The sequence below is a fragment of the Colossoma macropomum genome, unplaced genomic scaffold (genome assembly GCF_904425465.1).
Source record: "Colossoma macropomum unplaced genomic scaffold, Colossoma_macropomum, whole genome shotgun sequence".
In the NCBI taxonomy this organism is placed as follows: domain Eukaryota; kingdom Metazoa; phylum Chordata; class Actinopteri; order Characiformes; family Serrasalmidae; genus Colossoma; species Colossoma macropomum.
Genome location: NW_023495958.1, coordinates 74,664 through 338,981, shown reverse-complemented (window position 1 = coordinate 338,981; position 264,318 = coordinate 74,664). Strand labels below are relative to the sequence as shown.

The 264,318-nt window shown below is 37.1% G+C and overlaps 13 protein-coding genes, 4 long non-coding RNA genes, 2 other non-coding genes and 1 pseudogene across 28 annotated transcripts; 9 read left to right on the top strand and 11 right to left on the bottom strand.

Moving 5' to 3' along the window:
• Positions 1 to 3,830: 3,830 nt before the first annotated feature.
• Positions 3,831 to 9,627, bottom strand: LOC118803755. The gene is made up of 11 exons (XM_036564243.1): positions 9,339 to 9,627; positions 9,162 to 9,260; positions 8,904 to 9,074; positions 8,674 to 8,816; positions 8,492 to 8,598; positions 8,113 to 8,234; positions 6,427 to 6,657; positions 4,669 to 4,800; positions 4,439 to 4,563; positions 4,270 to 4,376; positions 3,831 to 4,165 (listed from the first exon to the last, which is right to left on the bottom strand). Exons 1-11 carry the CDS (start codon positions 9,493 to 9,495, stop codon positions 3,988 to 3,990), a joined length of 1,572 nt encoding a protein of 523 aa, XP_036420136.1. The 5' UTR covers positions 9,496 to 9,627; the 3' UTR covers positions 3,831 to 3,987.
• Positions 9,628 to 17,030: 7,403 nt separating this feature from the next.
• LOC118803764 (CD209 antigen-like protein C) lies at positions 17,031 to 19,908 on the top strand. Its single transcript, XM_036564256.1, has 5 exons — positions 17,031 to 17,294; positions 17,980 to 18,390; positions 18,504 to 18,640; positions 19,479 to 19,579; positions 19,737 to 19,908. Exons 1-5 carry the CDS (start codon positions 17,180 to 17,182, stop codon positions 19,906 to 19,908), a joined length of 936 nt encoding a protein of 311 aa, XP_036420149.1. The 5' UTR covers positions 17,031 to 17,179.
• Positions 19,909 to 20,756: 848 nt separating this feature from the next.
• On the bottom strand, positions 20,757 to 26,785 carry LOC118803774. Its single transcript, XR_005006924.1, has 5 exons — positions 26,600 to 26,785; positions 25,492 to 25,810; positions 25,113 to 25,395; positions 23,580 to 23,738; positions 20,757 to 21,116 (listed from the first exon to the last, which is right to left on the bottom strand). It is a non-coding gene; the product is annotated as an uncharacterized LOC118803774 (long non-coding RNA).
• A 5,942-nt stretch (positions 26,786 to 32,727) lies between these two features.
• On the bottom strand, positions 32,728 to 37,465 carry LOC118803766 (T-lymphocyte surface antigen Ly-9-like). 2 transcript variants are annotated; one of them, XM_036564258.1, is made up of 5 exons: positions 37,355 to 37,465; positions 36,144 to 36,440; positions 35,767 to 36,051; positions 34,664 to 34,816; positions 32,728 to 32,827 (listed from the first exon to the last, which is right to left on the bottom strand). In XM_036564258.1, the coding sequence occupies exons 1-5, from the start codon at positions 37,413 to 37,415 to the stop codon at positions 32,802 to 32,804; spliced, it is 822 nt and encodes a 273-aa protein (XP_036420151.1). In that variant the 5' UTR covers positions 37,416 to 37,465; the 3' UTR covers positions 32,728 to 32,801. The 2 variants fall into 2 exon arrangements, with proteins under 2 accessions (XP_036420151.1, XP_036420152.1); XM_036564259.1 differs by having other exon boundaries at positions 34,664 to 34,759.
• Positions 37,466 to 45,274: 7,809 nt separating this feature from the next.
• Positions 45,275 to 48,351, bottom strand: LOC118803770. The gene is made up of 5 exons (XM_036564265.1): positions 48,133 to 48,351; positions 47,562 to 47,876; positions 47,194 to 47,475; positions 46,214 to 46,378; positions 45,275 to 45,715 (listed from the first exon to the last, which is right to left on the bottom strand). Exons 2-5 carry the CDS (start codon positions 47,764 to 47,766, stop codon positions 45,690 to 45,692), a joined length of 678 nt encoding a protein of 225 aa, XP_036420158.1. The 5' UTR covers positions 47,767 to 47,876; positions 48,133 to 48,351; the 3' UTR covers positions 45,275 to 45,689.
• A 4,039-nt stretch (positions 48,352 to 52,390) lies between these two features.
• LOC118803768 (CD48 antigen-like) lies at positions 52,391 to 57,467 on the bottom strand. The gene is made up of 5 exons (XM_036564260.1): positions 57,347 to 57,467; positions 55,796 to 56,113; positions 55,412 to 55,696; positions 54,376 to 54,526; positions 52,391 to 52,540 (listed from the first exon to the last, which is right to left on the bottom strand). The coding sequence occupies exons 1-4, from the start codon at positions 57,405 to 57,407 to the stop codon at positions 54,396 to 54,398; spliced, it is 795 nt and encodes a 264-aa protein (XP_036420153.1). The 5' UTR covers positions 57,408 to 57,467; the 3' UTR covers positions 52,391 to 52,540; positions 54,376 to 54,395.
• Positions 57,468 to 58,278: 811 nt separating this feature from the next.
• Positions 58,279 to 62,383, bottom strand: LOC118803769. Of its 2 annotated transcripts, XM_036564261.1 has the most exons (5): positions 62,069 to 62,383; positions 60,609 to 60,926; positions 60,243 to 60,524; positions 59,313 to 59,470; positions 58,279 to 58,918 (listed from the first exon to the last, which is right to left on the bottom strand). In XM_036564261.1, the coding sequence occupies exons 1-4, from the start codon at positions 62,118 to 62,120 to the stop codon at positions 59,400 to 59,402; spliced, it is 723 nt and encodes a 240-aa protein (XP_036420154.1). In that variant the 5' UTR covers positions 62,121 to 62,383; the 3' UTR covers positions 58,279 to 58,918; positions 59,313 to 59,399. The 2 variants fall into 2 exon arrangements, with proteins under 2 accessions (XP_036420154.1, XP_036420155.1); XM_036564262.1 differs by lacking the exon at positions 59,313 to 59,470.
• A 2,611-nt stretch (positions 62,384 to 64,994) lies between these two features.
• LOC118803763 (SLAM family member 5-like) lies at positions 64,995 to 80,328 on the bottom strand. 6 transcript variants are annotated; one of them, XM_036564252.1, is made up of 6 exons: positions 80,200 to 80,328; positions 70,515 to 70,823; positions 70,095 to 70,379; positions 69,460 to 69,594; positions 69,025 to 69,095; positions 64,995 to 68,621 (listed from the first exon to the last, which is right to left on the bottom strand). In XM_036564252.1, exons 1-6 carry the CDS (start codon positions 80,255 to 80,257, stop codon positions 68,514 to 68,516), a joined length of 966 nt encoding a protein of 321 aa, XP_036420145.1. In that variant the 5' UTR covers positions 80,258 to 80,328; the 3' UTR covers positions 64,995 to 68,513. The 6 variants fall into 6 exon arrangements, 5 of the variants coding, with proteins under 5 accessions (XP_036420145.1, XP_036420143.1, XP_036420147.1 ...); XM_036564250.1 differs by having other exon boundaries at positions 70,515 to 70,829; positions 80,203 to 80,328; XR_005006923.1 differs by having other exon boundaries at positions 68,477 to 68,621; positions 69,456 to 69,594; positions 70,515 to 70,829; positions 80,203 to 80,328.
• Positions 80,329 to 90,350: 10,022 nt separating this feature from the next.
• On the top strand, positions 90,351 to 92,288 carry LOC118803754 (annotated as a pseudogene).
• A 1,830-nt stretch (positions 92,289 to 94,118) lies between these two features.
• trnaq-cug lies at positions 94,119 to 94,190 on the bottom strand. The gene has a single exon. It is a non-coding gene; the product is annotated as a tRNA-Gln (tRNA).
• A 3,312-nt stretch (positions 94,191 to 97,502) lies between these two features.
• On the top strand, positions 97,503 to 101,445 carry LOC118803776 (piggyBac transposable element-derived protein 4-like). Of its 2 annotated transcripts, none has more exons than XM_036564270.1 (3): positions 97,503 to 97,771; positions 99,608 to 99,676; positions 99,788 to 101,445. In XM_036564270.1, the coding sequence occupies exons 1-3, from the start codon at positions 97,608 to 97,610 to the stop codon at positions 101,391 to 101,393; spliced, it is 1,839 nt and encodes a 612-aa protein (XP_036420163.1). In that variant the 5' UTR covers positions 97,503 to 97,607; the 3' UTR covers positions 101,394 to 101,445. The 2 variants fall into 2 exon arrangements, with proteins under 2 accessions (XP_036420163.1, XP_036420164.1); XM_036564271.1 differs by lacking the exon at positions 97,503 to 97,771 and adding an exon at positions 97,778 to 97,913.
• A 1,500-nt stretch (positions 101,446 to 102,945) lies between these two features.
• Positions 102,946 to 103,017, bottom strand: trnaq-cug. Its single transcript has one exon. It is a non-coding gene; the product is annotated as a tRNA-Gln (tRNA).
• A 2,217-nt stretch (positions 103,018 to 105,234) lies between these two features.
• On the top strand, positions 105,235 to 114,991 carry LOC118803778. Its single transcript, XR_005006926.1, has 3 exons — positions 105,235 to 105,305; positions 114,293 to 114,331; positions 114,792 to 114,991. It is a non-coding gene; the product is annotated as an uncharacterized LOC118803778 (long non-coding RNA).
• A 7,146-nt stretch (positions 114,992 to 122,137) lies between these two features.
• On the top strand, positions 122,138 to 128,703 carry LOC118803777 (piggyBac transposable element-derived protein 4-like). Its single transcript, XM_036564272.1, has 3 exons — positions 122,138 to 122,383; positions 125,801 to 125,872; positions 125,966 to 128,703. The coding sequence occupies exons 1-3, from the start codon at positions 122,220 to 122,222 to the stop codon at positions 127,518 to 127,520; spliced, it is 1,791 nt and encodes a 596-aa protein (XP_036420165.1). The 5' UTR covers positions 122,138 to 122,219; the 3' UTR covers positions 127,521 to 128,703.
• A 21,733-nt stretch (positions 128,704 to 150,436) lies between these two features.
• LOC118803753 lies at positions 150,437 to 185,193 on the top strand. Its single transcript, XM_036564241.1, has 16 exons — positions 150,437 to 150,600; positions 151,520 to 151,843; positions 154,664 to 154,930; positions 155,892 to 156,008; positions 156,159 to 156,238; positions 156,960 to 157,013; positions 159,119 to 159,275; positions 163,229 to 163,552; positions 164,093 to 164,389; positions 166,355 to 166,468; positions 166,669 to 166,736; positions 169,629 to 169,661; positions 175,445 to 175,466; positions 176,563 to 176,580; positions 184,343 to 184,672; positions 184,874 to 185,193. Exons 1-16 carry the CDS (start codon positions 150,558 to 150,560, stop codon positions 185,191 to 185,193), a joined length of 2,568 nt encoding a protein of 855 aa, XP_036420134.1. The 5' UTR covers positions 150,437 to 150,557.
• Positions 185,194 to 197,494: 12,301 nt separating this feature from the next.
• On the top strand, positions 197,495 to 208,395 carry LOC118803752. The gene is made up of 7 exons (XM_036564240.1): positions 197,495 to 197,623; positions 197,923 to 198,261; positions 198,964 to 199,251; positions 199,517 to 199,688; positions 201,664 to 201,725; positions 207,147 to 207,485; positions 208,100 to 208,395. The coding sequence occupies exons 1-7, from the start codon at positions 197,575 to 197,577 to the stop codon at positions 208,393 to 208,395; spliced, it is 1,545 nt and encodes a 514-aa protein (XP_036420133.1). The 5' UTR covers positions 197,495 to 197,574.
• Positions 208,396 to 222,133: 13,738 nt separating this feature from the next.
• Positions 222,134 to 225,930, top strand: LOC118803747 (CD48 antigen-like). Its single transcript, XM_036564238.1, has 5 exons — positions 222,134 to 222,275; positions 223,203 to 223,541; positions 225,220 to 225,505; positions 225,617 to 225,758; positions 225,856 to 225,930. Exons 1-3 carry the CDS (start codon positions 222,227 to 222,229, stop codon positions 225,498 to 225,500), a joined length of 669 nt encoding a protein of 222 aa, XP_036420131.1. The 5' UTR covers positions 222,134 to 222,226; the 3' UTR covers positions 225,501 to 225,505; positions 225,617 to 225,758; positions 225,856 to 225,930.
• Positions 225,931 to 234,497: 8,567 nt separating this feature from the next.
• LOC118803750 lies at positions 234,498 to 235,063 on the bottom strand. Its single transcript, XR_005006922.1, has 2 exons — positions 234,982 to 235,063; positions 234,498 to 234,882 (listed from the first exon to the last, which is right to left on the bottom strand). It is a non-coding gene; the product is annotated as an uncharacterized LOC118803750 (long non-coding RNA).
• A 1,699-nt stretch (positions 235,064 to 236,762) lies between these two features.
• LOC118803746 (SLAM family member 5-like) lies at positions 236,763 to 245,729 on the top strand. 2 transcript variants are annotated; one of them, XM_036564237.1, is made up of 6 exons: positions 236,763 to 237,599; positions 241,593 to 241,931; positions 243,239 to 243,301; positions 243,558 to 243,677; positions 243,837 to 243,898; positions 245,431 to 245,729. In XM_036564237.1, the coding sequence occupies exons 1-6, from the start codon at positions 237,551 to 237,553 to the stop codon at positions 245,518 to 245,520; spliced, it is 723 nt and encodes a 240-aa protein (XP_036420130.1). In that variant the 5' UTR covers positions 236,763 to 237,550; the 3' UTR covers positions 245,521 to 245,729. The 2 variants fall into 2 exon arrangements, with proteins under 2 accessions (XP_036420130.1, XP_036420129.1); XM_036564236.1 differs by having other exon boundaries at positions 243,014 to 243,301.
• Positions 241,621 to 251,706, bottom strand: LOC118803748. Its single transcript, XR_005006921.1, has 5 exons — positions 251,463 to 251,706; positions 250,951 to 251,119; positions 250,360 to 250,451; positions 248,223 to 248,266; positions 241,621 to 241,715 (listed from the first exon to the last, which is right to left on the bottom strand). It is a non-coding gene; the product is annotated as an uncharacterized LOC118803748 (long non-coding RNA).
• Between the last annotated feature and the right edge of the window lie 12,612 nt (positions 251,707 to 264,318).

The following is a 264,318-nucleotide window of genomic DNA, read 5'->3' as shown; positions in this document are numbered from 1 at the left end:
CAGCCTCATCTCAGTCTTTGGACTTGGTCTCAGGGTAAGGTAGACTCAGAAATTGTTGTTGAGACCAGCTGAGTTCAGTGCCTTCCATCTGAGGTAACTGGAAGCTGAGTTGTTATTGAATATCAGCAAAACCAGGATAAACAGAATAAAACAGGGGGCTTTTGCAACTTGTGGCCCACATAAACGACCACAACAGCCTCCGTGGATTTAACCAATCAGATCGTCTGTCTTCTAACTTGATTTGGCAGCTACCGAATGCTGGATATCAGGCTGAAGAGAGGAAAGTTGAGCAGTTCTGTCTCAATTCAACAGGTAGATACATATTCAGTGTGTTTAGTCTCTGAGCGATTGTGTAAATTATTAGGTTTCAAAGATTCATTTGAAAAGATGGGCAAACTAGTTTGCAGTTTGTCAAAATAATCAATGAGTGCAATATAAATGTAATGTTTTATTTTTACAAATAATCACCAATATTGTTCATGTTTAAAATTACGAATGTAATGGTTAAATGTATATTGTGACACAAGCAAAAAAGTACTGGCTGAGGCCACTGGGCCACAGCCCACAGAAAACCACTGTTGTATATGTCAAAATAAAATAATAAGATGAAACTTATTAATACAATAATAACTTCCGATCTGATGTTTGAACTCTGGAATCAATGAACATCAGCTTATCAAATCTGAGGGCTAGAGTAAAAAAACGTTTTTATTTAATTTTTCATTAATATTGTGCTGTAACCCGAAATGGCCATTGTTTATTCAACATATGCAAAAACTTTAACAGTAAAATACAGACACTTGTAGTAGACCATGAAATATTACATGGGCATTTAAAATATTCAAAATTTAAATATCCCCAGGTGCTCAGTCTTTTAAACCTACCTATTTACTTGAGCTATTTGCTGCAAGCTCATTAAGACCTGGGCTCAATTTTTGAGCTGCTGAGCTAATGTTAAGTGTTCATATTGCTTGAACTGAAGCTGATTTGCATTTTGGTGATATAAGTGGTGTGGAATTGAGCAGAATTGTATAGAATTGATTGATCTGGCCCGCGGACGATATGTTTGACACATGGGACATACAGCTTTGGCAGGATCTGAAAATAAAATAAGATGCAGAACTTCAAAAGCCGTTGTATGTCAGCCTTTCTAGACTTTACAGTACATTTAAAAATCCACCCATGAAGCTGTAGGACTGTTTTGTGCTGTTAGCTGTGCCGGTTATGTAGGCTCTGGTTGTTTCAATCATTATGCTAGTGTGAGCAACCAGAGTGTAACTGGAATTAGAAAATATGAACAAGAAGCTGGCAAAAAAGAAGCTGTCTTCAGCTGTTGAAAGAGTTGAAGGCATGAAAAGGGATTAAAAGGGAACAGTTGCTGTTTCACAGAATCAGTAAGTCGGTATTGTTTTGTCCCCTTTGCTAATGTTTGTGATTAGGTTTGCAGTAGCAATTGTAGTGACAGCTTGCAAACCCACAACCTAGCTAACTAATGTTAGTTACATTATTTCTTGTGTTGTTCATTTTAACATTATATCATGGCATTTGTCCGTACAACATGAAGGGCATTATGGCCACGATTATCTAAAAAAAAAATTGCCGTAGCAGTGCGCATCAATGAATTTGGGGGGAAGAGCTTCTGAAGATGCAGTGAAGGGAGGGGTGTGTTTGTTTTGCTGTAGAGTGTAGCTTTTGTGCCTACAAGGCATCCAGCCTTGCCCTTCGTTGGGATCGGCTGTTGGCCGATCGTGCTGCAAAGTTTCGGTGATCAGTGTCTGCCCCAAAAACACTGATCGGGATATCTCTAGTTCTATATAGAACCATGACCACTTTTGATGATTTTTAATTTACCTTTTTGATTTCTAAAATGCTTCAATTTAAATAACAAATGCTTTTCCTCAATACCACTACAGGAATATTTTTCCATGCTTGTGAACACCTCCAAAGTTCACTCTTAATCACACCTCCAAAGTTCACTCTTAAAAGTAATTGCTGCATGCATGATGTCGTTTGTTTTGTCTCCAGTCATTGGTTGGCTCCATTCAGTGCTAGTTAAAAAAAAGCTGGCAGCTGCAGCAGAGCCACCTCGGTTGTGAAAGAGGTTCCTAAACGTTTCCAAAGACGCAAGACATCAAAAGTATGGAAGTACTATAAATTATCACAAAACAAAAAGGTGTTTTGTACAATGTTCAAAGTTTGATGGCAGACCACAGCAGCACCAGAGCAATGCACAAGCACCTGAAAAGAAAACACACAGGCGCTGTTCTGGGTGATGGACTGCCAGAAAAGGCAAAACCTCTGTAAGTCTATTCATGTTTATTAAATTACCATCAGTGGGGAGGGCTCTTTAAAATTTGTTCTTATAGCTGCTGAATACACTCATTATTAAAGCCATAAAGTCATCTGCTTGCTACCTTAGAATTTCAATCAAAGATGTTTTTAAGATAATGTTATATGTTTGATTTTGTGGAGGAAGACAAATTGTTCAGATTAATTGACTAATTGGTAAAGTAGTTGACAGATTAATCAATAGAAAAATAGTCGTTAGTGGCAGCCGTACAATGTTACGTGTGGACAACTCCTGCTACCAATTTAGTGCTGTTATGCCATGTGAGCATTTGAGCCAAAGATAACAGGGAATGTTTGACTTTGAATTACAATATGTATCAAGATCGGTCTAGGTGTGTATCATGCTTTTAAATGAAGATTTCAGTGCAAAAGAGGTTAAGGACAGTCTGTTTGTAGCTTTGCATTAACACTGTAGTGCATACATACCTCTAGTGTAGGGAACAAGGCATAGCCCCCTTTCGTAAGGCCACTTCTTGTAATACATTAGACCAGGGGGTTATGTTTATATATTTATGTATATATATATATATATATATGCACAAGCAGTGTACACATCTTTACTTCAAATTAAAAATGTAAACGATGTTTTGAGCACCTAATGTTTGTGAACAGTTCAGCAGGAAGCAGTGCAAGTGCATTACAACATGTTACAATATACCTCATAGATGGGTTTGTAACAGTCTAAGGGGGGTGGTTGTAAAAGTAATAGAAAAGGCTGTTAAAACGATGCATGCACAGTTACTTCAGTACAGTACTATGTTGTTTGAATCAGTGATCTTATCAATTAAAATACATTAAAATGTATTCATCAGAATAAGTAAAATTCGTGAAGAAAGGTTGTGCCAAACATGGGCAAATTTATTTTGGATCACAACGTAGAAGAGCTAATATCGGCATGATAAAACTGGAATAGATTTTATTTACATGGTATCTGTAGTACAGTATTATAATAGTACTAAGTTTTGAAGTCTCAGCTCAAAGTTACATGCAAGCCTCACTGAGCCGCTGTGACGTGAGTGAGACTCTTCAGCAATACTTGCAAGCTAGCAGCAAGCGTGACTTCTTATATGCTCCAATGAAAGTTTATACTGGTCACAACAGGCTTCAATTTAATGTGAAAGGTTATCAGTAGACCTACAGAGACTCAGGTTAAAACCACCTGTGATTGTTTTAAAAAGTTTCTAAAGTGTGTTTATGTAACTGTATTTTGTGTTGAACACACCCCACCTCCAGCCTGTAGCACATTCAGCCAATGGAAAATCATAGTGGTACAGGATCTGCCCCTTCAGTTTCCATGGTAGCAAAAGTCTATCAATGTGCAGTCTCTTTGTAAGGTACGATAAAAATAGCAGAAATGCTATTTTTTTTTTTTTTAAAAGTGTCAGCTACTCTAAGTAGTCAATATCACTTCGTTTTTAAAAGCAATTCAAACAACTAACAATAAAAAATATTAAATGATTAATCACCTATATTTTCTGTTAAATAAGCATCTGTTTAACATCTGTTGGTTCTCATTTAGAATTATGATTTGTGTCAAAATAACACTCAGGTCCTGTATCCTCTAAATTTCAGCTCAACAGCTTCTAAAGTATCTAATTATGCCTTTATCCCAAGATTATCAGTGAAAATCTAAAGGTGTTAAGTTGAAATATTCAAGTGGAAGTTTGTCAGTTTGAATTCACACATCCAGTTTTCTGTCCCTGAGCAGGAAAGATCATTCCATGTTTGTTGACCGTCATTGTCTGCATGGGTGAAAACAGCACAGTCCTCATCACCACCACCACCACCATTGTTGGGTTCTCTTGGCCTCCAGAATCTGACAATCAGACAAAGCATTAATCTGTAATCAAGATAATGCGCAGAAGTATTAAAAAGTATGTATAATATCGACTGCAACTACTTTTTTTTATCTTGACATACTTGTCAGTCAGAGGTTGGCCGTCCACCCACTTCCATGTGTTTTCTGTCTCTTTATCAGTCAGACCAATCCAGAAACTCTTCTCTTTCTTTTGGTCAATGAGGAACATCTGAAAAAAAAACATTAATAATCAATAATAATCAGTAAATAAAATTACAAATCTCCCTTCACCTGTTCCTCTCTGCTGTTTATGATCACCAGATCTGCTCCTCTCTCTCTGCAGTCCTGTCTGCTCTCACTCCAGCTCTTCTGCTCGGTAGAGAAAAAGCAAAAACTGCTTCCAAAAGTCTTCAATTCTTTAAACCAGCTTTTCTCTACAACAGAGCCTTGAGAACAAACATATATTAGAAGCATGAAGGAATATTTTTGCCTATTAATTGTGAGGATGATGTTTCACTCACCAATCAGCTTCACTAAATGATCATATTTGGTCTGTAAGATGTGATCGTCCTCTGTCAGATTCTGGTAGCTGCTCTTTAGCTGGTCTCTTTCTTCAGTCAGGTTTCTGATACTGGATAAGAGGGTCTCTCTCCCTGCAGTGAAATTTACACTCAAAGAAATGGTTTGGTCCTTAACTTTATTCATATTAATGTCTACATTCAGGAAGAATTACAACCCCAATTCCAAAAAAGTTGGGACGCTGTGTAAAATGTAAATAAATGTAAATAAAAACAGAATGCAATGATCTGCAAATCTCACAGACCCATATTTTATTCACAGCAGAACATAGAATCAGATGTTGAAAGTGAGACATTTTACCATTTCATGAAAATCAAAAAGTAATTTAGAACTGGCAACAACACATCTCAAAATTGTTGAGACGGGGCAACCAAAGGCTGGAAAAGTAAGTGGTACTAATAAAATTTGCAACTAACTCACATGACTGGATATAAAAAAGTATTTTAGAGAGGCAGAGTCTCTTAAAGGCAAAGATGGGCAGAGGTTCACCAATCTGCGAAAAACTGCATCTAAAAATTCTGGAAAAACTTCAGAAATGTTCCTCAACATAAAATTGCGAAGACTTTGGAAATCCCACCATCTACAGTACATAGTATCATCAAAAGATTCAGAGAATCTGGAGAAATCCCTGTACACTATTGGGTGCTTGTGATCTTCTGGCACAGGAACAATTCCAGAAATCACTGTCTGTGAACACAGTTTGCTGTGCAAGCCACAAATGCCAGTTAAAGCTGTATCTTCTCTGGGCCAAAGCTCATTTAAAATAGACTGAGGCAAAATGGAAACCTGTTCTGTCAGAAGAATCAAAATTTGAAATTCGTAATGGAAACCATGGACGCCGTGTCTTGCGGACTCAAGAGGAGCGAGACCATCCAGCTTGTTATCAGTGCGCAGTTCAAAAGCCTGCATCTCTAATAGTATGGGGCTGCGTTAGTGCCTATGGTGTGAACAGCATACACACCTGGAAAGGCACTATCAGTGCCACGTGGAGGTGCTAATCTGGCCTGCCTGCAGTCCAGACCTTCCACTAATAGAAAATATTTGGCGCATCTTGAAATGAAAAATCCATCAAAGAAGACCCAGGACTGTTGAGCAAGAATGGGCCAACATTCCCCTCCCAAAGCTCCAGCAATTGGTCTCCTCACCTCCCAGACATTTACAGACGGTTGTTAAAAGAAGAGGGGATGCTACACAAAGGTAGACATGATCCCGTCCCAACTTTTTTGAGATGCGTTGCTGCCATCAAGTCTAAATGAGTTAATGTTTTTCATGAAATGGTAAAATGTCTCAGTTTCAACATCTGATATGTGTTCTATGTTCTATTGTGAATAAAATATGTATCTATGAGATTTGCAAATCATTGCATTCTGTTTTTATTTACATTTAGTTACACACAAGTTACAGAAGTCCCAACTTTTTTGGAATAGGGGTTGTACATTTATTATAGCATATGTATTCTGTATATCTGTATTTGAAAGAGGAAATATTTGTGTTCAAGACTAAAACACTCACAGCACATGTACAGCACTGTGCTGGTGGTCAGCAGGAGAACACACAGCAGCCCCACACACACCACAGCCAGTCTGAAGCTTCTACTTCCTCTTTTAACAACTGATAAAGAAAACATTCACTTATTTATTCAGTTCTCATTGTGAGCACACTTAGAAATGATGCTGTCGTCTCTGTTTGAGTTACTCTACCTGTACTCTTCTGTGTCTTCGTCTCTGTCTGTGTGTTGGTGTCCTGTGTTTCTATGCTGGTATTCTGAGCTCCAACAATATCTTTACTGAAATAAATGACCACTGTCATCTCCTCTGAGTCCATCTCACTCAGCTTAAAGCTGCCCACACCAGCATACATTCCCTCCACCATTCTCACTGTGACATACCGTATATAAACTACAACCTTCTTCACTACACAGACTGCAGTGTCTGGAGTAGACAAATGCAGAAGTGCCAGGACAGGAAGAAGAAGAATCCAGAATGACGTTTGAGGTTTGAAAACCAAAGCAAGGCCAACAAAGGCCTACATGCTAATTCTGCTGCATACAACAGCTTAAAGATCACTTGAAACAGATGTTCAGCTTAAACTGAAAAATTATGCAGAAACTATGTGAGAGGCTCTCGGGGGTCTTCGGTTTCCCCCTTGCTGTCTGTTCAATAAAAGAGCACTTGTCCACATGAGCAGTGACTCTGGCACCGTGACAAAGAATCCATTGAAAGAGAAGCCATGAAAGTGGTGCAGCAAAGCAACAGGTGTGCTGTGCTGCAGAAAGAGGGACACACCATATGTTGTTTGTGCTTAATTGTGCTCTGTGTGGGTTGTGTAGTGTCGTAGCATTCACCATGAAGTGAAGCTGTATGGCTGTTGGTGAGCCATCCCACTATGCCCTCTCATTCTGCCCTGTTGGGTGGTGGTTTCCTCTTGCTGCCTGTTCAATGAAAGAGCACTTGCCTGCATGCGCAATGTCTTCTGTGTCCCACTTCGCTGCACAGAGGGAGACCCTCTTGTCCAGTATTAAAAAACAGATCAAAGAAGGAGACATGCTGCATTACCATTGACATGCCAGATTTCTGTTTTATTATTTGCCTCATGTCTAACACACACACACACACAGATTATAACTTAAAACTGCAATATTTTTACATGCAGTAGGCTTTGAATATTAAAAGTGACTTTAAACCATCATCTCAATTTAGCTTGTGCTACGTAGTTTAACTGATCAGGGAGTAAATGTTGGGATGGAGCAGCCTTTGACTCAGATTTCAAACTTGTCAAGAAAACTATTTATATAAGTGAAAACCATCTATGGCTGTTTTAAAAAGTTTCTACAGTGTGTTTATGAAACTAACTATATCTTGTGTTGGACACACCCCACATCCAGCCTACAGCACATTCAGCCAATGGAAAATCATGGTGGTACAGGCTCCACCCCTTCATTCTCCATGGTAACAGAGGTCCATCAATGCACAGCATGTTTGTAAGATACAGTAAAAACAGCAGAAACTCTATAACTGATAATAAAAGTGTCTGTGCAATTCATAATTTCTTAAAATCTTAATGGATACATTTAAATATCCTGTCTACTTCATGTAAACATCAGCAAATATCATTTGATTTTTTTTTTAAAGCAATATCACAACTAACAATAAAAAAATAGATAATTGCAATATATTTTATTGTCAAAAACAAAAAACATCTGTAACATCTGTTGGTTCTCATTTAGAATTTGTTGGAATTATATTTGTGTCAAAGTAACATGCTCAAGTCCTGTATTCTCTAAATTTCAGTTCAACAGCTTCTAATGCCTTTATCCCAAGATTAGCAGTGAAAAAATAACAGTGTTTAGTTGAAGTATTGGTGGAAGTTCGTCAGATTGAATTCACACATCCAGTTTTCTTTCCCTGAACAGGAAAGATCATTCCATGTTTGCTGACCGACTGCAGTGGTGAAAATAGCACAGTCCTCCTCACCACCACCATTGTTGGGTTCACCCTTCCTCCAGAATCTGACAATCAGACACAGCATTAATCTGTAATCATCACATGTTTACAAAACAAGAATTCAAATTAAAACAGTTCACAGCAGCTACTGAGGGTCTTTACTCTATACAGTGTCAGTTCTGTACCAGAACACCTTTATAAACTCTCAGAGAAAATGGTAGTTTTACTTTAAATATAAATGGAATACAATGAGATAATGCATATAAAAGGGAACAATTATGTGTTACATTGATTTTAGCTACTGTTTTGTATCTTGACATACTTGTCAGTCAGCGGTTGGCCGTCCACCCACTTCCATGTATTTTCTGTCACTTCATCAGTCAGACCAATCCAGAAATTTCTCTCTTTCTTTTGGTCAATGAGGAACATCTGGAAAAAAAAACAATATTAATGAATAATAATCAACAGTAATCAATACATAAAATTACAAGCCCCCCAACCCACCTGTTCCTCTTTGCTATTTATGATCACCAGATCTGCTCCTCCCTCTGTGCAGTCCTGTCTGCTCTCACTCCAGCTCTTCTTCTCAGTGAAGAAAAAGTAAAAGCTGCTTCCAAAAGTCTTCAGTTCTTTAAACCAGCTTTTCCCTACAACAGAGCAATGAGAACAAACATATATTAGAAGCATGAAGGAATATTTTTGCCTATTAATTGTGAGGATGATGTTTCACTCACCAGTCAGCTTCACTAAATGAGCATATTTGGTCTGTAAGATGTGATTGTCCTCTGTCAGATTCTGGTAGCTGCTCTTTAGCTGGTCTCTTTCTTCAGTCAGGTTTCTGATACTGGATAAGAGAGTTTCTCTCCCTGCAGTGAAATTTGCAATGATGGTTTGGTCCCTGATATCTACATTAAGAAAGTATTACAGTAGATGCATTCTGTATATCTGTATTTGGAAGATGAAATATTTGTGTTTAAGACTGAAACACTCACAGTACATGTACAGCACTATGTTGGTGGTCAGCAGGAGAACACACAGCAGCCCCACACACACCACAGCCAGTCTGGAACATCTGATTCCTGTTCTGACGTCTGATAAAGAGTGAACTGACTTAGAAGAAGTTTTCATTGTAAACACACTGAGAGTTTGTGCACTGAGAGTTACTCTACCTGTCTGCTGAGTTGTTGTCTCCCTCTGTATGTTGGTCTCCTGAGCTCTAACAGCGTCTGCACTCATATAAATCTCCACCGTCTTCTCCACTCTCTCTCCTCTGTCTGCTTCACTCAGCTCAACGCTGCTCACGTTATTATAGATTGCCTCTTCCATTCTCTCTCTCTCTCTGTGTTTTCCTCTAAACCTCCTACTAAATCTTCAGTACAGAATCTGCAGTGTACACCAATGAAGAAGTAGCTGGACAGGAAACAACGTCAGAGGAGCTTTTGACAACATAATTGTGAAAGTAGGCCTAAAATATCTCCTCTTTCTGCTGCACATATCAGTTTAAAGTTGTATCGTGTTGGGTAATTTATCACAGCATAACTAAGATTATAATTTAGAAATGAAAACATTGAGTCATAATTCCTGTAATATAAAATTATGAAAAGAGAAGAGAAGAACACACATTGAGTTTCAGTAGCAAAATAGTTCATAAAATGTAATAAAGTTTTCAGGATTACAGAAACATGAAAAAGGAAACAATTAAAAGTATGGATAAAAATGGAAAACAATAATCTCAACAAACAATACATTCATACAAACACATAACCTCATACGTAGAAGCTTAACTACGACAAGTTTAAAGACTTTCAGCAGGATAAAACTCCAAGAGGAGAGAGAGAAAGTGGTGGGGGTGAGATCACCTGCAGGTGTCCTCCCTGTCTAACCCAGACTTGGTCAGAGTAGTTATAGTTTTATGCCATTATATGTGAATTAGAGAGTGTAAATATACAATTATCATTCCAAATCAAAACTATTAAAATGCAGACTTAATTGATTTCAGAAACCTGACTAAACACAGTTTCATTGGTAAGATTCAGTCAACAAAGATAGTGTCCGTCGTGCCCGTTTTAATGACATCAGTAAAAGTTGCTCTCAGTCAGGCTCACGGCCTTGAAGGTTCCAGGATGGGGAGGAATGAGCAGGGCAGAAATTTCACAAACTGACTTGTGACAGAGGTGGTATCCTGTGACAGTGCCATGTCTAAAGTCACTGAGCTCATCAGTACGACCCATTCTACTGCCAGTGTTTGTCCATGGAGATTGCAAGGCTATGTGTTTGACTGTATACACCTGTTAGCAATGGATGTGGCTGAAACACCTGTAGTCAGTAGGTCGGAGAGTTAGTGTCTACATACTTTTGGCCATACAGTGTATAACAGATCCTAATGCTTCAACTAATCTTGCAAGGGATCAAGTCTATGTTTTGTCATGTGGTATACTTATATTAGCATCTGTATATCATTGTAACTAAGAGGATGTGCCTCAGTATCTAGCGTGCTACCTCAGTTCGTACTGCATACATATTGTCGCTATCAAAAAAACAGACCATTAGAAATGCTCTAGAATGTTAGAAGAGTGGAGAGCTTAACAGGCAACAAGCTTCAGCTCAAAGAAGATAAATACTGGTTAATTTTATACAGTTTCCACATTGACTATGTATAATGACTGTGGGCACTCCCTTCATTTCATCTCTTCCACATGCCAACCCTCCCCCTCACAGCCTGTGTCCAGTTAGACTGAGGCGAGCAGCAGTGAGCAGTTTCTGCTCCTGCCATGTTGAACGTTATAAACTTTAACTGTGACGTGACGCACATGCGCAGAATGTACTTAAACTTTCAGATTTGGAATGTAGTCAGATAGAGGCGTTTACATGGTTATTATTCTTATATTTAACAAATTATTTACCGGATTACCCACCTTGTTCAATTGGATATAAATTGTATTTCAAATGGCCTCAATCAGACTAGTCTATTCTGATTGAGGTGTATACATGGACGTCTAGCTATTATAGTCAGATTATTGACAGATTATCAGGCTGCATGTAACCGTTGCTATTGTAAAAAAAACATTTGAGGCAAAGAGAGAACAAGTATGTTCTGTGTGTTGGCCTTTCTTGACATACATCAACATAATAACAAAATAAGAGCAGATCAGTTAAGTCTAGTTTTAACCAAGAACTTGTTTGGAACATGATAAAAGTGGATATAGATGTCTTTTAGCTACTGCACACATCAATCTAGAACCATCAATCTGTATCTATTTCTAAATGTCTATCCGTATCTGTTCGTCACTTCTTTTTTTAGTAATTAAGAAGACTATATGACAATATGTGAAATTCAGCTTCATAGCTAACTTGCCAGCACAAATTAAGATAATGGTTATTCTGAGGTCGGTGAGCCATTATTGATCACATGCCTATGTAATTAAACAGGGAAACAATTAAGCAGATTTTTTAAAGATTTTAAATTGAGAAGAAATTTGATTTGTTTGCTGTGAGTGCTGTCATTATATTATGGTCAGTCAAATCGTTGTACTCTAAGCCAAGCTCTACCTTCTTTTCCTCAGGCCTACAATCACTGCTTAGCAGCCATTGCTTTTTGCCATTGCCTCAAGCCTTCGGTTTGTTATCAGTGCTGGTCTTGTTTGTAACATGTAGCATGAGGATAGTGAGGTCCTTAGTAGTTTTGGAAGAGTTTTATAATATTTAATGTGGAAACAGCAACAGGACTATGCAGAAGTGACGGGTTTTCAGTTGACATGATTAGCAATGAGTGTTCTGGCTCTTCACCGTGAGTCAGATCAATTTGCTCAGTTCACAAATAAGATTATCATTGTCATGTATTTATTCCTAAAATTTGCCAAGTTAGCAATATTATGTGACATTGCCTGCCTGCATTAGGCAACAGCTGCCAACCCTTATGCACTGGTTATGAGACTTACACAATTCAGTCTAATCTCATGCTCTCACACCACACTGGACATTTCCCACACAATTTTTGTGAATGACCTACTGACTTATGTGGACCTCGTAAAGTTTCCCACTACTGTTTAGCTTTAGGGAAAGCACACTAGCTGGTCCACTCACTGCCTGTCCTTGTGTAGGTCAGTGGGGACAGGACTGGTATCCATATCAACAGTAAACCAACAAGAGTTCAGCAGAACTACAGCTCACTCATGCGATACACGAAGTGAAGACACACAAATGTGTGATGTCAGTGACCTAAACATGATCACTAATAAGAGCAACGTACATGATTACAGTTAATAGTACAGTTTATGCTGCAAAATGAATGCAGTTCAGATCTTACAAGTTAAACAGTAAGCAGGCTGTTCTTACCCATTTTCACTGTGTACCACTTAGCTTTGAAATCCCTGCTTAATAAGTGCAAAGGCAGGCAGATGCCCAAGGCCCTGAAGAGCCAAGAGCCCTATGAAAATACAAATTTGATATACTGTAAATGTTGATTTTAAACTGTATATGTGTTGAGTAACCTGTTCCAAAACATATATGCATTTTAAAAATAGCCATTATTTGCAGTGATTTCAATGCAGCCTCACCCCCAATGAGATTAATAGGCTATTCCATGAGATTAATGTTGTTATGTGATGGCACAGCTGTGTAAAGACAAAGAAGTGAAGGAGGCAATGAAGTGAAAATCTCCATTTTTGAGAGGAGGTTCTTCGGTGTGATTTTGTGAGTGTTAAGAGAGAAAATCAAAGTTTTACAAGTGCAGTTAAGAAACGCAAAAAGAGGCAGAAAAGCAAGGAGTTTGTCAGTACACTCACAGAGCTAACTGTGTCAGTCGGAACAGAGTGCTGCACAGAAACAGCACATTGTGCATAATGCTAGTATACCAACTCCAGTTTTGGGGTAATAACTCAAAAAATAGGTTAGTAAGTAAATTAAGTTACTAATTACTTTTCTCTAAATGTAGTGGGATTACATTAATTATGTTTAAAATCTCTTTACTCAGTCTGTTACTCTGTACCATGGCAGATAATTGTGATTGTTTCGAGTATATTATTTAAGACAAGTGAAAGATTTAAGATTAGATTTAACATTATTTCACTTGACAAAATATAATTATGCTGTAGTGTTGGTTGTTTTTATGTAAACCCAGCTTTCTGGTTGATTGCTGCCATAGAGCAGAAGTGTTGAAATAGGTGGGGTAATGACTGTACAACTGCCAGGAATAAGCTGTAGCCTGGTGTTGACATTGCAGGACATTAGCACATTTGGAAATTGTGTCTACCAAGTGGGCCTACGCTCTTTTTTACAGGCACTTGTCTGCAACAGACAATAAAGAAACTCTAGCTAACCAAACAGGGATAGCATGTAAATGTCAATATCATGTCATGAGCTGCTGCTGACAGACTTAATAAGCTGATGATTTCTGTTTTACACTTGTTTTAATCAACAATTATAAAAAAAAGAACAATTCATCAAAACCCAAGGAGATTTTTTTTCACCTGATCCCCATAAAGTAGGGGGAAGAAACAAGCCCCTCAGAGCTTCTGTACTACATGGCTAAATGTGAGATGATTTAGGGGTTCATAAACTGGTGTTTATTCCTAAACATTTGTTCAAATGTATAATCATATATATGCCTGTAATTTCTCAAACAAATGCACATATTTGAAAATGCAGTTCTACAGCTTGCAAAAAGGCTGCTCACATTTCCTTTTGAAGTTAAATTTATGCCTCAGTAAACAGAGGAAATGTTTGTTGTTGTTGGACAGTCTTCTTTTACATAGTTTTAGGAAGCAAATGATAATGAACCCGTTTCAAATGATGCTTGTTAAAAAAAACAGTTTCAGGACCTCGGAGATTTAAGAAGATCTGTGAACATAGAGGACATTTTGGCCTGGTGAATCATTTCATAACACTGTTTTAAGCCTTTCAGGCTAATGAAATTGTTCTTTAACAGTTTCAGAACCTGTATGTTGACAGAGTACGACATAGAAACACAGAACGAGCTATTGTGGATTATAGGAAATATAAAACATTGCCCACTAAATCAGACACATACTTGTGCTTCTGCACATGTGAACATTAAGCTTTCTCAACACACGCACACATCTAGCACACTCCTATCTGCAATAATAGACTTCAAAGATGGTATTAGATTGGCTGCAGGTAACGCGTTTACCACAAAGGGGCAACATTGCTGTGTGAATATATAGGTCTGTGTACCTGCCTTGTGATGGACTGGCGACCTGTCCAGAGAGTTTCCTGCCATTCACCCAGTGAGCGCTGGGAGAGGCTCCAGCACCCCCACGACCCAGGAAGCTTAGATAATGTGTGTGTGTGTGTGTGTGGTGTGTGTGTGTGTGTGTGTGTGTGTGTGAGTGTGTATACGTGCTTTTTGTGATCATTCTACTATAGGAGCAGTCATGAAATTCAACCATACCAACCATTTCCTGTTGCAGTGGACCATTGCAATATTCAGTAGACACAGAGAAAAGCTTAGAGTTATTGCCTGTTACACTTCTAAAATGAACCAACCCTTAGCAGGAAAAAAGGCACTTTGATACACAATACTGGTGTGTTTAAAGAGTATATACAGTCATGTCCATAAGTATTTGGACAGTAACACAATTTTTGTGATTTTGCCTGTGGATGCTACCACATTGGTTTTGAAATGAAGATGTAATTGAAGTGTAGACTTTCAGCTTTAATTCAAGTTGTTTAACAAAAATATTGCATTAACTGTTTAGGAATTACAGCAATTTTTAACAGTAAGCCTTTCAGATTTGCAGCTGTTTGCACTAACTAGCCTAGAAGTGTCCTCTAGGCCAATGTTTGTCAACCCTGTTCCTCATGGTGTTTTTCCTGCTGTAGGCTGTCAAAAGCAGAGCTAAGAAAGACTAATTTAAACGGCTGCAAAACCCATCGAGTGGACACTGCTAAGCTAGTTAAATCTAGCAGCTACCATCTCAAGCTTTATTCAACAGCTTTATTCAACAGCTAAATTTACCTATTGTACTTTAATTTCTAAAATATTTATTTTACACAGGACCCTGAGTGTGTGTTACTTTAATAAATATAACAAATATAGCTTATGATGTTGGACGTGCTAGCACAGTCCTCTCTACGCTCAGTCTGAAACGTTCCGCCATGTTCATGTCAGGTCACGGCTCTCAAGAGTGGGTGGGGCTATATTTTTAGAAGACCTGTCACTCCAAGTCAGTTGACCAGTAGAGTGCAGGTGAACGTCTTCTTCTAACACCCGCCCCCTTTGAAAATGTGCTATATTTGAGAAGCAGAAGAAAGATTTCAGGAGATAAATGTATCAGCAAAATCACAGAATAGAAAAAAATGAAAGCAAAGACTGACAAATTGAGTAGTAATCTTTATGAAAAAATTAATTTAACTGTCATTATTTGTATTTGCAACATATTTTGGACACTTTGATACTTAACGTGTTGATTGTGGATTTTATTATTTTATTTGAAACTTCTGGCGTAAAATGAACTCTATAGACAGAGGGACCTCAGTGATCCTCTCAGCTGTCTTCACAATTCGCCTTAGCATCCTGTGGTCTGAGACAGTGCAGCACCCACAGCAGACAGTGAGACAGCTGATCTGTTGTTGCCCAACAGCCCCCCATAAAGTAGTGAATGTATTTTATGCATTTGAGTCGGAGAGATCATCTAGCTAAAATAATACAAAACTGTATTTAATAATTGTGTTTTGCGTCAGTGTACCAGACTTTTTAGTCACTGTTAAGGCCTCAGCGTACTTCTTGTGAAACGAAATTCTCAAGAGTTGCGCGAAACCGAAAGTGCCCTTCGCAAACTGAAAAGCTTTCATACTTTCTGTGGTTTCAAGTTGCCTATCGTGGATGCTTCACTAAAGCAGGTGACGCTATGACATTTTATGATAAGTTCCATGACTTGTGGAAAATAATTCTATCACAGTTGTAAATATGGCAACACGAGAGTCCAGAGTGCTGCCAGCAGTTAAGGGAATAAGAAAATTGGAACAAGAAGCTGGCAAATAGAAAGCCAACTTCAGCCTCGTCCTCTTGTGAACCTAAATATAAGACAACCTGTATGTTTTGGTGCTGACTACTAGTTCGTACTACCGAATACTAGACTTACCATCTTACATTTAGGAGCTATTCATTGTTTATTTAACAAATGTAATTGGGCCGTAAAAAAGACGCGTGCTATAAAACGAAGATGGACGACTTTGAGGAGCTTAATTTCACAGTGAAATATTGGTGCGTCTGCCAAAGCGCTTAGCATACTTCTTGTGAAACAAAGCTCCTAAAATTCACGTGTCTTTGTTTCATGGCACTCCCCCTTTTTTATCGACCAATCACAGGCTTTGTTGCAAACTGTCTTTGTCCGTGGAGTTCACCCAAATGCCATGTGCGCGATACAGCCAACAAAGCCTCCGCTCGACGTCTGCGCTTCTTCGTTTTCTCCACAATTACGAAATATTGTTTCGCTGAAGCCAACATCATCTCCAAAAGAAGTATGCTGAAGCTTTTACAACTAGCCTCTTAACTGGTTACAGTTAATCCTGCCTATGGGATAAGTTGTAATGTATGCTTTCCTGCCACTTTCGGCTGAATTGGAAACAAAGTCTATGCTTTTATTTGTAACAGAGATGTGCTTGTATAAAAAATGAACTTGTTCAAATACTTTTAGTATGATGAAGTGCAAAAAACATATTAGGTCATGCCCCACTCTGCCCTGTTTGTCAAAAATTCTTACGGTAAAGCACTGAGCTGAATCAGAAACTACATCCTCCTATGATATTGCAAGCATGCTATTGACATTAGCATTAGATTTCAGTGCTTCCTTAGTAATTTTTTGATGAAACTAATTCACTGTATTAAGGATTTACTCTAATAAATTTGCCAGCACCATAGTGCACACATCCTATTGTAGCCTCCTTTACACACAAGACTAACAGGCTCAGCATCACATGACGAGTCCTCGATAAACTGACTGACCAACAAGCAGCAGTTTCTATTCTGTAGCTAACATTCATCAGGACCATGGAGGAGATTGAGAAAGATGGAGATTATGAGAGTATCTATATGAATATAGATGATATTGAAAAAAAAGATGAGAGTGACAGCATCTATCTGAACATTGCAGCAGAGAAAACAGGTAAATATGAATTGACAGAGAACACAATCAATCACTGCAAAACATATTTGGATATTAAATGTTTGTATAAAATGTTTTGCAGGTGTTGTTTGGCTTTGATTTTAAAAATAGTGCATTCATATCCATTCTTCAATGTAACAAAAGTATCTTGTTTAGAAATGTGTAATTATTTCACAATTCCTAGCCGATTACTCAGGTTTAATAATCACCTAGTCCTAGTTTCCTGAGAAAGATAAATTCAAGATAAATTGACCTAAAACATTTTTAAATGCATTTGTGTTACTAAATAGGTTACTATATAGGTTTAGCCAAAAACCTTCTAAAGTGTAATATATGATACTGTGACATGACTTTGTTCTGGGTAACTTTGGCTCATTTCTGTTGATCCATTCATTATTACATGTTCACACAACATAAAGGACAAGGGATGTAAAGAATAAAACGGTAATAAAGGAAATATGAGGTGTTGATAATGACAGAATGACAATGACAATAGGATGATGACAAATCTTCTGAAAATCTGTTCTAGTGGAAGTAGAGAAGAGAAAGAGGTAGTAGCAGCACTCTTAGGTGTCTGCTTTTGTGTGGTTGATACTATATCTCTGTCAGTGCATTCACATCATAGAAAGATCACTGAGAAAGCAGTAGTGGCAGCCTAACCATGTTGCTATTCTGACTCTTCCAGGTTCTGAGGCTGTTTCTGAGGGGAGGCAGGTGCGCTCTGGTAGGCCAGCTGCAGTGTGTCTGGCGCTGCTGTGTGTTCTCCTGCTGGCTGTAATCACAGGCCTGAGTATAAAACATTATGCAGAGAGAGAGCAGTTACGGAACAGGTACAACAACGTGACTATGGAGAGAGACCAGTTACAGAGCAGCTTTATCAACATAACTAAGGGGAAAGACCAGTTATGGAGCTCTAATAATGACATAACTAAACAGAGAGACCAGTTACAGAACAGATATGTCAGCATAAGAAAGGAGAGAGACCAGTTATTGGATGCTAACAACAGGCTGGCTATAGAGAGAAACAAGCTACAGACCAGCTATGAAGTCCTGTCCAAGGAAAGAGAAGAACTTCAGAGGCAGCTCACAGAGAAGGGTGAGTTAGAACTGATAATAGACCATTTATTAGCAAAATAGTCTTGAATGTTACAAATGTGAGCTCAGAACAGCAGAAGTTGATCATGACAGTAAATTGTACTCCTTTTATAGCTTGTCCATCTGGATGGACAAAGTTCATGTCCAGCTGTTACTACGTTTCCTCCCATGGGCAAACCTGGGATCAAAGCAGGCAGGACTGCAGAATGAAAGGAGCAGACCTGGTGATCATCAACAGCAGAGAGGAACAGGTGAGAGTGTAAAGGAAAGATCTCAACTTACCAGTGTTACCAATGAGTCCAGTGCCGGTTCTACCTATACGCACACTACGTAGATTGCATAGTGGCCCATACCTGCTGAGGGGGCCAACCATGGCAGGCATGATGGCATTCATTTTTAGATTTATTAACTAAGTGAATGTTATAAATTTATAAAGAGACCTAAACAATTTGTAATGTTCAAATGTTCTTATGTCAAAGTGTGACTGGTCACATCAAGGGTAGCAACAATCAAGTGCAAATCAAGTGCAAATCAATCAAGTGTGAACGTAGTAACTGTGGCAAACATTACAGGCTTGCTCTGAAGCACAATTACCAGTCAGGCCTTGAAAAAGGAAAAAAAGGGTGCTGACAGTGTAAGAGTGAGATAAGTGGTCTCTCATCTCTTTTAAAGTATGAGTGGGTTTTCAAAAATGTCCAGCTGTTACTACGTTTCCTTCTATGGGCAAACCTGGCTTAACTTTCTAACATCAGGTTAATCTGAAATGGCTCTGTAATGCCTGTGTAGGTCACCCAGGTTCTATCTCTATTCACCAAATATTGCACTGTATACAAAATACAGAGCCATTTGTGTTTCAGCCATAGGGTACTCAACTTCCTGTAGGCATATACAGGATTGTTTGTCTTATGACCTGCATAGACAGTTGGGGCAAATTTAAAGAGAAATATGGGATGTAACATTGCTTTGGTAGAGGATGAAGGTATGTTTTTAGGTGATGGGGGATTTTGCTTCGGGCCCCAGGAAGTTGGAGAACCAGCACTGAGTGAGTCACTTAAAGGCTGTTTAAGGCAATTCTTGTTTTATCATCAGGTATTTGTCTCTGGACTTGGAAAGATTTTGTGGATTGGTCTGACTGATCAGGCCACTGAGGGGCACTGGAAATGGGTGGATGACACATCATTAGGAACTGGGTATGGAACAATTACAGCTTTCCTAGCTTATAAGGACAGTTTTTTTTCGGTCCGGTTGAGCAGCCACTTACATATAAAGTAGGCCCTTAGCCTACTGTTACGTTCTACAGGTCACTTTGGCTTCAATGTTTGTTTTTGCCTGTTTGTGGTTTCTTAGGTACTGGTTGCCTGGTGAGCCGAATAACGCAGGGTATGTCTCTCAAGAGGATTGTGCTGAGGTTGTTCCTCATGTTGGCTCCAGTGACACACTATCCAGCTGGAACGATGTTTCATGCAGCAATGTCCTTTCTTGGATATGTGAAAAGAAGATGCGTTGCACAGCTGAATAAATGCCCTAAAGAAATTTTCTTTAAATCTTTCTTTTCCTTTTCAGTCCATTCCTTTTCCTTTACTGTAATCTGTCATAGGTGCACTGTTCTATTGTTTTTCATGTTGCTGACTACAAATGAAAAGTAACTCTGAAGTTAGATGTTTTGATTTACTGAGTCCTCTTGGTAAAATGCGATGAAACGCCTTTATCAGTTTGATCTGAAGCGCGTGTCAGACTCCAGTCCTCGTGGACCACAACACAACAACTTCAGCTCACTGCCTCTTTAAACACACCTGATTCAGCTCATCAGCTAATTAGCATGGCCTGTATAAACTGAATTCAGAGCGTGCCTGAAAGGTCCCCAGTTTGACATGCCTGATCTAAAGCTTGAAAATTAGAGAAAATGATGAAAGAAGTCTGAAGGCTGAGTTGGACACATTTCTGTGACCTTAAGACCAACTTAAACAGATTGGTAGAGCTAAATTTGAAACCTGATCCAAACCTGCTTGCATGCATTAACAGAAATGGATAATTGCAGACGTGGTTGTACAGCGCTTTGGTCAAAGGACCTGTTTCATTGATTTCGTAAGTGGAAATTAATACAGATGCCATTATATGCAATTTATATTTTTTTGCTAAATTTAACATATTAGGGAAAAATGTAAACATAAAATTGCCTGTGCAAAGGTGATGGCATATTTAATGTTTTATTTTTTTTCCAATATGTTAAATTCAGCAAATACAAAGAAAATGTCATGTTTAAGAGTGTTCTCTGTAGAGGGTAGAAGAATTGCTTCTATATGTGTAGTAAATGGAAAATATTTACATACTATCCCTCTAAACAAAATAACATCCTGAACATGCTGCTGCAGATAAAAGTCACTTATTTTATTTCATAATTCTTCTCCAGTTTAATGTAACTTAAAATTTATTTAAACATTCTTTAAAATGTAATAGCTTTTACATAAATCAACATTTTCCATAAAGGTAGTACAGTGTGTATATTTTAAAAGCATATTGAATACATAATGAAGTAGGTTCAGTGTAAAAGCTGCACAGTGTACATACAGAAGAACAGATGAGCTGTGTTTATAACCACCACTTTCCTGTTTATCTGTTTAATCTTCACTGCTGTTGGATGAAGGGGATGAAGGCCCTTGCTTCATGTGGCTGAATCTTTTGATGTAATTATCTTACTTCATTAGGGACCATTTCTCGTATAAATCACTGTGAGAGAGAGAGATAAAGAGAGGCAGTGCAGTTAGTGGTTAACCCTCCTATAATATTTAAATTTACTAACATCTTTCATCCCTAGGGTCAGTTTAAACTTCCAGGAAATGTCAAAGTTCTCGTTGGAGTTACGTTTTCCTGAGTACTTCCCATATGTGGTGTGAACTTTTACTGGTTCTCAGACTACTACAGCTATGGTGATGTTAGGGCCTTAAAGAAGTGGGACATTTTTTGAAGATTATAAATTTGCATGTTATAATGATCTCAATATCATCCAAAACAACCAAAATAATTGTTAAACATTGAACAGGGTCAAATTGATCCCAAAATTAATAGGAAAGATAAGCATTATTTTCTATCAGTTCTGAATAGAAGCATTCATACAGCAGATGAAGAAAACTAGACACACTCTTCTCATGTGCTCTGCATGTGTCTGACAGCTTTTAGACAGATGTAACCACAGTGTGCAGAAAGAGTTTGACCACAGTGATGTTTTGTACCGTCTGAAATAGTGCAGGTCTGTGGGAAACTGCTGTACGTTCACACTGTGGTGTTCTTACACGGCTAACACTTTTAACAGTTTGCAGTAGATGTGACAGCATTTACAGTCATTTGCAAAAGTTTGAACACTGCTGGTCAAATTACAAGTTTTGTTGGTTTTCAGATCCTCTGCAGGAACATGTATGTTTGTTGATTTATTTTCTCCAGCACTTGAACACAGCAACTGCCTTTTACATTATGTGACAATTTCTTAATGAATAGACCAACAGAAATGCTCAAAATTACTTGGAAGTCTTGTTACATTAACTTATATTGATAGTTAACAATGTTGTTTATTTGTCTTTCTGTTTAGAGATGCACATTTTTCTTTGGTCAGCGATGGTATGATAATGATTTTTTTTTTTCCCTGCAATTTGTACAGTACAATTTCTGTTTCTGTCTGAGTCTATTTATTTGCTGATATTTGGAAAAGTATAAAATATTAATTATGTAAAGGAGAGAGCAGATTTGACAGCCCTTAATTATATACAAGCTACTCTTTGTCTGATTCATGAAACTATCCTACAACGTAAAAACGCAAACTATGAATCAGTCTCCATGCGTAAAATCAAGTGCCAGCCTACCACACACCCTAATTTATGCAGATGCTTCATTAGAGGGGCCAGTAACAAGAGCTTTCAGCAGCTCGTGAGCCAATAGCTGTGCTCGTAGGTGGAGTTTATGGTCGAGCAGCGAGTCTGCACTTGTTCTCTGTCTTCAGGGAAGATAATCATGGAGGGCGCACATGGTTATGGACAGACACTGCTGTGCCAAACGAGCTGTAGATGAAGAGGCTGAATGGATAAACAATTACTAATTGGTTGTCAGGTAATGAACATATTTGCATGTTCCGTCCCACACAGCAGTCAGATTTCAGTTCAACTAACCAGAGACGCATTTGACTACCAACTGTAAATACATGTGGCTAAAATCTGATCAGGACACAATCCAAATACTAATCACATGAAGTAACCTGGTGTAAACGGGGTCATTGATGAAAAAGAGCCATTGTGCCTTAACTGTTGATTACATTATGTGAATGTTTCATGATGAATAGACAAACAGAAATGGTCCAAAATTACAGTAAAACATTACATTAACATATTACATTATATTCATCTTACATAACACTAAAGCTAAGCACATACTTTTCTTCTCCTAAAAAGTTTCAGATCTATGAGGTTTTGTTATAACAAAGTATTCTAGGTCAAAATATATCTGTTATGTTTTAAGCCAGGAGTTCCAATTCCAGTCCTGGCACAACACTGAGCACATTTTTGAGCTCTGTCTCATGAAGCACCTCTAATTCAACCGGTTAACCTTTTGACAAGCGCCTCATTAGCTGGGTAGAGTAGGGAAACCACAAAAATGTGCAGAGCAAAGGGTCACCAGCACTGAGATTGGGAACCCCTCTTTGAGCAATTTGGCCTCTTGTAGCTGCTGTTTATTTCCATGGGGAGATGCAGGGTATAAGTAAGGAATTAATGTAAAGAGGAAGTTTAACAGCAATCATTAGGTTATGTTAAAGAGCCCATATCTTCCTTTTATCCTAATTGTTTTCTTGTATTATATTTGTGTGCTATGATGTATCAAAAACAGTCAGAATTAATTTCTGCATGACTATTTTCCAACCTTCTGTTCTGATTGGCTGCTCTGTATTGTGCCTCATTCAAAAAGCAGTCCAGACTGAAACCCCCCTTACAATTTAGGCTTTCATGATATCACAGGACAGTGAATTCACAATATGGACTGTATGGACTAGTCAGTGGTATGTTTTGAAAACTTAAGCTTCTCACGTACTGTTTCACAATTTTATTTAAGAAAATGAGGAAAACTGTTTGATGATGCGGGTCTTTAAATATAACTGCTTTACAAAGAGTCATTAATAATAGTAGTAGTAATAATAATAATAATAATAACCTTTTGTGAGTAGATCAAGATCATTTTGCTGTTTTTCTTGCAGACACATGGATTTCTTACTCCATAGAAACACAACCATCCCGATTACTGCCACTGCCGTGGATGTTATTAGAGTAATAGGAGAGATGTTAATTCGAGAAAAAGTAGCTGACTTCCAACCTGCACAAAAGAAAAAAAAATCTTACATTCAAATGTATAAACCTAAAATTAAATATTAATTCTGTGTCTTTACCTTTAAACTTCGTTAGCCTGACACTCCTTACAAGGAATGTAAAAAAAAAGTTTGAAACATTCCATAACCTACAGTTTTCTTCCATTTTATTAGAACACTTAGTATGTTAGTGTTGTTTTATCTACTAAAACGGTCATAATTCATTTACATCACCATTTTCCAACCTTTCTTTTCCTCTTAGAATTAAACAGTCTGTGTGTGCCTTTAGGACTGATAGAGCTCTGTTCTGATTGGCTGGCTTCATTTAAAAAACCTGGGTTGAAACGTTCCTTATAATGTCAGTGTGAACAGGCAGGACTAAACTGCTATAGGCTGAATTGGGGGATATATGCAAATATGCTGGTTTTCATGATATCACAGAAACAGTGAATTCAAAACAGGCAGGTTTGTTTCCCTACATGGACTGTATAGACCTCAGTGTGAATGGCATATTTAGAAATTTTAGCAGTATTAATATACTACATCAAACCCTTTAATTATCACATGGGTCCTTTAAAACTAGATATAAGTGCTGCGTTTGGAAAGAGCTGCTAATATAAATGTAAACTGAAGAAAGTGAATCCAGTCTTGTGTCCTTCAATCAGTGCCAACGCCAACATAGCTTTTTTTGTTGGACATATTAGTCATTATATAAACTGCAGAAGTTCAGAATCTCAAATTTGTTTTGAACGCTACTCATACTGGTCATTTTTTCATGAGACAACCATCCCCAGCCCACTTAGAGGGAAGATTTCATTTACACTCATATGCAAAGGTTTTGGCATCCCAATGAAATGACACGTTTTGTTTGATTTTCTAAGTGAACATAAGTTAATAACACATCCTATACGAAAACACTTCTGCACAGTTTATCGCACAGTTACTCCATTTGCTCAATTTAACATGTTGGAAAAAATAACACAAAATGTGGTCTGTGCAAAAGTTATGGCACATTTCATACTTGCTTTATTTTTTTCCAATGTGTTACATTGAGCCAATAACTAGAAATTGTACACTAAAATGTACAGGAAAATAGCATGTTTAATTTTGTTCTCTGTAGAGAATGTCTTAACTAATTTTCATGCAGAAAATCAATGAAACATCATTTGATCAAACATTTGTATATAACTGTATGTTTCTGGATGTTATAACTGTATGCATCTTCCAAAAGCACAGCATTAAAATCCTGCCAATCACAAGAGACTGAAATACTACCTAAAGCCTACAACAGTAGTACTCTACTGCAGACTGGTTACAAGTCACTGTGCAAAATTAAGAGAAACTAGAGTTATGGAAATAAATGTAAGTGTCTAGTTTCATACCTGGTTTATGACGGCAGAGCTCTATAATATGAACTGTGGTCATCTGCTCACTGACTGGGTTGGAAGCCACACAGCTGTAGGTGTTATTGTCAGACCTCAATTTCCAACAGCAGATTCAGTGTGTCATTTCGACTGGAGCTGTTGATGTGGTTTAATACGTTTTTGCCTTTAAACCAAAACAGATTCAGTCCTCTCACATTCCTCACTGAGCACTGCAGTAAACAGAGGTCACTCTCTGCAGGATTGGACTTCAGTTTTGTCAATTGTGGTGCTGAAACTTTATCTGGACACAAAAGAATAAATCATCCTTAAAATCTGCATGCTTCATGCTTGTATTTTCTTCACTGATTTATTTTATAATAACAAAAAATAAGCTTACTGTACACATTCAGCTGATAGGCTTGTATTCTGTTCTCCTCTTTAGTATCTCTGTACAGTATAAACACCGGAATCGTCTGTTCTCAGGTCTGAGAGAGTGAAGAACCCACTCTGACTGTCCCAGTGGAGGCGATTCTGAAACTCCTCAGTACTGTTTGTATCAGTGTGTTTATTCAACACCTGTCCAATGACTCTGCTTGCATAACTTATAGTTCCAGATACAGGAACCAGAATAGAGAATGTTATAGACTCTCCTGCAGCTCTGTTCAGTACCTCCTCCTGAGCTGAAGTGCTGGAAACTGACACAGATATGAAGATTTCTGTACAGAGAGATATTGAAAAAGTCAATGCCAAATTTCTTATTTTACTGCAAAAATATTGTTTGAATCTGAGTACGATTTTACGATGCTTACAACCCAAACAAAGCTGTCAGCTTTTCTGCCAGCTGAATTTCATGAATGGACCAATAGAAACGCTCCAAAATTACTACCTTTTTTTGTGCTTCTCCTGAGAAGTTACCATTTCTAAGATATGTGGTTTTGTTATGACAGCAACTGTATAACTTTATAGCCTAAGTTAGAACTTAACCCGTTTGTTTTCTCTTCCTCTAAGCCCTGTCAGCTGCTAACATGAAGCCGTCTTGAGGCCGTGTGCATGAATAAGAGCTGAAAACCACATTTCACACATTTGCTTTAAAAAAGAAACAAGCTACAAAAACATTGAGATGATGACATCCAAGTTTGATTAATGCAACTTAAGCAAATCTGTACTGCTAAAACATGATGTCCTCATAAGATGCAAATTTAATACATTTAATAAAAAAGGAATCCAAGCATAAAGCGTACATGGTTTTCCTAATAACATACTTTCCATAGACTTTTTAATTTAAAAATATGTTTGATAACATTTTAGATATCATCGCTGTCCAACAAGCAGAGAAAAAAATAAGCTCTTGGATGTTGTAGCAATAGAAATGCTTCAAAATAACTTGGAATAAAATCTTACATTACCTTACAATAAAAGTGAAGAACCGTACAATAAAGTGACCACTTTACAGATTTTTTTTTCTTTGGTAAGCAATAGTTTATTAGAAACCAATTTAAACTCACCCCATAAACAAAAGAAAAGCAGAGTCTATCTTTGATGGTGAAACTTTGCCGTCTTCATCATTTAACTATAGGTATAGTTGATGATTATATTGTGTGTAAACAAGCGCAGAGTCTTAGTCATGAATTCAGGAAGCTCAGTTACGGACGTCTGTATTGGGGTGGGACTAAAGCTATTTGTGTTCAGTGTGTATGAAAGGGGGCTGTGGTTTTCTGTGGAAAATAACACAAAACTCCCTACACGGTTACCTAAGATCTCATACTGTTCCGTTTACTAGTTCAAATCACTGTTAAACATCAGATTTTGTTTCATATTTACAGATAATATTGACACACAGCTGATATACTAACAGTGTGACCTGCATATTAGCTTTTATGGATATGATGATAGTTCTTATCTCTTCTCACAGCCTTTTTATTATTATTATCTCAGCTCATTGGTTTATTGTCTTCTTCATGATCTTAATGATCACATTCTAGAGTCAAACTAATGACAGGGACCACATCCACTTTCACTCAGGACTGTGACTGTAGTTGCAAACAGTGCTCCAGTTTTCTTCCCAATGAGCCAGAATACAGTGTTACAATAATGATGTCAAGATTGTATTAATGACTTTACTGTCATATACAGTTTGTCTCTAAGCTCTTATCTGTGCATAATTAAACACTTTACTCCAGTTATTGTGTAGAGTTTATCAGCTCACCTGTTGGTGCTGCATGTTTTACACTGTAAATACAGAAAGTACAGACCAAACATTTTACATATTCAGACACTTTGCTCTTTAATGGGGAGTATTGTACATCTCGACATTAGCAAAAGGCAGAGACCACCCATTGTTTATTTCATATCATGTCAAAACATCCACAATACAAATACACACTACGATACAGTACAACTTGAGTGTAAATGCATGGCAGCTTATTAGATACAGTTATTGATTAGTGTTAATCAGCCATCGTTTTCATTTTCCATGATCATAAAGATCACACACACTTTGTTATTATTGATGTTAACTCATTCACTTCAGTAATAATGTGTGTAGTAAGTGCGTGTGGGTCGGCTGATTTGAATTCCGGAATCGTACAAATTGAAGATAGTAAGCAAAAGACCCTCTGTTTGCTAAAATATTTGTGCTAATTATTAGCTTTTTTATTTGTATTATTATTTACTGTAAATTATGTGTTAAATATATTTTTCATTTAAGTAATACCCCAAAGTTAGTGTGAGCATAACGATTATGGAAATATTATAGTGATGGGTAATTAACAGTTTAATGTTAGTCCTGCCGAGCTAGTCAAGCTGAAGTCTTTATATCTTTAGAATAAAGTACTTTACTGTAGCTTCAGGTACAATGAGGTTCTATTTTCTTAAAGATGCTTTTATACAAGACCGTAATATGCATAAAATGTAGATAAATGCAGACAGTATACGTAAATAAATTTAAGCAGAGTTCTTAGAAAAACAGCATACAAACATGAGCTGCACATGTATCATCTAACCACCACTTTCCTGTTTGTTTCTAAGCTGTTCTGCTGTGGACGGAGCGTCATGCGGTTCAGTCTTGCCATAAATTGTAAGTAGCTGTTTTAACAGGGGCCAGCTGTCGTATATATCACTGAGAGAGAGAGAGAGAGAGAGAGAGAGAGAGAGAGAGAGAGAGAGAGAGAGAAGTTATTGGCTAAGCATTCATCATCATCTCATTATTTGATGTTAATAGTTACTTTAATATCCCGACCAGTAAAATGACATTTATTAATCTTTTTCTAGTAGTTGTCTACAGGAACCCGAGTAGGGAATGTAATAGACTCTCCTACAGCTCCATTCAGCACTTCCTGAGCTGAAGTGCTGGATACTGACACACAGATGGAGATTTCTGCATAGACAGATATTAAGAATATCAGTATGAACACTTTTGAATTAAATATCAGTACAAGTAAAATGGTATCAGTTGTTTTAAATCAAGTAACAACTTAAATATACCAGGCTTTTAATATATGATGTGCTGTCCGCACTAACACGTCTGAGTACAGCTGTGAGATAATAAAGCATCTGCATGCCATGAGTCTGAACACTGACATTAAGTTAAAAGCAGTAGATGCAACATTCAATTCTACACTTACATATTGTCGCTAATGTGACAACACCTAGTGTTTTCAAACATGCTCACTTTATGAATATGATGGCAGAGTTCGGTGGGGTGCATCTCTACTCCTCTTATTGTAGCCCTGTCATGAAAGGCTGTTCAAATGATAAGGTTGTGGATAAGGATGCAGCTGAGACATTCACACAGTTTTTGCGGATGCTAAAAAATCTTGGCATTTGAAACCAACACGTACAGTGTACAATGTACAGTACGCTATTTATCTTAACTGTTTAAGTGAGTGTAAACTGAATGCAGGGTGTGATGCACCTGCTATCAGTGATCTAAACAGCTTTTAGCTTGCAGGACAGCATTTAATTACAAACACAATGTTTTCCCAACACATTACATTGTTCACATCAACATTTTGCTTGCCAGCTGACTGATATTCACATCAGCAGTATTTCCTTCATCACATTTTGTGCATCACCTTTTTCTGATGACTTGACAAGCCTTGTTAAACTGGCAGGTTTTCTGTCACATGAATTTAGATCCAAAAACTTTTTAAAAGCAATAACCTGTTGTAAAATTATATTTACGTGTTCCTGTGCTTGTTTAAACATGTTTTGATTTCTTTTGATGCCCCTTCACATGTAAAAATATCACATGGATGTCTTTTGTCACATCCCAAAAAATCCACAGGCTCTCTGTCAGATTTTACTGTAAAATGTATATTATATATATTCATGAGTTCATATATTCATATATGAACTCATGAATAAGACTGCTTTATTCATTTCATATTGCTATATTTTCTGATATTAATTACAGACTCCAGAATCTCCTGCAGAGAGCTGAGTCTGAGAGCCAGGCTTATTCTATGATTAGACGTGAGTAGAATGACGTTTCCTCTTCTCTGACAGGGCAGCTGTGTGAATACAGTTACCTTCTCTTACCTGAAGATGGCAGCAGAGACCAGGTAAAACCATGAATTCAAGGAATGAAAATGCTTAAAGTTAAAAGAGATTAAATGGTATTTACTTTCTCATATTCAGTAACACTCAGTTTTGTTTATGTGCATATAATATCTTGGATATTTAATTTGGTGTGTCTACTCTAGAGCTCTACCTAATCAACTGCCATACAGTTAACAGCCTTTTTTGCCACTAATGTTGTATTCAGAATCAACTTTTAATTGACTATTTATAGCTTGTGTAAGTCATTCCAGGCTTTACAGGTGTTATCTGGATGTTTTTAGTGTACATTTATTATTTAATTTGCACATAATCTTTAAGCCAAGACTTAACTGTAACCAAGCATAACAAGGGCCCTTTGTTAGGTGTTCATCTCACTTTGTGGATAGGCTTCGGCAAAAGAGAGTAGATTTGTCCGATCAGGTATGAGTGTAAGTGCAGGTCATTGTGAGAACAGGAGTTTAGCTCTATACATACTGTATATTTGTAAATGTTTGCAAATGCAATTTTATGTATCTGTCCTGCTGTCAGAACAGATCATCACTGAAAGATGCACATAGATCAGTTCAGGTTATTAAGTTCATAATGTGTTAACATCTAAGTAGTGCCAACAAGTGTCAATTAAAACTTGCAGTTGACTGTAAAATATGTGGAATTAGGTAGGTAGCTATGTTCTGTACAAGGTGGGCTACAGTACCTTTCATTTGGCAGCATTCAAACATAAATAGAGTACACCATCTTTTTTTATCCAGTCACCCAAACTATATATTTAGAGGTAATGTGTGTGTGTGTGTGTGTGTGAGTGTGAGTGTGAGTGTGTGTGTGTGTGTGTGTGTGGGGGCACGGGTTGCCAGACTCCAGTGCTGTGGGGGCCACAGAACAACAGCAGAGTTTAGCATTCATCATTTAACACACCTGATTAAGCTCATCAGCTGATCTTGTTAGTTTTCATTAGTTGAATTCAGAGTTTTAGAAGAGGGAAACCTCTAATCTCTGCAGAGCTGCAGCCTCCAGGACCTGAGTTTGACACAGTTGCTTTAAGTGAATTAAAAGCCAAGAATTTTTCTTTAAACGCAAAGAATTTAGACCCCTGACATATGTGTAACATCGTAAGTTGGCTCAGTTGATTTCAGTCATGTAAAGACTGCTTATATAATATTAGATTTTTAAAATTATTATTGAATGAAATGTATTTATTTTATACAATAATTAAATAAAAATAATATCATTTATTTATAAAAAATGTTTGGTGTGTAAAAAAATTGCACATGGCGAAGTGAATATTTTGCTGAATGGAAAGGGTTAATTTAGCATTTTTATTTGGGTATCAGGTGCCGAATAAACAAACAAAAAGGTTTTCAGATTTTGCTATATTTTATATGAACAGCTTATATGATATAGATTGCTATAGTCAAACATTAGATTAATGCCTTTTTTGCCTTTTCAGTGTCACTCAGTCATTGCGTTGTGAACTCTCATATTCATCAAAATGATGTCATGTCCACTAGATGGTGATGCTGGGTTAGAGGGGAATTCCACCATTTCTTTACAGTGATGGGGATAGGAACCAAATATAGCTACTTTATTTACTTTCCACCTACATGTACCTACTTGTGCCTTTTTAGTTTCTTATAAAGTAGATGTAAATCTGAAAAAACTAAAAAGAAAAATCTTGGGTATTTTGCATTAAAAACTCCCTACATGTATCTTTCTGACAAAAATGACCAAATCTTAACTCAAAACAGTCCTAAGATAATATCTCAAGCACTGGGCAATGTACTTATCACTTATTAGATTTAGCATCCTGGGAGGTAGCTTTCATAAAAAGTAAACACTTTAATGAATCAGAAATTTTGAAAACTTCTTGGAATTCCCCTTTAAGGATTCTGTAATTGGCGTCTTGTTGGCCGTGTTGACAATTTCAACTAACAACATATTTCTTTCAAATATAGATCATGTAACAAATTCTAGAAATATTCAGTCAGACAAGAAAGAAAAACTGCAAATCAGCTTCATATGTTGGTCTGATGTTTTTAATAGAAAAGTATAAATGTTTACTGTGGATAACCAAGTGTCAACAATAACATCATCAAACTTATTGCAATTTGGTCAAATTCCAGTTTTATGTTGATGTACATTTGACATTTAAACCTTGAAGTATTAATTCACTAATGTAACCTAATTTTTCATATAACAGAATAAACAGTTCTCACAATCAAATATTTGAACAATAACAGGGCTTAAAAGGCTGCACCCAAACCACATATTACCATACTATACAGTACACCTGCATCAGTCCTACATCCATGTGTATAGTGTGTATGATATAGTATAGTATCTGATGAGGGTAAACGTTAATATCTGCAGCACTTTGGACTGAGACGTCCCCAGTTTGACATGTCTGACCTGAAGCCTGAAATGTATATGTGAACTCTCCTCTTCAGCTCATCTCATAGTTTTCCAAGGGTTAATGTCTCTATGGAAGGTGAAGAATTGCCTAACAATGCAGTGGAAATGCTTGTATGATAAAATGGGAGCTAATGCCTTGTTATCATTTTGTGGTGTCATGTGCTTTTGTATGGTTTAGATCAATTAAGACTCAGTTCGGATCAGGAGAGCCTAAAGCCCAAAATGAGAGGAAAGATACACTAGAGGTCTGTATGGTCATAAGGCTGAAGTCTCTGAAGCCCAAACCGTTTCCACAACCTTGAGACCAGTTTAGAAATTGTGCGCTAAAATTTGCAGAGAAATGTGAGATTTAAGAGTGTTCTCTGTAGAGTTTATGTTGTGTTTGTTTCTATATGAGTAGTAAATGGAAAATAGAGAGTGATAACATTCTGAACATGCTGCTGCAGTTAAAAGTCAAACTTTGAGGTCTTTCTCCAGTTTAATGTAGCATGAAATCCATTCAGCATTCTTAAAAATGTAATAGCTTGTACATAAACCACAATTTTCCATAACGGTATTATAGTGTGGATATTTTAAAAGCATATTGAAAACATATTTGAAGTAGGTTCAGTGTAAAATCTACAGTGTACATATAAAGGAACACCACTTTCCTGCTTGTCTAATCCTTCTTGCTGTTGGATGAAGGGGATGGAGGCCCCTGCCTCATGTGGGTGAATCTCTTGATGTAATAATGTTACCTCATTAGGAACCAGTTGTCGTATAAATCACTGTGTGAGAGAAAGAGAGAGAGAGAGAGAGAGAGAGAGAGAAAGAGAAAGAGAGGCAGTGCAGTTAGTGGTTAACCCTCCTCTTATATTTAAATTTACTAACATATTTTTTGTTCCTGTGTACCTCCTGTATGTGATGTGAACCTTTACTGGTTCTAGCACTACTACAGCTATGGTGATTTTAGGGCCTTAATGAAGCGAGACATTTTTTGAAGATTATAAATTTATCAAATTTTTGATAAATTTTTTATAATGATCTCAGTATCATCCAAAACAACCAAAATAAATGTGTGTAAAATGTTGATATTTCTTATTTCTTCTTTATAGAGCTAAAATGTGTACAAGACAGTAAAAACAGTAAATTAGGAAAAGAGAGATGTTGAATGTTGAACGGAGTCAAATTGATCCCAAAATTAATAGGAAGGATAAGCATTATTTTCTAGCAGTTCAGAATAGAAGCATTCATGCAGCAGATGAAGAGAACTAGACACACTCTTCTCACTATTCTATGTATGTGTCTGACAGCTTTTGGACACGTGTAACCACAGTGTGCAGAAACAGCTTGACCACAGTGATGTTTTGTAGTGTATGAAATAGTGCAGGTCTGCGGGAAACTGTTCACACTGTGGTGTCTTTATACAGCTAACACTTTATACAGTTGCAGCAGATGTGACAGAGTTTACAGTCATGTTTGAAGACTCCCGGTCAAATTACGTTTTTTTGTTTTCAAATCCTCTGCAGGAAGCAAGTATTGCTCCTGTCCAAAAAAACATGCATCTCCATTTTTGTTGATGTTTATTTTCTCCAGCACTTGAACACACCAGCTGCCTTTTACATCAGTGAAAATGTCTTGGTGAATAGACCAAGAGATGCACTCAAAAATACTTGGAATAAATGTATTTACTCTTACATTGTATGAACACTTCATGATAAATGGACCAATAGAAATGGTCCAAAATTACATTAAAATCTTACCTTGACATACAATTACAATACATTAATCTTATGTAACATTAACGCTAATAACATACTTTTCTTCTCCTGTAAAGTTTCAGAGATATAAGGTTTTGTTACAACATAAAGTATTCTAGGTCAAAATATATCTGTTTTGTTTTAAGCCAGGAGTTCCCAATTCCAGTCCTGACACAACACTTAGCACAATTTTGAGCTCTGTCTCATGAAGCACCCCTAATTCAACTGGTTAACTCATTAACATGTGCCTCATTGGCTGGGTAGAGTAGGGAAACCACAAAAATGTACAGAGCAAAGGGTCACCAGGACTGAGATTGGGAACCCCTCCTCAGGCAGTTTGGCCTCTTGTAGCTGCTGTTTACTTCCAGTGGGAGATGCAGTAAATAATCGAGGATTAATGTGAAGAGGAAGCTTAACAGCAATCATTGGGTTATTTTAAAGAGTCCATATCTTACATTTTTCCTGATTTTGTATGATATTTGTTTAGAATTATGTATCAAAAAACAGTCATAATTCATTTCTACATGACTATTTTCCAACCTTCTGTTCTGATTGGCTGCTCTGTAATGTGCCTCATTCAAAAAGCAGTCCAGACTGAAACCCCCCTCATAACTTAGGCTAAATAGGCAGATACTGTATATCAAAATGTGTTTTTATGACATCACAAAGAAAGAATTCAAAATGGGCAGCTCTTTTTCCATATATGCTCAGTATGGAGTGGTCAGTGGTATGTTTTGAAATTTGAGCTGCTCACATACTACATCACACTCTTACTTAACAAAATAAGTAAAATTGTTCGATGATACCGGCCTTTAAATATAACTGCTTTTCAAAGAATAATAATAATAATAATAATAATAATACCTTCTGTGAGTAGATCAGGGTCATTTTGCTGTTTTTCTTGCAGACACGTAGATTTCTTTCTCCGCAGAAACACGACCATCCCGATTACTGCCACTGCTGTGCATATTATTATAGTAAAGATGTAAGTTCGAGAAACAGAATTTGATACCCTACCTGCAAAAAAGAGAAATATCCTACATTCAAATATATGTATATACCTCAAATTAACTATTAATTCTGTGTCTTTATCGTTAAACCCTATTAGGCTGATACTCCTTACTGCAAAAGTAAAAAAAAAAATGTTTTAAAGATCCCATAACCGAATTTGTTCTTGCATTTTATTATAACACTTATCATGTTAGTGTCGTTTTATCTACTAAAACAGTCATAATTCATATTTACATTACCTCTCAACCTCTCTTTACCCTTTAAACAGTCTGTTTGTGCCTTTAGGACTGATAGATATACATGAGCTCTGTTCTGATTGGCTGGCTTTATTGAATAAACAGTCTGAGCTGAAACATTCATATTAATGTCAGTATGAACGGCAGGGCTAAACTGCTGTAAGCTGAATTGGGGAATATGTGCAGATGTGCTGCTTTTTGTGATGTCACAAAAACAGTGAATTCAAAACAGGCAGCTTAGTTTCCCTACATGGGCTTCACATTTTGAGGCACTATTTCTGTTTATTTACTGAATTTACAATATTGAAAAAAATAACACAAAGTGTGGCCTGTGTAAAAGTTATAGCACATGTTCTGTTGGTAAATAAATTTTTGCAGGAAAATAATATGTTTAAGTGTGTTCTCTGTACAGGACTTATTTTCACTTCTACATGTCATTTGACCAAACTTTTGTATATAACTGTATGTTTCTTTTTGTTTTTGTTCTTTTTGTTTTTGTTCTTTTTGTTCTTTTTTGTTTGTTTTACTCAGAGCATCTTCCAAAAGCACAACATCAAAATCCTACCAATCACAAGAGACAGGCCTGAAATACTACCTAAAGCCTACAAAATGTCTTATATACACAACAGTAGTACTCTACAGCAGACTGGTTACCAGTCACTGTGCAAAATTAAGAGAAATTAGAGTTATGGAAATAAATATAAGTATCTAGTTTCATACCTGGTTCATGAAGGCAGAGCTCTGTAATATGGACTCTGGTCATCTGCTTGCTGACTGGGTTGGTAGCCACACAGCTGTAGGGCTCATTGTCAAACTTCTCTATTTCCAGAGGGAGATTCAGTGTGTTGTTTAGACTGGAGCTGTTGATGTGGTTTAATAAGTTTTTGCCTTTAAACCAAAACAGATTCAGTCCTCTCACATTCCTCACTGAGCACTGCAGTAAACAGAGTTCACTCTCCGCAGAATTGGAGTTGAGTTTTATCACCTGAGGTGCTGATACTTTATCTGAAAAAAAGGATAAACTTAAAAAAAGACACAAGAATCTGCATGATTAATACTCTTCAGTGATTCATTTCATAATTGAGTAACAGTCTTACCGTACACGTTCAGCTGATAGGCTTGTTGTCTCTTCTCCTCTTTAGTGCTCTGTACAGTATAAACACCTGAATCATCTGTTCTCAGGTCTGAGAGAGTGAAGAACCCACTCTGACTGTCCCAGTGGAGACGATTCTTAAACTCCTCAGTAATGTCTGTCTCAGTCTGTTTATTGAACACCTGTCCAATGATTCTGCCTCCATACATTATAGAACCAGATACAGGAACCCGAGTAGGGAATGTAATAGACTCTCCTACAGCTCCATTCAGTACCTCCTCCTGAGCTGAAGTGCTGGATACTGACACACAGATGAAGATTTCTGTACAGACCGATATTAAAAAAGCCAGTACAAATTTTTTTTTTTACAGAATATTGTTTGAATCAGAGTACAGTTTTATGATGCTTACAATCTAAACATAGCTGTGTCTTTTTTATGTCTGAATTTGAAAATGCCAGCTATTCTGCCAGCTGAATTTCATGATGAATGGACCAATGGAAATGCTCCAAAATTACTTAGAAAAACTCTTGCTCCATCAACTCCCATTCAGTGTTTTCTTGTGCTTCTCCTGAAAAGTTACCATTTCTGAGATACAAGGTGTTGTTATGACTGCAGTTATACGACTTTATAGCCTAACTTCGAATTTAACCTGTTATTAATAAAGTGTTTTTTCTCTTCCTCTAAGCCCTGTCAGTTGTTAACATGACATGAGGCCGTGTGTGAATGAGAACTTAAACCACAATCCACGTATTTGCTTTAACAGTAAGAAACGTTTTATAAAAACAATGAAATGATGAGATCCAGGTTTTATTAATGCAGCTGAACCAAATCTGTACTGCTGAATCATGATGTCCTCACAAGATGCACATTAAATGCATGTAATAAAAAAATCCAAGCATAAAGTTCACAGTGATTTTCTAACAACATAGACTTTCCCATCAGTGCTGTTATTTTGTTTTTATTTAAATATATCTTTAAGAACATTCCAGATAACATCACTGTCCAAAAAAATTAAAAAAATCTCCTGAATATTGGATCAATAGAAATGCTTCAAAATTGCTTGGAATAAAATCTTTTTATGTTAAATTACATTAATAGTAAAGAAGGTTTTTGTTCTGTCCTGTAAAGTTGCCACTTTGGAGATTTTTTTTTTGATGGTGATGTGTTATTAGATTAGATTAGATTAGATTAGATTAGATTAGATTTAAACTCACCACATAAACAAATGAAAAGCAGAGTCCATCTTTGATGGTGAAACTTTGCCATCTTCATCATTTAACTGTAGTTATAGTTGATGATTATATTGTGTGTAAACGAGTGCAGAGTCTTAGTCATGAATTCAGGAAGTTCAGTTACGGACGTCTGTATTGAGGTGGGCCTAAAGCTACTTGTGTTCAGTGTGTATGAAAGGGGGCTGTGCTTTTCTGTGGAAAATAACACAAAACTCCCTACATGGTTACCTAAGATCTCATACTGTTCCATTTACTAGTTCAAAGCACTGTTAAACATCAGATTTTGTTTCATATTTACAGATAATATTAACACACAGCTGATATACTAACAGTGTGACCTGCATATTAGTTTTTATGGATATGATGATAGTTCTTATCTCTTCTCACAGCCTTTTTTATTATTATTATCTCAGCTCATTGCTTTATTGTCTTGTTCAAGATGCTCTAATGATCACATTCTAGAGTCAAACTAAAGACAGGGACCACATTCACTTTCACTCAGGACTGTGACTGTAGTTACAAACAGTGCACCAGTTTTCTTCACAATGAGCCAGAATACAGTGTTACAATAATGACAACATCAAGATTGTATAAATGACTTTACTGTCATAAAGAATTTGGCTCATCTGTGCATAATTAAACACTTTAATAATTAAACACTTTTTTTTGTGTAGAGTTTATCAGCTCATCTCTTGGTGCTGCATGTTTTCCACTATAAATACAGAAAGTACAGACCAAACATTTTACATATTCAGACACTTTGCTCTTTAATGGGGTGTATTGTACATATAATTCAGATTCAAATTCAGAGAACACCCTCTGTTTATTTCATTTCATGTCAAAACGTCCACAGTACAGATACAGTACAATACAGCTTGAGTATAAATTCATGGCAGCTTATTAGATACAGTTATTAATTAGTGTTAATTAGCTATCATTTTAACGTTCACACAAACTTTGCTTTTATTTATACTAAACCATTCACATGAATAATAATGTGTATAGCAAGTGTGTGTGGGTAAAACTAATACTCATGCTAATCATTTGATATTTTTTAACTGTATTATTATTTACTATAAATTGTTTTAAATGTATAGTCTTAATTTGCGTAATAGCTCACAGTTAGTGTGACCATAACAGTTATGGAAATATTAAAGTGATGAATAATTAACAGTTTAATTTTAGTCCTGAACGTCCCACAGCTGCAGTAAGAGTCGAGCTGAAGTCTTCATTACTTTAAATTAAAATACTTTACTGTAGCTTCAGGTAAGATACTTTTATACAAGACCGTAATATGCATAAAGTGTACATGAATGCAGACAGTATACATTAATAAACTGAAGTAAAGCTCTTAGAGAAACAGAATACAAACATGACCCAAACATGAGCTACACTTGTATCGTCTAACCACCACTTTCCTGTTTGTCTTGACATGAATTGTAAGTAGTTGTGTTTCATCAGGGCCCAGCTGTCGTATATATCACTGAGAGAGAGAGAGAGAGAAAGAGAGAAGTGAAGTTATTGGATATTAATAGCTACTTTAATATCCAGACCAGTAAAATGACATTTATTAATCTTTTTCTAGCCGGAGTGCATAATAAATGTTTTCACACAGCAGCTGCTGAGCTCTGATCATGTGACACAAATGCTTCTGACAGCTTTGCTTTTAGAGACACGTAACCACAACGCTCAGAAAAGCTTGACCACAGTGATGTTTTCCTAATTCTGTAATTGTGCAGATCTGCAGAAAACTGCTGTTCATGCAGTGCTGTTTTTACATGGCCAATGGTTTGTATGTGTCTGTCAGTCCAGCAGATCAAATCAAATCAAATCACGTTTATTGTCACATGACATTTACACAGGTGGAAAGTGACCCCCTTATAGAATTTAAATACAAAAAATATATAAATATCTAAGAAGAAAAAAAATATATACACTGACTCTGAATATACACATATACACAATATACACTAGTATTGCACTATTCCAATGTACAGTTGTACAGTAATAAGTTATGAAATAAAAAATGTACTGTGGTACACATTTCCGTATGTGCAGTTAGTCTGAGGTAGATAATAAATGAGATGCAGGTCTGCAGGGGATAGAATACTGATATAGAAATCTTCCAGATTATATAAGATATGGATATAAGATACAGATTTGTTAGATTGAAGGTGCAGAGGATCAAAGTGAGGAGATGTGGATGAGGTGTAGATTGTGTAGATATGAGAATATGTGTATTTTATGACCTATGATTTAGTCTCTACACTCGTGTTTCCACACAACTGTGTTAAGTAGCTTTTAAAATGCTCAGTTGAGTGATATATACTAATTTACGTAGAAAAGGGCCATAATGTTAAGAGCTTTAAGTTAGATCTACATAATATTGTTATTGTTGTGCTGCTGAGCTGTCATATACTAAACATGCACTTTCAACCAACAACAGTGTAGTCTAGACAGTTAATCACCGAGTTTAAGAAAGATGTACACAATGATGGGTGGGCCGGGGGAAGATGATAAGAAGAGGAGTGAGTAAAACAAATAAAAGGTTATGCAAATAGATGATGCAGGAGCCAAAGAGAAGGATGTTGAGTTTTACTTAACAGGATTACATTGTTCAAAGAAACTTCTGAACTAAATCCTACATCATTTCTTTAAAACAACACAACTCACTCAGTTTCACTGACTTACAAGATTTTGTTAAGTAAAATCAATGAGTGAAAACTGATTTAGCTCCAACTCAGCACAAAATTCCTGAAAGAGAAAGTCTTTCCTTAAATATATTTGTCATGCGAAAGAAATATGGCCTTATGTAAGTATATGGAGTAAATAGGACAGGATTAATGGAAGAAAGAAAGATAACAGCCTAAGCTGTAAGTACACTGCCTGACCAAAAAAAAATTGCACACTTTAATGTTTCATTAGACCACTATTAGCTTTGATTATGGTGCGCATTCACTGTTGCATTGTTTCAACAACCTTATGCAACATCATAGCATTTATTTCCGTCCAGAGCTGCATGAATATTTGGCTGAGATCTTGAATTAGCGACGAGAGAGTCCAACCACTCGGTTCTCAGCATATCCTAAAGACTTTCAATGGGTTAAAGTCAGGACTCTGTGTGAAAATGATTCCTCATTCTCCCTGAACCACTCTTTCACAGTTGGAGCCCGATGAATCTGGGCATTGTCATCAGGCTGACTTCATTTTATTTCCGTAAAACGTTGCTGATGTTAGACCTATCCAACTGAAGCAATCTCAGTTCATAACACTGCGTTTAGAGGCTTGTACAGTGGGCACTATGCATAATAGGTGTAAAGCTTCATGTGCTTCCCTTCTTGCCCTGATGCACCCATTGCTCTGGAATAGGATGAATCTGGACTCAGCAAATGTATTTTAGGACAAAGAATATCTCTTATGTTACCAGGAGTTCCCAGTCCCAGTCCTGGCACAACACTGAGCACACATTTAGCACCCTAATTCAATTGGTTAACTTATTAACAAGTGCCTCTTTGGCTGGGTAGAGTAGGGCACCCACAAAAATGTGCAGAGCAAAGGGTCACCAGGACTGGGAATGGCAACCCTTCTTTATAACAATCTGGCTTCATGTAGGTGCTGTTTACTTCTAGGAGGACACCCAGTAAATAATTGAGGATTAATGTGAAGAGGAAGCTTAACAGCAATCATTAGGTTATTTTAAAGAGTCCATATCTTTAATTGTTCTGATTTTTTTAATGTGTGATGTTTGTGTAGTATGATGTATCAAAAACAGTCATTATTCATTTCTACATGGCTATTTTCCAACCTCACTTCTGTTCTGATTGGCTGCTCTGTATTGTGACTCATTCAAAAAGCAGTCCAGTCTCACATACTACATCAGGTTTATTTAACAAAATGAGGAAAATTGTTCAATAATGTGGGCACTTAAAATATAACTACTTTACAAAGAGTCATTAATAATAATAATAATAATAATAATAATAATAATAATAACCTTCTGTGAGTAGATTGGGATCATTTTGCTGTTTTTCTTGCAGACATGTAGATCTCTTTCTCCATAGAAACACGACCATCCCAATTAGTGCCACTGCCATGGATATTATTAGAATAATAGGAGAGATGGAAGTTCGAGGAACAGAATCTGCAAAAAATAAGAAATATCCTAAATTCAAATGTATAAACCTAAAATGGACTATTAATTCTGTGTCTTTACCATTAAACTCGATTAGCCTGATACTCTTCACTGGAAATGTAAAAAATGTTTTAAAGATCCCACGACTCACATTTTACTTGCATTTTATTATAACACTTAATATGTAAGTGTCATTTTATCTACTAAAACAGTTGTGATTCATATTTACCTTACCATTTTCAAACCTCTCTTTTGTGTCTTTAGGACTGATAGAGGTACATGAGCTCTGTTCTGATTGGCTGGCTTCAAACAGTGTTGTGCATATTAGTCATTATATAAACTGCAGAAGTTCAGAATCTCAAATTTGCTTTGAATGCTTGTTTATACCAGTCATGTTTCATGTTTTCAAACCCGTCCCCAGCCTTAGAGGGAGGAAGATTTCATTTACACTCATATGCAAAAGTTTGGGCATCTCAATAAAATGACATGTTTTGTTGATTTTCTAAGTGAACATGAGTTAATAACACATCATCTACAAAGACACTTCTGCACAGTTTAATGCACAGTTACTTCCTTTGCTCAATTTAACATGTTGCAAAAAATAACAAAATGTGGTTTGTGCAAAAGTTATGACACATTTCATACTTACTTGAAATAGTGCAAATAAATAGAAATTGTGCATTAAATGTACAGGAAAATAGCATGTATAACTTTGTTCTCTGTACAGGATGTTAGCTTATTTTCATTCAGAAAATCAACAAAACATGTCATTTGACCAAACCTTTTGTTTGTAACTGCATGTTTCTTTGTTTAATTTAGAGCATCTTCCAAAAGCACAGCATTAAAATCCTACGTCATAAGAGACTGAAACACTACCTAAAGCCTACAAAACGTTTTACATACACAATGTTAGTACTCTACTGCAGACTGGTTTCCAGTCACTGTGCAAAATTAATAGAAAGTAGAGTTATAAAAATAAATGTAAGCGTTTAGTTTCATACCTGGGTGATGAAAGCAATACTTTCTGATGTTGACTGTTGTCGTCTGCTTGCTGACTGGGTTGGAAGCCACACAGCTGTAAGTGTCATTGTCAGACCTCACAGTTTCCAGGGGGAGATTCAGTGTGTTGTTTAGACTGGAGCTGTTGATGTGGTTTAATAAGATTTTGCCTTTAAACCAAAACAGATTCAGTCCTCTCACATTCCTCACTGAGCACTGCAATGAACAGAGTTCACTCTCTGACGAACTGTAGTTGAGTTTTATCACATGTGGTGCTGAAACTTTATCTAAAAAAAGAATAAGAAACTTGACATCCAACAAGAATCTGCATGTTCAATATTTCATTTTCTTTAACAAATAATTGAGAAATAGAGAAAGAAATGTTACCATATACATTCAGCTCATAGACTTCTTTCTTATCCTCTTTAGGGTTGTCTACAATATAAACACGTGAGTCATCTGTTCTCAGGTCTGAGAGAGTGAAGAACCCACTCTGACTGTCCCAGTGGAGCCGATTCTTAAACTCTCTGAAATATTCTGTCTGGTTATTGAACACCTGTCCAATGGTTTTGCCCTTATAACCAATACTACCAGATACAGACACTCGAGTAGTGAATGTAATAGACTCTCCTACAGCTCCATTCAGTACTTTCTGAGCTGAAGTGCTGGATACTGACACAAAGATGATTTCTGTACAGACAGATATTGAGAAAGTCAAAGTGAAATTTCTTATTTTACTGCGAAAATATTGTTTGAATCGGAGAACAGTTTTATGATGCTTACAATCTAAACATAGCTGTGTCTGTTTTATGTCTGAATTTGAAAATGCCAGCTATTCTGCCAGCTGAATTTCATAATGAATGGACCAATAGAAATGCTCCGAAATTACTTAGAAAAACTCTTGCTCCATCAACTTCTATTCAGAGTTTTTTATTTTGTATTTTTTCTGCTTCTCTTGAAAAGTTACCATTTCTGAGATACAAGTTTTTGTTATGGCTGCAGTAATATAACTTAGAACCTGACTTAGAACTTAACCTGTTACTCATAAAGTGTTTTTTCTCTTCCTCTAAGCCCTGTCAGTTGTTAACATGACATAAAAGGTGTTTTGAGGCTGTGTGTGTTAATGAGAGCTGAAAGCCACAATCCACACATGTGCTTTAAAAAAAGAAACAGCCTATAAAAATGAGACGACGTTCAAGTTTGATTAATGCAACTTAATCAAATCTGTACTGCTGAATCATGATGTCCTCACAAAATGCAGATTAAATACATTTATGTAATAAAAAAATATCTAAGCATAAAGCTCACATATTGTTTTCTCAATAACAGACTTTCCCATCAGTGCTATTATTTTGGGTTTTTTTTTAATATCTTTGATAACATTCTAGATATCATCACTGTTCAAAAAAAAATCTCCTGGATATCAGATGCTGAAATGCTGAAAAATTACCTGGAATAAAATCTTTTTACATTACCTTACATGAAAGTGAAGTAGGGTTTTTGTTCTGTCCTGTAAAGTTACCACTTTTTTTTTTTGACAGTGAAATGTTATTAGATTAGATTAGATTTAAACTCACCCCATAAACAAATGAAAAGTAGAGTCCATCTTTGATGGTGAAACTTTGCCATCTTCATCATTTAACTATAGTTAGCTATAACTAAAGTGATGATTATATTGTGGGTAAACAAGCACAAAGTCTTAGTCATGAGTTCAGGAAGCTCAGTTATGGACGTGTGTATTGGGGTGGGACTAAAGCTACTTGTGCTCGGTGTGTATGAAAGGGGGCTGTGGTTTTCTGTGGAAAATAACTTAAAACCCCCTATGCAGTTACCTGAGATCTCATACTGTTCTGTTTACTAGTTCAAAGCACTGTTAAACATCAGATTTTCCTCATATTTACTGATAATATTAACACACAGCTGATATACTAACAGTCTGACCTGCATATTAGCTTTTATGGATATGATGACTGTTCTTATTTCTTCTCACAGCCTTTTTTATTGCACCATCTCAGCTCATTGGTTTATTGTCTTGGTCATGATGCTCTAATGATCACATTCACTCAGGACTGTGACTGTAGTTACAAACAGTGCTCCAGTTTTCTTAACAATGAGCCAGAATGCAGTGTTACAATAATGACAATGTCAAGATTGTATAAATGACTTTACTGTCATTTATTTAAACTTACAGTTTGGCTTATCTGTGCATAATTAAGCACTTTACTCCAGTTATTGTGTAGAGTTTATCAGCTCACCTGTTGGTGCTGCATGTTTTCCACTATAAATACAGAAAGTACACACCAAACATTTTACATATTCAGACACTTTGCTCTTTAATGGGGAGTATTGTACATCTTAACATTAGCAAAAGGCAGAGACCACCCATTGTTTATTTCATATCATGTCAAAACATCCACAGTACAAATACACACTAGCAAGACAATACAGCTTGAGTGTAAATGCATGGCAGCTTATTAGATACAGTTATTGATTAGTGTTAATTAGCCATCATTTTCATTTTCCATGATCATAAAGATCACACACACTTTGTTATTATTGATGTTAACTCATTCACTGCAGTAATAATGTGTGTAGTAAGTGTGTGTGGGTGGGCTGATTTGAATTCCTGAATCATACAAATTGAAGATAGTAAACAAAAGACCCTCTGTGTGCTAAAACTAATATTCATGCTAATTATTTGCTATTTTTATTTGTACTATTATTATTATTATTATTATTATTATTATTATTATTTACTGTAAATTGTTTTAAGCATATTTTTAATTTAAGTAATAGCTCAAAGTTAGTGTGAGCATAACGATTATGGAAATATTAAAGTGATGGATAATTAACAGTGTAATGTTAGTCCTGCCGAGCTAGTCGAGCTAAAGTCTTTATATCTTTAGGATAAAGTACTTTACTGTAGCTTCAGGTACAATGAGGTTAAGAATTTTCTGAAAGATGCTTTTATACAAGACCGTAATATGCATAAAATGCAGACAGTATACATAAATAAGTTGAAGTAAAGCTCTCAGAAAAACGGCATACAAACATGACACAAACATGAGCTACACTTGTATCGTTTAACCACCACTTTCCTGTTTGTCTCTAAGCTGTTCTGCTGTGGACGGAGCGCCGTGTGGTTGAGTGTTGAAACAAATTAGCTGTAAAAGTAGCTGTATTTCATCAGGGGCCAGCTGTCATATATATGACTGAGAGAGAGAGAGAGAGAGAGAGAGAGAAAAGAGAGAGAGAGAGAGAGAGAGATTGGCTAAGCATTCGTCATCATCTCATTATTGGATGTTAATAGTTACTTTAATATCCAGACCAGTAAAATGACTTTTATTTGTCTTTTTTCTCATAGTTCATAATAAAAGTATTCACACAGCAGCTGGTGGGCTCTGCTCATGTGTTATAAACGTTTGTCTTGTAACCACAGTGCAGAGAAAAGCTTGACCACAGTGATGTTTTGTGCAAAATGAAGTAGTGCAGGTCTGTGGGAAACTGCTGTAAGTTCTTACATGGAGCAGTTTGAGTGAAAAACATGTACTTATTTTGGTCCGAAGAAAATCCCATTCAATGAAAACCAGATATTTTGGACTGAAATGTTTGTTTTATTCCATCAACTGACTGTATTTAGTTTGAGGTCATAGTTATATATAGTCAAACAGTGTAGTTGCTCTGCTAAAGGTCAGTGACCAGAGAAGTACCTTGTGTGATCAGCTGGTGATCTTTTTGATCTTTTGTGTCTGGCAGACATGCAGATTTCTTTCTCCACAGAAACACAGCCATCCCTATTACTGCCACTGCAGTACATATGATAGGAAAGGTAAGAATGACAGTCCTTTGACGAACCCCATTATCTGGTTTTCTGTCTGCAAAAAAGAAAAATATTCTTAATTCAAATCGACTTAAACTCAATTAGTAGTTCTGTTTCTTTCTCATTGAAAATTCTATGCAGGGAATCTCATATCAAAATACCCTTTAATGTTAAAACCTTTTATACATAGGAATCTACTTTTAATCAATATCCAAACATTTTATTATGAATGTAGTATTGTTGCAATTGAAGCTAAACCTTGTAGCTCCATTTTTGTCATTTTTCATTCTTAGGGGTAATTTGAAAAAACCTGCTGCTCTTTAAATTGCGTTAAAACTTTATGATGAATGGACCAATAGAAGTCTGGTTCCTTCTTCTGTACAGTTACCTTTGTGGAGACATTAGGTTTTGTTTGATGATATATAACAATATATACACACTACTGGAAATAAACAAGAAAACAACATCTTGCTTTCCAGAAAGATACCAGCTCAAATTTTTAAAAATGCAATTTTTTTCAGGCCTAAGTATTTTCTGACTTCTTTGTGTTCAAGCAATCTCCAGCAGATAAAATGTAGAGGCGAATTCTGAATGCCATACTTGATTTGAAAGACTTATAATGAGCATCCATGCCAATCATGGTTTAAGAGACTGAAATCCCCAACCCATCAGACGGAGAGTTAGACTTCTGATTTTCATTAATGTATTTAATGCAGAGCCCCTTCCAAAACAGTAGAGGTAGAGAACGTTGAAATGGTACTTAAACCTAGAGAAAATATTTAGATATACAGCACTTCACTGCTTCTGGTAGATCAGGAGACCGAGTTACACAGAAATATGTACCATATAATCTAGCAACTAGTTTCGTACCTGAGTGGTAAAAGCAGTGCTCTGTAAGGTTGACTGTGGTCGTCTGCTTGCTGGCTGGGTTGGACGCTACACAGCTGAAGATGTCATTGTTTGATGTGATTTCCAGAGGGAGATTCAGTGTGTCATCAAATCTGGAGCTGTTGATGTGGTTTAATAAGACATCACCTTTAAACCAAAACAGATTCAGTCCTCTCACATTCCTCACTGAGCACTGCAATAAACAGAGTTCACTCTCTGCAGAACTAGAGTTGAGTTTTATCACCTGAGGTACAGATACTTTATCTGAAATAACAACAAAGAGATATATTTAAAACTTTCCTTCAATAAAAGAAACTGAAACTTTATAAATAAGTGAAAAACAGTCTTACCGTACATGTTCAGCTGATAGGCTTGTTGTCTCTTCTCCTCTTTAGTGCTCTGTACAGTATAAACACCTGAGTCATCTGTTCTCAGGTCTGAGAGAGTGAAGAACCCACTCTGACTGTCCCAGTGGAGACGATTCTTAAACTCCTCAGTAATGTCTGTCTCAGTCTGTTTATTCAACACCTGTCCAATGGTTCTGCCTCCATACATTATAGTGCCAGATGCAGGAACCCGAGTAGGGAATGTAATAGACTCTCCTACAGCTCCATTCAGCACTTCCTGAGCTGAAGTGCTGGATACTGACACACAGATGGAGATTTCTGCATAGATAGATATTAGGAATATCAGTATGAACACTGGAGGCCTCTGTTTTGAATTAAATATCACTGCATGTAAAATGGTATCAGTTATTTTAAATCAAGTAACAAATATATACCAAATATAAATATACCAAGCTTTTAATATATACTGTGCTGTCTGCACTAACAAGTCTGAGTATAGTTGTGAAATAATAAAGAAACTGCATGCCATAAGTAAGAACGCTGTGACGTGTGCAACACTCAATTCTATGCTTACATATTGTCGCTAATGTGACAACACCTAGTGTTTCCATTTTTGTCTTTTTTTCTCCTAATTTGAAAACACCAGCTGCTCTTTACATTGTTTAATGATGAATGGACCAGTAGGAATCTTCTTACATTACACTGCAATAAAAATTTAGAACGTTTTTTCTCTTTCCTATAATGTTACCGTCTACAGCCCATGTGTCAAACACAATACAGACTTATAACTGAGCTTCCTGAACTCATAACTAAGATACTGTGCTTGTTTACACACAATAGAATCATCAACTATGATTTAATTACAGTGAAATGACAGTGAATGACCATAGAAGATACTAATGAAATTGAATACTTGTATGTTTATTCAGTTACATTTCCAAGTGAAAAACATGCGTTTTATTGCTCACATTTTCATCTAGACCTTCAGAGAACTTGTTGCACTTGCACTTGTACTTTTCTCCATCTAGTGTATCACCATTTAAGTTTCTGCACATTTTCAAATTCATATAAGTGTAAAGTTAAGCTTTCCATAACTCTGCTAATTCATCTATGTGCAAGAACCAGTACTGCCCTTTCACAATCACACTTGTTCCCGTTTTCTGTTCTCCTGACCTCTTATGACATAAAAACATCTCTTGAGCCCAAACGTGTGAATGAAAGCTAACATGAGTGTTAAAAGGAACTGAGCCATAATGGCATCTGTCTGCCTTTAGTTTAAAATAAACAACATTCAGAATAGGCCAGTTTAAACTCACCCCATACACAGATCAGAAGTTGAGTCCATCTTTTACTGTCATTCATTGTCATTTCACTTAAGTTAAATTATAGTTGATAGCTCTATTGTGTGTAAACAAGCACAGTATCTTAGTTAAGAGTTCAGGAAGCTCAGTTATGGAGGTCTACATTGGGGTGGGACTAAAGCGATTTGTGTTCAGTGTTTAAGGGGGCTGTGGTTTTCTGTGGGGAAGAGCAGAAAAATATTTGAACTACTTTTTGAGTTAATGTGAAACTTTTCCTTTAATATGACAGGCAGTTCCATTTTTGCATTTTCAAACATGCTCACTCTGTGAATATGATGGAGTATGGTGGGGTGCATCTCTAGTCCTCTTATTTTGGCTCTGTCATCAAAGGCTGTTCAAATGATAAGGTTGTGGATAAGGATGCAGCTGAGACATTCACACAGTTTTTGAGGATGCTAAAAAATCCTGGCATTTGAAACCAACATGTACAGTGTACATAGTACAGTATGCTGTTTATCTAAACTGATTTAGTGAGTGTAAACTGAATGCAGGGTGAGATGCACCTGCTATCAGTGATCTAAACAGCTTTTAGCTTGCAGGACAGCATTTCATTACAAACACAATGTTTTCCCAACACGTTACATTGTTCACATCAACATTGTGCTTGCCAGCTGACTGATATTCACATCAACAGTATTTCCTCCATCACATTTTGTGCATTACTTTTTTCTGATGACTTGACAAGCCTTGTTAAACTGGCAGGTTTTCTGTGACATGAATTTAGGTCCAAAAACATTTTAAAAGCAATAACCTGTCGTAAAATTATATTTGTGTTCATTTGCATGTTCAAACATATTTTGATATCTGTGTCATTTTTTATGTATATCTGGATAAGTAATCTATTGCCCAGTTTTTTAACCCACACATCTCAAAAAATCCACAGGTTGTGTGTCAGAGTTTACTGTCAAATTTACATATATATATATATATATATATATATATATATATATATATATATCTCTGTGTGTGTGTGTGTGTAGGTGTGTGTGTGTGTGTGTGTGTGTGTGTAAAATTATGGAGACCGTTTAAAGATATTATAAAAGGGAATACTGTCTCCCCCCAGTGTACATCTGTAGTTGTAGCACAGTGGTGGTCTATTAGTAATGTTGATGTATGAACTCATGACTCATGAATAAAGCTGCTTCATTCATTTCATATTGCTATATTTTCTGATATTAATTACAGACTCCAGAATCTCCTGCAGAGAGCTGAGTCTGAGAGCCAGTCTTATTCTATGATGAACCAAAAATGACGTTTCCTCTTCTCTGACAGGGCAGCTGTGTGAATACAGTTACCTTCTCTTACCTGAAGATGGCAGCAGAAACCAGGTAAAGCCATTCAATTCAAGGAATCAAAATGCTTTAAAAGAGATTAAATGGTATTTACTTTCTCATATTCAGTAACACTCAGTTTTGTTTATGTGCATATAATATCTTGGATATTTAATTTGGTGTGTCTACTCTAGAGCTCTACCTAATCAACTGCCATACAGTTAACAGCCATTTTTGGCACTAATGTTTTATTCAGAATCAACTTTTAATTGACTATTTATAGCTTGTGTAAGTCATTCCAGGCTTTACTGGTGTCATCTGGATGTTTTTAGTGTACATTTATTATTTAATTTGCACATAATCTTTAAGCCAAGACTTAACTGTAACCAAACATAACAAGGGCCCTTTGTTAGGTGTTCGTCTCACTTTGTGGATAGGCTTCGGCAAAAGAGAGTAGATTTGTCTCTCAGGTATGAGTGTAAGTGCAGGTCATTGTGAGAACAGGAGTTTAGCTCTATACATACTGTATATTTGTAAATGTTTGCAAATGTGTTTAAATGCAATTTTATGTATCTGTCCTGCTGTCAGAACAGATCATCACTGAAAGACGCACATAGTTCAATTCAGGTTATTAAGTTCATAATGTGTTAACATCTAAGTAGTGCCAACAAGTGTCAATTAAAACTTGCAGTTCACTGTAAAATATGTGGAATTAGGTAGGTAGCTATGTTCTGTACAGGGTGGGCTACAGTACCTTTCATTTGGCAGCATTCAAACATAAAACATCAAACATCAGCTGATCTTGTTGGTTTTCATTAGTTGAATTCAGAGTTTTAGAAGAGGGAAAACTCTAATCTCTGCAGAGCTGCAGCCTCCAGGGCCTGAGTTTGACACAGTTGCTTTTAAGTGAATTAAAAGCCAAGAATTTTTCTTTAAAAGCAAAGAATTTAGAGCATTGCGTTCTAAGCTCTAATATTCATCAAAATGATGTCATGTCCACTAGATGGTGATGCTGGACTTCTTGGAATTCCCCTTTAAGGGTCCTGTAATTGGCATCTTGTCAACACGGTCAACAGTTTCAACTAACAACATATTTCTTTCAAATATAGATCATGTAACAAATTCTAGAAATATTCAGTCAGACAAGAAAGAAAAACTGCAAATCAGCTTCATATGTTGGTCTGATGTTTTTAATGGAAAAGTATAAATGTTTACTGTGGATAACAAAGCGTCAACAATAACATCAGCAAATTCATTGTAATTTGGTCAAATTCCAGTTTTATGTTGATGTACATTTGACATTTAAACCTTGAAGTATTAATTCACTAATGTAACCTAATTATTCATATAACAGAATAAGTAGTTCTCACAATCAAATATTTGAACAATAACAGAACTTAAAAGGCTGCACCCAAACCACATATTACCATACTATACAGTACGCCTGCATCAGTCCTACATCCATGTGTATAGTGTGTATGATATAGTATAGTATCTGATGAGGGTAAACGTTAATATCTGCAGCACTTTGGCCTGAGAGGTCCCCAGTTTGACAAGTCTGATCTGAAGCTTGAAATGTATATGTGAACTCTCCTCTTCAGCTCATCCCATAGTTTTCCAAGGGTTAATGTCTCTATGGAAGGTGAAGAATTGCCTAACAATGCAGTGGAAATGCTTGTATGCTAAAATGGGAGCTAATGCCTTGTTATCATTTTGTGGTGTCATGTGCTTTTTTATGGCTTAGATCAATTAAGACTCAGTTCAGATCAGGAGAGCCCAAAGCCCAAAATGAGAGGAAAGATACACTAGAGGTCTGTATGGTCATGAGGCTGAAGTCTCTGAAGCCCAAACCGTTTCCACAACCTTGAGACCAGTTTAGAAATTGTGCGCTAAAGTTTGCAGAGAAATGTGAGATTTAAGAGTGTTCTCTGTAGTTTATGTTGTGTTTGTTTCTATATGAGTAGTAAATGGAAAATAGTTACACACTATCCCTCTAGAGAGTGATAACATTCTGAACATGATGCTGCAGTTAAAAGTCAAACTTTGAGGTCTTTCTCCAGTTTAATGTAGCATAAAATCCATTCAGCATTCTTAAAAATGTAATAGCTTGTACATAAACCACAATTTTCCATAATGGTATTATAGTGTGGATATTTTAAAAGCATATTGAAAACATAATTGAAGTAGGTTCAGTGTAAAATCTACAGTGTACATATAGAAGAACACCACTTTCCTGTTTGTCTAATCCTTCTTGCTGTTGGATGAAGGGGATGGAGGCCCCTGCTTTATGTGGCTGAATCTCTTGATGTAATTATGTTACCTCATTAGGAACCAGTTGTCGAATAAATCACTGTGTGAGAGAAAGAGAGAGAGAGAGAGAGAGAGAGAGAGAGAGAGAGAAAGAGAAAGAGAGGCAGTGCAGTTAGTGGTTAACGCTCCTGTTATATTTAAATTTACTAACATCTTTTTTGTTCCTGTGTACCTCCCATATGTGGTGTGAACCTTTACTGGTTCTAGCACTACTACAGCTATGGTGATTTTAGGGCCTTAAAGAAGTGAGACAGTTTTTGAAGATTATAAATTTACATGTTATAATGATCTCAATATCATCTAAAACAACCAAAATAAATGTGTGTAAAATGTTGATATTTCTTATTTCTTCTTTATAGAGCTAAAATGTGTACCAGACAGTAAAAACATGTTAATTTTATGTTTACTGAGTTTCCCCAGTAAATTAGGAAAAGAGAGATGTTGAACATTGAACGGAGTCAAATTGTTCCCAAAATTAATAGGAAGGATAAGCATTATTTTCTAGCAGTTCATAATAGAAGCATTCATGCAGCAGATGATGAGTACTAGACACACTCTTCTCACTATTCTATGCATGTGTCTGACAGCTTTTGGACACGTGTAACCACAGTGTGCAGAAACAGCTTGACCACAGTGATGTTTTGTAGTGTATGAAATAGTGCAGGTCTGCGGGAAACTGTTCACACTGTGGTGTCTTTATACAGCTAACACTTTATACAGTTGCAGCAGATGTGACAGAGTTTACAGTCATGTTTGAAGACTCTTGGTCAAATTACATTTTTTTGTTTTCAAATCCTCTGCAGGAAGCAAGTATTGCTCCTGTCCAAAAAAACATGCATCTCCATTTTTGTTGATGTTTATTTTCTCCAGCACTTGAACACATCAGCTGCCTTTTACATCAGTGAAAATGTCTTGGTGAATAGACCAAGAGATACACTCAAAAATACTTGGAATAAATGTATTTACTCTTACATTGTATGAACATTTCATGATGAATGGACCAATAGAAATGGTCCAAAATTACATTAAAATCTTACCTTGACATACAATTACATTACATTAATCTTATGTAACATTGAAGCTAATAACATACTTTTCTTCTACGTTTCAGAGATATAAGGTTTTGTTACAACATAAAGTATTCTAGGTCAAAATATATCTGTTATGTTTTAAGCCAGGAGTTCCCACTTCCAGTCCTGACGCAACACTTAGCACAATTTTGAGCTCTGTCTCATGAAGCACCCCTAAGCATTCAGCTGGTTAACTCATTAACATGCACCTCATTGGCTGGGTAGAGTAGGGAAACCACAAAAATGTACAGAGCAAACGGTCACCAGGACTGAGATTGGGAACCCCTCTTTAGGCAGTTTGGCCTCTTGTAGCTTCTGTTTACTTCCAGTGGGAGATGCAGTAAATAATTGAGAATTAATGTGAAGAGGTAGCTTAACAGCAATCATTGGGTTATTTTAAAGAGTCCATATCTTACAAAATCAGGAAAAATGTTCCAACCTTCTGTTCTGATTGGCTGCTCTGTAATGTGCCTCATTCAAAAAGCAATCCAGACTGAAACCCCCCTCATAACTTAGGCTAAATAGGCAGATACTGTATATAAAAATGTGTTTTTATGACATCACAAAAAGTGAATTCACAATGGGCAGCTCTTTTTCCATATATGCTCAGTATGGACTGGTCAGTGGTACATTTTGAAATTTGAGCTGCTCACATACTACATCACACTCTTACTTAACAAAATGAGAAAAATTGTTCGATGATACCGGCCTTTAAATATAACTGCTTTACAAAGAATAATTATAATACTACTACTACTACTACTACTACTACTACTACTACTAATAATAATAATAATAATAATACCTTCTGTGAGTAGATCAAGATCAGTTTGCTGTTTTTCTTGCAGACATGTAGATTTCTTTCTCCGTACAAACACAATCATCCCGAATATCCACTGCCGTGCATATTATTATAGTAAAGATGTGAGTTCGAGAAACAGAACCTGAGTCCACACCTGCAAAAAAGAGAAATATCCTGAATTCAAATATATGTATATACCTCAAATTAACTATTAATTCTGTGCCTTTATCGTTAAACCCTATTAGCCTGATACTCCTTACTGCAAATGTAAAAAAATGTTTTAAAGATCCTATAACCAAATTTTTCTTGCATTTTATTATAACACACATTCGTTTTATGAACTAAAAGTCATAATTCAGATTTACATGTCCAACATCTCTTTACCCCTTAAACAGTCTGTTTGTGCCTTTAGGACTGATAGATATACATGAGCTCTGTTCTGATTGGCTGGCTTCATTGAATAAACAGTCTGAGCTGAAACATTCATACGAACGTCAGTATGAACGGCAGGGCTAAACTGCTGTAAGCTGAATTGGGAGATATATGCAGATGTGCTGCTTTTTGTGATGTCACAAAAACAGTGAATTCAAAACAGGCAGCTTAGTTTCCCTACATGGGCTGCACATTTTGAGGCACTATTTCTGTTTATTTACTGAATTTACAATATTAAAAAATAACACAAAGTGTGGCCTGTGTAAAAGTTCTAGCTTATATCTTCTGTTGGTAAATAAATAGAAATTGTGCACTAAACTGTTTGCAGGAAAATGCTATATTTAAGTGTGTTTTCTGTAGAGGATGTTTTAACTTATTTTCACTTAGAAAATCTACTAAACATGTCATTTGACCAAACTTTTGTATATATTTCTTCCAAAACCACAGCATTAAAGTCATAAGAGACATATGTGAAATACTACCTAAAGCCTACAAAATGTCTTGTATACACAACAGTAGTACTCTACAGCAGACTGGTTACCAATCATTGTACAAAATGAAGAGAAATTAGAGTTATGTAAATAAGCATAAGTGTCTACTTTCATACCTGGTTTATGATGGCAGAGCTCTGTAATATGAACTGTGGTTGTCTGGTTGCTGACTGGGTTGGTAGCCATGCAGCTGTAGGGATCATTGTCAAACTTCTCTATTTCCAGAAGGAGATTCAGTGTGTTGTTTAGACTGGAACTGTTCGTGTGGTTTAATAAGCTTTTGCCTTTAAACCAAAACAGATTCAGTCCTCTCACATTCCTCACTGAGCACTGCAATGAGCAGAGGTCACTCTCTGCAGAACTGGAGTTGTGTTTTATCACCTGAGGTGCTGATACTTTATCTGGGAAAAAAAGGTTAAAACTTAAAACAAGACACAAGAATCTGCATGATTACTACTCTTCAGTGATTCATTTCATAATTATGAAATGAACAAGCTTACCGTACACGTTCAGCTGATAGGCTTGTTTGCTCTTCACCTCTTTAGTACTCTCTACAATATAAACACCTGAATCATCTGTTCTCAGGTCTGAGAGAGTGAAGAACCCACTCTGACTGTCCCAGTGGAGACGATTCTTAAACTCCTCAGTAATGCCTGTCTCAGTCTGTTTATTGAACACCTGTCCAATGGTTCTGCCTTCATAAAGTATAGCACCAGTTACAGGAACCAGAGTAGGGAATGTAAGAGACTTTCCTACAGCTCCATTCAGTACCTCCTCTGGAGCTGAAGTGCTGGATACTGACACAGAGATGAAGATTTCTGCAAAGAAATTAAATACTGATATTACTGATAGTGGGTATCATTTACAATTTCAATAAATGTTTTTGAAATAAATAGTAAGCTACTAATCCCCACTAAGAAACTCAGACAAGTGACAGGCTGTCTGTAACTTCAAAAAGATCCAGAATGCCTGAATGCATATATTCTACTCCATGGTCATGAATACACAAAGGCATGTTCAGATACCTCACACAGTTAAATGATGCCAGTCATTTTACATGATCTCCAAATTTAGACATTTTCAACACTTTTCACATTACCTGATGTCTGTAAAGTCTGTACCACTCTGTTTATTGAACACCTGTCCAATAACTTCCTTCATAACGTATAGTTCCATATGCAGGAACCCAAGTAGGGAATATAATAGACTCTCCTACAGCTCTTTTCAGTACCACCTCCTGAGCTGAAGTGCTGGATACTGACACACAGCTGAAGATTTCTGTACAGCCCCATATTAAAAAAGTCAATGCTAATTTTCTTTTTTTACAGCAAAAATATTGTTTGAATCAGAGTACAGTTTTATGATGCTTACAATCTAAACAAAGCTGTCTTTATTTTATGTCTGAACTTGAAAATGCTAGCTGTTCTGCCAGCTGAATTTCATGATGAATGAAAAAACTCTTTCTCCATCAACTCCCATTCAGAGTTTTTACTTAGAACCTGACTTAGAACTTAACCTGTTATTTCTAAAGTGTTTTTTCTCTTCTTCTAAGCCCTGTCAGTTGTTAACATGACATTAAAGGTGTCTTGAGGCCGTGTGTGTGAATGAGAGCTGAAAGCTACAATCCACACACGTGCTTTAGAAAAAGAAACAAGCTATAAAAACGAGATGATGTTCAAGTTTGATTAATGCAACTCCAAATCTGTACTGCAGATTAAATATTTATGTAATAAAAAAATATCTAAGCATAAAGCTCACATATTGTTTTCTCAATAACATAGACTTTCCCATCAGTGCTATTATTTTGTTTTTATTAAAAAATATCTTTGATAACATTCTAGATATCATCACTGTTCAAAAACCCATGGATATCGGACCAATAGAAATGCTGAATAATTGCTTGGAATAAAATCTTTTTACCTTACATTAAAGTGAAGAAGGTATTTGTTCTGTCCTGTAAAGTTACCACTTTGGAGTTAGTGGTGGAGTTTTTTTGACAGTGATATGTTAATATATTTTATTAGATTAGATTAGATTAGATTTAAACTCACCCCATAAACAAATGTAAAGCAGAGTCCATCTTTGATGGTGAAACTTTGCCGTCTTCATCATTTAACTATAGGTTTATTATAGTTGATGATTATTTTGTGTGTAAACAAGCGCAGAGTCTTAGTCATGAGTTCAGGAAGCTCAGTTACAGATGTCTGTATTGGGGTGGGACTAAAGCTATTTGTGTTCAGTGTGTATGAAAAGGGGGCTGTGGTTTTCTGTGGAAAATAACACAAAACTCCCTACACGATTACCTAAGATCTCATAAGGTTCCATTTACTAGTTCAAATCACTGTTAAACATCAGATTTTGTTTCATATTTACAGATAATATTGACACACAGCTGATGTACTAACAGAGTGACCTGCATATTAGCTTTAATGGATATGATGATAGTTCTTATTTCTTCTCACAGCCTTTTTATCGAACCATCTCAGCTGGTGCTAGATGCTCTAATGATCACATTCTAGAGTCAAACTAGGGACCACATTCACTTTTACTCAGTACTGTGACTGTAGTTACAAAGAGTGCACCAGTTTTCTTCCCAATAAGCCAGAATACAGTGTTACAGTAATGACAGTGTCAGGATTGTATAAATGACTTTACTGTCATATACAGTTTGGCTTATCTGTGCATAATTAATCACTTTACTCCAGTTATTGTGTAGAGTTTATCACCTCACCTGTTGGTGCTGCATGTTTTCCACTATAAATACAGGAAGTACAGACCAAACATTTAACATATTCAGACACTTTGCTCTTTACGGGCTGTGTTGTACACATTGACACTGGCCAAATTCAGAGACCACCCTCTGTTTATTTCATATCATGTCAAAACATCCACAGTACAGATACACACTAACAATACAACTTCAGCATATATGCATAGCAGATTATTAGATACAGCTAATAATTAGTGTTAATTAGCCATCATTTTCATTTTCCATGATCATAAAAATCAAACAAACTTTATTATTCATACTAAACCATTCACCTGAATAATAATGTGTGTAGTAAGTGTGTGTGGGTGGGCTGATTTGAATTCCTGAATCATACAGATAGTAATACATGAAGATAGTAAATAAAAACCATTCTGTGTGCTAAAACTTATATTTATGCTAATTATTTGCTATATTTTATTTGTATTATTATTGTTTACTATAAATTATGTTTTAAGCATATTTTTCATTTAAGTAATAGCTCAAAGTTAGTGTGATCATAACGATTATGGAAATATTAAAGTGATGGATAATTAACAGTGTAATGTTAGTCCTGCAGAGCTAGTCATGCTAAAGTCTTTATATCTTTAGAATAAAGTACTTTACTGTAGCTTCAGATACAATGAGGTTAAATTTTCTTAAAGATGCTTTTGTGCATGTATCAAATGTAGATAAATGCAGACAGTATACATAAATCAACTGAAGTAAAGCTCTTAGAGAAACATGATACAAAAATGCTACACTTGTATCGTTTAACCACCACCTTCCTGTTTGTCTCTAAGCTGTTCTGCTGTGGACGGAGCGTCGTGTGGTTGAGTCTTGAGTAGCTGTCAGGGGCCAGCTGTCATATATATCACTGAGAGAGAGAGAGAGAGAGATATTGGCTATGCATTCATCATCTCATTATTGGATTTTAATAGTTACTTTAATATTCAGACCAGTAAAATGACTTTTATTCGTGTTTTCTCGTAGTTCATAATAAAAGTATTCATACAGCAGCTGGTGGGCTCTGCTCATGTGTTTTAAACATTAGTCACGTAACCAGAGAAAAGCTTGACCACAGTAATGTTTTGTGCAACATGAAGTACTTATTTTGGTCCAAAGAAAATCCCATTCAATGAAAACCAAATATTTTATACTGAGATGTTTCGGTTTTGTTCCATCAACTGACTGTATTTGGTTTGAGGTCACAGTTCTATATCCTCAAACAGTGTAGTTACTCTGCTAAAAGTCAGTGACCAGAGAATTACCTTGTGAGAGTAGCTGTTGATTTTTTTGCTCTTTTGTTTCTGGCAGACATGCAGATTTCTTTCTCCACAGAAACACAGCCACTGCTATCACTGCCACTGCAGCACATATGATAGCAAAGATAGGAATGACAGTCTTTGTCGAACCCTATTGTCTGATTCTGTGTTTGCAAAAAAGAAAAATATTCTTAATTCAAATACTTAAACTCAATTAGTAGTTCTCTGTCTTTCTCATTGAAAATTCTACAATCATATCAAAATACCCTTTAATGTCCAACACACGTAATGTTACACATAGGAATCTGCTTTTAATCAATATCCTAACATTTTTGTATGAATGTAGTATTTTTCATTTTTAGAGGTCATTGGAAAAGACCTGCTTCTCTTTAAATTGTGTTATAACTTTATGATGAATGGACCAATAGAATTTACAGTTCTTTTACAATTTACAATTGAATTCCCATTCAAAATTTACAAGGCTTTTTTTCCTTTGTTCTTTACCTTTGTGGAGACATTAGGTTTTGTCTGATATACGACAATGTGTGTATATATATATATATATATATATATATATATATATATATATATATATATATATATATATATATATACATACAGATAAAATGTAGAGGTGAATTCTGAATTTCATACTTGATTTGAAGGGCTTAAAATGAGCATCCATGCCAATCATGTTTTAAGAGACTGAAATCCCCAACCCATCAGGCAGAGACTTAGACTTCTGATTTACATATGTACGTATTTAATTCAGAGCTCCTTCCAAAATAATAGAGGTAGAGAACTTTGAAATGATACTTAAAACCTAGAGAAAGTACTTAGATATACAGCACTTCACTGCTACTAGTAGATCCCTATCAGGAGAGAGAAGAGTTACACAGAAATATATACCATATAATCTAGCAACTAGTTTCGTACCTGAGTGATAAAAGCAGTGCTCTGTAAGGTTGACTGTGGTCGTCTGCTTACTGGCTGGGTTGGACGCTACACAGCTGAAGATGTCATTGTTTGATGTGATTTTCAGAGGGAGATTCAGTGTGTCATCAAATCTGGAGCTGTTGATGTGATTTAATAAGACATCACCTTTAAACCAAGAGAGATTCAGTCCTCTCACATTCCTCACTGAGCACTGCAATAAACAGAGTTCACTCTCTGCAGGACTGGAGTTGAGTTTTATCACCTGAGGTACAGATACTTTATCTGAAATAACAACAAAAATATATGTTTACAACTTTTCCCTATAACAAAAGAAACTGAAACTTTATAAATAAGTGAAAAACTTACCGTACACATTCAGCTGATAGGCTTGTTGACTCTTCTCCTCTTTAGTGCTCTCTACAGTATAAACACCTGAATCATCTGTTCTCAGGTCTGAGAGAGTGAAGAACCCACTCTGACTGTCCCAGTGGAGACGATTCTTAAACTCCTCAGTAATGTCTGTCTCAGTCTGTTTATTGAACACCTGTCCAATGACACTGCCACCATACATTATAGAACCAGATGCAGGAACCCGAGTAGGGAATGTAATAGACTCTCCTACAGCTCTATTCAGTACCTCCTCCAGAGCTGAAGCGCTGGATACTGACACACAGATGGAGATTTCTGTACGGAGAGATATTAAGAGTATCCGTATGAAAACTGAAGGCCTCTATTGTAAATTAAAAATCACTACAAGTAAAATGGTATCAATTATTTTAAATCACGTGACAAATGTAACCGCCTTTTAATATATACGACGTGCTGTCCGCACTAACAAGTCTGAGTATAGTTATGAGATAATAGAGCATCAGACAAAACTACTGTTTTTTGATTTCACACTTTTTCACAAGAATCCTGGAATTTTAGACTTATCTGCATGTCATGAGTCTGAACACTGTGAAGTTAAAAGCAGTAGGTGTAATGTTCAATTCTACACTTACGTATCGTCACTAATGTGACAACACCTAGTGTTTCCATTTTTGTCTTTTTTTTTCTCCTAATTTGAAAACACCAGCAGCTCTTACATTGTTTAATGATGAATGGACTAGTAGTAATCTTTTTACATAACCTTGCATTAAAAATGCATAATGTTTTACCATCTACATTGATGATATGCTGTCCGTTACCTTTTCTGTAAGTCTTTTACTGTTAACTGATAACTGTTTTTTTTTCTTCACCCAGTTATTTTTTTTATCTTTGACTCATGTAAATGTTTGCTCTGTACAGTTATGCTCCAAGGCCATACTTAATTACAAATGGTAATATTATTTTATTACTTTTGAATATGCAGAAAAAGAACGATTTTTGCTCCAATATAGTTTTATTCCTGCTGTACATTATTTGCTACATTCCATAAAATCTGTTTACCATTTTTCACCCTGAGCACTTGTACAGAGAAAGTGACCCGGGGTGGAATATACTTGAGTAATTGTGTTTTGTTTCTATAATTAAGTATTATTTTTGGAAGATTTGTACCTTACTCGCATATTATTGAAATTAAATATGTTTACTCCATTATCAGCGTAAAATGAAGCTGCCCATAACTTTGCTAATTCATCTTTGTGCAAGAACCAGTACTGCCCTTTCACAATCACAGTTTTTCCCATTTTCTGTTCTCCTGATCTCTTTTGAAATAAAAACACCTCTTGAGCCCAAATGTGTGAACAAAAGCTAACACGAGAGCTAAAAGGAACTAAGCCATAATGGCATCTATCTGCCTTTAGTTAAAAATAAACAACATTCAGAATAGGCCAGTTTAAACTCACCCCATGCACAGATCATAAGTAGAGTCCATCTTTTACGGTCATTCATTGTCATTTCACTTAAATTATAGTTGATAGCTCTATTGTGTGTAAACAAGCACAGTATCTTAGTTCAGGAAGCTCAATGGAGGTCTGCATTGGGGTGGGACTAAAGCTATTTGTGTTCAGTGTTTAAGGGGGCCAGTGGTTTTCTGTGGAAGAGAGCAGAACCATATTTGAACTACTTTTTTGAGTTCCTTTTCTTGCATTTTCAAACATTCTCACTCTATGAATATGATCATTTTGCTTACCAGCTGACTAATACTGACATCAGCTGTATTTCCTCCATCACATTTTGTGAATTACCTTTTTCTGATGATGTGACAAGCCTTGGTAAACTGGCAGGTTTTCTATGACATGAATTCAGGTCCAAAAACTTTTTGAAAGCAATAACCTGTCATAAAATTACATGTTCATGTGCATGTTTAAACATGTTTAGATATCATTTGATACCCCTTCACACATACAAATATCACATAGATGCCATGTTATATGTATATTTGGATAAGTAATCAATTCCCCAGTTTTAACCCTCACATCCCAAAGAATCCATAGGCTCTGTGTCAGTTTACTGTAAAATTATATACTGTTTAAAGTAAAACTATAGACTGTTTAAAGATATTATAAACAGGAATACTGTCTCCCCCCAGTGTGCATCTGTAGTTGTAGCACAGTGGTGGTCTATTAGTAATGTTGATGTATGAACTAATGAATAAAGCTTCTTCATTCATTTCATATTGCTATATTTTCTGACATTAATTACGGACTCCAGAATCTCCTGAAGAGAGCTGAGTCTAAGAGCCAGTCTTGTTCTATGATTAACCAAAAATGACTTTTCCTCTTCTCAGACAGGGCAGCTGTGTGAATACAGTTACCTACTCTTACCTGAAGATGGCAGCAGAAGCCAGGTAAAGCCATTCAATTCAAGGAATGAAAATGCTTAAAGTTAAAAGAGATTAAAATAATATTTACTTTTTCATATTCAGTAACATTTAGTTCTGTTTATTTATGTGCATATCATTTCTCAGATGTTTTGTTTTGGTGTAGCTACTCTAGAGTTGTACCCAGTCAACCATTAACATACATTTTTGGTGCTAGTGTTTTATTCAGAAATCAGTTAACTTTTAAATGAGTTTATGTAGCTTATCTGGATGTTTTATTTTATTTATAATTGAATTTGTACACTTTAAACCAACACTTACAATTGTAACCAAGCATAACAAGGGCTCTTTGTTAGTTTAGCTCTGGATTTGGATATATTACACACACACACACACACACACACACACACACATATATATATATATATATATCCTTTTTTCTTTTTTTTAAGAATTAGAAAATGAGAGGGAGTGTTTTATCACAAAACAACATCATGTGATATGAAATAAATAAAGTAATTAATACATTTAATACATTTAATTAATACATTTAATATGTATTAATGTTAGCAGTTACACACATACACACACACATCTTCTAAGCCGCTTCTCCTTCCGGGTGTGCTGGAGCCTATCCCAGTGGTCATTGGGCAGAAGGCAGGATACACCCTGGACAGGTCGCCAGTCCATCACAGGGCTGTTAGCAGTTCCTTCTGCCAAATTATAGTTCCTTAACAAGCAGCTTGTTGCTATGTCAGAGTAACGAACTCCGCTCATTCACTGCACAGCTAACAGTTCATATTCCAGCTCCTTACGCTAAATACTGAAACTGTCATCACCACTGAGCAAGCTTTTCAGTCGGCAGTTGTGACAGATGAACACCTAAACAACCTGGAATCAGCCACAAATTAACCGAATACCATTTGCCAAATGTGTAGTCTCGTCTTCAGAGTCTGACCAAATTGGACTGAGACATAAAACTGCCACAATATCAAGTTTAGCTCAATTTTGTCAATTTTTGCTAGATCAATATTAAAGTTGTTTTGTTCCAACCAGTCTACAAAACATCTTACAGCCCATTTCGTTTGACACAGTTGCTTTAAAATGATTCTTAAGCCAAGGTTTCTTTCAAAGCAAAGACTCTACAACTCTGATATACATGTGTACCACTACTTATAATTATTTAATGAAGTGTACTTATTTAAAAAAAATAATAATAAAAAAAAATATATATATATACATATATATATATATATATATATATATATATATATATATATATAAAATTTATTTAATAAATATGTTTATAGTAAATATAGTAAGTAAATGTTTTGTTGAATGGAAAGGGTTAATTTAGCATTATTATTTGGGTATCAGGTGCAGAATAAACAAACAAACAGGTTTTCAGATTTTGCTATATTTATATAAACAGCGTATATGATAGAGACTGCTAGAGTGAGATTTTAGATTTTAATGCACTTTTTGCCTTTTCAGTGTCACTCAGTCGTTGCATTCTGAACTCTCACATACAAAATGGTGTCATGTCCACTAGATGGCGATGCTGGGTTAGAGGGGAATTCCACCAGCTATTCAAATGGTTTAGATCAGTGTTTCTTAACCCTGGTCCTGGAGGCCCACTGCTCCGCACATTTTCGTGTTTTCCCTGATCCTAACACACCTTATTCAACTAATCAGCTCATTAACAAACGCTCACTAAATTAAAGTGGCCGTATTCTAGCAAGGAACACAATAAAATGTGCAGTACAGTGGGCCTCCAGGACCAGGGTTGAGAAACACTGGCTTAGATCATTCAATGTGAAATACTAGACAAACTGGTGATAGGTACCAAATTTAGCCACTGTATTTTCTGTCCACCTACATGTACCAACTTGTGTCTTCCTAATTTTATATGTAAACTTTTCTTTCAAATACAGATCATGTAACAAATTCTAGAAATGTTCAGTCAGACAAGAAAGAAAAACTACAAATCAACATCATATTTTGGTCTTTAATAGGGATAACAATGAATAACAAAACAGTGCTACAGTGCTCCATTCAGATATTGAACATATTCTTCAGTACCTGTTTAAATGTTACTATTGTCTCCAGTGCTAGAATGAGGTGTAATTCACAAAGCAAGTTTACAATTTCTGGCCTAAATATTTGTTAGATGACATGTGTAGCCTACATTGGTATCAGAGTCGGGGTTCACATTTTAAAGAAGAATTATTGCTTGGTCTTAATGACATAGTCTTCAAGAAAGGCCATCAAACTCCATACAATTTGGTCAAATCTCAGTTTTATGTTGATGTATATTTGACATTTAAAACTTGAAGGATTAATTCAACCAATGTATCATAATTATTAATGTAATAGTAACATAAAACATTAAAAAAGTTACAAAATAGAAATAAATGTACAATGGGGTAGGATTATCCCTGGATACAGTGGTGCAGTGAATTCAGTGAACTAGGCTGGTGAACAAAATGGATTTGAAGAACAAAGCAGGACTCGAGCAGTAGGAAAAGACTATAAACCAAATATAAGAAAACAAATATAAGCACTCGAGTGAACATGCAGGATATAACCACAAGAGCGAATAGCGAATAGTCACATATTTGAACAATAACAGCAGGGTTTAAAACACAAAAAAGGCTGCACCCAAAACCGCATACTACTATACTATACAGTACATCTGCATTAGTAGTACATACTTGTGTACAGTATGTATGATATAGAATAGTATGTGGTTTTGGATGCAGCTTAAGTGTATAAAACCTCTGAGTTTACAGCAGGTGTTATATTTATCCAAGCTGATCGATTTATGTGTTTATGAGTTTAGCCTGGTTCCCACCTTTCCACAGGCATGTTCCGTTTACAAAGAGGAACTGAAATAACAACATCCTGATTGTTCTCCCCTCGTCCGTCTCGTATCCAAACCACATCAGATAAAAGAACAGCTGCACCCTGGGGTGTAAATGCCATTTGCATACAGGTGTGAGACTAGCAAGACACTGGGAGCTCTTTGAAGGTCACAGTTTTGTAAGAATAATGAAATGTTCTGGGACATTTTCTAACTGAAATGTGCTTTGGAGCAGTTGAGTGATTACTTCAGTATGTTATTTGCATTAAACAAATTCAGAGCCCTTGCCATGAACTTCTCAGTTGCAAATTGTGCTTTTTGCATCAGAACTTCAAAACACCGAAAGCTGTGCATGAACTCTCATCCTTCATTAATAATAATAATAATACAAAGTCTTTCAGCTGATATTAAAAGTTTGCAAAGGGTTTAAAAAGGCGTTATATGTGTTGAGTGAAATGGAAGAGTGACTGATTAGTAGCCAACAGAAATGCAGTGCATCTATATATTATACATATCTAAGTTGCAGCTGGATGAATTCAGCAAATACATTAGCAAGACAGTGTAAGTCAAAAAAAAAAAACATTGAATAAAATAAACATTCTTAAATTAGTGCATATTTATATACATTTTCACTTGGAGGCAACAGGAGACAACAGTCTCTAATTCAAATTTCTAGACATGGTTAAAGTTAATATACAGAACAAGTTCAAAATAGTATTATAAAATATTCTGTAATTAATGTTAACCTACTCTAGTAATAATGAGGTGCCCAAAAGGGTTCTCAGTGTGATGCCATTAAAGCTATTGAAGAACCACTTTCCATGCCCTAGAAAACCTTTCTAGCGTCTTCCACTTCAAGAAGCAGAGGTATCTTCAGAGAACCTTTTTTGTAAATGAGATATCATCACTGTCAAAAAAATAAAATAAAAAAAATACAGAAATCTCTTTTTTTATTGTAGGTAATTTGAACACAGCAGCCTTTACATTGTATTAAACTTCACATTGAATGGACAAATAGAAATGACTCAAAGTGTATAGATGTATAAATAGATATAGATATATTGCTGCAGTCAGAACAAAACCTTGTATCCCCAAAATGGTAACTTTAGAGGAGAATGAAAAAACATACTTTAATTTCAATGTAAATCAATGGAACCAGACTTTTTTCCAAGTATATTTTGGCCATGTCTGTTGGTCCATTCTTCATGAAATTCACACACAGTGTAAAAGGCAACAGGTGCTATCAAATTATACAACATTATGCGCATTACAATAGGTTATATAACTACATTATACACATTATGCAGCAGTGCATGGTGGGGATTGTGGTTCAGCGTGTTGGGAAACAGGCTAATATTAATAGAAAATGAAAATAATTTTGCGGGCCGGATAGGATTATGCAATGGGCCTGATCTGGTGTTTGACACGTGTTCTATGGCATCAGACAAAGAACTCTGTGGCACCTTTTTTTTTTTAAAGGGAATCATGACTGTGAAGACACCTCAATCAAAGTACATGTGCAGTGAGCTAAATATCTAATTTAATTAATAGATGATTCATCCTTTCCAACTTAACGAGAGCATTACATTACCCAGCAGAGGTTTTTTGGATTGTCTTATTTTCTATAGGACTGAGTCCAGTCCAATAGAGGGATTAGCATATTTGTCATGTTTTTTTTAATAAACAGAACATTTGCATTTGGTTTATAAACTCACCTTGACAAAAAATCACCTGTAACTGAAACGTACCTAATAGCGTGTAATACCCCCACAAGCAAGAATAACAGCTGCGATTCGATTTAGCATGGACTGGACAAGTTTCTCGATGTAGGTAACATCAATGCTCAGCCATTCTTTCATCAAAGAATTGCGCAGTTCGGCCAGATTTAGTGGACGCCTTCCCTGTTCCAGGTAGTCCCACAGATTTAAAGGGAGGATTTAAATCTGGGGGTTTTGTGGGCCAGTCCAGTTCTTGCCTGGAAGCGACGTGATTTTTATTCACAAGCCGTGAAACATGCCAGCAGTTCCTGTCAGTTTTGTCTTTTGCCACAATTCTGACAAGAATTTGGACTGGGATTTTTGCCACTGCTGGTCAACCAGTATGATAGTACGCTTCAATACACCTACACATTCAGCTACTTCCTTCACACTATGGCCTTTGACACACCCAAATCCTTTTTGCCAATCATGAACATCTGCTTTGCGATCCATTTTCCACACATCAAATGAGACCTTCACTGCACCGTACCACCTCTTCTCAATCTATGAATCCCATCGCACATCCCGCAGGTATTTATAGCCTGATCATCCTTGTGCAACGTCATCTGCAGGAGCCTGAAGTTACTACCACCTTAAGCATGCAAGGTGATATTTTTTGTCCAGGGGGCTTATATCATATTTTAATAGTATTAGACACATACACCTCCATACACTAGTCTTAACAGTCAGGGTTCTCTTTAAGAGTGTAGGTGTGATAGGTTTGCCTCTTTAAGTGCCAAAAGTCTATGGTAGTATTGACAGGAACCCAGTTAAATTAATTTCATTACACAGTAAGAATGACTTTCTTTATCAACATGTGAATGTCCTGAGCACTGTGCATGTCACAAAAATTTCATGCACAAAATTTCTTCTCATAAACACTCTGATGACCACTTTCCTGTTTGTGTCTAAGCGGATCCGCTCTGGACGGAAGCCCCTGGATCAAGCGGACGAATCTGGTCATAAATTGTAGTTAGCTGACAGGTTTCCTTTGAGGCAGGTTCGCATATGTTTGTCTAGTCAAGAGAGAGACAGAGGGAGAGAGAATAAGTGCATTTATCTGAGGATACACTCATTTCTGTTACTGGATACTGTTAGACTCAGTAAAGGGATATTAGGGACTTTCCTACTGTGCCTTTGTGTAGCCTATTTAAATTGTGACTTTCTTCTTGGTCTAGTACAGTACAAAAGAGCTCACAAAGAAGGCCATTCAGGCCAGACTTTGCACGCATGCTGCATGTCCGTTTAGCGGCTTTTAGAGAGATTTTAACCACAGCGTACTGAAGAAGACTAACCACAGTGCAGTTCTGCAAGACATGAAACTATACAGGCTCGTGGGAAAGAGCTCTACGTGCACACTGTGCTGTTCTTATATGGTCATATGTCTGCCAGTGTCTGTCAGTCCATCACGTCACTGACCTGAGCATGATTTTTATGATTTATCACAGAATATTGCACTTCTTCATTCAGTCCTTCAGTTGCAGATGAGTCTGCAAAGATAAACAAAGGATGGTCAGTATGGTGCTGATTCTGATCTGAATTTAATCAGTTAATAAGAGAGACTGACAGACACTGACTAATACACCATGAATAATAGAAATCAAATACGAAGTGCATCATAATGCAAATGTGGAGAGATATTTTGAATGACACAGATACATGACTGGCAACAAAGAAAGTAAAAGAAAAAATGAAGAATCAAATTTAAGTCCTGCATTATGAAAACGTAATTAAAAGTACTCCCTAACTATATGTGTGTCTCTTATTTCTGGGCAAAGAAATGCTCCTGTAATAGTTACATAAGCTCTAACACAATTTTTTTTTCAAAGAGTCCATGAGAAGACAAATACCTGCCTTCTCTGTGATGATGCAATTCATTTTGCAATTTTCTTCTTCGCAGGCACATAATCATTACTATAATCGCCACGATAAAAGTCATACTGCAAACTACAGCAGTAACAATGTCCCTTTTACGATCATTGGATTGTTCTGGAAAAGAAGAAAAAAAACAACTTTCCACATACAATAAATATTCTGATTTTTGCACTTCAGAGAGTAATATTATTATCTTTTATCATTTTATTAACCATGTCTTCACTTTGTTTTACTTCTTTTACTCTTTCAGTGTATCTATATTTTAAAACAATTCAGTGCTTTAACTAACAAGACCCCACTACCCTTTAGGCCTGATCAAAGCATCACCACAGTAAAACATCAATTCTTATATTTTGTTTATTTAACTAACAAAGTGTTATTTAATTATTTAGTTATTATGGATTCCTCAAATAAAAACAGAAAGTTGGAGGAAAATCAGAGGTGTGGGGACCAAGGAAAAAAATACAATCAAAGTCAAAATGTGGGTCAAAACTGCCATTTATCCAAAGGTTAAAACAATAAATGGAGTCTGTTGACAATATAACATTTAAAACTTTTTTAAAAACCATACAAGAAATAGCTAAAACATAGAATCGAGATGTTTATTTCCATACCAGGGCTATATTGGCAGAGTTTCTTAATGTTGACTGTGGTCGTCTGGTTGCTGACTGGGTTGGTAGCCACACAGCTGTAGGTGTCATTGTCAAACTTATCTATTTCCAGATAGAGATTCAGTGTGTCATTTAGACTGGAGCTGTTGATGTGGTTCAGTATGACAATGTCTTTAAACCAAGAGAGTTTCAGTCCCCTCACATTTCTTACTGAGCACTGCAATGAACAGACTTTACTCTCTGAAGAATTGTAGGTTGTATTTGTCACCTGAGGTGCAGAAACTTTATCTGGGAAAATAAATTAAAATAAGTAAATAAATACATACTTGACATTCTTTAACAAAAAGAGAAACTGCATGCTTATTTTCTTAACTATTTTATATTATATCAGTATAAAAAGTTTAAGTATAAAAAAGAACTTACCGTACACGTTCAGCTGATAGGCTTGTTGTCTCTTCTCCTCTTTAGTGCTCTCTACAGTATAAACACCTGAATCATCTGTTCTCAGGTCTGAGAGAGTGAAGAACCCACTCTGACTGTCCCAGTGGAGACGATTCTTAAACTCCTCAGTAATGTCTGTCTCAGTCTGTTTATTCAACACCTGTCCAATGGTTCTGCCTACATACATTATAGTGCCAGATGCAGGAACCCGAGTAGGGAATGTAATAGACTCTCCTACAGCTCTATTCAGTACCTCCTGAGCTGAAGTGCTGGATACTGACACAGAGAAGAAGATTTCTAGAAAGAAAAAATATTACAGATAATGGGTTTCATTTATTGTTTCAAAAAACCGTTTTGAAATAATTAATAATGTTATAGTATTTTCATGGGTGTGCCAATAAAAAAGGTGTAAAGCACTCAAAAAGACTAACCCCCCTCCCCAGCTAACAACTCAGTGATACGGATTAATAAGCTGTCTGACAAATTCAAAATGTCCGACTGCATATGTGCTGCATGGTGTAGAGCACAATTGCATATTTGGAATAGCTCACAGTTGCATGACACCTGTCACTTTAACCTGACCTCCCAAACTATGCCTTAATGTCTTCCAATCATCCAGAGCTTGTAAAAGTGAAGATGTGCAGTGAGAATGGAGCTTAAAAGTGCACTAGCCAAGTCTTGTTTCTGTAGTGACTTATAATGCAGCATGATACTTTTTTCAAATTCAGCAAAATGATATACTTGAGGGATTTTTCCTTTTTCTCCTGTGTACAACACACCACTATTGCATGCACCAAATGCAAAAGAGTCATCATGCTGACCACAAATCATCATCGCTTGTATTGCTATCTACTATTCTACTATTAAAAAAACTTTTAAAAATACTGCACCATGTTTTTATGTCACTACCAAAACAAAGACTATATATATATATATATATATATAAAATAACCAGATTTGACATGGTCATGAGATGTTGGCTCCTGAAAGTTATCATGATAAATTACAGTGGCTATAAAATGTGTCCCACTTTATCTAGCATATTCTGCAGAAGTGGAACAGCACGTAAAACCAATTTTGTCATATAATTGAAAATAATATTGATAATATTGACAATACATAAACATATTGTGAAATTAACAATAAAACTCACCAAACAGAAAGACAATATTCCACTGAAGCTTTAATATGCATTCCAGTTTCAGTGGTAATGAAAATTGGTACATTATGATAAATACTAGAACTGAGCAACAGCAAGGATGGCACAGGGTACACAGTGACAAGATTTTGCAAAGCATGACTAAAACCAGGCACTTTTACTGTGGTATCATGAGCTCATCACACACATTGTTTTTCCACTCAGGTCAATGAAAACTGACACATAGCCTGCCCTATATTATGCTAGCCATGGAAAGAAATATCAGTTGAGCCGCACAGATACTGAACCACTCTGATATAAATATTTAGCCCTGTAATTCTGCTTCATGATTGACCTGATCTGATCATTTCAGGTACTATCATGCTCAGACAGCTATGATGTCTTTTAGTCTCCATGCCTGGTTCTAATACTTTAATGAGTACATTCAGTCTTGCAGGCATGTAGTGTTCTTGTGGTTAACCAGCCAAAACACCTCCACAATGCTGCACTCTCACACTGAGTTTCTATTTCTTGCACAAGTGCTTGTATATGTCGGTATATGTTCTTTCATATTGTTTATTTACCTCCAATATACTATAACATGCATTTCACAGTTTTTAAAAACTACACAGTAGTTGCTGTAAATATAACATTAATGATAAATTATTAATTATTTATTCTTAATTTTTTTTTATTATTTTGAAGTTCAGTCCTTCGTTGACAAAAAGTCCTTTTTATATTACTGTTACCTTAATTTTATTACTTTACTTGTACAATTTGTTAATTAAAAGCAAAAACTGTAAATATAAATGTTTTTTTTTAAATGGTTAAACTGTAAATATAAATGGTTTTCAGTTTAAATGGTATGTGCTGAAGTGCCACAGCACTGGAGGCACTGATCAGTCAAGTCACAGAACAGAATTACCAGTAAGAAGCATTTGCTACTACTATAACCATGATTTATTAAAATAAGATACTTGAAACAGTAGCTTAACCACAGAATTTTAAACCTTGGCCGAAGGTCACTAACATTAGCCTTGGTTGGGATGGTGTTTGCTCGCATTTGCTTTCATTTCTGTAAACAGAACTCCTGAAAACCTTTTCAAGACAGGACGTCCTAAACTTAGCATCAAACTTTTTTCAATCCAGCAACTGTATCTTCCTCAGAAAAACGTATTATTGTAACACTGATTAAAGTGGTACACAAAAGTGCAGGTAGCCAAGGGGTGCGTCTCATGTCTTTGATTGCTGGTCTCTGACGATATGCCTGGTCTGTAATCCAGGAACGTAATCCTTCTGATTCGCCTGAATGTCGTGGGTGGCCTAAACACTCAGTCTGACTTTATGTGGACACAAAGTAGGCTGTTTGGACATACTTTGGCTGGATTCCATTCATCCTTTTTTTACTTGAATGCCTAGTGTGACCAGATGAGACACATCATTCTGCTTTTTTCTGCCACGCCAGTACTTATCAGAAACAGAAAGAACAGGGAGTACATGTGAGATAATGTGAATATATCCAATCTGTAGTATGTAAAAGAGTGACAGTTTCTGGAGCAAAGTGTACAGTTTATTAAATTAGCTCTTCTTAACATTAGATCTCTCACAGAGAAGTCTTATTTGAGTAATAATTTTATTGTACCCCACAGCCTTGACTTTATGCTTTTAACACAAGGTTAAATAAAAGTCATGCTGAAACCATATTAATCAAGTTGGCTCCACCTAACTTTAATTTTATAAATGTCTTGTGTGCCGGCAAGAAAGTTAGAGGTGTAGCTGCTCTATTTGAGGATTATTTCCAATGCAACCAATTATCATTCACATCCTTTGAGTACCTTTGTAATATTAATAGTACTATACAGGCCTCTGAAGTTCAATGTTAATTGTATTGATGAATTTACAGATATGTTATCTTTTATTTTCACTGATGTTGATCTTTTTTTTATTGCTGTTGATTTTAACATACATATTGACAATCCCAGTGACATTTCTAATTTATGCCTAGGAACTCTGTGCTATATTGGACTCTTTTGAACTCTCACACTGTCATGGTCACACTCTGGATGGGATTATCTCAAAGGGTCTCAACATATCAGCCACTGTGAAGGATGTCACTTTGTCAGATCATTATTGTGTAAGACAGGCTACGTGATTACAACACAGTAATGTGCAAAGTGAGACAATCCTTTTTCTCCAGCATTATCAACAATATTAACAACAGCAGAGTACTCTTCGGCATAGTTGACAAACTAAGTCACCTACATATATCACTCCTGAATTAGTATCAACTGAGAAATGTAATGAGTTTGCACACTTTCTTTCACACTAAAATCCATAAAATCAGACAAGCCATTTTCACATTTGTATCCACCAAAGAACCAGTGTCCTCTCCATCACACCCATATTCTGGTTAAAATATTCCAGTTTAGTGCTATCAATAATGAAATTTTAATCATTACAATGAGTCATCTCAAATCAACCACTAAAGAACATGCTTCATTTAATAGCAGCACATATACTTCAGATAGTAAGCACTTCACTCGTGTTGGCCATTTATCCTAACAAATGAAAAACTGCACTTGTGAAGCCTCTCTTAAAAGAGAAAAATCTAGAAGCAGCTTTATTGAATAATTACAGACCAAATGCAAATCTGCTTTTAACTTAAAAAAAAGTTACTGAGAAAATTGTTTTCAAACAACTTACTGGCTTTCTGTCATTAAACTGCTGTCTAGACAGATTTCAGTCAGGTTTTTGGCCTAATTGTAGTACTGACAGGCTCTAATTAGAGTTATTAATGACATGCATTTAAATACAGACTCTGGAAAAACATCTGTTCTACTACTGCTCAATCTCAGTGCTGCCTTGATACCATTGACCAAAAAATTCTAACAGATAGATTTGAGAACTGGGTTGGAACTGTCCTAAAATGGTTCAGTGCATATCTGCAAGGAAGGGACTACTTTGTCAAAGTAGAAAATAATGTTTCTGAGAGAGAGCCAGTGACCTGTGGTGTCCCCCAGGGTTCAATTCTTGGGCCACTCTTATTTAATTCATACATGCTGCCTCTTGGCCAAATACTACAAGACTATGATATATCTGACCACAGCTATGCAGATGATACTCAGATTTACTTGGCCCTCTCTCCAAACAACTATAATCCTCTTGACTCACTGTTCGTGCCTTGAGCACATCAGTAACTGGATGGGATAACACCTTCTAGTTGAAAAAAGATAAATCAGTGATTCATTTATTAGGATTAGCAATGACAGCTACAGACTAGCTGCCTATCTGGACTCGAGAGGTCTAAAATCTAAAGAACTACTACGTCACCTTGGTGTACTAATAGACTCTGATCTCAGTTTAAGCAGTCATATCAAAGCAGTTACTAAATCAGCAGAGAAACTGATCCACGCATTTATTTCCATCTGGATTGATCACTGTAATGGTCTGCTAACTGGACTCACAATAAAGACAATCAAACAGCTTCAGATGATTCAAAATGCAGCTGCTAGAATCTCACTAGGAGTAAAAGGAAACACATCACCCCCATTATTAAATCCTTAAACTGAATACCAGTCTATTACAGAATAGACTTTAAGGTGCTGTTACTGCTCTATAAATCACTTAACTGTGTAGGACCAGTATATTTATCTGATCATTAGGAACTAGTCAGTTAGTCCTGATGAAGATAAAGACTAAACATGGAGAAGCAGAATTCAGCTCTTAAATGGAGCCAGTTGACAGAGAGCATTAGAAGCGCCCCGACAATACACACTTTTAAATCGAAGCTAAAAAAAAAAAACTATTTGAGCAGCTTTCGACTTTTTACATGACTTTGTATTTTCTCATTTGTAAAGCACTTTGAATGATAGCAGTGGATGAAAGGTGCTATATAAATAAACTGCCTAAAAAAAAAAGACATTCGTGTCAATTGCTTTTTACCACATGAAGTATTTTTGTTATTTATTGGTTCTGTAGATTGTCACACAACCTTACAGCTCACTGTTAGACTTATACAGCTATAATATGGAATGTTATGTTTAAGCAATAGAACACGAGAGGGAGTGTGTTATCACAAAATAACATCACGGCTGTGATTTGGTCGCAGACATAAGCCAAAGCCATGATGTTATTCGTGATAACACACGACCTGAACCAATTGAACCAAATACCATTTGCCAAACATGTAGTCTCATCTTCAGAGTCTGACCAAATCGGACTGAGCCATAAAACTGCCACAATATCAAGTTTAGCTCAGTGTTGTCTTTTTTTGCTAGATCAATATTAATGTTGTTTTGTTCCAGCCAGTCCGTAAAGTATCCTACAGCCCCTTTTGTTTGGTGAATGATACTCAGTTCATTTCTGGCTAATTCCAGGTCGTTTAGGTGCTCTTCTGTCGCAGCTGCTGATTGAAAAGCTGCTCAGCGGTGATGACAGTTTGGGCGTTTAGTGTAGTCTCATCTTCAGAGTCTGACCAAATCGGCTGTGGGTCAAATGTGATCCTAAAAGTATCCATTTTCTGTTTGTGTGCAAAGTAAGAAGTGAAAACGTTCAAATAGCTTGAGTGTCTCCTACAGCTGTCAAAGTCTTTGATTAGCAACGGCGTCTCAGTGGAGTGATACAGTGTTCTGAAAAAACCTGATGTTATGGTGAAATATCAGCACAGTTACAACGCTTCTCAACCAATCAGCTTGAGTGGCCGGAACTAACTGTTGTACAATTTTTTTTTTTCAAAAGCATACTTTTAGTTAGCAGTGTGTAGAAATGTATGAAAGTTTGTGTAAATATAGTTATTGTATATCCAAATAAATACAGAGTAAACATTTGCAGTTCTTGTAGTAATTTTACTGTGGTCATATATTGAAAATATGGTTTATGCATTATGTGGTGAAGTAACTGTCAATATCATTAATTATCTTTTTTTTCAGAAGTTGTTGCACTGTTTTTTTATATTTGATTAACTTAAGAAAATAGGAAAAATAGTAATCTTGGCATGTGAAAAAGTTTGGACAAACTACTAAGCCATGGTAACATCCCGTGTGGCAGATATCACACACATTTCTTGTTTTAGGAATTTTCACCCAGTCCTCCTTCCAGAACATACTCAGGCTTATTATTCAGTAACTACAGGGACTTCAATGCAAACTGGCTAAGTTACTCTTAGGTTATAGAACTGTGTAAGAAAACTTTGGGCCATTTAAGCGGGTAAAATCTACCCACATATTTTCAAAAATGTTCAAGTCAAGGGACGGTGAGGGCCACTCCAGAAGCGTCAAATAGTTAAGTTATGCCGCCCAACCCCAAAGCCCTGTCTTATGGATTAGCGAGTTTGGGCTGTCTTTTAGTTTTGGCTGCCTTGTTATACTGTGTGTGTCCCTCTTGTTTTGAGAGGTACTGGTTTTAAACTATGTTTGGTTTTAACCAATAAAGCCCTGCACTTGGTTCCTATTGTTTTTCAGTCTCTTGCCTACTGCTTTGTCTATTAGCTTCATTTTCAACTTCTGGGTCACACGTGTCCTGTATTTTAACTCTTTCTGTGGTTTATCTGGAGTTGCTACAGCAGCTAAACCCTATTCTGTCCTGTTACTAGAGTAGACAGGTGATTCACACATGAAAAAAGACGGCGTAAACAAGAGATCCTGAATTATTTATTGGTAGGAACAGTTGCTGACAGCTTTTTCTTTGTCCTTGTTGGTCAGAAATGCACATTAGTCCAAAACCAAAGCCAAAGTGTTAATTATGACATTTTGGTCTGTTATTAGCAGGGGCCTAAAGACTGCACTGTAAGCATGACCACTGTTTAGTATCATAACTCAGATGGTGCGGGAGAAGGTCAGGTGCGTGCCCTACAAGCTGCCTGAACCATAAACAAACATTTACCATCATTTATATTTACAAAACAAGCATGGTCAATATTGGTGGATGTTCCGGACTTTCCAGTTTAGTCAAGGGAAAAACATACTTAAGCCTATGAATATGAATAAAGACAAAAAATATGTGAGTCTGATTATCAACAGGAAGCTGGACTTCCGTATCCTACGTTGTATTTTCTTCATGTCATTGTATCTTTTAATGCTGTTACTTATTTCTGTTTTTTTTTTTATCTCTGTCTCACACCTCTGCCCTCAGAGACGATGACAGAGATTAAACTTGTTGACCATGAACAGGATATCCTGCTCAAGCCAACCACTTGCAAAGCACACATTTGAGCGAGGTGCGAATTAAAAATAAAACCCTGCATGCATCGGCTCATTGTTGTCTGAGAAATGAGTAAGACCATTACAGTACCTCTGAGTTTACACAAATATAATTTAGTTATTAAATAGCTCAAGTTAATATACATTTGTGGATTGAAAGTTACTAAAGTGTACTAACAGTCCCCCCTCTGGTCACTGAGATGGTACACTCAAGGTTACCTCTTCAGTAACTTTAGTTAGGAAACTTAATTGTACCGTATTTCATTGTAATTATGTATTTACATTTTAAGTTGTATTGACTCCACACATCATGTTTTGTCTCAAGATATTTTATTTTATTGTTCTATTTTAAAACATTAGGTTATGAAAAGGTACAAATATGTGCAAACCCAACTGAAAAATGTTGGTATAATATGTAAAATGCTAATAAAATCAAAAAGCAGTAATTAGTAATTAGTCAATTCAATTCCTTTTGAACTGTATTAGATTTTAAACAGTACAGAAATACAGTATTTTATGTTTTACCTTACAAACTTAGGTTTTTTTTTTTGCAAATATATGCAAATTCCAACTATGGTGCCTGCAACACATTCCAAAAAAGTTGGCACAGGAGTGATATTTGAGTATTGATAAAACTAATAAAATTTTGAAAGCAATTTTTTTACCTTTCTTCAATTATACAAGATTTCAGCTGGACAACCGTACGGGGCCTTCACTGTCATATTTTGCAATTCATAGTGTGCCACATTTCAATAGGAAATGGACCATATGTTACTTCAAAATGTGTACATACTTTTCAGTGGTAAAGGTGCACAGATTCACAGATCCACCCCATACTATGACAGACCCCGGCTTCTGAACTTTATGCTGGTAGCAATCTGGATGGTCCTTTTCTTATTTGGGCCAGCAAATGTGACGTCCATTATTTCCATAAACAATCCTAAAGGTGGACTTGTCATGCTACCACTGTTGCCATTGTGCATCAGTCCATTTCAGAAGAGTTTAAGTCCAGAGAAGTTGGTGCCGTTTCTGGACATTGCTGCATAGTACAGTCTTAACTTGCCTTTGTGGGTGCAGCAATGAAGCATTAATTGACAATGATTTGTCAAAGTATTCCCAAACAAATGCAGTGATATCCGTCACAAAAGCATGATGGTTTTCAATTCAGTGTTCTCTGAGGGTTCAAAGGTCACAGGCACTAAGCTGTGGTTTTTGGCCTTGCTTTTTACACGCAAAGATTTTCTGGGTTCTTTTTTGGTGATATTATGCACCATACAAGGTGAAATACCTAAAAACCTTCCAAATGCTCATTAAGGAACACTGGGCCGTATTCACCAACCAATCTTAAGAAAAATTTCACAAAGTTTCCACAAAACTTCCGTCATTCACCAACGCTTTCTTATCTGACATTTGTTCCTTTCCTGGATGTTTTCCGTACTGTCTTTGTACTATTTTCACTAAAACACAGGTCACCATGTATTTACACATCACAACTTTCTGTTTATATTTATATTTTACATACTCTCCCAACTTTTTTTGGAATTAAGTTTGTACCTTTTCCTTGTGAAAAAGGCACACAATTGGACCTTAAAACTATTTTTATACTTCTTAGGGTACATTTACTTTGTTTGTACCTTGACAAACTAAAAATGTATCTGCACTGTAACTTTTTGTTCTCACAGTGGACAGTCATATGCAAAAGTTTGAAAACCCCAAGTCAGATTACGTTTTGTTGATTTTCTAAGTGAAAATAAGTGAACACATCTGCTACGGGGAACAAATATGGCATAAATCATAAAAATAAAGTATAAAATATCAAATGTGTGTCAAAAGATATAAACAAGGACACATAAAAAAGCCAGTATTAAGCAAATAGACTTGTCCTACAAAGCAAACAGAGAAAACACAGCTGACTAAACTGGCTCATCTTCTTTGCACAAGAAATTTGCAAATCAAATAATATGCCAAGGCAAGGCCAACGACAATCCACCAAACAGCTAAAAACCAGCTCTGAACATAAAGCATAAAACATATCTGGGCTTTTGTGTGTTTTTTTTCAAGTCATATATGCTGAGCTAGCCAATGGAAAAGAATGAGCTCTACAAACTTGGTCTATTTGTAAGTCTTTTTTTTGTCTGTGCTCTTTATTCTACATAAAAAAGAAAAACTAACACAGTCATGACTTACAGAGAACATAATTTAAAGATGTGTTTACAAGATCACTTGGTCAGACATCTTGCTTTTGTAAAGTCTACCATCGTGACCATTACATAGATAAAGAGAGGAAACATTTACTAATATTTAAGATAAACAAGCTGTATATTGGAAAGCTTACCTGACAAACAGTAGAAGAGCAGAGTCCATCGCTTATGTAGAAAACATGTCTTCATTTTTGTTTAGTTATAATGGTGACTTCATTTTGTCAAACTGTGGAACAAAGAGAACAGCAGCATCTCTTTTTCTCTAGGAAGCGTCATTTCAGTGGGTGGAGACTAAAGGGGGGAAGAGAGCAAACACCACCCAACATGTAAACATTTGTCCAAAATGTGTGTATGTATATATAAAATATGCAGAATCCAGTGATTCCACTGTGCACATCTATCATATCTGTTTTCTTACAAAGTACCAGGCACAGTAAAAGTCTTTCTGTATTCCTTCTCCATCCATCTCTAATGAATGCATCGCTGTGGCCTGTGATTCCCTTATAAAGTGCAAAAAAAACCACACCTGTTCTGAGTGGGGAGGGCCATGGATGGTGTTCTGTTTCTGTCCTAGTATTGGACTAGTGCTTGTTTGTTGGTACGAAGAGATGAGAGAGAAACAGGGCCTGCAGACATGGAGCTACATCTAATGGTTAGACAGAACCATCTGCTGGATTTCCCCTGCTTTTCCAGATGACTCCAAGCTTACAGTAAACTACCATGATATACAGGAAGTCTGGCTTTAGAAGCCATTTAGGCCACCCAGCTGGGACTTCATTAACGTCAGTCACACCCTCTGATGTGTGTTTGCCAAACAAACCTCACCAGACATTATATGTGCCTCTGAGGGATTTATCTCCTAGGCAACATATTGCCATGTACAGGGGCTGAAGTGCAAATGGAAGCAGCAGATACTATAGTCGGGTTGTTTTAACATCAACAGGCCACATGAGTTTAGATACATACATTCATACATTCTCCATCCTGCTCTTTGCTTAGTTGGAACGGAAGATGCTAATTTGCTGTGGTGAACGGCGAAACAATTCAAACACAGGAAGAACCCACAACACACACCCAAACATATCCTTTCGCAAAAACATCCGAAATCCAGCTCTCTGAGGCCTGGATGTCAAAGGCTTTTGTTGTAAACAGATAAAGAAAGGAAGCGGGGTGGGGGAGGGGGCGGTTGTTCATTCACGCTGAAGGCAACAGCCCCCTCTACAGTTTACTCATTTATTTTAATCTTAATTCTTTAATATTTTATATTTACAAATTGCTTCTTTAATGTTATTATTCTTTGTCTGTATGTATAATAAAGGATCCATATTGCTGCACAATTACTAAAACAACCTCTCTCTTTCCCAAGGTGCTCAAATATCTAGCCTCAAGCAATGCTTGACAAGACAGAGTACTATAAACATTATACTGGAGCCAGGAGGTGAAAGCCTGTGGTTTCTAGATGTTCTCTGATCTGAAAGTTTCAAAAATGAGATGTGATAAATAGAGAATAAAGGTATGAAACTGTGACTGGGGTGATAACGTCAAGGGTACATCTCATCTCATCCCTTTAGTCGGGGAACATAATTGTACCATAATCCACTGAAATGATCTTTTCTAAGTTGTATTGACTCCACACACCCCGTCTCGTCTCCAGGCTTTTATTTTATTGTTCTGTTTTGAAACATTAGGATATGAAATGGTACAAATACGTACTTTTCATGTGGGACACAGTTGGACCTTAAAACCACTGTTGCACCTTTGAGGTACGTTTACAGTGTTTGTACCTTGATGAACAAAAAATGTACCTGCACAGAACATTTATTTCTAACAATGTATCTCTAGCTTAGCGCCTGTGACTCTTTGTCAGTGCACTCAGCACACACTGAACAAACAGAAGATAATGAACAACAGAAAGGCATTCTTCCATTACTAAGCCCACAAGCCATTAGGTCATAAAACCACCAGTTCGCTTGGCAACCTGATTCTGGTCTGTGGGAGACAAAAAAAAGATAGAGGGGGGGTAAAGATGATCTGACGCTTTCAGCTTTCATGCATGCAAGTACTCTGGAATCCCCCTTTAGCAAAATCTCTGAGTGTCAGAAATATTGTTTATGCTGTATTCTTTAACATATTTGAAATAATCTACTTTAATCCGCTTTGCGTCTTGCCTAATAATAGCCTTGCCCATGATAAAATCACGGTAATGCATGGCCTCAAGTGGCTTATTGCTTTTATAAAACAGCAACCAACATGAAATATGATCAAATACACCATTTTGCTGAAACTATTTTTAGTTGTTGATAATAATTGACAAACAAGTATTCTGCCAAGAAATGTAGTTCATGTAGTTCAAAACTCAATTCTTAAACCATTTACCTTACCTTAAAATTTAAACTCATTTCCTTATATCATTGAAGTTCAGGGTAGAATAACTTTTAATTTGTAACATTTACCAAAGGAGATAATCACAGTCAGTCACAGCCTTTTGCTCATTTGCAGAAAACATGTTATGATTAACACAACATTGATCTATTTTCAAATGTACAATTGTATCCAGAGACAACAAGCTAGGAACCAAGATAAAACAACTTTGAGCTAATAGGAAGTAAATGTACTTAACAGCTAACCTGGGTACTTTAGAGATCACATACCACCAAAACTTAATGCAAAAAAAAGCACCTGGTTCACTCTCTTCAACATCTACACTTCTGTTTATTTTCTTAAGCAGATCAGGGCTGTCCAAAGTTAGACCATTAGGACTTTTAATTTGGCCCAACAGAAAAAGAAAACAAACTTTTTTATATACTGTGTATAACTTTCAAAATTATTTTCTCCAGGTATTTGAAAAACACAAACAATAATAAACAGATGTATTTGAGTAGTAATATAAAGACCTATATTGTTTGACCACGTAAAATTACATGATAAACAGATTTTTGTTTAAATGGTAACTTCATACTTTGACTTTAATATATTAAGACATGGCCTCCAGTGATGCTTTGTAAAATAATGCTGTACAGCTGTCTCATGTATTTCAAGAGTTTGCAGTTTTCTATTCTGTGTCTAGATTAAAACAAACAAACAAACAAACATACAAAAACAAAACAGCACAGTTTATTCAGTACAGAGAGGCACGAACCAGAAAAAAATGATCTATGGGAGGACAAACAAAAGACTGGCGGGAGTTTCAAACCAGTCAGAGCGCGGGACTCCGCCTCTTGGACGTTCAGTTTTGAAGCGCGAGCGCTCTCCGCCATTCTTCCTTTTAAAGCCAAGCGCGACCGTTACAGCCGTTTACAGTAAGCAAGTCTCTCAGGGCGCTAACGCGGGCAGTTTTATCGAGTTGGTTTAGCGAGTGTTAAACCTGGTCCAGACAGTCTCTTACATTCCTTACTAAGACAGCGCCGCCTGCCGGGTGACGTTTTCAGCTCCCAAAAACGAGGAGTTTTCAGCTGCGTAGTTAGCTAACTAGCTGACTGGATCGAGTGGAGTGGCGACTGGAGTTACGACTACAACGGTCAGAATCTGCTTTTAAAAGGTGAGCAGTGACAAAATGAGATAAGCAGCCTCACTAACGGTCAGCTGGAGTAAACTTTTCTATATTTCTAGGTGGATCTGCCAAATGAAGACACCAGCGTTAGGTTAGCGTATGTAGTTAGCTAGCTTAGCGGCTAAGCGGCTTGTCTGTTTACGCCTCGCGGCTGCGTCAGATGTCGCTTAGCACCCTCTCCCAGCAGCGCCCTGTAACCATAGCGACCGCCCAGCTTCAGCTCTGTACAGCTGTCTCATCCCAGCAGCGCACTGTAACCATACCGCCCAGCTTCAGCTCTGTACAGCTGTCTCATCCCAGCAGCGCACTGTAAACACAGTGACCGCCCAGCTTCAGCTCTGTACAGCTGTCTCATCCCAGCAGCGCACTGTAACCATACCGCCCAGCTTCAGCTCTGTACAGCTGTCTCATCCCAGCAGCGCACTGTAACCATACCGCCCAGCTTCAGCTCTGTACAGCTGTCTCATCCCAGCAGCGCACTGTAAACACAGTGACCACCCAGCTTCAGCTCTGTACAGCGGTCTTACCCAGCAGCGCCCTGTAACCATAGCGACCGCCCAGCTTCAGCTCTGTACAGCTGTCTCATCCCAGCAGCGCCCTGTAAACATACCGCCCAGCTTCAGCTCTGTACAGCTGTCTCATCCCAGCAGCGCCCTGTAACCATAGCGACCGCCCAGCTTCAGCTCTGTACAGCTGTACAGCTGTACAGCTGTCTCATCCCAGCAGCGCACTGTAAACACAGTGACCGCCCAGCTTCAGCTCTGTACAGCTGTCTCACCCAGCAGCACCCTGTAAACATACCGCCCAGCTTCAGCTCTGTACAGCTGTTTCATCCCAGCAGCGCACTGTAACCATACCGCCCAGCTTCAGCTCTGTACAGCTGTCTCACCCAGCAGCGCACTGTAACCATACCGCCCAGCTTCAGCTCTGTACAGCTGTCTCATCCCAGCAGCGCCCTGTAACCATTTCCTTAGTTACATTTACTCTAGTAACATCTTGGTGGATTTGTACTTTCTAGAGTATTTTTAAAATGTATTATTTGTGCTTTATATTAATAATCTATGTTTTACTCAGCTACATTTATTAGTAATATATAATCACCAGTTTGTTTTGTGTTTTTCATTGTTATGCTTTGCTGTAATTGTTTTGCCGCATTTACCTCGTGTCTGTTTTGTTTTAGATGTTTCTCATCAGAAATCATTTGAAGCTGAGCAACTGGTGAGACTCAAGTTTTTTTTTTTTAGAAAAATCCATATGAATGTCAGACAGATGTTTAGATTTGGTGGGTTTTTCAAACAAATATATTTCATGAAGTATATATTGTAATACAGAAGAGCAGAATGTTTAGGTAAAGCTGTGTTACAGTATTCAAATATCTGCACTTTATTCATTCAATTTATCAATATGTTATTTGCCACTACAGCTGTGTTCAAAATATCAATATGGCAATATCACCAACACTGTATCAATATTTATGAATTTACTTCTTCACAGTGCTTTAATGTGTAATACTGCAAGTCTCAGAGCGCTACAATTTATAGCATAAAGCATGTGGTATACATGCTCTAATAGAGTTCAGCTCTTATTAATAATCTTTTCATGTAATAATTCTCTGTGAGAGAGATTAGAGGCATTGAACTCTTCAAACGTCTGGTTCTTGTCACTGCCACTGTGAAAAACTCTGACTCTAAGTTTTTCCATAATGGAACATTTTGTATCAAACTACTTTTTTGCATCTTAATATGAAATTGTGCTTAAAAATCGTGCAACTCTCCTTTAACACAGCTTTTAACAGATACAGATATCAGTACTAAGCTCACACCTGCCTCAACTGCAAATGATCATTTCTGTTGCATGTTGACTTTGGCATGTTAGAGGATGAAAATAATAGAATTGTGAATTATCTAATCAACTTTATTGTTTTTAATTCTTCCAAAGGATCATCCTCTCTTTGGGCCTCATCCAGTATGGTGGCAGTCCATATCATTCTCAACACTCAATTGTGCTCTTACCCAAGTGGCCTCATCTTGATGCTTCTTTCATTACACTGAACATCATTGTCTGAACATCAGCTATGCGTGTGAGCTGGGTGCCACGAGGGAGAAACTCTTTCCCACAGAAACCACTTTTCTCAGCTGCCTGAGGGCTGGAGTTCCCCAGACCTTTTCCTTTGTTACAAGATGATGTAATTCCATAACACAATCCTTATTGCCCATCTACCAGCGAGCTTGGCATGCCCTGACACAACACAACGCATCTACCGGAGGCTGTGTATTGGCGTAACCACTCTGGCGCTTGATCAGTCAGAGCCAAGTGAGCGAGCTAACTAATCTGAGCGTACTGGGCTCATCAGGAAGGACAGGCTTAAAGACACAGGAGCTCTAACAGAGCGTTTCAGACAGAGGGTGAGTAAACAATTACAGTATGAGAAAAATAATGTGTTTCTGGAACACTGAAGCATGTAAATGTATTATAGTCGACCCCAAAAATAAATTTATGAACATTGGAAATTAGCATAATAGGTCCCCTTTAAATTCAGCCTGCTTGTGTATGCAGATCCAAAAGTAATTTCAAATTTATTGTCTTAAAATTGTTTTTTTTAACAGATTCATTTTCCTCATATCTCTGACAAAGAAGACCAACACTGAGAAAAAACAGAGGAAGAAGCGATGGGCTGTGAATCTTACAGTTCTCTCACTCATCATGGATTTAACTCTAAAAGGTGAGATCGGTAACAGCATTAGCAGTGTGACATCAGTAATGTTAGTGCTCAGGCATTATGGCATGGACATATGCACATCGAATTATCTGTGCCCTGTTTCCTGTGTCCACATAAAATGTCCACAGCTTGGCTCTATTTCAGCTCCCAGCACATCTGAGTCTGGTATTGATTGTTTGACAGCTGATCATTATCTGGCTCAGGTATGTTATGAGTGCTGCTGGGGTTCAGACCTCTGTATTACTCTGTTGGTCAGTTTTTCTTTTTAGTCCATATGAATTTGTCTTAAAATTGTTTCCAATCATTTATAATTGTTCATAGTACTATATTGCTAATAACTTTAGCATAACTTATATACGGAATAACAGCAGACCTTAAAGTCAGATTCATTGGTCGGAACTGTGTATTTATTGCAGTATATTTCAAATTTCTACACAAAGTCAGTTAACATGTTTTTCCCCGTCTGTAGAACATTTCAAGTGTGATGACGCTATTGTACTATGCATATACACAGTTGTAAAAACAATAAACAATAACTAATCTATATTTTTTGAAAGCTATGTGGGTGCTTTTTCATGGGCTGTGCTTTGGATTGCAGAGTAAATTATTTGAATGTAGAAGTATTCTGAATTTTTAACAGATTAACAAGGAAATACAAAACTGTAAAATAGTGATTTTTCCATACCCCTTTACATTACTGTAATTTATGCATACTTATTATTGTTCTTTGTTCTCCTTCTTATTATTATTTTAAAAGTTGACAAAATGATACCTTCATTAAAAAATGAAGCAACTGTAAAATAGTAATTGTAAAAAAATGTATTTTTAACACATTTTTAAAACAAGGGTTAATTACTATAAAAAGGTATTTAAAAGAACTGAATTAGATTTTTAAATTTTGCAGCAACGCTGTATTACAGAATAGTTGCATAAAAGTCTTCCCTCATACTACCACCATGTTGAAGGCATGGTCTGAACTCACAAATAAATTTTCACTGATTTCATAAACTTTTCTAATGCAACAGAAACATTTAAAGGGGAATTCCAGATTTTTGTAAACTTGATTCTGTCATTGCGATGTAAACAAAGTCATTTAGTGGTTTCATATAAAATGGCTTACTGTAGAGAAAGTTACAGATTGGGAACCATGTGCCTATTATTATTATTATTATTATTATTTTGTTAAATTTGTTCTGAAATGTATAAATGTAGTATGTACTAATGTATGTAATGTTTGTATGTTTATAAAATAATATACAATATATATATATTAAAATAAGTGATACCATTATGCATCCCACATAGAACAAAAGAATTTAATAATGGAAAAAAATTAATTACTAGAAATTTTGCTATAAATAATGTTACGTTTTAAAAATCCCTTAAAAATATTTAAAAGTAAAAGATGTATTTTTAAAAAATGTAGGTAAAATTTAAAAATACGTAGTATGCATCCTACATCTTGAGACATCTTGGGATGTTATTATTGCCAAGACATCTTAAGATCCGTGTCTATAGACATGTCTTAAAGACGTCTTGATTTCTAAGACGTCTTCATAATGTGTCTTTAGACATGTCTTAAGACATCCCAAGACATGGTAATGGCTGGGTATGAAGAGCAATCGGTGGCCCATTGCTGTATACTGTGGTCACCTCGTGAACTTTTTAACTTATTATCACATAAAAAAGGAACATAATATAACAAAATACGTTTCTAAACTTTCATAGTTCTTTTTCTAACTTCGTTCGGCGTTTCTCTATGAGAATCGCCTTGGGCGTGACCAACTACGGAAGCTCCAATGACACTACGTCTGTCCATGACAGACAGGTCGACCTGCGACCCGGCTCCGCCCCTGCCCTATAGCCGCGGTCGACCTATCCAATTGAGTCATTCTAAAGAGATTTCTTCCCGTGAAGAACTACGAGCTCCCTCAGCGCTCCAGGCAAGGCTGTGCTCGCTTAACAGTTTAACAGTTCTCAGGCGGTCCGTCATAGTAGCCCGTCGCCGTATACGAATACAGCTTAGCGCTGGATAGCACTGAAGAACTTCCTTCGTCAAGAAGTACATTTTGGCTGTTAGCTCAGCCACATTTTTGAGAAAAGCGACCGCGTCAAGACGAGCTGTTCTCTCTAGTTACTCGGTGTTAAGCCAACTGGGTAACTGCGGCATTAATTTGCCAAAGCTTGTGTTTCTTCGTAGCATTAATTTGCCGAGGTAGACAAACTTACAGCGGCCAGGGGCTGAACGCGTCAAGGCGAGCCTTCTCCGCTAGCTTGGTTAAAAAAAAAAAGACAACTAGCATTCAGAGTTTAGCTAACGGGTCACGCCGAGCTATCTCTCTGGACTGGTCGTGCTAACCCAACTTATCCTTCAGGCTAACGTGTTGTGGCGAGTCTAGGTGACAAGTTATCCCCCTCCCGCCCCACCTCTCAGTATCATGTCCACCACCCCCGCCAAAGGGAAAGAACATTAAGGAGGTTGCATCCCGCCCGTGCCCGGCGTCATGCGGAGCCACAGTCTCAGGCAGGGACCCTCATCCGCTGTGCATCGTTTGCATGGGCGCTAAACACGCTCAGGCTGATCCGCAAACATGCAACCACTGTGCTTTGATGCCACAGAAGATTCGAGAGAGGAGGTTGCGAGTAGCTGTAGCGAACGAACAGGATGGACGCGGCTTTTGACCCCACCAAAGGCCTTTTTGGACCAGCCCTGGAGAAAATGAGAGAAACCAGCACTCTCAGGAAACAGGAGGATGAGGCTTTCAACCTTTGCCTGCCTCGCAGACAGGTACCACGCCCTCCTCAAGCTGGCCAGCAAAGCTTTGCAGCCACAGCTGTGAGAGCAAAGCAAGGGGGTGTTAAAGCCCAAAGAACAGCCCCAGCAGGTCAGCAGGCTGACCAGCGGCCAAGAGCAGCAAACCCTGGGCCGTGGGGAAAACATTCCTTTGCGGCTGTGGCAGCTAAGAACCGGCCACCCCACCCCACAGAAGGAAAGAAGAAGTGGGCAGCCTGACCCCCACACAGCCTACCCCTTTAACCCCCCCTTCCCCTGTAAAAGGGAGGAAGCTGGGGGAAAAATGCAGCCCCACTCTCACACGTTCGGAGGGCTCCCCAGTGTTAGAAATTTTGGGGACCCACACTTTAGCTTCTCCTCCAGTTCCAGAAAGGGAGGGAGCACAGGGGCTTTTCAAACAAGGTTCAAGGTGTCACCAAGCACTCAGTTCAGGGGACAAAAAATAAAGAATGCACAGTCACAGCCAGGCCAAGAGCTGAGGGTGATGTGCTCCCCACATTTCAAAACACAAAAAAGTTTTCCCTGTCTGGCTCACGCTCCCTCTTTGACACAAATCCGCTGTCTCCCTACGGCGGTGACGTCATCCACCTGCGACACGAGCGCAGAAAACTACAGGGGCGCGTTCGCTGCTCCAGCGGACCAGTGCTTTGTCGATCGATTCGACAGCGCGATTGGTTTGTAACAATAGTTCTGTCGGATGCCTATTTTCACATAGCCATCTACCCCGCACACAGAAATTTCCTCAGGTTTGCATTCGAGGGCACAGCCTACGAGTACCACACGGTCCCTTTCGGGTTGTCTCTAGCCCCGCGGGTTTTCAGCAAGTGTGTGGAAGCAGCGCTGGCTCCGTTGAGAAACAACGGTGTCAGAATTTTCTCATACATAGACGATTACTTAATTTGCTCCCACTCGAAGGAGCAAGCGATCATGGATTCCAACACAGTGTTAGATCACCTGAGGAATCTGGGATTCAAAATAAATGTGAAAAAGAGTCGTCTCGAGTCATCACAGTGCATAGAGTACTTGGGTCTCAACATAAACTCCCTCTCCTATCGAGCCAGCCTGTCAGAGAGGAGAATAGTGTCATTCACGCAATGCCTAGCCCGGTTTCAGTTACAGAACACGGTTCCGTTAAGGCTTTGTCTGCGTATGCTGGCCTTATGGCATCAGCGATTTCAGCGATGCAGTGGGGGCTCCTCATGATGAGAGATTTTCAGCGATGGGTTGCGTCTCATCACCTGTGCACCCGCCGCCACCTCAGCCGCCCGGTCAGAATAACGGAGGCTTGTATGACAGCACTCCGTTATTGGAGAAACTCCGCTGTTCTGACAGCGGGAATTCCTCTAGGGGGTGTGTCCACGAGGATAACCTTAACCACAGATGTGTCCCTGTCAGGTTGGGGAGCAACTCCGATGGGCAGAGCTGCGAATGGCGTGTGGCCTCCGGAGCTGAGTCAAGCGCACATAAATTATCTGGAACTTCGTGTGGTGTTCTTAGCAGTGAAACACTTCAGGAAATTTCTCCAGGGCCAGCATGTATTAATAAAGACAGACAACTCCACGGTAGTGGCATATATCAACCGACAGGGCGGCACACGCTCGCTGCAGCTACACAGGCTGACGGGGAAGCTTCTCCTGTGGTGCAGCACCCGGTTTTTATCCCTTCGTGACACACATGTGCCAGGGATACTGAACAGGGGGGCGGATCTCCTGCCAAGGGGAAATCCTTTGTACAGAGGCTGGAGACTTCACCCTCAAGTGGTGGCTCAGCTGTGGCAGCCGTAGATCTATTCGCCTCGCGAGAAAACGCACATTGTCCTCTTTATTTTTCCCTGCTAGACGAAAATGCACCTCTGGGTGTGGATGCTCTAGCCCACCCATGGCCAAACGTCCTTCTGTATGCATTTCCACCCCTGAGTTTGATCTCTCCCACACTGGTCAGAGTGAGGGATCAGGGTCTGTCTCTAATTCTGGTAGCTCCACACTGGCCATCCAAGCACTGGGTGGCAGAGATTGTCCAGCTTCTTGCAGGCCAACCTTGGCCCCTCCCACCACGGAGAGACCTGCTGTCACAGGCGGACGGGGAAATTTACCACCCACACCCAGACAACATGGCTCTCTAGGCCTGGCCCGTGAGAGGTGGAATCTAAATGCTGCGGGCCTGCCTCCTGCTGTCATTGATACAATACAAAGCGCCAGGGCCTTCTCTACACGTTCATTATATGGCAATAAATGGCGAGTGTTTGAGGACTGATGTGCTCTGAGGAATATTACTTCCTTTCAGTGCTCACTAGCAGACTTACTCTGCTTTCTACAGGATCTGTTAGATAAAGGTAAAGCCTTTTCAACAATCAAGGTGTACCTAGCAGCTATCTCAGCTTGCCATATGGGTTTTGGGGACAAGCCTGTGGGGCAGCACCCACTAGTCTGTCGTTTTATGAAAGGGGCCGTTGGTCCCACCATGGGACTTGTCCTTGGTGCTGGATGCTCTTTGCTGTCACCCCTTTGAACCCCTGGAGGGTGTGGGGCTAAAGGTCCTCTCCCTAAAGACAGCCTTGCTTCTGGCTCTGACCACAGCAAAAAGGGTGAGTGATTTACAGGCTTTGTCCATCCGTGCATCATGTTTACAGTTTGACCCAGGCTACACGAGAGTGTGCTTGCGCCCTAATCCTGCATATGTGCCGAAGGTAATGGACTCGGCCTACAGCTGCGTGACGGTGGAGCTGGCAGCTTTTCACCCCCCACCCTTTGTGACTGCAGAGGATCAGAGACTGAACTGCTTATGCCCTGTTAGGGCCTTGCGTCAGTATTTGGTTAGGACAGCGGACTTTAGAAGGCATGACCAGCTTTTTGTGTCATGGGCCGCTCCTCATAAAGGGAAGCCGTTGTCTCGCCAAAGGCTGTCTCACTGGATTGTGGAGGCTATAGCCCTGGCTTATAAGTGTACGGGCTCACAGCCACCGGAAGGCCTGAGAGCTCACTCTACTAGAGGCATGGCGACATCTTGGGCTTTGTGCAGGGGTGTGTCTGTACTAGATCTGTGTACCGCTGCTAGCTGGGCTTCAGGGAACACATTTGTGCGTTTCTACAGATTAGATGTCACAGGTCCATCCCTGGCGCATGCAGTGCTAGGAGATGATGCCTCCGCATCAGTCTAATGTAGCGCCAACACAGGGCCTTTGAGCTATGCATCAGTGGGATAGTAGTCTATATCTCCCATAGTGAAACACTGAACCAAGTTAGAAAAAGAATGTTGGGTTACTTAACGTAATCCCTGGTTCTTTGATAACAGAGTGAGGTGTTTCACCAACACTTCCCTCCTTGCCTAGGTACGGGAAGAAATCTCTTTAGAATGACTCAGTTGGATAGGTCGACCGTGGCTATAGGGCAGGGGCGGAGCCAGGTCGCAGGTCGACCTGTCTGTCATGGACAGACGTAGTGTCCTTGGAGCTTCCGTAGTTGGTCACGCCCATGGCGATTCCCATAGTGAAACACCTCACTCTGTTATCAAAGAACCAGGGATTACGTTACATAACCCAACATTAGCACACTATTTAGGGAGTACGGAGCTGTTTGGGATTCAGCCTGGGTTTGACGCGACTTCTGACTGAAACACAGACACTTGAAGTGTGTAATCCATTCAAGTGACGTCTTAGACTTTTATACTGCTGTTTTACAGTTAAACATACCGTAAGTAATTTAATTCAAGCCTGTGATATTAATGATGGAGTTGTTTTAGCCTGTTAGCTAGCTGACCAGCCTAGTGGCTAGTTGAGTAAATAAGCTGCTAGTCCCATAGTTTAAACTATGTGTTCTTATCAGTACCTTCTTCATCAAGACACATGGTGGTCCATGCGAGCTGTTCCATTAACAGCACAAGGGTTTTTCGTGGTGCAGTAATACAGAGTTCAGCTAATGTGAGGAGGTCATGGTGTATGCATTTTACGACCACGTTGAATGCGACTCAACCAATCAGATTTTAGGACTGGAATTATAATAAAATATAATTTATGTTTAAATACTTAAAGAAAGAGAAACTAATACTTAAAATGCACGTTTGAACTCATATAATGAGTATTCATGTTCTAAATTCAACTTAAAGTAGACCACATGTGTCAGGCTCCAGTCCTCGTGGGTCAAAACACTGCAGATTTCAGCTCACTGCCTCATTAAACACACCTGATTCAGCTCATCAATTTATTAGCAAGGTCTTAATGAACTAAATTCACAGTAAACTCTGCAGGAAGGTCCCCAGTACGCCTGTTGTAGAACCTACAATCAAAATGTACAGAAGATTAATTTTACTTCTAACAGTTAATTATAATTTAAATAGTCTCTGAGTTTTTACTTCACATTCTTGTTCAGGTTCAAATGAACATTAATAAGTAATTAATAATAATAATTAATTAACATTAATAATAATAATTAATTAATTAAAGGTTCAAATGAACTTGAAAATTAGACAAGCCTAGTCATCCTGTCATCCCATTTTCATGCAGGTTTCTAGAGTAGAAGATATTTAAAAACATACATTCTCATACTTTTCGCTAAGCGTACAGTGAAAGTGATCGAAATGGGAAAGCACTGAACAAGAGAAACACCTGCCAAGACGCTGCAGTTCAGTCTCAGGTGTTGGATTTCTGACCAACATCCAACTATTCATGCATGCTGAATTTCAGAAACTGACCTGTCCCTGCTCCGCCCACAAATTCACTCTTGAATAACAGCTGTTGCTCTGTTAGATTTAACCTGTATTTCTGTCAACACACTTTTTATGTTCACTCATGATTCATAGAACATGATTTAATATGACCATATGAAGGGTTAAACATGAATGGAGACCTAAAGGCTGCAGAGAAAACCTTTGTTTATTTCAGAGAGTTAGTTATTGGTTCTTTGGTTCAAAACTTATGAAAACCTAGTTTATTCCATTGTAAGTGAAAAAGACTATATAAGACTGTTCAGTAGGGGGAGCTAAAATGATTTGCAGGTTCCACCGAGATTTGAACTCGGATCGCTGGATTCAGAGTCCAGAGTGCTAACCATTACACCATGGAACCACATAAGGGCATTTGGCTGAAAACAGGTTAGGTCAGAGGTCAGACTGGTTATTTTTTTTTGGTCGTTGTATCTATATATCTTATATATGTATACTAAAATGTAAGTACATATGTGTATTATCATACATATAATTTTAAAATTAATATATATTATAATGTCTTATATATGAACAGTAAATCAGACTGAAGTGAAATGCTGATTTTCCATCCTCTTTATCTAAGTAATAATAATACGTGATACATTATTCTAAGAGTTTACAGTGTTGTTCTGCTTCATAATGTGACTCCAGAGCAGACTTGATCTGATTAGCAGTAGTGTCTTAATTATCATCACAAAGAAAGGCCTACACCTACAGCACTGCTTCCACACACAGTCAGGAGAGAACTGGACGATCAACGGCAATCAGGAACCATCTCTCAAACACAGTGACAGCTTTTCACTGATACTGAAGTTACACTCAGAGGCCACTTTAACAGCTATAACTATCCTTGCTAAAATCGGATAAATAGCCATATATATGCACATATCATAAATAATCCAGAATATAATATATGTTCTGTATACATATATGCATATTGGACTTATATGCGTATGCATAATATACAGAACTTACATATGTGTAAGTATAATTGTTACTGTTGTATTCGCAGAGCCTATGATGTGCATGTTTTTAGAGTTTAGATGTGTAGCTATTACACTTCATTAGGAAATCTGTGAAAGAAACAAAGTAAATGCATAAAACCTTATATTACATAACATGAAGCTTGCATATGACTAATATGTGTCATCTATATATGAATTTTTCTATCATATATTGTTAAATGTATGCGTTATACATATATATTTAATGTTGATGGCTAACATATGTGATATATTTGTCATATATTTAAAATATTGATATTGCTGTAGATCAGATTTCCATATGGGCTCACCGAATGGGTCGCCTATAATTGTCTCTTTCAGACAAATTTGAGTTAATCTGTACATTTCTGAGAATAATTTGCACTCATAAGTCAACTGAATCATCTACAAGCAATCAGTTTGTTTTTAAAAGGAGCCCTGACTGTTAAGACATGTGGGTCTCAGTGTGGTGTACACGTTCAGTACAGTTAAAATGTTTAGACCAAGCAAAATATTTGATTTCTTATTAAAAATGGACAAAATCCCTCCACTAGTAAGTTTCCAATTTTGTTGCGGTATCAAATGGTTGCTCTCTGTCTTGTCCACTGAGTGATAAACAGTGAGTTACATTTAACTGAAATACATCCTTCACTCTTTCCAACTTTAGCTAGATCATGATGTTAGTAAAAGAAAAAAAAGCTTTTTACTGTCTCATTTTCTGTAACCATATGATATTATCACAGTGTGACACTGGTGGCCTTCTAGTATAGGGATTTGTTATGGTTTGATAATAAACAAATGTTTCCATTTGCTTTATACATCATGTTTTAATAGTATTAGACATTATTTTAAGACATACACATCTAAAGAGTCGGGTCCCCTTTAACAGCACAGGCACATTCTGTTGATATTAGTGTACATTAATGTATATTGCTATTAATGTCGTTTTGTCAGCATATCAGTGTGTACATTGTTGACAAAAGATAAGCTGAAAGGCAGGTTATGCCATTAAATAGGCTTCATTTAAAAGTAACAGTTTCCTTGACAGCTGATTTTTATGGCTGGACAAAACAATGAGGAGTGGATTAAAAGCAAGTATTAGATGCTTTAAACTGTTTTTTCCCATCAGTTTATATATGACATTACTTTCCTTTAAAGTGCAGTGGATTTTGAGAAGAAACCAAAAAGTTTGCGAGGGAATGCAATGCAAATATATGTATTTTTTTGCAGTGTTACTTTAGGGGCTTGGTGATCCTGAGCCTCTACGGTGATGTATTCTTTAGTATATGACACACCCCATGACACACAGAGCCATGTTTATGTCACTAGTTACCTTTAGCGATTTAGAAACCAATTGCATGTTTTTAAATCAGTAGAAGATAAAGGTTTGGACTCTCATCCTAAAACATCTCCCAGGACAGAGTGGATGTAGAGCTGCAGTTCATGATTTTATCCACCAGGTGTCACTAATGTGCACTGGTTTTCTGATACAATTTAACAGAAAGATTCAGTAGTTCAGCAAGCTTTGTTTTACCACCACTTTATTTATCTATTTATTTATTTATTTATTTATTGGTTGGTTGATTGATTGATTGTAACACAAAGTTCACAACAACGTAAAACAGTCAGGAGGTCTTTACATAATTAAATCATAATCGGTATATGTAAGTAAAAAAAAATATCTGAAACATTCAGTGAAATGCAATGTCCAGACTCTCTTCTTACAAAATTCTCCACATTGATCCAAAACACTTCAGCTGTAGTACACTGGTGGATATTTGTTTCATTTTCTAAACCACAAAAGGTAGCCTACAGGAATATTCATCAATAAATTTAAAATGTCAGTAAAAAACAGAATTCAAAAGCTGTTTAACCCATACAAGATTTATTCCTAAACGGAATATTACTATTGTTTCTGATTGGGTGACATCAGCAACAACACAGTTTGCTCGGGGAATATAATCTACATGTGTATTAAGTGAAAATACTATGTATTATAGCATAGATAGTTTTGGTAGCCTTTTGTTTTTACAATTCGATGGCCATAAAATATGTTTAGAATTTAGCAGGAAAAATCAATAAATTGATCAGACAGAGCTTTTCATGTTTTAATTGCAAATATCAAGGAATCCGAACAGTACGGTGTTAAAAGGCATGAGACATCCTGACAGACCTACTGAATACGAACAGTACCAAACAAATGGATCAGGGTTTGAGCTCATCACAGAAAACTGCAGCGGAGGCTGATCTCATTTTTAAACCTCTGTGAGAATAAATTCACTGAGTAATGTCCGTGGACCATTTTAAAGGACACCAACTCCATTTTATTCGTAATTAAAGTGTTTGGTGTGCAGTACTGAACAGTTACGATCACCCAGACAAACTTCTTAGCCGTTAGAACGGCGTTCACTCGTGCGCATGCGTGTCTGAGAGAACCGCGGGAGCGGCTGGGATTTGTGGGAGAAACAGTTCGTTATTAGTGCCACAGATTCGTCAAACCATTCAAACCATTCAAAAGGTTTACTGTATGTACTACTAACATTTTAATATCACCGTATATCATGCATTGCTATTTATCTCAGCTATTTATATAAAACACTTTCTTTGGTTATTTTGTCGATAGTTTAGTTCTTGGTAAAGTTTGAATCTGTCGAATCTGCTGAAGCTGAGCTCAAACAGATAAACAACGGCACTGAGCAGCGTGTTTGTTCTGCAGAGGTGCTGAGATGGTCGGGAACCGCGCAGCTGGAGAAAAGTTCGTTTTAATTTGATTTGGCTGATTTTGTCCCACAGTTATGCCTCTGCGACAGAAAAGGAAACGCACAGCTGAAGAGCTCGCTGACGAGGTTTTCGGCTCGAGTGATGAAGATGGAGGTTCTGGGTTTGAAAGTGCTGTTTCAGACGAAGAGGAGATGTTCTTCAACGGAATGGACCCCGCACAGGACGACCCCACACTGGCGTGAGAGATTAACTCCTGTTTATTTCCCAAACTATCAATTTAGTACACGAAGAAATGAAAAAGGGGGAAAATAAGCTCGGATGTGAGGCGATGCTGAGCTCTGCTTCCTATTCGTCAGAATGTACCTGCTGCACCATTTAAGGTGAAACGGGAGAACTGGAATAAGACGCTGGCGAATAAAAAGATGACTTTAGCTTCTTGGATATGAGTGTGTCTGTCCTCTTTCTGAGCTTGGCTTAGCCGTTCAGGCTGTTTGTTTTTCCTTACCACCCCCTCCCTCCCTTCAGGGCCCAAAATATTAAAACTTACTAGCGTTCAAAAGTTTGGAGTTATTGTTTTCAATCATATAAACCCAGTTTGGTTGGACTGTAAAATGGTTCTGATATGCGAGTCCTGTGCAGCACAACATAGCTGTAAAAAGATGTGTCCAGAATGAAGAACAGAGCCATAAAATATCTATCTTTTATCTGAAAAGCATCAAGCAGTATGTTGAAGCCCACCTTATTTTCTTTCGAGATTATGACTGAATATCCGGTTGGGGGAACGGAGGTGTTGTTTGTTATTGTTTTTAGCTAAGTCCAAGAAAGTGTGCTCACTTTAAGTTATTGTTTTGTCCTGTTAAATGCCTCTGAGGCGTTTCTGGGACAACATGCAGTTCGAGTGAAGATGTAAATACTGCAATAGCAATGCTACGTGCTGTGACCAGCTTAAATGTGGCTTCATAATGACTCCTTAAAGAAGCCTAGCTAGTTGTTAGTGTTGAAATTTGAGTGCTTAAAATGCAGCTACCAGTTGAGCATCACTGTTTACTGGTTTACACTCTACATTCTCTTTATAAACTGTGTTCTGCTCTTATAAGAGTAGACTGAGCTGGTCAATAGAAAGCTAACCGGCTAACAGTCTGACACTACTATAGTAAAAGTACTATCCTTTAAATAAAACGTTACTTAAAAACAGTGACATACAAAGTAAAGAAAATCATGCCTGTTATGAGCTCAAAAATGTGCGTATTAAAACTAGAGCTGACAAAAATCTCATATAGCGCCGACCTAACTTGGCTACCTACTATGGTGAGCGTATGAGGAGCATTATCAAAGTGCTGATTTGACACTGTGAAATGGTATCGCTTTATGTTTCTGTGCTTGTACCTCAGTCTCAATGTAAACACAATTTAAAACTGACTTTATTAGCATGAATAATTGATGTTGGCCATGAAGAGGATCCTCTGACTACAGCATTTGTCACGCAGGTTCAGGTTTCTGTTGAGAGGTCGATCAAGCTACAAACATCAGCGCACATGAATTTGAGCATCTCAACATTAAAGATTAGTGAAGCCATCATCTTAGGATGTTACAAGCATTTAGTATGTTGTCTGTCGACAGTTCTGTCCATAAGTCACTCAAAGCATAATGAGGTGTGGTAAAAAGGTGGACAAAAGCAGAACAGAAGTTAGAATTTATCATATTACAAATTATTAAAAAAATGTCGAAAGTGGAGATAAAATCTGAAGTTAGTGTTGTAAATATAATTCATGATATATCTAATTAAATGTCTACCATAAACTAATATTTTATGAATTTTAATACATATTAGTGTAGGAAAGACTATGCCTTTTGAAAAGCATGCAATATAATTGCAACTGCATGACCTAAGATGTTACATCAGTGTCCTTACCCTGAACAGCTTGATAAATTTGGGCCCTGGTGTGGAAGACTGCAGGACAGGCTTTGCATTTGCTTTGTGATGTGTAAATGTACCAAGTGGAAGAACGTCAACTGGCTTTTTATAAGTACATTCATATCACTCACAAATGTACAAATTTCTCTGTTTACACAGACAGCCTGAGGAGTCTGACACGCCTACAGAAGCACAGTCTGAAGACGCAGCCGCCAATAAGAGTGACGGGTAAGTGAAACTTATGACTTTCTGGAATACTGTTAAATTTAGTATTTTTCCTAACATACAAAAATAAATGCGCTAAAACATATTTTCTGTTGTGTTCTGTTCTGATATCAGAAAAAAACAGTTATCACAAGAATCACACAGGTGGAAGAACATAGATGTGGACGATGCTGACCCTTTCCACCATGCATTCTCTCCTGCTCGCAACCCCGGATCTCTTCTAGATCATTCTCGAGAATACAGTCCACTTGAGCTTTTCCAGCTGTTTTTTTCCCTGGACGTTGTCGATAGCCTCTGCAGTAACACCAACAAGAATGCAGCGTTAAAGAAACAAAAAGGCAAGAAGTACAAATGGGAACCTGTGGAAATTTCAGAGTTCTTGAAATTCTGTGGAATTCTTGTGTTTATGGGCATCATTCGTTCTCCCAGGATCCAAGATTACTGGCGAACGGACAATGTGTGGCAGACTCCCTTTGTGAGGAAAGTCATGGGCAGGGAAAGATTTCAGGCTATCAGCTGGAGCTTTCACATAAGCGACCCAGACGCAGACAAAGAAAATGCAAGGAAGAAAAAAGCCGACTATGATAACCTAGCGAAGATCAGGCCACTGATGGAGAGCCTTAAATTTGCTTGCAAAGCATTTTATCATCCTAGGAGGCGCTTGTGGATTGATGAACGAATGGTCCCAACATTGATCAAGAGTGGGATGAAGGTATTCCTAAAGTCCAAGCCTCATAATTGGGGTTACAAACTCTTTGTTCTTTGTGACTCAGCAACTGGCTATACGTGTGATTTCAAAGTCTATGCTACTAGTAGCCCACGCATAACATCCCACGGGTTAAGTCATGATTCTGTAGTTTCTCTTGTAGATCCTAGCTTTCTCGGCACAGGTTATGTTTTGTACTGTGACAGTTTCTACACGAGCCCCACTCTGTTCAGGGACCTTTACGAGATGAAGATAGGGGCGTGTGGCACAGTGCGAGAAAACCGATCAGGATATCCAAGAGCCCAGGAAAACTGTCTCAGCAGATCTTCAGAGCGAGGCAGCATGAGATGGATCAGACAGGGACCCCTTTTGTTTGTGAAGTGGATGGACACAAAAGAGGTCTCCATCTGCTCCACCATTCACAAGGCCTACACTGGAGATGTGATCTCGAGAAAGCAGAGGAAACCCGACGGAACCTGTGAAGCCCGTAAATTTCACCTGCCAGCGGCAGTTAAATCCTATAACAAGTACATGGGTGGAGTAGATTTTTCAGATCCAAGGCTTCAGAACTATACCACCCGCAGGACCTACAAGTGGTACAAAACCTTTTTCTTCCACTTTCTGGACATGGCTGTAGCGAACACCTACGTGCTGTACAGAGAGCAGTGCGAAGTCAAATCAAAAAAGACCATGACGTACATTGACTTCAGGAGGAGCCTCTGTGTGCAGCTCTGTGACGCTAAAGTAAAGGTTGCCCTACCAAAAATTGTTCCAATGGACCACGAATTGGAACGCATCCAAGGGGGTCGGAGAGTGTGCAGACAATGCAAGTCAGAAGGCAGGAGGAGTGACACTTCGTGGCAGTGTGCACGATGTGATGTGCCACTGTGTGGATCTGCTGCAAGGAACTGCTTCAGGAAGTGGCACCTCGACGATAAAGTGAAGGTCGTAAAAAGGCTACACCAAAAAAAGGTGGTCCGTTCAAAGGGTGAAGTGACTGTCACTATAGAATAAAATTCTTAAGTAAAGAATTCTCTAATCTGTTGGGGTTTGGTTAAAACTGTCATGTTTTGCAAAGGTTTTGGAGTTTTAGTGATTGCACAAAGTGAACCCATGTCTCATATTTAAAAGTAACAGGCCAAGTATTTCTTCATGACACAGGCTCCTGTTATGTGTTGTGCTGAATGTTTTTATGCCAAAATCTCATTTTGAAAGTGCTATTTTCAAATCACAAGAGCCGCATTAATTAATAATTCTTAAGAGTTATTATCATTAAGAGTCTTAAGGAGACTCAGATTCAGCTCTATGGCCCCAAACACATGAACTGCCTATAGCTTCAACCCATCATATGTAACCAAATACTCATGTGACAGCCTTTATGCCTTAAGTTAGAAAACATGGCTGCTGGTTTTCTTTGCCAAAACAAGGAATTTTTAAGTCCTTGCACTGAATGGACCTTTCGCTAAACCTCACCTCTGAACAATGATGGCCTAGTCGTAACTTAGCAGCTGAGATTCTGCAGTGGCACCTGTTAGCAAGTTTTCAGAAATGTACATGTTGTTCTTTCAAAACAGAAGCAGTCATAGAACCACAAGAGAGAAATAGAAGAGTGTTGACCGCACTACGTCAGAAATCACTGTACGTCTGCTCTAAGTTGTGTGCCTTATTTGACTTCCAAATGTTTATTATAAACTCTTTGGTTATCATTGGATATTATAATATAGCTTGTAAGTAGACATACTTTGTACATAATTCTTGTTTAACTTGGTTGTTAAACTTCCATATCAGTATATTTGTAAATTTGTACAAATCGTTCTTATTAAAATCTTTTTTTTAAGCTTTTTTCATTAGGTGCTTTTTTATTATTTCATGACACTAGTTTTTGATGCTCTGCATCATTTATCTGTTTCTTTGTATATAGGAACAGGATAAATGTATGATAGTTCTTGTTAATACTATGTGAGTCGCCAGTACAGATGTAGAGCATAAAACTTTAATTATTAAAATTGAATAGTTTGTGATGCATAATTCATAGAACACTTTTTAAGGTTGTTCTGGCTACTGCATATGTGCATATCTCCCCAAAAAGAAAGTGCTTTTTACTCTTTATGTTGAATTTTGGGACTTTCCATAATACTGTCCTCATATTTAGCATTATAAGGTATCCTAGTCATATTTGGACACCGCTGTGTTAAATCTTATCCGTTAAGGGCCGATGTGTGGGCAGGTTTTCGTCCCAAACAAGAAAAGCGTACCTGATTGCACTCGTTTAATCAGGCAGTCTCAGTCTTTAGACAACTGATCATGTGAGTTCCTGCTTTGTTGGAATGAAAACCTGCAGCCACATCGGCCCTTTGCGGATAAGACTGGACACCCCTGATTTAACCAGTGAACTGTCTCCTTCTATTATTTGCGTCTCTAATGTTGATTGCATTATGCAATACCTTCCTGAAAGCATCTGCACTCACTGTATTTATAATATGTTTCATATGTGTGCTCTCTTTTCTTTGTCACCGTCTGAATGCGCCCAAGTCCTTTCAGTAGGGGGCGCTAAAGAAAGAACCGCAGGTTCCACCGAGATTTGAACTCGGATCGCTGGATTCAGAGTCCAGAGTGCTGACCATTACACCATGGAACCACGAGGACAGCGTCAGATGTTCTGTGCTTTAGAGTACGATACAGTACGGGTTCTGTGCCGGAGACACTGTCACTGATATCGAGGAGAGAAAGAATCAATACTTGAGGCCGAGAAGCTGTTCGTCTGAATTGTTGGGTTAAACTGCACAACACAAACACTACCGCGCAAGTTCCACCTCACACTACATTTCCCAGAATGCCCCCGCATCTTTCCTTGCTTTCAGTTTCCATAGTCAGGCTGTATTAAAATCTTTCAACACTGCCTTTAGTTTTATCTGAAACGTGACTGTATGTGTCGAATGATAAGTGTGACTGCAGTAGACAAATTAAATTTGATTTAATTCATGTTCACGTTGCCCGTTTCCCCCTTTTAGGAGTGTGTGTGCTCGGGCCTGGACCCAGAACTTGAATAGGCTATAACGTGTATAAAAGGTGCTGTAATGTATGTCATTGTTTAACACAGAGGGATGAAGAGACACAGATATTTAGTTTGAAGATGGTTCTTCATAGGTTCAGAGTAAAGAGAATGTTCCTATTTAGAACTATGAGTTCTACACGCTTGAAAAAGATGGTTCTTCATTGGTTCTTGGATAGTGTTAAAGTTCTTCAGGTTGATTGAGAATAAGTTGTATATGGTTCTTTATAGAACCTTTTTGAAAACGGTTCTATATATTGATTAACTTTAACGATGTGACACAATAATGAGTTGTGCTTTCAAAAATACATGATACTTTGTGACTATGGACACAAAGGACATGGTCATGGTCACGGACATGGTCGCTGGCTCTCGCTATGTTTTCCTTTGTATTGACCAATAGCACCGCAGTTACCACCTTTTTTGGGCGAAACTTTAAGCAGAGATTGGCGTAATAAAATGTGATTGACAGCAGGACAGAGTTCTGGTATTTGATTGGCTGAAGTCAAAAATGCGAGATCCCCGAAGGAAGACCCCCCAGTCATCACGCCCACTGATTCTCCGGCCTGTAGGAGACGGGACCACCACGCCGGGTTCTGGTTCTTTTCAAGTATATGTATCTGCAGCCCGGATAACCAGTGGGCGTAGCGAATGGGCGGAGACACTGTCAATCATTTCTGGCATCGGCCAAGCTTAACAGAGATGGACTGTCAATCAAAACTTGCATTGGCCAATCACAAGAGTGAATTACCTGTCTCTCATTTTATGCATCAGCCAATGGTTTGAAGGAAAGTGTGAAAAGGCGTTCCATACTGTTCAGGCACGCGGAAGTGGGAAGATAGTTTGAAGCTTTGAAGTTGCCTTAAATGTCACCTAATTTCTTATTTCAGATCAATACATTATTATAAGTATTGTTTCACTTATATATATATACACACACACACACACACACACAAACACACAACATGTAATTCCTTGCTGTACTTAATTAGTTTTTTCATGTATCTTTACTGAAGTGTTTCTATTTTGGATTTTTTACAACATTTCAAAGTCACATATTTTATTTTTCAATCCACTACACTGTGTGAAATCTGTCGTTCCTTTTGTCCTATGTGTGCATGTGTACATGATTATATGTACATGCTCTTTGGCAGATAAAGTTCATGCAAACACTGACTGACCTTTACACATGAAAGCATCAGTGAACTGATAGAACACGTTCCTCCTGACTTTGTGGGTAAATACATGAACACAATATAGAAATATGTGCTCATATGCAGTTCTGACTGGCGTGTCTTTTTCTGAGTTTATTCAAACACTGATTCCACTTAACCCAGCTGGCACATGACCGACCTTCAGTGTTTAAATGTGGTTGAAATAATGTCGGTTGTTGTTTCAACGTTGAAAAAACGTTGAAACAACCGTTAATGTTAAATAGTTGTGAAATGGTTAACAAAATACTCATAAATCAACGTTGAAATTTCAACTTTATATCAAGATAATGTCTTAATCATCTTGCTTTACAAATATGATCATTATTATTGTTAATTTATTGCCATTTTTTATATTTTGATCATAAGAGCACTTAAAAAATCTAAATGTCTATGTTAAAAATAGCAAACAACAAAAACAATAATAGTAACAGGCAAATTAAGTTTGCGGAGAAAAACTTGTTTGCCGCCCATTGAAACAGCATGAAGAGCTATGTAAACTGACAATCAGCGCCCGGACTGAGGCGGGCTGACTACACCCGTTTCGAGGCTGCCCGAGTGCGCCTGCGCTGGAGCGACGCGCGCGATTCACCAACGTTCAGCTGAGCGGGAAAAGCGTTCAGAGCGGCTTCTGGAAACTTCGGAGGCTTCAAAGCGCGTTTGGTGTGTAACACTTGGTTTATTTGACGTACCAGCAGTTTTAATCGAACATTTACTTAGATTTAATCCTAAAATCTGATAATGTTCAACTCTTTATACAGTAAATCAAACATTAACGTCACTTGCTAAGTTAGCTAGTTAGCCGGTGGTCTGCTATGGTGGGATAGCTAGGCTAGTCACCTCTGACTGTTTCTCTCGTTTATGAAGGCAGTTAAAAGGTAACTTGTTCTAATTATTATTTTAAATTTGGAGCGACGTTGTCGAATTCATGGTCTAAGTATAGCTAATAAACTGAGTTACTGTCTAAGTTAGCTCAAGGTTAGCTAACGTTAGCAGGCTGTCTAACAGCTCTGCTGGAAGTCCGGTTCGGTTCCGGCTAACTTGTGCTAAACTCCGACGAATTTCAAGGAAAATTACTCAAATTTGAGCGAGTGAAGTCGAGTGGACGGTGCTGGAGTGTCCGATAAACAGAAACTAATCAGGGTTTGTGGTGTGTGGGGCTGTTAGTTTGCTAGTTAGCAGGTAACGACTTCAACCACGGTAAAGTTAGTTTTGTTTTCGATATTCGTCTTTTCGGCGCTAATAACATTTGATCGGACTACGGTAGTCAGTAAAGACTTACATATTCATGACAGTACGACCACAGAGAGTGATGCACACCTGTTCTTTTAAAGTTTGGGTGACATTTAACGTACCGCTATTTTGTGTTAATACCATAGAACTGAGACACGTTTTTCAGTCGGAAGAAAAATCATGCACTTCTAGACCACGCCCACATCCATGCACACGCCTCTGTTTTCCTCCAAAGCGTTTCAATGTATTTAAATACATATTTTAATTGTTCGTGCTAACAATAGACACCGCCAAACAATAGAATGTCAATAGCTCCATAAACACTGTGTCCATGCACATCTGATTAACTGTGTTATTTACTGTAAATTATGGTTAGAAATACACACCACTTTAATTTAGAAAAAGGACTTTGAATTAACCTGTAACTAAATTGTACTTGCCAATACTTGTCCTAAGACATTAGCAGTCTTGAAGGTTTAATAGATCCTTAACTATCTATATTAGTTTAAAAAATGAGTGTAGAAAAGAAAACGTCTTATTTAAGTGGATCAAATTGCAAATCAAAAGTTTAAATCCATCAAACACTCAGTGAGTCAGAATTAAGTTATTTTTTCCATTTTCAATTTCGACATTTTAGACATTGAACATTTAAAATACTGCTTAGATTCAAAATGCAGCATTCACTGCAATGAATACAGCTGAAATGCTTTTGAAGGTTAAAATACAAATATTAATATGAAGTAATTATTGCAGTACAATCAAAATTCAAAAGTTGTGTATGATTGCTGACACCTCACTGCACCATACACAATTGTTTTTAGTGTTGGGTGTAATACAGCTGAAATATTATTAAAATTTAAAATATATACAAATTAATAAAAAGTAGTTACAGCAATATATCCAAAATCCAAAGGCTGTGCATCATTGCTGACACCTTGGTGCACCATACACAGCTGTTTGTAATGTTGTAAATAATGCAGCTGAAATATTATTGAAATTCAAAACATATAAAAATTAATAAAAAGTAGTTACAGCAATATATCCAAAATCCAAAGGCTGTGCATCATTGCTGACACCTCACTGCACCATACACAATTGTTTTTAGTGTTGGGTGTAATACAGCTGAAATATTATTGAAATTTAAAATATATAAAAATTAATAAAAAGTAGTTACAGCAATATGTCCAAAATCCAAAGGCTGTGCATCATTGCTGACACCTCACTGCACCATACGCAATTGTTTTTAGTGTTGGGTGTAATACAGCTGAAATATTATTAAAATTTAAAATATATACAAATTAATAAAAAGTAGTTACAGCAATATATCCAAAATCCAAAGGCTGTGCATCATTGCTGACACCTCACTGCACCATGCACAGCTGTTTTTAATGTTGTAAATAATGCAGCTGAAATATTATTGAAATTCAAAATATATAAAAATTAATAAAAAGTAATTACAGTAATATACCCAAAATCCAAAAGCTGTGAATCATGGCTGACACCTTGGTGCACCATATACAACTGTTTTTAATGTTGTAAATAATGCAGCTGAAATATTATTAAAATTCAAAATATATAAAAAATAATAAAAAGTAATTACAGTAATATATCCAAAATCCAAAGGCTGTGCATCATGGCTGACACCTCACTGCACCATATACAACTGTTTTTAATGTTGTAAATAATGCAGCTGAAATATTATTGAAATTCAAAATATATAAAAATTAATAAAAAGTAGTCACAGCAACATATCCAAAATCCAAAAGCTGTGCATCATTCCTGACACCTTGGTGCACCATACACAGCTGTTTGTAATGTTGTAAATAACGCAGCTGAAATATTATTGAAATTCCAAATATATAAAAATTAATAAAAAGTAGTTACAGCAATATGTCCAAAATTTATGTTGTAAATAATGCAGCTGAAATATTATTGAAATTCCAAATATACAAAAATTAATAAAAAGTAGTCACAGCAATATGTACAAAATTTAAAGGGCGTGCATCATTGCTGACACCTCACTGCACCATACACAATTGTTTTAGTGTTGGGTGTAATACAGCTGAAATATTATTGAAATTTAAAATATATAAAATTAATAAAAAGTAGTTACAGCAATATGTCCAAAATTCAAAGGCTGTGCATCATTGCTGACACCTTGTTGCACCATACACAGCTGTTTGTAATGTTGTAAATAATGCAGCTGAAATATTATTGAAATTCAAAACACATAAAAATTAATAAAAAGTAGTTACAGCAATATACCCAAAATCCTAAGGCTGTGCATCATTGCTGACACCTTGGTGCACCATACACAGCTGTTTTTAATGTTGTAAATAATGCAGCTGAAATATTATTAAAATTCAAAATACATAAACATTAATAAAAAGTAGTCACAGCAACATATCCAAAATCCAAAAGCTGTGCATCATTGCTGACACCTTGGTGCACCATACACAGCTGTTTGTAATGTTGTAAATAATGCAGCTGAAATATTACTAAAATTCAAAATACATAAACATTAATAAAAAGTAGTCACAGCAATATGTCCAAAATTTATGTTGTAAATAATGCAGCTAAAATATTATTGAAATTCCAAATATATAAAAATTAATAAAAAGTAGTCACAGCAATATGTCCAAAATTTATGTCGTAAATAATGCAGCTGAAATATTATTGAATTTCCAAATATATAAAAATTAATAAAAAGTAGTCACAGCAATATATCCAAAATCCAAAGGCTGTGCATCATTGCTGACACCTCACTGCACCATACACAGCTCTTTTTAATGTTGTAAATAATTTAGCTGAAATATTATTGAAATTCAAAACACATAAAAATTAATAAAAAGGAGTCACAGCAATATATCCAAAATTCAAAGGCTGTGCATCATTGCTGACACCTCACTGCACCATACACAGCTGTTTTTAATGTTGTATATAATTTAGCTGAAATATTATTGAAATTCAAAATACATAAAAATTAATAAAAAGTAGTTACAGCAATATGTACAAAATTTAAAGGGCGTGCATCATTGCTGACACCTCACTGCACCATACACAATTGTTTTTAGTGTTGGGTGTAATACAGCTGAAATATTATTGAAATTCAAAACATATAAAAATTTATAAAAAGTAGTTACAGCAATATACCCAAAATCCTAAGGTTGTGCATCATTGCTGACACCTTGGTGCACCATACACAGCTGTTTGTAATGTTGTAAATAATGCAGCTGAAATATTATTGAAATTCAAAATACATAAAAATTAATAAAAAGTAGTCACAGCAACATATCCAAAATCCAAAAGCTGTGCATCATTGCTGACACCTTGGTGCACCATACACAGCTGTTTGTAATGTTGTAAATAATGCAGCTGAAATATTATTAAAATTCAAAATACATAAACATTAATAAAAGTAGTCACAGCAATATGTCCAAAATTTATGTTGTAAATAATGCAGCTGAAATATTATTGAAATTCCAAATATATAAAAATTAATAAAAAGTAGTCACAGCAATATGTCCAAAATTTATGTTGTAAATAATGCAGCTGAAATATTATTGAAATTCCAAATATATAAAAATTAATAAAAAGTAGTCACAGCAATATGTCCAAAATTTATGTCGTAAATAATGCAGCTGAAATATTATTGAATTTCCAAATATATAAAAATTAATAAAAAGTAGTCACAGCAACATATCCAAAATCCAAAAGCTGTGCATCATTGCTGACACCTTGGTGCACCATACACAGCTGTTTTTAATGTTGTAAATAATACAGCTGAAATATTATTGAAATTCAAAATACATAAAAATTAATAAAAAGTAGTTACAGCAATATGTCCAAATTTTAAAGGCTGTGCATCATTGCTGACACTGCACTGCACCATACACAACTGTTTTTAATGTTGTATATAATTTAGCTGAAATAGCTTTATACTTTATATTAATGTTTATGTATTTTGAATTAATAGCATTTCAATCATATTACATACATCACTAAAACCATCGTATATGGTTCAGCAAGATGTCAGCAATCATACACAACTTTTGGATTTTGGATGTAATGCAATAACTGCTTTATATAAATTTTTATTTATTTTGAACTTCAATAATATTTCAGCCACATTACATACAACACTAAAAATAACTGTGTATGGTGCAGCTAGGTATCACCATTCATAATTTTTTGGGGATTTTGGATCTAATGCAATATCTCATTTAAATAATTTTTCATAATTTTTGAATTTCAACTATATTCCAGTCACATTACATACAGCACTACAAAGAATTGTGTACAGTGCAGTGAAGTGTCAGAAGTCATACACACCTTTTGGATTTTGGATATAATGCAATAAATACGTTTTTTTTTTTTATTTAATTTGAACTTCAATAGTATTTTGCTCATCTTACAAACAACACTAAAAACTACTGTGTATGGTGCAGTGCAGTGTCAGGAATGATGCACGGCCTTTGGATATTGGATATAATGCAATAACTACTTTATATAAATTTTTATTTATTTTGAACTTCAATAATATTTTTAGCATCTTACATACAACACTAAAAATAGCTGTGTATGGTGCAGTACAGTGTCAGCCATGATTCACAGCTTTTGGATTTTGGATATATCCCTGTAACTACTTTTTATTAACTTTTATGTATTTTGAATTTCAATAATATTTCAGCTGTGTATGGTGCAGTGAGGTGTCAGCAGTGATGCACAACCTTTAAATTTTGTACATATTGCTGTAACTACTTTTTATTAATTTTTATGTATTTTGAATTTCAATAATATTTCAGCTAAATTATATACAACATTGAAAACAGCTGTGTATGGTGCAGTGAGGTGTCAGCATTGATGCACAGCTTTTGGATTTTGGATATGTTGCTGTGACTACTTTTTATTCATTTTTATGTATTTTGAATTTCAATAATATTTCAGCTGTATTACACCCAACACTAAAAACAATTGTGTATGGTGCAGTGAGGCGTCAGCAATGATGCACGCCCTTAAAATTTTGTACATATTGCTGTAACTACTTTTTATTAATTTTTATGTATTTTCAGCTAAATTATTTACAACATTAAAAACAGCTGTGTATGGTGCACAGCCTTTAAAGTTTGGATATATTGCTTTAACTTTTATCCATTTTGAATTTCAGTAGCATTTCAGCTGTATTACACCCAACTAGAGATGAAACGATATTAAAATTTCATATCACGATTATCATGACCAGAACTATCACGATTATCGATATTATCGCGATATTGTTCAAAAGCGTTGAAAAGTAAAATAAATAAATAAATACTGATACACAAACTGAAATTCGTTTCACCATTACTATTATTATTATTATTATTACTGTTGTAAGTTATTATTATTATTACTGCTGTAATTATTATTATTATTATTATTATTATTATTAAGTACAATAATTAGGGATTTCCCTGCATAGAGAATTAAATCTCCACCAACTCTGAGGTGGGTCTTAATGGAAAATTACTACTTCTAAGAAGTGCTGCACTCGGGGGATTTCTGTCCGAACTGCAACTGCAGCGTTATTGTGCCGTTGTGGCGCTGAACCCCTAATCAATACAGTGCACTAGGAAAAACAGCCAAAATCACAGAGGAATTGCGTGACCGCGCTGTGAGCTGCAGACAGTGTAGAACTCACACAGTGTGTCTTCACCTGTGGAGCTGCTTTTCTAAAAGCATTTTAAAACTATAACATAACTTAAAATTAATGCGCATCTGAGCTGCGGCAGAAACACTCCTAAAGTTTAATCTCTGAAACTCTGCTTTTCCCAAAAGCGGCACACAGCGTTTACTCGCGTGAGGTCCCGTCTCAAAGCACACTATCTTCCCTATGTAGTGCACTTCGTGGATCATGAAATAGCAAATCCTTCACCCAAAGAGTGCAAAAAACGTTCGACTAAGTCATCTATAATCAACATTAACAACAGGTTACAAATCCCCTATTTAAAACTCAACTGCTTGTTAATGATGATCGTGTTTGTTTGAACAGTAGCGCACTATGTAGGGGACATTGAGTGATTTGAGACAGGTATTCTCTTCTCAGAAAGTAAACACTGCAAGCGAGAAAGGGGGAGCTGTGCAGATTGAACCTCTGCAGCGTCTCGTTCCAGAGCTTGTGTGACTGTTGACTCAGAGCTCATTTTGGAGACTCTGCTCCACAGAAATACGTGTTAAAAGCTTTAGTTTCGATTCACAGCTGATTCACCGATTGTTTTTTGTTTTGGTTTTTTTGACACTAAAAGCTTCATTTTATATTATTAACGAACCATAAGCATAAGTTAAACCACACAAACCGTGACATTTCTTCTATTGCGAAGTCTCCACAGACTTCTCCGTTAAAGTTAACCTTGCATTCTCTAAAGTAGCGGGTGGTGGTCGCGAAGATGACTCGTAAGGTTTGATGTGTTGCCCCCTTTGGCCGCAATTTTCTTTCGGCCTGTTCTGCAGACAGGGTGGTCATCTGCAGACAGGGTGGTCATCTTCAATTAACTTTCCTTCTGCATCCTTATAAAACCCAAAACATGACCAAACGTCAGACTTGGTCTTCATAGAAGGCTGAAATATCTCCGAATCTCTGTCACTACATTCCGCCATGTTCTCTCTTCTCTCCCTCTCACTTACATCTTACATCTGACTCACTTAGTGTTTGATGGATTTAAACTTTTGATTTGCAATTTAATCCACTTAAATAAGACGTTTTCTTTTCTACACTCTCATTTTTTAAACTAATATTTTAGATGGTTAAGGATCTATTAAACCTTCAAGATTGCTAATGTCTGTCGATTACTGAACCTCCGGCATCAAGCTAACTAGCTATATCAGTATACAGGTAGTATCAGTTTTTACAGGTAAGGTATGCTCAGTACTGTTAGGACAAGTATTGGCAAGTACATTTTAGTTACAGGTTAATTCAAATCCTTTTTCTAAATTAAAGTGGTGTGTATTTCTAACCATAATTTACAGTAAATAACACAGTTAATCAGATGTGCATGGACACAGTGTTTATGGAGCTATTGACATTCTATTGTTTGGCGGTGTCTATTGTTAGCACGAACAATTAAAATATGTATTTAAATACATTGAAACGCTTTGGAGGAAAACAGAGGCGTGTGCATGGATGTGGGCGTGGTCTAGAAGTGCATGATTTTTCTTCCGACTGAAAAACGTGTCTCAGTTCTATGGTATTAACACAAAATAGCGGTACGTTAAATGTCACCCAAACTTTAAAAGAACAGGTGTGCATCACTCTCTGTGGTCGTACTGTCATGAATATGTAAGTCTTTACTGACTACCGTAGTCCGATCAAATGTTATTAGCGCCGAAAAGACGAATATCGAAAACAAAACTAACTTTACCGTGGTACAGCTTCACAGCCCAGACCAGGTCTGATGCTTCACTCAGACGAGACAAAGCAGAAATCTTTAGAGGGAGAGACGCGTCGAGTGACTGGAGCCGGAGTTAAAACTTAAAGGAGAACCCCACTGATTTTCAAAAATTTTGCACAATTAAATGGTTGCGGTGTTTACAGTCATTCACAGTGGTTTGGCGTGAAATGCCCTGCTGTAGTGAAACCTACGATTGAGGAAATGTTCAAAGTGGAACCAGATGTCCAAAGAATTCAGTGCCTCTGAAAACTCTCTCTTAGAAAGTTACTATATGAAATGGTTAGATATATACTGTGTGATGCCTGAACCTTTGTTTTATGGTAGTTTTGTGATTAAAAATTTAACTTGCTGTTTTTTTTCTTTTAATTCATTAATGCCGGAGGGGTGCATGCAGGGCAATATAGTCTCCAAAGAAAGCTCTTTTTTTTCCAGACTATTTTTCCCACCATTACACAAAAACACATGTAGGTTCACTGGTGGTTTCAGATAGTAAATAATGTGTCTATATTTGTGTTGTTGTCATGGTGACCCCTGGTTTCTATCACCACTGTAAAGAAACAGTACACTTATTTACAATGAACCATTTTATATCAAACCACTCTGAATGACTCTGCAGCCACATGTTTACATCATTTACATGTTTACATTGGACTGAATTATTCAGGAATTTTGAATTGGTAGAAATTTATTAACCTAACTGGATAAGTTATCCTAACTGAGCTGAGCTATAAATTGGTTACTTTCTGTCCGATAGTTTTACTTGCTTGAATATGAATATCTAAAGCGATTAACGTTAGGTCAGTGTTCAGCTTTTGGAAATTCAGTATCTGTTGTATAAACTCAAGTTTGAGCATCCACTTTATGAGAATATTAATTTGTGTATGGTAAGTGGAATAAAACCATTTAATGCTTGTACAAGAAATCACTGCGTCACTGACCGGAGGTTATTCAGAGTGATGTTTCTGAAATCTCCTTGTTCTCTTGTTGCAGTCACCTGCGCGTCCTTTGTACACCAGCAGCATCTTTCAGGTATGGAAACAACGTTAACTTAATTTTTTTTAAGTCCTGGTTCAGTGTCTTTTTCCTCTTTTACTTCTACACTCCCTATTAACCCGCCCTGTTTTAAGCTACGGAAGCCAGCCTTCTCAGCAGGAGTGAGCAAAGTACAAAACTTCTGAACCTGAGTAAAAGTAGAAATTCTTAAAGTACAAATATTTTATTTGTTTTTTCACTTGAGTTAAAGTACAAAAGTACTTTTTTTTAAATTGTGAATTGGAAATCATAACGCAATCTATATTAATTTAAATGCAATAGGACTTATATTAAGTGTCATTGCGAAAACCAGCACATCGTTATTTACAGAAACCCACTCCTTCTTCTATGCTGTTGCACCCACAACTGCTTTTTTCATGTTTCTTTGTAGATTTATTTCTCGTAATGCCTGCTGTCTGCTTCAGCTGATCTTGCTGACTTTTTTTCTTTATTTTAGATGCAGCTATGAAGAATCCACAGTAACAGTCACGCAGCAGGTGACAAAGAAATCGACCAGAGACCTCCACGTCTGCTAAGAGCCGAGTACATTTAACATTATTGGGTAGGGGTCAGATGTGCATAAGATAAGACAAGATAAGAAAAGATAATCCTTTATTAATCCCACAATGGGGAAATTTGCGGTGTTACAGCAGCACAGAAGACAGAGCAGCAGGAAATATACAAACAATATTTAAATAGAATAAACAATAAAAGTATAAAGATATATATGTATATGTACAAAGATTATAAGAAAAATATACCAAGTATTAAATTTAAATTTAGAAATGTAGAAAGGTATGTATTGTAGTGAGTATTGCACAGTGAATAAAATAGCAAAAAAAAACAGTAAATAAATGGAGAAATATTGCACTTGACATAATTGCACATAATGGTGGTAAACATGTTGACAATGATCCGCAGTGAATATACTATGCATGGTGTATTGAGATATTGCACTCAGTAAAGTGCTGTGGCAGTGATGTTGAGAGTTCTTGCACATGGAAAGTAATTGTAAACTACTGTCTACTGAGTGCCGTGACTGTTATAGAGTCTGACAGCGGCTGGGAGGAAGGACCTGCGGTATCTCTCCTTCACGCACCGCGGGTGCCGCAGCCGGGCACTGAAGGAGCTGCTCAGTGCTGTCAGAGAGCGGTGCATGGGGTGGGACAGGTTCTTCAGCATGTTTGTTAGCTTAGTCCTCATTCTCCTGTCCCCCACCACCTCCACTGGGTCAAGAGGACATCCCAGGACAGAGCTGGACTTCCTGATGATCTTATTCAGTCTCTTCCTGTCAGCAATGGAGATGCTGCTGCCCCAGCACACCACTCCATAAAAAATGGCTGATGCCACCACAGCGTCGAAGAAGGTCCTGAGAAGTGTCCCTGCACACCAAAGGACCTGAGTCTCCTCAGGAGATGTAGCCTGCTCTGGCCTTTCCTGTAGAGGGCAGCTGTGTTGTCAGTCCAGTCCAGCTTGTTGTTGAGGTGAACACCCAGGTACTTATAGGACTTCACAATCTCAATGTCCATTCCCTGGATGTTCACAGGCACCGGAGGAGAATGTTTGGACTTGCGGAAGTCCACCACCAGCTCCTTGGTTTTTCCTGCGTTGATCTGCAGGCAGTTCCTCTGGCACCATTCCACAAAGTCCTGCGTCAGTTCTCTGTACTCCCTGTCATCTCCGTCTGTGATGAGGCCGACGATAGCAGAGTCGTCAGAGAACTTTTGCAGGTGACAACTGGCAGAGCTGTACTTGAAGTCCGCAGTGTAGAGGGTGAAGAGAAAGGGAGCGAGGACAGTTCCCTGTGGAGCCCCCGTGCTGCAGACCACCGTGTCCGACTGACAGCCCTGGGTCCTCACATATTCTCATATTCTGTCTGCCTCTCTCTCTCTCTTCCACACATGCTCTATATATACATTCACTGACCGCTTTATGTACACCTTACTTAAGCTTGTTTGCAAATTACATTACATCACTGCGTTGCTGTGGCACATACTGGAGGGCAGGAAGTGATTTTCATAGAAGGCACTGTCACAGGTTCTCGAAATGCCTATGGTTTACGTTTATGGTTGCTAAATTAGTTCGAACTGAGAAACTACAAGGTTCTTTTATCAGGTCCCAAAGCTTGTTCATTGGGGGAAAATGCAAGAAAAACACCAGCAAAAAATATGTTTTGCACAGTTCATCTGTGCACAGGTGATATATTTAAAAGGTACAAGCAACACCACTTACACTTAAATCAGGGTTAACAGTTAAACACAAGATGGGTGAACAAACAAGTTGCTTATATCTGCTGCCTCAATAGCAGGGAAGTCTTTCAGTTCAGTTGGGGAAAAAAAACACTCCTTTTGAAAAGGAACATCTGTCCAACATTTCTCTCGTAACACAGTCTAAGTTAGCATAGTATGGGCTTGCCTCCATCTTGTTTTCCGCTTTACACTTCCTGCCCTCCATCTGGAATTTGTTCCTTGTTCTTCAATGGTCAAGACCCCATAGGGCCCCCCAGGACATTTATTTTTTGGGTGGTGGATCATTCTCAGCACTGCAGTAATACTGACATGATGGTGGTGTGTTAGTGTGTGTTGTTCTGGTGTGAGTAAATCAGACACAGCAGTGCTGCTGGAGTTAAACACTGTCCACTCACTGTCCACTCTATTAGACACTTCTACTTCTGCTAGTCCTTGTAGATGTAAAGTCAGAGACGATAGCTCATCTGCTGCTGCACAGTTTGTGTTGGTCATCCTCTAGTCCTTCATCAGTGGTCACAGGACGCTGTTGGCTGGACATTTTTGGTTAGTGGACTATTCTCTGTCTAGCGGAGACACTGAGGTTTTTAAAAACTCCAGCAGCACTGCTGTGTCTGATCCACTCAGACCAGCGCAACACACACTAACATCAGTGTTACTTCAGTGCTGAGAATGATCCACCACCCAAATAGTATCTGCTCTGTGAGGGTCCATGGGGGTCCTAACCACTGAAGAACAGGGTAAAAGGGGGCTAACAAAGTGTGCAGAGAAACAGATGGACTACAGTCTCTAATTGCAGAGCTACAAAGTACTCACCTATTGGTGAACCTGATTAAATGGAAAATGAGTGAATACAAGGTAGCTGTAAATGATAGTGTGTGTGTGTGTGTGTATAAAATAAAGCACAGTGGTGTACTGCACACTTCAGTTTTGTGTGTATTTTTCTTTAACACGTTTATTGGTATATGTTAACTGTTTATGTACTGACTTCCATTTTGTTAGTGTTGTAGGCATGTACTGTATATTTATGTAAGACAATTAAAGCAGTTGTTTCCAAATCATTTCTAGTGTTGTCATTGAAATTCATGCATGCTTACAGGTGAAAACAGGTGAGCTTTAAGGATGTGTTACTGATGATACAGTTCGTACTAACTTCATAGATGATGATGCATATTAAAACTGTGACAAACTATTGATTGTTCAGCTGTGTTTGCCTGTGCTTTACTGTGTTCATTGGCTATTGGGTCAGTTGGTTTTCTTTTTATTGTTGTCTGGATTCTGTTACGCTATTTCAGAATAAAAGTGAATGTTAGTCTACATCTTAGCAAATGCTATGCTTTTGGTTGAGGTACATGTAGTTATAGAGATTTAGGTTTATGCCGAAACTGTATGGAAGTAAATTGAGTATATTTTGCTAGCTGGGAGTGTTAATATCACAACGTATCCGGATGTGAGCCGAGCATTTAGGCCAGAATTGGGCGGAGATACAAACCAAAGTCTCGGCAAACGAGGTATAAGATCGGTATGCAGTATTCAGCCGGGATGTGGGCCCACTGATTTTTGCTATCTGGGAGCCTCAACGTTGAAAGGTAAGACGTTGAAACAACGTCGCGATATCAACGTTGATTCATCTTTCAAAATCGAAACATAATCCAACGTTGTTTCAACCATGATCTGTGACGTTGATTCAACCGTGAATAAACGTTGAAATGCCAGCTGGGTGATTCCACTTAAACTTTGCTTGTTAACAAAAAGTGATTTCATAGCCACTTGGTTCCTAATGGAACTGTTTGCCTTCAGTGTTTTGTGCTTATGATGATTTTAGGTCTCGGGTCTGCAGCATTCTCCTTCTCACAACATCCAGATTACACGGTAACGTTTGGCTGCTTCTGCTTAGCGATTTCATCACTTAATCCATTTATCGTCCAGAACACGGCCAGAGAACTACATTTAATTTACCTACCAGTTGAAAAAAGTCATAGAACCCATTAAAAGTGTCTGTCGGTTCCTGGTGGTTTTCAGTAGTCTAATGGTGTTCTGGGTTGATATCACAGTGTAAGGGACTCAGATCATTTAATCAGCTGTTCTGGGACTGATTCCATGTGCAGTTGTTCGTTTCCTAAAGTTCTCTAACGGCAACCATCAAGCCAATTCCCGAAGCAAAACCATCAGGTTTTAATCCTAACGGTTCTGATCGTCTTCAGCCTGGCTTTCATGGGTTTCAGCAGTAGTTTGTTTGTGTTTCTGCGAATGAACCCGACATTATGTTTATCGTCGTGGCTTTATTTTGACAGTTTCCATATTTAATTACCTTATTATCACTATGAGAACGTTCATATACATTCAGTGTAGCTCTTGTTGCCCAGCAGTTCGTGATTCGCTGTTTTTCCCTCATAAAACCAACAGAAACTCTGTGGTGTCAGAGCAGCGCTGGTGCCGTTAACAAGCTGGCGGTGCAGGTCAGGCTGGGAGTGCATGTCTGCAGACAGACCTTTAGATTGGCTAATGCAAAAAATGACGGACAGCTGGTTCTAATCTGCGGTTGGCCAAGGCAAAATGTGATTGACGGCCAAGAGTAGTTATTTAATTAGTTGATGCTAAAAATGATTGACAGACTCCCGCCCCCAGTTACCTCCCCTTTAGGGCTCCGGTCTGCAGCATTCCCCTTCTCGTTCTTTTGGCTCAGTGAGTCATTTCTTCATCGGTAAAAGCTGCGTCCGAACAAATGAACGAACCTTTGTTTTTTTTCCGCCTTCACAACTTTCAACTTCAACAGGAGCTCAAGTAACCACTTAGTTGGACCAGGTGTGTTGGGAGCAGGGAATCACTGGACCACATGGAGGTCTGTAAGGAGTGGTCCTGGATCTGCTGTCCTATATGTAAAATCAAAGCAAAGCAGACAGGAAAGAAAGTTTAATTCAGCTATTGGACGCAGCCATAGAGGATGGCTCATATAGTGGAAAATAAGTTGTAAATGGTTCTTTATAGAACCTTTTTGAAAACGGTTCTATATAATACCAAAAGGTGTTCTTCCATTGATACAACCTTGACATCGTAACAATAGCAGAACCTTTTTTGGTTCTATATACAACCATTTTCAAAATAGAACCACATACAACACATTCACCATCAATCTGAAGAACCTACAGCATGCAAAGAACAGTTTAAGCATGTAAAGAGTTCTTCGAGTGTTCTTGGTTCTATATAGAACCACTGTCTTTACTAAAGAAACTTTATCTTTTTAAGAGCGAATATAGATTCATTTAATGAAGAAAATGATGTATATGGTTCTATATAGCACTAAAAGTGTTCCTCTATTGTTAAGATGTCAAGATTGTAATAATTAAAGAACCTTTTTGGTTCTTTATAGAACCATTTTCAAAATGTTTCTATATAGAACCATATACAACACATTCTCCATCAGTCTGAAGAACCTTTTCACCATGCAAAGAACCACTTAAGCTTAAAATGGTTCTATATAGAACTCATGGTCCTATACAGAACAATCCCCTTTACTAAAGAACCTTTTTAAAGAGTGTATATCTGCATATTGTTTCCATATTGAGGCTGTTTGCCACACATATGTGCATGTACAGTTTCTTGTATACAGACATTTTCATGCTGGTCTAAGCCAGTTTATGCCTGTCTGGTGCTGGTTTAGCTGGTCACCCATCACAGTCATGCTGGTTGACCAGCATACCAGCATCCAAAGGCAACAAATACTGGTCAATGCTGTTTTTTTTTTTTAGCAGGCATGACCAAAGATTTGGGTGAAATCTGAATGTTTGGTTTTGGGAGAGGTGAGTAAACTAAACCCATTCATGTATTTCATTCTAGTTATAATACAATTTAACTGGGTTTTTAGTAATACAGTGACGGCACCTCTCTGCCCACCCAGAGCCCTGGAGTGTATAATAATTGTGTTTTATATTACATTTTTTCAAGATCTGTTTTGGTGTGGCTCAGTTCAGCCTCACTCTCTGTTAGATCTCGGCCTTTGTTAATGTAGGCCGCTTTCGGACATTCATTTCGCTGTTGTTGGAGGAAAACCTCGTATCTTGTCGTTTTTCAGTTTTTGACATTATTTGAAAATGCCTGCTACACTGTGTAAATTTCAAAATGAACGGACCAAAAGAAGCGGCCCAAAATGACTTGAAAAAGTCTGGTTCCATTGACTTAGATTAAAAGTAAAGTAAGTTGTTTGCTTCTCCTGTAAAGTTATAATTTTGGAGATACAAGGTTTTGCTCTGACAGCAGCGACGTATTTAAACTGTACATACAGTTATTTAACTATGCGGACGGTTAAAGTGTCTTGACCTCTGAGATATTCTTCAAACTGAGTTTTCAACATATTACACTGATACGCTTTCCCTCCAGGTCTCTTATCAACAAGTTATTGATTAACTTTAATGATATGACACAATAATGAGTTGTGCTTTCAAAAATACATGATACTTTGTGACTATGGACACAAAGGACATGGTCATGGTCACGGACATGGTCGCTGGCTCTCGCTGTGTTTTCCTTTGTATTGACCAATAGTACCGCAGTTACCACCTTTTTTGGGCGAATGTTTAGAGATTATTACGCAGAGATTGGCGTAATAAAATGTGATTGACAGCAGAGCAGAGTTCTGGTATTTGATTGGCTGAAGTAAAAAAATGCGAGATCCCTGAAGAAAGACCCCCAGTCATTACGCCCACTGATTCTCCGGCCTGTAGGAGGCGGGACCACCACGCCGGGTTCTGGTTCTTTTGGCTCAGTGAGTCATTTCTTCATCGGTAAAAGCTGCGTCCGAACAAATGAACGAACCTTTGTTTTTTTTCCGCCTTCACAACTTTCAACTTCAACAGGAGCTCAAGTAACCACTTAGTTGGACCAGGTGTGTTGGGAGCAGGAAATCACTGGACCACATGGAGGTCTGTAAGGAGTGGTCCTGGATCTGCTGTCCTATATGTAAAATCAAAGCAAAGCAGACAGGAAAGAAAGTTTAATTCAGCTATTGGACGCAGCCATAGAGGATGGCTCATATAGCTGAGCACACAGAGAAATCTACAAGCTTTTCAGTAGAGATGAAGTGCTAGAGTTTTCCTTATAAGTCTCGAGATAATTATCCTGGGAAAGTATCTTGAGACATTTATCCTGGGATAATAGTCTTGTACAACTGGAAATAACTGCTGCCCTGAAAATAGCCGCTACAGTCGCAAAACGTTACAGAGCCTGCTGGTGACATTCCGTATAAATAAAAAATAATACAAGGCCACGACTTAGTAAGGCGTGGGAAAAAGATCCTAATGCATGACCACAACTTAGTTAGCCATGGGAAGGAGATAATTAGGCCTTTACAACAGCTCTTTTTTTTACACTGGATGTCACTAGCAGGGCTCCGTGTATATATATATATATATATATGTATATATATATATATATATATATATATATATATATATATATATATATATGTATATATGTATGTATGTATGTATGGGTTATGTGACTCACTGAACCGATTCATGAATCAGTGAGCCCCTTTATTTTGCACCTTCGGGTAACCTAAACCGCACGCAGAACCCAGTCGAGCAGAAGCGCGTTGTTCGAGAAAGACAGTTTGTTGGTTTGTTTGGTCTGATAGTTCAGTCATGTCCACGCCACGGAAAAGGAGAGCCGCGGCAGAGAATCTCTTTAACGAGATTTTAAGCTCGAGTGATGAAGACACGGGCTCCGGATTTGAGAGTGGGTTTTCCGACGATGAGGAGATGTTTTTCAATGGAATGGATCCGGTCCAGGATGACCCCGGACTGGCGTGAGTGCTTTTGTTTGGTGGGTTTGTTTAGATCGATTAGGACATGAAAAAAATGAGAAGTTAATAATGGATATGAGCGTGTTTCAGCTTATACTAGAGCCATTCATGCTGGGTTTGGGGTGGGTGTGCGTGTGTAGGGATGGGTGTGGGTGTGAGAGAAAGAGATTTTGTGTGTTGCTCTTTTCACTCCATGATTCTTCTTCATGAAGTAGGATTTATTATTTTGCCACCTTTTCTTTAAACTTGGTTAAACCTAACCCTGGATTTTCTGTTTTCATAACGGATGTTCACCGTTTTACAGCTGCACGGCAGGTTAAAATCGGGACTAAAAAGCCCAAGGACCAATTAGCGTCGAGCTCCTGGAGGTGGGCGGGGTGGTAAAGTGGGCTTCAAAAGTCTGCACAGGGCGGGTTTACTAGTATACGGACTTCGGGGTGGGAGTGGAGGTGGGGGATGTCATGGTTTTAATTAAATTGTTAAAAAAAAACCTCCTGCAGATTTTTCTTAATGTCTGCTTTCTTGACGTGCAGGTTATTCTTCATATATTTTTATGTATGCATTCATCTATAACCATTATGTTGTCTAGTAGCTGCTCTTTAATCCAATAACTGCAATAACTATTAGATTTTGTGTCAGATTTTGATTTTGTGTTGTGCTCAGACTGAGAAATCTGAAAGAAATCCAAGTACACATGCACTAAGAAATGTAATTACTGAGCTAAGTTCCAGCTCTCTTTATCAGATTTCTTATCGGATTTTTCACACCCACACACACATATATATAGAATAGGTTAACATTTACACGTACAGTATTTCTGATTTGTATTTAATGGAGCAAAGACCACCTCGTTTGTGTTTTATATTTATTACATAATTATGAAAACTACTTTAAAGCAGTTATTACTCCAGTAAATAATAATAATAAGCCCCTTCATTTCACTTTGTTTCACATTGTCATTAACATCACACTTTCACATGCACAAGCACTAATCTTGGCTCGAGTATTTGAACGAGGGTGGAATCTCGAAACACTTGCACTGTCAGAAATAAAGGTTCTGTGCAGGTACATTTTTCGTTCAAGGGGAAGGGAATATAAAAAAATTATTTATGCCAATGACATTGTAGATTCTGCTTATTTTTTATTCATTATTCATTTTCTCAAAGGTAAATTACTTGGAAAACAAATATAAAACTGACTGATAAAATTGGTAAAACATTTGTTTTTAGGTTTTTCTAGTAAAAGCCCACCTGCATGGCACTAATGTTATTATAACACAGAATATTTACCCTCAGTACCAGCATGCCTGTTTGGGAAGCAGTGGCACTGTTGCGTAAAAGTGTAAAGTATATGGCATTTCTGGAACTATAGCACATAATGCATCAAAGGATACCAGGATAGATTTCAGCATTTTGCTGGAGTTTCCACCCTTATTTAAAATCATTTTACAGACATGGCAAGTAGCACTGTTGTCACCTTTCTTCATGAAATGAAGTCATGCTTTGGATTGCTTCTTCCTCTCTGCAAGTTCCCTGCAGAGTACACGCAGGTACTACATGAGTTTTTGAAAGGCACAAATCTCAGAAAAACATGCCGGCATTGATATAAGAAACTGATAACATCAGAGGTATACGATTCTGATGCATTAGACAGTTTGGAAGTGGTTCTCAATTCCCATCCCTCAGTCAAAACTGGCTGCTCTAGTGATAGAATTTCTATTCCAGATTGTCTTTTCTGTGGGTGTGATCGGACTTTAGTAAAACTTCGGACCACCTCAGAGTAGTCCTAAACCTAAGACTCGACCTGTGCTGGTTTATGCTGAGGACTACCTCAGGATGTCCCACCCTTCTTTTGAGAATGAAGCATGGGCAAGGTCGCTGATCACAGAGCGACCCTATCACAGCCATAACTTCAATGAAGCTTTAAGAATCTGGCCTCAGGATTAGAACTGTAGAGCTGATTGATTCCCACCGCTGTATCGTGGTGGAAATGGCTTCTTTTTCCATCTGATGTGCTGCTAAATCAGGACTAGGAAATGCCTAATACCGGCCTTACACCAAACGACTTTTCAAGCGTTTTCAGTGTCGCAGACAAATATCCATGACAGAATAAAATCATGAGAGTCTTGTTAGATTCGCGTCGCAGGGAGAGAGAATGCATGCGTGAGTGCCTGAAATCTCTGTAAAAACGGCAAATCTGCTCCACTTCAATACAATAATCATATTAACTTAAATGTAAACTGTTAATATTAATATTATTAATATTTCGGGTTCACTGAGCCTGTAACACGTCAGGAAATGTGCAGAGGACTTTAAGAATGCCATTATTGAAGAATGCTTTCTTATTTTGTTTGTTTGTTTCTTATGGTTTAGTTCATGACACCCAGTCAACATTGCTGAATCGCTGCATGTTGTGTTGATGTGTAAATCTTTATGTCAAATAATAAAAAAAAAAGTATCTGCACATTTTACAGGTTAATTAAAATTCTGGGTGATGATCTGCCAGAGTATACAGTTCTATAGTGAACTAATCTGAGTTCCAGATCTTTACACATTCAGCCAACATATCTTCCCATCTGTACCACTATAGAGTGGAAGGAAAAGTGTTTATCTGCTTGTAAATTTCCACCAGGTGCATGATGGGGAATAATCTCAAAAATCTAGTTGCAGTCTTGTAAATAGTGACACTGCAAGATTCCTAGTCTTTGCAAAATCATAGTCTGTGACTAAAAAACATGACACTGTCTTTAGATGTGAGAGGGAGTCAGACTTTAGTCTTTCAAAAGTCTTTTCAAAGTCTGCTAGTGTATGGTTAGCATAAGATAAACTACACAGGACCGTGGCTCAGCGACGGTTAACAGCTACACACAACACAGAACATGTTTGATTTCATCTGTCACACCAACACCAGTCGCACAACTTTGAGCTCTCAGATATGAGTCTTTATTTTGTAGACGTGTGTAATTTGAACAATGGTTAGCTGGAACTGAGCATGTACTGTTCTGTGTGGAACAGTACATTTGGCCTAATAAATAAGCTGTCATTAGCTTAAGAGATTAGCTTACACGCTACAGACACCACAGAACGGGTTTAGCTTTCTATGCTACCGTTAGGTGAGCTATTAAGCTACAGATCCAAACGCCACAGAACAGAAGTTTAATTTCGTCTTCTGTCCATCCAACATTAAGTTGCTCGAGTTTGTTCCCTCAGGTTTGTCATTATTTGTGTAAGTAGTGCTTTAGTTAGCCAGAGCCAAACCTGTTTTCTGGCGAGCAGGCTGATACCATGCTAGCTAACTAATGCTAATCAGCTCCTATCTCCTATAAGTAGCTAGCAGCTTAGCAGCGGCATATACCAGTTGTTGCTGTTAGACAGATGTTTTGACATTCATATCATTCATAAGTTTTTTGTGTTTTCACAGGCAACACGAAGAGCCTGAGACTCCTACAGCAGAGCGCTCACCAGAAGCAGCCGCCAGCGAGTCTGAATCTGAGTAAGTGTAACTTATAACTTTGTGGGTGGTTTTTTTCACACACAGAAAATTAAATAAGCTAAACTATGTTCTCTATTGCCATTTCGTCATCAGAGAAGAACAATCATCACAAAAGTCAGAGAGGTGGAAGAATGTAGATGAGGATGATGTTGAGCCTTTCCAACTTCAATTCCGGCCTAACCGGAAGCCAGGATATCTTCTCAAGCATACTGAAGAATATAGACCACTTGATCTTTTCCAGCTGTTTTTTTCCAAGGATGTCATTGCAAGTCTCTGCATTAACACCAACAAGAATGCCAAGGTAAAGAAACAAAAAGGCAAGAAGTATAAATGGGAACCAGTAGAGATTGGAGAGTTTATGAAATTCTGCGGAATTCTTGTGTTTATGGGTGTCATTCGTTGTCCCTCAATCCGAGATTACTGGCGATCAGACAATGTGTGGCAGACACCCTTTGTGAGGAGAGTCATGAGGAGAGATAGGTTTCAGGCCATCAGCTGGAGCTTGCACATCAGCGACCCAGACAAAGACAGTGAAAATAATGCCAAAAAAGGAACAGCAGACTATGACAGGCTGGCGAAGATCAGGCCACTGATGGAAAGCCTGAAAATTGCTTGCAAAGCTTTTTATCATCCCAGGAAACACTTGTCTATTGACGAAAGAATGGTACCCACAAAGGCAAAGAATGGATTGAAGACGTACATAAAGTCCAAGCCCCATAAATGGGGTTACAAACTGTTTGTCCTGTGTGACTCAGCAAATGGATATACTTGTGATTTCATTGTCTGCACCGGTAAAAGTCCATTCAAATCTCTCCACGGACTAAGTTATGATTCTGTAGTTTCTCTTTTGAATCCTAAGTTTCTCGGCACAGGTTACATTTTATACTGCGACAATTTCTACACGAGCCCCACTCTGTTCAGGGACCTTTACGAGATGAAGATAGGGGCGTGTGGCACAGTGCGAGCAAACCGATCAGGATATCCAAGAACCCAGGAAAACTGTCTCAGCAGATCTTCAGAGCGAGGCAGCATGAGATGGATCAGACAGGGACCCCTTTTGTTTGTGAAGTGGATGGACACAAAAGAGGTCTCCATCTGCTCCACCATCCACAAGGCCTACACTGGAGATGTGGTATCAAGAAGGCAGAGACAACCTGATGGAACCTGGAAAGCCCGTGAATTTCACCTGCCAGCACCAATCAAGGCCTACAACAAGTACATGGGTGGAGTAGATTTGTCCGACCAAAGGCTTCAGAACTATACCACCCGCAGAAAGACCTACAGCTGGTATAAAAGCTTTTTCTTCCACTTCATGGACATGGCTGTAGTGAACGCCTACCTGCTGTACAAAGAGCAGTGCGAAGTCAAATCACAAAAACCCATGTCGCACCTTGTTTTTCGGAAGAGGCTCTGTGAGGAGCTCTGTAATGATCAACTGAGCTCTGATCCTCCTAAAACTATCCCAATGGACCACGTAGTTGAACGTATCCAAGGGGGTCGGAGAGCGTGCAGACAATGCAAGTTGGAAGGCAGGAGGAGTGACACTTCATGGCAGTGTGGACGTTGTGATGTACCACTGTGTGGATCTGCTCCAAAGACCTGCTTCAGGAAGTGGCATCTCCCCAGCCCTGTAAAGGCTGTAAATTAAGTACACCGTCCACATTCTGAGTCATTAGAAATGGCTGCCATTGTGGAAATTGTGAAAAGAGAAACAATGAGACAAAGTCTTAGCAGTTGTGGTCAAATTAGTAGTGGGATACCATTCAGTCAGCTGAGGAATGGTACAACAATCTGCTAGAGAAAAGGGTGCTAAATGTAGAGTAGCAGGACTGCCACTATCGGTGATATCAGTGATTATTTTCCAGAGTTTTTACACAAGGCCAAAGAATAAAAATGGACATAACTAAACACTAACAAGATATGCATAACTTCTGGAAAAAGCTGAAGTCTTTAAAAGACTATTGCATAAAAGATCATCATGCAAATACAAAACTAATTTTAAATGAATCAATCTTTTGAGATTTATGATAATTGGAATCACTCATGATGTTGTTAGCTCTCCTGCAGACCTGTGTGTGATAGACAAAGGTGAGTAGTAATTGTAATACATTTGCTTAGTTAAATGTAGTAAAATTTCAGGGGATACTCCTTCTGAGTATTTTTAGATGACCATACTTTAGTCATTCACACTGGGTTCCCAGACTTTTTGTGTTTCAGTTCATTTTGTTCCTTTGGCTCAGCACCTGGACTGCTTTGCTGTCCTTTCACCTTGGAGCTGCAGCATTTTATTTTAGTCCAAAGGGAACCCAAAAGGAGAAGAGCAGTGCCTAATGAACCTCAATTCCTGTGCTTAGAGGTGCTAAGAAAATCTGCTATAATTCTATAGCAAACTCTGTACGTGAGGAGTTCTTGAGGCTGATCCTTTATTCCTGTTTTTGCTAGACCACTATTAGACTTCTATAAGTAATTTTTTTACTTAGACTACTTCTACTTAAGCCAGTATTTTGTTGATCTAACAACATGTATCGGTTTAGATTACTGTACACCTCTGTGGTGATAGATATCCTGTACTAGTGAAAGTAACTCTAAGAAGCTTTTAAGATACATGCCAACTTTGTGGTATATCTGTGATTGTGCTTTCTTGGTTTTTTGTGTGTGGTGTGGTGTTTTGTGACCAAGTGAGGTCCTTACTGTCATGTCAGCTGTTCTAAGAAGGGTTCTTGCACCACTAAGTTTGTCACCTCTTTTGTGAAGGTTATCGAGATTTTACTCTGCTGTTTAGTCTTTGTACTTTTTATATAGTCTATGTTCTTATGTATTTAGTCACTTTCTCACACTACCCACTGATGTTTGGTTATATTTGCACAACATATGTAACCTCTAAGAAACATGTTTTACTTTTTACTTTTTACTTTTTACTGTTTTACTTTATTAGCTTTTTTAAGCATACTTACTTATGTAGCTCTTCATCGTTTACCTTTTTAATAAACCAACATTTGCCTCATAATTTTGTGAAAAGACTCGAGACAAAGTGTATAAATGTGGAGAAGTGTGGGGGATGGGGGGTGTCAAGTTGTCTTTTGCCAGAGCTCAGCTATATGCCAGCTCTTCTCCAGGTACTGAGAGAGCAAAACATCAAATGAAATAAGTAATATTTAACTTCTGATAATTCATAGTAAATTCTTATGTAAATGTGAATAAGTTACAGTTAAAGAAACAAATGGGAAGCAAAATAATCAAGTAAGTGTCATTCTGCTTTAAACTGATAAATTTTTTTTGATAAGCATAATAGTGACTTTATAAAATCTCAAGATACCTTTTTGAAAATCCATAATTCAGTGGCTGGAATGGGAACAATGTCATTCAGAGCAGTTTGATGCGAAACGGTCCATTTGTAAAGAAACTTACTGACTCTGCTTTATTTACCGTGGTGGTGATGGGAACCAGGTGATGGGAACACAAATATAGCCATTTTAATTACTATTCAAAACCACCAACATTCACAAGAATGCTGTTGAAGGTAAAATGGTGGTAAATCTGAAAAAAAAGTGTTTTCTTTGGGAGCTATTTTGCCTTAGAACACCCATAATATGTCCCTCCACCATAAACAGTTTAAAATAAATTGATTAAAATACATTTTAGGCCAACACTTATCTCAAACCTACTGTAAAACAATGTCTCAGGTGTCAGGCTGAGCATTCATAACCATTTAATGTAATGACTTTGTGTGATGTAGCTTTTAGAGGCCTTAAACTCTTCAGACGTCAGGTTCCTATCACTACCGCTGTAAACGATTCTGACTTAAGTTCCTCTAGAATTAAGTATTTTTAACCAAACTTCTCTCAATTACTTTGTTTACATCTTAATCATTTAATTATGCAGAATTTTTGAAAGATTGGTGGAGTACCCCTTTAAGTAAACCTTTTTTGTTGATTAACAATTGCGTATTGTTCTGGACATTCTTTCACTTTTAATAAGAACCATGTTTAACAACTAAACAGAAATGAACAATATATAGACAGATGTCAGTATTGCTGTGTAGCTCTAAGATGATAAGGGCGAGTGTATGTAAAGCCCACAGCGGCTTCTCTGAGTGCGGCAAACATGGTGCAGAGCTTAAAGGGGAGCTCCACTGATCTAAACATCTGTCTGCAGTTCCAGTCAGCATGGCTGATGAATGTGAGAACACACAGTCAGAATGCATGTTTTACCCACATGGCCAGGATGTTGCCTGGCTATGGTAATGACTTGCAAACCACTGAAGTAAAATGAGCTTTTATATTTTCTAAGCAGCTTAACAAAAAAACAGTGGTAAAAGGTAAGTTGGAAGTGTAGCAATCCTGCCAACTGTTTAATTTAAAACATAACCTTTTAAAGTTCTAAGCAGTTACTAGCAGTACTAGTGTCAAAATTTTCAGCCTGGAAAACAGGACCTAAATAAGCTGTACTAATACTAAGAAGTAGCTAACTAGGTAAAAGGAATACCAGCCAATATGATGATCTTTTTATCTGGTTGCGAGGAAATAAAATACTAAAGTTAGCTACCATGCTATACATACATTTTAAGAAATGAAGCCTCTTGTTTCTATATGTGACCCGTTATACATCTGCAAATATCTGAAGTGAATGTAAAACAGTGTTCTATGTTGTATTACACTGTAACCGCTGACGTTATATTTGTTAATTTCATATCTTTCAGTCAAGACGAGTTTGCATCGTTTAAGGTTCTGTTCCTTTTTTTGTTTATTAGCAGATAGAACCTTATAATTCTTATAATTCTTAAAAGGTAGAGCCTGTATTTCTCAAAGACAGCTCTCAGAATTAAAAAGTAGGATTTAGCATTCAGCGGTCAGAAGTATCTGAAGGCAGTGACTTTAAGATATGGCGGTTAATTGTAAGCAAGAGGTTTGCTATTTTGAAAGTGAAATTTTTGATCCTTAGTGTTGCAGATGGAACATTTTTTGTTACAACTCTAATCCCATGATGTTCTTTCATAGTACTAATCTGTAAAATGTCCCACCATCAAGGTTAATTTCTCTGACCGCAGACATTTTAACCACTTCTAAAAAGATATTCCCACTGCAATCACAACCTTTTTAATAAACATGTAAAAATGCATTGAATAGTTTTGTAGAAATCACTGCCTCTTGTAATACAGTGTTAGAAACCTGTTAACAAATGAAGTGAATAAAGCTAAAAAATAAAACAAACAAAAAGTAAAATGTGCTGTAAAAGCCAATGAACCCGTTTACCCTGACTTAAGCCCATAATTTACTTTGGATGGGTGGAGAAAATCCTGCCTTTAAATTATGATTACATGCTCAGACAACCATGAATTCCTTTCTGCTTGCCGGGTGGTACTGCTAAAGAACTCCTACAGGCATAGTGCGCTCTTACTCCTGTTGTTTATTTAGTGGCGATGGTGTGTAGATGTTGTGAAGAAAAACTCCGCCAATACTGAGTTGCTAGCAAACTCAGTATTACATTTACTATTATAATACTAATACTAATACTATTACTATTACATAGTAAAACAGCATCATATCAAGCACTATAAAGCACCTGAGAGAGGATTCGTGCCAATTCTAAATGTCCTCTCCCGAACAGAATGACCAACAGCATATATATGGTTCTTATATCCTATCCACCCATACGGTAGACATATATATGCCTTATCACCACAAATCCCCCTTGTTTCCTTCCAACAGATCAGGGATCACTGTTATCATTTTTTCCTACTGATTGTCATGCATCCCTATGGCTCAGAGGTTTCTCTGGACTCCATCTTCCAGAATCCTCTGGCAGATCACATGACTCCTGAGTACTGATCTATTACACCTGTTACCTCTCACCAGCTTCAGTATAAACCTGGTCTTTTAGAACAGTTCAGTGCAAAGTATTGCTTCTTTCTAAAGCTACTGAACTTTTATTTCCTGTGTTGTGTTTTCCCCCTTTTTGACTATTCATCTGTTTTGACTCACTCGTTTTTGCCTCAACCCTTTTTGTCTGCCCTTGGGTCTGCGATTTGTAACCCCTAGAAATCAAATCCATATGCCTTCCACTTAGTTTCTCTCTTCTGTAATACACCCTACTAGTCAGTCACTTCCTCTGGTGTCCAGTCAAAGTCAAAAACCCCTCTTCCACATCTAAAATAGTCCTCTGAGCTGTCACAGATGAATCTGCATCATGCTCTTCCTCCTTCTGTTCTCTAGGTTCCAAAATCTCCTCACTACTATTCACACTAAGCTCTATTTTTAGCTTAGGTTTCTGAGTTATATTTACTCCTTCTTTAAAGTTCAAAGATGTCATACCAGGTGTCTGTATCACCTTTTCTTCTGGCTCTCTTGACCCTTCAACATCTCCTCTCTTCTCTACCTTCCTCTGTAATCTTTCTCCTAACTTCTCCCTTGCAACATGAGCTGACCCCTGTGCCTCCTAAATCATCAGACCTCCTTCTGTGTCAGCACTGGCCTGCTGCTTCCTCTCTCTCTCTCTCTCTCTCTCTCTCTCTCTCTCTCTCTCTCTCTCTCTCTCTCCACATGCACTTTTCTCTCTTTTTCTCTCTCCTTTTCTCTCTCTCCTTCTCTCCTCATTCTCTTTTTATCCCTCTTTCTGTTATTCTTCTCTTTTCTGTTTCTTCTCCTCTCTATCTTTTTTTTCTTCTTCTCTCCCTCTCTCTCCTTCTCCTCTTCTTACACACCCCATAGGTGTATAAACATAGAAACCTATCAGAATTAAATATCAAATAAACTCACTAGGTATTTTTTAACCCCACAAAAAGCAATCCCATATGATTCACCCCTTTGTTTGCCAACACTTAGGTCATTCTTATCTACACCAAATGTTCTCCTCTTTTACATACCCAGTTATCATCAATATAGAAATTTCAGTTTATTTTACTCTAATAACACCTCACATACTTATTAATAATACTTATTAAATTTTTCTTTACCCATACACACAAACATCCTCACTGGTCTCTCCACTCCTCTCCAAATTATAAACGTCCTTCTTGGGGGCTCATGAATGTTTTTAAATTAATTTATAAAAGTCCTCTTATTCTTTATGAGGCTCATAAATCTTAACTTTATCTTAAGTCTAAAAACGTCCTCTTTAGAGGCTCATATGTTTTTTTTTAAATTATCATTTATATAGTCTTAAAGCCATTTACGCAGCTGGAGCACAGCCAAGTCAAGCAACTCACACTCACAGAACCCCAGGTCCGCACACACACAGTAAGGGGCGGCCACTCCCCCTCACACAGAAACACACAGCGAGCTCAGAACACACAGAAGACAAAGAACAACACTCAATCTGAAAGTCGACTCATTCATACTGATCCTATAGCATGCTTTTTCCGCCGCTCCTTCTTTCCCTTTTTCTTCTAAATTTTTGCTACCTTTATGAGGTGTGAATATTCAATAAAAAGCTGCTTCAGACACTGTTCGTCAACTAGTGTTCGAGTGGGAACTTTATAATTGAACTTTCCTTTCACACCCCCAGTTCCTTAGAACTGACCCAGAAATTCACCTAGTGATTTTCCAGGATTTTAGGCCCGTCTAACACCGCCTCCCAGAGGGCTTTGGTCCTAATCTGCGGCTCCTTTTCTCTTTTAACTCATATCATCTCTATTCTCTTCCCTTTTCTTATTTCTCTTTTCACTCATATAATCACTATTCTCTTTAACTTCTTTTATTCTCTTTAACTCTTATCCTTTTCTATTCTTTTTAACTCTTCACTTTTCTTCTCTATTTTCTTTAACTTCTCTTATTTTCTTTACCTCTTTCCTCTTTTATTCTCTTTCTTCTTTTTCCCAGTAAGCTAATTTCCCCTTAATCCAATTTCCCAGGGCCCTGGACTGTTACTTTTCACTTCTTTTCCCCTTTTTATTTTCTAACCTGATCCGACTATTTCTCTAAGCCAGCTTTCACGCAGTGACCAATATACACATGTCTTACCGTTAAGAAGATAAGGGCCCAACCTTCATTAATCTCGCATGGTGTTATTTAGCTCACCTTATCGTTACTAATTAGGCTATTCTACACTTTTGCATCAGCTTTCCTTTTCACTATTATACTCCCCCCTTTTATTGCGGCGTGCACAACGCTATAAACCCCCCAAATTTAGAACGGAGAAGCACTCCAAACATCCACACAGCATCGCTCACACACACATGAGTCTTTACGGTGCAGCTAGACAGCAGCCACTCAACAGCCTCCACGAAAAAACCAGCGCTCACCTGAATTGCCGGCCTGGAGCGGGAGTTAGTGCGCTGAGGCTGTCGGCGACGCAGCCAGCCACAACACGATCCCATCCTCGTCGCCAAATAATGTTGTTTATTTAGTGGCGATGGTGTGTAGATGTTGTGAAGAAAAAATCCGCCGATACCGAGTTGCTAGCAAACGGTAAAACTATTACATAGTAAAACAGCATCATATCAAGCACTATAAAGCACCTGAGAGAGGATCCGTGCCAATTCTAAATGTCCTCTCCCGAACAGAATGACCAACAGCATATATATGGTTCTTGTTGTTGAAACAGGAGACAGAGCATATGGTTCTTTTTAAAATGATTTCATCTATTTGGACCCAAGAAGAAGGGAGAAAGTGAGAGGCCCCCTTCCTATGGACCTTTAAATTAAGGGGCTATGGACCCAGAGGCCCCCCCCTGGTTCAAACATTCCTATCCCCTGCACAAACAGAGCACACAGGGAACTCCTAGATACTTGGAACTTCAGACATCAGCTTATACTCAATGTTAAGAGTGTTTTTACCTTCTTCTATAAAAAGGTTCCTTTCTAAATATACTTCACTCCCTTAGTAGTTAACCAGCCAAAAAGCCTCTATGAACGTTTTACACTGAATTTCCACTTGTTGCACTATTTTGGCTTGAAGTTGCAAGTGGTCTATAGGCTTAAACAGCATTAAAGGTCTCTTGAACAGAGCAAATAACAAATGTTACATAATTCTTTATTTCCTCAGGTCTAAAATACATTCATATCTGCATAAAAAAGTACTCTGCCAAAGCAAATGATACTAAATTGTGCTTTTTAAACACATTAAATGCACAGCCTGCGGGCAATACTACAGTCTTAAAAAAGATGGTTCTTCAAGGGTTCTTGAGGAAAGGGAATGGTTCTATTTAAAGCCGTGAGTTCTATATAGACTCCAAGGTTCTTCTATTGTTACAATGTCAAGCTTGGAACATTAGAAGAACCCTTTTTGGTGCTATATAGAACCATATACAACACATTCTCCATCAATCTGAAGAACCATTTCACCATGGCAAAGAGCTGTTTAAGCATGAAATAGAATATGGTTTTATATAGCACCAAAAAAGGTTCTTTTAATGTTACAAGCTTGACTCCCCCAGGGGTCTGGCTTTCTAGCTTTCTACATTTTTGACACTATACAACCATTTTTTTTTCTGAAAGTTTAAGTTATTAAACATGATAATCTCCAACTAGATGCCAGAGTCTTAGTTTTCTGGAGTCTTACACCTTTTGGTCTGTTAAAATAAGTGTGGCTCAAACACTATAAGCATGAACAGGGATGCGATAATCGTGTGTGGGTGCGAATGGGCAGTGACTAGACTGGGGGGAAAGGAACTGAGTAAAAAGGGAAAAAAAGAGCAATTTGTCTTATAATAATGCAACCACATTCACTTTTTTAAACTCAACTTAGTGTTTTGTTGACCTACCTCAGATACAATACTAAAGTTTTGACTGAGCTAAGTTGAAAGATTTAATAATACATTTCAAGTTGACCTGACTTCAAATTGTCTACAGTGTGGTGGGGCAGCATTTTGGGAAATGCCTATTATTACAGGATTAGAGAAAAAACAAAGGGGTCTGACTGTCTGTTGATATCAGGTCAGACTTCTCTTTACAATACTTACTGTATTACCACTTTTTCTTAACTCTGTCTCACAGCCCGGTCCAGAGAGAAGGCAGTTGAGCTTAAACATGAATCATGTCTCTACAGGATTTCCGGCTGGTGAACATCACTTCCAAAGCACTGAATGAGAATAGTGAAAAGGCTGCAGTGGCCCACAATCTGAGAACATAGCCTCAGGAAGGAAGGTGCTGTGGGGCTGCGGTTTCCCTTGTCAGCACAGGAAATCTGGAAAAAACACTTAAAAATCTGACAAAATTATATATAATTGATATGACAATAAAATTCACCATAAAATCATTTTTGTGTTGGCAGAAAGTTGATCTATTTCTCTGCAAGAACATCAACCCACCCACCGCTGCTCCATCTGCTAATGGGTGTTCTGTAATGATGCTTTTACTATATATATAGCCTCATTAGATATGCTGCCTGTTTCTAATGATGGTAACTAAATATGATTCAGTACCTTTGAGAACACATAAGGAGATTGTGTTTCGATTAGACGGACATTTTGCTCTCTGTTGCTCTGCATTTTATTCGCCCTAAGCAGCTGTTTTTGTGCAGCGCACTGACCTGAAAAGTTTAACATGAAGTGGTCAAGAAACCACCATTGACTAATCAAATCAATGTGCATTAGTCTTTAAATACACAGAAAACAGTTGTAATATTTTACCATATGCCGTTATTATAAGGTTATTTATTACAAATTTGAATATGCCATTTTCTGGTCAATTTTAGCCTACAGTTTTATACTGGAAAAAATACAACAGAAAAAGGATCACATTTTATATTTTTCTGTCTAGTTCCATTGTTAACAGAAGACTCTCTAGCGCAGTAGTGGTTTGCAGTCATGTTTAGTGGGTCAGGAATCAGTGAGTCCAGCTCATAGGGCTCAGCAGATACACCTCTCTCAGGCCCTGGAGATTCAACTGCAGCAATTCTGCAAGGAATGTGGGCACAGGGCACAGGGAACAGGAAATGAGGATAACTGCTGCTCAGTAACGTCCTACACGTTTGTCAAACGCTAGAGGGCAAGTGAAAAATGAATGGGGTAATATGGAGCATTTGAGCAAAATCATAGTTTATAAATGCTTAAACATTTTTACACAGAGAATACATTCAACTTCCTGAACATATAACAGTACTAAGTAATGCTAACTAATCAGCACTCAGCAGCAGTAATGTCAACCAATCAGCCTTCGGTAGCAGTAATGCTAAACAATCAGTACCTGGTAGCAGTAATGTCAACCAATCAGCCTTCAGTGGCAGAAATGCCAACCAATCAGCCCTCAGTAGCAGAAATGTCAACCAATCAGCCCTCAGTAGCAGAAATGTCAACCAATCAGCCATCAGTAGCAGTAATGCCAACCAATCAGCCTTCAGTAGCAGAAATGCCAACCAATCAGCCTTCAGTAGCAGAAATGCCAACCAATCAGCTATCAGTAGCAGTAATGCCAACCAATCAGCCTTCAGTAGCAGAAATGCCAACCAATCAGCCTTCAGTAGCAGTAATGCCAACCAATCAGCCTTCAGTAGAAGAAATGCCAACCAATCAGCCCTCGATAGCAGTAATGTCAACCAATCAGCCACAAGTACCAGTAATGCTAAACAATCAGCTCTGGTTAGCAGTAATGCTTACTAATCAGCCCTCAGTAGCAGAAATGCTAGCGTCCTTCTGCCCAAAACCTGTTCGCTGTTAAAAGAAAAGAAATATACAGGTAAGTTTTCTTTGCTTTTTTTAGTGAAATACGTCCTTCTGTTTTCCAAAATTAAAGGAGGGTCCTGAACAAATAGTTAGAAACTATTTCAACTTTCCATTTTTAGCCGTTCAGCTCCATTCACCCCATTTCATTGAGGACTTGCTCGCGGGCTCCCTCTGGCGTTTTGCAGTCATATGTTGGATGTAAACCGGCTGTGTTGGTGATCTCATTGCGAGACACGACCCTGAACTGGCTTGCGAAAAACAACAGACTCTCTGGTGATCATCACGGAGCTCTGTAGTGCAGATGTACATCGACAACATGCTTGTTTATAATCTTTAATACCCGAAGGATTTTATAGAGGATATTTTATATGCCTCAGGCTTGAGAATAAGTTAATGATACCCATATATTAATCATAGAATGTATATAAGAGATATCAATGATTAATCATCTCCCTCTAGTGGTGATCATTCTTACTACACACTTAAATTAAGCATAGTATGTTGATGTCCATCAGTGCCACAGTCTACAGTCTGATGGTTCCCCTTCTCAAACTCATCTGCTTTAAGTTACTAAATCAGGAGATTTAGTAGAGCTGGGGGATCAGCAGGCTGACCTCTGGCATTCACTCTAACATAAAGGTACCAAAAGGGTTCTTAAGAGTTCTAAACCAGTAAGATGAAAGGCTAAGCTTGAATACACAGAACCCTAACAACACCAGCCATTAAAATGAGCAGAGAATACGAATAAACCACAGGTAGTTGATGACTGTAGTGTTTGTTCTATTCTTAAATTAACCAACAAAAAACTATGATAAACTCTGCTTTTTGATGAAAAACAGCATTGACCTCACAGATGCTGAAGTATTTTGTGATAAATTCAGTGACACAGAATTTATGACAATGTTATTGGCTTAATTTATCCTTTTCATTTATGAAAATAAATAAACATGGAACGTGCTGTCAAATATCACTGTAAATCACTGCCGATGCTATGTTGGCCTCTGCCAGCAGAGGGAGCCAGAGTAGTTAGTAATTAGAGGCAACTAACAGCACCTGTATCCTGGTTTACTTAAGGAGCGCTCCACCATTATTATGGGCTCAGTCTTTGAGTTTGTGCTGCTTTGTGGTCACATGTCCTGACCAAGCCGGTATTTTGGTAGTCTCTGTGAGTCTTTCTCTGTTCTCTCAAGCCTTTTTTTCTATTCTCTGGTTTTCCAATGTGGAAACCTTCTTAAGATTCATATCAGTTTCCTTAAGTATGGTTAAAAAAAACAACAACAAAAAAAAAGTTCTCCTTGGTCATTTCTTTTGGCATATCTAGTTCTGTCTTTTCTTGAGCTTCTGACCAGTACCCACAACACAACATATACTGGTTTTGCTGCAGACCAAGCACGCACCTGGTATGTGCTAGTTTTTCTATCAGGATAGCCCCTTTGCAATTACAACTGATGAGTTATAGCGAATTGGTAAGCTTTTGCTCCCAGTTACCTTAGTCTCATTTATTTGTCCCCTCTCAAGGTTAAGCCATTGTGTTTTGCTACTGCTGTTCCTTACTCATCACTCAGTTGGTGTCGCACCCCGTTTCTCTTGATCTTTCAAACTTGAGACAGAGGTGTGATTTACCACCTGTGTATTTGAGTAACATATTTAAGACATGCAGCTTATCTAATAGAGAGAAGCTACCACTGCTTCACTTCAGTACCTTTGCTTGATGTGTGCATGTTGTAAGGCCGTGTCTGTTGGATGGATTTATGATTTAAGTCTATACTATACTATGATAATATATATATGCAAAACTATGAAGAGACAGATCTGTGTTCCAGCCTGACCAAATGTGTACCACTGTTTTTTGATCAGTTTTTTGGATGTTGTTACCCCAAAAGTTCATGATGACGAGACATTGTGGGGCCATTTGCCCCCAGACCCCTTACTAGAGGCCTAGCCCCCTATCAATAAAAAGATTTAATAAAACTCGATCCCTCACCCCTCCAAGTGCTCATCTAACAAACTTCATTTAAGGCTTCATTAAGAACTGAAGGGCCAAAGTCCAGCACAGTTTGGTCATTTCTCTGCTCACCAACTAAACCTGGTCATTAGCTGATGAGTTGAACCAGTTGTGCTAGAGCAGAAAGTACATCTGGCACTGGGAATTCCCCAGGGGGGGAGAATGGCAAAGCCAAGCTGACAAGGGCTTGTTAAAACTGGTACTGAAATGGGCACAAGCACTTGGAATGATGCTGATAGTGAGCTCCATCTACAGGCCTTTGAACCCTTCACATAAAACATGCTTTTGGATAAAAATAGGACACTCTTAACACACATCAATTAACTAATTACATACATTGCAATGTTATACTATATATGACTATATTTCCCTCTTGTCACGGTGCATCTGCAGGTGGGTATTTGTTTTTCTCAGTGCAACAGCAAACCCATGAAAGTGCAAAGTAGAATTTTCTGTATAAGGAGTGCTGCGCATGCAGCTCATAAATGCATACGTACTCGACTTCACATGTCACAGTTCAAAAGGAAGTGGTTGTGACTTGTGGGTAACGTGTGGAAAAAATGAAAAGAAGGTGTGAAAAATCAAAAGACTGTGTGAAGTGTGTGAGGTCATGACAGCAATCAAGGTTTTTTCTCTTGTTTAGAGGCAGTGATTTGCCTTTACTTGGAGGATGTGATTGTGAAATGGGTCTTTACATTACTTTGAGTGGAGTATAGGCGGAAACAGCCCTTCAATCACTGTAAGATGTACAGATTTGACTAAACTGCATGTAGACCCTCAGTGCCTCTGCGTGCAGTCAGAATTGAGTGCAGCATTATCGTGCATCTAGGCAAAGTCATAATAGGCCGTGTGGGTTGTTGTATCTAGGACAGGATATTGATCTGTATAGTGGTTTGCTTTGTTTGTAAAAGTACAGTTGCACAAAAACATTGTGTTCCTGAGAATGTGGTTTGAGGACTCTTGTCCTTGTTCTCACATGCACAACAATGCAAATGCATTGCAGATATAGTTGGGTATTAACCATGTTTCTAAACATGAAACCCTTTTTTGACCTCTAAGTATGTTTTTTGGAGGGCGTGTGTAATAACATGCATGATGTAGCGTTGTGATGAACCTTTGAAGATGCCAAAAAGTGATTTAAAAAAAAATTCCTACTTAGATAAGTGATGAGATGAGGGGACTAGTTACTAACTTCAGCAAACTGATGTTATTACACTTAAACGGCAGGTGTTCAGCTGCAGCAGGTGCTCAGTGGGTAACAATAGACCCTTTTTAACTCTGTCATCACCAGTGAATGTTGTCCCCGCTCTTCTCCAAAGTTGCACCTGGGGAGGTGCATGAGGCTGGATTGCAGCTACGTTATAGCTAAAAGCAGATCTCTGGTCAAACCAGGTCTCTCTCCAAAGACACCAATTAAAGCAACACATATAGTGCTATATTAAACTATTTCCAACTATTGCAGTCACAGTGTTGTAGATAGAAGTCTGTAGGTGGGTATTTGGTTTTCTGAAAGCAGCAACAAAACCGCAGCAGAGTAACCTTATTGCCTAACTACCTTGCAGCCATCACAACAACATACCTTTCATGTTGCAACTCTGTGCTCTGATGAAGGCCAAAGGAGCCGCCGAGCTTGGGTAGTAATTTGTGCTGGCCTATCTTTTAGCTGTAAGAGCTAGCTAGCCCACCACATTGAAAGAATACTCTACAGAAACACAGCCGAGAAAAAATCCAGGACACTTCTGCCCTGGAGGAAGATGGGTCTTCTTCAAGAAGACTCAAGATGACGTGGTGGTGAAAGCCTGGCCTGGCCACAGTGGAAGTAAACAGCAGCGCCTGAACAAAGCCTTTTTTTTTCCTCTGCCTATTTATTCCGTTACTGCTCTGCTGTCTCATAAGAACATTCAGCAGCATGCTTTGTTGTTGCTAACAGTCTGTGTTGCCCTAACATCTCAAGCTTCAGTTAAACAGTTCTGTTTATGTATAACAGAGCTTTGGTTTTGATGTTGCAAAGCCAAACGAACTGACAAAAATCGCGCACAGATTATGTTTCATTCACTAACAAAAGACTAAGTACCTGGTATTGGAAACGGACATCTGGTGTAGACACACCTGCTGGCTTTCTCTTTTCTTTTATCTAAGCTGCGTGTCTTCCAAGAACTTTCGTGTCCAATACTGAGTGTTTTACAAATGTCTTTGGAACATTTAAGTTGTGATTGTTTAAAACCTACAGTGCAGGTTCCACCATCCTGGTCACATGCTGTTTACTGCTAAAAAGTAAAATTGGCAGAAGCCCAACAAACGTTGTTATTTGATAAGCCAGTGAGGTGGCACAAAGGCAGATGAATTAATGGATAACTGGTGTGGCACTGAAAAGCTGTACCTGGAGGTTTGATTAGGGTGCAGTGTTTTTTACTCCTCTCTGCTCCTCCAGGCCCCCCCTTAGTTTTGACTGGCTAGTGGCAGAGATCCAAAAATTGATCTTAAAATAAACTTATTCTTATTCTTCATTAAACAGTTCATTTATATTTGTAACATTTTTCTATTTGTATTTTTTCATGTGAAGAAGCTCTAGGGCCATTAGTGTTCAAGTTTTGTGTGGGTCACTGAAAGGAGAGATTGGCATGAGCCTACACCAGGCATGGCTAAAGAACCTGGACCTGCAGCATGTACAGTGAAATTGCTTCATGGAGGGAAGAACATGGTACTTGAATGCCTCTTACAAGCTTCAGCTCTCAATGTCCATGGTGAAGTAAGTGGTGTTGAGCTTTTTTTTTATAACTTGTTTTTAATGCCTTTGCTCCAAAATGCTTAGCTATTGTTGTTTATTAAGCAGCGATGATGGGTAGATGTTGTGAAGGACAACTCCTTTGACACTGTGTTGCTAGTAAAATGTTTATTACAAAGTAAAACAGCATCATATCAAGCACTATAAAGTACCTGAGAGAGGATCCGTGCCAATTCTAAATGTCCTCTCCAGAACAGAATGACCAACAGCATATATATATATATATATATATATATATATAGATATATATAGATATATATATATATAGATATATATATATATATATATATAGATATATATATGGTTCTTGTTGTTGAAACAGGAGACAGAACATATGGTTCTTTTTAAAATGATCTAATCTATGTGGGACTAAGAGAAGTAGGGAGAAAGTGAGAGGCCTACTTCCTGTGGACATTTAAATTGAGGGGCCCCCTGGTCCAAACATTCCTATCCCCTGCACAAACAGAGCATACAGAGAACTCCTAGATACTTGGAACTTCAGACATCAGCTTATACTCAATGGTAAGAGTGTTTTTACCTTCTTTTATCAAAAGGTTCCTTTTTAAATATACTTCACTATCCCATCTGATCTGCAGTGAAATCTCTCTTAAAAGAACAGAATGGCTGTCAATCACGGTTCATTTAGCCTCTCGAACACATTCCACACCTCACCTACTGTTTCATTAGAAGACACTCGTTTTATCCTACAAAAGTGGCAGAAAATCTTGTATTTGTCCTTATATATTTTAATAATTATTGGTAGTAGGACTGTTCAATGTCTTATCCTTTTAATACAATATTAATACACTATTTAAAATATGTTTTTAAGGATTCTTTAGTAAAAGTAATGGTTCTAATTAGAACTATGAGTTTTATATAGGACCATTTCATGCTTAAATGGTTCTTTGCATAGCACCAAATAGGGTTCTGCTATTATTACAATGTCAAGCTTGTAATGATAGTAGAACCTTTTTGGTGCTGTCTAGAACCATTTTCAAAAAGCTTCTAAACAGAACCATATACAACACTTTCTCCATCAATCTGAAGAACCATTTTACCATGCATTCTTTAAGCATGAAATGGTTCTATATAGAACTCATGGTTCTAAAACGAACCACGTCCTTTACTAAAAAAGCCTTCAATCATTGTTTTTAAGTGTGCAGATCATGCATAATTCTATTGAACTTAAAGGAAATAAAGGTTTGACCGATAGCTTGTGGCTGGAGAGAACTTGCTCATGGGCCAGATTTGCCTGGTGGGCCACTGTTTAATGATCATGACTCCATAGTAAACACACTGTGAATGTTTGATGTGCATTCACTCTCGTGATGACATTTCAGCAGGATGCGTGATGATGAGTACTGAAAGTGATGTGTTTCACACTCACACTCAGTGATACAGGAAATGGTAGGCGACCAGCACCCAAAATATAGAGAGAAAGAGAGAGAGAGAGAGAGAGGTTGACATTGTAAAAGAAAGTTCAGCGCTTTAGTTCATTTCTTCACATTGTTTGTGTTTTTAAAGCTGTGCTGTGTAAGATTTTTTGTCAAATTTGAAAGAAATAGTGTTGTTGAGGCTAAAGGATGAAATGATATTTTAAAAGTCTGAGGTATCAGGTCAGATTGGTGCAGTTTTTCAGACCATGTCGTACGTCAAAATTCATTGGCTCCAAAAAGTTTAGCTCGATGTTTAGGTCTCAAATACAAAATCAACAGTATACTAATGAAGATATGATGACAATAGCAGACCACTCACATTGTCCTTCACCAAGTTTGACTGAGTTCGCTTCGAATAGTCTCTCAGCCCAGTCACTATCATCATATTCATCCAGTTGGGGAAAGGGTCTGGAGCACAACCAACACTCCAAATCCCCAAAGCATACATACTGTGGCTTTAAAAATGACTCCCAAAATGTTTATATGATGCTGTCCTGAGATCAACATTGATAAGGCCATCTATAACAGCTCATCACCACTTGCAATGTAAATTTGTGTTTTCAAAAATGTAGTTGATGCCTTTGTGAGCTAGTTTGAAGAAGTTTCATTCCATTTCATTCTTGATGCCCCCATTGTACAGATCTGTTAAATTCCATCAGCAGCACACTTGATTTAAGTTAGTAAAGCACTGATCAGCAAAACCAGGTACTGGATGATAACTACAAATAATGTTGGTTAAACAAATATATTAATGTATATAAAACTACAGACATCTCCTGAAGAAAATGCAGAGTGATTGCACAGCTTAACCTGGTGTTGCAGTCTTGCTAGGCTGTTGCTAAGGTATCCCAGGTGATTGCTATGGTGTTGCTATGAGGTTGCTGTAGTATCTCAATTGGTTGCTGAGGTGTTGCTAGGTGGCTGCTATGGTATCCCCGGCTTCTAGGTGGTTGCTGGTGGTTGTTCTGATATTCTTTATGATTAATAGGGTGTTGCTAATGGACTTGTATAATTGTGATATAAGCAGGGTGCACAAACTTTTGCCTCACATTCATTCATAAGAGAAAAAAATCGACATTTAACAAAATGTACATCAAAAAGCTGCGTACAAGCACATCGTTCCTGATCAGACCAAACGTTCTGGGGTTGGAACAGTGTAGATATCTCTGAAAGTGGTCATCCTCGAAAAGCACATGAACACAGTTTGGCCTGCAGTTGAGATTTTTACTATACTAGCCTTGTAGGCTAGTTGCAGCGCTGCTGAGAAGTGTTCACACTCACAGTGAACATCTTTCAGAACCATGTAACACTGGCGACATCTGTGTGTATGGAGAACTGTTTTCAAGTAGCTTCAGTATATTTAGCCTCCTCATATCAGTGTTGTTGTGCTGTGAATCTGTATTGTGTCCATTTGGCATGCAAAGATAGCTAACAGGGTTTAGCCACCATGAGCCAGCTAACATTAAAAGCATTGTGTCTGTTGGGATACACTGCAGTTTTGGTAACACCAGTGTTTGGTAATATTGGACATTGTTCCTATTGGCTAAAATTTAGAAAGCTAAAGATATAAGGATGATATAGGATGCGGAGTCAAGTGGTGTAAATCGTTAAGTAATTATGCTTTTTTTTTATCTTGTCTTAGCTGTCTAGTGCTGCTGTGCTGCTGGCAGGATTTAGGATGTTAAAAAATCTCTTGGTAACACTTTTACTATCTGTGGAGTTTGTTAACATAGTTCGATCATCAGCTAGTTCAGTGTTTCTCAACCCTAGTCCTTGAGGCCCACTGTCCTGCACATTTCAGTGCTGTTCCTGCTTAAACACACCCACTTTGACTCAATACTGGGCTGCTAATGATAATTTCTGCAATGTGCAAGTGAACATCTTACTCTTCTATCTACATAGTTATGCAGAGCTGCTCAAAAAAGCTGGATCAGGTCCTTTTTTTCTTCACTTTTCAACACCCCCTTGATTCCATCTCTGAAACTCTGGCAGCCTTCATGTGGTGAAGAGCAGAGGAGTGTTTGGCTTGCTGAAAAAAGGGTATTGAGGTTGTTTTTCTCCTCCTCATGAAATGTCTTAGTTCCACTGTAAAATGTGTAAGTTAGTTAATAATACATCTCATAACCACAAAAACAGAAGTGTATAGAAATATTTAGAAGTTCAAATGAGGAACTGGGCCTTGATCTAGCTGAAGAAGCATTAAAAAGCCATTAGCTCAGTTCCTCCAAGAGTGAATCGTTATTATGTCTATAAAAATATCTATAACACTGTCCAGTGATTGTAGTCAGTTGCTCAAAGACTAAATGGCTTATGCATAATGCAATAATGCATTACAGTGCACAGGAAAGATGGACGGAAAGCGACATCTCTTATCCTTCAGTTGCCTTGGACAAATCTTTATGTAGAACCAATAGTGTTCTTTAGCTCTCACTCTAGAACCTAAAAGCATGTGATATCCAAGTTAAGATGCATTGATTTCTGGATAATGGGAAAGTGTGTATATTACACCCCTAGGAATAAACGGATGCAGACTGAGAAATGAACAGCAGGATACAGAATGGAGGAAGTGGAGCTTTCTCTTTACCAAAGGTAACAGAAACCAACTAATGTAGAGTGAGCACTTTATTTTTACATTACTTTTTTAAATAAATGTAACTCTATTTATTTTTATTTTGCTCAGTTAATTCGTATTGAGTTTACAATGTCTTTCTCCATCTTAATGAAGTGACGCCCCTTTGAGAGGACAAAGGCCAACATGTTCTTACTCCAGCTGCTCTTATATTTATCATGCAGACAGTAAATGTTTAACCAAGCATTTGCTACACATAATATACAGGGTTTGTGGTTGGTGCACTTCACTCACACTTGCAAAAGCCGACAGCCCCTGTGTCACATGAAACGGAAGTGGTCGGCAACCAGAAGCAAGTGTTAAAAACTGATGAAAGCAGAGTTCACCTTTTACACTTTTCTTACTCTGTTTTTAAGGTCTATCAGCTTTCTTATGCAGGATAGTTCCCATCACGCTGACACATGGCTGATGCATTTTAATTAGAACAGGCTCACAGTCTTCCTGCAGGCATCTGCCTAACCTAAGTGATTCAAATCATGAATTTTGAAATGCAAAGTAAATGTAACAGATCAAAAGCATCCATACTGGATAAAATACTGCATTATAGAAAATTTTGGACTGCTGTAACCACCAATAGGCCAGATTCGGTGCAGACATAATATAACCATCTATCATTTCTTTCATCTGGCTCAGCTCTGCATCTGCACTGCATTGTGTCTATATAATACTGAATGGCAGCTTTTCACTCATGAAAACCTAAATTTGTACTTAATTTCTAATTTGACTGGAAATCAATCAGTGCATATATGCAAGTTTCAATGGGCCATTATTTATTTGCTGAATTTGTCATAAAACATAAAAAGTGGCACGTGTATAAGATTGGGTTCATTCAGTCAGTACTAAGTAAAACTACCTTTGTCCTGAAATCATAGGCTGAAATATTTCTTGGAGTCATCTATCAGTCATTGTGTTTTGTTTTTTTTTGTTTTTTTGGAGAATGCTTTTAGTTAAGAAATATTATTGTTGCTGATTATTGATTTTTTTTAAGTAGTTCAAGGTTGATTTTAATGTATGTAATGTAATTTCCTGTGCTTCTGGCTGCCACACAACCCTAAAGCATAGTACTTTTCAAAATTGACATTTTGGACAGTAGAATTTGTGAGCTGAAAGTGCACTGATATCTTTTTATAGCCATTATCTGCTTTATCGGCATAATATCCTCAGCCAGCTGCTTAGAGGGTTCATGGTGCATTTTGGTGGCAGGGTTTGAATAGTCTGAGAACATATTATGCCCTAAAATTGTCATCAGCTGATGATTCTTAGTGACAGTTCTTGACCTGTCTAACCAGTCCTAATGTGACAGTTAAGGCCTAACAGGTTAATTAAGTTATTAACAGACACACATACACAGGCCGATGAAACGTTCTCCCCACCATTATTACTACAACCAGCAGCTTCAGTTCTTGACATGACAGCTCAATGGATTCATTCTTTTTATGTCAAATTCTGATCCTACCATCTGCATGTCTTAGCAGAAATTGAGTTTCATTACAACATGCAATGTTTTTCCAGTCTTCCACTGTCCAATTTTGAAGAGCCTCAGATTCCTGTACTTGACTGACAGGAGTGGAACCAGATGTGGTCTTCCTGTTGTAGCCCATCCACCTCAAGGTTCGGTGTGACCTTCAGAGATGTTACTCTAATCACTATTGCTGTAAAGAGTGGTTATTGAGTTACTGTAGCCTTCCTGTCAGCACAAACAATACTAGCCATCATTCTCTGACCCCTTATTAAAGCGTTTCTGCATAAAGAACTGCTGTTCACTGGATTTTTTTTTTTTTTCATAACATCTGGTGTAAACTGAAGAAACCATTGTGCAGTTTCTAGCACTAACAACCAGTCCATGGTCCAAAGTTAGGAATCATGGGCCATTTGAAAGAAATGCTCTGTGAGTATTTGTGAAAGCCAGAGATAAAGACCTTTCTTTTCAGGAAGTTAAAAATATCTACATGCAGGTTAAAAAGCCACTGCTCTCTGCAGATTCAGTGATGCCTAGTGTGGTTTATTCTATATAGGTCAGAATGTATGAGGGTCTGTTACAGAAACTGAATGTGGCTTGCTATGCTGAATGGAAATATGTTTGAAACACACATGTCAAACTAGGTTTTGTGGTTCCAGTTCCTGTAGAACTATTTGTGCTTGTAGTCCATGTTGTAGGCACATACCAGCCTGTTGTTCAGACCACAATAAATGCATTGACAAGATACAGACACGCATCAAAAACAAGAGGAAAAAGTTACAGCTCACAGGCCGAAGTTTTAGCAGTATTTTTCTTATCGACTATCTGGGTATGCTGTAACTAAGTGGTTTCTGAGTCATGTATTGGTGACCCACTTCCCACAGTTGCATGTTCTTCAGACTTGATAACACTTCAGCTCATCAGATAATTACTATGCCCTGCATAGGGTGAAGTGCTGATGTTAGATTAGAAAGTGTGCAGAGCAATGGCAAGTCCTGTAAACAACTTCACCAAATTATCTTCATTTCAAAGATACATTGTAAGACAGGTCGTTAGTTGGTGTTACATTTCTTATGCTTTTAAGAGTCAATATTCATTTTATTCTGGAAAACGTAAAATAAGAGATCAATATAAAAAAAAACCCACAGTATATAAAGCACTAGGTAAATTCTTGTAGGTCTGTAGTCAGATATATGCCTGGTTACTGCTATTTACTCTTCTTGGAACATTGCTGTGAGGATTTGATTGTATTCAGTCACAAGAGCATTAGATAGGTCAGATATTGATGTAAACAAACACCATTCCAGCTCATTCCAAAGGTATTCAATGGTGCTTCTAGAACATTGTTTCACTGCTCCACAGTCTACAGTTGTCTTTATTAGATTCCCTCCCTGTTATCACTGTTTCAAGCTATGACTTGTTACCTGTCTGTGTAGTTATAGTTCTTGTCTCGACCTGGTTCCTTGTATAGCATTGTTAGTTGTTAGTGTTCAATCTGTTAATCTGCCTGTAATGTATTTATATTTGTTCTTGTTCTTTCAATTTCCAAGTTGTGTCCTTTCTAGCTTTTGTGTTAATGTATCACTTTCTGACTTTATGTATTTATTTATTTAATGGCGATGATACACTGCCCTTATTACAATATGCTGTATAGCCTCAAACTCTTATTTAATGTTTTTCCTGCTTAGTCAGCATCTAATTCAACTCTGTAGATGTCTAGTTGTTGTAGACATCTGATCATCATCAAGTTTATTAATATAGAGTTTGTCCCCCCTTTTGCTGCACCCTCTTCTGGGAAGGCATTTTCAGTGTTGGAACAGTTCTGTGAGGATTTGATTGCATTCAGCCACAAGAGCATCAGTGAGGTCAGGTACTGATATTGAATGATCAGTTCTGGATCACAAACTCCACTCCAACTCATCCCAAAGCTATTTGATGGTGCTCCAAGTACCTTGTTCTACTGCTCTACAGTCTGGCGAGCCTCATACCCCTCTAGCTGATGTTTGGCTTTGGGCAAGGTGGTCTCAGGTATGTGCTTGGCTACTTCCACATTTTATTCTATTTCCAGTGATTACATGTTTGTATGTATACATTTCACACCAGTGTGAATGATAAGTGCATGTTAAAGTAGCTCAATTCACTAATTAGAGGGTGCATCTGGATACTTATGTAATTATTAAGACCTTAATGAGCCGGAGCTCTTAATGAAATAAGTAAGAACAATGATGTAACCTGCCAAAAACAGAACTGAGAAAGACCAGAGCACTAAGAAGATAATTGGTAACATTCCTTAGCCTCAGAGGAAAAAATGGATGTTGTTGTCACGTATACCAGTATAGGAGGGCAGCTCTACATCTAATACCATGGTGGAAGCCACAAGCCACACATAAAATCAATGGTGAGACCGATGTTTCTATCAAATACCATAAATAAAGTTGAAATCATATGTACATCATTTGAAACGCTGCCAGTCACTGAGACCAGTTTGAAAAGTTAACTGATTTAACAACGGTGTGCATGTTTGTATTGCTAGAAGAAAATAGTAATACACATATGAAACTCCTCCTTCCTCTGGGTGGGCTGGGTCCCCCTTGAGGTCTGTGATATATATTGTATTTATACGTAACAGACAACTTCAGGAACATACATACTCACATCTACGGAATATGAGGTCGTATTTTAACAGCAAGTTTGGAAGCAGGACAGACGGCTCTTACCACAAGATGAATAATAACTCAAACTCAAGTATTTTTTGTTGAGGTCACAGGCTAAAATGACTCACTGCACTCTTTTCTTAATTCTTATCTTCGTTAGTGGTAAGTCTAACCTTGTACTTACACATACACAGTACTGTGTAAATGCATTAGGCATCTGAGAACACCGTATGTAAAGCTGTTTATATGGGCAGCAAGCATAACATCAGAATAAATACAAACAAACAAGTAAACAATATATTGTGATTTGATGTATGTAAACGTGTTAGCTTAACTATTTCCAAAGCTCTCCTCGGGAAAGTCCTGTATTTACAGTTACCATCCAATACCTGCTTCAGCTAATCAACAATATTGAATATTGAAAGTTATTCACACTCCATGTGAGAGGGCAGGGTTCAAGCCTAGTGCAGGGAAGTGCTTTGTTGGGTTTAATGCTACATTCACTTCTTCCATTATTGCAGAAACGCATATTGGGAATAAGATGTATCGTGCATACATACACATAACAGGCTGTATTATCAATGACTGTTGTTTACAGGCAGTAATGTATCAGTATATATGTATGTTTCATTTCTGGAGGGGGACAACCTTCCCCAGCGTATTATTAGTATTGTGTGTATATATAGTAATATTAATTGTGAGGATATATCATGCAAGGAATATGCTGATTAAAAATTATCTATTGTGCAAAACATTCTTTCCTTCAACACTTCAAATTACTATCTTTACATTTTAAACAGACATGTTACACTTTCAATTTCCTTCTAAGAACTGTTCACAATTGAAATAAGAATGAGAATAAGAATACAGCAGAACAGTATAGCACTAAATAGATATACTGGAACTGCAGTTTGTTTTTAAAGACAATCTCTTTTGGCTGAAATGGGTTGATAATTAATCACTAAATATTTCCAATAATTATAAGGAATAAATGTCTTTTTAACATGTATTATTTGTTTTGTGTGTGTTGTGTATTACTCTGCCTATTTCACAGCTCCTTGAATGATTGTGTGTTTTCCAGATGTGAGAGCATCTGTAAAAGATGAAGTGGAGACCGTAGAAGTTACAGAGGGAGTGAATGTAACTCTGAGGACTAATCTGACTGGAATAAAGAGTGATGATATGATACGGTGGACGTTTGGAACTACAGACACTCGTATAGCACAACTAGTTAACAGTGGCACTGTCAGTTTTTATAATGGGATATTCACAAACAGACTGAATCTGGACAAACAGACGGGATCTCTGACCATCAGCGACATCAGCTTTATACACTCTGGAGTTTATAAACAACAGCTCATCAGTGAACAGGTCTCAGACAAGCATTTCAGTGTCACTGTGTATGGTAGGAAAATTTTATTTCTGTTTTGAGATAACAAAACCTGTTTAACACTATTTTCTCATTTTTTCTCCCTGAAAACATGCATATCATAATTTTTTACATCCCAAATGTACTACTTTGTTCATTCATTCATTTTGTCAAAATAACACCACAGAGTCTGACATTGACACAGTGATACAGTGTCTCTTGACACTTACAGTGAGATTTACAATTATTCTAAAACCACTGCTACATACAAATTAATGTCATGTTTGCTCACTCTACAGTGTATCATTGAGGTTTAGATTAAAGAGGAATTTCACAAATTTTTCAAAATTTCTGCATAATTCAGTGGTGGTTTGAAGCATTTCTTTACAGTGGTGGTGATAGGAACCAGGGGTCATAATGTCTACAACACAAATACAGCCATTTTATTCACTGTCCAAAATGATCAGTCTTCTGAGCTTTTATATGTAAGGTTGATAATGATATATTTTTTCTTTTTCATGAATGAATTTCAAAAGTATGTTTTAGGCCAAAAGCTCTTTACAATATTATAGTAAACAATGTCTCAGGCATCAGCCAAGATATAACTTGTAATAACTATTAACTTTATGTAATGTAGCTTTCAGAGCAGTGTTTCTCAACCCTGGTCCTGGAGGCCCACTGTCCTGCACATTTTAGTGCTTTCCCTGCCTTAACACAGCCACTTTAACTCAATAATTGGCTGTTAATGAGCTGGTTAGTTGGATCAGGTGTGTTAAGAGCAGGGAAAACACTAAGAAGTGCAGGGCAGTGGGCCTCCAGGACCAGGGTTGAGAAACAGTGGTTTAGAGAATTTAAGCACTGTGGACTGAATGTCTTTGTTTACATCTTAATGATTTTATTATGCAGTTCCCTCTTAACAGTTTAAGATCAACACAAAAAAGCATATATTTATGCCATTTAGAACAGGGGCTGTAACTCTGATAAAACAATAGTATGCCTTTAGTAAAGCAGTGACTTAAAGCAACATGGAGCATCTTTTTTTATATAATGATAAAGAACTACACATAAAACTCCTATTTCACACGCTGATCCATTTTACTGTGACCAACATGGACATGCACATATCATAGCTTCTCTAGCAGCATGTTTAAACTAGTTAAATGAGACAAAGACAAAGTTGCAGGCAGAATAGTAGGTTTAATAACTTTGCGTGACTTGGCAGGGCTGTTGCAAAGCTTCATTCTAAAAATTACCATTATATTTTTGGGTGGATATGGAGAAAATATATATCCATTTTTATGGGCACCAGCTTGTGTTAAACATTTGGGGAGCACAAAAAATGTGTAATATTTAAATTATTAATAGTTTATTTCATTTTCGTTATCATAGACTTATTTGATATAGTAGATAATGTGTGGCTTTGCACTGCTGTCATCTCATGGGATTATGAGCAAATCACATATCGGACAAAAAATGTGTGATCTGCTCATCATAATGTAAATTTATATCATTAGTAAGTGAAAATATTTTAAATTCAAATTGCTACCTCTGCACAGTGTGAGTGACATGAAATGACCTGTTTTTGTTGATCTTTTAAGATTTGCATTCTTTTAAGATTTGTATTTTTATTGAGCTCCAATTCAAAATAACACTAGTACTGAGCAAAGATAAGCTCTGCTAATACTATTCACTGAAGCTAAAGCCAGGTGGTGATGTACACAGTAGGACAATACAGTCTCTCTGCAGCCTGTTTTGCAAAAACAGTAACTATTCATGCATCTCTATTCTATTCTGTCTAAAAAAAAGGGAAATCGCACAGAATGGAACCCAGATCCTGGAGGCCCGCTGAACTGCACATTTTAGTGTTTTTCCTGTCGCTTTAACTTAATACTGGGCTGTTAATGAGCTGCTAGTCGGATCAGGCGTGTTACCGTTTGAACTTTACGTGACCCTGCGCATCTGCTGCGCCGGACTGTTTTCCGTCGCGTGTCCCACTGAAAATGTGTCTGAAAGCACAGCGATGAATTTGACGGCGTTCTTTGTGCGCAACGCGCTCAGTTTGGGGAAAAAAAGTTGTTGAAACGGTCAAGCAGATGATAGATAGATAGATAGATAGATAGATAGATAGATAGAGACTTTATTGATCCCGACGGAAAGTTAGTAAAAAAAAGACGAAAACCTTAGATAACAGACCCAGACGGTTGCCCAACTGTCAGATAACTGTTCAGGATACTGATTTGAATACGGTTATATAATAGTGTTTCTAATAACGCCGTCTATTGATTACCGTAATGGCTGTAAAACTGCATCCCTAATCTCCCCATAACTATTCCAAGACGGGAATGTATGGCGGGAATCTGCCAAGGGGAATAGTTTAAAGTGACTTTGTGTCCAACTGTCACCGGGTTGGTAACTATTCTCTGTGAGGGCAGAGCCTCCTTCATTGCTAGCTTGAGTTGTTTGTTCATTAGCGGCGGTGTACGCTCGGCTTTTGTCACATTAGCATCAGCTGGTATCGGAATGTTGGTAGCAGTGAATTAAAAAAAAAAAAAACTAGAAGTGAAACACCTCAGTACAGTGTTTCTGGTTGCTGTTGCAACCCTGCATGCTTAAATACCTGCTGTTAAATGCCATTTCACTATAGCTGTTGCTTTCAGACTATTCTATGAAATTTTACTACTGCTTTGGGCTAGGATTGGTTCTGGGTGGGGTTAATGATCTAAATATATGCCTAAGCTTCTTTTCATAGTTTTGGAGATATAATGGCTTCAAGATGCAACCAATATCTGCAGTGAAATAAGAATATACCTATCCTTTTATAATGTACTTATCCGTTTATCATCTTGTGTTTTCCAGGAACATTACCTATGCCCACAATTACATCTGCAGCATTAAATCCAAGATGTTCTGTGGTGTGTTCTGTGAGGAATGTGGGTAAAATGACCCTCTCCTGGTTCAGAGGCAGCCAACTACTCTCCAACATCAGTGATCCTGATAACAGTACCCTCATGTTACCTCTGGATATTGAACACTGTGATAGGAATAGCTACAGCTGTGTGGCAGCCAATCCCATCAGCATCCGGACAGTACAACTCAATACATCCATTTACTGTTGTTACACAGGTATAGTATGAAACATTGTAATATCTTTATGGTTCACTGCTCTGTTGACCCATCCATATATCTACACTCTTTGTCCATTTTATCAGGTCCGAAACTACTTAGGTTCACTTTGTAGTGTAACAATTATAGACTGTTTCAATTTGTTGGCACCCCCCAGAACCACAGAGGAGGTACTGTTTGGGTGGTGGATCATTCTTAGCACTGCAGTAACACTGACATGTTAATGTGTTTTGCACTGGTACAATTGGATCAGGCACAGTAGTTTGGCGGAAGTTTTAAACACTGTGTCCACACACTGTCCACTCTATTAGACAGTAGCTCATCTGTTGCTGCACAGTTTGTGTTGGTCATCCTCTCGTCCTTCATCAGTGGTCACAGGATGCTATTGGCTGGATATTTTTGGTTGGTGGGCTTTTCTCAGTCACTGTCAGTATCACTGCAGTGCTGAGAATAATACCAAATAATTATAATATCTGCTCTGTGGGGGTCCTGACCATTTAAGAACAGAGTAAAAGGGGGCTAACAAAGTATACTGAGAAACAGATGGACTACAGTCTGTAATTGTAGAACTACAATTAGTTACTAAGTGTGGAGCTGATAAAATGGACAATAAGTATAAAAACAAGGAGGTGTACTTGGTTAATTCAATTAATCAAAAAAAAGGATTGGCCAAAGTTAAGGGCAGAGTCATATGTGTGGCATAATATTGCACTCTTGTACTGTGTATTGTCATTGCTGGAGACTGGGGTCGGGTATTAGGTAGCAACCAATCAGCATTAATTTGCCTCAGCGCTCACATATGTTGATTATTTTACTGAGAACTCACAATATGTCATGCTGAGTGTCAGTACCACACTCGTTTCATGTAGATTCAGGCTCTAAAATTCCTCTAGAACTTACTATTGATACAACATAAGCTTTAGCCACCATCATATAATTGTGTTTTTCTGTAAATTCACAGACTGTATAGACAGAGGGTCTATAAACGTCCTCAGCATTGTCGTCTGTCATGCTGTGCTTATTGCGACTGTGTTACTTTTGGCACTATATCTGCTCATACAGAAGCTCCAAAATAAAGGCAAGTCTGACTTTTCAAATATCTTCTAAAAGACTAAATTTAATCTAAGCATCATTCCTTTCTGGAAGTTTGCTATGCAGCTGACTGCATTCTAGTTTCTATTTATCTCTTCTTTGTCAATCACAGTACCTCTCAACTGATATACTCTAGGTCTGGCAGTCACTGAACTGATAATGGCAGACAATTACATGAAGACTGTATACAGTCCCCAGACAGAAGGCCTCTCTCAGGTAAGTCATTTCAGTTTATATGACATGATTGCAATTTTTAATAAAAATCTCGTTTTCACATGATGTACCCCAGTGGGCTCCGCACAAACCTGGCGCATACTTTCAAGGAAAATCCATTATCTTTCCCAGATGTTCTGTTCTTTAAATTACAATAAGCTGTTCAAAATAAAACCAGTGAAATATTTGGTATTTTATTCACTCTTTCATCAAAGTCTCAAGAAAATGTATAATAAGTTACCAGTTAATAAGTACACCTACTTTGCACCTACAATCAATGGCCATTTTATTAGAAACACCTACCATGGGTACATATTCCAGCTGCACATTGTGATTTTGAAATGCGTAATATATAAAATATGTGGTATTATTTAAAACACATTTATAATATTGTATGATATTTTTGGCATAACAGCTAAAGCAGGATTTTAGTGTCATCTGTTATAAAATATTTTCTAATAATATAAATGCTATTCTATATTATTATGTAATATATGCTATGTAATACAAATGAATGGAAACATTGATTTCTGCCTTGCTGTTTGTAAATCAGTATCACCTTACATATTCTGAAAAGGTGGACTCAACCACACAGGCTCTAGTGTTCAAAAGAGAATATCAGTCCACTCAGTCTGACTGGCGTCAGTTTTGTAGTTTATTTGTTTCTTCTAATTTTATTCCAAGCAGTTTTTCTAACACATTTCAATCTTTGATCTCTTAACAGGAAGAACCAATGAAGAACCTTGACTGTACTCTATCCATTGTGACTTACTACTCAGTTAAATATGATTAAGAAAATAGTGATAAAGATGGATGTTATTTTCTTGAGATTTATTTTTTCATTACTAAATGTTCATCGGATGTCACTTTGTGCATCTTAAAGAGGATAAACTCAAAGCTGTATTCTGTAGTGAGAACATCATGTACAGTCTGAAGCATTAAAGAAACCATCAGCTCTCTCTGTCTTATCTGTCTGAGTGTTATTTATGGCCTAAAATGGACAGGTGGAATTCTCCTTAAACTGATTTTAGAGTAAACCCAAAAGGATGGGTTCATAGATTTATTCTTTCTGAGCCTCAGGCAGCAATCGATCATCACTCAATCACACTATCCCAAGTAAGCTGTTAACTAAGGGTCCAGTATGAAGATTTTGTTGTAGTTTACTTACAAATATACTGGAGGATGAAAACTGGTGCATGTTTCCTTTTGTAAGTATTTAGCCTACCACTACATGTAGCACTGTAGAGAGCATTTAGAGTGCATGAGGTCTACAGGTGAAGTGTTCAAAATAATACAACTACAGAAAACACGTCTATGCTATAAAGGTCATACTAACTCTAACACGAGCCATAATAAGTTTTGCCTTTGGCTCAGTGTCCTTGTTATTTAGGGGTCTTATTTATCAAAGTGTGAGTAAAACATATTCTAAATCCCACCCCAATCTCACTCCAAGTCCTGCAGTCCTCATAATGCAAGTACATGTAAGGACCACAAGCCTGTAGAGCAGGGGGCTTAGCTCGTTAAAAAAAATAAGAATATAAAAATGTAAATAGAAGTACATCGATACAGCACGCGCGGAGCCTCATACGAGTCTGTCCCTAATGCTCGTGTTTAAACCAAGCGCCCTCGAGGTGTCTTTCCCCTTTTGGTTTAAAACGCTGTTGACGTCACCAAAGTGTTGACTTTGAAGTGGGCTTAGAGCGCCGTTTAGGACACGCGGCCAGTAAGAAATCAGCAGCGCTGAAGAGACAAGAACAAAAACAAGAAACAGTTTAGCTCCGCCTCAGCTTCATTCACACACTTTGTTCGCTGCGCTTGCCGGGTGGGCGTAAAGGTGGGCGGCGCTCTCTGATAGCCTTTAGTCCAGTGATTTCGACCCAGATCCTGGAGGCCCGCTGAACTGCACATTTCAGTGTTTTTCCTGTCGCTTTAACTTAATACTGGGCTGTTAATGAGCTGCTAGTCGGATCAGGCGTGTTACCGTTTGAACTTTACGTGACCCTGCGCATCTGCTGCGCCGGACTGTTTTCCGTCGCGTGTCCCACTGAAAATGTGTCTGAAAGCGCAGCGGTGAATTTGCGTCACAGGGCGGCGTTCTTTGTGCGCAACGCGCTCAGTTTGGGGGAAAAAAGTTGTTGAAACGGTCAAGCAGATTATAGATAGATAGATAGATAGATAGATAGATAGATAGAGACTTTATTGATCCCGACGGAAAGTTAGTAAAAAAAGACGAAAACCTTAGATAACAGACCCAGACGGTTGCCCAGCTGTCAGATAACTGTTCAGGATACTGATTTGAGTACGGTTATATGATAGTGTTTCTAATAACGCCGTCTATTGATTACCGTAATGGCTGTAAAACTGCATCCCTAATCTCCCCATAACTATTCCAAGACACCAAATTTCTCTCTCTGCAGCGAGTGAAGCTTCTGTTTATTATAAGTGAATATACAGTAAAACTGTGGTGTCCTGAAAAAGTCCATTATCAGATTCAGTGTGTTTGAAGAGAAAACATGACGTGATCTGTAATACCTGATATGTAGTGAATGATGTCTGCGCTGTTGGGTGGGATCATTTGAACATGATGACTATCACTAGCTGGGTCTTTTGTGCTGCCAGTGTCTATATATACATGTCCTACAACCTTATTTACACCACAGACACGTTAAAACTGTTTGTCTATGCAGTTTCTATGCAGTGCTAGTAGCTGTAGAATGACAGTTAATCTAACCACTCATTTCCTCTGTTACTGTTGAGGCCGGTGCGTTCACCCTGAGTGCCAGGCTGAAATCAGATTACATGAAATATCATGCAGAAGGGGGGGGGTGCGGGGGTGCCGCACTGCTGTTTTCCGCGTCTCACTCTTGAGAACATTAAGGAAAGGGCTTGGCACATGGAGGGAGAGAAAAATATACAAAGAAAAGCCTGACATTCCACAGTATCATGAAAAGGAGGGAGCAAATGTGGATGGATTCTTCGTTTATTGACTGCTTCTCTAGGATCCATTTCTTTCTCCTGCTTCATCTTGTCGTCGTTAATGGTGAGTTAGTTGTTCATGTGTTTCGCACCAACGACGTTTTCAACAGTAGGTTCTACACCAACCAGACCTGCACGTGCTGCCTAAATGTTCCAAGCGATGGAGATTATTTTTATTCTTAAAAGTAAAAAGAAACTTCAGAAACATCCGCCATACGGAGTCATATGGGAGATTAATGTAGTAAAATATTACACAGTAATGAAATCTGATCCGTTTACAGATCAGTTGATTTTCTGTAAGGTTGGTGACCAGGAAAGCAATCAAAAAGGTTATTGATAATGATATTAATAGGTTATTGCTTATTGTTAAATTAAGGCTGGTAATGCTTATAAAGTTGTTTTCTAAAATGACACCTTCTTTTCAGTTTCATTTCACTACGTGGTGTCGCCATAGGGCTTTTTTTTTTGTCTGACTCCAGTATAGAAGTCAAATTTTATATCTGTGAAATACTTTTTTACCTTACTTTCTGAACTTTTTTTCCACACACCACATCATCAAAGTGTGTATATTTGTGTACGATATTTGTACGCAACAAATTTAAGAAAGAAATTAAACCAGGTTTTAAATTCTAAAAGTAAATTTTATATATATATATATATATATATATATATATATATATATATATATATATATATATATTTCATAAGGAAACCACTTAAGATGTTGTTAGTTTAGGTATAATAATATATAACACATGCACAATGGAACTGCAACCAGTAAACAAGTAAACCAACTAATGCACTGGCATCAGACACTCACAACCGACAACTTCTTTACATTCCAAATTAGTTGTTGTAATTATTTTCATAGCTTTCAGTATTTTAGAAACATTAATACACATGGCCATTATGTTTTTTAATGCCTGGATTACGACTGTGTTTGTATCCTATAGTAGTGAGTAAGCTTGTTTTTGTTTGTTTAATATGCACAGTTTAACTATTTTATAGGTAAAATGAACTCTGTCTTCCTACAGAAAACACATGCTACATTTTGCAAGACATTAAACACACTTAAGACAAAGTTGTAGATGCAAAACTCTTTTGACTATGTCAAATGTCAGCCCTAACAAAGTGTAATGTCTTCTGATGGCCACTATCAGAGACCACATAGGTTTGGCTTAGGCAGACCCAGCTCAGATAACCTTCTGTGGTGTTGATAATACAGTTGTTCAGGAATGAAAACACACATGAATTTTGCTGAACTGTATGCCTGTACGTTGAATGTCACTGAGCCTCTTAACACCCTGCTCACCTGACCACACCCCAGCTAAGGAGCTCTTCTCAACTCTATGATCTCCAGATGTTGTTAATTGAGGCTATAGATGCTGGTTGTGAGGACATCATGACTGAGGACTGTAGAGGGTGGCTGAGACATAGCAGAACATTTTTTTCCCTTCATGTATTTGAAGTGTTGTGAACAGAGACGATAGCCGGATGGTCTGTGGTGAAAATGGGGATTTCCACACTTTTGCTTTTGAGACTATGCTTTTGACATGAGACTATGAATCATGTTGTTTTCATGACTGAAACCAGGCATGCCTCTGTATCATTGTTGAGTCATATGTGAAAACTGTAATACACATGTCTTTTTTCACTTTCATGTGTGTGGAACAATCAACAAGCTTTTTTTTTACAGTCAGTCCAGTTTTTATGCAAATATTAAATATGAAATATTTGCACAGTACATGTTTACACAATGATAAAAGAGCGCTTTTCCATTTAGTGACAGGGGACTGACTGACGTTGTGTTGTGATGTAACTGTGTAGGCTAAACTTTAGATACTTTTTTATTGCTTTGACACAAAATTACCTCATATTTCAAAAAAATCTGAAATTCTATTCTATTTTTTGTGCATAATGTATGTATTTGTATGTATTTGTATCTATAACTAAAACCTATTAAAAACTAATATAAATAATAAAGCTAAAAAAATGCACAGTAGCTTTTGCACAGACCACATTTTTTGTTATTTTATTATTTTTTTTTTTTAATGTGTTCTCGACATCTTTTGTTTTCCATTACATTGTCATCTGTAGAAAATGGAACAGAAGTAGTGGAAATAGAAAAAAGAATAGCCAGGAGAGAAGAGCAAGATCTGAGCAAGGCCCCAAATAAAAATTATAAAATAAAAATACTTTATATGCTGTACTGGCATGTATTGAGAGTAAGAGCAAGAGCTGTAGTCTGAAATGAGGCTAGAGATGTGAAATAAGCAAAGTTAAACGTAGTTAACAAATAGCTAAATATGGTTGCTTATACAGTAACTTAAAGGAAAAATTACAACTGAAGTCAGATGACTAAGCTTGCGCTTCAATGGAAAAACCCACCACTGTATTAGTTCACCAGTTATTATGTTTTTGTTATCACAAGACTCATGATGTGCTTCAGTCTGTTTCTGTTTACTTCTGTTGTTTGTTAGACCTTATATTGATAGTGTTGGGTGGGTGTGAGGGTGATATTTAGTGGTGTATAGTGCCACCCACCTGCTGCTTGTATCAGGTGAAGCTTGCACATCTCAGTGACTCAGTAAGAGACAGCAGCTCTTCTAGGCTGGCCTCTGGGCGACCCAGCAAAAATAGAATATGTTTGACTATTGCAAAAGTGTCAATATATTGTTGCATTCTGCCACTGGCTGTGCTATGATTGGTGCTCGCAAGCATGCATGCAGAAGGGGGCTCATGCGAGGCATGCACCCTTGTTAAAAGGGCCATTTTAACTTCATAATGTTGCTGTTCATTTAGTTAAAGGGTGTGTTTCTGTATTTATGTTGTTGTTTGTTGTGTCGGGCTGTGGCTCTTTTTGTATGGGGACAAGGTTATCGTGGAATTGAGATGTGAGGCTGGAGGTGGCCTCCCTCGCTGTTTTCGGTATATGGTATGCCTTTTCTGTTTGGTTGATTATTAAAGAGCATTTCCTTGTTGCAGAAATATGGCTTCATTTGACTCTTCTTCAGCACAGTGTCAATGTGTTACCAATAAATGAAAACCTGAAGAAACCTGAGAAACATAATGAGTGCAGATGCATCCATTTAAGTGTACTACATAATAAAATTAAGCAATTACAGCCTAGCATTCTCTGTGGCATGTATGGAAATCCTAAGCAGGCCAAATTGACCTCAGTTTTGCATAATATAAGGCAAGTGGAAAAGATCTAGTCATTTACACTTGTCAGAAGGAAGGATATGTCAGTTTTGTGCTGCATTTGTTGTCAGAAAAAAACTGTGTACTGGTGTACTTGTTCATCTAAATATAAAATGTTGTTTAAAATGTTGTTCAAAAATTTAAACCAAAAGGATTGCTAACAAAACAAGTAAACAAACAGAAGAGGAATAATAAGATACATACCTGCTTTCATTACTGCTGTGACACAGCTGATTTTGGTAACTGATAATTGAACAGATGAAGAAATACATTGCCAACAAAATTTTGCCAAGAAGGGAAAGCATCAGGCAAATGTCATGCTAGTAAGGAGTTACCTCTTAAATTTAAAATGGAATTATTTAAAACTGAGTCAGACTTTATTTTCACCACATTGCCAAAATAGACATCGGAAAACATTAATCTATGCAGTGAAATCAAGCTTATATGTATAGTACCCTCTACTCGTATTGGAACTATTAAATTTGAAGTAATTCCTGAGGTTTTTATCGCATGTGAAATATATCCTGATGATTTTTGACACTATTTCCCATTAATAGTATATTGCTGATTCTGAGAACTCTTGCACATTCAATTTCACAATTTTAGAAACTCTTGGATTAAAGTTTACTATATAAAGTATAACCCTAGTGTTATCAGTATTTCAATTGGAATAAGTCAATTTTATTTTTTTCAATTTGAGTTGTTAAGATTTAGATGTTTTTCATAGCTTTGGTTACCTCTTTGTAGGAGGTTTCAGTTGAGGGTGTTCACACACACTGCTTATTTCACATCTCTGAATGATTGTGTGTTTTCCAGATGTGAAAGCATCTGTAAAGGATGAAGTGGAGACCGTAGAAGTTACAGAGGGAGTGAATGTAACTCTTAGGACTAATCTGACTGGAATAAAGAGTGATGATATGATACGGTGGACGTTTGGAACTACAGACACTCGTATAGCACAACTAGTAAACAGTGGCACTGTCAATTTTTATAATGGGATATTCACAAACAGACTGAATCTGGACAAACAGACTGGATCTCTGACCATCAGCAACATCAGCTTTATACACTCTGGAGTTTATAAACAACAGCTCATCAGTGAACAGGTCTCAGACAAACATTTCAGTGTCACTGTGTATGGTAAGTGCCTAATTTTCCATCTCAAATGATTGTTAAAAGTGTTGTTTATGCCACATTTATCTAAATTACATTAAATGTTTTTATAGTCAGTCCAGATGTGTCAGCGCTCATGTCATATTAACAGATGTTAAAACATATCTGTCATCCTCTGGCAGTTTTGCTTATGTTTAGCATGTCACCAAAAAGTAATAAATTGACACATAACACATATCAACACATAAATTATTGTTTCTCTTTCATGTATTATAATGAGCATATAGAAAGTGAACAACATGGCTTACTTTGGTTCTCTGCTTTTGGAAACAAGTTTGGCTGCTGTATAAGAAACATAACCTTGCACCCTTGCACTTCTACGTAAAAGAATGACCAACAAAATATTACAAGTTAGGCTCATTAGACTGAAGAAGCAATGCTGCTGATGAAACTCCAAGGATGAAGCCCTGTCCCACAAGCACAATACCTAATCAACCATTATTGAATATCTTCAACTATATCTTGTTTGAAAGAGGTGGTAAGAAGTTGCTTGTTCTGTTTTTCTAGCTACATTGCCTGTGCCTTACATTATATATGAATCTCAACAAAACCACTCACAATCCAAAAGCTTATCAAGTCCAAGATGTTCTGTGGTGTGTTCTGTGAGGAACGTGGGTAAAATGACCCTCTCCTGGTTCAGAGGCAGCCAACTACTCTCCAACATCAGTGATCCTGATAACAGTACCCTCATGTTACCTCTGGATATTGAACACTGTGATAGGAATACCTACATCTGTGTGGCAGCCAATCCCATCAGCATCCAGACAGTACAACTCAATACAACCTGCTCCTGCTTTCCCACAGGTACAACACATACACAAGCATGAATGTTTTAACTACACTGTAGTCTCATTCTCTCATTATCTCATTTATTAAATTAAAACAATATATTCTTTAAAATGTTACCACTTACATATATCGCTGAATATTCTAGCAGCTTCTATACATTTGAGCATTACATAGGTTTGATCATTTGTTTAATACAACACACTGGTTGTTACTACAAGAAGTAATTTTCCATGTGCCATGTGTAACTGCTAACTAGATTCACATTCATTTTAAGTTTACTTAGTTTTTACTCATCAAAAGCTTATGTGTTACACTTCTTCGAAAATCAGTCTATGTTGTGTTATCAATTGTTGTTTCATTACGATCATCATTTTTTTAGCACTTACAGTTTCTTTTAGAAAAAAGCCATATTTCTCACCACCTTATTCTTTCACTGCTTAGGGGTCCAGTGAGCTTCCAATTTATGAGCTACCATAAATTCCAGCTTTGTCAAGTTTGCAGCCTTCTCTTTGGTTATAGGTGTTCTTGTACTAAAGATTAAAAAAATGTAGTACATTTTAAAACGTTTAACAATTAGCTCACATTTCTCTTCTTGTTGGTAAGCACTGTGCAGTTTGGGCTATGTTTGGTGCACTATTTTTAGATGCCTTTCCTTAAAAAAAACACATTAGATTTTATTTCTAACGGTTTCTAATGGTCCTTTTTTTAGCAGGGATGTATGACCAGCCACTTTATAAGGTTCACCTCATTGTCTACAATTATTGTCCATTTTATCAGCTTCAATACAATTATAGACTGTATTTCATCTGTTTCGATGCATACTTTATTATTCTCCTTTTACACTGTTCTTCAATGGTCAGGACCCCCACCGGACCACCATAGAGCAGCTATTATTTGGGTGGTGGATCATTCTCGGCATTGACGTAGTTGTGGAGTGTTAGTGTGTGTTGCAGTGGTACATGTGAATCAGACACAGTAAGACACATACTGTCTGTATGACTTTTAGCCTTTTCCACAGCTCATCTAATCATATAAAAGCCACAACCACAAAGACAGAGCAGAGTTGTCTTTTCTTCAGCAGTATAGCAGAGAATGTTAAAATCATAGTTTTTATTATTGGATAAATATATTTATTATAAACTTCACTAAATGCTTTGTAGACAGTTAGACAGTTGACTCTTAGGCAGTTGAGCACTGACTATTCTGCTCGTTTGGAAGCCAGTCAGTGGATATCAGCTGCCGCATGTTTGAAGACTTACTTATAAAAGTGCTAATATTTAGTCGTCTTTTCTGTTACACCAGTGGTTCTGGTCCTGCTCCTGGTGTACTCCTGCCCTGCATATTTAGGTTCTGTCCCTGCTCTACCACACTTGAGCCAACTAATTAATAAACACTTTCTAAGTTGAAGTGGGTGTTAGAGCAAAATGAGAGGTACTGCACGAAATAGGATTCCTAGTTATAATTCTGTTTAAAGTTTTGATTCACCCTCTAGAAAGGCACCAGTTATCAAGTTCCTACCCAGAACTCATGGCAAAAATCTGAAAAATGTTCAATTTTACACATGCTTCCTCTAAACTACCACCCACTGACCCATGCTGCATATATGGAACCTGGGAGAAACAGATAGCCCCAGGCTCCTGCTTCATGTGCTGACCTGAGTGGGCTGTCACAGAGGGTAGATAGTTTGAACCACTTAGTTTCAATGACTGTAGAGTAATATTGTTCACAAACTGGTTTAGCAAATTATGAATCTATGGAAATATATGTTGAAGCCCATTGCCAAAGTATGTGTAGCATATGTTAAGACAAAAATAAAATCTAAAGCTGGTGTTGCTTTATTCAGTGATTATTTTGGTATTTTGGTACAAGGTTTTGTGAATACACTGACTTTTTTCTTTTCCTGAAAATTTTGTCTTTGTTATGGAGTATTTAAGAAAAACTCCAGTGAAGACTAATTAATTTTGTCTTTGTCTATTACAGGAGGTAATCGAGTTCTATGGTGGCTGATACCTGTACTGATACTACTGCTACTGGCATTGGTTGCTGCGTACCTGCTATACAGAAACAAAATTATCCCTAAAAACAGAGAAGAAGGCATGTATCTTCAAACTTATGCAATCTGTTTTCAAAGTGATATTCTTTTATAAAGGATGTCTGCCATGACAGTCAGAAGATAAAAAATAACAAAACTATCCAACATTATATTTTTAAATAGCTTTACAAAAAGCAAACTTTAATAGTCAGCCAATCAATTAATTTTCACACATTATTTACTGTTATTTACTGTCAAACAGTTCAGAGTCCTGAAGAAGAAGTACATTATGCTGAAACAATGTTTTATGCAAAAAGAGTACAAAACATGGTAAGATGTACTATATGTTGCTGTGTGCACTGCATTTGTGTGTCTGCCTCACTGCAATAATGTTTCCATTTCAAGAACATTATTAGTTTGCTTGTAGCTTGCATTTGTAATAACTGTTGCCTATCAGTGTTTACAGATTGCTCGTGTAAGTGTGCACTGGGTAAGCTATGAGCAATTTGTGTTACTTTTTTGATGTCATCTTAAACCAAGACTTTAAAGGCCTTAAAGGCTTTAAAGGAGTCAAATTCTACATTTTTCTTATTTTTTCCCCTGAGGTCCACTTCTGTCTATGCGGTTTCATTTACTACAGTACTTCTATTTGTTTCCACTGCAGAGATGTGCTTTTACTTTAGATTCCCTGGGCTGAACTTTCCTCTTCAGTGTGTTTGCATTGCAACTCCTCTTGTTCTGAGATGGGTTTTCTCCTTTTTTTAAGTTGTTTCTTTAAAAATTGTGCCTTTTGCACTATCCATAATTTCAGCATTTATATTTACAGCACTTAGCATTTCAGCACCTTACCCTAAGGTGACCAGATTTCTGAAATGAAAACCAGTTCAGCAGTCAATGTAACATTGATATTCATTGTTTTTATCTATGAAATAGAAAAGGGGTTACGGTTCCAGTTTAACGTATCTTGACCATGCTGATAGTTTTCAAATTCAGTGGCTGTATGAGCGCTTGGTAGCTTACATTCTAGTAGACTGTATGCAATCACAACTCACATAGCCTACCTATCACCTGGTAGTACAATTCAAGTCCCATAACCCCACCCCTGGGTTACCTTATGTTATGAAAAGGCATTTGTTGTGATGTTGTGGACTCACTTGACACTTGTTAGCTTTTGGTTGAGTTGTACACAGCAGTGTTTTCTAAAACTAGGAGAGCGTAGAAGAAGTAGTTAGAGGATAGCAGCAGCAGCAGCCCTCTCTGTTGGCCAAAACAAGCACAACATGAGACGTCTGCCCGTCTGCTCTGCTGCCAGGCATTTCTTAAGACTTTTCAGGGTGCTCCAGCCAGAGACAAGCCACCAAAAACAGGGCCTGTCCCAGGGAAATGGGGACTGTTCACTTTATCTTATCCAGAGCGGCTTACAAAAGTCCAGAGTACCCTTGAGCTCAGATACTGCCAGGAACAAAAGCCAGTGCGGAAACCTGGAAAGATACAAAATACATTTCAACATGTGCTAGATTAGTGTTAATGTAAGCACTTCACAGACAGATAGGTCTTCAGACTGCGTTTGAAGACAGTGAGGGACTGGGTGCGAGGACAGAAAAGAGTCTTGATACTTGTCTTGAAGGATGGCGGGTCAAGCCTAGCCATACTTGAAGCTCAAAGAGCTCGATCTACAGGTTGACTTTTGACCATTGCCATCAGATAGGAAAGGGCTGGTCCATTTTTGGCTTTGTAGGCATACAACAGGGTTTTAAGTCAGATGCGGCCAGGTACAGAAAGCCAGTGAAGGAAACACAACAGTGCAATGGCGAGTGACGATTGAATAGCAGCCATGCTGGTGCATTCTGGATCCGTTGCAAGAGTGTGATGGCCTGTATATAGGAAGGGTTGCAGCAGTCAAACCTTGAGATGACAAGAGACTGAACTAGCACCTGGGTGGTCTCCCAAGAGATAAAGGATCAGATCCTCCGGATGTTGTTGACTAGACATGTGCATGACCCAATCAGGTTGGCAGTATGAGCTGAATAATAAATGGGAATCCAGATTCACACCGCATCTTCGGATGGAATGACGGAGTTCTCGAGTGAGATGGCAAGATCATGATGAGCACCTGTAGCTCCAGGGATGAATAGCAGTTCAGTCTTGCTAGGATTGAGCTTCAGGTGGTGATCTACCATCCATGAAGAGATGATCGCCAGACATGCCGAGATGAGGCTGGAAACCTGAGTGTCAGAAGGTGGAAAGGAAAGGATCTGCACTGGAATGAGCTAGCTAGTTACCCCAACACTTCATTACATAGATAAATGGATAAACTTTGGGATGTCCTTGCGACTTTCCAGCAGAATAAGGAAGCTGCTGTAACCATGGCTACAAATAAATGTAAAGCTTGCCTGACTGTCTCCAAAAATAAAAAAATGAAAATTCAGGGTTTTGTCATGGCAGTGATGATATGCAATAAAACATTGCCAATTTTACATTAAAAATAGTTTTTGCATGTATGACATTGAGGAAACGAATCACCTGAACCTATGGAGACATATATTTACTGTTTTTTTTTTATTTACACATATTATATGATTTTGTTTAGGGACACTGTGAAATTGCTTTGTGAGAAAAATGTCCCAAATTCTTACAGTACATGTATAAGCAAAAATAATATTTGACTTAATAGTGAGGTTGAACTAACATTTGTTTGCTGTTCCCTCCATCCTGCTAAACAGGTTGTGCCCCCACGTTGTCGAAAGTGTGCATGTCATAGAGTCTTATAGTTTTATAATTCACTCCTCCTTGCTGCTAGTTACTCTAAAATAGCCCTCAGTGAGGTAAACCCTGCATGTTAACGTGCAAGTCAAGACTAAGTGGATAGACAGGATAGAGTGCAGGGGCCAGGAAAAGACAAGGGGGTTTCAGTTTCTGCTGTTATGAGTGAATGGCTAGAATGCTTCCTGCTTGTCTAATGAGTAAAAGGTGTGTGGCGACCTTGTGTAACAAAGTAAAGTTGAGATCTAAACCATTGTACAGTAGTGTACTTCACATTGCATAGCATGCACCACAAATCTGCCTTACAGTTGAAATTTCACCTCGTTTCTGCGTGGGCATGCCAATGACTTTGACAAATTTATGTAAATATAATTTCATGCAAAGTACAGTTTCACTCTGAAGAGTTTTGATTGTGAATAACTTTGTACCCTAATATTTTTTTCTTAATGCTTTTTACAGAAACCTGAGGGGCCAGAAGACACAGTCTACTCAGCTATCATCACATGATGATTGTAAATGCATGTGTCAGCTGTATTTTCATCAATCTTTGTTTACATTGCAGCTGCATTTGTGTATGCTGTGGTTTTACATCCTTCTTTTAAGTTTAATCTTCATCGTAACATTGAATACAGTTTTATTTGCAAAGCACCTTTCAGGCCCAGGAATAAACAGTGGGATTCAGAGGAAAGATAGGTGGGAAAGGTCTGTGATAGAAACATAGCTGGACGCATGCCTTAGCAAGTCCAGGCTTGCACCAAAAAACGAAAGAAAACCATCATATACTGACACTCACATTTTCATTTTCCAAATCGCACTGTAATCCCCTGCAGAATCTTAGAAACTTTCCAGACTGCAAGATATCAACAGACATTTTGTGATATCTTTTTAAAATTGGCCAGATACCTGGGTAAAAACATCAGTACACAGTTAAAATACATGTCCAAAGGTTTGTGGACACCTGTTCATCCAATGTTTTATTTTCTAAAATCAAGGGTATTAATAGGAAGTTTGTCCCTCTTTGCTTCAGTAACAGCCTCTACTCTTCTGGGAAGACTTCACTAGATGCTGGAACATTGCTGTGAGGATTTGATTGCATTCAGCCACAACAGCATTAGTGAGGTCAGGTACTGATGTTGGATTATCAGTTCTGGATCACTCCAGCTCAACCCAGAGGTATTGGAAGGAGCTCCATCACTCAAGAAAACAGCTCCACTGCTCCACAGCTCAATCATGGGGAGCTTCATATCCGTCTAGCTAATGCTTGGCATTAGGCAAGGTGACCTTAGGCTTATGTACGGCTGCTCCTGAGAGTCCCATTCTATTATCAAAGCTTTCCTATGGAGATTATACAAGCTGTGAGTGTACAGTTGAATGCCTGTGTTAGCAGTGGGTGTACCTTAACGTGTCTGAATTCTCAAGAAGGGCTGTGTTTTAGATGGTGTTTTGTTTTGTACATTTTCTTCTGCAGAACAACCACCTGCTTGCCTTGCTTAACCAGAAACTTGTTCACACATGCTGTTCTGTAACAGTAGGAAGCATCTGGGACTTGATAAGAAGAACTGGATTTTAAGTTTTCTGAATTGTTTGTACAGTAGTTGATCATTTTTCTTTAAAGTTATCAGGTATACCTGCCTAGAAGAGGCATTTTCACACACTGACTGATTGACTGAGCAATTTTATTAAAACGCTCATGTGTGAGGAGTAGAGATAGCCACATTTCAATGTGAAGTTAATGTACTTGATCGCTCTGGTATCTTCAAATTTCCTAACATCTTTTCATCCTTGGTGTCCATTTGACCCCTGCAATTTAAACCTCCAGGAAATCTCAAAGTTCTGGTGGGAATTATGTTTTCCCCTCCTGTCATGTCAACTATCGGAGGTCCTCGCCCTACTACAGGTGTGTTTATGTTTAGGGCCCGAAAGAAGAGGAAAGTTTTTTTTAAGGTTATAATATTGTGTCTTATAGTGACCTCAATATCATTGTTGAATTACCCTTCAGTTACAGGTGGTGTAAATGTGGTTTTGTGCAGTGTTTACCAGTGTTTAGGAGTATTAAATTTACAATTTCACTGATTTGTAATCTCACTTGTCATTGACAACCATCACACCTTATCTTTACTATTCTTCTAATACTTTTTTATATTCATTGTGATATTTATGTTTTACAATAAAAATATTATTATATTTGTTTATATATAATTTTACTTCGTGGTTTGGTTGGTGACTGTGTACAACAGTGCCTCCTTGTGTCCGCATAAGGGAACTGACTAACAATGACGCCATTTTCTTGATTTTTGTACTGTAATTTATTTCTGTTTAGACCTGTTTGGTTCTTTAAGAAACCAAAAAATGTTTTTCTGTGGCATTGCATTGGGTCTATTTTTAAAGGTATTCTAGTAATAGACATGAAAAAGAAGAAAAGGCCCTCAGATCAGAGCCATAATGTCCAGCAGAGGGCAGCAGAGTCTGTTTTTTTCAGACAAGGAACTTTTTTCAGTCATAAACACATTTTTCACTGGATTTAAACATAAAACATTTGTGGGAATATCAGCTCTACATTTTGCATTATTATTAGGGATGACTCACAGTTTGCTGTCAGACTTTGAGCTCAGATGAGCACAACTTGTTCAAATTCCACAAAGCTGGTTTCAAAATCTTTGTAGCAGCCCTGTGAAAACTTCAGTGGTTGCTGACAGGGTTGGCAGTCACAGTTATAGACGTCCTGATCTTCATCAATCAAGTGACACGAGCTTCAAACTCATCTCAAATTCAGGTTAAGTTTACACTTTACATTCTAATTTACTGTGCTCATAGTTTTAATGAAATAACACTTTTCTCAGCATCCTTTAGTGAATTTTGCACATTTGGTATCACATTTGGCCTGTATTTCCAGTCTACTGGTGTAATGACTTATTACTAATCTGGTTGGATGCAAACCCATTGTCACTATATGCTATTTTGATGGTCAGAAATGATTGCAACTGCGACATTGTGGGTGAAGTGGTGTAACAGGGGTGTGACATTACACATCTGCTGATGCAAGGAAAATTTTCATATCCCTTTTGGTCAAAAAAGGGCAAAAATTGATTTTCCTGACTTCAAACACAGTATAAAGACGTGCAATTGCTCACAGCTTGTGGACCAATTCTGTGGACCAATGCTATTTATATAACCCCTATTAAATATAACTTCACCCCATTACTAACGAAGTACAACTCATTTCATTATTGTTCCTTAACAAATAAGGAAAAACAACTGACTGTGGCTACTAAATGTGACCCAGACGGCTGGCATATCATTAAAAACAAGAATATAAGAATATCTAACATAAATTCATTTTGTTCTTACAATGAACAAACCCAGATGTTTGTCCAACTGTTGGAAGACTGTTCAGGATGCTAATTTCAATGGTTAGGTGATCGTGATATAATTTAAGACAAAATATGAACAAAATTTTTACTCGGCCCATTAGTTAATCATCAGGTTTAGTAAGTCTGTCACCATACTAAAGTGGTGGCTCTGGCCAGATCTCTCAGGAGGGCAACTGCGCCTGTTGCCATTTGGCACGAACATGAATTTTAGGTGCAGCAAATCTAGAAAATCTATTGTGTAGCTAGTTGTGTTCTGATTAAACAAAGAAATTAATGTAGGCCTAGCATAGTATTACTACAGTTACAATGCACATAGTAAGCACTAGCTGACACTAGATCACTAGCTGCCCAGTTATCCCTACACCAGCGGCACATTCAATCCTTATGCTTCTCCAAAGCTTCTCCTTATGGAAAAAACATATGTCCCAAATGTATTTATCAAAAAATCTTTTTGCAATATATAAAAATGGTCAAATTGTATTTGTTAATAAATAGTAATGTATAGAATATTTTGAAATAGATGTTTATGTGAAATAGATATGTTGGAATGCATTTCAGCACGGATTGCAATGTGTTTGAAATGTATTTTGTTTCCAGGTCGAACGACAAATGCAGTCCCCTACAAAATGCAGCCGATGCAGCTTGGTGTTTGCAGCAGTTGAAGATGGATTTTGAAGCATTAAACATGAATTTAAACCCATTTCATGAGGCTCCGAAAATTCTTCTAAAAGAATGCCAAGAATGGACTTCTCTGCTGCCATAGTTGCAGTGTCAAACACACTACCTTTTCCATTTTAAATAAATTTTCTATGACATTTTGTTGGGGCTGAATGCAGCCCAGGTTACATATGATGAAAGCACGCATACATAGTACTTGCACTGCTGCAGAGCCAGTTTAAGGGGAGCCTGGCCACTTCCTATGTCCTTCGTTATATAAAAAACATGACTGCAAAATTCCAGAGGGCGCCAGAGAGTTAGTCCTAAATGACTGGGGGTGAACGAAGCTAAATGGCTAAAAACGAAAAGCAAAATAATTTCTAACCAATTTGTCCAGGGTTTTCTTGTAATATTGGAAAGTAGACATATGTATTTCACTAAAAAAGCAAAGAAAACATACTTGTATGTTTCCTGTCTTTTTACAGCAGAACGCCAGAGGGTGCCTGTGAGCAAGTCCTAAATAAATAGGGGAGAATAGAGCTAAACGCCTGAAAACGAAAAGTTAAAATAGTCTCTAAACAGATTTCTCTAAGCGAGCAGAGCAGCTCATTAGCTGTTTGCGCTCACTGACATCATGAACATAAATGATGTGCAGTTTTAAACTCCTATAACTGGAGTTCAAATGTGCTCAAGAATATAACAGTGGTTTTAAAATGTTTTATGCTGTTTTGTGTTTAGGAAATGAATCTTTTACATTAAAAATGATTGAGCATTTATAAATGATGACAGTAATTCTCCTCTCTACAAGTTCTCAGACTGCAGTGCTGACAGTTTGAAAAAAGAGCAATCTGGGCAATTTTCAGTCAGACTGGAATCACCCCAAAGGGGGCGTTACTGTATGGAACTTGACACTGATTGGACTGTGATATTCACAGGCAGGACCAACTGTCCACAGCAGTCACAGCTAGTGTAACTCTGTGTTAGAAAGTGAAAACTTTCTCCCTTTCCCCCTTTGGTGGTGCCTTGCCACATCGCCCTAAGGTACAAACCGCCCCTAAAGTGCTAGACTTCCCAAACCACAAAAAAGCTACTCAGAACTCCTGCACAAGTTTTTCAGAGCTCGTTCTTTTGCTTCAGCTCATCATCGTTAGTGGGGAGTGAGCATAGATTCTGTTCACGTGTTTTACAGAAATAACATTTTCATTTGAGTTCCTCACCATCAAAACCTAACCTGATAACCTAATAATACATTGTTCTAGAAATGTAATTGCATGAAAATTTGCTCATAATAAAACACTGCTTTCTAAAGATACAACTACATTGAATTCATAAACACTGATCGTTATAACCTGGAACAATGATGCTAATGAATTAGTAACATATGTAAACACAAAGAAAAAACTTAAAAATACCCTTGTATCTGTTTATAAAGGCATAAAAATCATTGTAACTCCTGGAGGAATCAAAGAAAGAGGTTCCGTTTTGGGGGGGTGGGACTTTGTCTACATCAACAATGTCTATCCTGTTTAGATAGTGGGGAGTGGACCACATCTTCTATGGCATTCTTCTCCTTTTTTTGGACCTCTAATAAAGGTTGCATGTGCATTAATAATCATTAGCTACTGTAAATCAGGATTAACATGGTAACGTAAATTGTTTGTCACTACTAGCTTTAATGGACACACACAAGTTATGACACTTGCTGACCAAAATGGCATTCATACAGCCTGACAGTAGAATTTTAGAGATATTTTCAGTTTGGTCTGGAAAATACAATATATATTCATAGAATGGTGCAAAAAAAGGAAAATATCAGGCATATGGCATGCTATTAAGGACCTGTCTCTTAACATGAATATTTATGCATTTATAGTCATCAGATGTATTTATTTTTCGGTTGAATTTAATATTGCCAACCTATAATTTTGAAACCATTTAAGCTTTTCTATACAGTATCCTGAAAACATATCAGGGCTATTTTTATCATTTCTGAGTTTGTGGAGGGTTTCTGTTGTGGCTGTTCAGACACGTGCTTCTTAAATCACATCTCCCTGATCTTGTTTGCAAGCCATGTTTTGTGTGGGAGAGAAGATAAGACATTGCTGGTTTTGTTTTCCAGCTACATTGCCTGTGCCTACTCTTACATATGAGTCTCCACAAAACCAGTCACAATCAAGAAGGTCATCCAGGATGTTCTGTGGTGTATTCTGTGAGGAATGCGCATGATGTGACTCTCTCCTGGTTCAGAGGCAGCTGTCGACTGTCCTCCGTCAGTGATCAGTGAACAGAATCCTCTCTCTATATCTGGATATTGAACACTGTAATAGAGATCCCTACGTCTTTTTCTCATTCATTTGTTCTGATAAAGTATTCCAAATTAAAACACCAACTGGCCAGTTAATTAAGCACACCTCTTTGTTTCAACACTCACTGTCTATTTTATCAGCTACACCTTCCATATAGGAGCACTTTGTACAGACTGTAGTCCATCTGTTTGTCTGCATACTTTGTTAGCCCCCATTTACCCGGTTCTTCAATGATCAGGACCCCCACAGAACCACCACAGAGCAGGTATTATTTGGGTGGATGTCTTATAGAGTGCTGTCTGGCTAACTTTCTAGTTTTCCTTAATATTAACATTGTGCTCTGACAAAGGTGATGCATTTAGATTTAGTTATGCATAAAGAAAAAACAATGCATTACTTTTTGATGTCATTCTTATTTATTAACACTATTGTATGGAACTTTTTATTCTAGCAGTGTGCCACCCCAATAAAATCTCTGGGTCTTACCTGGCCACCCCATTCTAAAAAAAATTATTTTCGCTCCTGAAATCAGCTGTTTAACTGATAACTAGTTCCACTTTCATTTTTTAGTTTACTTGGTTTTTAACATACAACCATTAGACATTAGTCTGGGTGTTATATTAATTGTTGTTTAATGTGTTTCATTACTTTAGTGTTTAGTCTTTTTTTTTTACAATCCTTATCAGAAAAAGCTGTTTTTTTCACCAACCTTATTCCTCCACTGCTTAGGGGTCCGGTCAGTTTTCAGTCAGCTGTTGTATCATAAGTTACAGCTTAGACAAGCTCGCAGTCGTTGGTTATAGATGTTCTTTTTTTAATTCTGTTGTACATTTTGAAGTGACAGTTTGTATAAAGCAACAATCAAAACTCTACCATGTAGAGTTTTGTAATAATTAATCCTTCGCGTATTAAGCATTTGTTTAATACATAAAGGATTACAAATTAAACACCTGTTTTTTTTTCATCCAGAGCAAATTACAATAGCACATGAACATAAATCTTAGACGTCTCATCCGCTATTATTGGTTATAGTGATGTGTTTGATCTGTCTTTGAACAGGGGATGAAACTCGGCAGGGTAAGTAATGTTATCCACTTCACTATTAGACATTCTACCAATGGCAACGCAGACAGAAACCTTGATCCCACCAGAAAGAAACCATCACATGAATTAAGACAGAAATCCATTTGGGAAATCTTTTAGTCTAATAATGGATGAGAGCGTGACAGAGCAAAGGCAAGGAGGCAAGTTTAGAGATTGAAGAATTGCAGGTTTACTGCCTCAACAAAAGATAAAAACTATTTACTGATTAGTTCTGGCCAAAAATTAAACAATACATATGGGGCAGGTTTCTCCCTCTGGATTACAGAGCCCTCCCAACAGAGGTCTCAACAACTGAAGATTGAGCATCCTTTTCATTGTATGTGTCAAACTCTTCTCTATCACTCTTAAAAAAAAGATCTTCAAGGGTGCTTTAGTGAACGAAAATGGTTCTATATAAAACCATGTACTCTCAAAAAAACATTTGCATGCTTAAATGGTTCTTTGCATGGTGAAAGCGTTCTTCAGATTGATAGAAAATGTGTACATGGTTCTACACAGCACCAAAAAGGTTCTGCCATTGTTAGAATGTCAAGCTTGTAACAATAGAAGAACTCTTTTTAAATATATAGGTCATGTTAAAAGTATATCAATATGTGGTTCAACCATGAACTTGATATAAACATTAACACTACTAATATTAATAAATAAAATGGGCAATTAAAACTATTATTATGAAAATTATAACTTGTAAATATAAGCTGTTATGGTTTGTTAGACATGGAGCTAAAATGCTAAGTGACTGCCTCCAAGGCTCATGTTTCATGTGTGGACCTTTTCCCATGTGGTCCATCATGATTAGGTCAAATCTGCAGCATGTGAGTCTGCTAATGAACCAAAGCAAAGTTTGCATGAGTCACTTAAACTGGCAGTTTCAATAACATACATACATACATACATCATCTAAACCGCTTATCTTTCTGGGTCGCGGTGGGGTGCTGGAGCCTATCCCAGCTGTCATTGGGCAGAAGGCAGGATACACCCTGGACAGGTCGCCAGTCCATCACAGGGCAGTTTCAATAACAGTAAAGTAATATCCATCACTACCAATTTAACAAATTCTAAATCTATGGAAATATTTGTGCTGTAGCCTGTTGCCAAACCGTGCGTTGCATATGACAAAAGGTTTCTATGAGACTAGATTTCTATGTAAAGCTGTTTGGTGTTGCTTTGATTCAGTGATTTTTTGCCATGTTGGGAGAGAATTTTGTGAATACATTGAAGGACTTTATTTTTCTTTCATTTTGTCTTTGTCTATTACAGAAGGTCCTTGGGTTTTTCAGTGGCTGATACCTGTATGCTAGCATTGATATTGGTATTATTTATTAAATAAAGACAAACTAGAAGGCATGTATTTTCCAACCTCCTTTTTAATCTTTGTTTCTGCCATGATGTTCAATAGATATCCAATATTATTAAAGGCAAACTTTTATATCGCACTGTTTGTTTTCACACATCTGTTATACAATGTAAACAGTGCAGAAGTACAATATGCCATTGTCACTCATATTAACAGCAAAAATTTGCAAATAAATTGTGTGTTTTTTGTAAAGATAGTGCTTGCAATATAACAATATGGTAAACACTCCATGTGAATGCACAAGTGGAGACTAAGAGGATAGACCAAGGGTGTTAGGGCCAGAATGAGATTCACATTTACTTTCTGCTGTTATAAGTGAATGGCTAGACTTCTTCTCCCTGCTCATATAGAGAGTAAAATCTGCATGGCCACTTAATTTAACAAAGTACATTTTAAAACAGAGTCTAACTCTTATTTATCAAAAATAACTTAATACATGTTATTGATTTAGGAAAAATATTTTATTTGAATAATTGCTGTTTTTATTTCATCATCCAGACTTATTACAGGCACTATACACATGAACTGCTTTTAACATGTGTAGACAAAGCAGACCACTGAAGCACAGCATACAACACCTCAATTCTGCCTCATGGCTCAAATTTTATGCGGGTTGTAAATGCATGTGCCAGCTATAGTTTCTTTAAACTGTCTCTTTATATTATGATTGTACATTTTCACACGCGATGGTTTTTCATTTTTTTTTTTAATTTTCATCTTCATTTTTCCATGTTAAATTCAATTTTATCTGTAAAACACATTTATAGACCACTGCAGGAGTAAATAGCAGGATTCAGAGGAAAGATTTGTGGGATAAGTCAGTCATGAAAAGACAGCTTTAGCAAGTTTAGGCCTGCAAAACCATCACAAACAGAAACACATTTTCTATTTACTATACTGTGTCCCACAACCTCAGAAACCTCATAAATATCTTAGACTGCTACATATCAACAAATTCTTTTGTCCAAAATCTATGTCCAAAAGTTTGTGGACACCTGCTCATCCAACATTTCTTCTGAAATCAAGGACATACATTGGACATTTGTCCCTCTTTGCTGCATTAATAACCTATACTCTTCTGCAAAGATTTCACTAGATGTTGGAAAATTGTTGTGAGGATTTGATTGCAGTCAGCAACAAGAGCATTTGTGAGGTCAGGTACTGATGTTGGATGATCACTTCTGGATCACAAATGCCACTACAACTCATCCCAAATGTATTGAATGGAGCTTCTTCACTCCAAAGAACACAGTTCCAGTGCTCCACACCCCCTATGCTGGGGGGCTTTATACCCCTGTAGTCGACTCTTTGCATTGGGAATAGTGACCTTAGGCTTATGTGCGGATGCTCCAGAGTGCAACATTCTATTAGCAATGCTTTTCTACTGAGAAAGAACAAACTCTGTGCATGCAGTCGAACGCCCGTGTCAGCAGTGGGTGCACCTGAAAGTGGCTGAATTTTCGAGAAGGGGTGTGTTTTATAGTGTTTTGTTTTGTACATTTCTTCCTATCTACACAACAACCACCAGTTTGCCCTGCCTTACGAGAAGTCATGTTCACACATGCTGTTCTGTAACAGTAGGAAGTCTAGGGGCCCTGGGTTTACACAGAAACCCATTCTGTGATAACAGAAATGTAATTATTTTCATTTTTATATGTATATTTTCTGGCTCACTTTATTCAAACGCTGTGTATATCTGGCTTGTGTGTAATTACATGTGCAATTACTTGTGGCTTAATTTTGTGGACCAATACTATTTATATAGCCATTCTTAAATATCAAGAGGTAACTTCCCCAATTACTAATGAAGTACTGATTTCTTAATTTCCAAATAAGGATAAACAACTACTAAACTTGCCAGTTGGCACATCATTATGCACAGAACATAACAGAATCATTGGAATATCCAACAAAACTGAAACTGACTCAGCCACTTTTAAGCCCATATAAAATACTGCATTTTTTCCTTTCTGTTCATCTGCTTAGCAGGAAAAAGCTAAGAAACATAGGGGCAGGAAATCTAAGGTTAGATGTGTACAGATGTTGTTTGCATCCGGTTGATCCAAACAAACATTCAGGGGAGAATGAGGAAATCTGCCTGCAATCTTCCCACAACATGCAGTGCATTCCTAAAATGCAGCAAGAATAGCTCACAGACACGTACTCGCAAATGTATGTTAGCACAAAAGTATTGTAGTAATAACTGAAATATACATATATACCTTTCTGTAGTGTCTTTAAAACAATAAGCCTAGAATGCAAACCTGCAGCCACGCTGGCCCTTTCTGGATATGATTGGTGACACCAGAATACTGTAATACTCACAAGCTGCATCCCCAGTCTTCCCATAACTAGTGCATAGCACCAGACTGTGAGTGATGCTTTTGTTTATTATAGGTGAATATACAATAAAACTGGGATGCCGTATTCAGTCCTCGTGTTAATCATCAGTTTAGTAAGTGTGTCACCAAGCTGTGAGTCTCCATGACTTGAGCTGTAATATGTGATATGTTGCTGCTGTCTGAACGAAACCTTGTTTATCCATTTTTGTTGTTTAGTTTTTTGACATAATTTGAAAAAGCCTGTTGTCCTTTACATTGTGTGTAAATTTAATGTTGAATGGACCAAAAGAAATGGCCCAAAAATGACTTTGGAAAGGTCTGGTTCCTTTGACTTACATTAAAAGTAAAGTAAGTTTTTTGCTTCTCCTGTAAAGTTATCATTTTGGAGATACAAGGTTTCGTTCCGACAGCAGCGATATATTGAAAAATGTTCTCTGTTGAAGGTGAATAATTTATTGTCACTGGCTGGATTTGTGTGCTGCCCGTTGGCACATACATGCACATTGTGTTTCCAAAAAAAAAAACAATTTTTTAGTTCACCATTTGAACATGAGCAGCTTCCCTTTTAAACTGTATGACAAATTCATGATGAATGGACCAATAGAAATGCCCCAAAATGACTTGGAATGAAACCTCTTTACGTTAACTTACATTAAAGGATAAGAATGTTTTTCCTGTAAAGTTACAATTTCGGAGATGTTTTTCTTTGGAGAGCAACAATATACAGTTTGTAATTTGTGCTTTCTCTATACTCAGTAATTGTAGAATAGCAGTTAATCTAGCAAGTCTCATAATCTCTAGACACACTGCATGCAGTCAGAGAACTTTTAAACTCAGCAATATGTAGTTTGTATGTCTGATGAAAAGTGTAAAGGGGGTCTTACCTCACTGTTCTTTCCCACTTTCTCTTTCTGGGCGGAGAAATCCCACACTAGAAAGAATACATTACGAAGAAGGCTTAGCACACAGAGTGAGAGAACAACATGCAAACAAAAGCCTCAAATTTCCAGAGCATCATGAGCAAGAGGGAGCAAATTTGGATTTATTCTTCATTAAATAACTGCTTCTTCATGATTCTCTTCGTTCTTTTGATCCATCTCATCATCGTTAATGGTATGTGATTAAATGCACCCCAGTTTTGTTAAATGTGTTGGATGTTTTAGGTGTTTGCTAAATGAGATTAACTATGAGAGTACGTTCTATCATCTGTCACTATGTTTTCCTTTAGTTTTACAGTTATCCAGTAAATGTTTGTGTTGTACTGTGAGTGCTGTTACTATGTTAACTGTGTTGAAAATGAGTCAAAGAAATGAGAGACCTTTGAATAGAGACAATAAATTGTCAAAGTTCTGTATAAAGTTTTTTTAGCAAAAAATAAACCTTTAAAAATTTAACAAGATTCTTGCTCAGGTATAAAGAACATTACATTTGATGTAACTGTAAAAGTGTGTTCCCAAAATTCATAAGACAGTGTTGATTATTGTGGCACAGTTTTATATCTGCAGCATATCTTTATTGTTCTGCATGAGTGTGTGTATATACATAGTGTACATACACATTTTTCTACATTACTGGAATTTTAAATTCAAAGTTTGTAGCTTAGAATTTTGTCTGCAGAAATTGATAAAAAAATCACTCTGAAACATATTGCAGCTGTAATATATATTACAATACCGCCTGTCAGGCATGTATTAGGGTCTTGCAAGACCCTGGACAGCAGTATCGTAATCCCCCCCAAATACAAAAACAATAGTTCACATAATGTTCCTGTGCATTATCAGCAATGCAAATTTTAATCTTTTTTTGTTTTGAGAAAATTAATAATAGTATATCATATTACAAAACTAGCCTTATTAATGGTTAATGTGCAATATTTTATTGGGTGACAGTTTATGCTTTGTGTAAGATTTGTGTACCTAAAGAGAAACTTGAACGTTGAGTCGTAATGCAAGGGGCAAAACATCCCATTTAAATGGCAGCAACAAAATCAATGATACACTGTAAAAAATGGCTCATCAGATCAACCTAAATAAATTTCTTCATGTAGTAACAAACAATTGAACTAGTTTATTTAACTCACAACATTACATAGATTGAAAGATTTGTTCACTCCAAGTATTAATTTATGTTGAATAAAACTAGTTAATTTACTTGTACATTAAATCATTTTTTAGGTTGATCTGACAAGCCATTTTTTACAGTGCAAAGTATTTAAGCCCCCTTCGGAGGCTGAGGCCCCCCTGAGGCTCCTAGCTCCTAAGTTTAGAAAGAGCTGATTTTGAAGCGTGTATGAAGTGCTTTAGTGGTTTGTGTGTTTTTAGATGCACAATGAACTGCTTCACTAGTCTTTCAGAAAAACTGTAACTCTAAATATTAACTTTGCTCAAACACTGCTTTCAAACACACAACTGTGTTGAATTCATAGACACTGCTTTTTAACACCTAGTGAAATCAATCAAAAGATGCTAATGAATTAGTAACAATATCACAAAGGAAAACAGTATAAAAGATGCACATATCTTTTTATAAAAGTATAAAAATCCTTCTAATGAACTGCTGGAGTTATCAAATAAAGTGATTTGGTTTAGGAGTGGGGCTTCATCTACATCAACAATATCTATCCTGGTCAAACAGTGGGGGGTCATCCACATTGACAGTGGCATTCTCCTGAATGTATGATAAGATGGGTGATAAGATGGTCTACCTCCATAAGTTGGCTGGCTGTCTTTCAGTTCAGTAACGAGACTAGGCAAGCCTGATTTTATTGGCTCGGCACCAGCTGCATGCCATTTGTCACGCAAATGTCTATGATAGAGGACATAGGACAGGATACAGGATGGGAAATATTATGATGTCGATTACAAGTAACTGTTAAGGTTACTGAACATAAATAAAGTTACCTTATTTAAACAGTACAGTAATACAGGACTCTTATTATAATAGCTGTGGTGTGTGATGCAATTATCATCCAGTCAGAGTCAGCTCAAGCATCAGAAATTCTCTGATCCAGTGCTGGCAAAGACACGGTTCTCCGTGGTTTTGTTTGATAATTCATCTCATAAATATATGCTAGATTTAGCTAGCTCTCCAGCTAAGTCTTAATTATGATAACAGACTCCTAGATTACTGTCTAAAGGTTTGCCAAAACTGATTTCAAGGTTTAGGGACTTGTGCATACATTTATTTGTGTTGAACTGAAAAAAAATAAATAAATCAGTGCTAAATAAATCAAGTGGGCACAAAGGATGGAAAAAGTCATGCTCAATAAAAAAGGAAAGGTCACAGAGTTTTACTAAAAAAAGAAGGCATTAGGCATATGGGATGCTAGTAAGGAGCTGTCTCACAAAATGAATGTGTAAGTATTTAAAATTCGCTGTTTTATTTAAACAGTGTTTAAATTTAATTTTGCACCATATTTCCAACCTTGAAACTGGAAAACATTCATCTGGGCAGTGAAAGCAAGCCTGTCTACACAACACTTCTTAGCCTAGTGGAACTATTTTTATCATTCCTGAGTTTCACTATATTTGAAATACTGACATTGACATTTCTTCCCCAGTTTCCTTCTCAATTTTAGTCCAATTCTACCTGTTAATTAGGTCTCCCCCCATTCACACAGTACAACCAGTGCTAGGAGGGTGAAGGCTAGCACATGCTTTGTCTGAGTCATGTGAAGCCAGTCACTGCACCTTTTCAAACTGCTGCTAATGCAACATCATTGGGCAGCTCAACATGCTTGGAGGAGAATGCTAACTCGCAATTCTGTTATGTTAGCTAACAGCTGGCCCCACTGGCCAGCACCACAATGAGTGATAGGGAGGAGGAGAGGGAGGGCCTGCATACTCAGAGAGAGAGCGAGACCAATTGTGCTCTCTTGGACTCTCATCTATGAGGGATTTTATGAAGCCAGTTTTAATTGAGTTTCACATAATTGAATGAGTCGTTAGGATTCATATATTTTTCATAGTTTTGGTGGTAGCTGTTCAGACACACACTGCTTATTTCACATCTCTCTGAATGATTGTATGTTTTCCAGATGTGAGAGCGGCTGGACAGGATAAAGTGGAGACCATAGAAGTAAAAGAGGGAGTAAATGTAACTCTGAGGACTAATCTGACTGGTATAAAGAGTGATGATATGATACGGTGGATGTTTGGAGACACTCGTATAGCACAGCTAGTTAACACAGACAGTGTCAGTTTTTATAATGGGACATTTAATGGGACATTCAAAAACAGACTGAAGATGGACAAAAAGACTGGATCTCTGACCATTAGCAACATCAGAACAACTGACTCTGGAGATTATGAACAACAGCTCATGAGTGAAAAGACATCAACGAAGCAATTCAGAGTCACCGTGTATGGTAAGCCAATTTCTTTCTGCTTTCTCAGATGATGGTTAAAAAGGGTTTATGCCACATGTCAGGTGTTGCCGTATCAGCAGATGGTAAAAATATCCGACAGTGATTTATTGAATTTGTTTCACTGTCAATGTCTAATCAGCCATAACTGAATATATTCAACAACATTTTATTTGAAAGACAAAGTCTTGTTCTGTTTTCCAGCTCCAGTGCCTGTACCCACCCTTAAATATGGGTTTCGACAAAACCAGTCAGGATCCAAAATGCCATCAAATCCAAATTGTTCTATGGTGTGTTCAGTGAGGAATGCGTTTAAGGTGACTCTCTCCTGGTTCAGAGGCAGCCAACTACTCTCCAACGTCAGTGATTCCTCTAACAGCACCCTCTCTCTACCTCTGGAAATTAAACATGGTGATAACGACACCTACATCTGTGTGGCAGCCAATCCCATCAGCAACCAGACAGTACCAGTCAAGAGAACCTGCACACAGAACTCTTCTACCATAGGTACAACACATACATGAGCATTAATGTGCTTAACTGCACTGATGTCTCCTTCATTACCTTATTCATTCTGAACATTCTAGAAGCCTCTGTTAATCTCTGAAATCTTTTGTTTACCTTCTCAGTTTGTTCAAATGATGTGGGTCATTTATTAGTGCCCTTCTATATGTTTTTTACTTTGATTTACTTAGTACATTGTAAAAACATGTTTACCTGTATTGCTAAGTGATATTCACCTGAATATCACTCATCTATGTATCTACCTTTGTAATTGTGATGTAGTTCCTACACTTGTTGTGTATGATATTATAGTAACATGACACTGTTTAACTTGGAGCCATGTAGTGATGGCCTAGTAGGGGTGGAAATCACAGCAGCTCCCACGATATGATATAATGATCCTTCGGCCATGATGCGATTCAGTCATAATTTTTAAAGCTTGTTAAGCTTATTGAAGAAAAATAAAATTGTAAATTATACAAATGAACATTACAAAAACATTGTTCTTACATTTACATATTTGGAATACGCTATTATTTGTGAAGCAGACAAAGCAACATTCAAGACAGGCTTTTTCTCTTACATATTAAACAAATATTTCATCCAGAGCAGGTTACAATGGCAGGCGAATGTGTTAAGGTGTCAGACGTCTCATCCAGTGACTGTTGTAGGTATATGACTGATGTTTTTTTGTGCCCAAACAGCCAATGCAACACCATCCCCCCATGCGGAGAGTGAGTATTTTTATCCATTACGCTATCAGACCATTCCTAACATTAACTCTACTGACAAAAACCTTGATCTTGCCAGAAAGAAACAGTGCCACTGTGAGCTCAGACAAACATTAATTTAGATAATTCATGATTAAATAATAAAATATCAATACTTGTACCTATAGATTTTAAAACTATTTTATTTATCCCAAAAAAAAACTTTATGGCCTGGTATAGACAAAACCTGTGATGGTCTGAAAGTGAGGAGAAATGTGGGTCAAAAAGTTTGTGAGTTCAGACCATGCCTTCAACATGGTGGTGGTACAGAAGACTGAGTGAGGGAGGGGGAAGAACTCTGAGAACTTGGGCTGGAGTTCTGGGCAGCTTCTGTCTGTAGTTAGAAGACCAGACCTCCTCATAGCTGTAGTAGGACTGATGTAGAAGTGAGGAACAGGGAGGAGGGTGGTGGTGGGGATTATGAATACTTTGTCACAGAAATGGAAGGTAAGGATGTGAATTTATAGGGTGTTAGACTGGAAGAAGGAGGGGTTTCAGCCATGCTCCTCCCGCCAAACTTAAATTATAACATAACTACATCTGTGTTGCATGTAGGCCATCATATAGTTGTTGTACAATAAAAAAAAAAACATGTATCTCCATTTTTGTTGATTTTTATTTTACTATATAATTTGAACTCAGTGGTTGTCCTTTACATGGTGTGGAGATTTCATGATGAATGGACCAACAGAAATGCTCCAAAATTACTTAATTAATTAAACCTCTCTTTGCTTCTTTGGGAAAGAATTTAGTAAATACAATGACATTATTTTCTTTTCCTTAATATTTTGATTTGTTGTGTCATTTTATAAGAGAGACCCTGGTAAAGACTAATTGATTTTGTACTTTTCCATTACAGAACACCCCCAGCATCTGTGGCTGATACCTGTGCTGCTAGTACTGTTACTGGTATCAGCTGTTATGTACGTGGTATACAAAAAATTCCGCGAAGGCAAACAAAAAGGCATGTATCTTTAAACCGCCCTTATAATCTCTATTTTCTAAGTCATATGCTTGTAAACTGTCCTCCATCGTGTTCTCAATCAGCATTATAAAAAGCAAACTTTGTATTGAACAAAATGATTTGTTTCCTGTCATTCAGGTTCAAGCAAAGCAGAAAGCTGAAGAAGAAGCACATATTGCTGATACAATGTTTTGTGCAAGAATAGTACAAAACATGGTAAGATGTACCGTAATGTTGCTGTGTGCACTGCATCTATGTGTAAATCTATGTGCAATATCATTTCCATTCCAGGAATGATGTTAGCTTACTCAAAAAGTGGGGAAAACTTGTTTTTTATACGTCTCGAATATAGTTATCCCAATTTTTTTGCATCCAGATTCTCAGCAGAGGCTCCAAACACAAAATGAAAACCACTGGCACTACTGGAACACTAAATTCATTATGCATTATCAATTATAGTACATCACAAATCCATTACAGTGATGTGCAATTATTTCAGAAAGATTTCTGAAGTTGCTGAACCTCTTTGAACTTAGCATTTTTAAATCTCCATACTTTCAGTACTGGAAAAAAACTCAAAGGAACTGGTAATGTGTTGAAGTTCATGCGTTTGGAAACTCTTAAAAAAAAGATGGTTCTTCAAGGGTTCTTTAGCAAAGAAATGTTTCTATTTAGAACCATGAACACTCAAAGAACCCTTTGCATGATTAAAGGGTTCATTGTATCATAAAAGGGTTCTTCTGGTTGATGGAGAATGTGTTGTAGACAGTTCTCCTTAGAACCTTTTCGAAAAGTATTCTATTTAGCACTAAAAAGGGTTCTGCTGTCAAGCTTGACACTGTAACAATAGCAGGACCCTTTTTTGGTGCTTTATTGAACCCTTTTTAAAAGGCTTCATTTACAGCACATTTTTCATCAACCTGCAAAGAACCCTTTAATCGTGCAAAGGGTTCTTTGAGTGTTCATGGTTCTACATGGTTCTATGTAGCTATCATCTTATCATTCATGTCTCTACAGTACTATACTGCAAAAATGCACTATACTGCAAATAGACAATGTACACCACTGAAGCATAGCATAACCACCACACAAATCTGCCTCATTGCTGAAATTTTACCTTGTTTCTATGGCAACTGCATATATACCAAGTTTCTTTGACAAATTAAGTGAATATTATTACCTAAGAAGTATGAAGAAAGTTCACCCTGAGGAGTTTACATGTGTTTCGATTGTGAGAGTAACTTCGACCCTAATAATTTTTTCTCTTTGCTTATTACAGAAGCCTGATGGCCAGAGGACACAGTGTACTCAGCTGTCATCACATGATGGTTGTAAACGAATGTGTCAGCTAGACTTTTATTAATCTGTCTGTTTACATTTCTGCTGTACATTCGAGCGTGCTGTGGTTTTTCATCCATATTTTGATTTTCATCTTCACTGTTCCATACCGAATTCAGTTTTGCACCAGATATCTTCCTCTGGGCCGTTATAGGGATAAACAGTGGAATTCAGAGGAAAGATTATCTGGATCAGTCAATGATAGTAAAATAGCTTAACGCATGCCTTAGCCAGTCCACGCTTGCAATGAAAAATTAAATGAATCCATCACAGACTGAAACACATACTTTCATTTTCTAAACTTATAATGTATCACAGAACCTTAGACCCGTTTGTGCATGAAGGAGATCAATTGTGTGCAGTGTTAGTGAATGAGACCCATTTTCTTTACCAAAAAAAAAGTTAATAGGGAAAAACTTTTCATTCTAAAGTGTTGTGTACATTTTTAAACAAGATGAAAACGTTGCCATTTAAAATATGCACAAAAGTGATCATTCTCACTTGCTTGCTTATAAAAATGATGTCACTGGGGAAACATTGTAACATACAGAGAATGATTTTTTCAAATCATTTTTATATATATATTTTTTGGATACATACTATTTACTTGCTTTTTTGTATGGGAAGAGCTAATGCACAGCTGAACTGCTGAAGGGAACAGAATGGAGGACATCCTCCTTCTGCACATCTTTTTTTTTAATTTCATTTCATTTTTTTATTGTTATTTTTTGTAGCACAAAAATCAAACACCTGCTTGCCTTGACTAATCAGCTATTCTGTAATAGTATGACTTCACTATATGTACTGTTTTACACAGAGATGACTTTTTTAAGGACAAAATTTTGTTTAGACTATTTTCTTATTGTTTTATATGTGTAGCATCTTTTCTGTTTTGTCTGTAAAGCATTGATTATTTTCCTTAAAGATTAATCAGTATTCAGCATATGTAAGAACTTTGCAGTTGGTAGGAATACAAGTTCAATCTGTTTTTTTATGTCACTGAGAAATTACCTGCCCAACATATTCTATGAGCCCTCATTACTTAATGCTTGTAATTTTTACATCACTTCATTCTCTCTGTACCTGTAATCTGACAATAAAGTTGCATCTAATCTATTAATCTAATCTAATCAGTTCTGTTGTTCCTTCAACAACTGTAATAGTGCTAATTTCTAGTTCAGCCGGAGTTTAGTATGAATTAACATTCACTTCTAGCTGGGGTGGTCTTGAAAAGTCTAAATGTTGGTTTACTAACACTTAACAGTAAGTATTACATTCCTTTTTTATAACTTTGTAAAGGTTTGTCTCACTGACTGTATAGTAATTCCTCTTTGTGTGCTAATAAAGGAAATACAGAAAACTGTTGACTAACTGTGACGCTGTTGATGCTGATGTCATTTGCTTGATATTTTTGGCATTTTTGTATTTGTGAATGTTTTATTAGTAAGTAAATGTGCAATTATGATCCTGGAACTGATGAATGTTGAATGGCTTGTGCTAATGTCTAAGTTATTTTATTTAATAAGGGGCAGATTTACTAAAAGAGGTGTTTTCCGCTGGGCAGGTTTGCCAATGAACAAAAGCACAAAAACCTATCTAACCAATGACATACGCAATGTAAACCCCTGTTTGCCTCAGATTCTTTTTGTAAACTTTTTTCTTCCAAACAAAACAACAAAAAATGTGTTTATGATTATTTTGAGATGATACATACGATTTTTTTAAATTATGACAATACTTTATATGTTAATTATTTTCACCTACTGTTTTGAAACGTTCAATTTTGGCTGCAGGGATGAGCTAAACTTGAGAACTTGTGCAGAGGTAATATGGAAATCGTGTTTTATTAAGCAATTTCTGGTGTGTTCGGGAATTGTATGATTTTAAACTGTTGTTTGTGAAACGTTTTAGCTACAAGCAGTGAATAATTTCTCCAACAATGTGCGTATAAACCACAGTGCGCACAAAGTAATGAGTAGCTTAAGTAATGTAGGGATCGCACAATCAAAAGAGTTTCAGTATGCTTTTAACTATCGTCATGGCAATGATGTGCTCTTAATACATTTTAATGAGTGTTGTACAAATACATTAACCCGTTTTTGTAGTGGGGTAGTCCAGAGGCTTTTAACATAAACTGAAAAAATACAGGAATTGCTGTATAGATGTCAGTACATGCTTTTGCCATTCCTCAGCCTGGCCACTAGAGGGCCTCCTCCCCCGAGTTCAGATTAGATGTCATAGTTACACACACCTGTTGTTTATACACTCCTAATTAGTTTTCCTATATTAGCTCCCCTGTTTCACCTTTAGTTTGCAAAGTATTCCTAGTCTTTTAGCACTGCTTACTGAGCCTTTCTTTTAGGCCTTGTTTATTCAGCTTGCCAGGCCAAATCTGATTTTTGGCATGTTCAGATTGATTTTGATAGTCTGAACAGCAAAAAAAAGGATGAAATCAGTTTCCAGAGCAGTCACATGGTTGTGTCCCAGATTAAGCTTTGGATGTCATCATGATCATATGTATTTTTGACTTAAGCATGGCTACAGTGCTTCAAAGTAAGAGTTTTTTGACACATGCACTGGAACAGTATCAAGCTTAACATCTTATTGTTATTGACTCTTGTCTGCTTTCATTTCTGGATTTTTGCCTTTTGCTTTGACAGATAAGTATAGACACCATTCCAAAAGCTTTTATTTATACTGGCTCCATCTGGTGTTTTGTGCTTGGGCTCCAATAATTGCCATTTGCAATGCCATTTGTAGACAGTCAAATTACATATTTCATTGATTTTCAAACTCTAAAAATTTCACACCACCTCAGCATGGAATTAACATAAAATGTGGCATGTCCATAAGTTTGGGCACCCCTTCGCTCAGCCAGTTAACAGTCTTTCTATTCTTGATTTAGGATGGTTTACCCAGCTATGCCTTCTAGTTTGGAAATGTTCATAGGTCGTTTTACATGCACAACACACTGACAGAAAGGGTTATGTTCAAATCTGGGAATGATGGCCATGTGTTTTGTATATCAAAATAATTCAGTGTTGGTTTTGAGATATTTTAGATCAGGGGGCCTCATTCACCAATATCTTCCTAAGGTTCTTACGTGTGTTTTTGAGAAAGGTTCTAAGAAAAAGTCTACATCAATTCCTGACGTGTTCTTAAACCACAAAAAAATTGTTTACATTCTTGTGCTCTTGAGTATGTGTAGATTGTGTTCTTACCTAAGAATAAATGCTAAATATGAAAACTGAGTAAGTGGGTTTTGAGAAGGAATTTCTTCTTAATTCTTCTTAGAATTTCTTCTACCACCCTGCCAAACAACCCCAAAGCAAAATAAATCCACCCCCATGCTTTTTCCCCCTCCAAACATACCTTTAGTGATTGTAGTCAGAGTTAAATTTTTCCAAAACAGATCCCAAATCGCTGATCTAAATGTTGTTTTGCATATTTCATATGTTGACTTTTGTGATATCACAGTTAAGGTGTCCTTCTGAAGACTCCTGTATGCAGATCATATTAGTACAACAACATTGCACAATGGGCCGGTGCATCACTATGCCAGCGCCAGCCAAATCTTCAGGTAGGCCTTTGGCAGTGAGGTGGGGGTTTTGTTTTGCATATCTGACTATTTATAAGCAGTTATTTTTCACAAATTTGTCTTGGTCTTTCAGATCATTGTTGAGTTGTAACAGTTCTCTTTAACTTCCACTTCTTAAAGATTTTTTGGCCAGTAAAGATTATAAACAAGAAGTGTTTAGATATCTTTTAGATATCTTTTAAAGTCTTCTCTTGCTTTTGTAAGAGCCAGTTATCTTTAGTTTAAGATCCTCATCCAGCTGCTTGATGACCCCTGAAAGTGCTCTGTATAGTGATGTACACTTCAGGTTTTCTATAATAAACCAACATGAGAACATTCCTTCATCTCTTAGATAGACAGACTTTTTAACACCTCCTTACTATAGCATTCTTTGATAGTTTTGTGTATTTTTTATACTTTACATAACCTTTGCACTTCTCTATTGTTGCACTGAAAGTTTTGTTGTGCAAAGACAGAAAAAGCACTGATGTGAATTGAAGCTAGCAAGTACCCCTTCCATCCCACTCCCCACGTACTAGTCAGAGGTAGACAATATGGTGATGTGTTCAATCCCCATCCAAGCAGCGCTGCCATGTTGAAATGAATGTCCTTGGGTAAGTCTGTAAAAGCTGTGCTTGTCCACTACTGTCATTTTTTCTGGATTAGTGTCCTCTAAATGCCTATAATTACACACACACTTTTTCTAAGCTGCTTATCCTTCTGGGTCGTGGGAGGAGCTGGAGCCTATGCCTATAATTATAAGTTAATTATGTTTTATAAACACTGCACTGAATTTACTGCGATGGACTGGCTACCTGTCCAGGGTGTATCCTGCCCTCCGCCTAATGACCGCTGGGATAGGCTCCAGCTCCCACCCATGACCCAGAAGGATAAGCAGTTTAGAAAATGTGTGTCATAAACATTTGTTTCAGCATTAAATCAGCATCGTACTAACAGTTAACATCTGTTCAGCCCTCAGTGAGAGCTGTTGAGTCAATGTTGGCTCAGTGCTCAGCGTAGTTGATTTTCCAGCTTTGAATCAATGGCCAAAGCAATGAGCAAGGTCAGTTCAAATCCAACATCAGAGATTGATTCAATGGTTTTACCCAATTAGCCCACCTATCCCCGCCAAATGTTATTTAGTCCCCCTTCCCAAGTAAATGTGCATTACTAGTACCAATCATCTATAGTTAATGGTCAGTTACAATAGACTGTAATAGCAGGGCGCGACCTGGAGGAGGCGCTGCTGCTGCTCTGATGCAGCGCTGCCTCTTCGGTGCTTCCAGAGATTGACTAACGTAACGTTCAGCCAATCAGATTATCCCTCACTCGTTGTAGGCCAATTAGATCAGACCTGGGGGAGGGGCTCTGTTTATGCACCGCAAAGTGACCGGTAACCGAGCTGAAGACGGGGTTTTAGCTTAAAGCTCACTAGAATAAACATTAGACCTCATTCAAAATCTGTAATATACAGAGTGAAACAGTGTTAAACCGTGAATATGTCCACCTACAATAAGGATTTGTGGCAAATTATGGTCAGTATAGCTGGATATCTGTGTTTTTTTACTTGTTTGCTTGTTAACTCCAGCTGACTTGAGTTAACTTTGGGTCAGGCTAACACTGACTAGCTGACCAGCTAACCAGTTTAACCCACAGACTCTCTGGTTTAACTTCATAGTGAGAGTGAGTGTAAAGAAACGAGAGAGATAGAAATAACATGGCTGACAGCTCTTTATAGTCTTTTTTGTTATTTCTCTTTAGTGTTTGGAAACAATGATACCAGTATTTGCTATGTATGGATGTTTACAGTATAAGCTGATGTCAGTGAAGGACGGGGCTCAATTTGGCTTCCTGTTCTCCAGATTGTTGTTTGAATTCACCCTGAATTTGAATTTTGCCAGGTGCCAGAATGAAACTGCCGCAGCATTTAAGGTGGAAAATTCAAACGAGATGCTGACTTCTCTTCAGCTTTGTGTGAAAAAAGGTCATCATAACACAGTTTATATCCCTCAATTCCTCAACTTGTGGATGGAAATTAAGAGGCTGCAGCTCTGTCAGAGGCCGTTCAGATGAGATTTTTAGTTAAAAAGAAGGAGAAAAAGAAGCTGAAGGAGACTGACAGGACTGAAGGAGCAGATCTGATGGAGGTGAGTGATCATGAAGAAAGCGAGGGACAGTTGTTTAAGCTTTCAGTCAAACTTAAAACAGAATTTAATCTAACTTAACTGAGACAATATAATATTTGTCACAGTGACCATGAAATTCTGTCACCTGGCTTATTAAACATGCCCTTCGAAGCGAGATCACATTCTTTCTGATGGCACCAGCCGAGACTGAACTGATGTAAAATCTGTGTTTGAATACAGTATTTAGGATCGTGCAGCTTATCTAAGAGAAAGGAGAGAGCATTGTTTGACTTATCTTTGCTTGATCTCTGCCTGTTGTAAGTGGGTGGACATAGTGTTTGTTACATTAGCTCTGCACTCAATGCAAACTGTGAAAAGACAGATCTACTGTGTGCCAATGTGACTAAATAACCATTTTTGATCTACTTAACACGGCTGATGTACTTGACATTTTCTGGCTGTCGCTATTCTAAAAGTGCATTATAAACATTTTTGAGCCGTTAAAAAGAATTTCTTTGGGAACTATACCCCCCGAACCACCTAGCACAGGCTTAGCCCCCCCATCCATGAACCTCTAAAGATTCCCTTGACCCAACCACATTGTTGTAATCCAGGTCTGCTATCTGCATAGAAACATCACCTAAGAGAGCAGCAGTAAGCAGTGTTTACACTATTGCAACAAAATACTGAGCGTGTCTTGGCCATTTACTTGTAATGGAGCTGATGTTTGCTGCTTAGATCTACATGTAGTCTGTATTTCAGGTTTTATTTTTTGTCATAAATTAATCAGTTAAAACGTGTTTGGGATATTTGGGTTCCGGCTTGAGCGCTGAAGTATGTTGATCTTGCTGCTGTGGTAGTGATGCAGATAGGCCGGTGTCGTGTGTGTGTGTGTGTGTGTGTGGTTATTCCACCCATGTCTGTTTCTTCCCATTGACAAAAGCTGTGAAATGGTGCCATCTTGTGGATGAAGAATGCAGTGCATTTTGGTAATTTATAATTCTAACAATGGGCTTAATCCATTAAATAATAAACTATCAGTATTTGTACCAAGCCACCATTTCACATAATCATGAACTTTGAGCTGTTAGGGATAAAAATCAATCCAGATGAGCGTTTAAAACAGACCAGACTGACAGATTGATGAAATGTTACATCACCAGGTAAACATGCAGAATCTATAAAGATCAAGTATCAGAGATCATGCAGTGGCTCAGTATAGCAACATTTGTAATTATAAAATAATAGCTCATCACACTAAGCAAATAAATAACATTAATAAACAATCTCTTTAATGTCTTTGAGAGTTGTTGAGTGTTTAACTGAGGGAGAACGACACGACTTCAGCCGCAGGCAGATCAACAACTAGGCTTATGTGGGCTGAAGCTCTGGGGCCTCTGACCTTGAAGGGGCCCCAACAGTCACAACCTCTATTTCAAACACAAATATGAATGAATAAATCCAGACAGTAAAAAAGTCGTGTTGAGTTAAAACATGTCAGTCGTCTCCTCCATAATTCTTTGGCTGTCTAATGCAGTAATTCCTTACATTTTTTAAAGGGAACACCCTGCCTCTCAGTTCAGAAGTTTCAGGCCTGGACATTATCACACATGCTGACTATGAAGTGCACCGTAGAACATACGAACATATTGGATATAATCCAGGGGCCCTGAAAGCTTTCCCCCTTTTTAGGAGGCCTGTGTAGGTCGCTATTCAAATTTAATCAAGTCTGTGACACGTTTAGGTCTTTGTACAAACAAGATCAGATTTACTTTGAGTCTTTTCTCTTCTATTGAGGCTCATGTTCATACATTCTGGGTCGCGGTGGGGTGCTGAAGCCTATCCCAGCTGTCATCGGGCAGAAGGCAGGATACACCCTGGACAGGTTGCCAGTCCATCGCAGGGCAGACAGACAGGCATACATGGACTGTGGGAGGAAACCCACGCAGACACAGGGAGAACATGCAAACTCCACACAGAAAGGACCCCGGTCATCCCGGCCGGGAATCGAACCCAGGCCCTTTTTTCTGTGAGGCGACAGCGCTAGTCGCCTTCCTGTTTACTCAGAACAAGACATGATGAGTCTAATGCAAATGTTTGCTTACACATATCTATACATCTAGAGAAAGGCCAGCTCACAGAGACTGAAAACAAGAATTAAGATTATAAAAATAGAAAACAAGAGTGAAGAATCTAAGAGTACACTTTTACTTTTTTGGTAACAACATAATTCCATATGTGATTTAAGAGGAGAGCTTGAAATGCATTATTTTTGAATCTCGTTGTGTACTTGTTGTCCACTGACTGTCCTGCCTGTGGATTATCTAATCTTCGCAGAAATAACTTCTGAAAAAAGAATAACTTGCACTAAACGGCTGTTTTAACTGGAAATTAAATAAAGAAAGGATGATCTTTGACTTTTGCCCAGTCTGTGGTTGGTGCACTCTAACCACAGTGACAGCAGTCAGCGCCCCCGCCAGACTCACTCATTAAAACGGAAGTGGTGGGTTTCAGCTTAAAATGAGGCCTCAGCGTATCGCATCTAAAACTTTTACATCAGGTCAGTGAAAGTGATGTTCTTCAGAATACACTAAAAGAGGTTATCGTCCCTGATCTATTGAAGTTCAGCTAATCAAGGGAAACATTTTGTCTGTACTGGAGTATAATTTGTGACAGCGGTATTTGTGCATGCTATTTGATTAATTGCGTTTTTACAAAACAATTTACAACTTACAATTAACAAACAGTTACTGCTGTTCTCCTGCTGCTTTTATTTATTTTATTACTTTCATCATAAAGTGTTTTAAACTGTTGTTGAACATTAGTCAAATATGAAGTGTAACCATTTTAGAAAGTTAATTATTTAAAGAAAAATCCATATATGACATTAATATAATATACATACACAGAGTACTGTTCAAAGTCTCAGACAGCCATGAAAATTGTTTAACACTATTTTCTGTGGCAATGACTGTAATTATGCTTGTAAAAATACTACTATAATAAAAAAATAGATACAAATATACAAAATTGCAGCAAACAGTAAGAAGTTTCTTTTTTTTTGGTTTGGAGAATGCACTTTGAAGAACACATTTGGTTCCTGTGTTCTTTCTGCCATTGTATATATTTATTAAATTCCATCACCAGCATATCTGATTTATTGTAATGAAGAATTGATTACAGATAATATAAAATATTATATATTAAGTACAATATTTTATACATTTTAAATAATAAAAATATTTATGTTAAACATTAAAAAAATAAAACAGGGACAACAACTTTTACACAGGCCACATTTAATGTTTTTTTGTCTGCCAGTATGTTAAAAAATAAACAGTAATTGTGCATTTAAATGTGCAGACACATGTTCTTTGTAAAGGACCTCAAATTATCACTTAGAAAATCATCAAACCATGTTATTTAATAATTTCAGTTGATTGTAAGATGCTAAAACAGTTGTTTGTCTTTATAACAGCTGTTTTAACACTTCATGCAGTGCATCATTTGCATGCCCAGCCCAGCACAAGCACATCAGCTCTGTTCTTTTCTATGAAGTTGAGAAGAAAACTGACGATGGAGTTGAAGAGTTAGTTGAAGCTGGTTGATTAGAATGGCTGGTTAAGATGTTCTCAGAATACAGGATTCATCCAGCTCTGCTTCACCTGCTTTACTGTAAGTCTGTTTTCCTCAAACTCTTCCAGGAAAATAAGGAGCTCTGAATTTACAGTGCGGTCAGTCCGGACTGAACACTGATAGAGATCGTCTTTACTGTTACTGCTCTGTGTTTAATAGAAAATAGTGTCAATGTGAGTGTTGATGTGTTTTTATGGAAAAGAGGAGAACTGAAAGTAGGTCTATCTAGTTAAAGATGTCTTTTCCTCTGAGATAGTGGCTTCAGAAATGAACTGATATTGAATCTCTTCTGTATGTGAGTGTATATAGACTAATATTATATACTTACATTGTTTCAGGTCTGCTGTGCTCAGCTGGAGAAGAGGTTGTCAGACTGCAGGAGCTGGAGGGAAACACTGTAACCATCCATACTGGACTAACTGGAGTTCAGAGTGATGCTCACATACTGTGGTTCTATAGATCTGAGAATTTAGATACAAAGATAGTGATCAGTCTGGTGTTTAAAGGGGAGACTAATACAGAATATCCCAGTGAGAGATTCAGAGACAGACTGCAGCTGAACAGAACCAGTGGATCTTTAACCATCACAAACATCAGCAGAGAAGATTCTGGAGTTTATAAATTACACATCATTACTGGAATGTCCTCAGTCTGGAGTTTCAGTGTTGATGTCTATGGTGAGTAAATATTATATTTTCACCTGTAAAATGTCATAGTAAATGAACAAGAAGAACTGGGCTTAGACTGTAGGCAGTACCCTAGCTACAGTTGAAAAGGCTGTGTGATGCATTCAACTTATATATTTAGCTCTGTTCTTGGCTCAGTAGACGTGGCAATGATTTGACGCAGTAATAGAAATGGCAAGGTGAGCATCTTCAAAGCATCTACAGCGGACTTCTTTTTTTAACAGTATGGCTGTGTGAACAAAAGACTAGATTTAATATTATAAATAAAGTGATTACATTTTTACCAATACAGTTTGATTGATTTCTTTAGATTTATGCTTAATCAAGCTCAGAGAACATATGGGGAAAAAAATCAGACATGCTAAATCTCGGTTTTGCTTGAGATCAGGCACGGAATCTTCTGCATAGCAGTCAGACAGGCCAAACATTAGATTTTTTAGCATGTGCTGTTTATGAAATACAGTAGATATCATATGTGCTGAAACCTGAGTTTCAACTTAAGATCAAACAGAGAATCTTCTCCACAGCAGCCAAATGGGCCAAACAAACACAACACAGGACTTTGAGGTGTTTGTACTGTTTGGAATTAATAATACTCTTTCATATTGTTATTTTCGTTGGTGGTTGTAGTGCTGTACATAACTTTTTAATGATTTATCTCTTATCTGTTTTGTTTTATTTTGTGTTTCATAGCTCCAGTATCAAAACCAATAATAGGAAATCAATCTGAAAAGCGCTCAGTGAGTCTCAGAGAGTCGTGTTCTCCTCTGTGCTCTGTGGAGAATGGGAAGGATGTGAGTTTGTCCTGGTATGAAGAGAAAGAGAGAATCTCCAGCATCAGTAGCTCAGATTCCAGTGAACGTCTTTATCTTCCTCTGAATATAACCAACCCAAACTGTTCTACTTACACTTGTGTAGCTGATAATCCAGTTAGCAGTCAGACAACCCAGCTCGATATTACAAACATCTGCTATAAATCAGGTACGTTAACGTGATTTTTTTGTGCTGTTTATTGTTAACTAAAAGACGAATATTCTAGTCAGAGTTGGTTACACAAAGAAGCAACTAATAAAACTAGTTTCTCAGACATGTTTGTCTTTGCTATTTTGTAAGTTAACATAAAATTATTACTATTATTATAGTAATTAGCATATTAGTTTACTTATTACTATTATTATAGTAATTAGTATATTAGTTTACTTATTTGACTAATTAACTGCAAAGGATACTTTTTTAACACTCTCAGGTACAAAAGTTCCTAGAGATCTCTCCAAATCACTGGCTGCTGTTCTCACATCTGTTGGACTGATTGTTGCTCTATTAATTTTATTTGTGTGGATCTGGAAAAAGAAGACAAATCAACAAGGCAAGAAATACATCTCAATTTGCTTCATCAGCTGCCTTTCATTATTGGTTTTGTATTTTGTATTTGTATTTTTATTTTGTATGTGATACAGTTTGCTGCACTTCTGTAATATATTATTGTTTTTTTGTGTCTAGTTTATCAGCATGCAAAGCTGAATTATGCTGAAGTGAAAAGTACATCTCAGTATTCAGAGGAAGCTCATAAGGTAAGTTAATATGCATTACAGATTTAACAGTTAAACCTTATTGAAGTTACTGTGCTGTGAATATACATTCTCTAAAACCATGGAAACATTTCTACTGCGCTGCAAACTGAACATTCGTGTCTTCATCTGGAGTGGAATTTAAGTTAAATAAAGTACGTTTTTTCATGTTAAATTTATTATATCATGTCATATTTATCTACTCTGACTGATATTACAGCAAACAGCATTTCTAAGCGTAATTTGTTCTTGACTTTCTAAATGATTGTTCTTGGCTTAATACCAAACAGCTTCAATACAGTAATTGAGCAGTTTTTTTTTTGTTTTTTTTTTCATATGTGGAACTGTAGTGTAGCTACACTGTTTTGTAGCTCTTTTGTATTGTATAAATGCATAACAAGATTGAATTTCTGTTGATTAAACAGTTCCAACTATGTCTGCATGTGTGGTGGAGGGCAGCCATTTAAAATACAAGCCAAACATTTTGTTTTAGTGAATCGGCCACAAAAGTGTGATGTGGAAACCAGTCTGGGTGGTTTAACGGACACTGGAACATAAACCACTTTAGATCTTTTCTCACCACATTTGAACAACAGAATGCAGAAGCACTGTGATGTAGTTTACTGTTGTTATTTATTTATTTTTTTATTAGAGTTCTGCTTCTAGACAGTTTAGAGTGGAGCCAATAAATATTCCATGACTTTACTACAGTAAATTGGAACAAGTTGGACCAGGCAGAGCACACCAGTAGAAATGCAGAGCTACATTTACATAAAGCTGTGAAAAACTGCAACAAAAACAGAAAGTAGTGAACAGTAAAACTGTCTTGTCCAGGTATTTAATTGATAACAGCACAAGCAAGACATATTTAATATTTTACACAGTGAACTTGTATATTTACAAAAAATAATAAAATAAGTTTCAAATTTGATGCCTGCATCACTTTTCCAAAAACCTTGGATCAGCGGCAATGTATGACACCTATTTTCAAGATTCCACAGGTGAACAAATGAGTAGGTAGCAGGTGATGCTATAATGGTTTCCCAAAAGGCTCAGTCACCACTTTGCATGAGCCAATAGACCAAGAGTTTAAGAGCAATGTTTCTCAACACATACTTCTGTAATGATTATAACCACATGGGCTTGGGAAAATTTTAAAAACCTTTTTCAGGTGTCAATTTGATTTTTCAGGCACAATTTGTCACTGCATTTACAAATACTGTAAATAATGTATAATTGTACGGAGCCCACATATCAATAATGTCCAGAAACTCCTCAGACGTCTTTTAGCTGAAGTTCACATAGAAACCTATACCAAATGCACTCTTTCTTTAATTGCTTTGAAAATCTTAGACACAAAATAATTTATAATTGTTGTCAAACCAAAGGTGAGTGTGGCAATGAAGGTGAGGCACTGATAGTAGGTGATGACCACAACAGATTCCAGAGTAATCCAAGGAGAAATGTGCAGAATTTAATCCCTTAATTGGCCAGGGGGGCAGGAAGTTCTATTACACACTTGTATAAACTAAGAATGTCTCAGCCAGTTTGCACTGAAGTCCCTGAAGTTATTGAATAATAAGCCTTAGTATGTAATAAGCCTGTAATTGAGTTGTCCCTATAAAAGTATTACATTTAGGTACTCCAGGTTTTCTTTCAGAAGTTACAGCCATTTTAAGTTTAAAAACAAAACAAAGCAAAAGGTTCAGAAGCAAAACAAGATAATTTTTTATTATGCCTTATCAGTAGGCTGTTATTAGAGTTATGTTACTGTTTTTTATTTATTAATTTATTTTTTAACGGAAATAATCTGCTGTGTTTACAGAAAAACAGCATCAGAGTGGCAGAAGACCAGTGCACGTTGGTGGTGTACTCAGCTAAAGGGATGTAACCAGTGTGTGAAAGACTCCTGGTATGCGGGGGGTTCCATGTTGGCTAGCTACTCCAGCGTGGCTAGCTGCTAACTCATTCACTAATAGTGGCACTGATGCTAACTTCAGTGGCAACAAAATGTTTGGTTTAAAAATTCTTCTTCTGGAAAAGCTCTTTTCTAGTTTAGTACTGAGCTCTTCAACACATTAACTCAGATCTTACACATTTGCTTTTCTGTCTTTGGTTTGAGAAATGAGTAACAATTCATAGTTTCCTCCAGTGGTCACATTGTCAATTTGCAAATATGCTACAACACATTGTAAGGCTTTTTTAAAGAGGGACCCCAGGAATAGTTACAGTGTTTAGGCTATGAAAGACCACCTGGGTGAACCAGTGTGCTACAGCCCACTCTAAGGCAGACCAGTGCTGCAGCACTAATAAGTTAAGAATACCAAGGACAGAAGCTCGCTGATAGTGAGTGAAACAGGCTAAACAATAAGCTTTTAATGAATTTGTATTGGAGTTTCTATTTCACCCTAATGGACAGCATAAAGTCAAAATAAGTTTATTTTCAGGGAGCCCCAAAATTTAGATTTTGAGACATTCAGGGGGTCCAAGAGGTTATTTCGGGGTCCCGGACTGTATTTCGCACCTTGGATGCACCTAGATCTGTATTTTAGCATCAGTTTGTCCATTTTCACATTAAAAAAAAATGATTTTTTGTTGATTGCTTTATCCTGTAAATTGTAACAGTGACCGCTTGTTCAAGTTCTAAACATTTACTCCATTTCTGTACCTAAGCTGTGTCCATAAGGCTATGAATTTTTGAATGAAAAGACAACCAGTGTAGACTTTTGTAAGCCTGTAAAATGACGTCTTTTAGCCTTGTGTTTGCTTAATGATCTGACTGTCCTACTTTTACTGATGCAGATATCGTGAGAGGTGAAACAGTATTAGTACCTGCAAAAAAATAAATAAAAAAAGAAACAAAAAAAATGTATTTTACGTTAAAAGCTCATGTAATGTGAGCCTGTTGCTCCAAGCTTTGGGGCAGAGTTGTATCTACCTAGACTTGTTGGAAGCTCCTTTAATCAAGCACCAATGTCTTCACATTTTCATAGTTACTTTAGACTAGCAACATTAAAGTCTGTAAGGACAAAATCATGAAAAACAAATAGCAACATTGAGAAATACTTAAACCTCCTGTGGCTCATTTCAGTGGAGAAGGAAGAAGCAGTTGATAAGATTAGTCAAGGCAGAGCTTTTTTGTTAATCTCATGCGTTTATTTTAACACAGAGATCTGCTCTATTATTATTATTATTATTGTAGGCAAATAATCTTCAACAATTTTATACCTTTACAGTTTTACAATAACAACATTCTCTGCTGTTCAAAATCTGTTTCACGGTAAACTGTTTTACCATTGATAAGCAAATCAATCATTATCTTAAATACTAAAAAGATAAAAGTCAGTAAGGACTTGTGGGCTCCCGTATAGCCCCCTTACAACTTCCCATTAAGAAAAAGGCTAAAAAGGGGTATTTTAAATAAAATGAAGCATGTAGCTCTGCCCTGACTTCCGATTTGTAATAAATGTAATTTTGCGTCAGCAGATGACACTAAACCCTTTTTATGCAGATATTAAGCAGATATTGAGTGTTTGCCACCAACAGGCTGACAGGCTGATGAAATGCTTTAATAAAACCCCTTTAAACTACGGTTCCTAAATTTTTACACAAACATTGCTGAAATTCAAATAAGTAGTTGGAGCCCCTGTTTGCAGGCTGTGAGGTGCCTGAGGCCTCAGTGGATCACTATTTGGGCATTTGGAAATCCCAGGGAAATGTTGGATGTTGAATAAAGCTCTGTGTATTTGAAAACGAGTGTTTGTGTTATTCCACTATCAACAGGTTACATCATTAGGTTAACTATAAGAATCTATAAAGATCAAATAACTAAGCTCATGCAGTGGTTCAGTACAGCAACATTTGTAAAAAGAGTAATAACAGCTCATGATACTAACCAAATAAATACAATTAATAAAAAAAATCTTTTTAACGTCTGTGAGAGTTGATATGTATGTAATGGGGGAGAACGACACGACTTCAGCCACAGACGGATCAACATACAGGCTTTTTTGGGCTGAAGCTCAGGGGCCTCTGACCCTACAGTCACAAAATCTATTTCAACCAGAAAAATGAATGAACAAAATTGAGAGTTAATTTGAGAGTTAAATCTTATCCTCTGTACTTTTTTGGATTTCTAATGCAGTAATTCTTTACATAGCAATCCCCCTGATTCTCGACTCAGAAGTTCCAGGCCTGGACATTATCACACATGCTGACTAAGAAGGGCACGGTAGAACATATTGAACATAAGTGTACAACAGCCAATTTGGGTAGACTGTTTAGTTTTCTGTATTGATGGCACTTTAGCATATTTAGATAAGAATCACAAACTGTGACCCATTGAGTTGTTTTGAAAACGTTCATAATAGTGTAGCTCAGGCCCAGCGCCAAAACCTCAAATGAGTGAGGGTAGGTGCAGCATATTGGGCCCGTGCTACAAGCAGAGGCAGAGAGCAGTGTGTTTGTTTTGTTTTTTTTTGGTTTGTTCCTGTCTGTATAAAGCTTGTATAAAAAATAATGAGTTTGATGACTGGCTAGTGGGGCATTGTCCCACTAAATCACCCCGAGAGTCCAGGGCTGAATTAGCTGCTTGACATGTAGGTCTACAGGTTGGTTGATTAGGTAATGTAGGCCTGCTCATTGTTTGACTAGTGTAACGGACCTGTTGGTTGGTTTTCAACTTGTTACACTTACCACAACAAAATGTGGACCATCTGGGGGGGCCCTAAGGACCAGGTTGGGAAACACTGTTCTAGAGGAAACCATTACAAATAAGAAACTTGACAGTAAAACAGCAGAAGCAGCATTCTGTTTTGTGTTTTTCTTTTTTTAGGAGAATTAAATGCAAATAAAGACTGACGGGCAAGTAACATGAAGAGCAGTACATCATCCTGATAGTTTGCATCTAAGAACTAATTCATCACAAAAACACCTAAAATAGAAACGTCTATTTCAGTATCTCGGGATTTCCCAGATAATGTATTTATAAAATTAATAGCTAATTTTCCCTATTAATAATTTCACTCACCTGTTCATTTCAGATGTCAGACTGCTGAACTCTGTGGAAAGAACAACAGACACTGAATGAGTGATGGATGAATAATCAAACCACACAATGTTCATTTTCTATTATAAGTCTCAGCAGCCTATTAGATTACAAAAGAAAAAACTGACTCTTATTAGTTGATGATTAACTAAACCCAATCTTAAATCACGGACATGACCCATGAAATCAAACACAGCATCGTGTTTTAAATAAAGAAGTCTTAAAACCTTTCTGATTAAAAAAACACAGCCTAACAAATAAGTTAGTAATGTAATGTAGTCTACCAAATTACATTCACCACATATGATTAGCCCATATTCGGCCACACTGACAGACAAAATATCTTTCTCATTTTAGACACTCATGTGTAACATCTTTTCATAGTGGAAGGATGGACAGAAAAACCTGTGCAGTTTTTCAGATCTGAAGCAAAAGTGGAGCTTGATTTTCTCCTTTCTCTCAAAGATGAAAGCGTTAAGTGCTGTTTATCTGATGGGGACAATTTTGGTGATTTACCAGCTCTTTTTAGAGGCCCTAATTTCTCTGCATCTTTTAATCATTTTTCACTTATTTTATATCTCTTGAAAGATGAATAACTTTGTACTTAATGGCTGGGTTGACAGGAAAATGAATGAGAGGTGGTCTTTTACTTTTTACATAGTGCTTTATGTCTGTGGTTGGTGCACTTTAGTCACAGTGACAGCAGTCAGCAGCTCCCCCAGACTCACACATTAAAACGGAAGTGGTGGGTTTCAGCTTAAAATGAGGCCTCAGTGTATCTAAAACTTATATCAGGACAATGAAAGTGAAGTTCTTCAGTTCTTTAAACATTTAAGGAGATCACTTTTTTGATGTAAGTTTAAAACTGCAGCCATAAATAGAAACTATGAAGCAGCTGTGCCACTGGCAGCTATTCATTATAATGATCAGTGGACCTAAATATGACATCATAAAATATATATATATACGAGGTACAAATCGTGTAATCCCTATATTTAAATAAAAATAGTACAAAGACATCAAATGTTCAAACTGAGAAATTTTATTGTATTTTTTTCTTTGTTTATTGTTAGAAAGTTGAATACAGGACATACTTTATAACTCTCCATTGTAATCTAGCTATATTGTTTAACACAAGTCTTTACGCAGTGCAGCATAGGCATGGACATGCCCTGCCCACCCCAGCACATGCGCATCAGCACTTTATTCTTCTAGGAAGCTGAGCAGAAGATTTACCGGAGTTAGCTGATGTAGCTTGTTGTTTAAAATGACACATTAAAATGTTCACGATATTCGAGACTGTTCAAGTTATCTGCCTGCTTTACTGTAAGTCTGCTTTACTGAAACTATTCCAGGAAAATGAGGAGCTCTGAACTTACAGTGCGGTCAGTCCTGTCTGAACACTGATAGACATTGTCTTTACTGTTACTGCTCTGTGTTTAATAGAAAACAGTGTCACTGTGAGTGTTGATGTGTTTTATACAGTAGAGCAGAACTGAAAGTAGGTGTATCTGTATTAGATGATGGTCTATCAGTGTGAAATACAGTCATATCAGTGATGGATCTGCACATAAAGTGTGTTTTATGAAGCTTGAATGTTTAAACTATATTGAGCTCAGTGGGGTTGTTCAGGATGATGGCGGGATGAAAGGAAGAATAGCAGGATCAGGTAGACGAGTGCTGAACTGAAATGTAGTTACTAACAGTGGTCAGTGGGTCTATATTGAGAGGAATTCTCATAAGCCAAAAGAGAAATTTCTGGATCATACAATTAAGATTTTTTCATAATTTTTTCAGGCAAATTATTCAGTATTATGTCTGATGTGACAGATTTTGTAAAGCAAGAAGTGCAACCATGTGTTACTGAATGCAGTTCATCAGTGCCGTGTAGTGAATTTAAAATTAGCTGGCACGTGACTTATAGGCAGTACTCAAATAGTAATAAAAGGGCAAAAAAGAACAAAAAATAAATAAATAAACACCACAAAGATTTCACAAATGCAAAAATGAATGTATTTAAAAAAGTATTTAATAGTATAAATACAACATGTACACATTTTATAAACTTAAGAAAACTGCAGAGATCGATCAGTGTACTTCTTTCATAGTAGACATAAGGCAAGTAATCTTCTACTAATTGTGGCTCAAATTTGAAAGGTGTTACAGAAAAGACCTGATTTAGTCCGTCACTTCGGAAATGAACTGTCATGACTTCTGTATGTGAGTGTCTAGGCTAATATGATCTATGTACACTGTTTCAGGTCTGCTGTGCTCAGCTGGAGAAGAGGTTGTCAGACTGCAGGAGCTGGAGGGAAACACTGTAACCATCCATACTGGATTAACTGGAGTTCAGAGTGATGCTCACATACTGTGGTTTTATAGATCTGAAAGTATAGAAATAAGGATAGTGAACAGTCAGATTATTAGAGGAGAGATTATTACAGACTATTACAGTGAGAGATTCAGAGACAGACTGCAGCTGAACAGAAACAGTGGATCTTTAACCATCACAAACATCAGCAGAGACGATTCTGGAGTTTATAAATTAAATATCATTACTGGAATATCCTCAGTCTGGAGTTTCAGTGTTAATGTCTACGGTGAGTAAATATATTTTCACCTTTGTGGTTGCTGTAGAATGAGGTAGAACATGAACAAGTAGAACTGGGCTCAGATTTTAGACAGTACTCTAGCTACAGTTGGAAAGGTTGAACTACACATTAGAATGTAAAAGCTCACTGTTCTTCGCTCAGTAGACATGAGAAAGAGCAACCGTTTGACTCTACAGTGGAGTCTCAAACTGAAGTGTAACTGTTTTTCATTAAGTCTCATTTTCATAATTTTATTCACAGACATATTTGAATTTTATATTGCTTTGTTAAAAATCAATAGTGTGAACAAAAGATTAGTAATAAAGTGATACATTTTGTACCAATAAAGTTTGATTGATTTAAGAATTTTTTTTCAGATTTACATTTAATCAAGCTCAGAGAATATTTGAACCAAAGATTTAACATTTCAGACTACAAAGGTACAATATCAGATGTGGACATTGATAGGCTCAATATGTGTGTGAAGTTTACAACTATTATAAAAGGAATCATGCTGCTTATATGTTACCTAACCAGAACTGCACAAAGTACTTTATGCTGGAGGATCTCATACACAATTAGTGTGAACAGGAGTTTTGTTGTTTAATTTTTATGTTTCATAGCTCCAGTATCAAAGCCTATCATAAGAGATGACTCTGAAAAGCGCTCAGTGAGTCTCAGAGAGTCGTGTTCTCCTCTGTGCTCTGTGGAGAATGGGAAGGATGTGAATTTGTCCTGGTATGAAGAGAAAGAGAGAATCTCCAGCATCAGTAGCTCAGATTCCAGTGAACGTCTTTATCTTCCTCTGAATATAACCAGCCCAGACTATTCTACTTACACCTGTGTAGCTGCTAATCCGGTCAGCAATTGGACAACCCAGATGAACATTACAAACATCTGTATTAAAGCTGGTAAGTAATAAAATCATTAACACTTTGATTTTGTGTGTTGTTTACTGATAACTGAATGGTTAATATTTTAGTCAGAGTTGGTTACACAAAGAAGCAACTAAGAAAACTTCATTAGTCACTCTGATCTGTACTGATGCAGATACACCTGCTAAGTATTTAGGATTAACACAGAAATGTTTGTCTTTGCTATCTTGCAAAGCAAGTTAGCATAATTGCAATTTTTACACATTTCACTAAGTAACTGCAGCAGATATTGTTTAACAGTCTCAGGTCAGAATGTTAAGAGAGATCCCTCCAAATCATTGGCTGCTGTTCTGACACCAGCTGGACTGATTGCTGCTCTGTCAATATTAAGTGTGTGGTTCTGGAAAAAGAAGACAAAACAACAAGGCAAGAAATGCATCTTCTCGATTTGCTACACCAACTGCCTTTCATTATTTGTGGTTTTGTTCGTGATACAGTTTGCTGCACCTCTGTAATATATTATTCTGTTTTTTTTGTGTCTAGTTTATCTGTATGTTAAGCTGAATTATGCTGAAGTGAAAAGCACATCTCAGTATTCACAGGAAGCTCATAAGGTAAGTTTAAATACATTACAGATTTAATAGTTAAACCTTATTGAAGTTACTGTGCTGTGATTATACAAACTTTATGAGAATGGAAATATTCATGTTCTTCTACTGCAGTGCAACCTGAACATTTAGTGTCTTTTGTTGGAATGAAATTTGAGTTAAGTAAATGTAGTAAACTTATTGTTCATGTTGAAATTATTATATTTATTTATTCTGACTGATTTCACAGAGAAAAGCTGTAAAGCATTATCACCAGTATTAGCATAATGTGCTCTTGGCTTTCTCTATACTGCATTAAGTTGCACTAACACCAAAATGCACTAGTAATTGAGCAGTGCACTGTTGTTCATATGTGGAAGTGTACTCCAGTTACACTATTTTGTAGCACTTTTTGCATTGTTTAAATACATAATGAGATCATTTTTTTGATTAAACAGTTCTGAATATGTCTACATGTGTGGTTAAGGGCAGCCATTTAAAATACTAGCCAAATGTTTCGCTGTAGTGAAGCGGCCACAAAGGTATGATGTGGCAACCAGTCTGGATGGTTTAACAGACACTGGAAAATAAACCTCTTTAGATCTTTTTTTCTCCACGTTTGAACAACAGATTGCAGTTGCGCTGTGATGTAGTTTGTTTTTATTTTTTAGGGTTCTGCTTCTAGACATTTTAGAGTGGAGCTCAACAAATAATCCATGACCTCAGTACAGATATTTCATTGACAACAGCAAAAAGAAGAGATATTTAATATTTTACATTATCGACTTTATTGTTAATGAAGAATCCAAACCCTAACTGTACCAGGGGAACCAGCCTGATGTCTGGAGAAGTGAAGTGTTATTCGTTTGCACGCATAGGTACCAGACACCTAGCCAGCCCATAAGACACCGGGCTGACACTAGTTTTATAGCTGGACTGATGCCAAGATTAGGCTCAGCCTATACATGACAAGTGGCAGGTGTGAAAGACATGACCATGTAGGGATAAACAAGAATAGGCAGAAGAATGTTCTAAATACAGTCACAGTAAAGACACACACAATACTGAATATAATGACATATAACACAACACTAAACATATCACAGAGCAGTACATTTCTACACTATTATTTATTATTTTTGTAAATATAATTTCCAAATTGATGCCTGCATCACATTCCAAAAAATGGAATAGGGTCAATGTAAGACTGGAAAGTTATCATGATTATATATTCACATATCTGTCTGTAGTAAAACTTGGGCTGACTAACTTTCAAAACGTTTTATAACACAAAATATGCAAAGGATGTAAAATATGCAAAATATTCAAAATATTCAAATGCACTCTTTTTTAATTGTATAGAAAATCGTAGACATGTAGACAACATTTTATTACACACTTCTACAACCTAAGAATAACTCAGCTCTCTATTTACTGAATAATAGGCCTTAATATGGTAAAGCCTTTAAGGGGTTAATAAGTGCTGGCATTAATACCAAGCTTATGGAATGTAATTAAGACAGCCAAATACATCTAGATTTAGGAATAAGAAGTATGCTTATTGCCTCAACAATACTTAAAAGACTACTAAAATATGCCGCTGTGTTTTACAGAAAGGCGGTGTTGGAGTGACAGAAGACCAGTGCACATTGGTGGTGTATTCAGCTAAAAGGATGTAACTCTGTATTTTACCATCAGTTTATTCACTGACACATTTTTAAATGCTTTTTGTTGATTGCTTTATTCACTAACTTGTACCAGTGACCTGTTGTTTAGAACATTTACTCCATTGCTGTACTTGTGCTGTATCCATGATGAGTTTCTGAATAGAAAGACAAGCAGTGTAAACTTTGTGATCCTGTAAATGATAGTAAATGTAAGACCCGTTTCAAACTTGTTTGTTTAATGATGTGATTCTTTCTGCTTTTACTGATGCAGATATTGTAAGAGTTGAAACAGTAGTAGAACCTGCAAAAAGTCTTTGTCAGAGATGTATCTACTTAAACTCGTTGGGAACACATCTTTATTATTTGCTTAGACCAGCGACGTTAAAGTCAGTTAAGAAAGACAAAATCATGAAAATAAACAGCACCATTGAGAACCACTCAAACCTTCTGTGCATTCATTCTGTTCACTTCATTCATTTATTTTTAACACATTTTAATACTCCTAGAACAAACTATGCAATAATTCTGTAGCTCATAACAAAGACGTGATATTATAATGATGATGGTAAACAAACAAAAAAGCTGCAGTAAACCCAAACAATGCTCTATATTTGGGTGAATACATGGTGCGCATATTGCTGTACTCGAACAATGAAACCAACTTAAGGCAGCAGCACTCAGGCTGAACAGTGACCTGCTGTCTGCTCATATGCAGAGCAGGAGAGAGAGTCTCTGTCATTTTCACAGCACTGTAAAAGCTCTTATTATTGTCAAAATGCACTCAAACATTCTGTGACTTCACATATCGCAGGTGAAAAGGAAATGGGGGGGACTCGTGGGTAACGTGTGATTACATTAAGAGAAAGTGTGAAAGGAAACACATATTGTCAATTCAGTTTTTTTTTATTTTTGAGGTCAAAGAAATTTTGGAAGGGCTCTTGTGTTCATCATCATTCTCCTTTGAGCAGAGAAGTTCAAAGTAAAGAATAGAACAGGGAACATGAAGGTAACAGATCTGCTTAAAACTGTTTTTTGAAATAAAATTTAACATATGCACATTTATACACACAGAGAGAGCCACGCAGGAAGCAGTGGTGGTTTGTTAGAGGAAAGCAAGCAGGCCTACACACCTCAAACTTTTGCTGTAAATAAACTAAACAGCATGATGAAATTACATATAAATATATTTTAGCAGTCCCCAACTCTCACATGCCAAATGTTGTGTGTGTGTATGTATATATATATATATATATATATATATATATATATATATATATATATATACATACACACACTAGCAGCTCCTTTTGACTTTTTTTCTTCTTCTTTGTCTATTTCCTTTTCTCAGTAACAGCTTCTTAACAGCTACACATCCTTTCAGACTCAGTGTTGACAACTACCTGTGTTTTTTTCCAAGAATGAGTGGAACTTGATTTTTTCCTCTCTCTCAAAGATGAAAGCTTTACATGCTGTTTATCTGATAGGCACAGTTTTGGTGGTCTACCAGGTCTTGTTAAAAGACCCTTTTTCTCTATGTCTTTTTCTTTTTGAACAGTTTTGGAAATTCCTATTTTTTATTCTTCCACTTGCCCCTTCACCCTTTCTTTATGTAAGTGGATTATCTGATATCTAATCTCCTCAGAATTATCTCCTGAAATAAAAATAACTAATGGTTAATGGTACTTAATGGCTGGGTTGACTCGAACTTAAATAAATAAAGTGTGGTCTTTGAGTTTTGTACAGTGCTTTATGTCTGTGGTTGCCCTTTAGTCACAGTGACAGTAGTCAGCAGCCCCCCACACTCACACATTAAAACGGAAGTGGTGGGTTGAGCTTAAAATGAGGCCTCAGTGTATCTCAAACTTTTTAATCAGGACAATGAAATTGAAGTTCTTTAGAAAAGAATACATTAGAGATTAGAGATTATCTTCTCTTCGATCACTTTAATGGTGAATAATGAATTTAAAAATACACTAACAGTATGATAAATACATAATTAAATGGCCAAGGTGAACAAAGTGTGCTGAATTAACTATTTGTAAATCTCTCCTGAAGGAAGTCAAGTATTTACAGTTACCATCCAATACCTGCTTCAGCTGATCAGTCCTTCATTACATTAAATCAGGTGATGAAGATGGAATTGATTAAATCCTTACAATGACTGGAGTTTAGTGAGAAAATCTGGAGTTCATCTAACTGTAGTATTCTTCTAACCAATATTTTAGAAACTTTATTTGTATTTATTGTAATGTTATTTAGAGTTCTTACTAGCAGGAGCACAACTTCATATGAGGAAAAAGAGTTCAAAACAATGTACACATATACAGAGCATTAAGAGAGTTTACTGTGCAATTAGAAAAATGAATGCATCGTTTTCTGATAAATGAGAAATATAAACTCAGTACAAAACTACATTTGATTATTAATCTGTAACTCCTCACTGTAATCCAGCTGTACTGTCAGTGCTTTCAGTATAAAAACAGCAGCTGGAACAGAACCTGTATTTAATAATGGCTGTTTATAGTCAAACAAAAACTAGTCTTACCTTATGTTGTTAGAATTCCAGTTGATTGTAAGATGGTGAAACAGACAGCTGTTCACGACGCAATGCATGATGGTCATGCCCAGCCTAGCGCAGCCCAGCCCAGCACGAGCACATCAGCTTTTGTTTGTCTATGAACCTGAGAAGAAAACTGACGAACGTGTTGAAGAGTTAGTTGAAGCTGGTTGATTAGAATGGCTGGTTAAAATGTTCTCAGAATACAGGATTCATCCAGCTCTGCTTCACCTGCTTTACTGTAAGTCTATTTACCTCAAACTGTTCCAAGAAAACGAGGAGCTCTGAATTTACAGTTAGTGGTCTGAACACAAATCGACTTTGTTCATTCAGTTCTGTATTTTAACTGTAATTATTGTCATTGTAAATATTAGTATGCTTTATGCAGTAGAGCAGAACTGAAAGTAGGTGTATCTGTATTAGATGATGATCTATCAGTGTGAAATACAGTCATATTAATATTTCAGAAAAGGCCGGATGTCCAATTTCAGCCCCTTTTTGAACCGTCTGTGATAGTGGCTTCAGAAATGAACTGATATTGAATATTTTCTGTATGTGAGTGTACAGACAAATATTATCTACTTAAGCTCAGCTGGAGAAGATGTTGTCAGACTGCAGGAGCTGGAGGGAAACACTGTAACCATCCGTACTGGATTAACTGGAGTTCAGAGTGATGCTGACATACTGTGGTTCTATAGATCTGAGAATGTAGATATAAATATAGTGAACAGTCTGGTGTTTAAAGGGGAGATGAGTACAGACTATTCCAGTGAGAGATTCAGAGACAGACTGCAGCTGAACAGAAACAGTGGACCTTTAACCATCATGAACATCAGCAGAGAAGATTCTGGAGTTTATAAATTACAGATCATTACTGGACATCAGTCACTCTGGAGTTTCAGTGTTAATGTCTATGGTGAGTAAATGTTATGATGAAGTTTTGTTTAATTATGTGTTGGATGAAAATCTAACCGTACACATATTTGGTCATGCTTTGTTTTGATTGTCCCCTATATATTATCTATATATGCTTAAATTGTTAGCAAACAAGTCTGGTGACAGGTAATTGATTATCAACAGTGTCAAGGTTAATATTCAGTTTAGAATTAGATTTAGGCTTGGTGTTAAAGTTGAGGTTAGGATCATATTTAGGTTTAGGGTTGGATTTACTTCATTCTGTTTCATTAACCTAAAGTTTAGCTTCATTTAATATATATTTTAGGTGAATGTTAGTTAAAAGGAAGCCTGATTCTGTTAAGACATAAAAATAGTGAAAATGTCAAATTCTATTAAAATATGATGTATAAGTGGAAATGTTTTGTTTATTATTAAAAACATGACTAAAATGCAAAATACCTCTACCAGTAGACTTGGCACTGTTGCACTGTGATGATGTCATTTAGTTGTGCTGGACTCAGTCCTGTGGAAAATAAAACAGTCAAGAGTTTCTCTCAGTTATTGTCACACTGTAGTTAAAGATGTACAGGCTGATATATTTGAGTTAAATTAGATTATTTAGTGCACTTTTTTTTTTTTTAGTGCACGTTCCATCTCTTGCACTTCAGTCCTGAACATCCTTTTTTTTGGACAGTGACAATTAGCATGTGTGAACAAATTTTATCATAATTTGTTCTTGTCTTGTTGTGTATTGTAATATAATTATTACAATACACAAAAAATATATATTAATTACATAATAGTAATACTGTAAGAACTGACTTGAACTCGTTAACCTGATTAAATCATTATAGAGTTTTCCAAACATGCTTCATTGCAATAATTAACACGTTTGCTGTCTTAGTTCTTTCAGGTAAGTACTCTGAGGACTTGTTAAAATGTTGATTCTGGTGGATTTAGTGAGGTGCTTTCTGATGGTCCAACAGAACATATTCAGAGCTTCATTGAGTTCAGCATAAAGACATTGGATTCTTTTATATTCTCTTTAAGTCTTCTGGTTGTGTACTTAGTCTGCCCATATAGGGGAGGGTGCCATTTCAAATTTAAGTCAAGCATGTTGTTTTGGTGAATCAAATGGCCACAATGACATGACGACCTTGTAAACTGTACAAGCAGTCTGGCTGGGTTAACAGACTTGTCATGACTCATGAAATATAATAAACAGATCTTTCTCGTCATAATTACACCCCAACTCTGCACTCTCATATACTTTCATTATTAATAAAGATTGTACATGCACTGTAATTTAATTTACTCTTATTTACTCTCATGTTCTGTTTTTAGTCATTTTAGAATGGAGCCAAAAATTATAGAAATTATTACAGTTTTTTTTTACAGTTTTTTTTTTACAGTGTGACAGTTTTATTAGTCACACTTAAATACTATGAAGTGCTGTTTGAGGATATGGCAAATGCAATATGGCAAAGACAGTAGAAGATATTTTCAGGATTATACAGTACATGTTACTGTAATTAGTTTTTCTTGAATTAGAAATTGTGCAGAATTTCAAATATTTTTTTCTTCATATTGCATTTCTTTGTTGCAAAATTGTAAAACTTTCTGTTGTTTATTTCTCAGATTTTCAGTGTGGTCTCAGATGTGTGAACCCCACTGTATATCTGAACAGTTTTATCCTGCAGTCCATGTGTTTTACTGAAATGTTCTGCTGTGTTTTACAGGGAAACAGAGCTGGAGTGACAGAAGTTCAAGACCTCAGTGGTGTACTCAGCTATCAGGAAGTAACTCTGTATTTCAGCAGCAGAATATCCTGTTCAATTATTGTGGCATGCGCCCGCCCCCCGGGTCCCAACGAGGACGGCCGCGAGAGCCGGCAGGAAGGCGGGGCCCGAACACCTCGGCTAGGACTGCAGGGAGAAAGCCGCGAGTGGGGAGGGGGCGGAGCGCAAAGCCAGAGCTCCGCCGAGTGACCCGAGTGACGGTGGGAGGAGGAGGAGGACGATGACGGTGCCGGCAACAAGAAGCACGAGGACAAAGAGTGAGTCCCGAGCTCCGCCGCCCGGGCCCCGCCCCCTGTGCCGCAGCTCCCCGCCTGCCGCCTGAGAAGTCGCGGAGGCCCCGCCTGCCGCCGAGGGACGTCACCGCTGGGTGTTCGGGCCCCGCCTTCCTGCCGGCTCTCGCGGCCGTCATCGTTTGGGCCCGGGGGGGCGGGCGCATGCCACAATCATGTTTTTATATTCTTTGTTGATTACTGCCTTTAGTCAGTATTCAACCTGCCTGCTGTTTAAAACTGGTCACAAGCATTAACTATGTGTGAGCATTTACACAGTCCATTTCTAGATTCTGGATTTCAAATCATATAGCTTTTGGACAAATCAGCACGTACTTCAGCTCAATCAGGGACTAACGGTGGTCATTTATTCATCAATAATGTGAAGAATATTGCCTTTTTTAGCAGAGGAAAAAAATCACACTACACAGATATGAAGAATATAAAGCAGTCATTACTCCACTAATCACTAACAAAGAGACAGTGTTGCTCTTTACTATGATAAATACTTTCTACATATTTATGCAGTGTGATTTCTTTATCCTTCTTTGAGAAATAATCCACTCGACTCCACATTTTTCACGTGATTGGCTGTTCATTATAAATGTCACATTTTATGTGCACATATACAAGCATTAATCTTCGTCCGAGAGTCTAAAACGTAACAGAAATAGCTCTTCACTGCCATCATAAAACGAGTTAAGTGTGATTCCATTTGTTAGGTTTTGTGAAGCTGTAAAGTCAGCAATCCTGTCTAAACTGAAGTTGCTTTTTCTGTATTTTAATCGAGGACACACAGAACTGCTGATGCAGCTATTTCAGGCAATAGTTATCCAGCATTAACTTATACATATGCAAAACTGACTGTAGTGAAAAACAACCAGTGAGTTTTGTGTTCCTGTAATGGATAATTAATCTTTATTTCTTATAAACTTGTGTTTGTGTTAAGTTTATTTGATGAAATGATTATCCTGCCTTTACTGAGACGCACATTGTGAGAGGTGAAACACTGGTAGTACCTGTACAACCAACAATAGAGCAACTTCAGGCTTCAGTCTGCAGCTCGGCTTCTCAAATTTCAAGTCAAGTGTGTCCAGAATATTTAGTGCTCTATATCGTCAGTAAAAGTCTACAGAGTCAAAGCTTAAACACATCACTGCCTATTTAATGCCTAATTGTCTTATTGATTATAGTTTCTCAGAGTCACAGTTTGAGCAACCAGTTAGAGTGTGATTATGTTCTGTAGTTGCATGTACACGTTTAATAGACCAGGTGGCATGGTCATAGTGAATTGACAGCATAAAAAGTATATCAATTATTATGTAGTTTTATTATTTAGTCTCACAAATGAGGATATATTAATGGACCTACTGTTCTACAAAGAGTGTTAGTGTTAAGAGTGTTAATTTTACCTGAAAGCTTAAACAACAATCACTCTTTCTTTATGATCACTATCCTTTATCAGACCTGCTTCTTCAGCTCTGTCAGGCTCCTTCAGCTCCTTTCTCTCCCTCTGCTTGCCTGAATTTAGTAACAAATATATCATTATCATTATTGTTAAGCTCAGATTTACAACAGTTCAAGGATCAGTCAGTCCATTTTTTGGTTTAAACTGGCAAAAATCATCTTATCTGACGGGCCTTCTGTGGAGCTGCTACCTCTTAATGACCATCTGCAGAGAAGAATTCAGGGATATAAAACTGTGTCACACAATCAACAAAAAAACAGTATTAGCAGTATCAGTTTCCCATATTATATATTAAAAACTACAGCTAATACTGGTGTGATTGTTTTGAAATGCTTAATAGTAATATGAAATCAAACAATCTGTAAAGTTACTGAAAATTCTTGAAATAGTTGGCTTTTCAGCTAACGCTTGTGCTTTATGTCAGATCCTCTTCTCTTTACCTCATGTGAATTTAGATTTAACTAGCTAACAAGCAATCAGCTAAAACTCGATATCCAGCTATAGAGACCACAATTTGCACAAACCCATATTGTGGGTAGACATCTTTAACACTCTGTAACTACTTACTGATTCAGACTATATTTTAGATATTTTAAATAAGGCTTTATATTTATTTTACTAAGCTTTTAGTTACAATCCTGTCACAGCTTCAGCGGTTCCTGACTTTGTAAAGTGAGTAGCTCCTCCCCTTGGTCTGATATGGTTGGATTACAATTTACTGGATCCAATATGATTGGCTGAGCTGCATTCCACTTTTTCCCAATGCTAAATCAGAGAACTTGTAGAGAGGAGAGTTATCACTCTGTAATGTCTTCTGGGTTTCTTAAACGCTAGAGGGTGCTACTGAGCGAGTCCAAAATGAATAGGTTAAGACGGACCATTAAGCAAAGTTATAGTTTATAAATGCTTAAACATTTTTAATATGAAAAAGTACATTCATTTTCTGAACACTCAACAGCAAAAAACATTTTAACACCATTGTTATATTTTAAAATGCTTTGAACCTGAGTTATAGGAGTTTTAAACGGTGCCTCATGTGCTTTTATAAAGTCCATGAGCGCAAACAGCCAATAAGCTGCTCCAGTCACCAAACATTCAGCACTCAGTAGCAGTAATGCCAATGAATCAGCACTCAGTAGCAGTAATGTCAACGAATCAGCATTCAGTAGCATTAATACAATGCCCAAAACCCGTTTGCTGTAGAAAAAAAAATAAATACAGATAACTTTACTGTTTTAGTGAAATATATCCTTCTTTCTTCTAAAATTAAAGGGAAGGTCTGGACAAGTAATTAAAAACTACTTTTTTTTTGTTTTTAGCCATCAGAATCAGAATCAAGCTTTATTGGCCAGGTATGCTTATATATACAAGGAATTTGGTTTTGGTTACAGGAGCTCACAGTGCACACTATCAGGCAAACATTTACATGTGAATAAAATAAAATAAAATAAAGTAAACCATGCATTCCTACCATCACTCACTCATACACACATACACACACAGTCATACCTGTAACCTTTACCTTGTGCAAAGTGTGAATCTTAAGTTAAAGTGCTGAGTGCAACTGCAGTTAAAGGGTTGATGTGGTTGATGATTGAAATATAGCATTGTTCTTTTGTATATGTGGGTCAGTTTAGGAGCGTGATCTGTTCAGACTAACGTTGCATACAGGTCCATTTAAAAGATATTGTGAACAGCCAAACAAAAGAATCAGATATGGTGAGAAAATCAGATTTGGGCCACTTTTACCTGCTGTATGAAGGGAGTCTTAGAGTGATGAGTTTTATAACTTACTATTAAATGCTTGAGGCTAAACAGTGGTTGGATACACAAAAGGTGCATCTCACCAACACAGATACTCCCATCCAAAGGTGGCTAAAGCCCATGTTCAAAGTTGCTCCCAACCAGCTCCTATTTGATAAAGTAGTTTCCAACTGAGCCAATCTAGGCCGGTAGCACCTCATTTTGTATAAAGTATGGAGGCACCAATATTGGAATTGTGGAAAGGATGCCAATATTTGCTTTGTGTTCAATAAAAGAGCCTTCTCTCAAAAACACTGTGGTCCATGCGTTTCTCTCTTTGCCAAGTCATCACAATATGATCATTCAGAATACAAGCATGGTGTACAATTCTCCAAAAGAATGAAGCCCTGACTTTTAGTTGTGTAAGTGCTAATTGAGAGTGTGTCAGCAGATGGCACTATTCCCATGTTGTGCAGATATTTTAGAGCTTACATTCAGTGGCCACCTATAATTAGTTAGATGATGTACCTTTTACCTTAATTAACAACTTACTGTAACTTGCTTTTTTATTTTTTTTTAACAACTTTCAGTAAGATAGTTAGATCTTTCTATAGAATAAAAGTAAGTATATAGAGTAAAAGAAAGTTGTTCAAAAAGAAGATTTTTGGTACAGCTATTTGGCAGTGCATGACATATCAATCTCTTCCATTTATTCACTCTTAGGCACAGGCTATGAGGCATATGCAATCACTTCTCTTCATAGCATTTAATTTTTAGCATTCTCTACATATAATTTATAGCTTGACAATTTCTCTTTTTTGGTTTTGAAGAAGAAAAAGTGAGACCAGAACTGGTTTATGAGGAGCATGGCTTCCCCATTATATCAAAAACAGGACTGCAAACTTCCAGAGGGCGTATGGGCGAATGGGAGTAAATGGAGCTCAATGGCTAAAAATGACAAGTTAACTTTCCTTAAATTTTAGAAAGTAGAAGGATGTATTTCACTAAAGCAGCAAAGAAAATGTCCTGCTATATTTACCTTTTCTACACCAAACGCTGCATTACTGCTACTGAGTGCTGATTGGTTAGCATCACTGCTACTGAGTTCTGATTGGTTGGTGAGAGGAGCAATTCATTGGCTGTTTGCACTCACCGACTTCATTAATGTACATGAGGCAACGTTTTAAATGTTTTATGCTAATCAGTGTTCAGGAAATTAATGTATTCTTTACATTAAAAATGATCAATCATTTATAAGCTATTATTTTGCTCCAGTGCTCCTATTCAAACCCATTCATTTTGGACTCCCTTGGGGGCGTTTGAGAAACACGGGAGACATTACAGAGTGATCAACCGTCTCAGGTGAGCAAAATGAAGAAGAAAAAGTAAACAAAAAAGTATGAAGAAATGGGAAATATTCTATGGCAGCTGTGGCCAAATTCAAATGGATCGCTCAGCCATCCTCCAGACAAACTGGGAATTTTTTACATAAACCAGTTCACCGCATAGCGGTGCTACACTAGTTTTGACCAGCAGGGGGCGGCATATACATTTTTTTCTCTCACCAGGTGAAAAAATGCACAGGGGGGCTGAAGGCTAAGAATTAGCGTGCTGTACCGGCTTTCACCACAAGGGGGCAATTTATCACAACAGACTGCCACTGCAGAGGGGAGCACAGGAGTAACGCTAGCCATTATACAGCCACAGGTGAGAAAGACTGTTCAGCGGATCTTTCTTATAAATGTTGATTATAACAGGCCTGGAAGAAATCATTAGCTTATTAAGTGACAGTAGGAGATCATGTATGATAGTTTCATGCTGGCCAAGCCCGTTTGGTCAGCTAGAGTTTCTGTACTGTTTGTGGCAAAATGACACAAACCTCTGTATAGCTCATCTTATCGTCCTAATTTGTCTTTTTAAATTAGCCGTCAAGCTCAGTGTAGCTAAAGCTGTGTACGTAGACCAGCTTGTTCAGCTAGAGAACTAACTAGTACAAATGATGTTTCTAAATGGAAAATAAACAGAAATTAAGCTTTGCAAAGTAACAGTACATTTGTAGTCAAACTACTCAATTTAATATTCTGTTGACTCAAGTTTTAAAATTGAACATGAGGCCATTGTAGGTGGATTAAAAGAAGGATTGCATTTGAGGGCTAACTACTGTTTTACTGGAAACAGGATCAACTGTAGTACATAAACTGACGTAGTTGCACTGTGGGTTATTATATGCATTATGTTTTTATGGAATTTATATTCAAGTTTGAACTTTTAGAAGAGCTTTTAACCACAATAACCAGTTGTCATACACCTAATTTCCTTAATTAAACATCTGTATATCTACCTACATCAAGGACACCGGAGGTGCCCAATCCAGGTCCTGCAGATCTACAACCATGGACAGTTCAGCTCTAACACAACTGTCTTTATTATCCAGATGCCCCTAAAGGCCTTCATAGTGTTCATAAAGTGTACAGTGCATTTGTTTTCTCTTTATAAATTCATGATATGAAAATAGATGTTTTTGATTAGGGGGTTATCTGTATCCTAATGCAGTAATCGTCAGTACAGTATAAAAACAGACAGCTGAAAGTAAATCTATATGTAATAATTGCTGTTTATCAGTTAAAATAGTCATCTTAACTAAGATCGTTATATTTCCAGTTAATATAACAATAATATAATCCAGTTCAAGACCGTGAAACAGCCAGTTTTTTTAAACTACATGACAGCTTTTCCCACAATGCATGATGGGCATGCCTAGTCTAGCCTAGCCCAGCGTGAGCACATCAGCTCTGTGTTTTTTTGTTTTCTATGAAGCTGAGTAGAAAACTGACGATGGAGTTGAAGAGTTAGTTGATGAAGCTGGTTGATTAGAATGGCTGGTTAAGATGTTCTCAGAATACAGGATTCATCCAGCTCTGCTTCACCTGCTTTACTGTAAGTCTGTTTTCCTCAAACTATTCCAGGAAAACGAAGAGTGCGGTCAGTCCGGACTGAACACTGATAGAGATCGTCTTTCCTGTTACTGCTCTGTGTTAAATAGAAGACAGTGTCACTGTGAGTGTTGATGTGTTTTATACAGTAGAGCAGAACTGAAAGTAGGTGTATCTGTATTAGATGATGATCTATCAGTGTGAAATACAGTCATATCAGTGATGGATCTGTATATAAAGTGTGTTGGATGTAGCTTGAACATTGGAGCAGTAGTGAGATCAGTGGGGTTGTTCAGGGTGATGGAGGGATGAAAGAAAGAACAGCAGGATCAGGTAGATGAGTTCTAAAACTTTTTTGCAGTTGATTGCAGATTGCAGTTGCTGACTCTGAGTCAGTTGAGTCTTTATAGCAGGTTTACTGGCTTTGGTTTCAGTTCTGTTACAGTGTTTGTATCTTCTGAGAGGAATTCTCAAAAACCACAAGAGGAACTTCTGGATCATAAAATTCAGACTGTATTTCATGCACTTATGCTATCAAGAGTATACAGTATAATTCAGTTAATGCGACGGCACAAGGGTTTTGCAAAACAAGAAGTACACGTAGAGAATGAAAGACAACACTGAACATGGATAACAATTTTTTTCCGCTGTGGGCACTTTATAATAGATGATTTTTTGCATTAGAGGCTTCATTGTGGGCACTTTTTTATAAGAAAATCAAACCAGTGTTCTTCCTTCATAGTAGACATAGAATGAGTATCTTGCTGTACCTAAATGTTGATTAATTCAATCATAATGTAGCAGAAAAGAGCTGATGCATTCCAAGTTCAGTCACTTTTGAACTATCTGAGATAGTGGCTTCAGAAATGAACTGATATTGATTATCTTCTGTGTGTGAGTGTTTAAGATGTAATATTATACATTGTTTCAGGTCTGCTGTGCTCAGCTGGAGAAGAGGTTCTCAGACTGCAGGAGCTGGAGGGAAACACTGTAACCATCCATACTGGATTAACTGGAGTTCAGAGTGATGCTCACATACTGTGGTTTTATGGTCCTGAGAATGTAGATATAAAGATAGTGAACAGTCAGATCATTAGAGGAGAGATTATTACAGACTATGACAGTGAGAGATTCAGAGACAGACTGCAGCTGAACAGAAACAGTGGATCTTTAACCATCAGAAACATCAGCAGAGAAGATCCTGGACTTTATAAACTACAGATCATTACCGAGAGAACTTCAGTCTGGAGTTTCAATGTTAAAGTCTATGGTGAGTAAATATTATATTTTCACCTTTATAATTCCTGTAGATTGAGGTAGAACATGAATAAGATGAACTGAGTTCAGACTGAAGACCAACAGCACGAACTACATCAGTTTTAGTAGCTGCAGCACTAGAACAGGAATTTTCAAAAATTTGTTGTATTTTAATGTTTGCCATGAAGTTCCCTTCCTGCCACTTCCAAGTACATACGGTCCACATTTTTGGTTGTGTGTTTTTCTCCAATATTTAGATTTTTTGTCTTTATTTTATTTTATTTTGTTTTTCCTTTATATATAATCTATACACACTCAAATTGTTAGCAAACTGTCTGGTGAAAGTGAATCGATTATCAACGGTGTGGGTTAATATTAGGTTTAGAATGATGTTTAGGCTTTGGATTAAAGTTAAGGTTAGGATTAGATTTAGGTTTAGGCTTAAATTTACTTGATTCTGTTACATTCAACTTAATGTTTGGTTGTATTTAATAGATATTTAGTAGAATGTTAGTTAAAAGGAACCCTGACCCTTAAGACTTAGAATAGTGAACATGTAAAACACTAATAAAATATGATCTAAAAATGGAAATGTTTTGTTTATTATCAAAAATTTAAATAATATGCCAAATATCTCTACTAGTAGACCAGCATAGTCACACTGTATTGATGTCATACGGTTGTGCTGGAAAATGGGAAAAAAAAATATAAAAGTTTCTTTGGGGTGATGCCACACAGTAGCTAAATTTGGACAGGCTGATATATTTGAGTTAAATTACATTAATTTAGTGCACTTTTCCTCACTCGGAGGATGAGAGAGATTAACCATGTGATGCTGCAACAGTTCTGGCAACTTATTAGTAGAGGAATACTGTAATTATAAGTAAAGTATTTTGTTTGGTTTATATAACATATTTTAGCAGTATTTAACATGTAAGCCATATTTTTATAGTTTGCATAGCTTTATAGACCAAGTGATCATCTACAAAGCATCTACTGTGGACCCAAAATAAAAATAGTGAGATTTGCATTTTTTAAATTAATTCTTCTTAATCAGTTGTGCCATGTGACTAAAAGACTATATTTATTGTGATAAATAAAGTAATCTTTTTTTTACTGATGTGGTTCGATTTGAAATTCAGGCAAATTCAGAGAACATATAGACCAAAGATGTAAAATATTAGACCAAAAATGTAAAATTTCAGATGTAGACACTGAGTGGGTAATTATGTGTGCTTTGTTTGCAACTATGATGAAATGAAGTGCAAGATCTGCCAACACTTTATACCTAAAACATGCTGTTTATGCATAACCTAAAACAGTGCAGAGTACATTAGACTGAAAGATGTGATCTCATACACAACCATCATGAACAGGAGTTGATCAGATGCAGATATAAGTCAGTGTATAATGAATAGAGATTTAACACACAGCCCAGATGTGCTGTTTATGATACACAGTAGATATCAGACATGCTGAAACCTGTCTGAGTTTGGCAAAGAATAACTGCAGCATAAGATTAGACACTGAATCAACTCTATAGGAGCCAAACAGGCCAAACAAACATATTTCAGTTTATACTAGCAGTGATTTGATAAACTCTTATTAATTTATAGTATTTTGCATATTGGTTTTGTTGTGGTGTTTTTTTTTAATGTTTCTTATCTGTTGTTTTATTTTGTATTTCACAGCTCCAGCATTAAAGCCAGTCATAAGAAATCAAGCTGAAAAGCGCTCAGTGAGTCTCAGAGAGTCGTGTTCTTCTCTGTGCTCTGTGGAGAATGGGAAGGATGTGAGTTTGTCCTGGTATGAAGAGAAAGAGAGAATCTCCAGCATCAGTAGCTCAGATTCCAGTGAACGTCTTTATCTTCCTCTGAATGTAACCAACCCAAACTACTCTACTTACACCTGTGTAGCTGCTAATCCAGTTAGCAATCAGACAACCCAGCTCGATGTTACAGAACTGCTATAAATCAGGTAGGTTAAAATCACTGATTTTATTTTGTATATTGTTTGTTGCTACTTCAAAGGTGAATATTCTTGTCAGAGTTGGTTACACAAACTTCCTGTGATGCTCTACTGATGCAGATCCACCTGATAATTACAGTCTCAGATCTGAAAGCTGAGAAAGATCCCGAATCACTGGCTGCTGTTCTGATACCTGCTGGACTGATTGTTGCTCTATCAGTATTATTTTTGCTTTATTGGACAAAGATGTCAAAGCAACAAGGTAAGAAATATACATATATTCTAGTTTTTCTACTAGTTTTTCTTTAGTTGCGTTTTATTATTTGTGATTTTGTATGTGATATAATTCTTTCTTCTAGTTTATCAGTACGCTAAGCTGAATTATGCTGAAGTAAAAAGTACATCTCAGTATTCAGAGGAAGCTCATAAGGTAAGTTTATACGCATTACAGATTTAGTAGGTAAACCATTTTGAAGTCACTATGCTGTGAATATACACACTTTATGTGAATGGAAATGTTCATGTTCTTTTACTGAAAGCTGAACATATGGTATCTTCAGTTGGAGTGGAATTTGAGTTAAAGAAATGTTGTAAATAGGTTGTTCATATTGAAATTATTACACCATATTTATTTATTCTGACTGACATCACTGACAAAAGCTGTAAAATCATTATCATGTTTGTCCCAATATTAGCCCACTTTGTTCTTGTTTTTTTCTAAACTGCATTATGTTGCACCAATACCAAAATGCACTAATACAATAAAATATGTGGAAGTCAGCCTTAGTTACACTGTTTTGTAGCACTTTAAGGATGAATGTGCATAATGAGATTTATTTTATGTTGATTAAACAGTATTATATGTCTGCACATTTGGTGGAGGGTGTTTGTTTCAAATGCAAGCCAAACATTTTGTTTTAGTAAAACGACCACAAACGCATGATGTGGCAACCAGTCTGGGTGGTTTAACGAACACTGGAACATAAACCACTTTAGATCTCTTCTCACCACATTTAAATGACAGAATGCAGATACACTTTACTACAGTACATTGGAATAAGTTGGACTACTGCAGTATTGAAGTAACTCGATTGTTTCCATAAAAGTATTGTATTTAAATAGTCAAGCTTTTCACCTAGAAGCCACATTTTATGTCTTATTAGTACTATTAGTATTAACCCATGAAGTTTTCATCAAAATATACTGCTGTGTTTTACAGAACGGCAGTGCTGGAGTGACAGAAGACCAGCACACATTGGTGGTATACTCAACTATAAGGATGTAACTCTGTATTTTACCATCAGTTTATCTGTTTTCACATTTTGTAACGATTTTTGTTGACTGCTTTGTTCAGTATCCTGTAACAGTGACCTGCTGTTTAGAACTTGAACATTTACTCCTTTTCTGTACTTGTGCTGTGTCTATTAAGCTTTAAATATTATTAAACATTTCATTTCTACTGATTGTAGTGGGAAAAGATAACCAGTGTTGACTTTTGTGAGCTTGTAAATGATAGTAAATGTATGACCTCTTTCTGACTTTGTTTAATGATCTGATTATCCTACTTTTACTGATGCAGATATTGTGAGAGGTAAAACAGTAGTAGTACCTCTAAGAAATGAGAAAAAAATATATATGGTTTGTGATGTTAAGCTTTGTCTTCTCTCGTATTTTTGTTTTACCAATGACTTTTACCTTTGGGCACATTTGCATAATATATATTACATTTCTAAGCATTTTCATACTTATTGACCAAAACAGAACTTATTAAACAAAAAAGTGAAGGAGTAGCACCATTTGTTGTAGTGCAAGGACTTTGTGTTCCAGTAAAAGGCATTTGTGTTGAGAGCATCTGATGCAGAGCCACAGTTACTGTTCCTGTGCCTGAACAAATTCTCACAAGATAAATGGTCAAGCTGGGGGAAATGTGCTCTCAGGTCCAGGTTGTATTGAATCTTTTGCATAGAGTTGGCCTCCCAGATTTCCTCGTAAAACATCCAGCACTCCCTGGGCTACCACCTATATAGTAACTCGAATGGGGAAAACCTTGTGGAGGCCTTGGGCACCTCCAGAGAGCAAATCAGGGATACAACCATTTATCTTGATCTCTGCCCTGTTTGTATGTAAACTTATAAACCATGATTTGAAGGGTTTTATTGAAGCATTTCATCAATCTGTCAGTCTGTGGGCAGTAAACACTCATCTGACTTGATTTTATTACTAAAAGCTTATAAAGTTTATGATGGGTGTGTGACAAATGTGCTTTCATCAGTTAGGATGTCGTTGGGGATCTCAACTAAGGAAATTATGCAAATGTTCTTGGCAGAGCTTGTCCACAGAGACACTGCAGAATAGTACAGGGGTGTCCAGTCTTAGCTGTGCCTTATAGTGCCAGTGAAGCTGCAGGTCTTTACTCCAGATAAGCAGGAGCTCACCTGATTCTGCTTGTTCGATCAGCTAGTCTCAGTCTTCAAACAGTTGTTCTTGTGTGCTTTTGCTTTGTTTGAAACCTGCAGCCACACTGGCCCTTTGTAACTAAAACTGGACACCCCTGCTGTGCCGCATAGTCCACAGAGTAACAAGAAGTAAGATTTTCCTATAGACCGGTCTAATGGCCTGAGGAGATTTATGCCAGATCTTTCTAAAAAGCCAAGATGGCCATCATAGGACTCCAAATACACCAGAAATAAGGTACTGTATTAATATATTCATTATATGACATATGATTTTACTGTTTCAGTGTTTGAGTGTGTCCATAAAACAGCTGCAGGAATGTTCATTTTTTATTTGAATCACAAGCTTTTATTTTTTTATTTTTTCTTCTTCAGAAGTGCTAAAATGAGCCAAACAGTCAGTAACAACAACATAAAGTTTGTCAGTTGCACTGTAGGGTTTTATTAGATTGAGGAATAATAGAATAATGCAGCTATTAAATTATCCAAAACGTTTAGCAGGCTTACATGTATCACCACTTGAACTTCTCTGGTAACTGAAAGTGCATCAGCAGATGACACTGTTCCCATTTTGTGCAGATATTTTACAGCTGACATTCAGGGCCCACTTTAATGTATGTAATAGAATGATGGACCTTTTACAGTAATTTAAAACTTGCAGTAATTCAGTTGTAAATTGTAATCCACAGTGTTATTAGAGCGTTGATAACTTTTTTTTTTCTGTTGTACTCAATATAACTGTGCTTTGTACTCATTTCTTTGAGTTTTATTTATCTACATAATTTGAACAGAGAAGCTGAACTTTCCATTGTGTATAAATGTCATGATTAACACTCATATTGACCTACTGTTTGGTTAATGAGGTCATATAGTCCAGCTTATTGTGTGACTGGGGTCACAGACTCATTTTGTTTTTCATTAGGCTGTAATATGCTGTAGGAGAGTTGTGTGTGTATTTGTTACATATTTATCTTCATCACTGCTCTATTTACCTACTATATGTGATGTGTATGATATCATTACAATACAGGTGATCAAGTTAATCCAGCCTTGACTACAGCAGTTTCCACATGCTCAACAAGGTCAATGACAACAACCAACAGCAACATACAGAGCGATGTGTGCTAGGACAGCAATAGGTGACAGGAAATAACCAGGTATGACATCATTCTGTATATATAGAGATATCTAGGAAATGTATGTGAATGTATGTGCGTGTTTGTGTATGTATGTATGTACACATAGTTCATAAGGTACATGTTCGTGTGAAGAGCTCCTTGGGTGTGCCAGGCCACCAGGTCTATAATAAACATGGTGGATCATGAGGGATAAACACATTCTGGGCAGAAGATAATCTCTCCCCAGACACTTCTTCTCTTTCATAACAAACCAGTGTTGAATGAGCCATTACAACTGAGGTCGAGTTGAGGCTTATTATTCACAGAGAAAGTTCTGGTGCTATTTTGTATCAGTAATTCTGTACAGGTGCAATACTGAGTAAAAGGCAGCCCTACATTTATTTAATTTCCAGCCAAAAAGAAGAGTTAGTCATTTTTCAGGAGTTGTTTCTGAAGAGATTAGACATAAAATAATCCACTTGGATGAGGAAGGAAAACAGGAAGGAAGGAAAATAAGTGTAAAAAGGAGAACCCTAGAAAAAAGGAACAGAACAATTTGTAGATCCAACAAAAAAGCTGCTGTTGTTCTCAGAACAATTGACTGACCACACCCAGAGTCCAGACCTCAACATCACTGAATGTTTTTATTATTTGAATTGTGAGTAGCAGAAAAGAGAAGCAACCAGCTTAAGACCCAACTTTGGAGGCATGGAAAACTATCCCTGAAATTCAATCTCCTGAAAAGAATAGAAGCTGTAATAAAAGCAAAGCGTGGACACACTAAACCAGGCATGTCAAACTGAGGATCTTCCAGGCCAAAGTGCTCCAGAGATTAGCGTTTACCCTTATCTAACACTCTGAATTCAGTTCACGAAGGCCTTATTAATTAGCTGATGAGCTGAATCAGGTGTGTTTAATGAGGCAATGTGCTGAAGTCTGCAGTGTTTTGGCCTCCAAGGACTGGAGTCTGACGCATATGCACTAAACATTTAAATTATTGATAGTGTATGTAGTTTTTAAGACTTCTGTGTAATTTTCTGTTAAATATTTTTTGTTTTTTTTATTTTATGCTGAAAATCAACAACAGCAAATTTGACATTAAATAAATGAATGGATGGTGCTCTCTGTCATTTTCACAGTACTGTACGAGCTCATATTATTGTTAAGTGCATTCAAACATTCAATGACTTCACATGACACAGGTGAAAGGGAAGTGGTGGGGACTCGTGGGTAACGTGAATAAATTAGGAGAAAATGTGAAAGGAAACACACACACTCAATTCAGGTTCATCCTTTTATGATATTTTAAAGCTTGAGGATGTTTTTGTAATGGCTCTTGCGTGCATCACAATGTTCCTTCAAGCAGAGATGTTCAAAGTATATAGTATATACAATATGTGATCTGCATATATATATATATATATATATATATATATATATATATATACACACACACACATGTATATCCGTATATATACATATATACACATGTATATACATTAGTGGTTTGTTAGAAGTTGCCAAGACATTCCACACTGGAAATAAACTAAACCAGCATGATGAAATTTTACAAGTATGTTAATATACATATATTTTTAGTAAACCCAAACACTCTTATGGCTATTTTTTAACATGTTTGCTTATAATTTCAATGCTTCTTCTCTGTGCAGTATGCAAGGATTGAGAAATTACAACAACTACTGAAATTGAATACAAGATGACCACCTTCAAACCAATCAGGAACAAGATCTGTGCAAAATGAGCAAAATAACTTCACTTCTGTCCAAAAAAGCCATTTAAAAAGACATTAGAGAGCAGCTTCAATCACTGTAAGATTTATGAGTTTGACTTTTAGACCCTCAGTGCCTCTGCATGCACAGTCAGTGTAGAATCTTAATGCAGCTCTGAAACTCATAATGGAGTCTGTGGGTTTCTGTATCTGGGGCAGGACATTGATCTGTACAGTGGTGTGCTTTGTTCAGTAGTACAGTTGAATGAGAGTGTGTCTGTTTCTGTTTGTGTGTAAATGTTCTTTATAGACAGATTCTCTACTTCTTTACACTTTCACTAAACTATTAGTGTCCCGAGTACTTCACGTCACTGAAGTGAATATGTATTTATAAAGCTGTTTTCACATTATATTTGTAACCATCATTTTCCTTTTCTAACCCATAAAGACAGTTTTCAGTTTTTTTAATGCCACGTGTTGTTACATCCATGATAAAGTCTGTTAATGAAACTGAGACAGAAATGCATGCAGTCCTCCAAAATACATTTTAACCAGTTCAGAGTGAGTGTATGAGTGGACAGTTGGAGGCTAATTACTAAATCAAACAGACCAAGACATTTTAAACTGTAACAGGTGTAAAGCTGCAGTATATCAGTGGGCAGTGTCTGTATAAAGCATTCTTTTCCCATTCAGTACGTCTCCTCAGTGATTCAATGACTGTGCTAAGGATTCATAACAGTCTTTCTGCAGGATGGTTTGCTGTTGCTGACATATGGTCTTACCATAACATCACAAGCATCAGATTAACAGCTTTGTGCAGATTAACAGCTTTTGCAGTTCTGCTTCATGTTCATAAAAAATAACACACAGCTTATATTTCATTCACTAACAGAAGGCAGTTACTTGATGAGGGACATCTGGTGGAGAAACACCTTCAGCTTTCTCTTTTCTCCTTTTCTCTCTTCTATTTCAGCATTTTTAAAGGGATAATCATCCATTATGTTCATAAATTTTCTAGAATATTAGAGCTGTAACCCTTTTAAACCCAGCTTCTTAATTTAACATGACTGTTATCGGAGGATAAAGATCATCACTGTGAAATTTCATAAAGTTAATTGATCTGATAACATTAAAAACTAAAAGCTGTAATTAATGCACGTTCAGAGCTCTTCACTGATCACTCACTCATGTGATGAAAGTTCAATGTGATGATCAGAACTGAAAGACATGCTGTTTCACCGTCAAACAGGAAGTGGTATCATAATAATGGTTGGGGGGTGGAAATCATGTAGTTGGTTAAAGGAGGGAAAAAGACCAAATGAACATAAATGAAAAAAACAGAAGTTTCAAAAACTTGAGTTTAAAAAAAATTGAACAAGCTGAAAAAATGGGACCCAAAACACCAATAGACTTTGGTAGACTACCAAAACTGTCAGTATCAGATAAACAGCACTTAAACTTTCATCTTTGAGAGAGAATTAAACAGCAAAACTGGACACCAAAACTTTTCCCAAAATGAATAGGCAGTTGCAGGCAGTCATGGGCTGGAGGTTAGGGAACATGTCTTGTGACCAAAATGTCGCCAGTTCGGTTCCTTGAGCTGACAGTATGTGACTGAAGTGCCCTTGAGCAAAACACCCTATTCCCCCAGTGTGCATTCACTAGTGTGTATGGGGTTTCACTGCACGGATGGGTTAAAATGTGGAGGTAAAATTTCCCCATTGTGGGACTAATAAGGGTCTCTTAACCCAACTTAGAAATTGTACAGACCATTTGTAGAAAAAAAAAAAATCATAATTGTGTTCTCTGTGGCGGTGTGTTAACTACTTTTCAATTAGAAAATCAACAAAACATCATTTGACAAGGGTGCCCAAACTTTTACATGCGACTGCACGTGTATGTGTGTGCGTTTGTATGTGTGCATGTGTGTGTGTTTGCGTGAGAGAGAGAGAACATTGGTTTTCACATATGTGAAATTATTGTCTGTAATCTTTTATTGAGAACTTGAGTGTTCACACATATTGACTGACTGCAGTGAGAGCGAAACATGATGGTCAGGCTAATGTAAATGTTTGTGGCTAGCGTTAGCATTTACCCAACCACAGCCACGCGAGAGAAAGACCCGCTCATACAGGATGTGCTAAATACTGCATACAAAGCGTTTACTGGGGGTGGGGAAGAACCTAAAATAGAAGTTATTTTGACTTGTTTAACATTTTTGGTAACTGCATAATTCCATGTGTAATATTATTTTATTTAATTTTCACCACTATCATACTGTAGAAGAGATTTAAAATAAGGAATATTCTTAGGGAATATCTTCAAGGAAGCTGGAAGAGTTTGGAAATAGCAAAAGATTTTATTATAATTCCCTGTGGAGCTGAAATGATGAAGTCATTGCAGTCTGCTGTCACAAACAACCCAAATAAGGAGATTTCAAGACAGCATTAAACTGTATTTTGTCTTATTCTGACTTGTTCTTTCAAATTAAAGCAGCAGTAAAGTCTGTGCTCTGTGCGTGAAGTCTGGATGTCACAAGCATTACAGTCTACTGCAAAGATGAACAGATAACAGAGACATTCTAAAGAAGGTCTCAGGGTTCAGTTCACACAGAGAGACACACCTTATCTAAGAAAATAAGGGCAGGAAGGGCAGGAATATTCCAAACTGACAGCATGGTACAATAACTATGAAGTAAACTGAACCTGTTCAGGGTCTGTTTCACTGATTCTGGCTTTACTCTTTCAGACCTAAAGTCAGTTTTCTTTGTTGAGCTGGTTTAAATGACACGACTACAGTTCAGAATGAACATGTTTCCTCCAGAGAACAAAAAGCCAAAGACTTTATAAGAGGAAACAGTTCACTGGCTGGAAAATGAATGGGAAAGCTTAAAACACTTAACATGGCATCTGTTATGGGAAAGTCCCACCCTTCAATGAAATCAGCTTGCTGGTAAAGCCGTGAAAAGGAAAAAGCCCCCTTCACTGTGGAGATGTAGCCAGAAGAACCCCCCCCAAAAAAATTACTGGCAAATCAGAACAAAATCACATAATTAGTTTGGCTAAAATAACGTATATACATAATAATTTCAATCCAAAAAGTAGATTTTGCAAATGATTTCAAATATATTTCTGAAACCATAATGTGTGTTTCAGTTTCAGGTTTGTAGCTCCCCATTCAAAGAGATAATCTGATCTTGTTTGACTGGAAATAACTGCTCGGGGGTGTTCCCAAGAGTAAACAGACTTTCATATAAGGACTCTATAAAATGCCCCATCTTCTTAAACACTACTGCAGTAGACTGTAACTGATCAAATGAGTAGTTTCAAAATCAGAACAATGTAAACATTGACTCTGTTTGAGTTGTGTTGAACACAGTGCAGTAAGAGGCACTGAGCCAGAAACAGAAATGAACAGACTGAATAACTTTACATATTTATTAAATAGTTCTAATGTTATATCAGTAAACAGTGTAGGGTCAGTGACTGGCCCCTAAATATCATGTTTGAGCAAAGCTGTTTTTGTACGTTCTTGTTTAGACGTCCTCTTTGTTCTTCATCTCACTGTGAAGTGAATGATGTGGAGGTGAGTAACAGTGTGTACAGCTATAGGACTGTTGATGGAGAATGTTTTTTCTCTTTTTCATGAAAAACTGAATGTGAAAATAACAATGCAGTGTTGTGTTTACTGAGACGCAAAGAAAAAATATGAAACGCCTTTATTTAAAAATTTACAATTATTATCATTTTGACCCTTTTACAATATACATGCAATGGACAGTTGTAGTATGTGGGGGTGGTTTAGTGAATGTCAGGGGGTGTTGTTTAGGACCTCCATTACCCATTAAGTCCTCCCACCATCTGAGAACATGACACTTTTAGTCTGAGAAGCTGAGAACGTCTATTCTGGTGGTCTCTGTTTAGTTTTGTGGTGTTGCCCTGAAACTGATGACAAAAGCCAGACCACAAAACAGAGAAGTAAAATGTCTGACAACAGTTAAAAAAAGCAACTACACAATAAAACAGCTGGAGAAGCAGGAATTAAGCTGGAGTTTTGCAGGAGGATGAAGTGCAACTGATGACTGACCTGCAAATAAAACAAAGAACAGGAGGTTGAAATCACCCTGACTGTGTGTAGTTTCATTTTTTAATTTCATTTTCACTGTTGTTTTTATAGCTCACTCACCTGTTCATCTCATACAGCAGACTGCTGAGCTTGAAACTGTGAAAAAAACAACAGATACTGAATACCTGATGATGGATGAATAAACAAATGATACAATGTTCATTTTCCATTATGGTTCTCAGAGCAGCAGCTCATTAGACCACAGAAGCATGTGATAATGTATTGATCTGTGGATGATGGTAAATATAGGAAGGATGTATTAAACCCTCCAACACACTAAGAATAAAAACTCTTCAGTGAAATTTACCAGATCTGCTCTAGTGAAATAGTATATTCTTAGGTTTTATATATATATACGTATACTTTTCTAGTTCTGTTGTAGGCGTCTCCCTAATCACATAATTGCACAATCATAAGTCACTAAAAATGAGAGTAGATTTGAATGCTCAAATGAAGAGCTGCAGGTGTGTGTGGTCCCTTCTTTCTCCAAGTGGATTATTTTGTATCTAATTTTCTCAAAATTATGTCCTGAAAAATATATTTAAAAATGTAAAAAATTAATAACTTGTATTTTATTTTATTGTTAAATTTTATTGTTTTTTGATAAATATTTCCCCATTTTGAATTTGATGCCAACAATACAGTCCAAAAAAGTTGTGACGGAGGCAATAAAAGACTGGTAAAGGTGTGTAATGCTAAAAAAACACCTGGTGGTTAATTGGCAACAGATCAGCAACATATAAAAAGACCATCTCAGAGAGGCTGAGTCTTTCAGAAGTAAAGATGAGGAGGGGGCCACCACTCTGTGAAAGACTGCATAGGCAGATAGTGCAACAATTCAAGAATAATATTTATCAACATGAAATAGCAAATAACTTTTGCTTTTCATCATCTACGGTACATAATATCATTAAAAGATTCAGAGAATCTGGAAAAATCTTTGTATGCCAGTGACAAGGCCAAAAACCAGTATTTGCTGGCCGTGATCTTTGGGCCCTCAGGCATTAAAAACAGACATGATTCTCTAGTGGAAATCACTGCATGGGCTCAGAAACACTTCTGAAAACCACTGTCTGTGAAAACAGTTCGTCGCTGCATCTATTAATGCTGAACGATTTATACACCTTTTGGCAACATATGCTGCCATCCAGACGACGTCTTTTTCAGGGAAGGCCTTGATTATTTCAGCAAGACAATGACAAACCACATTCTGCATGTATTACAACAGCACAGCTCTGTAGTAAAAGCGTCCAGGTGCTAAACTGGCCTGCCTGCAGCCCAGACCTGTCACCCGCTGAAAATATTTGGTGCTTTATTAAATAAAAAATATGACAAAGGAGCCCCCGAAACTGTTGAGCCGCTGAAATCCTGTATCAAACAAGATGGGAAAACATTTCACTTTCAAAACTACAGCAATCGGTCTCCACAGTTCCCAAATGCTTACAGTGTTGTTAAAAGAAGAGGTGATGAAACAAAGTGGTAAACATGCCCCCATCCCAACTCTTTTGGAACATGTTGTTGGCATCAAATTCAAAATGGGCAAATATTTTTCAAAAAAACAATAACATTTCTCAGTATTTGATATGTTGTCTTTGTAGTATTTTCCTTTAAAATATGGTTTACCTGATTTAAATATCATTGCATTCTATTTTCATTTACATTGTGCACAGCGTCCCAACTTTTTTGAATATGGTGTTGAATCCTTGGATTCATTTCTTTCAGCTTGCCTTTGTTTTCTTGTGCCACGTGCCTTTGTTGTTGTTTTGGTCTGTCTCCTCCCTCGTCTTGCTCCCTTGTCACCTGCTCCACCTGCCATTAGTCTGTAGCCCCATCCTCTTATTAGTTTCAGGTGTTTCTTGTTTCCCCTCAGTGTTTTTGTATGCCTGTGTTTGCTCAGTCCCTTTGTCTTGCATTGTCTATATACCCTGTTGCCGGTGCCTGCTTTTTTATATATTTATTTATTATTATTTTTTGGGGGGGTTTTGTTTCTGATTTAGTTCTGTTTTCCTTTGTTTTGTCTCACTATGAATTTATCTGTTCTGCTTACCTTTTCTGCTGGGTTTCTGGACTCTGTTAGGTCTGATTTAAATAAAAGCATCTCGCACTTGTATCATGCCTCTTCAACTCCTACGTTATAGAACTTTATTTGTATTTATTCGAATGATATTTAGCGTTTTTTACTAGCAAAAACACAACTTACTGCAAAGAAACAGTTTCGCATATCAAATATAAAAATATAAACTTATAATATAAAAAAGCTACATTTAATCACAGAAGTTAATCCATAACCTTTCACTGTAATTTAGCTGTACCGCCAGTGCTTTTAGTATAAAAACAGGCAGCTAAAAGGTAACCTCTATGTAATACTGGCTGTTTATCAGTTAAAATAGTCATCTTCACTAACATCGTCGTAGTTCTAGTTGATTTTAAAACGGTGACACAGCCCCTTTTTACGCAATGCATGATGGGCATGCCCAGTCTAGCCCAGTCTAGCCCAGCCCAGCCCAGCCCAGCGCGAGCACATCAGCTCTGTGTGTTTCTTTTGTTTTGCTATAAAGCTGAGTAGAAAACTGACGATGGAGTTGAAGAGTTAGTTGATGAAGCTGGTTGATTAGAATGGCTGGTTAAAATGTTCTCAGAATACAGGATTCATCCAGCTCTGCTTCACCTGCTTTACTGTAAGTCTGTTTTCCTCAAACTATTCCAGGAAAATGAGGAGCTCTGAACTTACAGTGCACGCACGACTTTGTTCATATTTTAACTGTAATTATCGTAGTTGTAAATAGTAATATGCTTTATGCAGTAGAGCAGAAGTAAAAGTAGGTGCATATGATGATCTACCAGTGTGACATACAGTAATATCAGTGATAGATCTGTATATAAAGTGTGTTGGATTTAGCTTGAACATTGAAGCAGTAGTGAGATCAGTGGGGTTGTGAGGATGATGGAGGCATGAAAGAAAGAATAGCAGGATCAGACCACGGTAAAGTTAGTTTTATTTTCGATATTCGTCTTTTCGGCGCTAATAACATTTGATCGGACTACGGTAGTCAGTAAAGACTTACATATTCATGACAGTACGACCACAGAGAGTGATGCACACCTGTTCTTTTAAAGTTTGGGTGACATTTAACGTACCGCTATTTTGTGTTAATACCATAGAACTGAGACACGTTTTTCAGTCAGAAGGGAAATCATGCACTTCTAGACCACGCCCACATCCATGCACACGCCTCTGTTTTCCTCCAAAGCGTTTCAGTGTATTTAAATACATATTTTAATTGTTCAAGCTAACAATAGACACCGCCAAACAATAAAACGTCAATAGCGCCATAAACACTGTGTCCATGCACATCTGATTAACTGTGTTATTTACTGTAAATTATGGTTAGAAATACACACCACTTTAATTTAGAAAAAGGACTTTGAATTAACCTGTAACTAAAATGTACTTGCCAATACTTGTCCTAACAGTACTGAGCATACCTTACCTGTAAAAACTGATACTACCTGTATACTGATATAGCTAGTTAGCTTGATGCCGGAGGTTCAGTAATCGACAGACATTAGCAGTCTTGAAGGTTTAATAGATCCTTAACCATCTAAAATATTAGTTTAAAAAATGAGAGTGTAGAAAAGAAAACGTCTTATTTAAGTGGATCAAATTGCAAATCAAAAGTTTTGATTTTTAAATCCATCAAACACTAAGTGAGTCAGATGTAAGTTTTAAATCTTGTACATTTTTTTCATTTTGAATTTCGATAAAATTTTAGACATTGAACATTTAAATAAGCAGTGTTTGGTGCAGATAAGTTTCAGTGATGACACACAAACTTTGAATTTTACTTGAGGATATAATGTAGCTAAAATACTGCCTAGATTCAAAATGCCACATTCACTGCAATTAATACAGCTGAAATGCTTTTGAAGGTTAAAATACAAATATTAATATAAAGTAATTATTGCAGTACAATAAAAATCCAAAAGTTGTGCATGATTCCTGTAACTTACCTGCACCATACACAATTGTTTGTAGTGTTGGGTGTAATACAGCTGAAATGCTAATGAAATTCAAAACTGATAAAAGTTAAATTAATATATCCAAAATTTAAAGGCTGTGCATCATTGCTGACACCTTGCTGCACCATTCACAGCTGTTTTTAATGTTGTATATAATTTAGCTGAAATATTATTGAAATTCAAAATACTGAAAAAATTATAAAAAGTAATTACAGTAATATATCCAAAATCCAAAGGGTTTGCATCATTGCTGAAACCTCACTGCACTATAGTCAACTGTTTTTAATGTTGTAAATAATGCAGCTGGAATATTATTGAAGTTCAAAATACACAGAAATTAATAAAACGTAGTTACAGCAATATATCAAAAATCCAAAAGCTGTGAATCATGGCTGACACTGCACTGCACCATACACAGTTATTTTTAATGTTGTATGTAAGATGGCCAAAATATTATTGAAGTTCAAAATAAATAATAATTAATATAAAGTAGTTATTGCATTATATCCAAAATCCAAAGCCTGTGCATCATTGCTGACACTGCACTGCACCATACACAGTAGTTTTTAGTGTTGTATATAAGATGGGCAAAATACTATTGAAGTTCAATTTAAATAAAAAAAAAAATAACGTATTTATTGCATAATATCCACAATGTGTGTATGACTTCTGACACTTCACTGCACTGTACACAATTCTTTGTAGTGCTGTATGTAATGTTACTGGAATATAATTGAAATTCAAAATATATAAAAAATTATTTAAATGAGATATTGCATTATATCCAAAATCCAAAATGTGTGTATGATTGGTGATACCTGGCTGCACCATACACAATTATTTTTGGTGTTGTATGTAATGTGGCTGAATTATTGAAGTTCAAAATAAATAAAAATTTATATAAAGCAGTTATATATAGTTATATATAAAAAATTATTTAAATGAGATGTTGCATTACATCCAAAATCCAAAACTTGTGTATGATTGCTGACATCTTGCTGAACCATATACAATGGTCTTAGTGATGTATGTAATGTGGTTGAAATTCTTTTGAAATTCAAAATACATAAACATTAATATAAAGTATAAAGCTATTTCAGCTAAATTATATACAACATTAAAAACAGCTGTGTATGGTGCAGTGAGGTGTCAGCAATGATGCACAGCCTTTGGATTTTTGATATATTGCTGTAACTACGTTTTATTAATTTGTATGTATTTTGAACTTCAATAATATTTCAGCTGCATTATTTACAACATTAAAAACAGCTGTGTATGGTGCACCAAGGTGTCAGCAATGATGCACAGCTTTTGGATTTTGGATATGTTGCTGTGACTACTTTTTATTAATTTTTTTATATTTTTGAATTTTAATAATATTTAAGCTGTATTACACCCAACACTACAAACAACTGTGTATGGTGTAGTGAGGTTTCAGCAGTCATACACAACTTTTGAATTTTGAATGTACTGCAATAATTACTTTATATTAATATTTGTATTTTAACCTTCAAAAGCATTTCAGCTGTATTAATTGCAGTGAATGTGGCATTTTGAATCTAAGCAGTATTTTAGCTACATTATATCCTCAAGTAAAATTCAAAGTTTGTGTGTCATCACTGAAACTTATCTGCACCAAACACTGCTTATTTAAATGTTCAATGTCTAAAATTTTATCGAAATTCAAAATGAAAAAAATGTACAAGATTTAAAACTTACATCTGACTCACTTAGTGTTTGATGGATTTAAAAAACTTTTGATTTGCAATTTGATCCACTTAAATAAGACGTTTTCTTTTCTACACTCTCATTTTTTAAACTAATATTTTAGATGGTTAAGGATCTATTGAACCTTCAAGACTGCTAATCGATTACTGAACCTCCGTCATCAAGCTAACTAGCTATATCAGTATACAGGTAATATCAGTTTTTACAGGTAAGGTATGCTCAGTACTATTAGGACAATTATTGGCAAGTACTTTACCATGGTCAGGATAAGGTAGATGAGAGCTGAACTGAAATGTAGTTACTAACTTAACAGTAAACAGTTTAGTCTTTATAGCAGGTTTGTTGGCTTTAGTCTGAAAATAAGAATTGTTGTCGGTATCTTCCGAGAGGACTCCCTATAAACAAGTGGATCTTCAGGATCATAAAATTCAAATTGTATTTGATGTTCTATTGCTATGCAAAGTATGCAATACAATTCAAATAATGTGAGACATCCAAATTATGAATGCAGTGCTAGATGAATGTGTGCAAAAAACCAAATATGCTGCAGTGCTGGATAACGTACATGTTTTACACCATGGAACATTTTTATAATAGATTAATTTTGCATTAGGGGGCTCATTGTGGGCCCTTTCTTTCCTTTAAATTTCAGTGTTACCAAAAAATACATGGCTGCTAATATTAATAAGGAAACCGAAGAAATCAATCAGTGTTTCTTCATAGTAGACATGCAGCACAAAGCCTGATGGACCTGTACTAAATATGTATTAAATTGTAATGCTGCACAAAAGACATTATGCAGTCAGTATAACTTTTCAATCTCAGATCAATTTGTGATAGTCTCTTTGAAAATAAATTGATGTGGAATGTCTTCTGTATGTGAGTGTGTCAATAGACTAATATTTTATCGTACACTGTTTCAGGTCTGTTGTACTCAGCTGGAGAAGAGGTTGTCAGACTGCAGGAGCTGGAGAGAAACACTGTAACCATTCATACTGGATTAACTGGAGTTCAAAGTGATGCTCAGATACTGTGGATTTATGGACCTGAGAATGCAGATATAAAGATAGTGAACAGTCAGATCATTAGAGGAGAGATTATTACAGACTATGACAGTGAGAGATTCAGAGACAGACTGCAGCTGAACAGAAACAGTGGATCTTTAACCATCACAAACATCAGCAGAGACGATTCTGGAATTTATAAACTACAAATCATTACTGGACGGGTCCTGGTCTGGAGCTTCAGTGTTAATGTCTATGGTGAGTAAATATTATGATGAAGTTTTGTTTAATTGTATTTTGAATGAATATCTAACAGCACACATTTTTGGTCAAACTATTTTGGATTGTCCCCTATATATTGTCTGTAGATATTTAAATTGTTAGCAAACTGTCCGATTAAAAAATTAATTGATTATCAGTAGTGTCAGGGCTAGTATTAGGTTAGAATTAGATTTAGGCTTTGGGTTGAGGTTAAGGTTAGGATTAGAGGTTTAGGGTTAGATTTAGATAATCTCTTACATTCAACTTAAAATTCAGTTGGATTTAAAGTGTTTAGTTGAATGTTAGTTAAAGGGAACCCTGATTGTAAAGACTTGTATGACTCAAAAACATGACTGATATGCAAAAATATAAATAAAATAATAAAAATACCTCTACTAGTACACCATTATTGTCACACTTTGAATAAGTCACTTGGCTGTGCTGGACTCAATTCTTATAAAAAAACAATTAAAAGTTTCTTTTGGGTAATATCATGCTTTAGCTAAAGTTGGGAAAGCTGAATGATATTTGAGGTAAAATAGATATTTATTGCACTTTTCCTTACTCAGAGGATGAGAGAGAGTAACCATGTGATGCTGCAACAGTTATGGCAACTTATTAGCAGAGGAATTGTGGGGTTTTTTATAATAAATTAAGTTTATATATATGTATATATATATATATATATGTTGAGTGTATGTATGCAAGATGAGATCTCATACAGAACCAGCATGAACGGGAGTTGATCAGAGGCAGAAGTAAGTCAGTGTATAACAGAGATTTAACACACAGCTCAGATGTGCCATTTATGAGCCACAGTAGATATCAGACGTGCTGAAACCTGCCTGAGTTTAACGAACAACAACTGAAGCATAAGCTCAGGCACTGAATCTTCTCCACAGCAGCCAAACAGGCCAAATAAACACATTTCAGTTTAAACTAGCAGTGATTTGATGTGTTTGTACTGCTAGTAATTAATAGCTTTATTTTATATTGTTATTGTTGGTAGAGGTTCTAGTGCTGTACATAACTTTTTAATGACTCTTATCTGTTTTGTCGTTTTATTTTCTATTTCATAGCTCCAGTATTAAAGCCAGTAATCAGAAATCAGTCAGAAAAGCGCTCAGTGAGTCTCAGAGAGTCGTGTTCTCCTCTGTGCTCTGTGGAGAATGGGAAGGATGTGAGTTTGTCCTGGTATGAAGAGAAAGAGAGAATCTCCAGCATCAGTAGCTCAGATTCCAGTGAACGTCTTTTTCTTCCTCTGAATATAACTAACCCAGACTGTTCTACTTACACCTGTGTAGCTGCTAATCCAGTTAGCAATCAGACAACTCAGCTCGACATTACAAACGTCTGCTGTAAAGCAGGTAAGTAATACAATCATTATTACTTTGACTTTGTGTGTTAGTTGCTCAGTGAAAGATGAATATTCTAGTTGGTTACACAAAAAAACAACTAAAAAAACTTCACTAATTTCTCTGATGCCCTACATATGAAAATCCACCTGCTAATTACTGAGGTTTAACACAGAAATGATTGTCTTTGCTCTTTTGTACAGTCAATGTAAATGTATTTGTTTACTAAATTGACTAACTGAAGCAAATACTATTTTAACACATTCAGGTGCGATAGTTCCTAGAGGTCTCTCCAAGACACTGACTGCAGTTCTGACACCTGTTGGACTGATTGTTGCTCTATCAATATTATTTGTGTGCATCTGGAAAAAGAAGACAAAGCATCAAGGCAAGAAATACATCTGGTTTTGCAACATCAGTTGTCTGTCATTACTGTTTTTTTGTTTGTTTGTTGTTTGTTTGTTGCTTGCTTGTTTGTTTTGCATATGATACTACTTTTACAGATGACACACTTAAAATATACTGTTCTGTCTTTTTATGTCTGTAGTTTGTGAAGATGCTGAGCTGAATTATGCTGAGGTGAAAACTAAACCTCAGAATTCTCATGAGGTGAGTTTATTACAGATTTAATAGTTACTCCTTTTGAAGTTATTGTGCTGTGATTATATACACTTGATTATGATGATGTGAACATTTGTGTTTGATTGCACTTCAGTTTTGAACAAAAAAATCCTCAGCTGGAATTGAACAGGAGTGGAATGAGAACAGTTCTCATTAAATCAGCTGTTTGTTATGTTGCTGTTCAAAGGAAAATGTGTTTCTCTAAAATAGTGACTTTACAGGACAAGGTTAACATGTTCTTTTAATGTAAGTTAATTCAAATAGGTTTTATTCCAATTTCTATTGGTCTATTCATTATGAATTTTTCACACAACAGTCAGCAGACAGCTGACATGTTCACATGATTTGAAAAACAAAAATCGACAAAAATGGAGATCGACAATTAGCATGTGTGTACAAATGCTAGAATAATTTATACTCATCTTTCTATGTACTGTATTTATATAGTTAAATGACTTGTTTGAACTTACCTCATGAAATCGCTTCAGACTTTTCAAACATGCTTTATTGTAATAACTGACAAGTTTACTGTATTAGTTCTTTTACTAACTTAATACACAACCTTAAAATTTTCGGAAAATTATGATTTTGGTGGATTCAGTGAGGCTCTTTCTGAAGCTACTACAGAACAAATTCAGAGCTTCAGTGGGTTCAGTATAAAGACACTATTTTCTATGTAATTAAATAGAGTTCTGGTGTGTACTCAGTCTGCTTGTATGGGAGGATCGTCGTTTCAAATACAAACCGCACATTTTCCCTTTAGCAAATAATTGTCCTCAAAGACATGATGACGCTGTAAACTACAAATCTGGCTGGTTCGACCAACGTGTCGAGACATTTGTACAACTCTGCACTTTCTTATGCTTTCATTATTATCAAAGAATGTCTGTGCACTGTAATGTAATTTACTCTTATATATGTTGATCTGTTTGTAGTCATTTTAGAATGGAGTCAGAAATGTTCCAGGGCTTTATTACAGTAACATCTAAATACCATGGAGTGCTGTTTAATGATAAACAATATGGCAAATATTGTAGAAAGTATTTTCATGATTTTTTGCATCATTATCTTACATATCACTGTATTTATTTTTCTGAGGTTCGTGAACAAGTTGAAATCTTAAAATAAATTTCAGAATTTCTTAGTATTTGGTATTTAGACCCTCTTTTTTTCCCTTAATGACAGCATGCACTTGAGCTGCGTGAATTACCCAAGTTTGTGCAAAAGCCTCTGATTAGTAGACCACCCGTAAATCCACCTGAGAGTCGACATTTCTGTATAAAAAAGTTGTTATTAATTAAATTAGTCACAAATTTGCTTAAATTTTAATTATATTTTAACTTTTGAAATAGTGCAGAAACACACAAATTTTGCATTGCATTGCTTTGTTTTAAATTTTTCTAAATTCTAAAACTTTCTGTTGTTTATTTCCCAGATTTTCAATGTGGTGTCAAATTATCTGAACAGTTTTATCCTGCAGTCCATTTGTTTGTACTGAAGTACACTGCTGTGTTTTACAGGTAAACAGAGCTGGAGTGACAGAAATTCAAGACGAGAGTGACTTAGTGGTGTACTCACGCATCAGGAAGCAACTCACTATTTCAGAATGAGAATATCCTTTTTACTTACATTTTTACATTCTTTGCTGATTACTGCCTAGTTTTAGTCAGTATTTTTAACCTGTCTGCCATTTGAAAACTGGTCACAAGTATTAATTGTATATAAGCTTTCACACAATCCATTTCTGTATTTATGCTGTGTTTATTGTTGACGCTACGAATTTTATAAAAACATTACATTTTAAACTGCTATAAAATGGTGTTTCAGCATTTTGTACTCATCATTGTACATGATTTTATTTACTGATTTATTTTAAGTAGATGTTACATCTGAAGTTACCTGAGCAGTTTAATCAGGTTTTTTTTCACTATCTTGAACATCTAGAGTCTGTCTCACCAAGCAGGATTTCTTGCTTAGCCAGCTAACTTTAATCTTCAGTCTAATCCTGGATTTTCTCACAAGGGTGGATCACTTTTACTGAGCTACATCACCATAGCCAATTGTACTGCGCATCTAAGTTAAGTACCAGTTAAGTTCTGGATTTCAAATCAGAAACAGCTTTTGGACAAATCTGTGCAGAGCTGTAGACCATTCAGGGACTGACCAAGGTGGACCCTTCTGGTCACTTTTTTTTTCTTCATTTGTCATCACTAACATTGCTTTTTTTAGCAGAAGAAACAAATCATACTACACAGATATGAAGAATATAAAGCACTCATTACTCCAGTAATCACTAACACAGTGACAGTGTTGCACTGTGAGAAATACTTTCTACAAATGTATGTGGTATGATTCCTTTATCCTTCTTTGAGAAATAATCTATTTGATTACTCATGTTTCACATGATTGGCTGTTCATTATGAACAACACATTTTTGTGCACATGCACGGTCATTGATCTTCGCCCGAGAGTCTATGCTATGTTCAGACTGCCAACCCAAATCTGATTTTTGTCATATCCAGATTGCATTCAGATTTTTATTCGGGTTTTTGATAGTCTGGACAGCTAAAAACACATGAAATCCACTTTTTTGTAAATTGGATCCAAACCACATTTGGAGGTGATTTGAAATGTGATTCCAATCAGATTTTTACAGATGGGTCTCAGTCTGGACGCTCTGGTCGCTCAAATCAGATTTCAAAGTGTCTTTGGCGTCACTCACAACGACAGTGTCAAATCCAGAGTGATGAAAATGCTGGGATTCAAGAAGAGCACCAAGAATTAATTCTTATGCCAGAAAATTCTGAAGAGTTTGGAGGGCGAGATGATGCACTTCCATCTCTCCTGCTTCTGCATTTGAAACTTCTGTATCACTAGTGTAGCTACGTAGTTACTGACGACTACATCATTAACACAACATCCCACACAGATGGTGATGACTGGACAGAGAAAGCTAATCTGATCACGCAAATAACAGTGAGGACAGTTGTCTTAAAAGGTCTGATTTGAGAAACAAATCTGATTTGCCTGCAGTCTGAAAACAGCCTAAAAATGGGTCAACAGAGAAACTTGTTCACCGCCATCATGAAACTTGAGTTGTGTGATTCCATTTGTTAGGTTTTGTGAGGCTGTAAAGTCAGGAAGTCTGTCCAAACTGAACTTGCTTTGTGAGACAGACCCTGATGATGAGTTTACTGAAGCCATTCCTTGCTTTTCTGTATTTAATCGAGGCCACACAGAGCTGGTGATGCAAAGTACTCCACTTATGAAGCACCAAAAGCTATTTGACTGCTAAAAGCACCCCCTTCTTTAGAATTTTCAGTCTGCTAAACTAGTGATGCATTGATCCTGTACACTGGAGCGGTCAATAAGCAAATATACTTTTGCACCTTATAAAATAATCAAGTTTAAATAGATGAAAGTAAGTGTTTCTTTGCAAGAATTAAAAGCCTACATAAAGGGCTGCAGTGTGTCAAAATAAAAGCCCCTCTTAACAACGTACATCAGAATAAAAGCCCTGTGCAGGAAGGCTTTTCTAATTCTTTTGTACCTCGCATCAGCTTCATCAGCAAATAACTAATTCAGACTTTTACACTTTACCAACTTAATGTAGGGTTAAAAATTTGAATTGTCAGTCTTTTGCTTTTAAAGTAATAAGGTTGTAATTAAGATGCTTACAGTGATCATTTAGACTTTGTAGCCCTAAAACAAATTAGAAGAATATGGATGAATATGAAGTTGTTGTCCAGTGTGTCTCATTTTAACCAAAATTTTCTTCAAATAGATATATGTTTGGAATTAACTCTTCAATTATAACAGCACATTATCTAAATTATACGGATTTTAAATTGACAGAGAAAAAAATATCCAAATGGTATATGGTATTAGCTGATGTCCTGAGTTCAGGTATCAGAGAAAAAGTTGGATCAGTGCTCTGTATGCTACACTTAAGTGAATAAGTGACTGAATGAGTTAGTTATAAGCTATACATGAAGGGACTTTGCATTTAAAAAACAGAGGTTTTAGCTATTTCAAGTAAAAGTTACCCAACATTAACTTATCATATCATAAAATAATTACAGATCAGCATGAACTTGTGGATGTGTAATTGCCCTTAATAATAATAATAATAATAATAATAATAATAATAATACTCATCAGTATTATTATTTAAAATCATAAGAATTAATAATAGAGACCAAAAGCTGATTGTAGTGAAAAACAACCAGTGTAGAGTTCTGTGTTCCTGTAAGGGGTAATAAATCTTTCTTATAGACTTGTGTTTGTTATGTCTGTTTAATGATTATCCTACCTTTACTGACACGCTTATTGTGCGAGGTGAAACACTGGTAGTACCTATAATGGAAGAAAATGGAAAATGTAGTGTTTATTTCACTTCATGAGCTGATGGTGTGTGGTGGTGGCGCAGCTTGCCCCAACTTGTTTTTTTTTTTCTTTTCTTCAATGTAAATGACTCATTTGCACGCTGAGTAAGCCAACGCCTTTGGGTAGTTTGATTCACTGAAATCTCTCATAAGAGATTTCATCAGACACCAAAATCAGCTCAATATTTAGACTAGCAGTGTTAAAGTCGGCTTGGAAAAGTAAGAATGAAACAGAAACAAGTGAGGTCATCAAGAAATTAGATCTACTGACAACCATCAACAATAGAGCTGCTTCGGATTTCAGTCTGCAGCTCAGCCTTTCAAATTTCAAGGTGTGTCCAGAGTATTTCGTGCTCTGTATCTTCAGTAAAAGTCTACAGAGTCAAAGCCTAAACACATCACTGCCTATTCAATGCTGTAGAAATAGTCTAATGTCAAATAATTATAGTTATTCTACTACTAGCAAAATCTTGAGAATAACCTTAATAAAGCTGTAATTACTAAAGCACTCAAACCTTCTCTAACCCATTTCAGTGAAGAAGGAAGATGCACACATAGTTGATATCAGTCACAGTAGACCTTTAATTATTTGACCATTTATTAGTTGTTTTGTTTGTTTAGTTTAGCTGACAGAGATCCAGGTGGTGTTTCACAAAACAGGATTTCTCAGTTAACCTAGGCCAAAAAAGCCTGTCCAACAGCAGAAGAGCTAATAAACATTCGTAATGAAAAACCATCAACTTGTGGCTTAAATTATTGTGCTTACTGAGAAATCCTGCGAGGTGAAATACCACCCCTGCTTCTGTTATTATTGTGAGCTGCTGAGCCAGTCAGTAATGGAACAACATCACCCTCTACTGTTCAGAATATGTGTTTTTCATGATGAACTACTTTCTAGTATTACTTTCAATATCTGAAATTTGGCTTTTCAGGTGACCACTAAAACTCTTTCAGTTCTGCCTTAAATCGTACATTTCTCTATTTTTCAAAAATTAAAAGGTCAAAGCAGTGTAGGAGTAGATCAGCAGCATTAGGAGAGCATCCAATAAGTGTTAATAACCCTGCATGAAACACAGTATGACACATAAGATTACCATGTAATACCAGTATAATAATGTTTAAAACCTTAAAGTTAGAAACACTTCATCCTTTATAGACTCAAAAAAATTGAACTATTTGACACACTAAACTACAGTTTAGTCATTTCTGGAAATGTGTGCCCTGTCCTTTTTTCTCTTAATCACAGAACTTTAACTACTGGTTAATCAGTTCGTAGTACTTTTCCTTCCTCCATCACTCTCAGAATATTATTAATTTATTTTATTTTTCACATTTATTTACAGATTTATGATTAGTTCATTATCATTTTTATATTTCATTATTAATTTATATGGCATTTTATGCTAGACTTATAACACAAAATACAATACAGACAAACAAACAATACCAAGACTTTTCATAACTTGATTATCAGTAGAAAAGCACCCCAAATAAATAAATAATTACTCAATCAACTCATTAAAACTTTGACTGCTGTTGGACCAAAGGACTAAAATATCTGTATAGTGGATACTTTTTTAACTTCTAGACAATCTGCAGTTTCTTATTTGCTCTCCAGAATGAGCTCTAGAATATCTGGAGTCACACCAACAGCTCAATCTACTTTTGTAATCAGTGTATTTATCCTGTTTCTGTCATTCCTCCAACAGAGCACAGTATTAAAGACAACAGTCACCAAAATATCCTGATAAACAACAAATAATACATTAATTCTCCCATCAAACAATCTTTACTTCCTGATAATATAGACTGAGTCTTCAGTAATAGTCAGTTTTACTTTTCCAGCTCAGTTTTCTTTCCTAAAGAACACCAACTGGAGTTACTTCCTGCTTTTTTTTATCATTTTAACTGTAATCTGAAATGTCACTCTCAAGTGAAACTTTAATCTATAGTACAATATTACTGTATATAAAATCAGTATAAATTTATATAATCTCATGATGAACTGCTCATTCTTTAATCTCTAATCTTCAGTCTTTAATCTGAGTGAATGTGTTGTCCTACCGTTCTTCATCGAGCTCCTCTCAGATCCGTCACACTTCAGTTTAGACAACAAGAGCAGCCTGTCAGCCACATCCGTCAGACAGTGTCCAGTTCTTTAGTGGAAGAAAGGAATTGCAGGCATTTCCAACAGCAGTTTGTCAGCAATCTTTTCATTCTTTATGAACTGAAACTATGTTTAGTACAGCAGATCAGCTCTGAGCTCCAACCGATGACTGTCTGCGCTTCTTTGAAATGGCGACAGAACATACAGCTGGTCTCGTCCTACATGGCGTAGGATCACAACGTCACTCACATTATAATAAACCTTCGTCTAATCTCTTACACTCCGAAACGTCTGTTTCTACAGTAATCTGAATCTATATTTTCAGTTAGAGCACAATCTGAACCATCTTTCTATATAAAATCATTATAAATCATTATAAATGTATATTATATAATGATAATCTGCTCATTCTTTGGAGACAATAATATTGACATTAACTGTGACTCAATATATTCAGCACATGATTGTTAAAGTCAGACAAAAGGAGTCATTCAACTATTTGATTATGTAAAATAGAAAATCCATTGAATTTGAAAACTTTCACCTACCTCCACTTCACTGAGCTCCACTCAGTTCCTACCAGGTCACTCAACAAGGACACCTGTTAGCCTGTTAGCCAAACCCGTCAAATGATGACCAAACTGTTTGTTTTTTTAATGAATGAAGGAATTGCAGGCATTTCTGGGCTGTTAGTCAGCATGGAGTTTATGTCTCCTCCTTAATGGTGTTGGAGGATGAAGCCGTCAGTCAAATTAAATTCAACCTTCATTTATTTCCTCTCTTACAGCAAATTCAGATGAAAGTATAAAAATCTGGTTCTACAGTAAACTGTCATTAAGTTTAACTCACAATACACTACAGAGATCTGCTTATCTGCATACAGCTGTATTGACATACCAAATAAACTGCATATCATAGATCAAAATCAACTGGGACTCACATTAATTATTATCACTAATGGCTGAACAGTGTATACATTCATCTTCATATTATATTCCATCATTGTAACTGATTTATCAGTAAAGTTTTTAGTAAAGTTAGCAAGTTCTGTGTTACCTACCTCTCTGTGATGAGTCTGTATGTCAGGCTGGTCTGAAGGAAGAAGGAAGAAAAATTCTGACACATTTGCTTTAACTTTGTTTATCAAATGATGTTTAAAATGTTTCTTCAGGCATGAAGGATGGAACTGTTTGCATTTCCGAAGGCCGGTTTGACAAGAACTGTTTCATTCTTTTTGCTTTGAGACTATTTACAGTATGATGACTGACCCACCTATATTTGCATTAGACACACATAAATAGAGGGCAGTATAGTCACCCAAATTCTTACCTTACTGAACTCTCATACTGCTTTATACTCACCAGATTCATTATGGAACTTGCTAAAACTCAAAACATTGTTTTTATATACATTAATTACAGATGCATCTCATGATTATCACTGTTCATAAGTGCAGTCAGTATTATTAGTTTGATAAGTTTCAGGATTTACTATTAAATGCTTGAGGCTAAACAGTAGTTGGATTTATAAAAGGTACTTTTCCATCCCATCTAGATATAAATAAGTAAGAAAAAGGCCTGTTTACAGTTGCTTATTGCCAATTCCTGTTCCATAAAGTCTCCCATCAAACCAGGTGAGGCAAGTAGTATCAATGTCTAATATTTTTTATATGCATATCTGCTGATGCCGATACATAAGCATTTCTAAAATGTAGTAATTGGGACTAAACCCACCTGGATTAGCATTGCAGAGAAATATAACTCATTTGTCGAGGGTTACAAATGCAGTAAACTTAATAAATGCAGATATCTTAGCTCAGTAGCCCAGCCTAACCAAAAAAATCCTTCTCTTCCGAAGTACAGTAAATAGGTGAGTCATCAAACATCAGTTTGAGATTTCAGTCAAATCTAAACAAATCTGTCTGATGCCAATATTTTTTTGACAGAGTAAATATTTGTTGATACTGATATTATGAGTGATCAACATGCATCCCTAGTATAAAGTAGAACAGAGCTTCAGTTTTCTTTAAAAAACTCAGTTCAGATATTTTAAAGGGGAATTCCCCCCCAATTTTCTAAACATTCTGTTTAATCTAAACATTGAGATGCAATCAAAGTCAGAGTGATATGATGTGAAGTATCATTGTAGAGAAACTCTAATGTATTTACAGTGGTGGTGATAAGAATCAGGGGTCATCATGTGTACAGTGCAAATGTAGCAGTTTTATTTATCATGTGTCTTCTGAGTTTTTAGATGTAATACTCATAATGGTAAAATAGTGTTAAATCTGAAAAGATATTCTGAAAAGAATAACTTCCTGTAAGGTAGCTTTTCAGGGCATTAAACTCTTCAGACAACTTGTTCCTATCACCACCACTGTGAACAGTTCTGACTTAGTTTGTCTAGAACAGAGCGTTTCACATTAAATCACACTGAATGGCTTTATTTACACCTTAAGGGTTAAATCATGCAAAACGTTTAAAAAATCATTGGAATTGCCCTTTAAAGTTAGCATGAGTGACTGTGACACTGACATTGTAGAGGCAAAGCAGTGTACCAGGAACAGAAGCATTTCTGGAGTTTTAAAACATCTTAATTTTAACCAACAGTCATCATCCAGCAGTAAGCAAGGCATATTTATTTATGCAGCACATTTCATAAACAAAAACAATTCAGTGTGCTTTGTGTAAATAAAGCAAAAGGAACATGAAATGGAAAAATAAAGTGCTTAAGAGTGAAAAATATTTTTAAAATAATAATTAAAAAGAAGTACAGAGTACATAACATAGAATAAAAACATAAAAGGGAATTAAAACAAAATATTTAAGTATTATTAAAACGAGCTTATTTAAGGTAAAATGTAATAAGAAGAGTGCAAGTCTCAGAGCTCAATCATAGGCACATGAAAAATGTTTTTAACCTAATTGCTAAATTTGGGGCACATCTAAGCTCTTCTGGGAGTTTGTTCCAGTTGTATGCAGCATAACAGCTAACAGCCTGGTTAAAACTCTAGCAGCTGCATCAAACACAATAATCTCTGTTTTGTCCTTGAAGGAACTGAAGGAAGTTTTGGCTCATCCAGTTATTTGTATGCTCCAAACACTGACACATGGAATCTACTGGGCTGTAGTCATTTGGTGAGAGAGTCTGATATATTTGTATATCAAATGCATAACTATAGAAATCAGCACCATTGTACTGTCTAATTTGGCCCAAGGGACAGAACAGAAGAGGTCCGAGAACGGAACCGTGTGGGATTCTGCATGTCATAGCTGCCCCATCAGATTCATAACTGCCAATGGTAACAAAATAACTCTGGCCTTCTAAATAAGACCTGACCAAATTAAGGACTGTTCTGGAAAGTTCTACCCAATATTCCAACCTGTAAAGCAGTATTTTATGATCAACAGTGTGTTGTCAAATGAAGCACTGAGATCTAGTGAAATCAGAACTGATATTTTACCTGATTCAGTATCCAGCTGTATATCATTTAACAATTTCATGCGTGCAGTTTCAGTACTTTGTTGAGGTCGGAAGCTGATTATTTGCCAAGATAACTACTGAGTTGATTGAAAACAAATGTTCTTAGCTGTAAAAGGCAGATTTAAGACAAGTCTGTAGGCAAGTATGGCACAAAACATTTTGTTTAAGGCATGTAATATAATTGAGCATGGCTACATTTACAGCGATTTGATTGGATTGTAGTTCACGTTGCAGGACACACTGCCATTTCCTTTAAAGTCAAAATTAGATTAAAAGATGTATGCATTGTGGCATTACTACTCTTTAATTTCATTCAGACTACATGGGTGTCTAGACAGATAAGATCATATATGGCAACAAAGTTACTTTGAAGACAAGTGTCAGAACAACAGAGACAACTTTTACCACAGTGGTCTCAAACCCAAACACCTTCACCAATACAAACCCTCAATGAGTTGCTGTGAAGAAAAAAAACTCATTCTCTTTTGATTTCTCAGGTTGTTGGTTACCGTATATCTTTTTCAGCAGTGCATGAAAACAGATGTTCTGTTAATTACTGTAAAGGCCTGAGACAAATGCCTTTCAAGCTTTACTTGCACTAAAAATAACACAAATTACATTGGCATTGCTCTGTGCCGAGTCAGAGTGCTACCGAGTGTGGTTTATTCTATATAGGTCAGAATGTACGAGGGTCTTTTACAGAAAGTGAATGTGGCTTGCTATGCTGAATGGAAATATGTTTGAATGCATGCATACCTCTAACTGGGTTTTTGCGGTTCCAGTTCCTGTATACCTCTGTGTTTATGGGCTCTCATAGGCACATACCAGCCTGATGTTCAGAGAACAGTGAACACTTTACCTCAACAAGACATTTACAGAAAATGAGAGGCAGAGGTTACTAGAGGTAACTACAAATGAGGTTGGTGTCTGCACAAAACGTATCTAGAACGATTCAGTCTTAGACATTGACCTGCCTCATGCTATTCTGAGTTCTTTAGAAAGATTCCCCTTTTGATTCTTGGTTTCTCTCAAGGTTTCTTCCTCTTGCTCTGAGGGAGTTTTTCCTTGCCACGGTCGTCCTTAGTTTGCTCATTTGGGGCTTGAACCCAATGAATTGGCCTTTTCTATTTTAGTTGTCTTTTTTACCTGAAGCTCACACTGTGTGGATTAAATAGACACATGAAACAGTATACTCTTGTGCACAAAAAAGTGGTTAAATGGTTCTTGTCTATGATGGGAAACCTAATGTATATGGTTGTTTAAAGAACTTCAAAAAGCAGCAAAAAAAAAGATTTGGATCTGTGTAGAACACTTGTAAAACACTTGGTAAAGATTGTTGCACATTTCCAGTACTTTCTATTAGCCAAAGTCCTAATATAAATAACATTATTTGGTCTTTAACAGTCCAAACTGTGATTGCAAATTCAGAAATAAAAACCATCAATCAATAAATAAGGTAATATATCCCAAAAATAAATAAATAAATAAACAAACCACTATTCAGCACAATAAGCCATGCAGAATTGTGCAACATAGTGGCTAAGAGTCTTGAACGTAAAAATAATCAAACCTACACAGAGGAGACATTAGTTATGTTCTTTTAATGGACATTAACCTTGATTTATGTTATGCTGCTGTTTAGCAGGCAGGCCCAGATTATCTTAGGGATTTTATGGGCATGTGCACATGGGGGCCCCCACAGGCAAATATGAGAAAATCTAAACAGCTGTTCAGATTCACAGTGGGAACTTTTATAGTGAAATATTTTTCTTTCAGACAACCATTTCCAAAACCAAATACAAAATATTAGCCATCCAAGTTAATAAGGTCTGTGCATAAAGTCACCAGAGTTACAATATAAATGAGAAAAAAAACATTTTCTATGCCAACCATGGCAGCATGCTTTTGTTTAGGATGCTTGACAATTTGGGCTTTTAGGTTTGCTGCTTTCTTCCATCTATACTGTGCACATTTCTGCTCATTTTAATTTGTCGTCTGCATAAATGCTTTCTTGTCAAAAGCGGTCACATATTCTACAGGCAAATGTTGCATTGGCTGTTGAGTTTATACTAACCTGTGCTCTCACTAATGGGTAAGTAATCTTGCTAATGTTTTGTCTGGATTGGAAAAAATTATGCACTTCTAGTGGTGTCCAACGCTGCGGTTTGCATGCTACCATTGTGGTGCTGCATAACCCTCATGTAGCCTGCTGTGATATTGTAAAAATTCCCTGATGGTCCAAAAATGGTTGGCAGAAAAGGGGCCCACTAAATGTTTGTGCCCAGGGGCCAAAAATGTGATGACCTGGCATGACAGTAGGATTCTAAAACTCAGAAAACTAAAACATAATGCACTACAAATTATTATGAGTCAAGCTGGAGTAACACTGATGCCTCCCAAAGACGGATTTGAGAAACACTGCTGTAGAGTTTGTACAAGAAGGCTCAAACAATGTGTTCACCGTCCTGTCCTCTTGCTTGTTCTGCTGATGAATCATATAGATTCTACAATGTTTATATAGATCAATCAGTCTGGATGTGGTTTATTATAGTACAGGAAGTGAGCAGAGAAAAGATAACAGGTGGACTTGCCACATAAAGTTAGCAGCAGTAATGGTACAACTGCTCTTGTTATCAAAATATTATGGCATGAAAATAAGTGCTGGGAAGGTTTTTCCATCATGATACAGATACGGTGACCTAACTGACCTGGTCAGTCTATATACATGATGTGAAACATAAAAAATTAAAAAATGACCCTTCCAACTCTATTTGGGAGGCTGCATGCCCCTTCAAATGCATAGCTAATTAGTTTAAATATATAGTTAATTAGTTAAATAACTCCTTAGAGTACAGTGGGATGACAGAAGACCTCTCAAGGACCTTCATCTCCCCCCTTTTCCTCAAAATAACAGCATCTACACTTCCTTAGGATGCTGAGGAAAGTCTGTCTGCCCAGCTAGATTTTAACCTTCTTAAAATAGACTGTGGAAAACAGTGGAAAAAAGAACAGTGCATTGCTAAAAACTGTAGTAGCAGTCATGTTGGTGCCTGATTTTCTTCTTGTTTTTATCGATTTCTATAGATAATCGTTTACTATACAGTGCCAGAAACCACATTACTCAAACAAGATTACTCAATAACTTGATGTGGTTTGAGGCAACCACATCAAGTTATTGTGTGTCTAAATCGTGTGACGCTTTAGACATACCATTTGCACAATACTGACTGTAAAAGCTAGTGTATTTGCACTACTGCTAAACGTGACGTGTTCTAATTGTTATACTTAATTTGGACCATGTTGTATGACACATTTTAATGCTTTTGAAGTCATTTTATTTGATGTATAGCACTGCTGCTGGACCCACTCTTACTCTAAGCTGTTACGTGTTGTATGTTAAATCCCCTTGTCTTACATACTCTTACTAATAGCTACATGTTCCTCAATATGAGCACCAAAGCTTTTTGTTTTACTGCACATTTTACATATAATGACAGCTAAGCTGAGCTGAAGTGGAAATAAACTGGGGGGATCAAAATGTAATCTCATCTGATTCTATTGAGAATGAACTCAAACAGAACACAGTTGGGAAAAAAAAAACATCCTTGTGAAGGACTTTGCAGTTTAAATATGTTCCCTGTGAATAGAAAATCATGATACTGAAAGTGTCTGGAAGCTACATGGTTGGATGTAAGATTGGTCTGCAGATCAGAGCCATACGGTCCAGCAGATGGCAGCAGAGTGCATTAATAAGTAATTCTAAAACAAACTACTTCAGGCTTTTCACTAATATTTAGTAGTAATATGTTTTGCCTGGTCTCAGGCATTTTCAGGAAAGTGCATCTTCTTGAATTTAACAACCATTTCAAATTCAATTCATTTTTAAAATTTACAGTATGCATTTGATACATCAAAATGGCCAGACTTGGAAAAGGCCTGTGTAGCTCCAAGTAACAGCCTTAATGACAATAAAACAAATTTCTTCACCTCCAAAACTGTGTTAGCTGTAGCCCTGAACAGCTGATAACCTCCACTGCCTTCACTGCATATCACCTAAGAAATTGAGAAGGAGAGAGAGAGAGAGATAGTAAGCTCTATGTGAATGTGTCATTTGCATGCAGGTACTGTAAAAACTGAAGGAGCACCACTTCTATATTCATCTGTGTATCTACACTACAGGTATTCCAGTGTAATTCACATAGCAGAACTGTGTGATCAAATCTGTGTTGAGTTTGGTTGTTCAGCTCTTCATCAGAGGAAGAAATAAAACTATGATCAGAATCACTGCATCACATGATCTACATCTAAAAGAGATGTTTTTGACCCAACACTCAAGTCTGTTCACTATTTTGCACATTATACAAGAAACAAAAGGACCGGCCTAGACTGGCTTGGTGTAAAACTACTTTGTGAAATAGGCGAGGTTCACCTTTTGTAATAGAATATGAAGATGAATCTACACACAGAACTGCTCAGACATTAGTAACTGCAACTGACTGTAATAATAATATGAGAAGTTTGAACTATGAGGTTTATTTGGTGTATATTAACACAATCTCAGCAAATCTGAGCAACTGTCATGAAAAGCTTACTTAAAACGAGTCTGACACATTTGAGAAACCACTTCTGATCCCGTCACGAACAGCTGGGTTTTATCGGGTTTGGACAGACAGTTAAACTCCGGGCTGGACTGGGGCTTATTATTATTATTATTATTATTTAAATGACGTCACCAGAGAGGAGGAGACCAGCCGTGTGGTTCCGTCGCCATTTCTATTTGGAGAAAACAGTGTACAGGTATCGGTCGATTATCTTATTCTTTTCTACAGTGTTTAATCTCTTGTTGATGTTCTTCGTTTTCCAAGACACTCCCCAGTTACATGTGGCTGCAGAGCCGTTAATGAACCCCAACTATCGCAGCTTTATCAGCTGTTACTCCCACAGAACTTTTATTTTGTATTAGACACACTAAAACGTTAAAAACGGTCATGTGATAGAAAACATGTCGAGGATGAAGGACAGGACAGTCAGTCTGTTATAGTGGGGTAACACAGCGGTGGGTTGAGGCTCTCTGTGTCTCCTCTGTTTACTCCTCTCTCTCAGCGGGGTCCCTGCTCTCCTCCTCAGAGACCCTCTGGAGTAAAAACACCAGCTCGAGCGCAGCGCTGGAGGGAATTCTTATTAAACTCAATTATCCTGGTTTAATTTGATTACTCAGCTGACTGCAGCCTCAGTGGGATCCACTAAAAAACCCAGGTGGGATCTGTGCCCACCGATTCAATCCGTGATTCAGAGTGCAGATAAAGCGATATATCAGCTTTAAAAAAAAGCACAGAAAATAAACTCAAAATATAGAAAATATTTACACGTTTAGTTTGTTTTAGGTGTGCGAATAATACTTTACACAAATAATACGTACGTAATACTTTAACATGCTTGTACTTTATAGTGTGAAACTCTAAAAGACTACAGATTAATAAAAACTCCATACACTGTGTGTCTTTTCTGTACTGTATTGGTTTCTGAACTGACCGACTGGAGAACTGATTTATGGCTCATTCTCCTCTTGGAGCGGAAAACCATGTCACAAAGGTTGAAAAAAAAGATGCCTCAAATATTAGGCGCCACTCCAAGAGTCAGTATGTACCTTTACACAGTTGACCTAAGATAAAGTAACACATTTCCTTTATCATTGCTTAGATTTTTCTTGTTTTATCCTGTTTCATAGTCACTGTACATTTGTAAAACAACTCGTCACAAAACCAGTTTTCAACATATGAGAAAACATTTTTAATATCATACAATATTTTTAAAAGGGTTAACTTAGGAACTGTAGGCTTACTTACTCATGTTTACTTTTGATATCATTAACGTTATACTACATTAAACAAATACGTAGTTTATTTTGGTCACTGGTGTTATCAGGACTCTTGTACTACATTTTAACATAGTATTTTCAGCTCTATTAAACTGCTTCATTGGGTCAAAGCTCATCAGAGAGGAAGCATCTCACTGCATGAGAAGGTGAGTCTATATTTGCTCATTATATTTCATCAATTAATTAATTAAATAAAATGAAATAAAATAATAAAATAATTAATGATTTTGTTCACCACAGTCACTGGTGTTACACCATATTCATATAACACCAGTGACATGCTGTGACACCAATGACTAATGTTAATGTCATGTATGATCAGAACACTTGAAAAACTAGTAAACGCAGAAATTTCATCTCTATCAATATTTCAGTCAGTTAGTTATTTTGTCATTCTACTGCACTGGCTGGATATGACCAAACAGAGGCAGAGGTTGTATAGGGACAGTTTAAAAACAAATTTATTACGAAACGTGTTCGCTGCTGGCTGCTAAATAAATAAAACGTCTATTTTTACTGGGAAACATATCATATTCAGTGTCCAGTATACTGGACATTTGGACTTAAGTGCAAAAAATGCAAGAGACTTTGAAAAATTAACAGGTTTATAATCACCAAAGTAACATATTTTAACATATAACTTTTTCTTTTTTTACTGTATGTACAGTTGCATGATAAAGATTCTGAACTCTTGAACAGCTTGGACTTCTGCATAAACACCTCTTAAAACATTAAATCGTCACTAGTGTTACAGATTTGTAATGATAGTGTTCTTTTTGCTGAAATATTGTCTCTATTAAGAGTATCTTACTTGAAATGTTAGAATAATTAATTTCTGCAGTTTTTTATGTCATTTTATTGTACAACAATTTAATCATTTGTTTTATAAAACAGTATATGGATGCACAATAAAATATATAAAAGGCATCTATATTTTTGCATTTTTAGCACATACATATATATATATATATATATATATATATACACATATGAAAGAGCTTTAGTAACATGATTATTCAAATTGAATTTCTTGAATAAATACAGTCACTTGAACTTTAAATGGAAACATTTATGACAAAAACACTGCCTCGTTAAGGGGAAACACCAGTGACAAACTGAAGAAAACACTGCATTTTACATTAAAATACATTACAATATGTTTAGGGAGCTCTCCATTTTGCATATTTGATATTAGGAGATGTTAATGGATGTAAGAAAATGATTTTTTAAAATGTATCCACCTGAATTCCCTCTCCAAATGGACAATAATGATAATCAGAATACTAAACTAACTTTTATCCACTGTTCCACTGAAACGATGGAGTCAGAAGCAGCATGTGTAAAATTCAGCAGCTGGTGAAGGTGAAACAGAAAGCGAACTCCAGAATTGTAAGTGTACATCTAGATAATCTTCTCATACAAAATACGAATCAATATGAATATGATAATTTTTTTGTGTTTTGGTAAAGTGCTCCACTGTGTTGTTGATGACTGTAAGAGTGGTCCTAATCTGATTGGCCTCTACAGTGACCAGCTTTAAACCCACTTCAGTGAGATAAGTCAGACGAGCGTAAGTAAAATGAGTTAAATCAACACTAGTAAATTGAGTCCGATGAACAGCAGTGAGTTCAGTGTTAAATATTAGTGATGTTACCATTGATACTGAAGCTCTGAAGCATCAGTACAAAAACAACTCATTTGCCTTTGAAGCACTGCATCAATGCTTGGTTCATTTTCCAAAAACACACGTGGTCAATGACCCAACCACGTGATTGTTTCAAAAGAAGTGAACATGTGTGGGTTTTCATGGTTTCAAGCCAATGACAAACACCTATGTCTTGAATTAAATTTCATATATGTTTCATATATTCATATAAGCTCCTGCACAAGGGTGTCAGGAGATTTGCTGTACATACCAGCTGTAAACACCATAACCTACACTACATTGCCAAAAGTATTCACTCATCTGCCTTCACACACATATGAACTTGAGTGAGATCCCATTCTTAATCCATAGGGTTTAATATGATGTCGGCCAACCCTTTGCAGCTATAAGAGCTTCAACTCTTCTGGGAAGGCTTTCCACAAGGGTTAGGAGTGTTTATGGGAATTTTTGAAATGCATTTGTGAGGTCAGACACTGATGTTGGACAAGAAGGCCTGGCTCGCAGTCTCCACTCTAATTCATCCCAAGTCTTTATGGACCTTGCTTTGTGCACTGGTGCACAGGCATGTTGGAACAGGAAGGGGCCATCCCCAAACTGTTCCCACAAAGTTGGGAGCATGAAATTGTCCAAAATCTCTTGGTCTGCAGAAGCATTAAGAGTTCCTTTCACTGGAACTAAGGGGCCGAGCCCAACTCCTGAAAAACAACCCCACACCATAATCCCCCCCCCACCAAACTTTACACTTGGCACAATGCAGTCAGACAAGTACCGTTCTCCTGGCAACTGCCAAACCCAGACTCGTCCATCGGATTGCCAGATGGAGAAGCGTGATTCGTCACTCCAGAGAACATGTCTCCACTGCTCTAGAGTCCAGTGGCGGCGTTTTACACCACTGCATTCGACGCTTTGCATTGCGCTCAGTGATGTAAGGCTTGGATGCAGCTGCTCGGCCATGGAAACCCATTTCAGGAAGCTCTCTACGCACTGTTCTTGAGCTAATCTGAAGGCCACATGAAGTTTGGAGGTCTGAAGCGATTGACTCTGCAGAAAGTTGGCGACCTCTGCGCATTATGCGCCTCAGCATCCGCTGACCCCGCTCTGTCATTTTACGTGGCCTACCAAGTCGTGGCTGAGTTGCTGTCGTTCCCAATCGCTTCCACTTTGTTATAATACCACTGACAGTTGACTGTGGAATATTTCGTAGTGAGGAAATTTCATGACTGGACTTGTTGCACAGGGGGCATCCTATCACGGTACCATGCTGGAATTCACTGAGCTCCTGAGAGCGACCCATTCGTACACAAATGTTTGTAGAAGCAGTCTGCATGCCTAGGTGCTTGGTTTTATACCACTGTTTCCATGAAAGTGATTGGAACACCTGAATTCAATGATTTGGATGGGTGAGTGAAAACTTTCGGCAATATAGTGTATGAAGTAATATATACACAAACCTCTGTGTTTAGTGCTTCAGAAACGATTGACATACTTTGAAATCAGTAGGTCAAGATTTGGACTAAAAGAGTGGTTCCCACCCCGGTCCGCAGGACCCTCCAGACGGTCTGCCTTTTTTTTCTCCAGCCCAATTCACAACACATAGGCATGATGGGAAATATAGGAAAAATGCTGACCCTCTGGAGGGCGTGTGGACCAGGCTGGGAATCACTTTTCTAAAACATCCCCCAGGACTGAGCAAATGTGTATTTGCTGTTCATGCATTTGACCACAAGGTGTCATTAATGTGCACTGGTTTTAAAAGCTTTGGGTAACTAAACCTTTTTCAATACAATTTCAGGAAAAGCTTCACTATGAAACATAAAAGCCCTCAAGTTTAGCTAATTCTAGTAAAACATGTTGTCGGTGGCAAACAAATTGCCTTATTTTTATAAAGCTGTTTAACTGTGTTGAAATACTTTTCTTGATCAAAATCTAGTGAACAAGAAATACCTCCCCCTTGTGGATACATAATGAATAACATGCTCTCTGCATTCACATGGAACATGAAGGTGAATTGTAGGGATCCATACCGTGGATCTGCCTGTCGAAGTGCTAAACTGAGTTGAGTTTGTATGGTTCTGAAACAAATGCTTCATGGTTGAGACATAGAGGTAGCTGATGACATATTTTATGTTGTATACTTTTGATAAATTTCAGCAAAACTGAGTATATATAATACAGAATACCACAGATCTTCAGTCACACATTTAACCAGCCTGCGCTCCAGTCTTCATTTTCCTTATCACTGATCCTCTGATAAGTTCGTGGTTGTACTCATTTTCACTTGGTCGTCTGAACCAACCGTGAAACAACCTCCCAAGAAGCGGTCAGTTCTGACCTCTAGGGTCACAGACAAGGACAGATCTTACTTGTCCTTGACAAAGATTCGAGTGGAGCATTTCTTTAACATTTGTTCAAGAGCATCCTAAAGCAGGAGCACTTGAGTAAAGGATGACTGAATGCCTGTTGATTAGAACACCACATGTGGCTGAGGTGAGCTTTACACTGGTAAGAGTACTTTAGGTGTGGTCATATAGCAATCTTTCAATCTACAAGATAAACCCCCCAAAAAAAGGGTGTTGAGTGTGAACCTTAGTGGCTTTGTGGGAAAAAGCCTTGCCTCATGTCCAAGAGGTTGCTGGTTCAAATCCAGTCTGGGTTCTGCCTTGCTTGTGGTCCTGGTGGGTGATGGAGAAGGGGGTCGAGGGTGTGAGACCCAGAAAGAGAGAACTGAGATCCAGAAGTGGAGAAAAAAAGCAGCGGTCTTCCTCCCAGAAGCCGCTCAAAGTGTGGGTGATAGGTCTATATATTTAAAACCTGTGTATTTAAAACCTAAGTCGAAAGAAATTTTTTCTTTCTGGCTCCATAACCCCTTATTGTTTTCCTCCAGGAGGC

Excerpts from the sequence above, each read along its gene's own strand:
- LOC118803755 (XM_036564243.1), bottom strand. The coding sequence starts at position 9,495 with ATGGAAGAGGCAATCTATAATAACGTGAGCAGCGTTGAGCTGAGTGAA. Across the intron at positions 8,817-8,903 it reads TCATTTAGTGAAGCTGACTG|GGAAAAGCTGGTTTAAAGAA; the intron begins GTGAGTGAAACA and ends GCTCTGTTGTAG. Across the intron at positions 4,564-4,668 it reads TCATTTAGTGAAGCTGATTG|AATTGAAGACTTTTGGAAGC; the intron begins GTGAGTGAAACA and ends GCTGGTTTAAAG.
- LOC118803746 (XM_036564236.1), top strand. The coding sequence starts at position 237,551 with ATGTTCTCAGAATACAGGATTCATCCAGCTCTGCTTCACCTGCTTTAC. Across the intron at positions 241,932-243,013 it reads CTTCAGTGTTAATGTCTATG|CTCCAGTATTAAAGCCAGTA; the intron begins GTGAGTAAATAT and ends TCTATTTCATAG. Across the intron at positions 243,899-245,430 it reads AACCTCAGAATTCTCATGAG|GTAAACAGAGCTGGAGTGAC; the intron begins GTGAGTTTATTA and ends TGTGTTTTACAG.
- LOC118803764 (XM_036564256.1), top strand. The coding sequence starts at position 17,180 with ATGGAGGAGATTGAGAAAGATGGAGATTATGAGAGTATCTATATGAAT. Across the intron at positions 18,641-19,478 it reads TCAACAGCAGAGAGGAACAG|GTATTTGTCTCTGGACTTGG; the intron begins GTGAGAGTGTAA and ends TTTTATCATCAG. Across the intron at positions 19,580-19,736 it reads GACACATCATTAGGAACTGG|GTACTGGTTGCCTGGTGAGC; the intron begins GTATGGAACAAT and ends GTGGTTTCTTAG.
- LOC118803768 (XM_036564260.1), bottom strand. The coding sequence starts at position 57,407 with ATGATGAAGACGGCAAAGTTTCACCATCAAAGATGGACTCTGCTTTAC. Across the intron at positions 55,697-55,795 it reads CTATCAGCTGAACGTGTACG|ATAAAGTATCAGCACCTCAG; the intron begins GTAAGCTTGTTC and ends TTTTTTTCCCAG. Across the intron at positions 54,527-55,411 it reads GCTCTGCCATCATAAACCAG|GTGTGGACTCAGGTTCTGTT; the intron begins GTATGAAAGTAG and ends TCTTTTTTGCAG.
- LOC118803777 (XM_036564272.1), top strand. The coding sequence starts at position 122,220 with ATGTCCACGCCACGGAAAAGGAGAGCCGCGGCAGAGAATCTCTTTAAC. Across the intron at positions 122,384-125,800 it reads CAGGATGACCCCGGACTGGC|GCAACACGAAGAGCCTGAGA; the intron begins GTGAGTGCTTTT and ends GTGTTTTCACAG. Across the intron at positions 125,873-125,965 it reads GCCAGCGAGTCTGAATCTGA|AGAAGAACAATCATCACAAA; the intron begins GTAAGTGTAACT and ends TTTCGTCATCAG.
- LOC118803770 (XM_036564265.1), bottom strand. The coding sequence starts at position 47,766 with ATGTATGGAGGCAGAACCATTGGACAGGTGTTGAATAAACAGACTGAG. Across the intron at positions 46,379-47,193 it reads GCACTGCTTTTACCACTCAG|ACAGAAAACCAGATAATGGG; the intron begins GTACGAAACTAG and ends TCTTTTTTGCAG. Across the intron at positions 45,716-46,213 it reads TCACCAGCTGATCACACAAG|TCATATATATGACAGCTGGC; the intron begins GTACTTCTCTGG and ends TCTCTCTCTCAG.
- LOC118803766 (XM_036564258.1), bottom strand. The coding sequence starts at position 37,415 with ATGATGAAGATGGCAAAGTTTCACCATCAAAGATGGACTCTGCTTTTC. Across the intron at positions 36,441-37,354 it reads GCTTTTCATTTGTTTATGTG|TATCCAGCACTTCAGCTCAG; the intron begins GTGAGTTTAAAT and ends TCTGTGTGTCAG. Across the intron at positions 36,052-36,143 it reads CTATCAGCTGAACGTGTACG|ATAAAGTATCAGCACCTCAG; the intron begins GTAAGACTGTTA and ends CCTTTTTTTCAG.
- LOC118803747 (XM_036564238.1), top strand. The coding sequence starts at position 222,227 with ATGTTCTCAGAATACAGGATTCATCCAGCTCTGCTTCACCTGCTTTAC. Across the intron at positions 222,276-223,202 it reads TCTGCTTCACCTGCTTTACT|GTCTGCTGTGCTCAGCTGGA; the intron begins GTAAGTCTGTTT and ends ACATTGTTTCAG. Across the intron at positions 223,542-225,219 it reads TTTCAATGTTAAAGTCTATG|CTCCAGCATTAAAGCCAGTC; the intron begins GTGAGTAAATAT and ends TGTATTTCACAG.
- LOC118803753 (XM_036564241.1), top strand. The coding sequence starts at position 150,558 with ATGACTCACTGCACTCTTTTCTTAATTCTTATCTTCGTTAGTG. Across the intron at positions 156,009-156,158 it reads ACAGAAGCTCCAAAATAAAG|GTCTGGCAGTCACTGAACTG; the intron begins GCAAGTCTGACT and ends GATATACTCTAG. Across the intron at positions 157,014-159,118 it reads CCATTGTGACTTACTACTCA|GGCTTGGCACATGGAGGGAG; the intron begins GTTAAATATGAT and ends CATTAAGGAAAG.
- LOC118803752 (XM_036564240.1), top strand. The coding sequence starts at position 197,575 with ATGTTCTCAGAATACAGGATTCATCCAGCTCTGCTTCACCTGCTTTAC. Across the intron at positions 201,726-207,146 it reads GTGTACTCAGCTAAAGGGAT|GTCTGCTGTGCTCAGCTGGA; the intron begins GTAACCAGTGTG and ends ACACTGTTTCAG. Across the intron at positions 207,486-208,099 it reads TTTCAGTGTTAATGTCTACG|CTCCAGTATCAAAGCCTATC; the intron begins GTGAGTAAATAT and ends TATGTTTCATAG.
- LOC118803769 (XM_036564261.1), bottom strand. The coding sequence starts at position 62,120 with ATGACAATGAATGACCGTAAAAGATGGACTCTACTTATGATCTGTGCA. Across the intron at positions 60,525-60,608 it reads CTATCAGCTGAATGTGTACG|ATAAAGTATCTGTACCTCAG; the intron begins GTAAGTTTTTCA and ends TTGTTATTTCAG. Across the intron at positions 59,471-60,242 it reads GCACTGCTTTTATCACTCAG|AATCAGACAATAGGGTTCGA; the intron begins GTACGAAACTAG and ends TTGCAAACACAG.
- LOC118803776 (XM_036564270.1), top strand. The coding sequence starts at position 97,608 with ATGCCTCTGCGACAGAAAAGGAAACGCACAGCTGAAGAGCTCGCTGAC. Across the intron at positions 97,772-99,607 it reads CAGGACGACCCCACACTGGC|ACAGCCTGAGGAGTCTGACA; the intron begins GTGAGAGATTAA and ends CTGTTTACACAG. Across the intron at positions 99,677-99,787 it reads GCCGCCAATAAGAGTGACGG|AAAAAAACAGTTATCACAAG; the intron begins GTAAGTGAAACT and ends TTCTGATATCAG.
- LOC118803763 (XM_036564250.1), bottom strand. The coding sequence starts at position 80,257 with ATGAAGACATGTTTTCTACATAAGCGATGGACTCTGCTCTTCTACTGT. Across the intron at positions 70,830-80,202 it reads GCTCTTCTACTGTTTGTCAG|AAATCTTCTTCTCTGTGTCA; the intron begins GTAAGCTTTCCA and ends TTTTCTTTCTAG. Across the intron at positions 69,096-69,459 it reads ATTGCATCATCACAGAGAAG|ACTCATCTGCAACTGAAGGA; the intron begins GCAGGTATTTGT and ends TTATCTTTGCAG.